Genomic DNA, 288358 nt, shown 5'->3' with positions numbered 1-288358 from the left:
TCTATAAAATGCAAGAAGCAATGCTGCTGTGAGCACACTCATTTATGCTTTTGTTTACTATGTTAGATTACTCTGATCAATAGCAAAGAGAACATTCCTGAGGCATATGGACGGAGAATCTAACTAAGGCAGTCTATTTCTAGGCATCTGGCCTTGCCTTATAACCAGTAAATCAACAAACAATTTTAGGGAGTAATTGGTAGAATTTAGGCTATTAGTATAGACCTAAAGTATTTCACTGTAGAGGTGGCTATTTCCATCTCCTGTTTTGACCTTGGAATAGTGTCCTGGAGCAGTACCTTGCCTTCCTCCCCTTATGCAATGATGGGCTGTTTTGAACCTGTCAAGGTCTCATTCTCACTTCCAACAAAGTTAGAAGAGGACATTAGATGTGCCAACTGCTGGTTGTCTTGGTAAGCTTGAAACACCCTTAGAAGCCAGTTTAGAGAATCTTTGCTCACAGCTGTAACTCCTTACAGCCTGCTCTCCCAGGATCCAAAAATATCAGTCAAGTGTTTGCTTAGAGTTTAATAACTAACCTTAAAATAATCCATAGAAAGGATCACTGTCTGAGGAAGAGATATCAAATAATTTCACTCAGGGGATTTTGGTAGTCCATTTTTCCATACAAAAGCAAAGTTTATAATAAATGTAATTCATATGGAGTTTGATGTGTTCTATTCATAACAGTGATTAGTGTGCTTTTATTTCAATCTATATACACCATAGAAGTCTCAATAAACACACTAACTATAAAGAATTTCCTGTGCTGTAGCAAAGTGTCTAGTTAGTTCTGTAAATAGGGACTTGTGGTAGTGATGACAATTATTTCAACAGGATTTCCTCAAACAGCGAGAGCTTTCAGAACTATCTTTTCTTGGTAAACCCATGACTTCAGTTTGGCTACAATTGATGCCTTCCCATCCAATAATTCCTAGGCTGATAGGAGGATAATTCTTTTTTCTTTGCCTCCCAAGAGGCCAAAGTATGGTCATGTGAGTTACTTTAAAAACTTTTTTAAAAACAATATATGCACGCACTCTTTATTTGGGCATTAACTCAGTAGTATGATTGGTGCATGTTTTTCCATTTCTAAAGCTTTGCTTTTCATTCACCTCTGCCTCTGTGCTGTAGTCCCAGCCTTTCGTAGGCTTCCAAAAGGTAAATTTAAATGGCTAAGCTATATATCTTATAGATGCAAAACCAACTTGTTATAGTTATCTCTCAAAACATCTTTTAATGGACAAAGGCAATCAATTTAAAAGGAAAACAAAAAATTTCTTCATTTCTAGGTGTTTGTCCCATATATTGAATAAACAAAGTTTGAATCAGTGATTTCTTACAACTATATATATCCACAAAATTGGTAAAAGAAATAAGTTACTTGCAATTTTTTTTTTTTCTGAAAACAGCACAAGTGGAATGAAAATCCAAGTCAAAATGGGACAAAAATAGAGTACTGAAACAGGTAGCCCAGATTTCATCCTTTTTGTATTGAAAAGAAAAAGCCAACTCATCCAGAAGAAACAGGAAGGAAGAGAGGATTGGAGGGGCAGACACTTGTGATTTTTGCCATTGTAAAAGAGATTCTGAAGTGTCTGATCCATTTATAGCACCTCATATTAAACTTAAAGGAGACAAAGAATCCCTCCTGATATGTTGTCTCATCTCTCAAGAAAATGAGAACCAAACCTTTTGCAGAAAAATCTTACACCAGGTCCTGGGCAATAGAAAAAATTTGGGGCTGCATTTGCTCACATCTCAGCTGGGAACAGCCCACTGGGCTGGAGGGACTGAACTCCTGTCACCTCTGATGACCCAGGGACAGCAGTTGTTCCCCTAGGCTTCTGGTCTTGAGTGCTTGCCTCCTTGTCTTGGAGGATGCTCCTATGTTCAGGGAGTGTATTTTCACTATTTTCTTAACAGGCCTCCCTCATTCTGCCTTGCTTTCTCTTCTGCAAGCTTTGCAGCACAGGCGTGGGTGGGAGCATGGCCTCTGCCAGCAGCACCAAGAGTGAGCAGTCCTGACTCCTTGCAAATAGGAAGTCAAAGACAACATCAAGGCCTTGTTCATAGCCGGAGACCTTTCTCACCCAAGAAGAGCACAAACACATTTGTTATGCACATATGGAATTCCTGCATGGGTTCAGCTTTTCTTCCTCTGCATCACTGAAAAAAATCTACTTTTTTCTAATGTCATGCCCAGACAGTAATTGCCATTTGGTGTCCAGAGAGATGTAGTCTCTCTAATTCTTAACGTTCTCAAATTCTTCTTTCCGCTGTGCCAACATTAAAGATCAGAAGATTAGCTCAAATACTAAGAGTGGCATAAAGGGCAAATGAATACCCAGAGGTACAAGGAGAGGCAGAGGGAAAAAGAAAGGAGGAATATCTTGGTTCATGGCAGCATGGTTGAAGTGTTTGTCTTTAAATTGTTCAAAAGAATATAATGGTGATCTAATGAAATTTCAGTCTTACCTTTCAAGTCCTCAAATATACCCTGAAGCAGAGTCAACTTTCTTTATTGTTAAAGTATCAAAATAAATGTTGTATGGTTTTGTTGGATTTTTGGTTTTTTTCTTTTTTTCTGCTTTTTTTTTTCTCTAAAATAAATGTTAGTTGTCAGTGTACAAAAATTTTTCAGACAAGGCCTCACAACTGTGCTACTGAAATTTTTTTTAGAACTGTGTTCTCCAGATTAATTTTCAAAGGTTGACTTGACCTTCAAAAGACTATGTTATCTGTCCTTTTTCTTGTCATTTGATCAAAGAGGCTTTGCCTCTGTCTGGACAAACAGAAATCACATAAATGTTCCTTTCCCTTTTTTTTTTTTTGTTCTTTTGGTGTCTTTTCTGGAAGCTTCCACCTTAAATTTTACTGTCTTGCCTTGCTAGACAAAAAATTGGTGTCTACATTCTAACTGCTGACACCAGCTTTCACATCCCTCCTGAAATTTATTCAGCTAATCATGCCTTTTCAGTTAATACACTCAAATGGAACTAATAACATCATCAAAACACTGAGAGGTTCCTTGTAATAAAATATACCCTGCCTCACTGTGTTTCTAGTCTGACCTTGACAGTGAGTTTTTTTTTTTGCTTAAAGTAATTAGTTAGATGGCTACTACTCCCTCCAGAAATTCCATTGCCTTTTGTGAACTGATGGGTGTGCGAAATATTGTTTCAGTGTTTTGTCAGTTTTTCAAATCATTGCCCATCTGGGCTTTTTCTTTTCTTCGTGGACACTAGTATAAGGACTAATTCCTAATAGAGATGAGAGCTTCTGGGTTAGGCGAGCAGGATCCATGGCAGTGGTCACAAATAAACTAAAGTCATAAAAACCCAGGACGTTCAAATCCCAAAATAGACAGGTGCACCCAAACAACAAGAACCTGAGACATGACTAAGAATGAAAAAATAGAACTTTTTCCATGCAACTTTTCTTCTAGCTAAAAGTAAAAAAATGTGTTGGTTAGAAAACCAAATGATACACATTAATTTATTAGGTTTTGGTTTTTTTTTTTATGGCTACTCAAGGCCATTACAAGGAAATGAGTCACAGTCCCATTTTCTTCTACGGTCTGGACCTCCAAATAGGACCACACTTTCCATGAAGCACTGTGAGAGAAGACAGTTCCTCACAGCCTGAGAGCCTCAGAGCTGGTGAGGCTGTCAAGGAATGCAGATAGGGATAACCAAACCTCTACCCTGAGGTTCTGTGGCCACAAAATATTTCAAATTATCTATGCTCTTCTATCAAGGATTTTTTTTCCCCCAAAGGAAAATAGTGATATTTTCCATGGAAAATCTATCTAAAACTGTTTACTGTATAAACAGTTTCATCATATTTTTGTCTTCTCCCTACCTTAGTCCTTTTCCCCTTTCTCAAATTCCTCAGGGAAAAAAATCCTTGAAAATGGAGAAGATGAGCAAGACTCCCTGATCTTTTTTGTTTTGTTTTGTTTTGTTTTTTTGGTTTTTTTTGGGTTTTTTTTGGTTTTTTTTGTGTTTTTTTGGTTTTTTGTTTTTTGTGCAAGAAAACTTGAATTTTCTTTAGCAGCTGCTATTACTTCCAGCTGAGGGTCTTTTAGAAATATATTAGACATCAAGGAAACTGTATGTCCACATAGAAGTTAAACATAATATTTTACATTCTTGTAAAGAAATTTGCAAAAATAGTCATTGTCTGAAAGGACATCCTCTAGAAGATCAAATTTATGAAGCATCAAGCTTTAAGCTAAAGTATCAAAATGTGATATTTTAAAAAATTTTATCATGTTGGACTAAGAAAAACAGTTCCCTTCTTAGGGCTAGGAAAGAACATCTCATTATTTTCTTTCTTCTTTATAAACATTTTTATTTTTAGAATAGTTCCTATTGTGTGACCCCATCATCTAATGTTAGATAACCTGAAGCTATCTCTTTTTTATATTGATCATCTCTAGTCAAGGACTTGAGCAGTACTCTCTGCTGTTGGATCTGCAATGTAAATGACCTTTTTTCTTTTCCTGTGCTAAATTTCTGATACAGCTGGTGCAAGTTCTGTGCAGACAGGAGAATAGCAATCTGTTCTTACAGAAAAAAAAATGCTGAGAAATGGAGAATATTTTCCTTATCATTTTACATGAAAATGCTACAGTATTAACAACAGGATAAGTTAACATGCACAAAGACTCCAACCCCTTTAAAATTTTCCCTTTACAAAAACATTTTTGGAAAGATGTTTTCCACCATTGAGCCTTTTTTTAAAGGATCTTTAGAAAGGAAATCTAAAATAGAGTTTCATCATGCATTTCAGAGAATATAAGGCTGAAAAAATTCCATATGCTGCATTTTCAAAACAGCAATAAAATCCAGTTCATACTCCATTTTTCATTAAAGATATATAGAAATGAGTAACGCTAGAGAGTTATATAAAGGTTGTGCCAGTAAAGCTTTCTTTCTGCCTTTATCACTTATTCTATGTAGGTCATATAATTTACAAAAAAAAACTCTACCCAACTTTCAAAATATGTCATCTCTCAAAATACTTATCAAGTCTTTTCATATCCTTCTTCATTTACAGATGTAAATGAAGGTACACCTCTGGGAGACAGAGAGAGAAAACCAAAATATACGTTATATGCTTTAAAAATTGTGAACATCCATCAAAAACTTGGGCTATCCAAGTAATATATGTGTTTAACTTTATTACAAGCTTTCATGGGATAATTGTAACATTGGGAAGCTTCTGAGATGTTTCATTAACCCGAAAACAACTTTGAAATCTCTGATACAGGCAAATGTTGACTATTGTTACAGTGCTCACAACATGCAACAATGCTCATACTTCACATTTCTGTGGTTAATTTGGACCAGAGTGACTGAACAAAGCAGCCTAAAACTAAAGCTAAAGGTAACACTATTGTGAGATCTCTAGAAAGGCCAACATGGCAAAATTTTATAAAAGATAGGATACCCCAAACTCTTGCTCTCACAGAAGATTTTGGTTTGTTTCAGAATTTCCACAACTTAAGAAATATTCTTCATGGAGTTTGAGTGATTGATTTCCTAGCTTTAGCTTATGCACAGTTTTGCTTTTCAGCCTGCCAGCCTATGATCATCACATACAGTACTAACCAACTATTTGCTTTTTAGTGTAGCTACTGGCTGATAACTCCTTACTGAAAATGCTCCTGCTGTTCCATTTGGCATGTAAAGAGAGAAACTTACCCAGTCCCAGGAACAACTAAGAAATTCACAATATCTTACATGGGGAGTGTATCTCACAGATCTTACAAATAATTTGAACTCCAAGAAATTAAAAAAAAAAAAAAAAATTAAACCTTACAGAAGAAACTCTGAAGACAAGCTGACACTTTCTTTTTTATAGAGGATGTTGCCTCTGCACTAGCTGCAAGTAATCCATTTCTTGTGTTGGATATGATGTGTAATTATTTATATTACAGAAAGATAAAGTCCAAAAAGTAATTCTGGATTGAGCTAAGCATTCACCTATTTTAAAGGTACTCATGCTTCTCCCTCGACCTCCCAAAACCGCAATTTCAAATTTTAATTATTAACATTGACAGCTTGGTCAATCTGCAATACTATTCCGAAAAGAATTGAAGCAGAACCGAGTGAACAGAGTTAGGAGTCAAAATCATCTGTCTTCTAGCACAGGCTTCTTCCTGAATGACAAAATTATCTTTCCTCTCTGACATTGGATGGGAGGTGAAGTGGACTCTGCTTTGTTGTCAAGCTCTGATTAATTAGCTTGTGAATTTTGCAATTCCAGAGGCTCGAGCATGTCTGTGTAATTTGCATACAGTATACATAGTAAATAGAGAGTACACTGAGCTCATCAGCAGGCTCCTGTTATTGTTGCATAAAGCTATCTAAATAGAGGGTTTTTTTTTTTCAGTGCAGCATTATTAATTCCTTTCCTATTATTGTGTAACGTGAGGAACAGAAGGCCTTTTATCTCCTTTGTTGGCTGCAGGCTTTCAGCAGAGTTTAAACATGTACTCTGTTCTGCAAGTACAATCTGGTTCAAAACTAAATTCAAACAAATGCAGGTTGAAAAATGTTTTTCAAAAGAAAGTTTCTCTAACAACCATCCTTCCCCATGACAATCAGTTCCTGATTAGGACTGACAGTCTTCACTCTTCATTATGGATTTTGGAGTCTGATCTTCCTCTACCTCAGTATTTTCTGTCTCTCTCTGCAGATATGCCAAGCTTTCCTTTTCAGACACATCCTAGTACTGCTCTCCTCCCACTAAAACTGGTGTAAGGCATGCAGAAGCCCCATGCCCCTAGCCCTTCCCATCAATCCAGGCAGCCCTGGTCCCAGTGTCCCTGTCCCCAGCAGGCTGTCTCCATTACTGGAGAAGCAGTAATGGGTCAGGGCACCAGCAAGGCTCGAGTTCTTTGGGCACTCACCCAGCACTGGCCTCCCACACATGTGCAGACTTGAGGAAAACCTCTCTGTGCTGCTGAGAAAAGGATGAAAGGGAGTAATCCTGTCGGTGTAGCAAAACGAAAAGGGAGGAAAATGCAAAAATTATTTAAGGGCATAAAAAATAGACAATAAAAAAATTTCCTCTTCCACATAATCCCTTTCTGGAGACTTTAATGTTGAACTTCTGGATTCAAAGCTATATTCCAGGTGTTTTTTGGTCATTTGACCTTTGTGCATCTCACTCAGCATCTTGCTCAGTGGAGGCCCTTCTGTTTGTCTAATGGGTAAATAAAAGTAAGTGACATTGGCATGAACCTGAAATAACTGCAGATACCACCAGAATATGTGAGAAACCATATTAAAGTAATTTTAACCTGTGATCCTGCCCTTTCTCAGTGGAAGTTCTCTCTCTGCTTAATGAGGTGTGTGTCTAGAGAAATCTGCAACAAACCACTTATTTGATTAACCAGGCAAAAGGTATGGGAATTAACTACCAACAGACATTTCTTCTCATGCCTCAAGCTTAAACATCCTACTCCCTACCCTGAAATATACACTTTAATTCTGTATTTGGTGAGAACAGATGACAGCCTCTGCTGTAAGACTGATAATCTTGTTAGTAGCATAATGCTTTCAAATAGCCAGGAAGCTGCCTTCTGTTCTGTACTGGTGAGTAGAGGACTCAGTGGGCTGACATACATTTCACAGCTCTGCATATTAGAACTTCAGATTTCAATTATCACTTCAGGTACACATGAATGAGAAAAGAGGGCAGAATTGTAGTGAAAAGCTCTTGCAGGCATAATTTGTGCTCCTTAATGTGCTTGGTTATGAAAGAGAAGTACAAATGACCTACACAACACTATTTAGCAAATAAGAGACTAAAATGTTGGTGTGATGATTAGCCCTTGGTTTTGTAGCAAAGAAAAGTCTCCATTACTGTATTCTTGTATATTTTTTCCCTAATACTTTCAGACTGTACCGGAGAGTCAGATCAACAATCATAAACATGTACTACCAGATTTCACTTCTATGACCATCAAAATCAAAGCTCAACATTGTGAAAGAAAAGTGAGTACAGAATGAGGTCCAAAGAATTTTCAGCATTACTTCCTTTAAGTTACTAATACTCTGAGCCATAGATATCCTGTAATCACTGATCAAAGTTTGTCAAACTTCACCTTTGAGATCAAGGGTATGGATTTTCAAATTTTCATTTTTGAGTGTAAGAGCGCTTACATTCAAAATGTCTCATAGGTAAGATGTGTAACTATATGTGTGCTTCAAATGGAGGGAAAAGTTTGAATACATCTTTTGAAAATTAGTAGTTTGCCTAATGGTGAGATTAGATTTCCTATTGGTTTCCATGTGATTGCTGGCATACCATAATACAAGAATTCTAGACTAATTTTCTGTGCTTTGTTGTCGGTAACTAAGGTTTAAAAAAAATAAAATTGATTAAAAATTTATTTCTTTTTTCCCTTTGCTTCTACTTCATCCTATACATACTTTGAACTGAAATCCTTAAAGAGACAACTGTTGAACAGTTTCATCTCACAATATAGGCTACCAGAGCAATTAAGCAAATCAAATGAGGAGAAAAAATAATATAAAACCCTACTGTTCAAAAATGTTGGCAAACTTCATTGTTTTCCATCAGTTGGACATAACTTTTTTGGTGCTACACGTCTTAATTTTTCATGTGAACAACAGTTATGTGTCTGACTCCCCATCCTCTAGTAAATGCATTGAGCACAGCCATGATTTGCCTGACTCACTCTGGATGCCCATGGTGCAGGCATGCACATCTGAGCAGAAATCATGGAGATTTTACTGTCAATAGAAATTGAGCTAATGCAGTCAGTGGAGTATAAATGCAATTCATTGTCTGCCAGGGTAGTCAATAAAGTTTGTTTGATTAGACTTTTGCGGGGACTGCTGGGCTCCAGGATGGTTTGGATGGGTGGTGATGAAGGATCTCTGAAGCCAGGTCTTTAGAACATGTGGTTTATTATAAGGGGTGAAGGGCCCTGCTTGGAGTTGCTAGCGGCATCTCGTGGCAGGCCCAGGGAGAGCGGGGGGAGAGAGAGAGAGAGAGGGTTCAAGGTGAGCGTCCCAAGAGGAAGGTCCAAGAGAGCGTCCCATCCCTCGGCCACACCTTATCAGGGGGCTTCAAGGTGGGCTGGGACAGGACTTGGGCCAATGGGGTTACAGATACCTGATACTTCAGGGGAGGGTTACAGGTGTGGGATGAACCATACATTGGGGGGTGAGACAGAGCATTCCATTTGACCTTTGGATCTATCTGTAGGTAAAGGGCATTGTTTAATCAGAAGGGGGGATTGTTTTCAGCTTGGCTGTATTATTGTTTTCAAGATGCTCAGTAATTAAGGTTTGGTATTTCAAATCTTGTTCTCATCTCAATATCTGTATTTTCTGACTCTTTTGCCAGGCTATCATATTTATAAGGCTTTCCTATTTCATCTTCCCCAACAACCTTCACTATAAAGCAGAACAGGATGATTACTTCAGATACAGATCCCCAGCAAACAACTTCAGTTACCTAAGTGTAGATGTCTCATGTCACGTTAGGTGCCATGGTACATCTCCTGGTGCCTCTCGTAGCCATTTCAGAGAGGAGCAGATCTATTGGAACCCTTGGCCATCATTATGTAGAATTTCATGGCAGTGTACAACAGCTTCAAACAGACCTAGATGCTGCTGGCCATGGAACTGCATCAGGACCCTAAAGTGAGATGAATCCCAACTGTCAGAACTGGAAAGCAAGTGAAAATACAAAGGGCTTCTTCAGCTTAACTCCAAGCCTTGTAACAGAGTTTTCATGTGTCACACAATGACAGTCAGACAGTGTCATACTACTGGCCTTTGGGCATTTTCCTACAAAATGTAAAAGAAACATTTTTTTTTCTATTGGGTGCTCTTGTTGTTGCTGTTGTTCTTGTATTTGATACTATCTAATAAAAAAAGCCAAGTATTAGATCAGTAGAAAGCAAAAGAGCAGAATTTGGCTTTCTAAAATCTGATCTGAAGCCCAGGCTCTGGGCTACATAGATTCTGTTCTTACTTCTTCCCACTAGTTTCCTATTCTTACTCTTTTCCTGAACACCACAGCAGTGAAACAGCAACAGAGAATTAGACCCATTCTTCTAATTCTTCTGACTTTCTTTCTTGACCCTAGATGAGCACACTTCTTGTTTCCCAGTTGCAACACACTTTCTGTGAAGTCATCCAGCTCTCCCTCTCCACTGAGCCCTTCCTGTCTGCCTGCTGCTGTGTTTGCCTGTAAAACACACGCTCCCCTGCTGACTCTCAGCAGGCCAACTGCTGGCACAGATTTTCACATTTTCTCTATTGGATAATTACATGGAAGGACTCCACACAACTAAAATTACCTGTCTCTAAAGATTCTCATTTTTCTGGGATGCTGAAGCTAAAATTGGACTTCCATCCATGGTCTCACAGAATGAAGGCCAGTTTTATTTCCAGTTCCTGTCCTTGTGCAATACAGGCTTCTCTTGCTGCATGCAGGTTCTAGATCATTCCCTGGCATACTAGCTAAGGGCAACCTCAGACAGGCTTTGCTCCATTTCTACAAGAAATATAGTTTCTTGAATGAAATTGAAAAATTCACCCCAGAATTGAAAATATTAATTGGAAGTCTCCAGGAGCATGTACAGGGGAATTACACACCTCCCTCGCTCCCAATTTAGATGTCACTCACTGTCATAACTGCTCTCATTGCTCCAGTTATGCACACAATGAGGATATCCTTGGAATCATGGTGGTAGAATATGGAAAGCATTGATGGACCGATACAAAAATATCTTAATTGTTTCGTATTCCTATATTTACCTGTGCCCCCTAATCTGCACAGTCACTGTGATGTACAGAAGGTTCATGGAAAGTAAGGAGGAATGAATGTTGGGGTAGGGTTGCTCTGAAGAATTTCCAATCTCAGAAAGGAAGCTGAAGCATTTAGATACTAAATTGGGAGCAGCTGTTGACTCCCTTGAAGACTGAGAGACGCTGAAGAAACACCTTGAAAAATTAGGAGCTGAGCATCACCAACCACATGAAGTTTCACAAAGACAAGAGCCAGATTCTGCACCTGGAACAGGGCAACTGTGGTTGTGTGTGCAGACTGGGGAATGAGATGCTGCAGAGCAGTGCTGCAGAGAGGGACCTGGGGGTCCTGGTCTGTGGCAAGTTGAACATGAGGCAGCAGTGCCCTGGCAGCCAGGAGGGCCAACCCTGTCCTGGGGGGCATCAGGCACAGCATGGCCAGCTGATTTACACAGCAGGGCAAGAGAGCAATGTCCTGCTCTGCTCTGCACTGGGGCGGCCTCACCTCCAGTGCTGGGGGCAGTTCTGGCTGCCACAACGTAAGAAAGATAAAACTATTAGAAGGCCAGGAAGATGGAAAAAGGCCATGATGGGAAGCCATATGAGGAGTGGCTTGGTCTGTTCAGCCTGGAGAGGAGACAGGGGAGACCTCAATTTGTCACAACAGAATACACACCCAATCCAAGTTGTGTTCTGTGTGGCATAATCATGTCGAAAGGTCACTGGACTGATAAGTTTTTAAGATTCTCCTGCTAAATAATCCTGTCTTGAGTTCTCCTTAATTGAACAGATTTACACTTCATGTATGGAACAATGACAATAAGAAGGTGGTCAGATAGAGAAAGTGTCAGGAATATGCTGATATTTTTATAACAAACATCAAATAAATCAATGCATTTACCCTTCTCTTGATATGCCTTGGATAACTACCTTCAATATGTCAGTTGTTTAAAAGAAATTGTGTGACCTTGAGATATAGTAATCCAAGCATTCCACAGTTTCATTCCACCCTCTTTGCCCCTGCTTTTTGCAGCATTGTGTTTGGCCATGCCTGGCTGTTAGATCAGTGCAGGGCAGAAAGCCATAGCTAAAGTTGTCAAAGGCTGGCACACTTCGTTAGGACTTCTCTACTTCAGTACTCCTTTGTGTACGTGTTATATAGGCCTGTTGCTAAAAACAAATATGCTGGATATCACGGTAATAATAACTCTGATACAATGTGACATTAGGCACATTCAGAATCACGATAAGGTGTCTGCTCTGACCACACTGCTCAGTGTGATATGAGGCTTTCACTCTTTACCTACCAAAGTATTAAATATTGATCAAGAAGCGTTAGCTCCAAAGGCTCCACAGCCTCTGAATAAGGATACACTAGGATCTCTGCACTCCAACATCTATTAGGCAAACTGAGAACATCAACACCAGCATCTCAGTCTTGTGAAAATTTCAATTACAGATCTCTTTGTTTTGAGGGGTATTTGTAGGTGATTTTTAAAATTTTCTCCAGCTACACTTTTCTTCACCCACCTTAAGTTAATTTCTGTATATGTTCATGGCAAAACAAATTTCAATTTCATGGATCTAGATTTGCTTCTGTAACTGTTTATTTGATAACTGCTGACATGCTTATCCAATCAGAGAACAAATATAATTTCTTTTCAGTCTATGAAATTAAATGGTGGGGCCTAAATAACCAAAATGAGCTAGTTTCAGATCCCTGGTCCTGTTATCTTTTGAATTAGGTACATTAAAGTGAAAAATTAATACAGTGAAATAAGATGTCCAGAGATGATGTGAGGTAAAAAAAAAAGACTGTTGGCTAGCATAATACAAAGTGAGTGTAAATGAGCTGATACTTTTTAATAAGTGCTACTGCTATTCACAGACACCACAGAATCATTGTGATACTGTACAGACAAGGCTGAACTACCTAGCAACCCATCATGAATGTTTCAGTCAATACAGATTACAGTACAGATGTCATGCGAAAGAAGTCCTTTATATATCAGCTGTTTGGTGACTTGAAAAACACACACAAAAAAAAATAAAAATTCATGTCAACCTAAGAAAATATTCTAAAGGATTAGAACAACATCATGCCTCTTGTCTTAATGTTTTTGACAATGTGTTAAAAGTGTGGCTAATTAGAGACAGAATAATGTAATGTATAAAATTTTTAGCTCTGCATTGGAAAACAGTCTTCTAATTTAGATTGAAGACACTGTTTGCAGAGAAAATTGAAAAGAGATGCAGTAAAGCATATTGAATCATCATTGGTTTCTTAGACAATTAAAAAGAAAGGAATTTTAGCTCTTGTTTTACAGACTAGTAATATTACTAGTAGTCACAGTTTTCACAGGAGTGAATTCACATTTTCTTTTTAGAAGTTCCTGCACCTTAAAAGACATCCTTCTGACTGGCATTCTTGGAAGAAGGTTTATTCAACACTTTGGATTTTATAAATGCACATGTAGATTATCCTGCATTGTTAGATATTTTACAAGTACCTGTGGATCCAAATTCCCAAGGTGTACTGGACACAAAAACCTAAGGGAAGTACCAGAATTTCATATACAGCCATTGGGGAAAGCCAGACACCAAAAGAGCTTCCAATGTCAGCTTTGTGTGTACTAACAAGAAATGAGAGAAAATATTTTCTTTCTCTACTACTTCTTTCAATGCCTATGAGAAAAAAATTCTAGCTTGTAAACTTTTCTTGAATTTCCACATCCCTTCCCCTTAATCTCTCTCACAGCCTACTAGCCACACAGGTAGCAGAAGCGACCAATTTACTGCCACAGATCAAGCTTGTAGCTCCTCATCAACACTCTTGTAGAAGAGCTGAAGGCAAGGCCTGAACCATCCATTTTCCATTCAAAAGTGGAGCCAGAGACCAGAAAAGAAGGAGCCTGATTTTGTAACTTTGCATGGATGACACCACCTTCCTACAAAGGAACCCACTCTACTCCTGTACTACTTTAGAAGGTAAAGTTCTGATTCCATTAGTCTAAGAAATGCTGCAGTCTCTTGTCCTCAAACAGCAGCTTCAACATTCCTTCTACCTTCAAGGAGACTTGTAAGGTCACTCATTGGCATTTCAGATTCTAGGGGAAAACACAGGAGTGGCAGGAAAGAAGGTGAATTGAGGGACATCATTTGTAATGTAAGATTTTTCCACAGGGAAGGCAACTACATCTACCCTGATTACCATGATGAAGCAGATAAAGCTGGAAGTGGTGCAAAGGAAACACAACATGGGGAGTGTTTTTGCACATTTACAGAGCTGGAAGCTAATTTTCTCAATAAAGTAAGGGCTGCAAGAATTTCCAGGGAATTGTGACCGAATCTGTCACAGAGGTGCTCAAGAAAGCACTTATCTTTTCCAAGAAACTGAAATTATAATTTGGGCTATTGGGAGTTGGAGCATTATTCTTTTCCAGAATAATTTTCTTCAACTCTCCAAATTCTGCAGAGTGCTTTTGTGAGTGGTCAAGGCTGGATGACAACTGTGATTCACAGTGGCCTTGAAATCTGCGAGGTTCAGCCTCTCTGTCATCAGTTTCATAGATAAGTAGATGCTATTTTCAGCCTTATCTGTATTTGGTCAACACCTGCATTTTCACTTGTGATGACACTTCTAATATAGCTTTCTTCTCTGCAGAAACTGTTCCTCAGCTCATTTCAAACATTTCCAATATAGTGCTGTGATGAATGACTAAGCTGTAATGGTTACAACTCTTTGAATGAGGCTCTTTAACTGGAACCAACTGGAATTTGGTACTTTCAGTAAAACTTGACCTGACTATATTAGTAAAGAAAGATATTTCACAACCTGGTGAAATATCATAATCAAGGAGTCAGAAGGTAGCCTGACTTATGCTTGGTTGATTTTGGCACATGACTCTCTGTCATGGTCTTCTGTCAATAAAAAGGATAGTAATCACTGTCTCCAGAGAAAAACAATATTGCAGCATGAGATATTCAAGGCCCTACCCGAGACCTACAAAAACACCTAGAATATTTTGCTAAGAAAAACCTCCTTATAAGAAAAAAGCAGTTGTCATTAATTCTTTCTTAATGTCCAAGTCAACTCGGAGATTATATAGACATAAGGAAAACCTAGTCAAGGGTATTAGCAGTGTTTATCTGGAGCAATCTAACAAAAGTGTCAGAAAGTGAATTTAGAATTATTTGTTAACTGAAGTCAATTAAGGTCTGTAGAGATAATATCTTTCATTAAACGAACGCGTATAATCTTTAAAAGGTAAAGATATTTGACTTGGGGTACCTGAGATGTTCTCACATTAAAAAAAAAAAAAAAAAAAAGCAGCATAAGACTTCACAGCTGTGGAGTGGAACAACTGTTCTAATTCAAAGCAGGTATGTCAATCAATAAGGTAGGGCATCTGAGGGAAATAAAAATTGATACTTGCTCAACAAATTACAGGAAGGTGAGAAGTAATTATGGCCACTCCCATAAAAAGCTGCTGATACAAGTCTTCTATGCTCTTTAAAGGAGCATTCAAATACAGAAAAATAAAGTTCTTGTTCCATACAAGTGTGTTTCTCAAACATAATATCAGAGCAAGCTTTTCTGTACTGACCAGCAATGTTTGCACCCTTAAATAAGAAGAATTCAAATATTCTCATCACTCTCAGACACAACTTCATATTTCATGTATGAAATCTGAAATATCATATTTTGTAAGTTATAGTGTGACCTAGAAGCCAGGCAGTAATTTCTGAATTTGAGATTGGAAGCTAAAACCACTTTTGTCCATCTTTTCCTTGACATGATCATACTGTAAATTACAAAAAAAAAAAATCATTGGGATGTCAAATTACATCTTTATTAACTAATATTAATTAGCCCAACAATCTGCTTCACAATTAGTATGTAAATTTCAGACAAACTGCTAAAATTACTTTTTCAAAAGCTGTGCAAAACATTGGATTTTAATTTGCTTATCTGTAAAGGGCTCACATTTTTCCTTTTTTAACTTGTTTGCTCACTGTTGGAATGCCACGTGTTATTACCACCCTCTCTTCCACTATCATCTCATAGCACAAGATCTTCTACTCCCAAATATGCCTATAAAGAGTCCTTCCCCTTAGAGCAATTCAACAATAAAAATAACTGAAATAAGAGGATGTTTCCCAAGCAAATGATTGTAACAGTCTGGATCATGTAATTCTAGTTACTACAGCAAAATATCAGCACAAAGTAAAAGCACATTTATATATCAGAAAACCAGATCTGAAGAAGACTGAGCAATGTTGCACGTGCATAGCTCCAGTCTGTGCCAAAACTACAGGAAACTACCACATAAGTAGAGAGGAAAATACTGAAGAGCACTATGAAAGTGACAGATTTTTATGATTTTACTAACATATACTCTTGCACATTCAAAGGCAACTCCTACCTTCAAAGTAATCTCAAAATCTATTGAGCATTCTTCCTTTGTGTTCTTTTAAGAAGCCTAACTTTGTTCCTGTCTGGCCTGTTTTGGCTCTTCCAAAAGACTCACACATTGTGTTGTAAGTATTGGATGCAGGTAATATCTGAGTCCTGCTAGTATTCTGGATCATTTACACTGATTTAGACAGGCAAAATGAGAAGGGTTCATGTTTGTAGAAAACATTGGTTATAGTCAGTTGGCCTTAATTTTCTTATTCAGAAGCTTCTATTTTTCCCTTCTTCCTCCCTGAGCTTAGTGAGACAAATTGGATGTAACTAAATTGTGTTATCAGGTCAAACAGACTAGATATGATTATTCATGGGCCAGATAATTGTTCTGAGAAAATTTCATTGACATCTAAGCCTGGGAGCTTTTAAATTTCATTTCATTTACTTCTGTTCTACATAGAAGAGAATGACTATTACTTGTTGACAGAAAGAACCATTAAAACACTGTGGCACAGAAGTCTCTTTCACAGAACTGTCAGGAGAGACATGAGGTAACTGGTAGCCCTGCCTACCCAAGGCATCATCTCTCTGAAGCCAGCAGGCTACAAGTCAGGATGCAGTGCAACCTGGGGAGGCAGAAATGAGGTAAAACTGTCTTGCCCAGCCCTGGCAGCTACTGCAGAAGGATGCAAACTGGAAGAAAGCAGAAAGCCCCTAAACTTCATTGTATGTCCATGCCTAGTGGTGAAGCAGCTATGAAAAAGGGGAAGAAGCACAATCTCTGCACAATAAGAGAGGAAGATTTCAAGCATCTTTACTCTGCTTCTTTCAGTTGTCAGATACAAATGCATTGCTTGCTCATGCAAAGACAAAATATTGTACCCAGACCCCTCCCACAGTTCATTATTGTTCCTAAGAACAAATGTATTGGGTACACATCAGAAATTGCATTATGTTGAAACAGCTACACTTTTCATCATCCTCCCTTCTCCCATCTTAGGTCTCCCTTAATTGCTTCAATCAAAACAGCTCTTAGAAAGACGCATCAGCTAGACTTAAGGTACTTAACAAGATTTAGGTCCTTCTGTTTCCTCACACATAATGTAAGAGGATGAAAATAGATGGCCATCTACAAACAGATGATCTGTGTATTACCTGACATCATATTCCACTTTGTGACCAGAATGGGGCTGTTTGAGGTTTTTTATTCCCAAAATTTTAAAGAATGCTCCTTTTTCCTGAATCTTGCATTTTATAAGTGACATATTGTTCCCTTAGGTCAGAAAAAGGAAGCTTTGATAGCCAGAGACAGCTGCAACATAGCTGATATACTATATCCATTATGAGTTTGGTTTAGTCACACATAAAAGTTCTGTTGATTTAAGTATTCATGTGTGCCTAATTCTGCTCCATGAGACAGAGTTTTCAGGCATCTGTGTGCAATATATCTTTCTATTTACCTTCCATATGAAAAGAGGGAAGAGTTTGTCAGTCTTGATCCTTATTTTTTCCTCTGTAGTGTTTCACTTTGCCCTTTGCCATGCACACATCCCTGCATCCCATTTTTCAATGCAACTTTATTTTGGCAAGGAAATCACCTCAATTGTCATTTACAGATGGTAAGAGGACAACTGGCACTGAAGTTTTTCAATTTGCGTCACATAGGGCTCCTGGAAGCTTTAAAATTCCAACTTAATTTGAATCACATTTCCTAGAGATCAAGTAAAATTGCATACTAATTAAGGGAGGTTCCTGGCTCTTTCTAAGCCCATGCAACTCGGATAAATCAAAAAAGCTTCCCTAAATTTAAATCAGCTGAAGCCTTGGTCCTGACTTGTTCTACTACAAAACGCTGAGAAATGGGATAAAAGACATATAAGAAAAGATTTCTTGCACAAACAGATGGAATTTTTAGCCTTTAATCTGTCCAGGTGTTGAGTAAATTCTCCTTAACTCATACATTATACCTATTTAAGTAGAAGAAGGGGCTGGAAGTAACACCACTGATATTGCAAAGTACACTACATGATTCACCACATCATCTTGGGCACTTAAGAAAAAAATTAACTTATCCACATACCTAAGATTTCACACTAAATTTCATTATATTCCCCATGAAATCAGTGCAGTTATTTGCTTTGATAACTGCACAGTGTGCATTTATATAAACAATGGTTGTAACTTGGTAGCAAAAATACAAACAGGTCTCTCAGAAGTCTGTTGGCTGAATGACACCTGTTGATATTCCAATAATTGATAATTAATTGCAATATATTTAACATAGCATCTTACACAGCAATAGGTCAGAGGCATATAGCAAAGCTGTGGACACTGAGCAATGAATTAAGCAAAACATTAATAAAATAATATTATATATAACTCCATACATGTTAGAGAGGAGCTTCAGATAATGAGAATAAATGTAAAAATAAATGTAAAAATATGAAAAAGACAAGGTAAAAGGAGAAGGCAGTAATTAACCTAATTAACATTGGTTTTGTTAAAAATAGGATTTCTTTGTATAGCAGGAATTGAAGAGAAAAAGAAAATGACACCATATTTGATTTAGAACAAGCTATACAGGAAAATCTTGAGGTAGGTGTTAGACATACAAAATGAAGTGAGAACAAGTGTATATGGCACCTGGTACTTCCTTCAACACACTGCAGTTGAACCTTCTCTAGGCAAAGTAATATCTTACCATGGATGCTAAATATAGACTTGAAAGAGGCAATCATGGGAAAAGAATTCTTCTCTTACACAGCTTTTACTTCTTTTTAATAACATTTTTAATTCATTTTTACTTTGTATTGTCTGCAACTTGCATGCCTTGGGTGATTTTTTCTAAAATCGGTTTAGCAAAAATATGCCATTTGTTTAAAAATATTTTAAAATCACAGAATGTCCTCTCAAGAATAACCATTACATGGAAAAGTCAGTGCCTTTTTAAGGTGACAGTCAACAAGGGCTTGATTTTCACTTCTCTTTTTCTCTTTTATGGGATGAAAGTACTAAAGGACCACTAAAACACATTTGCTGTATGAGAACTGGCTACTTTACACAATATAAAATGGTACTCTGGATAGTCTGCTAAAGATGCCTTGGATACTCTGCTAAAGCAATACAGTAATAAAGGACTGGGTTCATATGATGCAAGAGTCTGCAGAACTGCCTTGCTATACCACCATGGCCTGAAACTTATGGATAACACAGTCCATAGGGATATTTTGTACACAAATTTAAAAAGCTTGAGAAAACCTTCCAAGTCAGGGGCTGTGTTTTGATTGATTAAAAAAAAAAATAATAGCAGAGGTTTAAAAAAAATCAAAACTGTACCAGTAATAGAAATGCACATTAAACCAAAAAAAAAAAAAAAAAGTCTCTTTGAAAGTTACTGTAGGAAGCATTTTCCCTTGTTCAAGAGAAAGTCACATAAGCACAGCTGCAAGTGAATGGGATTGCACGTAGGTCAATCCTGTCAGCCCAGTAACATATAGGAATTGTTTTCCACAGGCCACTTGGAAAGGGAATTATAGTTTCTGCCCTTATATTCTTTTAAGAACTGATGCACCAGAAGATAAAACCTTGGGTCAGTCTTGTCCCAGGGATACCTCTTAATCCCTTGACTGAATAAAGTACTTAATGAATCAAGTTCTTGAGTGGAAATTTCAAAAAAGCATTAGACTTTCAATCATTTCTTTAAATTGTCATTTTGTGGCTGCCAGATTTTTCACATGCAAGACTGTAGAGAGATATATATGCCATCTGGTAACATGTTATTCTGCATTTACCTTTTATAATGCTCTTAAACAGGTGCTCAGATTATGACCTACATCCAAATCATAAAATCGTAAGGTCAATGTTTAAATCATGAGGTCATTTTATATATATATATATATATATATATATATATATATATATATATGTATGTATGTATGTATATTTAATTAATGCAATGCATAGACTTTAAAGTTAAGACACATTTTAGTATGCAGAGCTATTTGGTGTGGCCAGCAGAATTGTATGCATTCATCCACAAGAGCTGTAAATTGATTTTCTACTTGAACTCCCAAGGTTGCTCAGTAATTTCAAACTATTATAGAAAGATAATTTTCATTATATTTTCAAGGATCTCATTAAAGAAGAAATTTGGTTTTAACATCTTCTTGCTCTTCATTTTCACTAAGCATTTCTGTGAATCTTCTGTTGCATTTTTTAAAATGTAAATAATATGCATACTAATGTATCATTTTTGTGCATATTGTCCATATGTATGCAGCTGTGTGTGAAAAGGAAGAAATTAATTACTCCAAAGCTATAGTTTATCTATTAAACTTATTAGTTACATATGGATCACAGAACCAGGATCATAATTTTGTGTGAAATTTGCCTAGTGTTTTGCAATTCCAACAGGTGGCTGACATTGTTAACATTCTGTCAATTTGCATCTTCCGTTTTCAACAGAAAAAATTTCTGCTCTTTTTTTCATTATTTATTACAATCAAAATAACATTAGACAATCTTTTACCTATCTTCCTTGCAGCCTCTCCAGGATAACACACGGAACTCCCACACACTTACAAACAAAACCAATACAATTTAATCAAACTGTTTTTTCAGATGAGAAAACAGCAGAGATTGTCACGGCAAATGTGATACTGAACCATTGCAAAGCCATGGGGAGAGCATGGTTAGTTATGCCAAGCCATTGTCATTTAGGTCAGAGAGTGAGCACACACACCAAAGCAATCCTGAATTCAGGACTGCAATCCTAAATCCTGTTAGCAAACAACTCATTGCAGCACAGATCTCTCTGCTTTTCACTGGTATTAATCAGCCTGAATAGACCCTTATTCTGCTTAGCCAGACTGCCTCCAGCTAGCCAGAGTAGTTTAGTCTCATGCTCACACACCTCTTGCCTGTGCAGCAATGTGTGGTACAGTCTATCTTTAGAGGAGCCAGAAAGAATGAAAATCAAGAAGAGTCATGTGATGAATTTATTTCAGCAATTTTTAAAAGCTCGCCACAATTAAATTACTGTATGAATTTCTTCAGCATATAAATGAAATGAAGCTATGCAATTGAGATTTTATTCTTTAAACTTCCAAGGAAAAATATTATTTACATTCAGAGATACCTGCAATTATTTCTGTGCTGAAATTATGAATCTATTATTAAAAAAAAATAAAGATAAATATCATTAGTAAACAGACTACACCCTGTAATGATCATTTTATCATTTAGATGACTCCAAAGTAAAACCTATATATTTTCTCCCCTTCCCCCAGATTTTTATATAATCCTTCTGTCAGGATGACTTTCCTTAAAGTCTGAAATACATCTCAAGGATTTAGTTGCAAAGATAGGAAAAAAAATATTTTCTGTGCACAGGAAAATTACCTTCATAGCATAAGCTCACAGCTAACAAAAGTTTCTACTTAAGATTTACCTTTATGTCTATTAATCAGTATTTTCTACCTTTTTTTCCTCTTCTTGCTTTTAATATTTTTTTTATTGCTACTAAATGGTTTAAAATACTGTTCTGCATGCAAGCTTGTGCATGTGAATCATTGATCCTGCAAGTGATAGCAAATAATTGAAGTATGTACTGCCAAAGTCCTGAGTAATTTGTATGCAATGTAAATCCATACAATCACTCACAGGAGTCTGTCATGGGAAAAAGCAGAAGTCTAGAAGCTATTCAGAAGCCTTTTTTATCAATCCATCTACCTATCTGTCTCTTTCGACACTTTAGCTTGCAGCAGTGCTCAAAATGATTGCAATAGTTAAATCTGTATCTTAGCTCCTACTTTAAATCCCAGTCTTAAAAGGATGAGAAGTCAGAAAAATTCCCTCCAGGCTGGTTTGACATATGGTTTCTGACAACATTGCCAGTGCAGCATGGTGGAAGAAAGACCAGTTAAAATAACTGTCAGGAGGAATCTTGTACACACCTAATCCCACTTAGGGCTCCACCCAGAGAAGCTTGAAACCTGGGCTCATGGGAATCTCATGTGGTTTAAACAAGGCCAAGGTGCTGCACCTGGGTTAGGGCAAACCCCAGTGTATCAGCACAGGCTGGGGGATGAATGGATCAAGAGCAGCCCTGCTGAGAAGGACTTAGGTGTGCTGGTGGATGAGAGGCTGGACACGACCCAGCAATGTGCACTCACATCCTGGAAAGCCAATGATGTCCTGCATCCACTGGTGGGCAGCAGGGCCAGGGAGGGGATTCTGCCTCTCTGCTCTGCTCAGCCCCCACCTGCAGCGCTGCATCAGCTCTGCGGTCCAAGCAGAGGGAGGACAGGGACCTGCTGGAGTGAGTCCAGCGGAAGGCCACCAAGTTGATTAGAGGGATGGAGCACCTCTCACATGAGGAAAGACTGAGCTAGTTGGCATTGTTCAGTCTGGAAAAGAGAAGGCTCTGGGGTTACCTAGTTGCAGCCTTCCAGTACCTGAAGGGAACTACAAGAAAGATGGAGAGAAACTATTTTACAGGGGAACGTAGTGACAGGACAAGGGGAAATAGATTCAAACTGAAAAAGAGAATAGGTTAGATTAGATATCAGGAAGAAATATTTTAGTGTGAGGCTGGTGAGGCCCTGGAAAAAGTTGTGGATACCCCATTCCTGGAAATGCTCAAGGCAAGGCTGGATGGAGCTCTAAGCAACCTGGTCTAATAAAGTGTCCTAGCCCTTTCTCTCTATTGCATCAAACATTCTGTTTCCTTTTCCTGATGGTCCAAGACTATTTCTCACTTTATTTTCAGAGAAGCATTTTCATACCTTCTCCATGACTGCTGTTCCTTTTAGAAAGAGTTTCCTGTGATTATCAAAGCTACTTAAAAACCCACGCCGCACTTATCCTTCAAAGTTTCAAAATCATGCCTAGGTATCTTCTGGCTCTATCATTGTAAAATGTCTCTGCTTTCTTGCACCCTTACACTTTGACTGTAGAGCTCTTTGGAGCAGGAGCCATCCCTCTGCTGTGGTGGCACTGTAGTTGGGATCTAGAACCATCAGCAGGTGTTTAGGTGATACCACCAGCAAAAACATTATCACTGCACTGAACCATTGTGGTGGAGTTTCTAAGGCTCCCAGAAATTAGCATGACATCCTCTAAGCCTTCACAGAAGACACAGAAATGTCACTGAAAATTTAACTGAACTGCCAATCCTACTCAGAGTAAACATGCATTTGCTCCCTGAGTTTACCTTGGCCTGAATACATTACTTACTCTGTGTACTTAATGCATTAGGAAAAGAAGCCTGGTTTAGTCAGAATAAACTACAGGAGGTTGAAATGCAACAGATAAATTATCAGTAATTACAACTTCATATCTCATTTCCCCTAGAATAACAAATTATTCCTCATTCTCATGTGGCCTAACAAGCCTTCAAGTTGACTCTTTATGAGCCAAATTATGACTTTCTTTCCAGTACAATTACTAATTTGTTTCTTTGCATTGTACCTGGAACATCACCAAAATGATTATTGTTTTAGCAGTCAGAATACTGTAGTCATAAGTATTTACTTACTACATCACCTTAAAATTTCATTGAGATACTGAGTCCTTACTACACTCTAAATTTAATAAGCTCACCTCCCTGCCCTCAACAACTTTCAAGGAAAGAAAGACACCAGCTGCAGTAGAACAAATCGAACAAGAAAATGTTAGAATCCCCCTCACCCACTGTTTTGAACAACACATTTTAAAAGGTTGACAAGGCTTCACAGAGATAGATCAGATCAGAAAATAAATAAGATACTGTTGGATATTTTACATCCAAACTTTTCTTCATCTTTTGAACTGTCATGGTTCAACCCCAGCTGGCAACTAAACACCAACCAGCCATGGACTCAATTCTCCCTCAGTGGGATGGGGCACAGGATTAGAAAAGTGAGAAAACTGGTGGATTGTTATAAAGACAGTTTAATAGGCAAAGTATGGTGTGCAGCTATCTCCAGGAAAGCAGGACTCCATCACACATAAAAGTTGCTTAGGAAGACAAATGCCATCACCCCAAACATCCTTCTGTTCTTTCTTCACCCAGCTTTTTATTACTAAGCAAAAACACCATATGGTCCTGAGTATCCCTTGGGTCAATTGGGTTCTGCTGTCCCAGCTGTGTGCCCTCCAAACTCCTTGTGCACCCCCAGCCTCCTCAGTCGTAGGATGGGGTGAGAGAGTGAAGAGTCCTTAGCTCTGTGTAAGCCCTGCTCAGCAGTAACTAAAACACCCCTGTGTTGTCAGTTCTGTTTTCAGCAAAAATCAAAAATGCAGTCCTGTAGTAGGTACTATGAAGAAAAATGCCTATTCCAGCCAAAACCAGCATATTAACCAAAGGAAATAATTTCCATTTCTCCCCAAAAATCCTTGCAGACTTGGCAACCAGTAGGAAAAACTAAATAAAATTACAGTTAACCCCCCACTCCTTTCCATATTTAACCATAAAACAAATAATGAATCTGTAGCTATGAGAAGCCATTCCACATAGCATAATGCTACTAAGTTGTCCTCCACACATCAAAAAACAATTCAAAATCACATGGGTCTGATTGCCATTTGCACAAAAGCCACTAATCGCCACTTTGGCAGTATAAAGGAGCTTTGAAGTGGGTACAAATTCTTGTTCTGCATTCTTATTAAGCTCCTTTCTTCTGTCAGAAACATTTAAAAAAAGACAATGGTCATGTCTGTAAAAACTTTCCATCTCAGTGTAAAACACACTCAATCTCATAGTAGCTGTTTATCACAGTGTAAAATTCAGGGAACCTACAACTCAAGAAACTGCATCATAGTAACTGTGTCTTGTCTCCTCTAGCACTTCACACTGAACTGTCTGTCTATAAAAGCAGGGCTAATAGAGTTTTCAGAAAAGGATATAAAATCCTGCATCTTATTAGATTCTATTAGGTTTGAATAGGGTACCAAGTTGTTATCCCTGGGTCTGGCAGTAATGATTACTACACTATACAAAGGCAGGCTTTTTAATAGGAAGGGACTCTGCTATTTCACTCTCATTTTAATCTTCCTGTCCCATTTCAGAAAAACAGGTTTTAAAGAGGAACATGTGATCAAATCTTTATGAAGAAGTCCTGAATCAGAAATATTAGTAGAGGGATTCTTGTTCTATAACAGATGTTGTTGGTGAGGTGCATGTATGGATATATCTGTAGATATAAGGAACACACCCATATAAGTCAAAACACTTTCAAAATATTTTGGGCATACAGGTGAATAACAGCTGATGTCACTGGAAACAGTTTCAGTGTACAAGCACAAATAAATGCTCTTGCAAGAATCACAGAACTGACTATGTTCTGACACTTCTCTTATCTACCTTCATGACCTTACCTTGTCCTATGTTCTCTAATCATCCTGTAAAGTCTACAGGTCACAAAGCTCAGTGCTGCTTCCAAAGGTCTATTACCATCCAGAGTAAGTTTTGTAGTTGTACTGCAACCCTCTACCCCGTGTCATTCATGGCTGAGACACCACCAAAACAGGAGGGAAAATATTAAACAGGAGGGAAAAATGGTTTATTTTCATTTGTTCTTTACTTCAGCAGTAAGATTTGTTTGGAAAACAATCTGCAGTGCACCAGCCTAATATTGTACCAGGAAACCACATGTCAAGACCTACACAAAACATTTCCTAGCATCACTTATCTAAAACAAAGAATCAATCCAAAGAAACACCAAAGAAAGAAACAAACAAAAAAGAATCCCCCAATGACAACAAGAAAATCCAACCACCACAAAACAAAGCTGAAAGAAAGCAGATATAAATTTGAGCAGCAGTCATATTTGAATGAACCCTGACACCATTACAGTGTTTGAGAGAGAGCTCTGTCTTTGTATTCTTGCATGATGACTGGTTTTAACAAGCCTGTTTCAGACAGTAGAGTGGGATGAATAAACTCCAACAATAGCTTGGGGAGAATGCCACCAGCCAATAAGGTCTAGGGACAAACAAACAAGTTACTTAACTGAGAAAATTCAGGAAATTATTTTCTATATCTTAAACTAGCTGTTTTGCTGTGTTTCTCCCCATCCTTAGCTATAGTTTCTTTGGCTAATATTAACATTTGCAGATGATGCTTCCCTAAGTGATTATTGATTACTATTTTGAATATCATCCACTCATGGCTGACTACTTGCTGTGCCTGCCTAGCCATATGCTGTTGCTTCTGTCTGTGCAATGGATGAGTTTCAATCCTAAGGGTTTTTTATGCTGATTTTTAGCTGCTGCCAATACAAGGAGGGCATCTAGGCACACAAATGGTACGCTCCATTTGTAGGAATACTTTGATATGAATATTCTATGAACTTGCTTGCCAAGGAAATTGGTTTTGCATGAATCTTAATTTTAAGTAACTAAAGGGATCACAAATATTATCTTGGTGATTGGTTTTGTATAATTCTTGCAGCTATATTTCTAGTTATATAGAAGTTTTCTAATCCCTGGATAACAATGAACAATTCATCTCCATCCAAGGAACATATGCTTCTCAAACAATGCCTGTAGATCATTATTAAAGGCAGAGTAATTGTAATTTAACCAAGCAATATGTATAAAGTTATTTTAATCTTTTCTCATAAATCACTTATCCTAGCCATTTAATCAATTAGATAGAACTCCACTAAAGGCCTGCTAATTTGAGAAAAATCTGCTGGTACAGAGACTTACAGTACTTCAAACTGTCCTCTAGACATTATTTTAGGAGTGGCAGATTGAAAAAAAGGTCTTTCCCCCAAGTAAGAGAGCTGCTCTGTACTGCTTTCTAGAGAATTTGGTTGACTAGCCCTTAGCTATATTACATCAAATGAAATTATGGGGAACCAGAACACTGTAAAATTAGGAATTGTGGCCTTCCAATGCTCACCAGTAACACAGACAATATATCCAAACAGTACCTCACTAGCCATATGCACTGCAAATTTCAGTTCCTGATCCCAAATTGGTTGAATGAGCTCTGACTTTACATAAATGTTCTTCTACTAGTTAGCAAGCACATAATCTTATTCTTGGATAATAGTTTATCAAGATAGACTGAATAACATTGAATGACTATTTAAACTATTCAGTCATTTTTTTTTCTAAATTTTGGCAGGCTATTCTTTACCCAGAGATTCAGTAGTGCAACATGACAAGTCTTACCATAGTGAGGGTAAGTTGCTTTCAACAGCAGTGTTGAGTTACTCAGGAGAGAAAACTTTGATCCATAATTAGGGAAATAGAATTCTTTGCTGTCATAGCAGCACTGCTATCTCATATCTTTTGTTTAAACAAATGTGTGCCACTTACATCATAGGAAATCTACCTTTCAGTTTGATCCTTCTGGATGTTTGCCAGCATAGAACTTGAGGGCTTGAAAAGTGAATCTTTCAGTGGTACATAATCCTGGCACCTGGTGTCTTTAAAACCATTGCCTGTCAAACCAGCAAGAACAGATGTTCCTGTCTGTTTGGCAATGCTGTTGCAGCAGGTTAAACTGTCTGTCATCTTTATTAGAAAGAAAATATTTATAATTTTTCTGATAATTATTTTTCTAAGAATTATTAATCTGCTTTGCAGTTTGTATAATACAGAAAATACATGACCCCTTCTCTTTGGCCATCCACATCTTATAATAAATGTTGTAAATATTCCTTACAGTAATTATCCTGGGTTCATGTAAGGAGAACTGACTTCAAATTATCTTCTACTCTTTACCTCATTCTCTTTCTTCTTTTCTTTTTTTTTTCACTTTTCCTTCTTTTCACTTTTTTTTCATGGAGTGTGGATGGACTTAGTACAACTTGCAGGTTCAGCCAAGGTTATCAGTCTAAACTATAGTCTCAATCAATCAAGATGGTAAAATGCATAAATTTTCACCTCTGGCTAATCAAAACAGCTATCCTAAGAGGAGTATTAGCTATAGCCATGGTGACCTACAAACACAAAACCTCTGTACTGTCCTTTAACTGTGATATTACAGTTATCTGTAATATCAACAGCAACCTGTCTTCCTTCCACATTTATATTTTCAAGAAAAAGAAGCTTCAGCCATAAACTCCTGTTAGAGAGATGTTCCATTCCCTTGATCATACCAGTAACTTTTCCCAGCATATGGCACTATGAATAAAGAGAATTTCACAGGGGCTATGAGGGCAGCCACAGCTTTAATGCTTCTTTGTTTTTACAAAAACAGCAGAACCGAACCTCTTCCACTATGTTCTAAATGCATGATTGCATTTTTGTAGTGTCTTCACTTAGGAATACAGACTCGTCCCGGTATCAACTTCTGAAATCCACTGACTCCAATACCACCCAGCTGCTACTAAAGTTTTGTATCAAATGCACATTCATTAGGTCTAATTAAATTCAACAGGACCTAAAGAAATAGTTGAAGCAGTATCAGAGCCATTAATGTTTCTCTCTGAGAAATGACAAAGTGAAAAGGCAGCAAAATACTTGGAATGTGAAAAAAAGAATGAATATTGTGCTGTTTTTAAAATGAGGAGCAGAATAAGAGATGAACTATATACTGACCATTTTGACTTAAATTCCCAGCAGATTTTGTAATAAATAAATAATCTAGACATTGGCAAACAGCTTGCAAAAGACATGCACAATGGCTATCATGTACTTTTCAATAACACCTTGTGTTAAATGAGTTAATAATCTTTTACAAGCAAGAATACACAGATAGAAAATACTCAAGTCTGGACATGAGCTATCTGATGTTTAGGAATTTTGACTCCAGGTAGCTCAAATGATGCTTTCACAATCTAATTATGAACATATGATCTAGATTTAAAGATCATACTTTTTGTTGCTTTTTTTTTTTTAATAATATCTTTTACCAGCAATCAAATAGAAGAATATCTAGCATAAAGTTTCACCTGGGTTTGGGTTTATCTCTCCCTTCATGACATGAATTATGAAATAGAGTTTATGCTTATGAAATCTGCAAGAAATGTGAAAGTGGGAGTGGAGGACAGGATTCAAAGTAATCTTGACAAATTGGACACATGGAGTAGAAATAATAAATAAAATTGAAAGAGTGATAAGGGTCAAGTTGTACACTTGTGCAGGAACAATCCATTTAAACAGAATACAGAACAACTGCTTAGGAAACATACTTTGGAGTAGGGTCTGAGATTACAGCAGATGACAGCTGAATATGAGTCAACAGTGCCACACTTGTGAAAAAAAGTAGTATCATCTGCAGGTCATACTAAAAGAATAGGAATCTGCAATTCTTGAAATTTCATGCTGAGACAGCTGCAGCATTTGGATCATTTTTTGATCAAAACTTTCTAAATAAGAAAGTCCAAGAGGGAATTGGCAAAATGATGAGAGGACTGGAAATTCACCTGTCATTTGTTTAGTTTATGGTGTGATCTAAAATCAGGAAGACTGAAAAAAATTAAATAGTTTCGTCTAAAGAGGAGAAGATTGAGGAGGTAGCTGATAACTAAGTATGGCTGCCAAACAGAGTGAATTTCATGTTAATGAGAGCTAGGATAGCTAAATAGAAGATTGAAATTGTACTAAGAAAAATTCAAGAATGACTTTAAAGACATTTTTCCTTTGGTAAAGATAGTGAACTGCTGAAATAAACTGCAAAGAGGAAAGGGAGAAGTTGTTTAAGAATAAGATAACTAAGCATTTGTCAAGATATATCTTAGAAGATAAAGTGGACTACCTCTCCCCCTCTGTCGTGGTTTGACATGGAAGTGATTTTTTTTCCAGAAGTTGAGTCAAACCAATCAGTGGTCAGGTTTGGATATTGGCACCTGGAGTGACCACTGAAGGCATGGACACACCTCTGAGAACACAGGGGGTTAAAAGCAAGAACTCCCAGGGGAACACTCTCTTTGGTTCCAGTTGTTGGAGAGTGTAGATTCTCCCCTGCCAGCCACAGGCTGGGTGGGAGAGGGGAAGCCATGCGGCCTGGTCCAGGTAGGCCGAGGGGGCTGAAGGACTAGAACCGAGCCAGCTCCTGCGGACGGAAGGATGGAAAGAAGCGGAGATATCTTTGTTCCCCCCTACAGAGGGAAAGAGACAGAGAGCCTGACGGCACCTGGAAATTTGCCGGCAGAGGAGAAGGAGAAGGGTGGGGGGATGATGCCCAGTGTGGGAGTTGAGAGTTCTGGGCAGAGATTTCAGCCGTCCAGGGAGTCTGAACTTTTAACCCTGGTCTCTAGGGAAAGCTCTAGTCCCTGTAGTCCAGAAAGTAAAATGTAGGCATGAGTGGCACTTAGATGACCCAAAAATCTACTTGTTGGTGTTTGCATCACTTATCACACACAGCATTAAACTCCCCTCTGAAGGCTCTCTTGAGGTGGAAAAATTGTTCATGTATGGAATTGTCACTCTTTACTCCCAAAAATGGGGTGGCCAGAGCCAATTAAGCCAATGCTTACTGAGGGTGATCCCCAGCCCCTGCAAACTCCAAAATCATTCTTGCCCTCTGTCTGGAAGATTTCTGTTGGGCCTAGGCCCAGGCTATAATGGAGTCCAGATTGACTTGGAACAGTGCCCTGTGGCTGGCACTGGTAGCTTGCCTATTGCAGTCTTTACCCAACTCCTGTGGCACCAGTCAGGACTGGACTTGGCGTCTGATTTCTGATTTCCAGACTAAATCTAGTTTAACTGAGGCATTCACTGAAAAAACATGAAATGGACAAAGATACCTTATGTACAGCCATTTGCAGTCACATATACTCCAGAACATGAGAGTCCAGACACCACTGTAGTGCCATCAATTCCTTTTATTTACCTGAAGGAAGCCCCAAAACACATATGAGGTTCGTCTGAAAACCTCCAATGTTCACCACTGACTGCAAAAGAAGGTTAGAATTGTTTTACAGATCCTCTACATCATCTTGCAATGCAATGCCCAGGTTGGAGGCTCTTGAGAAAACACTTTAGGTCTTTCCTTAGACAAAATATAGAAGAATAGTTATTCCATAGTTCTGAAGCAGCAGAGGAGAATTTGCTTTCAGGACTACTCTAGAGTTATGAGCTCTTTCCTGTGAGGGTGGTGTGACACCAGAGCAGGTTGCCCAGAGAAACTGTGGATACCCAGTTCCTGAAAGTATTCAAGGCTAGGTTGGATGGGACTTCGAGAAAACTGATCTAGTAAAAGGTGGACACCTTCTGCCCATGGGAGGGGGTTTGGAACTAAATAATCTTTAATGTCCCTTCCAATCCAAACCCTTCTATGATTCTATGATCCAGCTTGAACAGAAGATACTTGAGAAACTTGAATAAAGTTTCCCTGGATGTCTTTCCCTGTTTGCAATAACTACAGAAGGAAGCTACAAAATTTCATGTAGCTTTAAAATAACAATGTAAGGTTACATCTATTCAGTTACATCTAACAAAACAAATAAATTTAACTACTACACTGAGGCCTTGTTCTGCCTATAGTCTCTCTGTACAGACTTCCTCTGACATAACTGGCAGATCTGTTATGGACTCAAAGGAATACAAAAACAGAGGTACAACCTGTTCTGAATCAGTGTGAAACCCCTGCATTAATGCCATAGTTCCAATTTACCCCTAAAGTACTTTGATTTTTCCCAACTGATTTCATGGAAGTTTTCCGGATAATCGTCAGCAATCGAGAAACAAAGACCCCTTTCTAAGCACTTCATAGTACTGCTTCAGTACTGCAAACCTACACTTGCCATACCAATCTTGCTTTCTATATTGATGAATATCACATTTCACCATCCAGCTACTAATAATCCACAAAGAATTGCCTGCCATTGCTTTGTTTTCAAAATGAAGAAAATTCTTTTAAATCTGGCCTTTCTTTATATGACTCTCCTTTAGTCAACACTCATATACAGGTGATTTTAAAGCACACTATGCAATCCTTTAAGACTGAATTACCCATGGGTATGCACAAAGGAAAAGTACTTTATTATGAAAAATGAATGTAATACAGTAGAAATAATATCTGAATCTCAATTAACTTGTCTTCTGAAGGATTACAAAGCAAAAATCAAATTTTATTTTATTTACTAATTTATTGCCTCCAGTTAGCATGTGATGTTCCAAGAGGCCTTGGAATTGCTGTCAATAAGAATCAAAAAATCTGTCTGTTCAAGGTTCTATTAGGTAGTAGTGAGCATGCCGGGACAGACTTTTTTTCCAGAAAAGACTGTCACACTGGCAATTAATCTTTTAGTTTTCCGAGTGTTCATTCAAATAATAAAAAATATTTAGGAGAAACTGATAACCTGACAATATCCATTCACGTTCCTCCTATCCCTGATACTGCTGCAAGTTCCCACTAACTCCCACTTCTTCGGAAAGGCCATGAATCAGAGTGCCTCATGATCATATTTGCAGAAATCCCACAATTACCTAGGTATAGGTTTATTCAAGGAATGAAGCCCTCATTAAGAATGTGTAAAGTTCTAAAAATACAACAGACACCATCACTACTAATTCAATGCACAATGTCAATTTGGTATGGCATGAAACAGCCTTGTAGAGAAGATGCGCTTCTGACTGACTTTATACGTCTTTTTACTACCATGTTTAACAATAGGCCTGGATGCAGTACCAGCAGCTTTTTGGTTTCATTCTTTGAAAGATGAAATCTAAAGATGACAGCAGTAACTCTGAAATGCAAATTCATAATAGCCACATGGAAAAAATATAAACTGTATTATAATGTGTTAAAGATATCTTAACTCACCTAAGTGAATACTCTACCAAACTTCTGAAATACTGCTGGGAGTTGGAAGATCATATAATAAGCAGTACAGTAGTCATTTATTGCCTTGTCAATCCATCCTCATCCTCACCATTAAGTCTTCCATTTATTCAGTTCTCTCGGTGAGTCCCTGTAAGCCTTTTCATAAAATGGAATCCAGGGATTTTTCAGGCTCAATTTATCATATAGTAAAGTTTCAAACATCATATCTTTCCCAGTAATTTATTGCTGTGTGACTAATAACTTTTTTTTCAATGACAGTGCAAACCCAGCCAAGATAGAAATATCAGTAAGTTATGACCACTTGTCTGGGATACAAAACTTCACAAAAATGAGTTTATGGTTTCAGTAGATCACTGTTATCATCAAGACCCATTACAATAGATACTAATAACTCAAAGATTAGACTGGGCTAGCAAAATTATATTCTTTAGATAGTCTTCTTATGATTCCACATCACAGACATGTGATAGACCAGTTCTATCAATTTGACAGAATAAAAAATTCAGGCTTCATGGAAGTGTTATGAAGACGTGGTCTTTCAAACACTGTTTTTTTTTGGGAGACATTATTTTCAAGGATAAGTTGCTAAAGCAAATGTTATATTAATGTTTTTAATACTGATGTTATTTGTATGCATAGAGACAGAATTTTTCATGTATTTCTATAGCCATGCCAATGGTCAGATATAATTTCCTTGACTAACTAGGTGTGTGACATTCTGAATATGTATACTGTAAGTGCTTGATATCTACAGTATTGCATGTATTGTTATAGCTGGCATTGTGGTTTCACCTGCTAAGCACTTGTTGTGCAGTATTCAGTGCTTGTACAGTCCTTCACTGTGCAAAACCACTTTATATTAACTGTAAATACCAACCAGGTTAATTAAACCTCATATGCAGCATACTGAACATCAACCTGCAATACAATTAGTAATCAGCATTAGATCTAGGAAACATTGGTTTTACTCCTGACTGCTCTGGATTCTGTGGTTCTGGACAATGTCTCTTAATGTTTAGTTTTCCTGAGTGACATAATTACAGATGCATAACTGCCTACATAGGTCTTTAAGGTCAGTGGGTTCAGCTGGTTGCAAGTTCTTCTAGTCTCAGACACTCCCTGAGATGGAATCATATTGCCCCAAAAACTCACTGTATCCCATTAGAGTTAAAGTAGTCAGTAAGAAAAATTAAATTGCCTAAAGCTCCAAGAAGAAATAGCATAAGCAAAAGGGATTGGTAAATATAGAGGCAGGACACTTAAATATTTAGGTTCTTATCAGTAATTTCATCCTTAAAAGATATATTATTTAATCTAATTTAATCATTTTAGTGCACTTTCTATTATCTTTAGCTTCTTAGAAACTATTTATATTTCTTCTGGAAACTTTTCAGTTTTATAGATGAAAAATTGCTTGATATACATTTTGTTCTTCAAGAAACTAAGAATAGTCACTTTTTCCTTCCTTTCGTCTCACTCACTAGATAAATTGTTTTGCAGAAAACCTGCATGGAATCTAAAGAAGCACTAAGTTGTCAAAAGTGCAGGCATTAATGGCTTATGTGCAAAAGAATTTGACAACTTTTCCCATGTCTCCTACATACAGTTTATTTGTTTATGGCTTATCAGGAAACTAAGCTTTCTGAAGGTGCTTGAAGTTGGGTTACTGAAGACAGGCAACAGCTGACAGCAAGCAAGCTGACAGGTTCTTTGCTTAGAGTGCAAGACACAGCTTTTCAGCTGAATGATGGGGGTATCTGGTTCCAGTGTTAGCCTAGAACTCTCCACCTCAGCAAAATGCTTTAGTTTGACCCTCTGCTGTGAAGTAGAATGTTTAATTCCATAAAAAATTCAGGAATCAAGCCTACGTACATATTGCCAGAGAACGCTCTAACTGAAGACCTCTGCTGCAAAAAGCAGGAAGTGGCTTGTTCTCCCATAGAGTGTGATTTTTACACACTTTTTACACTTATGTTCCTGGCTGTAGTGGCATGGAAATCAAAGAGAAAGGTGGTTTACTGGATATAGCCCCTTTGGCATTCCCTCTTTGTTTGTTTAGCCATTCCCTGTTTAGCCTACTAAACACTGCTGCAAATCTCATCTTTTGACATCCACCTTTCCCCATTCACTGTCCTTCAGTTTTGTCTCAATCGTATTCTTGAAGCCAGGCAACCACATCTTTGTTCTGTCACCCTGGCTGCAGGGCAGGAAAGGACTTTGGGGGCCCTTCTGAAGTTGTATTGTCCCAGTTTATGTTTTTCTCCTTTCTCTCACCATTAGTTTTTCTGTTCACTGTCTAGTTTCAAAACCTATTTCATGGAAAGGTCAACACCTGAATGACATCTGTATATACAACACTTGTAGCAGTGATCAAGCAGATCATCAAGCAGATGATGAAGCAGAGAAGAAAGAACCTATTAACATTCCACGTAAATGGTATGGTGATGCAGGAACTAAAGATGTCATTGGTGCTAGAAAACATAAAGGGGATGAAGTTCCTCCTTTTTCTTCTCCTTTCCCTGATGTACTAACCATGAGAAAACTTCACTCAGATCTCACAAAGAGACACACCAAAATCTGCATGAAGCCAAGATTTTTAATTTCCTATATTCAAACTTGGATCACTCTATTCCTGATAACACTTTCACAAAAGAGTATCAGAAGCAGCCATCACGTAGGCACAAGGACTAATTGTCAACAGCTAATTTATGGGAAAGGTTTTGATTTGTTCTGCTCACATATTGTCAATTCACAGCCAGATTCCTACTAATGAAGTAATTCACCAGCTAGTTTTCCCTTTTTAAGGTGCACAGAATATTCACACATTCACACTAGAATCCTCCTCCTCGGAAAGTGGGGAGGAGGCTACTGACCCCTCCCGGCTGGGAGAGGGCGGGGCTGCTGACGCAGCAGGCAGAACATGTAAAGAGGGAACGCCTACGCCTACCCGAGGAGGGACAGGGGGAGGGGTGGTAACCCGATGCCTTGAGTGGGGGGTGCCCGTGCCCACTGGGAAGCAGGAGGGGGTGGGGTCGTAGGGAACGAAGGGAAGAAAGGGATTGTGGGAAGGGGAAGCCCTGCCATGTGGCCGCCCTCCATCTTGGGAAGACAAAGAGATCGACCATGAGACTTCGGCCTCCTCAAAAGGACAAAGAAAGGGGTTCAAAGAAACAGAACTGCGCAGGGTAGCACCGAAACTGGGATTTCCAACTGGGAAAAAGGGATTGGAAAAGGGGTTTAGGGTCGTTACCTCAGTGAATCGGCCAATCTCACTAAGGTGGGGACGCCAGGATGGCTTGGGGGGAGCCAGGAGCATGGTCCACATTTGTGGAGCTGCCCTGCCTCTCAGATCGACGGGGTACCCCCCCCCCCGCCCACGCGGGTTAGGGGAAGAAGGGGTAGGAGAAGGGGATGGGGAAACGGATTCAGGGGGAGTAACAGATTTTCTGGATGGTTCTTTCCTTTCCCCAACCGAGTTTCACATGGGGTCTGATTTCACCACATCCGAGATCAACAAATGGAATTTAGGGAAGCAGTCGTCTATGGAGGGATCCCTACCGATCCCCTCTGCTAGCCTTTTTCCCACTTGCTCCCAAAATTCTGTTTTGCACGCGTCCTCGGTAGACAGACGGGGGAAAGCAAAGAACAGCCACCGAACAAATTTCTTAACTAAATTTTTTGGGTAGGGGCCCTTCACCACAAGGATTTCCTTAACTTGGGTATAAAACTCCTTTTGTTGGGCAAATAGCACGGTCCCCATGCTTCTTCCACCCAACCCACCTCACCCCTCGGGCAGTAAAAAAGAAAAAAAAGCAAAAAACCGCAGGCGACTCCAGCGGCTGCCATTTGTGCTGTGCTCCGCACGTTCCAACCTCGGGAACACAGCCAGCGCTCCACGTATTAGCTGGACACATTTCCACGACTAATACTTACCAGACTGAAGTCTCTGCAAAGAAAAGCTGCCACCAGGGTCCAGGAGTCCCAAGAAGTGTCCTTTCTGCTGCCCTCTTTGCCGCGAAAGTTTGCACTTCTTGTCCCACGGAGGGCACACTGTCTGCTCCCCTGTGAGCAATGGAGACTTCACTGACGTACTTTGGAGAGCCCCTGCTCTCGGTTTCCGTCCGGCATGGAACGGTGATCCAGCATGGACCGCTGCCCGCTCTGTGGCGGCGCTCCCCCCTTGGCGGCAGCGCGGCCCCAGGCTGGCTGGCAGCAGCGGCTCCCGGCGCTGTTTCCAAAGCCCCACGGTGAACCTCCATCCACACGATCAGCTGAGTGCTGACCTCGGCCCCACACTGGGCGCCAATTGTGGCATAGCTTTCATTCTCCCTGGCTCCACGCAGCTCTTGGGAGCCCGACTGTGGCGTAGTTTCCACGTGCTGCCGGGGTTTTCTGCCGTGGGTTCCCAGACACGGCTACCGTGTCTCGGGCACATGAGCTGGCCAGCCGCTGTTACCGTGCACTAAGGATCCGGTAAAGAAGTAAGGAATTTGTCCATTTACTCTGTGCTGGGCTGGAACGGTTTATTGGTCACGTGGCGCGGTTCGATGGAAAGACGAAACCGCTCCCGGCACTCGCATGGTGCTGGTGGGGTAGGATTTTATGGAGGGGTGGGGCGAGAGGATCCATGGCCTGCCGTCCAATAGGGGCAGCTGCCGTGGCGGTGACACCAGCAACAGCGACCAACCGAGACGGCTCTGGGGCGGTTACTGGGTCCCAGGGCAAGTAGGGATGCAGCATCAGGGAGATTGGCGGGGAACGCTCTAGCAAGGATGGGGAGTGTCTGCCTTAGTGATTGCGGTAAGCTCCAATAGCACACAGCTAGGAACAAACAACCGCAGAGAGGGGAAACACGGGGGTGTGCGGGATTACAGAACTTGACCTATCTAACATAAATAATAAACCCTAATCTAAACCTGAACCCCAGGATGCAACAAGAGAGTAAACGGTTATATCTGTTATCCCACAGTTAATTGTAGCTGCTCCTTTGGATAGAACAAAATCAATCAATCCCATGTTTTCATAGGATGCATAAAAAGTTTTCAAACTTGCAGTGAATAACTTGAAAATGCCTCACTGAATATTTTCACTTTTTCTGCCTTAGAGCTAGTCAAACAGGATGTTCTGGTATACAGCTGGAAGGATGATGGCCAACACTTGTACTTTTGTGTTCTGGCCCCTAAAAGCAGGTGTTCTAAAAAGACAAATGCACTTTATAGACCCACAGATTATCAGGGTTATCATAAAGCAACAAATGTTAAGAAAAGTTGTAGCTTATATAACAACAGCTTCGGTTTTCTATCGGAAGAAAAAGAAGTAGACCCATTACTGAATTTAAGAACAAGATCAAAATGGGATTTTTGACAGCACAAACTGAAATAAGGTTACCTACTTCTCACAGCAAAAATAAGAAGGAAAAAAAAAAAAAAAGAACAGAGAAAGAAAAAAAGAAGAAAGAAGACATAAGAAGCCACCATATGAAATACCAGAGAAAAAAAGAGGTAGCATTTCAGTTTGTTGCAGGTATAGAATCATAGTATCATAGAATAGTTTTGCTTGGAAGGGACCCTTAGTATAATCTTGTTCCAACCCTGTTGCCATGGGCAAGGAACCTTCACAAGACAAGGTTACTCAGAGCCTCATCCAGCCTTGAACACTTCCAGGGATGGAAAGTTCACAAAATCTTTTGATTTATAGATTTTCTTTTTTGAGTACAGGTGTATAGTAGAGGATGAACAGAGAAGACACTAAAAAAAAAGGAGCTTTCTAAAAGTTATACAGCTATGACTAAATGTCCAGGGGCTTAACTAGACCTCTTCTTTTTAGGTTGGCCAAATGGATAAAGTAATGAAAGGCAAAACTGAAGCAACAGACATACTCAATGTGTACCTTAACAAGCTTGTTTACAAATAAACTTAAAATTTGCTTTCAGCCTTGAGTGGTGGAAAGCAAAAATTTAGTAAAGAACGATGCTTCATCATTGCCTTACTTTGCTCATGAGTGAGTGTAGGAATTATGTACTCTGCCTCGGATTCACATGGAATGTTTTCATTTTATTGTCTCAGCCATGAAAATATATATTTATTGAATAGCAATATAACGTTTCTTTTCAGTACTTAGGATTTTTTCACCTCTATGTAATAACTGGTAACATGTAGAAACTCATCACTCTTCCCCTGCTAAGACAGGAAACAAGGCCTTAAAACTCACTATATTGAATTTTCTAAAAGACACCAGTGGCGGGCTGATTTTTCATTCACTGATTTTCATTCACTCCATTAAAGTGGAGTAGTGTAAAAAACTAAGGAATTACTCATCCCACTGAGGTACTGCCCATGCAGTGCAACAGTTGCCTGTAGTGCTTCATTTAAAGATCCATCTTTGCAAAGGCTTCCAAACATTCAAAATACAACTCCTTTTTCAATTATTTCAATTTCAGTAGGCTCTGCAGTGCTACATTTTCTTCCAAAATCAGAGGAAAACATGGTTCTGCCTACAAGAAATCTACAAAAGTCAACAAGACAAGATTCCTCTGATGCTGAATTACATTGCACTGGTGAAGGTCCTTCCTTACTGTGAAGGACCAGGCAGACTCAGTAGTGCATAATGCAATCATCATTCATGATGCCTGTGCAGGGAGATGAGGAAAGCCAGTAGCTTGCTTGTTGGTGTGCTACTCCCAGAGGTCAGAGGCCAGCAGTGTCTAGTGCCCATCTGAAAAGTTCTGGGTGTTGGCTCAGAGTGTGAAGCCAGCTAGTCCAAGCAGCTCAACCCTACAGTGCTTAGCACCAGCCCTCTCTATTTACCTAGGAGCAAAGCAGTTGGAATACCACCAAACCAGGCCATTGAAAGAACAAACAATTGAGCAGTACAGATGACCAAGGTCCCAGTTCTTCAAATAATTTTCTGGCTTGCTTGTTTAGTTCTTGAGTTACCTTGACACATGCACAGATGCACTGCCACAACACTTTGCTCTCTCTATGACCAAGGTCCCAGTTCTTCAAATAATTTTCTGGCTTGCTTGTTTAGTTCTTGAGTTACCTTGACACATGCACAGATGCACTGCCACAACACTTTGCTCTCTCTATCCCTGTAACCTCCTAAAATGAAAGCAAAATTAAGAGATCATAAAGCACATTGATTATGAGCAGAGACTGGAAACACAGGAGTCACACTTTTTTCAACATGCATGCTGAAAACCACCAGTCCTTGCAAACCAGCAAGAGCAGATGTATGACAAAGTACTACTCTTTAACGTTGGGTTACTATTGAAAAGAAAAGTTTTTTTTTTTTCCCAAGGCTTCTTCTAAAGGAGTTAGGCCTACCATATTTCCTGGAAGAAAAGACTGCAGTTTTACTGGCCTTTGACAACTAAGTGGCCTTCTGAGAGGATGGAAATAATAGAGAGGAACCTGGTTTCCATATCTCTTTTATCAATTTACAGGCACTATAAATTCCAATTTGCAGCCACAGCTGCAGAATAAAAAGATGCCTGTTTTCTGTATCAGGCATCCTTCATCCATAAATTGTTCCAAAGCTAAACTCAGTAAACACAAAATGAAAGGAAAGGTGCAACAGGAGGATTTCATACTCATGAATTTAATATGAAAAGTTTCAGCCCCATTGCATTTATGCTCCGGTTTGGGGGCCCCAAAGCAAAGCTCTGCCAAGGGAAGAGCCCTCACCTCAACATTTCTGGGAAAGCCTAGCTTCTTCTTGAGATCATCTGTACAACACAGAGGTCATTTAAACTCTCCATCTAAAATAATATACAAATAAAAGTACTACAGTAACTCATAAGGGCAGCAGAAAGAACAGGCCCTCTGAATCATCCAGATCCCATGTGATCATACAGAGAAAGTAGGAGAATTAATTTTGGATTTTATTGTCAAAAAAACTAGAAGGGACTAGAATGGGGTTTTCTTTTCTAGTTTTGGGGTTTATTTTTTTTTATTTTTTTGAGAGTTTGTTGGGTTTTTCTTTTTTGACCAAGCATAAAGCTTTTCTCAAGTTCTTAGGGAAACAAAGCAAAGAAAAATCTTTCCAATGCCACAGCTAGACAAGCTCAAACTTGATAAAAATGTCAACCCATGTAAAAATTAACTGAGTCCTTTCTCTAGTACAGTTTCACAGTGCAACACATCATGAGAGCAGTGACCTCACTGAAAACCACATATTTTGGACAGTTGAACATATAGCATTTGAACTTTCAGTTTTAAATATCTTCTTACTGCTCTACCATTTTTTTTTCATCTTTTTTTTTTGGGGGGTGGGGGGGGTGGGGGTGGGGCATGGGGGGAAAAACATTAGAACTGCCAATGGCTTACTGGAGCAGAGTCAGGTGAACTCAGATGAAATCCTGGACAAGCAATCACCTTATGGGCATCACAAAATGAACTGAAAACTACCACTGGTCTTTCAGCTCAAATACAGCTTCTCAGCACATCTTTCTCCCTGTGCATACTAATGTCAGAGACCAATTCTTTTCATGACAGAAGCCCATAACTCACCCAACAGCTATTTTCAAATTTTCTGCATGGGGTGAAGAAAGGAGCGTTGAAAACATGAGTTAATCATTGGAAGAAAAAGCAAAGCAAATAAAAAAAATTGAAGGGAGGTTTATTCAGAGTTTTAGGCTGAACAATAAGTGTTTGGACTAAATTATTTCTGAATATTTCTAAATATGTTACAACTAGCATCTTAGACAGTTTTCATTTCATGTGTTGTGCAACTGATTAGATATAACTTCACTGAAATAAAATCAAACCAGAAATTTAGCCTATTGTAACAGATCTTGTCATTCTCAAAGGAAATTTTCCAAGGTTTCCAGCCTATTTGATGTTCAAGTTTTATTTGTCATTCAGTATAGGATGACCTTGGCTGCCAGTTAACAACGGAACTTGTCTACTTAACAGAGCTGACAAAAGGCACATAAAAGACAGTGGAATATACATAATACTTACTAACTATGACTAAATCCCACATGGCACAACTTTAAGAAAGAACACTTGTGTTCTGTAATCTTTCATTATGACTGGGGGGTTTTATTTCTCCTATAGTGTCACAAAAAAACTGGCATGCAAAGCCTCAGTCTCGATGAAGTGTATAAATCTAAATGAAAATTCCTTATACACTGAGATTACAAGCTAGAAAAAAAAAATTGGACAAAACAGCCAACAAACATAATGGAAATTTAAAAGCTAGACAAGCTAAAAAAATGAAGAATATAACTCTTGGCAGTATTTGAGAGAAGTCACCTAGAAAGATGGTGTGGAAAATAGACTAGCAGAAGAAACTTTGCTGCACCACAAATTCTGGCCTTGCAAAGGCAGATATCACTTATCAGTTCCAGCATAATAAATGCCACAGTACACAACTAGATAAATTTGGTTTATACATATAAAAAATTATTCAACAAGAGGGAAAATAATCTGCTTTGTGAAAGGAAGGGTTAAAGGATTTCTCTTCCCATTATTTTACATTATTTGTCCAGTGTGAATAAGTGCACTTGAGTATTCCATGGACTACATTTATGAAGGGAAAATAAATCTTTTGGATGTAACCTCAAATAGAGAAGGAAAAAAGAAGGTACAGCTGGCAGTATGTGACCTGGCTTCTGAGTATAGAATGGGGGATAATAACTCAGAGACACCACAGTCTTCAAAAACCCACATTGTTATACCTGAAGATATGATTTCTGATAATTCAAATTTTGGTATATCTTCTCTGTGTCCAGTGAGATCCAAAGGAGTCTCACTGTGAGATTTTAGAACCTGAAAGGTAGGTGCAATCTCCAGAGGTGCTGATGGCATTATCTGACATAAGAGCTGCAGAAGCTTGTTTTCCAAAAACTGTGCATAATTTAACCAACTATTTTCCTGCACTATGTTTTCTAGATGGAAGATTTTTTAAGCTTCAGACAGAAAGAGAACAAGTGTTTATTACATCTAAGAGAGATAAACCCTTTCTACTAGATGACCTTTATACTTGTATATATGTATTGCCCAAAAATTAAAGTGGGAAAATACAAAATATTTAAGCTGCAATATAACCAATATAATTTATTTCCCTTCTCTAAGAGTTATTGTTAATACTACAGAAACTTGAAGCAGGTACAGAAATGAAATTAATTTGAACAATGATTCTATGGCTCAAGTGAGTGAGTTATCACATTCCCATAGGCCCAAAATCTTCTCTTTTCAAACAGATTTTAAATTTTCTGAATTCTATTTCCAGTTCCATGAAGGCTGATGCATACATAAAAAATTAATAGTTGAACAATTATTTGCATGTCTAAAGCCTAAAATGTAGCCTAAGTGTAGTTTGACATTACACTCAAAAGGACATTGCAGTCAACATCTTTAAAATGTCTGTTTTCAACAATCTAGACTTTGATAGCATTTAAGACCCTCTTGTAGAGTAGAAAGGGGCATTTTCCATGAGAAGCAGAGATTTTTAAAAAAGCATTTAAAAAATTTAATTCCTACACAATCCTTATTTTTTAGTATGCTAAGCTATGCACATGAAAACATGCAACTTATTTTTTTCCAGCTTTCTCTTCAAGATTGGCACAGTTACAGGTTTAACTTCCTCTCTTAGACCAAGACAAATTGCTCTATCATTACTATTTTATTTTTATAGTCATTCCAACCTAAAATTTTGTCTCAGCAGTGTGGCTTTTTATTAGCCTTTTGAAAACACTGGGTCAGAAAATTCAAACTATAAAGCAGCCATTACCTGGTTATTGATGCTAACCCTTTGATAGGTCTGAGGAAGTCAGGTACATCACGTCTGGGCCTTTGAACATTTTTTTCCTTTTCATTTCAGCAAGCATTAACATCAGAGACATCAAGCTAATCCTTTCAGCTTCTAATCAGTGTTGTGGACACTTTTATTTCAGCAACTGAGCCTCTCTTCAGCTACTGAGAATTTCAAGTTTAAATGTTAATGATTCTAAAAATGTCACTGAGATGACATAGTGTCCCTTTGTGCTGCCTACAGTTTTGTAGGAAAACAAAGTTACTGGAAGTAGCTCTTGTTTGTGCTGGGGAAGTACAACACTACTGCAACCATCTTACATGTGTAAACTGACTTTTTAGAAAAGACACTATCCTAAAGTACTACTGCTAGTAGTCAACATAGATCTCTCTGCTCTGGTCAGTGCCCTCTTTACTCATCCTCCAGAAGTGTGTGTACTTTCTGGTATTCAATGGTTTCACTAACCACGTCCTTTCTGGTGAACTTTCCTGATGATCTCAGTGAGATTCCCTGAGAATCTTAGACCTCAAGACTAAACTTTTCCTATGGTGTTATTTTTACCTCCTGTAGAAGATACCTGTGTTGTCCACCAGAGAGATGCCACAGAGAAGTCAGAGTGAGTGAAAGAGTTATTTTCTGACTGAACATGTTGAAAGTTAGCATTTGTTCTTAAATAATCAAGCTTGGCTCTGCTTTCTGTTCTTCCTTTCTTGTGACCAAACAGCATGAAATAAAAGTGAGGAGTGCTTTTAATTTCTTTTTGTGCAACATGGAGCTTCTAGGGATCACACTTTAAATCCCCAGGAAAAGAAAAAGAAACCCCAAAAACAAAAATAAGAAAACCACAAAAACAAGCAAAAGCCAAACCAAAAACAAAATCCTTTGGTACAAGCCAAGATTTTTATATAAGTCCCAAACTCCCCGATCTCAAAATCCAAAGAGAATATTAAAGTTTATTATGATTAACCCCCCCCAATAATTTTCAAAAAACACAAGACTTAACAATACTAAAAAATTTAAAACTTTTGTCCATTATAGAAGCGCACTAAAGAGCTTAAAAGGTTTTCTTATTATTGCAGGGAAATAAACTTTTTCTCTTCTACCTGCAAGAAAAATTTGATTCAGAGTGAAGGGAGAGACAGCTACTGGTGCTTGCCAAGTAAATGAGGCAGAGAAATTACTCATTGTTCCTACTCATAAACACTGCTAGAAAGAATATCAAAATAATAATTGTTCAACACTTCTAAAACCATTAACATATTTCAAAATGTTACTGTATTCAAACACTGGTCAATTTTTTTTTGCTTACTAGCTCTTTTCTTATAACAACTCCAGAATACTCCAGTACCAGTGGAATATTTTGACCAACCTGGCTGAAAGTATATATGCAAAACACTTAATGCAGAATTATGGATCCCAGAAACCATTATAAACTCAGGATTTTCATCTCTAATCTGTGCTGCTAAATATTTTTAAAAGGTTTTATTAATAATGTCTGCGGTCAAAATCAGCAGCAAAAACATTTTTTACAATTCTAATACAAATGAATTTGTGTAACATCTATAAAGTCTTGCTAGGACTGAGCACTGATATGCAATACCACTATCCCTCCATCACACTTGTATGTACAGAATCAATGTTTAGCGAAAGGAGTGGGGTTAGTGAGGGTTATCTGCTGTATTACAGGCCACGTTGATATATCATGATAGGTCAAGCTCTTAAAATAGACATTGTGCTTCAGAGTTTAGAGACTTCTAAATTTCATTATAGCTTTAATTGATATGCTCCTAAAAAAACAAGTCCCCTTCATATCACTAATTTTATTATATGAACAGGTGGGGCTGCAACTTATTTTTCTGGAAGGGCAAGTCAGGTACATTTCTACTAAAACAAGGGGGCACTGGTGTTTCCCTTCCACTCTGCACTGTATATGGTCTACAGCAGACACTGTCTTCATTTTGCCTGCATCTTTCTAGATGTGTGGTGGTGTTAATTTAAAGACTGAATTTGGGCTTTCTCATAATTTATGTACAAAGACTTCAGAGTTCTCAACAAAATAATCATTTTTATTTCCAAGGCTTTCCTGCAGTAATTGCAAAGGAATATGGGTGCACAACTCACAGAATTATGTTGATTCTTTCTAGTAACATTTGTCATTAGTAAAATTGTGTTTTGGATTTATTCACAAGTTTCTCTCTAAGTAGGGGCAGGCCTGGTTTCACAAACCTCCTTGGCAAAACATAAGACGCACAGACTGGATCTTTATGGATTCATATTTGTATTTTCTTGAATTGTCACTATTCTGACTTAAAGACTGACCCTGTGTTTTTTCCAAGATGGATAATGTTGGATAGCTTCTTTTCTGCCATTTTTTTAATGCATCACGGTCCTCTGCTCATGAAACAGTCTATTTCAATTACGTAAATATGTGCATACAATGACCAGCTTTGTCTCCAAAGCATTTTGAGGATATTCCAGCCTTTTAGAGCATTAGCCTTTTCTTGATTAATTTGGAATTCCAGTACTAACATTTGGTTTATTCTTTTTTAAATAAGGAAAAAATTCCTCAATGATCTCTATTGACTGAAGTTTCCAAAATAATGTTTACTTTCTCATCTTTGCAGTTAAATTAAAAGTCAGTACTAACATAAGCAATAGTTTGCCAATAAATGCAAACTATTTTGGCCTTTCCTGGGTCCTTCTAAGACAGCTGACTCCTAGAATAAATGACAGCAGCATTCTCAAAGCTGCTAAATTATTCCAATCCTACTGAAGCAGATACTGTCTGGCATGAAGGATCCTAAGGCTGGTGAATCTGAACAGACAGGAGTAACTGAGTGAGCAGAATTCACTGTTAGAACTGTGATAAAGAGCTTAAGATAAAAGGAGAGATTTATATTGAAATAGCAGCTTACAGTAGCAGATCAGTTTAATTTACTCCACCATGTAGTAAGCAAAAAGCGTGTAAAAGGTGGGTAGACAGATTTGACTTGTGGATCAATATTCTGTTGATCTCTGGCCACAAAACAATTAATCTCTGCAGTGCAGGACAAAAGTAAAGGGGAATTTAATGTCAAATCAGTTAACCACAATCTGAAATTGAAAAAGCAGTACTGATAATGATGCTTAGCACAAGTTCCTCCTATTAAGTGATATCATCCAGTGCATTCATTGCAATGTATTAATTACACAGTGAAGTCAGCTTGATCTCCTAGGCTAACATCATAGCAATCAATTGCAGCAGTGTCTCCACCATTCTATTAAGAACTACATTTCCTTAGCTGATTCTGAACTTCTTTGAGAAAAATTTAATTTCAGCTATTTGCCATAAGCTCTCTTTATCTAGACAGCTCGCATTTTGGAGGGAACACAAATCTTTGGAAAATAAATTTAGGCACAATACCATCAATATTTTAATATATTTGGAAATTCCATTTGGAGACCAGCTTTATTTGTCAGGTGAGACTTTAAGAGACACAAATAGATTCCGTCTTCTTAAAAAAAAATCATGCAGGGATTGATAGCACAGGGGATGATAGTAAAAAGAGAAAATGAGAGGAAACAGATAATTTAGCTCTCCCAAAAACAGGATAATTTTTAAGGAACAGATACAGACACAGTGTGCATATTAAATTAATAATGGTGATGAATAGAAGAAACCACTATGCAATTGTACCAATTGTACTAAAAGAATAACTTTTCGATTACAGGAATATTCCAAAGACTAACATGCTTACTTCTAGCCATCCCCTCAAGTAGTTGAAAACTCATCTCTCATTTTAAAGTCAGATCTTTTCAGTTCTCTCCTGATGCTTTGCAGTTTTACCATGAGTTGTTCACATGAATAGTTCAAATATTTTTTCTTGTTCCTCATCAGAACCAAGGCTTCTCAGTTTTCCTCATGAAACAGGAGTAGCCAAACAGACACACTGACCATGTTGGACTAAGGTTTATCCACTAAATTTCAGCCATCTACCTGAGCTACCTGATCAAGAAGTAGCACTGAGGTTCCAATGCCACCCTGGAACACAGCATTGCCTTCCTACACAGCCACAAATCAGATCTCATGGCATCAGCACAGTGAAAGAGCCACATCCACTTGGGTGAATTTGGAACAAAGCACCTTCCCTTTGTCACAGTCATTGCTGTAAAACTAAGCCAGGTAACATCAAGATTCACATGGTGGGACACCTCAGTAAATGTCTGCTCTGAAACCAGTCACTCGAGGATCTCCCTGTAAACACACAGAAAATGGGGCTTTTTTTAAAAAGTTTGGTTCATCTGATCTATTTGAGCTGTCTACAAGCTAAATCTCAGAAGTTCCTGTTTCTCTCCACTGACTACAAAACAAGGTTCAACAGCCACCTTAGGTGTAAGAAACCACAAGAAATATGAATTTGGTCAGATAAATGCATCACCTCCTCCTTCCACTGGCTCTCCATGTATCATCCTGTATCCTACTGCAACTTCTCAAAAAAGCATTCTTCCCTATTATGCACTCTTTTTCTTTTACAGAACCAGTTACTTACCTGCAACCTCTGCTATTACTGATCCTTGAAATGAACAGGATAGGAAAAAAATATTTCAGGAAGACTTTATTGCATGAGTTAAATGTATTTGTTTTGAGACTGCTTTGGATACATCAATTATATCAGTCATATGGGATTAAAGAAAGTTTCTTAACCCACTGTAACCTATTGTCTGCATCTATAATCTATCTTGAGGAAGAAACATTAACTAGAGCTACAAATACTTGAAATTTGAAGTGGAAAACCAGCAGAAAGGGAAAAAAGATAATAGATAATGTAAGTACGTAAAGGAGCAGTACTGTCAATTAGAACTAATTTTTCAACAAAAAATCCTTTTAGTGTAAATATTCACACAACAAAAGGCATGCTGCCTGAGCTGTTAAAGAGAGTATGCACATATTTGTAGATTCACTGGGAGAGGTAGAGAAAAAGAATTGTTGATCCTTCATCATGATCTGCCATTATTGACTGTACTAAAAATGAAAGATGGCATTTTAAGATACTTACTGATAGTGGCAAAACTCTTCCTGAATGAATCACTGCACTAGAAATCAGGGAAGAACTATTTAATCAAGATCACTGGTCCAAATGCAGGTAAAACCCAAATGAGTAGTTTCTAAACTGAAGCCTATTGGCAAGCCAAAAAATTAATTACTCCTGAATGAATTACAACTTAAAGTAACGCTACTGAGTACCTGCAAGACATGAACATTCTTAAGTACATCTTGTTAGCATGGCGATATCACGACCCTATCCCACTTCAGAGGCACTCACAGCTCAGCCCTGCAGGGCATCTTGTTTCCCTCAGTTGCCTCAAAATGTCAAAGGAGGTGTCAAACATATAAGTACCTCCTCCAAAGTGCCAAAGGAACTATTACAAGGGTGCCTCTAGAGTTGAACAGTGATATCAGAGAAGTAACCAGGTTAACTCAGGCAGCTCTCAGCAGAGAGCAATGCCAAAGAAAGTCTTTTACACCAGCTCCTGGTATATAGCCAGTGGTGATTAGCTTATCAGTGGTTACAGGCAATGTGGGCTTTAAAACAGCTACAGCCACACCTCTGCCAAAGGGACTTGAGTCAGATGTACACAGGGGATGCCCACAGAAGAAACAGACAAAGCAAAGAGTTCAAAACCCATCTCCAATTCTTAATTTTTAGACTACATCTCATTGTTTATATTCCAGGTGTTTTCTTTTGTTGTAACAATGTGAACTGGAGACATCAGAAAACATGTGGATGGTTCAAATGTTCAATAAAATTAAGTGACGGATGTGGACTTGTTTTCTCTGAACTATTAAACATTTGATGTTACATGCTCTGCTGCTGTAAAGACAAGTAGTTCTACTTAATCCCAGAGAGTTGCACCCACTCAGACCTGTAAAACAATCTAGCCTCCTTCAGTGATGAGTTTGCCTGCATATCACTCAGGTCAGAAGCACTTGTCTGTGTTTTCTTGGTTTCTACCTTTTAATAGCTGCACTTTGCCCTTTTTGCCAAGAGGGAGCTAGCAAGTGAACTCAGAGCAAGATATTATTTTTAAGTATGAATAATATTTATGTCACACTAGTCCAGCAACCCTTCCTTTTACACCAATAAGCCATTAAAATCTGTGTTAGAGGATCACTTTATGTCACACTAGTCCAGCAACCCTTCCTTTTACACCAATAAGCCATTAAAATCTGTGTTAGAGGATCACTAATCTTTCAGGAGGTTAACATGTAGCTCATCCAATTCTAACACTTTGATCACAGAAGCAGGAATTTGGGAACAGAGCATGTTTTATTAAAAAGAAAAGGAAACACATGGAAAGAGAAATGCATTGTTAAGACTTAGGAGTGCCTGTGTTATTTCAGGTATTTATACAGGAATAAAAGCTTTCACTCTGACCCCATTTTTTCCACTGTTTTGTCCTGCAATGACATCAGCCTTCTGACATGATTATAGTCTTGAAAATGCACAGTAGTGTAAGTCAAGGATGGGTCAGAGAAGCAAATGTTAATAGCAATGACCTATCATAGCAGCACCTCATAAGAGGCATCTGCTGTAAATCTTCAAGACAATAAGCACGGACAGAGACAGGCCCCCTTTGGCACAACGGAGGTCACCAAGAGGCCCCAAAGAATGGGGGTTCACCAAAAGCCCAGGTCATCAAGAGATGCATGGTAGACATAGGGGGTGAAGCTGGTGCTCAGACTCTGTAACCTGAGTTTTAGCCACCAGGAAGAAAAATATCTCTGGTGCAAACATGAAGCTCAGAGGGCTCATACAGTGCAGCAAGCAGAATGCATATGTTCTCAGCAATTCTCAATTCTCAGCAGTATGCAGTTCAGAAACCAAATCTTCTGCAGAGATAAAGGTGGAATGTGCCCTTGTTTTCAGCAGGAAAAAGAGGAGTGGTTTGGTCTCCTGCCCTCTCCTGGTGTTAATACTTGTTTGTCCCCTTGGTGGCCTCAGCAGACATATTTATCAGCAGCCAGTGAAAAAATAGCCTCCAGGTCACAGCATCCCACAGTCATATGCACTAAAACCTCCTTTCTCAAATGCAATCATTCCTTCTTCGGTTACATCTCATCCTTTGAGATGGATCTATACATTTTAATTCATCTATGAAATTCATTGGAATTATTCACAATATAGAAGAGAGTGCAGGGTACCCAGCTACGCTGCACATAGTATAAAATAATTGAAAATCAAATAGGCTTACCAATAGCTCTCTGCTCTCTACAGTAACCTGTCAGCGCCGCTTCTCTGCAGCAAGTGACAGCAACGGGAAATGATGAGATGCTGACTGCTCTCTGCACTGCTGGGACCCAATAATATAGTATTTTCTTTGTGGTACCAGAGGAGCTACCTAGACCTCAGAGATGAATTCTCTAAGAAACTTGCAAAATATTAGCAGCCTCTTTCTGAGACATTTGGAAAAACATTGAAAAAATAATTGAGTGATCTCCTGCTGTCTGTAGCTGATGCACAATGTGGTGAGCTCTGCAGAACTATGCTCAACAGAAGCATCTGTACATTTCCTGCTACTGCTATTCTAGCTTGGCTCTTTCACTGTAGCAATGTAACAAAATGCATACCAAATAGGAAAATTGACTGTGGCTGTTATGGAGATTGCTTTATTTTATATTATATCCTCACAAATGATCACAAATTATTATTAGCAGATCATGGAGTTTTTTCAGTGGTCCAGTCACTACTCAAAGTTCTTTGTTAGATCATTTCCAATAATATATTTTGAATGTCAATCAGAAATGTTCAAAATAGGGATGGTTTTGGCTGGGTGGTGAGCACACTGTCTCAGTTCCAAAACAACTGGAATTCAACTGGAATATTTTGCAGGCACTCATCAGAAAAAATATAGATCTTTAACGTCTCAAAACTTTTATGGCACAGTGTCTTCGTTTGAAAGACAGGTGTCTGCTAAGGAAGGCAGGAGCACCCCTTGGAATGGAGAAATATTAACCCCTTCTGAATTATTATAATTTAGAAATTAAGGGGGTTTCAGGCATAGCTGCGGGAATAGGAATAACAGTTCTTTACTAGTATGTATAACAAAGCAAACAAACAACAACAACTACGTCACTCACACCAAACAAAACCAGGAACTCAGTCCCAGCCTTTTTGGCTGTGGCACCTTCCCTTTGGTGTAGTTCCATGAACAGCCAGCAGGGGCGCTGCTGGCTCCGGTGGGCGCAGCAGGCGCTGTGATTCCCCCGCGGCTGCAGGGGGCGCTGTGGTGTGGGTGCAGGGAGCACACGGTGATGGCGGAAGCCGCTGGCAGGAAGGGATGGAGAAGGGGCTTCTTCTACGGACCTCCAGAGGCCCCTGGATAGCAAAAGGAGCTGTAGCAGGAAACCCCCAGAGAAGCAAGCTGGAACAACAGGACCTCCAGCAAGCAGAGGGTGAAAAGGGACAGTGCAGCACAAACCCGAAGCAATGGCGGAGGTATGGGGGGGGTTGGGCAATGGCAGTCCAGCTCCAGGATGTGGTGAAAGGCTCCTCAAGCTTTTCTCACTGGCACTGGCGGTCCCAGGTCCTAGTGGGGCATCCACTGGCTCTGGGCTCCTCAACAGCAGATCAGCAAAAGAAGCCAAGCCAGCAAGCTCAGTCACAATGCCGAAGCAAAAAACAAAAACCAACAACAACAACAAAAAAAAAAAAAAACAAAAAAAAAAAAAAAAACAAAAAAAAACCAAAAAAAACCAAAAAAAACCAAAAAAAACCCAACCCTCCCCCCCCAAAAAAAAAAAAAAGAACACAAAAAACACACACACACACACAAAAAAAAAAAAAAAAAAAAAGCAAAAAAACAACACCAACAAAAAAACTCCAAAACCGTAGAGAAGCAGGCAAACCCCACAGAAACAGCAGGATCCCTAGTCAGAGACACTGGCTGCGCATGTCCAGTCAAACCACCCGCTGGAAGAGAGCAGACTGCCTCTCGCCTCGCCCCCAGCTCTCCCCAGCTCAGCTTCCATTCGTAGCGACAGCCCCGGAGCCAGGGAGGCTGGGGGGTGGGGCAGGGACAGCCATCAACCCTGAGCATACAACCAAACAAAACTGATCAAAGACCCCAAAAATGTGATGGGATAATAAACAATCCCCAAGACACATAGCCTGATTTATGCAGAAGAAAACCAAATTTCTTTATGTTGTAGAATAGAGAGAAAAAAAGCATCAGTTCAAAAGCCATTCTATGCACTTCCCATATGGATATGGCAGTGAACAGTGTGGTAGAAAGAAACCTCTGTTCTGCTGTCTCTTGGTTTCTACAAGTAAGGAGAGGCAAAACACAAGAACAGCAAATAGATCAAAAGACCCAGAAACTCACAAAGAAGGATGAGCAGACTTACCTCAGAGGAAAAAAGAAACAAGAGGTGTTCTAATAACGCCATACAATCAAGGAGGTTAAGATGGGGTGGGTTACACTTTCTCATTTGTAAACAAACCTGTGAAGACCAAGTCTTTCCTTGTCGTGCTCAGTGTCACCTGAGAAAACAAACCAGGGCTTCAGAAGCCCCTGCTCTTGCCTGTGCTTCCAAGTAAAACCACATCATTGTTTTTGCAAATACCCTAGCAAAGGGCTATGGAATGAAAGCACATTAATGCCCACACTAGGCCCTGTCCAGTAATTGCCCAGTAGCTCTGGCTGCATTATTTTGCTGTTAAACAGCTCTAGTGAATCTTTGAGAGTTGCCCAAAATAATGAAAATAATTTTTAAAAAGCACTAATAAAATAAACCCTCAACACTGAGCAGGTGAGAAGGATATTTTTTATATATTTATTTTATAAGAGATAAACAAGACTACTTTGTAGGCAGAAACACCTTCTGTTTCTGTTTCTTCAGAAATATTTTCTACAAAGCAAGTAGGAGTTTCAGCTATTTCTTATCAGTAACTGAAGCTGACTAAATTGCTCAAAGAATATCTGTTTTAAAAATACCCTACATCATATTGTAGACTTCAGTGAAAAAACATACTTTAAAAATCACTTGCAAATGGATGTCTAAGAGATTATGAATCTAAGGAGACACGTACAAGGAGAGATAACTGGCTATGGTTTAATACTGTAGCTAATTTTGTCAAACTGCCCATTTTTTTTGGACATACATTCTACTAGTTATTGAGTTACAGCTTCTTCAGTATGTTTATTGATAAGAATCAAATTATTATTTAAGTTCACTCTAACTGGCATTACTGTTGAAAGACTGTGAACTTCAGTATGACTGAAACAATGATAAATTATTAAACTATTTGCTCCTTATTACATAAATGTTCAGATTCAATTCTTACTCCTAGACTTCAAAAATTTTAGGAAAAGTAAGTAAAAAATATCTTTAAAAGTGGAGTGTGGAGATTGAGGGAGTGGGGTGGTGGGAAAGGCAACCTAAGTATAATCTGTCTGGCAATACAGACAAATGCAGTGAGCTGGTAGCAGTTTATAGTGCAACTCCATAAACAGTTGGCATGTAGATGGCATAACAGTACCACTAGTCAAGTGTAAATCTATGTGCACTATGTTCAGACTGCAGCTAAGAAACTTTAACTATCAAGACTGCAATGGAACGAGTAGCTTTTACTGAAATAGAAGCATCAAAACCCTCTTTCTCCCCATGAAGAAAAAAATCCTGATCCTTATATTACATTTGATATGGTTTAGAATGCCTATCGTCATTTTTCTGTGCTTCCAGCAAATGCACTAAAGAAGACTCACAGCTGTTTTAAGCCCATACACCTCGATTTGCTAACCCACTTCTCTTACTGGGGCTATTGCAGAAGAGGCTGGATCTGTATTTGATATATTGGCAGAAAATACTCTAGTTTACAAAAAGTCATTAGCTTTCTATCAGCAGCCTGTGACAAGCAGACTTGAGAGGCATGCAGTGAATGAGCTGTTGTTACATGTGAATTAAGTAAAGCCAGAACAAGATCATGATCCCCTCTTCCAACCTTTTCTATAGTTCTTCCTATGATTCTACTTCCCATTATTTACCTGAAATAAAGTATACAGACTTTCAATATCCAAAAAGATGAAGAACCCATCACTCCTCATGGAAGCCACTCACCAGTTATTTAGTCAGAAAAAAGTTTTAAACAAAGTTGTCTTTCCCTCATAGCCTTTGGCTTTTACCTCTTCCCTGCATCACTGATACACATTAAAGGTGTCTTCCTGTCACTCCTTCAAAACCATAACTAACATTCTGTCATCAACTGCTTAGCTCCTGCAACCTGACTGAAATTGTAATTTAACAGTAGGCACAGGTGTTGGGTGTTACTGAAGAGCAAGCCAGCAGGAGGAGGCAGGCAGACATTCAAAGCTCTGGCCACGCAAACCATCAGGCATTTCTGAGGAAAGGAACTCTGAAACCCTCAAGCTGTGATCCCCAGGTTCTGCCTTCAGCAACCAACAGGCTGTGTTCATCCTGGGGTTCCTTCCTGTAGACTCCTGGATTTTGCTGAAGAACAACCGTCCAAGTTTCAAGGTGTGATTACTCACTGGCTCACTATCAGAAACAATAAAAGATAAATGTGGCCTTGGGCAATGCTGCTACTTGGAAGTGTGTATTTTGTCAAATTTTCCTGCTTTTCATGGGAAAGATACCAACAAGGTACCTGAAGAGATAACAACAACTCTACTGGACTGTGGAGAAACTTCCAAAATGCTATACAGAGTCTGAACCCATCTACTTTCAAATTCATGATGTTTATACTTTCTTCAGTAATGATTATTCTCATAGTTCTCTAATATTCCTCCTAAAACACTTTTAAGTTATATTGGTTTTAAGTCTGGACACTCCAGGTACTTCATCTTACTGTAATTCTTCTATACTTTTTTTAAAAAAAAATAGTAACTATTTTCTTAAAATGCATTGAGAACAGATATTTCTAGTTTAAAAATTCAGTTAGTAACTGCATTTGGTAGGAGGAGGGAAGAGGGGAAAGACCCACCTGGAGGCATAGGGAAGGGGGAAAAATGCTCATTTGTGTAGCAATCTTAAACAGTACTTACATGTTTTCAGACTTCTAGTCTTGACATGCTAACAAATGTTAATGATTTCAGTTGGAGACAATTTTTTAAATTCATTTTGTGTTTTTAAGGGGGTTGTCTATTTCAGGCAGGGTGAGTGTAGTCTGGAATATGTCTGAGAAAAAATAGCAGCACCATTAAATTCAGTCTGAGATGCATTTAAAGAAACTAAGTAAGGGGGTTTGGGGGGTTGTGTGGCTAGCAGTATTTTGATAGCACAGCTTGTCTTTTCGTAATATGCATCATGATCTCTTAGCAGGCAAAAATAGTCAAAGTCTCCTGCAGTCACTGAGGCAGGCAGATTTGATTCAAGAGATATATCACTTTCCTCAGGACATCCCAGAAACATGGTGTTGGACACATGCAGCTGACTGTGGACATGGACTTCCTTTAACCAAGGTAAAAGGAAGATTTATCATACTGTGTGTTCATTCATAGTAAGAAAACAGCATTCACTACATGAACAGCACACAAAAAGCCTGACATGAAGCCAATTAAGAAGTAATATGAAAATTTCTGCTGTCATAAACAAGTTTCAGATCTCACCATAAGTGTTTTTCAAGTCCCTAATGAGACTCATCCCTGAAATTCTAACATAAAGAGAACGACTGTACTTTTTATAAACATATATAAAAAAGCAGAAGCTCTTCATTTTCTTGCCAAAAATTATGATTACTCTCTTGTAAAAATTACAGTGTTCCCTTTCTAAAGTGCTTATAAAAAAAACATAAATTCTGTCATAGTCTTTTGTAGACATGTTCCAAAGAAAGGCACCATTAAAATAAACTGCAGCTATACTGGTAAGTCTCACTTCCATACTGACATGATTCCTGGACTCCTCAAAGGTCATCCATCAATAAAGAGGCATATAATGACATAATTCACAAGGGGAAGTAATGTAGTACATCCTGACCCTGAGCACAATTATTTCTGCCTAAATATCTCCTGACCTATGTTTATTTACCTTATCCTAAAAAAGGGAATGAAATCTTGTGATTTCAGTGAGGATCTATTGGGCAAGCTCTGGTCCATTTCCCTGCTCTTCACATAATCCCATTGGCTTTTCTTGTTTTTGCTTTGTTCAGTATTTTTTCTTTCTATTGGTGGTATTTAATTTCTTGAGTTTTTTATCTGTCTCTTTGTTTGGATTTCTTCCCTGATTTTTGGATTTCAGTGGGAATAATTTTGGCAAGTTTGATCCTTTTCACTGCACCTCATTTCATCTCAGTGCAATTGTTTTTGGTCTCTGCATTTCAAATGTTCTGGTTTTTTTTAATTGTGTTTTTATTTGCGCATATCTCTTTTCCATAGTGTTTTATTTATCATTCACCTCATAACTGACTTTATTTTTGTAACATCTGTGTACCAGCAAAATCCCTAGGGATTGGTATTTGTCTCCTGTGACCACAGGAAAATACACTACTGACATATATAGAGATGTCTGTCTGTATAGGTAAGTAGACAATTGGGTCAATGGAGAGTGATCAGTACTTCTAGAGTAGATGACCCCTTTGATTAAGATGAATAGCAACATTAAATGTTCCTGTTTCTCTCCACTGACTGTAACAAGAGTCTAACACAATCAGTCCTAAGGACAAAGGATGCCTCTTCAGCATCACAGACTGGTGGTTGTGGAGCAAGTCCCTTAACTGCATGAACTGTTCTGCTTCCCAAAGCCTTGATCCTGTACACTAATATTTTAAACACTCACACAAGAGGGGGGAGTTCTGGGAGTTACCAGGGCTATTTATGCAATCTGCATGGGACATTTATTGAATAATACATATAAACAGTAGCATCAAAAGCCTTTTTTCTTCTAATGTAGTATTTCTTATTCTACTCTAACATGATTCAGGGTCCCAAACAGCAAAAAATACTTCAGTACTGTGTTTATAGCTCCCATGGGTACTTGTACCATGTAGCAACACCCTTTATTAAGGATAAAATCTGAGCAGGAAAGGAAAAAGTCAGGACTTTATTATGAACAGATTTCCTCTCTGCATAATACTGAAACAATATTCTTTCAGCAGCAAGGTAAATGCAAAGGTCAACAAAAATAAGCAATAGATTGCTTCTCACATTTGCCAAATCTACTGTTCTCCCCTTACCATGACCTCATCTTAAGAAAAAGAGAACCTATTCCAGGTTTTTGAAGCCAAATTTCACACAAAGAGATTTAACAGAAAAGATGTGTTAGGTTTTTTTCTTTTTTTTCCTAGTAGCTTTAGTCACAGAAAATTTGACTTTTATTTTCCTATGATCTCTTTTCAAACAGCACCATTTAGATTATCCAAATCCAACTTTCTTAGATTGTCCTACACATGTCAATAAAAAGTGTTTTTTCTCTCCAGGTATGTATAGCGTGTCATTCCCCAGGCACCAAGCAACTCAACATCCCTTCTGCCCTTTGCATGGCACAAAGTATGTTACGGTGCGTAACTCACTTTACAGAAGTCCACTATTCTACTGTACCCTATTTGGCTGCAGTTCAACATGGGTCACAAATATTTCTCATCTTCTCACTCCCCATGGTTTTTCCTTCCCTTCAGGAAAAACACCATGTGGTAGGAAACAGAAAAAGTATGTGAAACCCAATAGGTGTCATAGCCTTCTGACCTGGAGTAAGCCATTTCCCAGCACCTTCAATTCAGATCTTGCCATTTAATTAATACACAATACCAGTAGAACAAAACAGTCTTCTTTACCATTAATAGCAAACAGTTTGTGATCAGTTACTTACAACTTATTTCAGCAAGCTTATGAGAGAATGTTGGCAGATATATTTTGGTAGTAGTCCTCAACATGGAGGACCCGACCCTGCACAGAATACACAAAGAATCTATGTGCCTGAGAACATTGTCCAAACATTCAGACAGGCTGGGTACTATGACCACTTCCCTGGGAAGCCTGTTCCACTGCTCAGCTACACTCTGTGTGAAAAAGCTTTTCCCAAAATCTAGCTTAAACCTCTTCTGACTCAGCTTCATGCTGTTTCCTCAAGTTCTGTCACTGGTCATGAGAGTGAAGAGATCAGTGCCTATTCCCCTCTTCCACTCATGAGGAAGCTGTAGACTGCAGTGAGATCTCCCCTCAGTCTTCTCCAGACTGAACACATCAATTGACCTCGGCTGTTCCTCATCAGGCTTCCCCTCAAGGTCCTTCACCAGCCCTGTGGCCCTCCGTTGGACACTCTAGTTCAATGTCTTTTTTATATGGTGGCACACAGAACTGCCCCCAGCACTGGAGGTGAGGCTGCCCCAGTGCAGAGCAGAGCAGGACAATCCCCTCCCTTGCCCGGCTGGCCATGCTGTGCCTGATGCCCCCCAGGACAGGGCTGGTCCTCCTGGCTGACAGGGCACTGCTGCCTCATGCCCAACTTGCCCCATGTTCCTTTCCATGGCACTTTTCTCCAGCTTCTCACTCCCCAGTCTGTACACACATCCAGGGTTGCTCTGTCCCAGGTGCAGAATCCAGCACTTTCCCTTGCTGAATTTCATACAGTTGGTGATTGCCATCTTTCTAATTTGTCAAGATCTCTCTGCAGGGCCTTTCTTCCTTTGAGGCAGTCAACAGCTCCTCCCTATTTAGTGTCACTGACGAACTTAGAATTCCTTCAAGCCCTACATTCAAATTTTTTGTGAAGATATTGAAGAGAACTGGGCTGAGGCTAGAGGCTTGTAGAATCCCACTAGTGACTGGATGCCAGCCTGATGTCACCCCATTTACTGTAACTCTTTGTACCTGACCTGTGTGCCAGCTGCTCATCTATTACAAGAAATTACAGTCATTCTTTTTTCATGCCCTTGCCCCTCAGATGAATTTCCTTCTTTGTAGACCAATATAAGACACTCCATGAAAAGCTTCTAGTAACAGAAATAATTAATAATTTCTACTTCCCTAGCATATAATTTCCTCTTCTTCACCATTCCTCCCTATTCCCTAGTGAGCTTGCACATCACTGCAGGAAAGAAATGTATAGGCAATCAGAAAGACTGTGTTCTTCATCTGTTTAAATTTTTTAGGCATACTTATATTCTCTTTCATTCAGTTTCTTGCTCTTTCCTGATGGAAGATTTGGTTAAGGGGAAAACCAGGAAACACTCAATGCTATTTCATTGCATTAGCAACATCAAAAAATAATTTCATCTTTAACAATTAGTCTGTTCCCCTCCCTGGAATACTTCTGGAATTTTTTCAGCTGGCTTTACTAGAAACAGTGCCCTGAAAAGCAGGCTGAGAGAAAGGGGGTTGTTCAGCTGGGAGAAGTCTCCAGGGTTGCCTTATTGTGGCCTTCCAAAATGTAAAGGGGACTTACAAGACAGATGGAGAGAGACTTTTTAACAGGACCTGTAGTGACAGGACAAAGGGCTGGTTTTAAAGGAGGTAGGTTTATACTGGACATAAGGGAGAAATTTCCTGTGATGATGGTGGTGAGACACTGGAGCAGGCTGCTGAGAGAAGTTGTGGATGCCCCAGGACTGCAAACGTTAAAAGTCAGGTTGGATGGGGCTTTGAGCAGCCTGAACTAGTTGAAGGCATCTCTTCCTATGGCAAGGGGGTTGGACTAAGTTTTCTATGATAGTCCCCTCCAGTCCAAACTATGAAATCTAGAACTCCATCACATATTTTATGGATTCACCTGTGTAATGCAAAGTACAATGTATCAGTGCAAACTCTGGCTGTCTTTGAGCACATCTCATCTGGAGACCTATTCATAAATTTTAGTACAAAAATTATGCATAATGCTATTTAGCTTCCCCTCAGAAGATGAAAATGTCACTACTGCCATGGCCAGCATAAATTCAGTCTTGAAAGTATTAAACAGACTTTTGGAGAAAGCCTGTGCTTTCGCAGTTTCTCAAACTAGTTCTTCTGCTCATGTGACTGTGAGAGCTTGAATTGGCAGAAGTGGGAGGTCTTGAGGACACATTCTGAACTAAATTTCACACAAAGTAAAAAAAAAAAAAATCCCAGAATATTTAAGGGAAAGATTAGAGCTGTATCTAACACAAAGATCTGGAGAACTGTTCATACTGTAATAATTCTTTAAGTAAAAAAATAAAACTCTGGCTCTTCTATTTATGTTTGGCCTTTGTTACCACTATGGATATTCCAAGTCCTGCCCAGAATTTACCTGCCTATCTCAGACAACATGAAGCAGCTTCACTAAAGTATCAGGCTGAGTACCCCATTCAGGAATATCTCTAATTTGCATAGTAAGACACTGTTACAATTCCCTCACATGGAGGACTAAACTGAAGCTGTAAATGTTTTACACATGTTGGATGAGTACAATAATCTAAGAATCTTTGAATGAAGTACATTGAGTAACTCTTTAGCCATGTTTTGTGAAATAAATTTCAGAGAAGCACTTCATTTGATTAATTTTTTTAAGATTATAAGTCTCTTTCTTCCAGATGAAGGTTTCCTAAATCCTTGGGGAAGAAGAGTACAGTTTAAAGCAAATTCATCTCTTTAGAGAGGAAAATCACATTCTTGCTTTCTAAAGGCAAGTTGCTGATCAGACATGGGCTTTTTACAATCCCTTTCTTGTCCACCAATTGCTACATCTGAGTATTATTCTTCAAAGGTCATCTACAATCTTGGCAACTAAAATTCATAACTAGTGGAGTCATAGACTGAATATGAACATGGGTTCACAACCCTTTACAATTTTCCAGTCTCTTCTTCCCTCTGCCCACAGTCTGTTTTTTCTCTAGTATAAAAATTATATCCATCTTAATTGATCACAGTTGCAATTTAGTTTGATATTTACTGTGTTACTCCTAGTGAAAAGTTCGTTCCTCTGAAAGCTTGTCTTCCTTTAGATACATATATATACATATATACACAAAAACTAGACAAATACAAATATTCCTCATTCCCACAAACATTTTACTAAATGCTTTTCTGTCTTTTTTCATAGACAAATGAAAAAAGGCTTTATTACTCTACTCAGTGATCCTTTTTTATCATGGTTGTTAGCACAATTCATTGTCAAACTGACCCTGCATCAGGCTGTAATTTTGTTTCCTTTGGAGTGCTGGTTTCTGCACAAAATGGGCATTGCTTAGTGTAGACAGGAATGCTCTTACTCTGAATACCCTGTAGATTTAGCATGAGGGTGATCCACAAATTTATACATTGATATAGTTTTGTTTTCTCTTTTATCCCAAATTATTTTCTTGTAAGTTCCAGGATGTAATCTATTGATTTTGGTTTGGTGATTCTTTAGTTTCTGTTGGTTGGTTGTTCTGTCAGGTACTGAGTGCATTTTTCCACTTATCTGTCATAACCTCAAGTCTTACTTTTATAGCATTAATGATCACCTCAGACTCCATCATTTTATACAGGAAACTGAGTGTCTTTCTCCTCACATGCATCACTTCACATTTATCTACACCAAATTTCATCTTTCATTTTATTGCTCAGTCACTCAATCTCATAAGCTCCCTATGTAGTTCTTCATAGTGGTCTCCTGTCTTGTTTATTTTGAATAGATTCATATCATCAGCAGACTTTGTGACCTCAGAGCTCAAACTCTTCAGCTCATTTATGAGTATGTTTTCTGGAGAACAAATGTACAGAGAAGAGCTCTCAGTGGAAGGTACTGTGAACCTTCAACACTTGGACTTTGGTACAAAAGCATCCACCTGGAAATTTTATAGTATTGACTGTCAAATCACAATGGTTAAAGGATTGCATTAATTGTCCTTTGAATGTTCTCTATGGAGATGGGTGCATTAGGCTGCAGTGACAGAAGCAAGAGAAAGGTTTTCCACTCAGACACATCAGAGGAGGTAAGGAAATAGTAATTCCTAGATAACACGAGAAGGTTTGTGCAATATAATGACTACATTCAGGTTTTTTAAGTTCTGTAGTTACAATTTGTTAGAGTGAGGAAGATACTCTGACCATTATCCAAAAGACCAGAGCCACTGGAACCTCAAACAAGACAAAATCCAATCAAAACTAATATTAATGCTTGAAGTGAAGTAATAGACTGTTGGGTCAAATGGACTATATTACTTCATATATTTTAGTTGTGAATTCGTATTTTTATACAATGATGATCTCATTGAAACAAGTTACCTTCGTGTTATAAAAGCTGGTCTGTAGTTGATACTGCCTTTGTCATGCATAGGGTTTTAAAACAGACAAAGATATAGACCCAGCTTCAGACACAGGAGTAACTGTGTCTGAACTAATTTTTATGGAGAGGAGTTCAGAATATATATATATAAAATTATACATATGACATTTTTGTATATAATTCTATATATAAAAATTATACTGGATACACATGCTTTATAAAGTGTTAGGATGTTCACCAACCCTTGTTTCTACATCTCTGTGGCCAGACTGTAAAGTCACCACAATTGCATGAAGCTCTCTATCCATTTCAGTCACTTAGTTGGTAAATAGTTCCATATTAAAATGAACCTCCATACCATAATTTTAATATCTAAGAATAATTTTATGCATAGTGTTAACTCTCTGGTACTCTTCAAGTTAGAAATATCTTGTAAATAACAAAGCAATCATTAATGGAATTTTATTCTGCTCTCAACTCAGGATCCAGTATTTTCATCTTCTGAGCATAAGGCAAGATACAGTTGTTGGTCTTACTGTAATGACTTATCTAAACAATAACTGAAAGCTTCATATCTCATAATTCCTTAATTTTTCACTATTTCATAGACCTAAATAATCTTCTTCCTGATGGGAAGTTTGTATCCAACAGTCCCAGAACCAACACTGCAGTATCTTTCCCAGACGATCTCATTTTAAATACTTGTTCCACCAAACTACTTAATCATTGCAGCTTTAATGCTTTGGTAAAGTTTCATAATTCTATAATTAGTCCATTAACTCTTGTGTTATATGACATATTTCTTCTGCAAAAACTTTAATCCTAAGGGACTTTGATATTTGTATTAATATAATGGCAGTATGCACAGTTTTGTCCTTGTCTTTAGAATTCCACTGGAAAGTGCTATTTTGGAAGGGATTGATTAGGTTCAGTCATGGACATGGATTACTAAATACTACGTATCCAGCATAAACAATTATTTTGCTCTTTGCTATTTTATGCTTGTCATGAATAATTTGTCACTATTTGTGGTGCCAAAGATTATGTTCTTTTTTTTCCACACAAAGACAACTGACCACATTTTTCATTGCTGTTATTAGTACCTGCAGCAACTTTTCAGTTCTTACTTTTGCTTGAGAGTTTTAATGTATGTAATATCTACTGGGCCACATTATGCCTTTTTTTTTTTTTTTTTTTTTTTTTTTTTTTTTTTTTTATCCCACAAAGTAATCCTTCACATGATTAAAGCTGTGTGCTTAATGCTTCAGGGCATCCAAGGGCTTTCTCTGCCACACAACAGCACTGCTTTTCAGTGCCTTCATTTTACTTCAGGTCTAGGCATTGCCAAACCACAGCCTTTTTCCTATGTGCATTATTGGCTTTCCAGAGCTAGAACCAGCTCTACTTATTTCAGTGGAAAACTTCTTTTTATTGCCTAATGCATTCCTTCTTACTGTTAAAGCTTAGTAAGGTCATCTAGTGACGAAGATCCCATACAGGAATCAATTCTCCAGTACAGTTACCAAAAACTAGGGAAATAAAACCCCAGTCACATAAAAGAACTCTGGTAGACTCCAGCTGTTCAGAAAAACATTTGTTATAGTTTGATTATGTGTTATTCCCAGGTGACATTTATGAGCTTCATGTTATTTTTTAATGTCTGTAATAATCCAACAGAAAGCACACTTGAACAAATTCCACACTGCATTTCAGATGATGTTGCTTTCCTGGGAAAATTGTACCATTCCTCATAGTTTACAATTTTTCTGATATCTGATTTTTCCATTTTCTAGTTCTAAACTGATACTCGTGAACTTCATGCCTTTTTTTCCACCCACACATTTTCTCTGCTTGTTTTCTGCACTGGATCACAAAACCAATGGTACAAATATCATGGCAGTGTTACTTATGCTTTGGGAAAGGCTGCCAACAGTCATAAGCAGTGATCAAATTCAAATATTGTTTCAAATGGCCTTTTTTCCACCCACTCTGTAGAAGCCATGCTACCCAGAATATGATTCAGTAATGGGTGGTTTTGTGGTCACAGAAAGGCCTTTTTCCTTCTTCTTTGCATGTGAATTCCTCTCCTGAAATGTGTGTCCATTTTCCAGTGAATCCTAAATAGACATTCTTAAGGACAGCTAAACCCATGCCTTGCTCCTCTAAGTAAACGTAATTTTGGTTTGAAGTATAAGAAAGTGAATGCTTCCTATGAAACATATAAATCACAATAATAAAGAAGAACCTGATCAGGGGATACAAGGGAATTTGTCTATCTGTTGGTTTTTCAGGACTGTGTATCCAAAGTACCCTAATAAAGAGATCCTCTAACAGCAATTCCCAACAAGTTATGGCACTAATAGTAAAAATTAAATCCAAAATATATACCACAATGTGATTTCATGAGAATCTATTGGTGTCTAAAAAAGAAAGCATTCAAGCTCAGTGTGCAACAGGGATCAGAATGAAACTCCTATTTGATTTGGCTAGTAATTTATGTGGATATTGTAACAGCTTAGAATTGTTAGAAGGTTTTTGTTTTTATTATGAGAGTAAATCTGATTAAAGAAAGTAACTTTGTGGTTTAAAAATGACTGATTGGATGTTTTGCCCCAAAATCTGTCCTGTGGTAGTAGTGTTTTAGTGAACCTGTGAACTTTGTGCCTTTTTTTTCCACCCACACATTTTCAAGCCAATGGGGCTTATTTTCTAGAGGATTTGGTGCCATTTGAAATGCCTTCTGTATCCTGTTGGGCCCTCAGATGCTACTGCACAAGGGAACAGACTTCTACAAGCCCTGAGTGGGCTTGCAATGAATTCAATGCAGTGAATTCTCTAGAACATTTCTAATCTTACATGCATTTTAGATAACTGAATCATACTATGTATGCTCCAAATAATTAAAAAGATTTGGTGTGACATCTAGAACAGTTTCTGCATCATTGCCATTTCTGTGCTGCCAAGAGCATGAGGTCAGCTGAGTGCTAAGGAGAGCCTCAGACCACTTCAACAAACTTCTCCAGCCTCTGAATCTCTACTTGCAGACATACAGAAGAGATGCCACAATGATTACTCTGTCAGCGAGGCAAGTTGCAGATCTGAGAGCTATAGAATTGCACAAAGTACTCCATAACATAGAGCCACAGAATTATTTGGGTTGGAAAGCAATTTAGTGAACACCTAGTCCAACATAACTGCCATAGGCAGGGACAGGTTTCTCTGGATCATGCTGCTCAAAACCTCATACAAGCTGACTTTTAATATTTCCAGTGGTGAGGCATCCACAAAGTCTCTCAGCAAACTGTTCCAGTGTCTCACAACCCTCATGGTAAAAAAAAAAAAATCTTACTTACATCCATTCTAAACCACCCTTCTCTTGTTTTAAAACCATTGCCCCTTTTCCTGTCACTACAGGCCCCATTAAAAAGTCCCAATTTTTCTTGTAAGACCCCTATACATATCAAAGGGCACCAACAAAATTCTCCAGGCTGAATAATCCCTGGACACATTACTTCATGCGGTGTCTCATGAGAAGAGAGATGATTGTTAAAATTTTGTTCATACTGTTCTTCACTTTTTGCAGCAGCATCAATGAAGGAGTTGTTCTGTAAAATACTTTCCACTACTTAAACTTCTCTTTTGCCTTTTACTTGATAACTTCTTTCATAAGAAATCTTGTTCTTTTGCTTCTAAAGGATGATAATTCAGAATTGGTCAAGTAATTAAAGCCCCAACCTCTTTGTTTTCTAAGTCTTGTCTTATCTTTTTATTTAAAAGGGTACAGTGTACCTCTATAAATATAGCTGAGTCAGTAGATTAAATATTCTCAAGTTTTGTTGTGGGAACACAGATCATTTGTTCTGATGCTGTGCTGATTCTGTAGATCCTCTTAAGAGAAGTTAAAGGCTCCCCTACTGAGCTGGGCTGCTTATGAGTATGGACTGCTCTCTGGAAAGGGCTTCTTACTGAGTCAGGAGCCAAACATTTCAGCCCCCATCAAAGACTGATGTGTGTCTGGTCCTGCCCAGGACAAGAACACAAAGCATCTGCTGAACCTTACCATTAGAGGGATGGGATTAGTACCTGCATTTCTGCACTGGAATGTTTAAATTTCATGCAGCCCCGGGACAGTGTCCAAGACTTCCATAATTTGATCATTAATATTTCCATATACCAGTTCCACCTGAAAAATACTCAGGTTCTTCACTTAGAGCCCCTATGTTCCAAAGCTGTACAGGAGGTACAATACTGACTTGAGGAAATTAATTAAAAAAAAGATAACAGGGATGGATTTTTCCCTCTCATAGCAGTGAAGCAGCCCAAAAACTTGGATCTTGACAGTGGTATCAATCAACCACAAAAAAAAAAAAAGGAAGTTATCGCTTTTTAATCACATATCAAATTTTGTAAAAAATCTATACGAAGACTAAATTGAAAAATAGCAGAGAGATACACTTGGCACATCTAAAAGAGCACCTGGTAGGTTTTCAGAGGAATTTGAAATTGGCTTAGCTCTTTGAAAATAATCCACTTTTAGTCACTACACCTTTTTTTTTAATAGCACTTGAAATACATTTTCAATACCTTCATATTTCTTAAGACAATTATGTTTCACATAACATATCTGAAAAATAGAAAATATTTATTTATACATATTTTAAGCATTTTTTTTTTAGTAGCAACTGTGTAATTTTTTTTCCATTTATTTTCCCTACCAATTGTTTTCTGGGTGATTTCTTTGTTTTTTTGGTGGGGTTGGGGGGTTTGTTGGTCTACACCCTTGGTGTTACAATATGCTGAGAAGCTGGGACACAGAGCAAAGCTCTGTTAAAAGCTTTCAGTAAGATTTCTCTCTCTACTACTTCTGTGGTTCATCAGCATTCCCATTCCACAAAATAATTAAGTGGGTGCTTATATTTAGGCTTGTAAAGTGGTTCAAGTTGAAGATGGATGCTGCAAGGTTTAAAACAAGGCTCAAGACATTTTTCAGACTCAGGGCCTCATTATTTTCCTTACATCTGAGGCATGCTGTATCAAAAGGCCACAGAAAATCATCCAGCAGTAATGTAATCATAGATGCCTGAGAAGACAGGCATGGAAAAGTCTGTAAATAATGGCAAAGCTTTTCTTTAGTTGAAATAGTACAGCTGGAAAAGCCTTTACATAGAGTCTCTTACAATTTTATGGCTTGCCAGTGCTGTGGGATTTCTGCCTCCCTTGAGTGGATATGTAGTGAGAGCTAAGGTGACTTAGCTATCACTTACTGGAATGCAAGCTACTACAGCTGAGCAGTGTGCATGAACTTGTTTTACAAACTACATACAACTTTTCTTTGTCTACACAGAAAGTTAAAATAAAAATGCTTTCTTTGTGAAATTGTCTTATGTATCTTGTATAATTCATACAGTTCAGAATGCCATTTAGCATTCAATGATAAGGTACTTTGCAATTAAGCTAAATTGTAATATCTCTTATCGAGTGAAAAAATAGAATTTTGTATTATTCCTATTTTATTTTGTATCAAATAAAGTAAATTTTGCCATGTCTAAGCTTTGTCAGTGTCTTCCTGCTGTCATCCATAAAGAAAAAATTCTGCATGGAACAGCTCCATATTCTCTGGCAATAACGATTAACAAATCATTGCACAAAAGACTGAAAATTACCCCCAATAACTAAAAAGTCACAGTAAACTTTGGCAGCAAGATGAACTTCAGAAAAATCTCATTTACTTATGCCTTAGGAACTCATACTGAAACTCATATTTGCTTTGACTTCTAGGAAACCATCTAGGTATTGAATCTCAAGTACAAGAGAATACTACAGAGAAATATACTAGAGATTAGCAAGTAGAAGAAGTTTTATAAAAGTGCACATTTTTGGGGCTTTATATATCATATATACAGGTGATTCCATAAAGAAATGTTGGCTGCAGAGGACTAGAATTTAAGTCTGATAGGTACTTGACACAGCTCTTCCACTGATGTGCCTCATCACCAATTTAGCACCTTTGAACCTGCATGTACTGGTCTTTAAAACAGCTGTTCAAAGTCTGCCAAACTCACAGGGCTCTGAGAATTTAATAAATAATATTTGCAAAGTAGATTCCTATCTTAGTATTGGAAGTGTTTGATAGATGAATGTGACTTGATTAGGAAAGGTACTGTAGGACACAAGGGTAGGAATTAGGTGCCCAAATACTTTCTAGAATCAGTCCCCTGCACTGTATATGTATTTAAATTTAGATGTTTACATAGTGACTGAGACTGGGAGAGTGACTGTTATACCAAGTGTGAAAATTTAATTTCCCAGAAAAATCAGTCATATTAAACTGCATTGAAGGAGTAAGGAACCTCTACTTCATAAACAGCAATTTGTTTTTATTTTCTTACATTGTTCTACTTTAAAGCATACAATGAATCTGATACTAAATCTGAGCTACTTCTAATTAGGAATATTTTCTGAAAGACCAGTTCAAACCACTAGCTTCTTATCCCATTTCACAGCAGGAACTAATTTTATATAATAATTCAGTCTAACTGATCTTTTGCAGTCCTTTTCCACAATATTTTGGACACTTATCCTATCTTCATAGAATTTTTGCTTCAGTTTTGTGTATTTATTAATGAATAATAATTATTTGTGTAATTATTAATGAACTGAATCAACCATTTTTGACTCAAAATAGAGCCAAATTCCTCACCCTTTTAAATCTTGAATAGAAAGCAAAGTCCAGAGCAAACTTCTTGATAGAAAATACTATGAAAGCTATATTGTGAGAAATAAATAACACTAATGATCAGGGGCTCTTATAGAGCTTGCAATAGAAGTCTCTTTCTATGGTGGCTTGAGATGAAAATATACATTAAACTTCATGGTGGATAACACTGCTTTTCTGTGACTTATCAATCAGGAATGAGAAAATCACTGATTCATTTAGGCTGGAAAATACCTCTAAGATCATCCAGTCCAACTGTTAACCAAGCATCACCAAATTCTCACTAAACCACGTCCCCAGTACTACATCTAACCTGTCCGGGAACAGTTCTAGGCATGGAGCATCTGCAGCTTCTCCAGACAACTTATTCCAGTGCCTCACCACCTTCACAGTAAAGGATTTCTTCTAATATCTGATCTTACCTTGACCTCTTTCAGTTTAAAGCTATTTTCCTATGTGCTGTCACTACATGTCCTTTTAAAATCCCTCTCCAGCTTCCATCTACGTTGTCTTTAGGTACTACAAGGCTGCCGTATGCTTACTTACCAGTAATCATCCAGTATTTTCTGTTTCCTCTTGAATTCTTAGCTTCAGTACATTTTGTAGCAATGAGTTATACTGGTAGTTCTCTTGTTTATCTGGTTTTTTTTTGGTTTTTTTTGTTGGTTTTTTTTTTTTTTTTATGTCAGCTTCACTCACCTTCATGTGTCTGCATCTATACTTACTTCAACATCTCTTCAAGTCCTGTAAATTTGGAGTCAAACTCTTAAAGTTCTCTCCAGAGTATGAGATTAGCTTGGGGAAAGAATAAATTATGCACAAAAGCATTATAGTCTTCTCCTGTACATAATAATGCTAGCATGAGAGAAAAATTAGCTTATTAATGTCATATGAAGTCTAAGAGTTTTAAGAGATAGTCCAACCTGGTATCACGTTCTTTTCCTCTTTTTTGCTGAAGAAATGGTGCTCTCTGATGTAATGCTGCCAATCTGCCCTTTCTATTTTCTGTTACAGACAGACTAATTTTTATGTATCTCATGCCCTTTGGGTCTAAAATCTGCTTAGTAGTACTAAGAAGCCAAGTTTCTAGGTGCCTTTGAAATACTAGAGAAGAGAAAGCCAGAAAGATTGTCCAGGGTTCCATTTACCTTGTATCTATTTTAAAAGGATATTAAATCAAGAGCTTAAAACACCCTTGCTAATTACTACTCGCTATAGTCAATCATAGGACAAGATGGTAAAATAGCCTCCTGAATCATTTGGATAGACTGCACAAGGATTTGATCTTCTGTGGTGATATGTCTTGAATTTCAAATTGCTCAGAAAATTCAAATACATGATCTAAATCAGCTAAACGCTGCAGCCTTTGGGTTCAGGGCTAATACCTGTGTACACAAGATAATAATCTCCTGCCTTCTCAAAATTTTTGAATACTAGCTGGCAAGTATAAGTTGCTTCAGTTATAGGACAGAAAGCCAAATATCTAAAATATTACAATGGGATATGGTATCTACCTTGTCCTTGTAAGCAGTTAGAATGAGGACTGACTAAAAATTCCACTCTTGTAAATGGTAAATCAGTACCTTGTAAAGAATTTTGTTCTCTCTTCAGTGCATGATATTAATCCTGTTATGCCACTGCAAAGGTGGGCAAGAAATATGAAAACAGCCAGACACATTCTGCTGGGCTGGATCTGCTGTCACGGCAGATAACAGCACCTTTGGATACACTTTACAATGCAGGAGGTACTAGAAATTTTCCTACTGTGTACAGCAGCTGGCTTACCCTAAACTTGGCCTTTAGATCACTCCTCATAAATAACAAGGGCACTTAGTGAATCTACTTTCAAAGAACAGCATACACAGAACCTCTGTTTTCCAGTTCTTCTGTACAACAATGCCAAGTTATAATTAATAATGTATAACAGAGGTATTATGGAGATGAACATATTTTGAAAATGGCTCAGATACTATATTAGATGGGGAATGATTGTAATTGCATCAGTTCCACATAGCATATTACATAAATTGTATTAAAGACATGGTAATTCATCATTATTTTTGGTACTACTAAAAGAACCCATACACAGTTACAAGGTGTTATCTGCATTTGCATAATGATACCAAAGGAAATCTAACACTCCAGAAATGCACCCACGTGTAATCTCTAAAGCATCAAGGTAAAAATCTTTATATTTGCTGGAATCAGATCTCAAACTTCTATGCCTATGTTCTCTGATATTTACAACCTTAAAACCATAGACATGAAAATCATAATCCTGCTTACAAAAAGAACGTTAACTAAAAGTCTTTTTCACTCACTTACTCAAATACCTAGGGTCTGGCTGGGTTCATCCATGAAAACTTTTCTATATGCAAAAAAACTGTGTCTTAGAGTAGTAAAAAATGAATCACTGATGATGTCATGAACTGAACACAGAAAAGGATGGCTACAAGGTCTTCATTAAATTGGTGATAGGCATCTGGTTGATAACAAGTCCAAAAAAATAAAGAAAGTTTGTGAAGCCCTCTTCTCCAGCAAATAATTTATCAGTGTCAACCTGACATACAGCCTACTAATCATATTAGTTCAACTGACTGAATTAGCCACACATTTTTGGCTAAGGTAATGATAATGCACTGTGCTGAATAAGGCTGCTCTATTATCCAAAGTTTAATGGTCTGAAATTACAAATAGTTTGGTTGGAATTTGGATTAAAAAATAAAAAAAATATGCATTGAGCATATTGGTTATATGTGATTTTCTCTTGGCCCACACTTAAACTGAATTTTACATTTTTTTCCTTTGTAGATTGCCGCTGAAAATTCATAGCAAGATACCAGGAACTAGTTTTCTTCTATATTATCTAGTGCAAAACTCATTTTGCAACAGATGACACATGAAGAAAGAGCTGGACCATGGAAAAAAAAATCAAATATAAGCAACACAGGAATTTTCATTTGTCTAGGAATAGCTTCTTTCCTTTAATCAAAAAGAAGCCATATATATTATGAGCTTTGAAGTCATATATGTTATGAGCCTTATAATGAAGATGAAAACACAGTGATGCCCAGTACAAAACCAAGATGATTTTCCATTGCATTAAAGCTCATTGTAAAGTAATCTATTTAAAAACATGTTTTACAAAAAATCATCTAATTGTTTAAGTTGTAAAATATCTCTAAGATCTCTAAGTTTAACCCAGCACTGCCAAGTGCTCTACTAAACCATGTCCCTGTGTGCCACATCTACATATCTTTGAAATACCTCCAGGGCTGGTCACTCCACTATGGCTGTGGGGAGCCTGTTCCAGTGCTTGACAACATATTTGGTGAGGAGTTTTTTTCCTAATATCCAATTTAAACCTCCCGTGGCACAATTTCAGGCCATTTCCTCTTGTCCTTGGCACCTGTTACCTAGGAGAAGAGACTGACCCTCACCCCACTGAAAACTCCATCCACCTCCACAGACTTATGTGTGTCTAAAGGCTGTAGCAGTTGCTGACCATTTCCCCCTGGGTTATAGGGACTTCACTCTGCTCCTCATCCCTGTCTTCCAGCTCAGAGGACTGGATACTTGGGAAACAACCTATCATAGTATTACGGACCAAAGCAAAGAAGGCATTAAGTACTTCAGCCTTTGTTGCTAAGTGTTGCTCTGCATCCAATAAAGGATGCAGATTCTCCTTGGCCCTTCATTTTTTGCCAATGTATTTGAAAAAGCATTCTTTGTTGTCGTTTATGGCAGTAGAGAGGTTAACTTCTAGTTGGGCTTTTGCTCTTCTAATTTTCCCCTTCATAACTTCTCAACATCCTCACATTCGTTGTGAGTTTGCCTGCCCCTTTTTCCAAAGTGTTCCATAAATTCTTCTTTTCTTCCTGAGTTCCAGATAAAGCTCTCTGTTTAGTCAGCCCCTCTGGCTTATCTTTTGGCACAAGGGGACAGCCTTGCCCTGTGGCTTTTTCGATCTTCTTGAAGAATGTCCAGCCTTCCTGCAGTACTTTGTCCTTCAGGTCTGCCTCCCAAGGGACTCTATCAACTGAGCTCCTAAAAAGTCTGTGCCCTATCATGCCAGGTAGAGCAGTCATAGAGGAGCTGCCTTACAAGAAACCTATATGGGAACATGATGAGAGTATAATGTTCTGATTATGTATCACATCCTTTTCTTTAATTAATCAAATATAGTGTGGAAAATACAAAGTAAAATGCTGAGAAAAAAAAATAAGGCAATGAAAATAAGTTCACCAAAGCACTAAATCAGAATAAAATGAATGAAACCTTTAAATGTCATTTTAGTAACTACATGCAACAATGGCCTTAACCAAAAAGAGTAGAAAAAATATTAGAAAGGCCAAGCATGAGGTTCTCCATATTTGGAAAGTTTGTCCTTTGTACCTTGTACACTGCAAATTAGAGGGAAGAAGGGGCAACACTCAAAGGGTAAAAATATGGTCTCTCAGCACAAAAAGAGCAAAAGGATAAAGAGAATGCAAAAGATGTCAGCATTTGGATAAAAGCCAGTCATATAAAGATATCAGCACAGAATAATAAAAGAGACTGGAACACATCCCAAATCAATTATGGAAGATTAGTGCAGCATTGCCAATATACCTGCCTTCAGAAAAACTAAGATGTGCATAACAAAGTTCAAGAATAGCTACAGAAAAGGGAAAAAAAAGTGAATTTTGGGAGATAGCAGGAAAATGAAGGAATGTTAATTATAAATCAAAGGAAGGCACAAATGTATTATTATTTCACTATACCTGTTTGTCACCTCTGTACAAACTACACAGGTCTGAATTTACTATCACAGACTCTACCTAAGACAGTAATTCAGTGGGTATGGAACATATTGAGACACCTCATCCTGTTACCAGGTAGATTGTCACTTCATATTCAGTACTTCTGAAAATATACAAATTGCTATAAGATCCCCAAAGCTTAATTTACTCAAAATGTGATATATTCTTACCAAACCAAGCATGTCTAATATGATGTGTTTCCATTTTTAAAATTAATAAGGTTTTATGGAGATGAACAAAAAAATTCAAATAGACTACTGCTCATGAATCAGCACTGCTTGTAAATAAGCCCAAGGCCCTTTCCATCACTCCTTCAGAAAGGGAAAAATTATCACCTTGGGTATCTTAAAACTCAGGGTAAAGGTAAAGTAACACATAAATGCTGTTCAGGGTAGTTCAACATACATTAATAATTGGCTAGTGGGGCTACAACTAACAATTACTTACCTGGACTACAGGCTCAGCTGTCAATCACATTGAGACTGTGACTGAAAATACCAACAGGAAGTCAAGCATTAAAATCACCTACTGTTCAACTTTTATGAACTACCATTGCTGATTTACTTCTTTAAACTATAGCTCCTTCCTCTGCAATTATGTACTAAATTCCAAGCTAAGTATGCTCATCTTCCTTGGATTCATTTTTTTTTTCTTTGTGCTTCTCAAACACCTAACATAAGAGGAGGCCTTCTAATTTTTCATCTAAATCTCAGTTTACACTATTTAAAATATAACAGACTTTGAAGTGCACTTTCAGACAAACAGAAAATTGCCCCTTCCACCTCATTTGCTTTTTCTTCGGTGTTCAGCAACAAAATTTAGAAGAAGGCATTATTATTGCTTCTGTAGTTATTATTGTTATTTTGTTAGGAAAACACTAAGAAAACGTGATTGAAAAATATTTAGATTGTAAATTATAGACTGGTTACCTGCCTCACTGTCACAAAGCTACATTACTAGAACGGAGGTCCTTTTCATTACTGATTAGATCCAATGAGGGACATAGGATCTTTCTAATGCAAATATATGACTCTGTGTGTGTTTGTGCAGGTGTGAAGAAGTAAAAGTGTCACCTGTAAGAATACAATAAAAATAGGCACATAACTTCCATTTCAATTACCTAAACAAATTCCTTCTCTGTTAAAACTGTGAGATTTGATCAGAAAACATTGTCTCAATGCTTTTGTAAAACCTGCAGTAAGCCTCCTTTATCTTTTAATCCAAGAAAGAGACTGATCACTTTTCCTTTTACAAATTGTTCTTTTCAGATCTCAATGACTCAGCTGATTTTGCTCCAGATTAGTTTACTTTGACACCTGACTGAAGACTAGAGCTGCAGATTCTGTAGTTTAAAGCAGGGATATTTCTTTCATCAGTACATATCTGTAAATGACTTTGTTGAAGTTTTCGCTTGGTGTCTTAGATCTGCACCAGAACCTTGATGTGCTCAGTCTAAAACAGCTGTCTGTGTATAGCATCAGTATGTGACTTTTTGTCCTGCAGGTCTGCTTAGGGTAAATTCAGATATCAAATTGATAAATACAATTCATTCCCACCTCCAGTGACGTTTGATATAAACTAGCTGCCAGTATAGCCACACAAACAGCAGTTCTCCAAAAAATCTTGGTGACTCAATGAGTAGTCCCATGGTCCTTATTTAAACTGTGGGTGGAGAATGGTAGTAATGCAAATACATTTAATAATGTGCTGATTTGGTCAGTGTTAATAGAATGACTAAAAAGGTCATGGTCCATTTCTCTTTTTCCTTCCCAAGTAAATCTGCAGCACCAATAGAGATATAATTGTAATGCCTGAATATCTACTCTACTGTGGCTGAAGATGACACACTCTTCTGAAAATCAGATTTCCAAAATTAATAGGCAGTTTTGGGTTTGACCTTTATTTAAAGGTCAAAATCAGTTTTCTGGTGTCCTGTGGTAAACTAAATCAAGTCAGACTCAGAATTGATGTCTCCAAAGCCCTTTTACAATATGTTAGATGTTTATGCCCTGCCTAGGAAGATCACAAATTCTCATACACTGTTCAGTGGGTTCATAATGGCTAATAAGGAGCTCATATGGCATACCCCTGCTTAAAGTAAGTATTCATCACAACACAGCCAGAGCAACCCCACAGCAGAGCCTGTAATGCCTGATCTTACTGACTCCCCACATCCAGGGCAGCTTCTAAGCAACCAAAGTGCCGATGAAAAACTTAGGAAGGAAGTACAATGGTATCTAATGCTGTTTGGTGAGATCGAAAGACTTTTCAATGCTCATCAAATATCCACAAGACTTACACCAGGAAAACACATGAAAGATGCCTGGGTAAGCTTAACATAAACTGTGTCTGAGGAGCTGTGAATCAAGCGGCACAATCACCTCCTACCAGACACTGTAATCCCTGAGCTGTTTTAAATGATCATATCACACAGTTTTCAGGGCTTAGTCAAGGTCCTTCTCCTCTTAGACAAGCCTGTAACATCAGCATGCAAAGTTATTGCCTATATGCAATGGGACAAAGCAGCCTTGTCAGGAAGAGAGAGAAAACTTTGTAAGGAATGTTAGCCTAATGAGTTATGTTATGTACACTGACTCGTACTTCCATTTGTTACCTGATAATTTTGTGCAATGCGACCTTGGACAAATAAGTGCAGTTGATGTTTTCCCTATTTCTACAGTGTGAATGTTAACAAACATCTAGATAGCTTCCAGTTCCTGAGGATTAGGCCATTTTTGTGAAAACTCTTGAAAATTAAATGTCTTTACTAACTCTAGAGGAATGCTGAACATAGTACTAGAGCTGAGACATGCATGGGCCTACAGGGCTGCCCTGCAAGCTCTGTTGCATGCCACAGGACTGAGAAATAATGAAAGCTTCTCAGGGAGAGCTGGTAAAATTACCAATTATCAATTTGTTCTCTTTTCAAACTTTAACTGTTTGAACTGAAATGCAACATTCCAAGTGTCTGCCTCAGGTTGATGTCTTTTCATTCCCACTTAATAACTATTATTCTGCTATTAAAATTGCCACACCAAACTTTCAAAAAACATTCTGTGCAAACTTAGTTTGGTCCCTTGTGTATAGCTATTACAAAGACAACTAACAAATAACATGATCAGGGACTATTTTTTCTTATAGTCTCTGCCTCATTCAGTGCCCAAAATGGAGGTCAGCACAGAAGGTAGGATTCACCTGTACTGCCTCCAGATACCTGCAGCCCTGATGTCTACAGCTGAAGTAGACAGTTTGTGTTTCCCTTAGTTTCACTGAAAAAAAAAGAAAAGGTACTTCCAGGGTGCAACTCAGTTTATTCTTAGATAGACACATTAACCCTGTTCAAAAACAATCAACTTTTGTCTATGTAACAGATATATCTAGGGTTAGATGCAGGATTTTATTTGGCAGATCATATATGAGTCTCTAATTTGGGTGCTACAGTGTATAGTGAAGTACATCATCCCTTTTCTCAAATAGGATTGGGGTGCAGAAAGATTAAGTTGCTGTTAGTTCTAGACATTAAGATTTATAATGTTTGGTGTTATATAGCACTATACATATTCAAAAAACAGCGAACAGAAATTGTTAACTTCAAATATAGCTATGCATGCTCTGAACTTTTTCTAATGAGACTCTACTGTCTCCAGCTGGGCATCCAGAAAATGAGAAACATAGAGCTGAAGACCAGCTGTGAGAAATCTGGTTTGTGTCATCTGTGTAACAACACACAGGTGGGTGTAGAAACCCTTCCACATCACTCAACTGCCTCAGGGATTCAGTTTGCTTTTCCATCCACCTCCTGCCCCACTCACTTCATGACTTTAAGCACCGCAACAAATAAAGTAAAGGTTGTATAGGCTATCTCTCTTTGTACTGCAATGTCATGATTTATCTCCATTAGGTATATTTAATCCTCTAAAAAAAGTAGTTTTCACACATAGTAATTACAACATATGCCCTATGTATGCAAAAAGGTGGCTGAAATAAGTTTCATAAAGTGTTATATTTGAGAAATGTTCTAACTTAGGTTTTCTTAATATAAACAAGGACACAAGATGGTTGGTAACTTAGGTTTTCTTAAGATAAACATCTAAGTCTGTGCTAATCATCTGCATTTGTCTTACGAGGCAAAAAGAAAGCCATTGGAGGTGGGGGAAGGGCAAGGGGAACTCAACACTTCCTAAGTTAATTATGAAAATGGCATATTAGATCAAGCACCCTCTAGTGGCACCTCCTTTTCTCTCAGACTGCAAATGGAATATACCATGTCTACATCAGATTTGGCCCTCAAAGCTTTGTTTACCCTTCTAAGTTTTGTTTTTTAAATCTGTTTAGAGCAGATTATTCTGACATTTGTTTATTGAGTACATCAGTATTTTAAAATGTCCACAGTTGCTGTAGGTGTGCACAAATCTTTCTTTTCCTTGTATTTTTCTACTGCATGTTTTTATCTTCTTCTGCCATTCCAGAGGTCTCTGGAGAGGCCTTGGTATTTAATTTAATACTTCTTGAATTAAAATCGAGCTCAATAAATGACAAAATATATTTTACTGTACATGCTACTTCCTAGGAATGCATTGAATTAGTATGCCTGGTTGGGTTCTCCCCCAGGAGACTGATTTAGTCTAATGATAGTGCAAGGTCATTAGCACAGTATCAGTATAAATTCTGCTTAACCAGTGCCAGGTGATTAACTAGTTTGTGTTAATATGTTGCATGCATGAAACTGTGAACTCAACTCCTCTGTATGACAATCTGATCTCAAGAAAGATTTGGGCAGCCTGAATGTATCCCCACTAATCTGCAACCAGAGATAAGTCCTTCTCACTGGTGCCCCTAAGATAAGTTGAAGACTCTCGTTGCCATCCAAAGCAGATTCAAAATATTTTTTCTTAGAAAGCTGATTTAAAAACTGTAAATATTAAAAAAAAAAAAAAATCTTAAGTATGCTTTGTGTGCTTTCTCCAATATTTATAAAGCAATTCCATTTGAAAATCTGGCTGTTTGTATATTTTTAATCAGTTATATATGGGTTCTGGGTTTCTTATGATCTAAAACAATCTTCATTAAAAAAACCAGACCCAAACTGTAAGTGCAGAGGTACATTTTACAACAACGAGGGTGACTGGAAGGCTCTGCACATGGGTCAGGGCAATGCCCAGTATCAATAGGAACTGGAGGAATAAACAGATTGAGAGCAACCCTGGGAAGAAGGACTTTCCTCAGTAGATGAAAAAATGGAGATATCCTGTCAATGTGCACTCATGGCCCAAAAAACCAACCATATCCTCATCTGCATCAAAAGAAGCATAGCCAGCAAGGCAAGGGAGGAATTTCCCCCCTAAATTCCTCCTTTGTGAGATCCCACCTGAAGTGCTGCATCCAGCTCTGGAGGTCCCAGTGCAAAAAAGACAGCAACCTGTTAGAGCAGGTCCAGAGATGGTCCCTGAAAATGGTCCAAGGGCTGGTATATCTCTCCTATGGACAAAGCCTGACAGAGCTGGCAATATTCAGCCTGGAAAAGTCTCAGGGAGGAACTTATTGACTTCCTTCAATATCCAAACAAGGCTTATAGAGAAGATGAGGGAGACTTTTTACCAGGACCTGGAATGACAGGACAAGGGGCAATGGTTTTAAAGCAAAAGAGGGGAGGTTCAGATTGGATGTAAGGAATAATTGTTTCGTTTTTTTTCCTTTGTGAGGGTGGTGAGGTACTGGAACAGGTCACTGAAAGAAGTTCTGGTTATCCCACTACAGTAAATGTTGAAAATCAGGTTGGATGGGGATTTGAGCAACCTGATCTACTGAAAGATGTCCCTGCCCATAGCAGAGAGGCTTCCCTATGTGATCACTACTGCTCTTTCCAACTCAAACCCTTCTATGAGTCTATGATAAAAGCTCTGAATTTTGAGCCTCAGAGTTTTGCATTTTTTACTTTTATGTTCTGGATTTTTCCATTTAATGATGTCAAATTATTGATTGTGAAATGACTGTAAAGGCTTAATTTTGCCATGTCTGTGAAATACAGGCAAATAAAGATAAAATATGACAAGTTCGCTTTCTAACATAACTAAACTCAGTACCAAGAGGGTCAGCAATGGAAAAAGGGCTCTCCATTCTGCATTGCACATTTCTCACTGCAAGCCAGAATCTTCCCTGTTTATGAAGTGTTATTGGAAAATTCTTGAGTGGGAAAGAGAAACAGAAAAAAAATAAGGGCTGAGGTTCTTGGATGATCAGATTTAGGAAGTATGTCCACTGCACATGTGTGCCTAGACCTCAAAAAGGAATTAAATTACCCATGAAGGAAAAAAAAAAAAAGCCCAGCATCATGGCTTGGCAGTTTTAAAACACTGTCAGCAATATGAGTCAATGGTGTTCCTTTGAACTTAGATTATTAAAGACAAGTTGTAATTCAGGAGGACAAGAAAAAATTTTGCATAACTAGAAGGTTCTGTCCTTATAAAAATCCTTAAAATATTTCAATAAACTTCTGATTATCTAGGTGGCTGTGTAGAGGAATTTACATAGGACCCATATGTATGATGGCTGCTCAGAACTTCAGCCTTGGGAAATTGAGGGGAAATCTTCAATCACCAAAAGAAGATACTTGATCTCTTACATGTATTCTGAATTGAGCACAAACTGCAACACAGTAGATGACAAGAAGTTCATGTGCCATCTTGATTATGCCAAGACACAAGTTATTGCTCTCAGGCTTCAGCATCAAGATGCATTTCAGTCTTTACAACAATGCTTGGGTGATATCTCCTAAGTTTTTTAGAAGATAATAATTTACAGAATTTGAAAAGTGTTCCCATGCTGAAAATATGCTGAAGAAAACAGACGCTGAAATTAAGGGAAGGCAAATGCATCGTGCCCCAGAGGAGAGAACACAGAGCAGTCCAGAAGGAATGGGCAGTATTACACACAGAGAACCTACACCATACTGTTCTTTGTCTTACTAAAACTCATTGCTTTATTTGTAAAGTAGTATCTGCAACATGCAGACAGAAAGCAGGAATTATCATGAAAAAATCCAAGTCTGAAACCTCAGATCCTAGCGATCTCATACTTCCAGTAGTAAAACATTCCTAGAATTTCTCTAAATTTTTAAATGTCAGTTTTCTAACTCAAATGTATCAAAGACAAATAAAATCTGACATAATTTTGACAGGTGCAAAGAAATTGATCATGGAAATAACACAAGGGGATAGGTAGAAGATACAAGGATTTGAGGACAGCTCTTTTACTAAATCCAAACCAATAATTTCAGATTACTTACATCCAAATATTTAAGACCAAGAACAGGATCCTGATAAATCATTATTATTCATTCACAGCACAAGATCCAGAGGGGAAAAAAAAAAATAAAACCAGTAATTTATCACTTGAATTACCCAGCACTGATGGTGGGTGATTCTCTGTCTCAAGATAGTGTAAAATTGATTTCTTACTATTTTAAAATCAAGTTTTTATATTTTCTTTTTCTAAAAGATACTACACTTTTAAGAAAAAAAAGCAGGCAGCAAAATGGTTTGGCTTATTAATGCAAGAAGTCAAACATACCATGTCAGAAAGGTCTCTTTATCTTTTAATCTACAAACATGGGAACAGGGCTACAGAAGAAATGCAGTCTTTTTGAAGCTATTACTTTCTTATTATGAAAAACTTATGAGAAAACACAGCCCAATATTTTTAAACCTGAACTTATGTCTAAATGCTGGTTCCACTGATATAAATAGGGGGTTAAAATCCTACTTAACCTCACGAGGGCAACATTTCTTATTTCATTGTGGATTATATTCAGTTTTTGAAAGCTTGATTCTGAATATCACATGCACACCATAAGTCAATTGGTACTGTCACTAGGTACCAGGGAGACAGACTGAGTGATATGTCAGTTTCTCAAAATTCAATATATCAGCATGTTTAGCTTGGGATATTGTTTTTCTCTCCCTTCCTATGTGCATGTTGGTGCAGTATTTGTCTCAACATTTGCAGTTGAAAACTATCTAAAAGTTACATAAAGTCAGCAAAAGTAATTTAAGAGTTGGGACCAGAAGCAGGTATATGAAAGGGAGAAGGGCACAGCAACCTGTAGCAGTGCAGGCACAAAAAGGAAAATCAGAAGACTGGATAAATCAAAGCTGCCTGCAGCTGTTCTCAAGAATGGGCCAGACAAGTGACCTTGCACAGCTGGTTGCAGGAGGAGGACAAACAGCAGCACGACTTGCATGTCTGTGACCCAACTCTAGTGTTCAGTATTTTAACATGAGGTTCCACAAATCAATGCTACGTTGTAGTGATACCAGGCAGCAGTGCTTGAGCTTGTGTTCAATAGGTCTGGTCACCTAAAGTAATCAGTTTCACTGGGGATTTTCTGTGTGTGTTGTTGAATCACTGCCTGTAGGCTCAGGTAGTAAATCTGGCCATAGAGCCCTACGCTGCACTTTTTTCTTCATGTCACAGTGCCTGGGGCAATTTTCTTAGTAACACATGATTCTGCCTGTGTTTTCTAATTCCAGACATATAACGGCTTTGGTCTAATTTTCCTTACATTCTTTTGGTCTTCCATCATGGTTACAGTTGTTTACTTAAGACATATTTTAGCAATTTTGAGATGTTTCTCCATCCTACTCTATGTACCTCTGCTCATTCTTACATCTTTGCCACAGATTATAAATTAGGGGATGAAGTCGTTGCCCTCTCTTGACTGCCCACCTACATAACAAAAATCACAGTACTTGGAATTAATCCTTGGAGATTTATTTTTTTTAGTTGTTGTTTTCCAAGAAACTGCAGAATGACTTAAAAAAATTTCTGTGGCTTGTAGTATAGAACATATAAACATGCTTGCCTCTGTTGCCTTTATAGGCTTTCTAGAAGTGATCAAGAGATCCCAAGAGTTCCTAAGCACAGCATGAAATCAATTGACTGGTTTTAGGAAAACATCAAATCTTGCTTTTCAGATTTTCAGTGGCGAAGAACTTTGATACTTCCATAGCTTTCCACAGAGAAAAATGTGCCTTTTACTTCTAACCTTAATTTGTCTATCTCCAGCTTTCACCTTGATATGTCATTGTCCACTAGAGAAAATAGCCTTCTAGAATCAATATCCTACCTCTGGGAGGTAGCTGTGACCCCTCTGATTTTCTCCTTGATTTTTTAAGTTTTTCCCTGAATGGCATGTTTCTCAGCCTCCAGCTAACCCTGTGGTTTTCCTCTCAGTGTTTCTCACTTTATTATGATCCTTTCTAAGACTTTATTCATAGGAACTTGAGGCAGCAGTCTAATAATAACAGAAGAAGGCATAATGCCCCTAGTCTTAACTGATATTCTCTTATTTAAATAAATATTCAAGGATCCCAGAGAAAACTCAGAGACCTTGGATTTTGCTACTTAATCAACATAATTCAAATGTTCTGGACAAACAGTGCTCCATAGACAAACTGTATGACTCTGGAGCATCTCCCAGTCAACAAATGATAACAGAGATGGCTACAGTCCATTGACTTTCTTGATAATCCACCTCCATAATTTTTTTTCTGCAACAGTGATTAAATATTCTATCCTATAACTATGGATGTATTTTTTCCCTGTACTGTCTCCATAGTCAGTGGAGAGAAACTGGACCTTCCAAACCACCCCAGCATAACTGCCTAAAACCTCTGGGCTAGAGGATCCTCTGATAGGGGAGCCCCATTCTGAAGCATCAACCCATACAGAGTAACACCATACCTCTCCAGAAGGCTTCAGGCATCTGCCCATATAGAGTAACAGCATACCAGTCAAAAAGGCTTCAAGGTTGATAGAAAATAATTATATTATTTTCTTTTTTATTTCTATTAGTTGACTTTCATGTGAAGACTTTTTTATTAGGGTCCCAGTTGAGCTGACAAATCTGTAATTACCTAGGTTATCACACTTATACATCAGTGTGTTCTTTTATGCAGCAACCATGACTTGCTATAGCTCTTCCCATAGAAGCCACCTGATGCTTTAAATTATCCCAAGCACTTAGAATGCAGATTAGCCAATGTGCTAGAATTTTTGCCAGAAAGTAAAGACCCAGTGATATGCTTATAAAACTGTCTGAGTATAATCCAAACTTCTCTCTTTTTGATGGGGGTTCTATGACACCTTATTATAAAGATACTTTTCTGGCTTTTAGTGGGTCTAGTGGTTTTAAAAGTGAACTAAGAAGCTGAAGCAACAGTCATTGGAATGCAGGCCTTTCCTCTAACTGTCTACCAATGCATGTTAATTTTGCTTCTCTGTCACCAAATCTTTCTGTCCACCTGTATATCAAATTGGAAAATCTGGGGGGTTTTTTTGATACTAAAACAAATATTTGATTATTCATAGAGCTAGGCCTCCGTTTTGGACCCCACAATGTTATTCCCTGTTTCCTGACCTGAGAAAGAAACTTGTCTGCTACAGAAATATTTTTTTGCTTTAAGAGTGGCACTATCCTAGGCTTTGCACCGGGAGAAACAGAAATGTACCTTGAGCATATGATACGAGTTATACAGGGCTCCTCTTAGTATGTATCAAAGCCACAGGTGGTGGAATACACTTGCCTATATCCATAATTGTCTAGTTTATGAGGGCTCATGCTGTTTTTCTTGAGAATTCTCTAAGCAACCAGGTATCTCTGCTACATAAACAGGAATTTCATCTTATGCACCAAAACAGTATGCACTCTTAAAAAAAAAAAAAAAAAAAAAAAAAAAAAGTGCTGAGGAAACCTCACTTCTGTGCCCTGGTCAGCTTGAGGAAGTTTAAACTTATAGTCTCTTATAGTCAAGCCAGGGAGCATGTCAGCCAAACAGCTGTGGAATGTTTAAGACAAAGTCTCTTTTACTCTTCTTTTAAAGCTAGACCTTTGCAGCCAGGGAGGCATGGGGCCAGAGAGACTGTCTCTAAACTCAGGTCTTGGGAAGATGTATGAATTTTATATAAGCAAATTTATATGGATGAATTTCAATACAGAAAGAGAAACAGCCTGGGAAATACTGCCATTTCTTGACTGAATTGTGCAATTGCTCAGATACTGTCAAAACATCTGTCGTCTGACTTTTGGCTGGAAAGTAATCTGTCCTTCTTTCTCTTCCAGCTTAAAATGACCACTTCCCCAAAGAGAACCATTACAGGTTCCAGCATCCTGAATCTAAAAGAGAAGGAGGACCTGAAGGCACTAAGAAAGGCAAGACTTCACCACAAGTTGTGGTAGAGGTTAGAAGTGAGCTGGGGAGGAGGGATTCTATTGGCATTTTCTGGCAGTTCCTTGTAAGGTAACTGAAGAGGGGGAGACACATTGGATGAACAGAGAACATCTCCCAAGCCCGCCCATACTCATTCATTCTGTGTCCTCTATTTGACATTTTGTTTCTATTAGGATGATTGAATTGGCCACCTTCCCTCTGTTCACCCAGTTTTCCCCTGAAATGGGCACCTTAAATATAGGCACATCTGCTCACAAATGAAGCACTGTTGGAACCTTTCCATTATCTACCACATGGGAACAGGATTAGGTTCGCTGTCAGTTTTGGGGAACATGAAAGGGATAAAGGAGCATGAATTATGCATAACAGAATTGCACCCTACTGGTTTCCTAAGACATACAAGATGTTTCAGTCCCATTGTCATCCTAGCACACTCTTGGAGAAAATGCTTCACACAGCCAGAGGCAGAACTCACAGTGTAGCAGGACTCCTCCAAGACTCCTGATACAGCACCATATTGACATTCTTCTGCTAATGATGTATGTTTCACGTTGTTAAAGATCTGGCAGCATGTAACAGTTTGTTAGACTGGCTAAGACTGCATAAAATGTAAGAAATAAACTGAGTAGGGAAAAATTTATTAGAGAACTATTAAAACCTGAGGGTTTTTTTTTTATTTTTTGCATCCTCCTTTTGATTATTTTCATTGCAACTAATGGAAAGAAAAAGAGTATTAAACTAGCAATCTGATTACAACCTTCACATACTTTTGGTTTAGACCTAAACTGCAGGCAGTAAGACAATCTTTTAACTAGACTCAATTTAATAAGGGTTTAAATTAGTAAGAACTAACTTTTTATGAAAAACTTTGGACAGTGCTTGGCATAACAGGAGAAGCCCATATATTTCTCCCGAGGACAACTGTGGGTTATTCACCAGTTGTCCCACTAAGTCTCCGCACCCGCCCTGGCAGAGCTCGGAGTTTTGAGGCATTCGGACCAGCGAAGACTTTTACGTGGCCACCGCGGGTCCGAGGTTGACGGAACCGCCGGGTGCGTAGCCCCTGTGTTGGCGAAGAGCCCTTGGCACACGGTTCCCGTCCCACCCAGCCGCCGGGAGCCCAGCGTTCACTCCGCACCGGGGACAGCCCCTCCCTCGCACCATCCCTCCTGCCACTTTTTGCCCGGAGTGGAGACGGCAAGGCCGGTAGCTCAGGGAGGGCCCGGGCACCGCTCCCGCCCCCTTGCCCCGGGCCCCCTTTCCTCCCCCGGCTCTGCAGACCCCGGCGGCGGCTCCCGCGGCGCGGCGCGGCGGGCGGGGCGGTGCGAGGCGCGGTGCAGCCCGGCGGCGGCCGCGGGGGAGCGCGGCTGCGGCAGCCCCCGCCTGCTACGGGGCACGGCCGTGCTGGACGAGGGGAGTGGGCGGCGGTCCCGGCCCGGGCGCTCCGCACCTCTGCCGAGCTTGGCCGGCCCAGAAGGGCAGCCGAGAGTTCAGCATGCAGGAAGTTTTGAGGCAGCTCGGAGAGTAGCGCGGTGGAGGTGACCCCTGCTTTGCGTGCTCTGGGGTTTTGTGCTTTTTTTGCAGGGATTGTGCCTTCTGCCCCCTCCCTCTCCCCCCCCGCCTCCAACTCCCCCAAACACACAAGCAACCCGCAACAATCATAAAGTCGGTAAGGGGGAAAAGAACACGAGCGAGGGAAGGACCCTCGGCGGGAGAGGAGAGCCCGTTTCTTCGCAGAGACACGGTCCCGCTCGCTGCTGGTCCCAATGCAACTGCTCATCCTCCTCCTGCTCTACGCCGTCGTCTGTGCGAACTTCTGCAGCCGTCAGGGCACCACCGCCCCTGCCCAGAGCGGATCTATAAAAGCCCTGCGGGCTTCCAACATCAGGCGAGATGGTAGGTGTCCTGCTGCTTTATTTATTCCCAAGGGCTGCTTTTGCGGGGGTAGTCCTTAAGCGCGCCTTCGGGGCTGCCGCTCCCCTGTCCCGGGAGCGAGGGCCGCGTGCCCCGAGGGCGACTGGGGTCGGTCCGGGTGGGTTCCCGTCCCGGGGGGCTCAGCCAGGTCGTGGGGTCGGTCTCCGGGGTGCGGTCCCGGCGGCCGATCCGGGAGCGTGTGGCCAGGTGGCAGGAGGGAGGCGTGGGCTGAGAGAGCGACTTTGCCCGGCGGCTGCACCTCCGGGCGGTCCCAAACTTCTCGGGGCAACTTCGAGGAGGTCTCCTGGGAGTCGGAGGTACCCCCAGCGGCCCGTCTGGGCTTCGGGGAGCACCTTGCCCCTGACAACGCGGAGTGCTCGGTCCCCGCCGCCCAGGCGAGCCCCGCCGGGCGTCCCTCGGCACCCCTGGGTCCGTGTCCCCCGTGTGCCTGTGACGTGCCGGCGGCGGGGCAGAGCGGGGCGAGCGGCGGCTGCGTGGCGTCTCCGGCCGCACCGGCGCCGCTGCGAGGGCTCTCGGGGCGGTGTGTCGGCGGCGCTGCCGTCGCCCTAGGGCTCCTTGGAGGGAGCGGGATCGTCTCCCGGCCCTGCCACAGCCTCGCCGCCTTCGACTCCTGTAAGGGCTGTCGGCGTGCTGCTCGCCGGGTTACGGAACTTCGTCGAGCGGAGGGTCTGAGCCCAGGACTTGGTGTTGCCCTGGAGCGGCTGGGCACTGCCCCACCGGGACTGGCCTCGTCCCTTGTGATGGCCGGGGATGGTGCACACCCATCAGGGCGGCAGTGGGCTTGCGGACATCGCCTGCCTCGTAGAGAGGATGTTTTCAGCCTGAGCTCCGGTGCGGCTCCCTCCAGGAGCTGCCGGCAGAGGATGTCCTGGACAGCCGAGGTGCTGCCCAGGGTCTGCAGCGCAGCAGTGCAGGACGCAGGTGCCTCGAGTGAACGCGGTCGTTTGCCGTGGTCCCACGCGGAGTGAACAGGGAGACTGCATAAAAATAGCGCTGCTGAAATTCACCTCTAGAATCCTTGACTTTCAGTTTGGGAAGAGTGATGGGCCTTTGGCCAGGGAGCAGCTTGGAATGTTCCAGCCTCACGTGGGAGAGCTTGCTTTTGCACATTGCCCTGTACTTTAGATGGCGAAATGCAGGATGTTCTCCATGCAGATGAACAGTTAACATCAGTGTTCAAGTTAACATCTTCCAGTTGACAGCAGTCATATATTTTATAAACCCTTTTTAAAAACCCAGGCCCTTGAGCCATTTCCAAGACTGTATTTGCCAGTGTTTATTTCCCAGCATGTATACAATGCACGTAATGGGTATACAGTTGGTTTAGGAAGATGTTTTTGTTTAAAGTTTGGAGCCATATTGAACTTAATAATATTTTTTATGCCTTTTCTTGTCACTGAAAGAAGACTGAAGAGAAGGTGGAGGATTTTTTTCTTATAACGGAAATGTTGAGTCAGGAAGCAGGACAGAATTGCAGTTCTTGCTGATACACAAGTTAAATTTAATCTCATTAAAGAAAAAAGTATGCGTTTGCAATAAAAGTACATATATGTTATTTCTGTTTCTTTCTTTAAAATTGTTCTGTGTTTTATCAAGCTTCATGACTTGTTAGCCGGCCATCTTCATAGAATAACTGAGACCATCTCTGAAGTAAGCTAAGCAAGCTTCCATCCAGCTCAAACTTCAAACAAGTTTTTTGATTGAAAACTTACATACTTAGAGGATCAAAATGTGTATTACTCTGATCATCTCTGTATAGTCAATGAAGAAATCATTAATCCCTAATATAAATAAAGTTTTCATATTAATGGCAGTATGGTGGGTGTTTTACTTCTCAGAAGACTTCCTGTGGTGATATTGCTTCTTGCAGTGGTGAAGAGAACAGGCCTTTGAAATGATTAGTTAATTGCTGTCTTTCTAGTTGTGATAATTTAACAATTTGATTAAGCTTTGCACCTTTAAAATTATCTGAAGCAACTTGTAGTGGTTGATCTTTGTGGATACCAGGTGGACTAATTCTGGGGCTGTTGGAAGGTGGCAGATCTATGTGCATTTACATCCTACCTTTCATCTTTGCTGGAACATATGCTAGTGAGCCTTGTAGCCTACAGTGAACATGTTCATGCTGAAGTCAGACACTTCTGCAATTCTTGAGTGGATGTTATGAATATACTGAAGGGTCACAGACTTCGAGGAAGACTATGTGCAGACCTTTGCATGCTGCAGCTTTGCTCTCTTCTTCTGCTTGGGAATCCTGTTGCTTTTTCTCTGCAAAGGACCATGTGTTCTGGTGTGGCCAGTGGAGCTGGTGTGGGGTTGCAACATTTAAAGCAGATCAGGTGCTGATCCCCGATTCTACTCGAATGAAACTTCCTTGACTGAGGGTCTATATTTGTACAACCAAAGGTTTTGAGCAGTATTCCAAGTGTTACATGCATGTGACAGGCTCACAAGCAAATGCTTAGACCACACTTGGCTGTAGGCCACTAATAGTATTTCTGTCTTTTATAATTCGCAGTGGTTTTTTTTGTTGTTTTGGTCCGAAGCAATGATATGGAACAGCATGAAAGATGTGAGTTGCGTTGCTGAGTCAGACAGTATGTTTTGCTTTGTAAATATTTGCAGATATGACAATACAGAATGGGATCTGAGAACATGCAATTCATTGGGGTAAATGTGTTACAACAGTCTCTCTCAAAACACACAGCAAAGATAAAAAGTAGTTTAATATTATGTTGATGATCATGATTATTAGGTTTTGAGATTAAAAGAAATACTGAAGAGGAAACAAGGCCCATTCAGCTTCAATAAAATATCTTGGGAAGTCCAAGACCACCTGCACATTTTATTAAAAGAAAAAAAATCTTTTGAGTTCCAGTACCAAACAGGATAAACTAGTGGTACTGCATACACAGAGTTTAATATGGAGGCTTGGTCTTGCTTCTGGCCAAAACAAACCTTTGCAGTGTGCATGATTCAATATAGCATTTCTTCTTTCAGACTAAAAGAAGTTGACCTATTTGTAATTGCTCTTACTTAAGACTGAAGTTGATCTGATAAGAAATCTATGGATGAGGCAGCACATATAAAAATTGCTATTTAATGACTACCAAACCTAACCAGCCTGTACTCTCTGCTGAAGATATTAAGAATATAAATAACTTGCTTACAAGACATCCTCTTGTCCTAGTTGAAGGACGGTCATTGATGACTCAGCAGTCCTGTGTAGCACTAATCAATTTTTTGAAGTGTCCTGGAGGTGCCAACGACATTTATAGCACAAGTACTGGTATTCACTTAGAGTGTTTATTAATGCTATTAAGTTAAGTACTTTGAAGTTCATCAGAATAACACAGAGGTCTTCCAGATGCTTCCATTGTTCTATTTTGACTCAGTTTCCCAGTTTGCAGTATGCAGGTAATACTGCCTAATTACAAGAAGTCTGATATTTTGCTTTTCCTATTTCGGTTGTTTATGTGTACTTGGAGTTGAAAAGTAGAAGATAAAAAGTGCTAAATAATATTATTTACTATATAATATCTAATTGAAACATCACATACTTTTTCTTATCAGTTATTGAACAAACATCTGCGTAGTATAGGGAAGTATGTCTAGTCTGTATCTTCAGACTAAGCATCACCATACATACTTTAAACTTCAAACTCCAGAGTTCAGAGAAAAGACAGAACAGAAGAGACAGCATAGTGTCAGGTCATTTCAGTATGTAAACAACTGAAAGCCATGGAACCAGTATCTTCTGATGTGGATTTGAAACCATAACATCAGATGACTCGTGATAAGATTCCACGCTCTTGTGGTTTTCATTATGAATCCAAAAAAAATCTGGAATTTCCAAACTTTGCTTTGCTTGTGCACCACCAAAATGCAAAGAAAAAACTCTTACTTTATAATTCTGGGGAACTGCCAACAGCTTTTGGCTCTTTAAGGCCTGATCCAAATGGATGTATGCCATTAACTCTACCCTCTTCTTCTGTGTATTGGCTGATGCCTAATCATGGGAAAAAGTATATGGTGATTTGGGCAGTATTTTCTCACCAAACAAATATTAAGTGTCTGTTTTGTTGTTTTCTGGTTGTTTGGTTAGTTTTTTAAAGAGAGCAGGTTTAGATTAGATGTTTTAAGGTCCCTTCCAACCCAAGCCATCTTATGATTTTATGGTATTAGGAGAAATTCCTTACTGTGGATATGGTGGGGCCCTGGCACAAGTTGCCCAGAGAGGTCTGTTCAAGGGACTTCATCAAGCTGATCTAGTGCAAAGTGTCCCTGCTCACAGCAGGGGGATTAGAACTAGATGACCCTCAGGGTTCCTTTCAGCCCAAACCATTCCATGATTCTGTGATTTTATGTTTCCATGAGTCTATGAAATGTCTCTGGTATCACTAGTGGTATAGAACAGCACTTTTGGAATGCATTTACTGAGTTCTTTTTTAATAGGCTTGTATACATTTTTTAGAGGACTCTGGTAACATAAAATTGTGTCAACTGTAAAATGGCCAAAATAAATTGGTTTTGACAGGCTTTATTTCCCTGTTTTCTAGATTTTGTATAGAAATATGTATTTCAGGCTTCATCAGTTAAAAAAAAAAGCCTTACTAATTTCCCTGCAGTAATGCACTTTGGTCTACAATTATCTGACTTTGATGATGTTTCTTATCTGTATAATTAACAGTTTGGACTGAAATATCAAAGCATACTGCATGCGAATTCCAACCCTGAGTCAGCAGCAAGCAGCATAAAAGAATTCTCTAAAGGAACTTGAAATACGTTTTATCAGGCAGACGTATATCATAGTGTAAGTCACTATAAATTCTTCAGACAGTCTCTTGAAACTTCTTGGTTTTAATTCGGGGTTTTTTAAAGTATTACTATGAAACTGAATTAGGCCAGCTAATTCTTAAAGGGCTGGAAGAGAAAACTTGATAGTTGTATTGCTTTGATTTGTAGAAACTGAACAGTGCTGAAAATCTAAATGTTGGGAGTTCTGTCATGCCACAGAGATGTTGTGTTTCATAAAACAGCTAGGAATAGACATAAATAAAAAATTCACAGGGGATCATTAATGCAGTAATATTCATCATGTGCTCAACTTTGACCATCTTCATAATTCTGCTAGAGTCAAGTGGTTCAAGTCATACAGGACAGTGTAATAAGAAAGCTCGAATAGCTTATATGTAAATGAGGTGAGTAAAAATAACTATGTATTTCTTATGAACCAAATGTACTAAGTATTTGCAAAATTAGGAATGGTAGAATTGTTTAGGTCGCAAAAGACTTCCAAGATTATCAAGCCCAACTCTTTACTCAGCACTTACACAATTGGCCTAGGGCCATCAATTCAGCCTGTCCAGATCCCTCTTCAGAGCCTTCCTACCCTGCAGCAAGCCAACACTCCTGCCCAACTTGGTTTTATCTGCAGGCTTGCTCCTCTCATCCCGGGCATCAATAAAGATATGAACAGGACTGGCCCCAGTACTGAACTCCATTCAGCACCACTCTCTGGACTTGGACAATAGGGCAGTTGTCTATACAGGAAATAGTGCACCTCTCCAAGCCATGAGCATCTGGTTTCTGCAGGATAATTCTGTGGGATATGGTGTCAGAAGCATTACTAAAGTGTCTTGGAACTGGCTGAGATAGAGTTAATTTTCCCCACATCAGCTCTCACAGTGCTGTGGTTTGCATTGTTAGTTAGAAAGGTGTTGATGACACAGCAGTTGTGGCTACTGCTGAGCAGTGCTGGCACAGCATCAGGGCTGTCTGTCTTAACATTCTGCCCCTCTCAAGCGGCTGGGAGTGGGAAAAGTCCTGTGAGGGGACACAACCAGGCCCAAATTAACCAAAGGGGTATTCCATACCATATGACATCAGCTCAGATATAAAAGCTAAAGGAGGGAGGAGGAATGGGGCATATTTGTTACTTTACAGTGTTTGCCTTCTGGAGCAATCACTACATGTGCTGCAACTTTGCTTCCTGGGAAGTGGCTGGATATCACCCCCTGATGGAAAGTAGAGAATAAACTTTTTTCTCTTTGTTTATACACACAACATTTTTGCTTCTTTTTTTTGTTTAGTGAAGTGCCTTACATCAAGCTATAACACTTGGTGTCCAGCCAAGGTAAATCCACTACATAAAGTCCAGGCAGACAACATCCACAGCCTTTCCCTCATCCACTGAGTAGGTTTAGACACAGAAGGAGATCAGGTTGGTCAATCAGGACCTGCCTTTCCTACAGCTGTGCTGGCTGGGCCTGATCCCCTGGTTGTCCTGCATGTTCTGCGTGATGACACTATTGATGAGCTGTGCCATGACTTTCCCTTGCACTGAGGTCAGGCTGATAGGCCTGTATTTCCCTGTATCTTCCTTCTGGCCATTTTTGTAGATGGGTGTCACATTTGCTGACCTCCAGTTAACTGGACCTTCCAGATTTGCTAGGACTGTTGGTAAATGGTGGAATGTGGCTTGCTAAGCACTTCTGCCAGCTCTCAGGACCCTTGGGTGGATCCCATCTGTCCCCATAGATTTGTGTCTAAGTGGTGTAGTAAGTCACTGACCATTTCCTTTTGGATTGTGGGGGCTTCATTCTGCTTCCTGTCCCTCTCTTCCAGCACAGGAGGATGGATACCCAAAGCAAACTGGTCTTACTACAAAGACTGAGGCAAAGAAGGCATATGTAACTTTGGCTTTTCTAAAGGCTTTGTTGCTATATTTTTGTCAGTTGTACTTTGTCTATCAAAATAAAAAAGTATATGTATCGTAGGCATGAATCTTTTATACACGCATTTGCAGAATAAATATAATTTATCTTTAGAGTACCATCTAATATAGCAAAATAGATATTCACCTATCACAGAATCAGAAAATATGTTTAGTTGGAAGGGACCAAGAATGATCATTGAGTCCATCTCAGTTATTTTAATTCTTAAAAGTTTTTAGCATGTTCTCAACCCCAAAGAAGGGCTACCCTGGCTTGCTCTGGCTTTTGTGAAGCTGCAAGGATTTGACATCAGGATACTAAAAGAGTCCTAAAAAATACCATGAAGGCTCTGTGTTGGCATTCTCTGTAGTAAGACTTTGCCCACTAATGCAGGGAAATCTAGCAATCTTTATTAAGCTATATTCAAGAATTGCCTCCAAAATTCCGCTATTGTATTTATTAGGTTGACTACATTATACCACATTTTGGATAAAAGAGAGCACTTATATCACTGCTTCTGGTGAGATTCTCTTGGCTGAAATATTGGATTGCATAGAGTTGTTTGGCAGTTTGTTTCATATCAGTCTCCTGTTTACAAAGCTAAGGAAGTGTCCTGTTTAGTGTGAAACTGGAGATACTTTCTCTTGGGAGTTTGGGTTTGGCTCTAATATTTTTGGTGGTGAATAAATCCTCTATGATCTTAAGCTTCCTATTATACTTGAGTAATCTTCAGTTTCATGTTTCCTTTTTGATCTGTGTCCCATGCTGTGAAGGCCAACATCCCATGTTTCTGCTTTGTTAATTAGAGCTCTGTGTATTTGGAGATGGTGTTTTACTTTTACCTTCTGTTCAAGCTTCATGCCAATGTGTTTTAGCTCTGCTGTGCCTTGGGACTTGATGTTGAGACTCTGTAAAACTATTTAAAAGCAGTACGTCCATGAAAAACTTGAAAAATAACCATCTTGACTTTTGTTGCACTAAAATCAATGGCAAAACTTCCATCAGCACTTCTTGTGGCAAGGCCTGACACACAGTTCACATGAATTAATACAGGATAAAATAAAATGCAGAGGAATTCAGTGATGAGTTTGTAATATAATCAAAGATTCGTAGAAATGTTTAATTTGAAAAAGACCCTAAGATTGAGGCCACATAGCGCTGCCAAGCCCACCACTAAACCATATCCCTTAGTGTCACATCTACACATCTTTTAAATACCTCTAGGTGTAGTGACTCAAACACTTCCCTGGGCAGCCTGTTCCAGTGTTTGTGACAACCCCTACAGTGAATAAATCTTTCCTAATATCCAATCAAAATCTCACTTGGTGTTGCTTAATGACACTTGCTCTTGTCCTATTGCTTTTTTGTTACTTGGGAGATCAAGCCCCACCTGGCTACACCCTCCTTTCAGAGAGTTGAAGAGAGTGATAAGGTCTCCCTGAGCTTCCTCTTCTCCAGGCTTCCCCAGTTCCCTTAGTCACTCCTCGTCAGATTTGTGCTCCAGACCCTTCCTGAGCTTTGTTTCTCTTTGGGTGTGCCTCAGCACCTCATTTTCTGTCTTGTAGTGAGAGGTTTGTGTACAGTACTCAAAGTCAGGATGTTCGGTTAGTGTCCATACACTGAGACAAACCAAACAAATGCTTTGCACTGATAGAGATGGAGGGGTAACAGATGTAGTTACAGATTGTGTAGCAAAAATGCAGAACAAAGCCTTGTATTCAAATGTCCGGTTTCTTTTTCTCCTATACTGACTACCTTATGTGTCACCCACAGGATATCCTACAAGTGACTTCAGCTGCAGTACATTTCTAAACAAGACCGTGAGGAAACCTGTCCATATTTTTCAGTGTCTTGCATTGTTTCTGTTTGTTTTTAGAGGCTCCAAATGTAATATGCGTGAGTTTCTGTTATTGTTTCTTTTTGGATCAGTTGCAAAAGATTTTTCTCATAGCTGAATATATTTCTAATCTGATGTGACTCACAAAAACTGGATTGAGGGTGAAGCAGAGACCCAGACTGGCTAAAGAGAAGGAATAAAAATAGATACACAGAATGTTGACCACCAGAAGTACTGTGGAACCTAGAAACACTTTATGTACTGTTCTGCCCTTAATTTTTCAGCCAATTTTCTTGAAAGATAAATCCTTTGCCTTAGCAAACCAGTGGCAGTAACGCTGAGTGAGAACAGCAAGTAGGTGGTGATAATGCCTTGGCATTCTTTTTGGTGATGGACCGACACAGCTTCTTAATCATGATACCACAGCAGGGATAATCACTGATAGGAATGATTTCACTCATGCATCCAGATGTCAGAAAAGGGTTTAAGACCTTCTTGCAGAAGCCTACAGGGAACTTGCTGCTTTGAAATTGATAGAAAGCCCCAAAGTTATGCCACTGTTTCCCTTTGTGAATTAGGTTGTAAGCCTGTTCCCGTGCTCCATTGGCCACATTCACATGGCTTTGTTAGGTTTCTGAATATTTGGCAGTTTGCACAGGGGGATGCTGGTTTGCTTCATTGCTGGCCATATGGTGTGACCTGGGATTCCCAAACCCCCAGGTATATATGTATCACTGCTACTCTAGTAAGATGTCTTTGAAATTGTGAGAAGGGGAAAAGGATTCTTTGTTTTTTTTTATCCTTCTAATAATGGAAGAAAACTGTTCTGTACCTGAATAGGCTTGGCTTTATTTTTGTTTGGAATTAATACTTGTCACCCAGGAGAGCTTATTGACATGATATTCATTTCTCACCAGTTCCTGACATTTATAAGATCCTGGAAAATTAAACTCTTCTTTTAAGCAAAATACAAAATTCTAGCATCATATATAGTAGTGATCTGGCTGCTCCTAGCATGTGTGTGGTCTGCTCTTACATAATTAGCCTGTGCAAACGTTTGAACCTCCAGAGTCAGTTCTCTGCCAGTGCACACACCCTGTTTACAGTATACTCAGGATGTCTTGAGTGGCGCCTCTGAGAAATGGCTGCACTGACAGCCCCATCTTTGCAGAACCCTTGAGTAATGTTGAAGTGTATTGAGTCTGTTCTTGGACCTGCATGGCAAAGCCTGATCTCCATATATACAGCCTTTCTTCCCAACAGACTTCAAGAAATGAGGAATTCTCTTGGCCATGTGACAACACAAGCATCACTCCAGAAATAAACTTGTTTGCAACGCAGGGGAACCCATGTTATACTCTAGAATGCATCTGAAGACTGATCCTGTACCTTTGTTGTTCCCAAACTGGCAAGCAAAAGAAGATGAGATGGATCAGTATGGCTGTTCAGCCTGCTCTTTCCCCATTCTCCTCACCAGTCACAGCACACATAGGAAGCCTTTCCTGGGCAGTGTACATGCATTTGACAATATTTTCCTGCAGGCAATACCACTTTATGTAAATACCTTTAGTTTCAATGTCAGGTTTGAGCCCTGGCAGCTTGGAGAGGCAGAAGTGCCACTCACAGCTACAGCTGCATGTGGGCAAAAATTGGAGATCCTTACCAGAGTGCAGCCATCCTTAAAACACTGTAGCCCTGCTGTCTGCGCTGTCCTACCTCCTGTCTACTGCTCAGAGCTGCCACTGTTTTTGCAGACTGAGAGCCATGTGCCATATGTGAGGTAAAATAACAGGGCACATGAATAGCCAGTTTTGGGGAACAAAGAATGACACAAAATGACAGTGTGATGTCCTGTATAAAAATCAAATATCTTGGTTTTCACATGCTTACCTGAATATGACTTCAGTGGCATGGGAGTTAAATAGCAGTCTCTTCTCTAAAGAAACCCTGGAACAAAACAGAGAAAGCTATTCTGGTTTTGTTACTTTGCACTTTTGTTCCCTGGGTTTGGTTTCATCTAGTGTATAAGGATATAGAGGAAGGTCATGAAGAAGAAATCACAATGACTGGATATGTCAGTTCAGTTTATTTTTTTTGAAGAAAGACTTTAAAGGCTTTTTTATCAATGTGTGCAGGATATTTTTCAAGGCTCTCAGGAGCTCCCTTTTATTTTTGTACAGGGATCTTGTCTCAGAATTTTTCTCCAATGACTGTGCCATTTCCTGATTCTCCTGCTATCTTTTGTGCCATCACCAACCTTTGCAGGATCTAAAGTTAAACCTTGTCAAGCAGATTGCTTTTAAAGCTTACTTTAGGCAAGGGAAAATAGTGTCACCTGTTCTTCTTATCAGAAGTGAGATAGAATGTATTTCTATATATGCTTCTACAGTGAAGTGATTGCAAATTTAAGTACATGTCATTGCAGTTTTGACAATGAATTGCTAGCACATCAAATTCAAAAAGGTATTTGAAGGTACATTCAAAGGCATTTGGCCAAACCAGAACAAAAGTACTGTGAGCTGCCTTGTTTCTTTCTAGGGAGATACCCAGCCTAGTCACCTAATGCAGCTTCTCCTTCCCTTCTGTTTCCAAAGGTGGGAGAGAAGCATTTCCTTCAGTTATTTATTATAAATCAGTATTGTAGATTTTTTAAATTTTTATTTTACAGTTACTGTGGCTAATGCAAAGCCTGCTCTTAAAAGACAAACCACTCTGAACTCCACAGTATTATCATTATCTTGCTGACTTGATGTTCTTTCCAGTTAAAAGTTGCTTAAAATTGGCAGATAAAATAGAGGATCTGATGCCAGCACGTGAAACCAGGCAGTTCTCTAAATTGGTTTTGACAGTGGTTCCTGTGTGTGCAGCAGCAGCTGGCAGAGCTTTTCACAGAGCATGATTGGGCCTGGTGAAAGAGCTGACTCGAAGAAACCCAAGGAGCTCCCACTGGGGGCTTGACTGAACCTCTGTCAGAGAGCTACATAAGACATACACTCTGCTTGCTTATGATGGACACTAGTAAAGAGTTCTTACCCATAATGATTACTAAATAATTTCACATAGAATGTCCACTTTCTCCTGCACATATGCACAGCATTTCTGTTAAAAAGCTGGTAAATTTTCCAACTGGTGCTGACATCTGTGGCTCAGAAAAAGAAAATTGAGAATAGACTGGCAATACTTGAAGCTGAAGATTTCTCGAACCTGTACATTTACTGTACAGGTACACATTTACAGTATTCAAAACAAAGCACTGCTCTCACAGACTTTTCACTAAATATTTGCTTTTAAAATAAAGCAAAGGAAAGCAGCCAGAAAGAAAGAAAGCATCAGAGACATTTTTGTTTTGGATTTTGAGAGGGCATTAAAAAACCCAAAAAATAAAAGCACTGTCGGATCACTGAACATGTGGGTTTAACCTGAAACCTGAAAACCTTTTTAAAAAATTCAAAATCACATTAGGTACAAAGTTGACTTGACTACGCAGCCTTGTTAAATGTTAAAAATAAATAAAACAGATGAACTAAAAAACTTGAAGTTTTTTTTTGTTGTGGTGGTGGTGGCGGTTTTTATGTTTTGGGTTTTTTTGTTAGATGCATTGTAGGGCCAGTCACAGCAGGAGTAAAGGGTGAAACCATGCATGTTCAGCCAGATGCATCACCAACCATATACTGAGTGTCATAGGGAAGATGAAGAGCTTCAGCTCTGCCTCACTTTCCCAAATAATCTTCCCCTTGGGTGCACCAACACAGTGCAATGGAAATGTGGGGGGGGTCATTGTAAATGATTGCTAAGGCAGAGAGGCCAGAAGAGGGTTAGTGTGCTAAGACTCCTCCTTACTTCCTGCTGGAGTAACTGCTCCATGTCTTGCTGGTGAATGTGGAAGGGCATCCTCCTGTTTCAGTGTGCACTGGATGGGGCTCTCTCCTGTCTCTCCACCCGTGTCTGTATAACTGAAGCCCCATCTTAGCCCTGTGTCAGCCAGCAATCTGATATATTGTCAGATTTAACTTTTCACAGTTCCTCCATGTGGTACTGCAGCTCTTGCTAAGAAAAAGATGTCCCTGATCATTGCAGGGTGGTTGGACTGGATGACATTCAGAAGTCCTTTCCAACCAATTTATGGTTAGATGATTCTATGAAAAAGAAATTATGTGTTCAGTCTCTGTATTCCTCAATGAGCTGTGTGGGAGAGACAGTCCGTGTATGCCTCATGTGACATACATGTATGTTTTGTGCATTTGTTTGTCAATGCATGCCATTTTTACTTCCTGTGGACACTAGGTGTAGATCCTATCTTCACCTTGTCCCCACCACTGGGAATAATTCAGTTTTAAGCATTGTGTGATTGTGTTCAATTTGCAAAAAAGTAATTTGCTGTAATTATGACCTTATTAACGTAGTGTGATTTCAGCTGCAACTCACCTCTTAATAATGAATGGTAAATAAAATGCTAATCTATTTCACAATTTTTGTGTTGCAAAAGTTCAGGTGCTTAATTAGCACTGATTTCCCCAGTACACTGATTAGTTTCTCAAATTTGTCAATTTTTAAACATCTTTGCTAAAAGTAGTCAAACTATAATGAAGCTGGTATTGCCACTGTGGGTTGAGGTCTCTCTTTTCAGTATTATCTGGTATCTTTACATTCATACTCTATGAATCCATATTTGACTTTCAGTAGAGAAGAGAAGGAATAGTATATATAACAATTATGGCTTTTCTCCCTTGTGCTTGACAGAGGAGAAAGGAACATTACAGAAAACATGAGAGGGAATGTCTTTATGTGTGCTCCCCTCTAGATTTGGTGTATGAATGCTGTCCTGCATGCAAAGAAACATTTGACTGAGGAATACATTGTGTCTCATGAGGATCACTCAGTCAATACTGGGGCAGCAGCTGATTCTGTCTAATTTTAAGTATGTAAATTACGAGTTACTCTTTTATTATCCTTCAGTGATTACTGTCTCTGTCCTTACGATTATTCTGGTAACTTCTAAACTGAAAAAGGAATACCTCAGACAGCTGCTCATACAGAAATCCTCTGCTGCAACATGATTCAGGCTTGCATTCATCATGCCAGTGCTGAGGGTGTCAAGTGGAAGTTTTAGCAATTCTCTGGAGTTCTCTGGTTTCTAGTGCTCTGATGGATCTAGTTTTAAGACCTTAACCATATTCTGCTACCTTCTCCCACATCCTGTTTGTCTAAGAGAGGTGATTCCTGTGCCCATGTGCATAGCAGCTAGTCTGTCTGTGGAAAGGTAATCAAACAGTGGGCACTCTTGCTAGATTCTAGAGCAAATACCTGTTTCCATAGAGCATTAAAAAGATAATACGCAGTCTCTATGCTGTAACATTTTAGATTTTTCCTTTGGCTCTTCCTGCCAGAACAATTTCAGAATAATCCTTTTCTGTTTGCCTTTGTTTTGCAAAGAATTCCTGACAGACCGAGTGACACTGTCAGCCAGTGAGAAAGTTGATATGTCTCATGTAGTTAGATTTTATAGATTCGTTTCACAATCCCTGTTCGTATGCATGGTCTTAAGCTGATGCTGATCTCTCAATACCTGAGACCTAACTCTGAATTCAGGTGTCAAAATGGTACAATTTTGTTAACAGGCCCTACAACCTTCTATTTAAAATCTATGCAGGACTTCTTATTGTTCTGATAGACATTGAAAAGCAGGTCATGCTTTTTTTGCTTCTACAGTTTTGAGTTATTTGGACATAAAACTTTAATGCTGTAATCCTAAATGTGTTGTTCTTAGATATAATATTGGTTTATATTTCAATGAAAATCTTTCTAATTCTATGTTGTTTTGAAGAATTGATATCATATGGTCTTGATGAAATTAGTAGCTTTTTGATGGTCTCTTTACTTTTTCTGTATTGTTTACATCTGTTGCATTGCAAACTGAATGCTGGTGGTGCTGCTACACTCTGCAGATTATTCTGCACAAATCTTCATAAAATCTGCAAAATTTTCTTCATGATTATATCTATTTTTCTTTAACCTAGGGCTCCACTGTGTAATAATAACACTCTTAATAAAAACTGCATGCTATCTAGCTTGAAAAAGAAACCCATTTGAAATCATGGCAGCTTCTTTGAAGATGTGAGCAAAATGTAATACTTTGCAAAATGTAAGACTCTACTGGATAACTGCAAAAGGTTTTCATTGAAACCTGTTAAATTCTACTTGAAATGTTGCTGTTTTCTTAATTATGTATGGAATTGAAGAACTTTTATCTCTTGAGGTCAGCCCAAGTTTTGCAACTATAACACAGTGAGATGTAGTTCATTAAATATCAATTTTTACCACATTTACGGTAGATTGAATAATGGTTTTGGCATTTCTTTTTTTCAAAATTTGCAGTCTTCAATTGCTACGGTAGAGAAATTTTGCTTTCATTATTCCTGTTTTCAATTTACCTGACAGTTGTAGAGTGAATATTCATTTTTCATTTTGTTCATTTCACTCAAAATTGAGAAGTTAGTTTGGGCTTATGGAAGTCCCCAAACCAAACAGATCATAAACAGAACAATTGGTTTTCTTTTTCAGTCCATAAGTAAAAACCAAATGTATGAAGTCACTACTGCGGAAAAGAACATCCAAAATAAAAATGGGAACACACCTGCACAGATGCTTTCAAAAAGATATGAATTTTCATTTTATTTTGGGGGCCATGAATCATTTCAGAAATATGGCTGCTATTGGTGAATAGGAGCAGTTGGAGTTGATTAATAGGCAAATTTTCTTTGTTTACTAGGTCAAACATATTATGGTAATTATTTTTTCTGATATTTTCAACACCATTAGGTGTTTTTTCTTAACTAAGAACTATTTAAAATGCTGAGATATACAAATTTTAATTGAATTCTGATTTCTGTCTAAATGGAGCTTACCATAGTCAAAACAACTTTATTATGAATATGTTTTCTGACATCTTTAAAATCACAAAATTCAGGCTTCACAATATATGCATGATGAGACAAAATAGACTTAAATATTATTAAACATAGCTCATCCTCCTGGGGAGCAGAACTACTTGATCTTGTGCTAAGTTATATTTAATTGCAGACAGCATGTTCTTGATGGTGGTGTCTTTAAATATTCTTTTAAAACAACCAATCTTGAAAAGTAAAAATGAAAACTCAGAATAAAATTAAGATATAAAGCTAGGTTTTGTACCTGTACCTTCAGAACTGAGCTGAAATCTCAGATGTGATTCAATCCTTCTGTCTATCTCCATGACAGATCAGAAAATCTGTCATGAAGTCAGTCATTTCATCTCCTGTCTTGGCTGCAGGTCTTTGAAAAGTGTGTGTATATGTATGTTTACAGCCATCTGTATCTATGTGTTGGTTTGCCGTGTGCTTAAGGGATTCATACACATTTACATTTAGATTCAGTCTGCCTTACCTTTTAAATGAGCCTGAAATGCAACTGGTAGAGGGAAAAAAAAGTTCATTTTAAAAAACTTGTGTGCTTTGAAAAATGGGACATCCTGCTAAAGCTTCCCTTATAATTGAGGGGGAGAGAAAGATACCTGCAGAGAACTGCTCATCTCATTTGTTTTAGATGTCCGCCTTCAGGTGGGATGAATTACCTTCTGCATGTGTCTTCTTTTTGCACTCAGAGCAAGTCTAGGGCAAGTAGGTCACTAGCACAGCAAGCTCACAAAATTACCTAAAAATATTTCTGTTTTTATTGGATTTTATTCTGTTTGGATCTTCTAGATCTCTTCAAAATGCTGCATTTTTAGGATAAGATTAAAGATTTCTTTAGCGTGATGAGCAATGGCATTATAGTAGTTATTTCTGACTAGCAAGTCGTAACAGTCCATTACTCTGCAAAATGTAAGCTTCAAGAATAAACATTCACTACCACTGCTTCTGGGATAAAATGTGGATGGTTGACACTACTGCTGGAGTATGAGAATATTTAGGATTAGATTTGGCTTCCTTTTTTTTTTTTTCTTTTTCCTAGGATCTCCGGCAGTTATTAAATAGACTAAGGCCAGCATATATTTCACCAGATCTTATGTTAGCAATTTTTTATGTGTACAGAGGTCAACTGAGATTAATATGTCTCACTCCTGCCAGCTGGTTTAGACCTTATAATGGTATTAGTCTCTGACTCATGGAGAATGAATATATCAGAGGCTTCTGGTAGAGTCTAAAATCACTGCTTGTAAGGAAGCAGCTCTTGGCCACAACTGTTTGAAGGTACATAGTCACAAAAATACAGCCAGGGGTTGCTGCAGAGTTGCAGGTGCTGGAGGGAAAAGGGATTGATTTAATAGTGCAAAGAACATCATAAATCTTGTTGTGGTAACATTCATAGGAATATACTTTGGGTGTGGGCTGGTTGCATGAACATGTAAGTGCAAACATGAATTTACATTTTTTGAGGCCAGTACATCTCTACCTTCTGAATCTTTTCAGTTTTGTTTGTCTCACTGTTCAACCAGCTCTTTTCCCTTTCGCTCTCTTAACTCATCCTGACCAAACCCACTCAGGCATAGTGCTGACTGAAAGATCTCCTCCCTGGAGCAGCTGTAGTGCATGTAGTCGTTGACTCCTACATGTGTTCCTGCACCTTAGACTGTGTAGTGGGAGATACTTGGTACCCATCTGCCACTCACATGTTGTAAGATACTGTTTTCCCTTGTTGATCAGAAGATACGAAGCAAAGAAAAAATAAATAATCCCAAATATATTTAGAATTCATTTTAGCATTTTCTTCCTTAAATTGGAAGAATATTTATTTATCATTTATATCTAAATGCAGATATAAAACGTCTAAATCTTACTGTGTTGAGGCTTAAACATAGTTTATTTCATTCACATCAAGTGTAATTCTTTGTACATTTGAAGTATTGCAAACTTAAGGCTTTTTGCCTCATTGATATGCTGCCTTACAGAGTTTAAGTGTTTGGACAATACTCTTTCATGTTGTGGCTCTTGGGGATGGTCCTGTGCAGGGCTGGGAGTTGTACTCCCTGATCTTGGTAGGTCCCTTCTAACTCACTTGTTTCTGTGATTCCGTGATTCTCTGATTTCTGTGAACATGAGCTGCATTCTAAGCTTTTCCCAGTATTAAGGCATACCATCATATTCTCTGGATTGACTGCTGAGCAGTGAGGATGAGGCTCTTCCCAGCTCCCTGGGAGACATTAATACAGTCTCTCTTCTCTCTCTTTTCCTGCTAGTCTTCAGAGAGCCTTAAGAATTGAAATACCTTTGAGGCTTTATCCTCAATTTAGCCAACAGGTTCAACAGTTGTTAGGGAAACTCACAAGTGGGAATATAGGCATAGAGCAAATCCACACTGGTGATGTTACTGAGTGCTTATGGATTAAAAATAGATTTTGTGTATACCTAGAAGTCCATTTATGGAAACATGAAATCAGGCTTCAATGCTGCCTAAGCTTTCATTTCATAGGAGTGTAGAATAAACTAGCGGTGACTTCAATGGGAATAGAGTATTGGGAGCTTTCAGAAATCCCCATCCAGTCATATTTTTATTTCTCAGAGAGTTATGAGTATTTCAGATACTAGAATTTAAACACATAAAGGAACAAAGAGTCATAGAAGGTAGGGAATTTCTCTTGTTTTTCAAGCAGAGAAAATTAATGTCTCTTTAAAATGGTAATAGTCAAAAGAAATTAATGAAAGCAAGAGCCTGGAGAGATTCTGTTCCATTAAGAATGAACATAAGGTTGTATATCTAAACTTGCCAGTAAAGGTAGTTAATGTATAATTCCTATCTAAAAGTAGAATAGATGCATAATATTATAAATGGCTCTTTGCATGGGAGAAGTAGTCAAGAGGTAAATCACATTCTGGATATTAGACTGAGATTTATATTGTATTAGGAACACCATGAATCTATAAGGTTTGTTTAGCATTGTGCAATGGCTCTGTGACCAAAATAATTGCAGCTAGAAACTGAGTGTTCCCTGACCATCCAAATACTGTTTCTGGTTCACACATGCAGAGTTTACAACATAACTAAAATTTTTTAACTCAGCATGCTCCATTTCTTTAATTTCAAGAAAACACACAGCCGGTTCTTACCCAGCCGTTTACATTATTTTCTTTCAACTACTTGTGTTAAAAAACCTATTTGCAACTTGGATGTTTGTCTCCACAAATAATTTGTAGTTTAAGTGGTATAACTATTAGCTAGTTGTCTTCTCAAAGTTAAGCATGAAAAGCTGATATACAGAAACATTCAATGGGGACTTTGAGTGCTGCTTTTTTTTTTGTCTTACTGCTTTTATTTGGTTAAATGAACTGCACCAAAAAGAAAAAAAAATGTGTATATATCTATATAATAATAATAATAATAGTAAAAGACCTAGTAAATAGAAATGCAGAAGTGAGAGGATGTATAAATGGCATTCTTATAAATTCATATATAAATGGGTTTCTTTCTTTGACCCTCTTTGGGAATATGATGGAACCCAATTTAAATTAAAACCAGTAATTCTGTAGAGATCGCATAAGGATTTATTTACTCAATAAATTCACTTGCAGAAGTTCTAATGGTAGAAGGTTTGATTCAGAATATTCCTAAAGGGTATTTGGTTGCATCTAATGTGAGACAAATTGTTTAATATATTTTGAGCAATACTAAGATACTTCTGGAGTTGACCATATGCCCTGGAAGATAATGTTTGTTTCCAAAGTTCTCTACTGGACCTTGAATGAAATTGAATAGAAGCTGTCATTAAATTAACCAAATGTTTATAGGGCTAGGAGTCCAAATAGAATTAAAGCAAAAAAAAAAAAAGAAAAAGTCATGAACCAAAAGATGTTTTCCTTTGTTATCTAATGTTACAGAATTGCTTATGCCTGTTGTTGTTTTAAGTTGCCCTTTGAGGAACTTGGCACAAGCACTATCAGTAGAGAGTTATCAGACTGAATGACTGATTTGACCTGTTTCATCAGAGTTCCTTCTTGGCTCTTATTACTATTGTGCTTAGATTAAACAGAAAAGCAAAGGCAGATATATGTAATATGTTGGAGATAATGGTTTCGACAAGCTGTAACTGGTTTTCCTCTCATCTGGTTATTATCTGTTGACACACTGAAAAAGTCACTTGGAAGTGATCAGAACCAAAGGATTTTAGCATCAGTCCTCTCTTGGACTGAATAGCTGTCCTCTGGGTGAAAGGCTAGTTCAGAATGAAGGAACTGAAGAGAATAATAGCATTTCATATCTAAATTTTAGTCTGCAAATCGAAGACTTTCAACATGAATTAAACGTAAAGCTAAGGTACTCTTTTTTCTTCTTGCAGCTCTTCATCTTTTCACTTGACATCTTCATGAGGTTCACAATTTTTAGGTGTTCTCCTCCTTTCTGGCTTAAAAATGCCGAGTTGTGACTCAGATATAGCAACAAATTTAAATGTGCTGAATCCTGGGAGTAGATTACTTGGTGTCCTTTATGTTTTGCAAGTCTATGGTCTCTCTACCCTAATCAGTAGTCCACTTGTTTTGCCTTATGCCTGGAATTTCCTCATCTTGATTGCCCTCTCCCATTCTTCAGCTGAACTATTACTGTCCTTCGTTTTCCTGTGTGGCTCATTCCACTTTGTATCCTTCGGGAGGGGTAAGTACCACCTCATGCTACCTACAAGTTGTCCTTCGCTTCTCACGCCTTTTTTATTATGCTGTATTAAACTAATTTTTCTGAGGTATGAGTCCCATTAAGAAAGCTGCATCTGTCTTCCTGCTAAGCAATATTCCTAAGGTAATTTCTTGCTCTTCACACTTTTTATGAAATCCTTTGCTAAAATTCACATACTTCATTTGTGCCAGTACTTCACCTTTGTCCCTTTTTTTGCTGACGCTGCAGTTGAAAGGGTTGCCTCAGTCCAAGTATCTGTATACAAGTCAACTGAACTCCATCTTAAAAATAGTATCTTCTTTGCTACTGCTGGCACTACTTGGGGGCTGTAACAAAGCTGCTTAGCAGCCTTCCTGCCATTCTGGCCGTGATTTGTATGTGCCAAGTTTTCGTCTCTTTGCTCCCACATGAACTGTTCCCTCCATGTTGGGTGTTTCTCTCTCTTTGAAATTAACACTGTGGTGTATTTATAGAAAATGAGCATGTTGTTTACTGATAAACTAACCCTTGCAAATAGGAAGATGTTCTGAGTAGTTTTGTTTCCTAGTCTCTTCTGGAATGCAGAATTAGCACGCTGGTCTCCAGTTTTAGTACACGAGGGCTATACTACTGTTCAGGCAGTGGACAGCATATTAAAAGTGGTTGAAGACTTACAGAGATGAAAGATGAATTAGATTTTGGGTGCTAAGCTATTAAAATGCTTTTCTGAATGTCAATAAGTAGTTTTATGAGCAGTAAACCAATAAAAAGTGTTTTTTTTAGGGTTTCTAGCCTTTATGATGGGAGCCTGGGTGGATTCCCTGATACTTGATAAAGGTCCTCTGATTGTGCAGCCTTTTCCTGAACCAGGATCATTAGCAGAATCCCTTTTTCTAGCTGGCATCCTGTTTTCTCTTAACTTGCAGAAATCCAGTACTTTGCAGCCTCTTTTCCTACTTTACATTGGTTCCAATTGGCTTGAAGGCTAAAAATCCAGTAGTGGGTATTGACAAGGAGGCATCCTGACTTAGTCTGCTTCTATGGGTAACCAGCTCTAAAATTCTGCGTGTAAATGTGTGCCTTGTACAGGATCCCTTTGGCTACTGAATGCTATTGTGCATGCTTCAATCAAAGTGTAATTACTAAATTATAGTTCACCAAGTGAACGTGTTACATACTTAAAAATAGTAAGATAGTTTGACAAAAAATATATATGACTAAAGAGTTTTTGTGGAAACAGTTTGAAGGCTGATCTCCTACCTCTGTCTGTTTATAACAGTTTTTTTGTGGAAAGTAGAGATAATGTTGATACTCTTGAAATACCAGGCATACACAACTCATTGAGGTGGTTAAGTGTTAGAACTCTAAAGCTTTGCACCTCTGGGATTTTCTGTTGGCTTAAGTGGAAGAAAGTGAGCAAGAGCCTTTGACACTCATGATTTACTGGGTGTTAAATACTTAGAAGAATTCTCCATCAGAGTCTCAACTTCCAACACCCATTTTTTGAACCTCTTGTTTTCAAGAGGCATATTTTTTGGCCCTGAATCAAGATAACACTTAATCACATACTTCCATCCTATTGACTTCAGTAGCATTAAGCTTCTTTGTGTCCATATGTGTACATCCTAAACAAAGGGCTGATAGCAGAAGTTATATGAACCAGTGGCCTAAAGGTGAAAAATCTCCTGAGATGCACTGTCAAATCCTCATACTTAGGAGATCACAGTGCTGCTATGTGCCAGCAGCTAGAACTAGAGGGGCTCTCAGCAAAAGTTGCATGTTACTGCAGGGTGAAATGTGATCAATACTTGCATTTTTTTCCGAAGTACCTAATATAATTGATATTATTAGTTGGTAGTTTTGTTTTTTTTCTCTTCTGTTGAGGGGAGTAATATGTTTTAAAAATGAGGTTAACATAAACAGTATAAAAAAAGAAACTTGAATGCTATTTTAGGGTGGAAAGACTGAGGAATCTTTCTCTTACACTGAAATCTCTTTCTTTGCCATCTGTGTATTACTGTTATTTCCATTGTGGTTGCTGATCACCATGTGGATGTTGAATTTAAACACTGATCTCACCATATCTCTCATTTCTAAACAAAAGCTATGTTTTTTGAGTCTTGGAAACCTTTTTCTTGTTTCACGCCACTGTAACTTGAATGATTTCAGCAGAAGTAGGGTACTACAAAGGAGAGGCCTGATGCATTACAGCTGCAATGCTGACAGTGGCCTTTCAAATAATGCCATTGTTGTGGGCTCACATGATTGGTATAAATGTGGGGGATTTTATCACAGGGTAGTTATTCTGCAAGAGGAGTTCTTGCAGAACTGGTAAGCAAGTTATAGACCAGAAAAAAGCACTAGATTGATTCTGGCATTTTTCATTAAACAGAGTGCAGTATTTCACCAAAAGGTTACTTCATTGCAATGACATATTTCTGAATAGGGTTAGAGGAAATTTTTGTTTCATTACTTAAAAAACATTTTTTAAAACATTTGAACTTGCTAGAATCCATTGTTAAGTTATTCCACTGGCTTGGAGTTAATTTAATCTCATTTTCAGTCTGAATTTGTCTAGGCTTGTCTAAACTGTGGCCGCTTGCTGTGCCTCAAATATAAATATTTGTGATAATGGTAGTGAGAATAGAAGTCATGAGAATAGATGTATACTGGTTAAGAAAATTTTTAGTCTGTGAATTTGCTCTAGTGTGAAAGACTATTCACAGCATTTTAAAGCAATTAAACATCTTGTTCTTTATGTCAGTTTTATAAAGTTTTGTCACTTAAGAGACTGACTGGAATTCAGATTTTTCAAGGTAACTTTACACTTCAAACTTTAAAATAAGATGTGACATGAAGTCAAATAGCCCTGCTATATTTATGTGAGGTATGTGTCAGGATGATTTCCAGACTCAGAGCAGCTTGTGATCTACCAGTGAAAATCATGGTCGTAACACAGCTCTTTTGCCAAAAATACATACCTTGCTTTATATCCTGAATCCTCCATGAAGGTTGTTGTTTTAAGAAATTTTTCCCCCACGAAGTTGGGTTTGTTCTTTTCCGTACAGGGGAACTCTAGAATTAGCTATTTTCCAACTAATAAAAGGGGACCTCTATCTCCTTGTCTCCTACCTGTTAGGGCATGTTGTGTTCCCTCTGATATCTGCCGCCCTCTGCCTTCCTTACTGCTGAAGAAAGTCTCACATAAAACTTTAAAAGGAATACATGTAAAGCCTTTCTTTTTCTTTCCTATTATGAAGAGAGATGTTTAAGTTTGGTTTGGGAAATATTTGAATACAACCACTGTCTCCAGTGGTGGTAATCCTTCAGATTTGGTGTAGCTTTATACTTCATTAGCCCTACACATAACTAGTCTCAGTTGTTACCTCTTGCTTAACAGAAGCAAGGGATGGTGGTTTAAAATGTCATTATGAAAAAAGGAAGTAGTGAAGTTCACTGGAAATTATATTAATCTATTAATTGTTGTAATGAAGCTTTCAAAGACCAAGGTAATATTCCTGAGAGTTTGAGAGTCTTGCAGAGTCAGAAAAGAGTGAATATCAAGTGGAAGTAGCAGGCTTCCTGGTTGGAGAATATTTCTAGCATTATCTAACACACCAATAAGACAGTGAAACTTTGGCAGAGATTTCTCTGCTCTCTGTATACAATGTTAAATATTGTGCTAAAAAATGCTAACATGTGTTGTCAGTTAGTGATTACAGGAGAAATGCTGATGAAATAGTTTGCCAGAGAGGATGAAAATAGAAAGTGATATCATCTTGTTTACAGGGAGATGCAGTAGAACACAAACTTGCAGCGGATTCAGAGTCACACACTTGCACAGATGTTCCCTGAGGCCACCTTACAGATAGATTTTTTTTCCTCACTGAAGAACGTCACACTGAAATGGAGCATAGTTGGTGACACCTTTCAATTCATCTCACTCAATTATTTAAGCAGTGTGTATGTGAAGCTGCTCATCTAGGTTCTGTCTGCAGGCAGTGAACACTGACGGGCTCATCCTGAGAAGTCTTTACCACACCTCAGACTGATGTTAAGGCAAGATGATACTAATCCCCTCATCTTCCCTTTTTTTCTTTTCCCCTAAGTTTCTGACTGTCCTGTGGGACTGATTTTGTGCAACAGAAATCTGTGTCCCACTGTTAACATTTCAAAGCATGCTAGCTGTTTCTGACTTTCCATTCAATTAAAAACTTTGGTTTGGGCATTTCTTTGATCTATGACCTGTCTTCTTCCTTCTTTTCCTTATTTTATTTGCCCTAGTCCCCAGGGAAAAGATATTAATTTACATTATTTTTTCAACTTTCTTTCTTTGTCTTTGTAAATGAATAGGCTAGGTCATGTGTTGCTCTGAAGAGGTTGTAGCACATGAAAGATGTTGCACAACTGGGACCAAAAATGGCTGGAAAAACTGAAAGCTATCTTAAACTGCCAGTTGCTGTGTTTGTGTCTTGTTGCTAGAGAGAAGTTAATACTTTAATAAACGGTAAAAAAACTGAAAAGGCACAGAGTAGAGGATAAATGAAAAATCAGTGGGAATGTAGAATGTGTACTGAGTCCATCCCTCATAGTTTTAGCATCTTAGGTTAAATTGGACTTTCCTTGTAATTTAGCAAAAGCAACTCTGGTGACTCAACTCTTGCACAGCACAGGCTGAAGAAAATCATGCAGCAAAAGTGAGTTAATGAGAGCAGTAACAGAAGTTGCAGAGTGGAATGAAGGGACTCCAGTAGGCATGATCATGAGTGACCTCACTCCTTCACATCCTCAGGACAGCCACCGTATAACCAGAATGGATGTAACATAGTTGCATAAAAGTAATTCTTAATGTTTTTGGTTTTTTTTTTTTTCCCTCAAGGAGAGTTAACTGACCTTTCATTCAGAGGCCTGTTATTTGCTGGTCTACTACTATTCTGTAATACATATGTATTTGTTTCTAAGTATACCGATGATAATAGTAAGTAGCAACATTCAGCAAAAGGTGAAGGTCTGTCCTGAAGGTCAGGAAGCTATGAGCTGGGGAGGGAAGAACAGCTTGTGCCATAGCTGGGCTTGGTGAGAGGAAAGCAGGAGTAGGAGCAGAGCAGGAGGAGAGGGGAGCTCCTTTCCAAGCACTTGCACAGGAGATGGGTGTTAGACCGGACTGTCAGCATCTTGAGGTGCCAGCTGCAGTCACTGTCAGGGCTGGGAGAGCTCTGCTGGGCAGAGGATGTGCTTCTGCACCCCATTTGCTACAGTGTGATGCTTGTCTGCTAGAAAATTCACTGAATTTAAAATATTCAAAATTTACTAAATGGCTGTGGTGGCAACACTTTCCTGTGAGTAACAGCTGTGCCTTTTGACATCATTCAGTAATTCTGCAGTCATTCAATTCTCTCCTCTTTTGCATAAAGAAGAGGAGATTGCTGTGCCTTGGGGATGAATGTGGACATTTCTCTTTCTTACCCTTATTGATTTCCTGTTACAACTTGTAGCATAATAGTGGTAATAGCTTGAATGCACTGTTTTTCTCAGCAATAAATGATGTGATAAAGTACTGGTCCTTTTGTCTCTTAATTTGCTCTGGCAGCCACATTAAGGCTTTTTACATAGCACAGTGATAGTTTTATTACTTTATTCAATTAGAACAGAAGACAACCTGAATGAAGTATGGAGGTACAAATGTAGTTTACATCTGGTACCCAGAAAATCTCATGTCCAGAACTGGATATTTATTATTACCCACAAAATGTCAGCTTATTCCATGTTTGGACATTCCAACTCTTTGACTATGGAGGAAACCCAAACATTGAATTAGATGGTATGGAAGCTTCAGATGGCTTATCCCACCTAGAAGGCTCTTTGACTGTAGGGACTGAATTTGTCTATACCCTGCAGGGGGAAATACAAGCTCTCCAGGGAAATAAATGGTGGAGTCACTACCCTAGGAGGTATTTGAAAGTCATAGTGCTTAGGAACACAGTTTATAGTGATGAACTTGAGAGTGCAGGGTAATGGTTGATGATCTTAAAGCTATTTTCAAATCTAAATGATTCTATAATTCTATTTCATGATTAAGACATATAAACATTAGCTAAATTATTTGTTGACAAACTGCTTGCATGTTGTTGATGGCAGAACAAGAACTGAGGTCACGTGCCTTCCCAGGGGCCATAAAGACATTCAGTGCCTAATACAAAGTAGTTTCTGGCTTTCATGGTGTAGCCTCTTGCACGCAGAGAGGCCCTTTTCAGTTGTGCAAAGACTGCAATAATAGAAGGTCGAGCCAAGGAATATAAAATCAGAGGAAAGCTGGAGACACTTCCTCTGCTACACTCTCCAGACTTTCAGAAATCAATATCACTATGGAGGCTTGCTGAGCCATAGTTTGCATCCAAACCATCATATTTTACAGCTTATGATGAATCCATCCTCTACAAATGTCTAATATTTTTTAAACTCATGTAAACCTTTTCCATTTCCTGTTACAGTGAGCTGTATAAGGTAATTATATGCTGCATGGAAGCTATTTGATTTTGCTGTCTGTAAATGTTCTGCTTGTACTGCACAATATCCATTTTCCTCACTGTGATGTGACTTTCATCCTGTCCCTGTGCAGAGGATAAGAGGTTTAGGAGAGTGTGGCTCAGAGTACCTGTCTGAGCATGGGCATGCAGTGACCATCCTTTTGCCTCTTCTCCTGTGCCAAATTGTGCGTGACTGGAGTTGAGTGGCTTCTTTACATTACATTTCTTGGCTGTAGGAAAGCAAAGGAATATCCTTTTCATTTTAAATTTAACCCAACCATTTCTTGGCCTGCTTTCTTTTGGCAGAAAAAGTTGTCAGTGGCACTTTAGCTCACTTCCAGGAAAGAGGCTGAAGTGAAGTTACATTCAGTGAAGTGTCTGACTTTCCCCACACCCTCTGTGTTGCTAACATGCTGTCCCATTTTCAGCCTAGGAATAGAAAAGCATTTAATTCTTAAAACCACCAGCCAATTATTTCAGTTAGTTTTAGTTAAGCCTCCTAAACACACTTACTCTTGCTAATTAAAAAAGAGAAGCTTAAAGTCGCATGTAAAGTATTTTTTAATACACAACCAGTTGTATTTTAAATGGTGGATAGCAATAGTATAATAAGGTGAAAATTAATATCCATTGAGATCTGAGTGGTTTCTATTGTTTCTTTTTAATACAAAGCTGAGCAGGATGGGTTGTGTGTTTGGTATTGTCTTTGAATACTGGACTGTTTCTTAGCTTTCACAAGAGAAAGAAGCAGGGAGGAGGAGGCATTCTCTCAAACCCCCTCTGACTGTGGTGCTTCTTGCAGAGCTGGTGCAGATCTTTGTGCAGTAATGAGTCCCTCTGGCAGGAGAGGGACCCTACAAGTGCAGCAGCATCAACTTTGCAGTACAACATCTTCCCAGGTCTGCCAGCATTGCTCAGCAACGCTCAAAAGCCCTAAATGCAAAATTTCAAGGTCTTTCTGTGTTGTTAATTTTTTAGGTGGAATTCCCTTTTGTCTGAGGATGGCACTTTTCTTAATTCCTTTTGATTGTTCATTGGAGACCTTCCTTCATGTCTTCCCGCAGCAGCCATATGCAATAGCATGTCTATGCAGCTCAGCTCATGTTCTTCAGGATAGAAGATTTCCCTTTCTCTTCTCCTTACAGAAGTAGGAGGGGAGGTGGCGGGTGCTTCATCTCTTTCCCGTGCTGGGCAGCTAGCCAGCAGTCTGTGGAGAATGTGTCACCTTTTGTAAAGATCTAATGGTGCAGGGAAAAATGTCATTGAGAGGCCTTTCCAGTGCTTTTTGGACCACCACTGGACTAACAGACAAGGATCTCAAATAAACTCTATAGGAATAAAATGCTTGCTGAAACCTTTAATAGAAAACAAAACAAAACAAAAAGTTATATTGGGAACATACTTTCAAAAGCTGTATAGCTGCAGTATTTTATATGTGATAGGTCAAATGCTGACAGAAAGTTTAACACCTTCTAATAAATCCTGGGGCTCTTTAGAGTAATTCATCTTGAACTCCTAACATTTTTGTAGGTCCTGGATGTAGAATACCTGTTCTGCAGGACTGCTCTGCTACAGCCTGGCTTGCTTTGTAGTGTTTTTGTTTGTTTTTTTTTTTTTATGGTGCACTGATTATCCATGGTGCTGTCTCCTGGCATCTCCCCAAGTAACTTTTTTCCCCACCTCAGAGACTAAATCCTGCCTTAAGTCGATGATTCTCAATGAGATAATTTATGATCTTGTAGGATAGAGCTTGGCCTTGGGAGATACTGCTTTTTCAAGTTCAGCTGGGAGGAGCATCTCAGGTCTGGGTGAGGAATGGCTCCACACCCACCAGATATACTGTCAAAGGTGCAGGAATGTTGTCTATGTTTGTGCAACTCCTTGTGCTCAAGAGACACTACACAGGGCCACGCTGGCAGAAGCCAAGAAAATAAACAAAACAGCTAACTCCTGCTTTGTCTTGGGAAGCCAAGATGCTTCAGCAGCTTCTGTTTCCTCACTGAGGACTTGGGAATTAGTTAAGGATCCTTGAGTTCAGACCTCCTGCATTGCGTGGGTAACATTGCAGCGATCGTGATGCTGGAGATTGTGAGAGCAGCGAGGGGTCTGTGTCAGGTATCTGGAAGTGCCAGGTATTGGTTGCCTGTGGTGGCAGCATGGGGAGTCAGGTGGAGTTAGGATTGTCTAAGATTCCAGTTTTGGGTTTGTGACTCTCTTTGCACTGGGAGCTGGAGTCGATTGATGGACCACTTATCCTCCTTCTGACCCCCAAAATGTAGCTGGGCAGCTCAGTGTGTGGAGAGTGGAGGGGTATGTGGGCACTGATCCTCTCCTCTCCAGCATCTCAGGAATAACAAAGTCGTGTTATAGCCATATGCTGTGAAGTAAACCCTCTTGTTTTACTTTTTGGCGTGAAGTGTTGAAATAGGTTGCTTATACAGGTAAAGGGGTGAATAACCTTTTGTTTCTGCTAGTGGAAATAAAGCAGGCCAGCATTGATTTAGCTTTTGTGACCCACCGCTGACTACTTCTTGCTGCTGCTCTCTCCTTGCAGTACAGAAAGGGGTTGGGATTTTTCTAGTGCCAAACCATGAAATTCAGGCAGACTTTCTTGTCTGTTGCCACAGTAGTCTTTTTCTTGTGCCCAAACAGTGTTTGACATGACCAAACTTCATTTATATATTGAAGTTTTAATGAAGTGGTCTCTTTGAAGAAAACTGTTTAGAGTCTTTCCAGCAATTGAATCTCTGCAGATAGTGGCCAGGCACTCCTGGAGTCTGCCAGGCCTTCATTTCCAGCACAGCTTTGGGGAAGCTGTTGCAGAGCTATTCAAGGACAAGCGCTCTGGAGGTTGTTCGCTACATGGAAGCATTCAAAGCTTCACCAGTGATGGTATTTTATCTCTTTTATGCAGTAATACAGCAGAGCTAAGAAAAGACTGTATGACTGAGTGTCAGGTGAAGCTTTTTTGCCTTCATTTCTTCTGGATACAAATTAAGCAGTGTAAATTTGTCTTCTCAGAGTGATAAAGAACCTGTGATATTTTAAATTCACAGTTTGAAGAATTTTAACAGTAAGCAAATACTTCAGCAACATGATCTCTGAAAGAGGAATTCTTCACATTGACTTTCTTAATTTTGTTCTTTTTTACACTTAGTTATAGTGATCATTTACAGGTTTGAATCTGCTTCTATGGGAGCAAGAAGCAGTTTTGGACACCTTCTTTTTCTGGTTTAAGTACTATTTCTTCAGTCAATTAAACTCTATGATGTATATGTTTCACTATTTTTTCTGCAAGTTTTATCATTTATAACAAAGTAATTAATTAAACAAAAGAATATTTTAATTATTGATTTGATGTGTTTATTTCTAATAACTGCATTCAAGACTTCAGAACTGCAGTGCTCATTCTCTCACCCTGTGCTTTTACTCACAAGTTGAAATTAGAAAGCAAGCTGTCTCTGAAGCTTTTTGTTTTGGTTCTTATTTCCTCAACTCTTTGCTGGTTTCAGCTTTTAATGAATTATTCAGTGAACCAAAAATACTTAAATAAACTGTCAAGAAAGATACATTATCTTTATTTGCAGAAGAGACTAGTGCTGTCAGAATCGGTTTCAGCACTTTGTATTCTAGGTGCTTAAGCCTGTCTTCCATTTAGCTTGTTACTAATAAACCGCTTTAGGTATTAGACTTGTTTTGAAACTTTTACAACAAGCACATATTATTTCAATTATCCAGTGTAAGTAAAACAGTGTTAATGTTATATGTTTTAATAGACATAATTGTTTTCATTTTGAGTTTAAATAGGGTTATTAGAGACAGGTGAATTCAAATGCAACAGCATAATTTTAAAATGTAGTATTTATGTTCTCCTTGGTCCTTTCTTAATTGACCTTTACTCACCTGTAGTTGGACAGGAGGCACCCTGGAGGGCCAAGTTCCATCTAGTTCTCAGGTCAAAGACAGCTTAAGCTTGTGCAGGGGCTTGAGGACCCTGAGCACCCATTCATGGAATCATAGAACCCTTTAGTTTGGAAAGGATCTCTAATGTCATCAAGTCCAACCATTTGCCCAGCACTAGCAGATCCACTACTAATCCATGTCCCTGAGTGCCATATGTAGAAGTCTTTCAAATACCTCATGGGCAGTGATTCCACTGCTTCCCTGGCCATCCTGTTCCAATGCTTGACACTCCTTTCAGTGAGAAAATTTTTATTAATATCTAATTTACACCTCCCCTGGGGCAACTTGAGGCCATTTCCTGTCATCTTTTCACTTACTACCTGAGACAAGGGACCAACCCCGACCTCGCTACAACCTGCTTTTAAATAAGGTCCCCCCGAGCCTCCTTTTCTCCAGGCTGAACACCCCCCCTCAGCTGCTCCTCACAGGACTTGTGCTCCAGACCCTTCCCCAGCTCCGTTGCCCTTCTCTGGACATGCTCCAGCCCCTCAATGTCTTTCTTGCAGTGAGGGGCCCAGAACTGAACACGGGATTGGAGCTGTGGCCTCACCAGTGCTGAGTGCAGGGGGACGGTCACTGCCCTGCTCCTGCTGGCCACACCAGTGCTGATCCAGGTCAGGATGCCATTGGTCTTCTTGGTCACCTTCTTGGTCACCCTCTTGGCACGTTGCTGGCTCATGCTCAGCTGCTGTCGACTAACACTGTCAGGTTCTTTTCTGCTAGACAGCTTTTCATTGACTCTTCCCAGTTCAGTTACTAGTGATTTTTTATTTTAATCAGTTAGTGTTTTCTATTTAGATCTCCTCTTCATTGTAGCCTTTCCTATCCTTTCTGAGGCTTTAAAATTCTGTTTCAGGGATCATGTATCAACTCCAGTTCACTTTTTATTATGATACATAAAAACTACTCTCAAAGTGTATGTATTCTCCAAAGCAGTCTGCACAGTAGTGCTCAATCAAGGTACCATTTTAGCCTTCCTTCTTCACTTCCATTCATGGAAAAGAGAGGTTCTGAATCTTGCGGTCTACAGTTTGGATGAAGTAATGTCTTTTGCCAATTTTTGTTCTTTTGTACTATGTTTCATTCTTTCTTCCGCAATACTTTTTTGGGGATCCTGGATGTTCATCAGGAATAGTTGTATTGTCAGAGTCCCTGCAAAACAGCCAAGCTAGGGAAACAATAGCTGAATAAATTTGACGGATTGAGAAAACATTTAATGAGGACCAAGGCAGCAGAGGATTGAGGCTGCAAGGAACAGCTAAAGTAGTGCATTTCCCCTCTGTCTCTCTTCTCCATCACTTTGCTTGGCATGAAAGAGCTGAAGCCAGCTGCCTTCTAACATTTAAATGCAGCTGATTCTCGTCCCAGACAGTCTGTGTATGCTCTCCTGCCAGCCTAGAAGTGCCACAAACACATTGCAATAGGGCTAGAAGAGCAATCCTATGACACAGAAACAGCTTGGTAGCTTTGTCACATAGATGACAGACCTCATTGTGAAATCCAGAGATCTCCCATTCACTGCTACAGAAATTCCTGAATCTGGGATTACCCTGAACTGATGTAGACCACTTCAATTTTAGTATGATTTTGGCAACTGTTTCACTCCTCGCAATTGTCTTGTGTAGGAAAGAAGGTACCTGAAAAATTGCACACTTAGTCTAGTAGGAATTTGTTATCCAGTTTTGTCCATGTAAAACTAAATGCCTCCTGTTCTAAGGTGTATGGAGGTTGAGCTCCTTTCCAAGGCAGCCCCTCTTGGCCAGCTACAGAAAAAGCCTTGAGGTGACAGAGATACATTGGCTTTAGATGACTGTTCTTGGATGAACCCCACCTTGGGTAACATAACATGTTATCCATTATTTTCTACTACTACTTAGAGGGAGAGAGGAGAGAAAATTACCTGTGTGGGCTCAAGCTGGTAAGTATCTTGGACTCAAAGCAGGAAGAGGGCGGGAGAGGTCCATTCCCCCCTGGGAGACTTTTGGGTCAGGGATATTTGCATGTCATAAGGAAGCCAGTTCAATTTTTCTGCTCAGAAAGCATCAGCAACCAAGTAAGTGTCAGCTTTGCCTTCTTTTTCTGGATTTTTTTACTTAGAAATCCTGGATCTTTGTAAAAGGCCTGCATTCCTCTCCATTGCAATGTTGATTTCATTGTGGCTTTTCTTGTTGAGAAACCTTATTGATGATCTTTCTGTTTCCAAACGTCCGAGCAAAGAGTGGCCAGAATATCTGTTTCAAATCTTGTTTAATGGCAGAACTGCCAGCTTTTTTATTGGGGTTGCTCTGAAAGCTCCAGCCTTTCTGCCTCTGTCATCGGTCCCAGCTGTCACGCCTGCTGCTGAGGTCTCTGCTGGGGTCTGTGCCAGACCTGAGCCTTGCTGGGGGCTGGCAGCCTCTGCTCTGACCTGGAGCCAATCTCTGCCTCCAGACTCAAGCCCAGTGAGACCAAGAATGAGGAGAGCTCAGCTCAAGGGCAGGCAGTGAATTTTCTTTGGCCTGAAGGAGACTTTTGGGGATTTTTTTTTTTTTTTCTTTTTTTACAAACAGCATACCATTTGCACATTTCAATCCCCAGATAATACCAGATAGTTGCAGTGAGCGAAACCACAGAAGTGGCCAGTTAGGAGAAGCCTGTCAAAAGCAAAACAGTATCAAGTTGTGGTACTTTGACAAAATGTGTTGGGCCCAGATTGTATCTAAGTTAATATAAAATACTAAAGCAGGGGTCAGGGACAAGGTCAGGCATCAGGCTGAAGGTTCACTTTAGCTAAGAGGCAGCAATTACAGCCTGTCGGTAAGCAGAAAGGACTTGCCAGGCAATTCAAAAGCTTTATGAATAACCATGGCTTGTTTTCAGAGGAATATGTGTTACAACTGTTGTTTATGTTCATGAGATGAGAGATTCTTCACATCTTGGTGAGTAATTGGAGTGACTAGTGTGTCTTGGGTTTCTCTTCTTGCTTAAATATATAGAGCTAAACACTCTATGCAGTATATTGTCAGACATGAGAAAGTTGGTACTGATGCAGGGCACTTTCCAGTCCTCTAATAAACTAATATGGCTCTCACAGCTCAAATTGCTGTGCTACTCTTGTAGACATCTTTTGCATTTGGGGTCAAGGAAGTGACCTTTATTTGTGTGATCAACTTGTACTGGAAGGAGTGGCCTCACTGTGGCCTCACAGTGGCCTCACTGACACGATGTGAATTCAGGTTATTTAGAGGGAACAGCACAAGAAACTGCAGGATTGTGTTGGTGCCATTGACATCCATTACCTATGCTCCAAAGAAATTGGTGTCAGTAGCATCAGGGAGGTCATGGTGCATTGTTCAGTTATGCATGTGGGAGGGGAAAGCAGATTGCAAAGATGGTAAAACAATTTTGGCTAGTCAGGGAATGATGGAACTGACTTGAAGTGTAAGGGTTGTTTTTTTAACGTTCATACGCACCTTTTTATTGAGTGTCTGTTGTACCTCACCTCCTTCTATGGGTTCCCTTAAGTTGTTATAGAGTTGTGCTGAACAGCCTCTGTTTCTGAGAAGTCATAGTTGTAAATGTCCTATTAGGGTTGGTCCTTGCCCCAAGAAATATAGCCCAGTGACTGTCCTGGGCCTTTCACCAGCCAGCCCCAGGAGACTGCTGGAATCTGACGTTCCATTGTGACAAGTGCCAGATCTCTTTCCTGCCCAGACTGGTATCCATGTGGTTTGGGAGATTTTAAAATTACATGTCAAACCTAGGGAAGGCTTCATCAGTCTTTCTCCACAGTCGATGCAAAGAGCTATGCACCTCTGTAAGGGGGTCCATCCAGTCCTAGCACCAGTATCTCTGCTGGGTGATGTGAACCATCCTCTGTGTATATCTGGTACTCTGGTGACAGCAAGGGAAGCTTCAGCTTGATTTCATAGGACTAAGGTTTGGCCTTCATTCTCTTTGAGATGACAAGAATAAAGCTGGGTTCTGGCAAGGGCATAAGAGTCTGGCTGTGTGGGTAGTGTGGAGCAATGATTTAGATACTGCCTTGCATGGAAAGAAAACAAAGCACAGTCATATTTAAAACCTGCTGGTTTCAGAGATACAGGTTTCTTCTGCATTTCATCAAGTGCAAAGTGAATCAATTTTTAATATATTCCATTTTCTTTCCTTTTTTTTGAGTAAGATTTTCATTGTTAAATGAATTAAATGCTTAAATGGTTTTATTTTTAATTTAGTCTTTTAATAGGAATAGGTAGAGATGTTATCATTAAGTTTTGTTTGCTTCAAGGTTTTTTGGTCCCATTTTTAAATAGGAAATACTCATAAGGTCCTTGTAATTTTTGTACTGAAATTTAATACTACTTTAATAGTTAGCTGTGATCAAGAAGAAATTGCACCTACTGTGCAAGAATTGTTACTCCGAAGCAAAAGACCAGGGTACTTAATACCTTTTGACAAAGCTATTTTAAACAAAAGGTAGTAAAAGCTGACTCTGTTATGTGTTGTCTGAAATTCTGTAGCTGCATGTAAAAATGTGTGTTAGAACTGTGTCATTGCCTCCGGCAGAGGCATCTCTCTGCTTCGTGACTGATGAATGTCATCTCTGCCTGCGACGTCCTGTCCTTCAGCCCCATAAATGCACTGCTCAAACACAGTGAATTTTCAAAAGTATTGTAATTGTACAAAAAGTATAAATGTTTGAAATATTTGAAATATCTAAATTATATTATAGTGGAAATAATTGTGTGTTATAACTGAGACTCTGCCAATGTCTCCTCTGCAAGTGTGTTCTGTTTTACATTCCCAAACACATGCCAGACTTCAACCACAATACATTTTTTTAACCTTAACATAACTGTGCTATTTAGATATGTACTTTCTTTTTTTTAATGGCCTAGCTTTTGCTATAGTTTTTGACACTTCACAAAAATTATTCCCAATGCATTTAGGCAGTAGACTGTAACTGAGGTGAGGCCTTTGTATCTTCTCTTTTAGTGTAGAAACAGTCATTATAAGGCAAAAGATGCCAGACATAAACTGGAAATCAAAATACAGTTCCACATTAATTTCCTAGGTTCCTTCTCCTTCCTCATTAAAAACTTAAAGAAGCTTGAGTTCCTGATATGAGTTCCCCTTTCTCTTCTTAAACTGATAATTATGGGGGAACAGTAGATCTGTAATAATAGTTTGCTGTGAAGTTCTATGCAGATGGCAAATACAGGTAGCTCAGAGGAGATTTGAAGGCAGGAAATACTAGATCTGCATAAGTAGAGTGGGAGAGGAGTATGGCTGCTTTAAAAGGGTTGTCTGGATAGTTGCATTCAAAGAGTTACAGTCAGTGGCTCAGTGTCCAAGAGGAGACAGTGGGATTTAGTGCACTCTCAGAAAGCTTGCCATCGACCCCAAGCTCTATGATGCTGTTGAAAACTGGAGATTATTTTCTTGTAGTTTTGTATAATGACCTAACTGCTACTGCCATTTAAAAATAAATGCCATGTTTGGTGTCAAGAGTAAATGTACATTTTAGGTTGAGATAATGTCAGTGTCTGATCTGTAGTGTATTGTCGCTTTGAAACAGAATGAATTGCAACAGATCAGACTAGTTTTATGCCACCAAAATAGCTATACTGATAAATTTATCTGCAAGGTTTTGTGGACTAAGCAAATTATACTAGAAGGTCATGAAATTCAAAAGCTCCAAGATTTCTGTTTGGAACTTGAAAGTAGATGAAGCAGTGCAAGCAAAATCATTCCTATGTTGTACTTTGTCACATCACTGATCTTAGTTTAGTTGGTAATTGCTTTTAATGCACTGAAGATTCCCTCATATTTTTTCCTTCAGTCTTATACAATCTTCAATATTACAGTGTTCATCAACCAAAATTTCAGTGGTATTCTTGTGGGGCATTGTAGTGGAGCATCTTATTGAACTAGTATATCATTTCATCATAGAGAATATTTTTAGAAGTTGAAGCTCTTACGTGAAATAAAATAATTTCATTTTCTCCGATCACAATCACAAAACATTTAGCAATTTTAAAAATGTCTTAAAAACAGTAGATATTATGGCTTTGATTTCAGAAGTAGCTTTTGCAACGTTAAAGGGACAATGCAGGTTTAAAGTTTTTGTTGTAGTAAAGTAGTTAACTTTTTACTATGGGTAGACATTTCAATCCTGTAGGAATGTGGTTTGTAAGTGGGTTACATTCTGCAAATGTACTGAGGATGAAAGGGTCAATGACAAGGATCAGTCCCTGTTTAAAGTCTGGCCTCTGGTTCCTGCACAAGCGAATAATGTTGCTGTGCTCATGTTCCTGATAGAATAGAAAAAAAGGTTAATAGGGTGCAGAATTTCTCAGTAAGAAAAAATAAAAGCTGTTTTGCTGAAGTGTTTGGAACAAGCTGACATGAAAATGTACCCAGGTTTTATAAGCCCTTCTCAGCTTCAAATATACCTACAAATAGACCTTCTAGTTTTACTATGGTGAGTGAGTGCTCTTGGGCTCAGATTTGTACACTACATGACATGTCTGGAGGAGTTACAAGCTCTTGAAATGGGAATGGTTTGCTGTTTTGTTCTGTGTGTATGTATTGAGGGATGTAGGTAATTGCACATTGACCTTTTGATATAGCAGCTCTAACAATTGCTGCTATAATAATCATCTTCCTTTCAATTCCATGAGAGAATGGAAACTGCGGTTCTACAGGTGGCTTCTAATTTTATGTATGAGCTTATTTAGGGTCATCTATCATTGAAGAGCATGCTGTCTCCTCATTGTGGCTTTCAAAAAGTCTGTAGCATGCTGACTGTATTTGATGACATACGATACTGGATGCAGGCAGATCAAGCCATCATCACATCTGCATCCTGGCATCAGCCAAACTGAGTTGCTTTACTCCTCTGCCCATGATGAGAGGTGGTGGTGAACACTGCTGCTTTTCCAAGTGATGGTGAGTGATGGCCCTGCCCTAAGTGCTGGCCGGGTATGGAGTGGATCTTCCTTCTGTAAGGATTGTTCCCTGCAACCTTCTTTAAAGCACTGTGGTGACTGGAAATTAATTAGGTCCTGCTGATGTGATGTGGCTCAATGTTGCTCAAAGGTATGGTATTACCTTTAGGGACATAGATGCCTTTGAGAACAGTTCTTGACTTGTCAAAGATCTGCTTGGTTTGGTTTGATTTTGGTTGGGTTGAGTTTTTTTGCTTGTTTGGGTTTTGAGTTTGGAATAAGGAGGGAGTGTGCTCTGGTTGTCTGTGGTGACAAGAGAAGTCGGTGCCCTTCTGTGACACTAATTCAAGAAATACCTTTTATCCACGTATCAGGATTAGTGTTCTGGCACTGTGCCTAAATCCATGAGCTGGTTTCTGCTGGAGGTGTATAATCTCAGCGAGCCAAATCCAGAGCTTCTGGCAAAGCCCATATTCAAGTAATAGTCCCATGGTTTTTCTGTAAATGTTAATGGAGTTAAACCAACAAAATTACTCCAGAAAGGATCAAAGTGCCAGGAGGCAGGATGGGGGTCCATGGAGCTGAAGGAGGGCTTGGCAGTGGGACTGCACTGTTGGGAAGCATGAAGGCAGAATTGTTAACGTGGTGGGAACAGAAAGTCATGGGCAGACTTTGAGGGGGATCAAAGACAAGATGAGAGAGTCAGCCATATGGGAGAACTTCCAGCAGAAGTTAGTGATAGGATAGAAAAAAAGTAATGAATATTTTATAAGACAGAAAATAACAGGAGACATGCTACATCATGCACAAGGCATAGTGATGCTGACATTGCCATGTGCCTCATTTCAGAGGCCTCAACATGAATGATTACAGGCATTGTGTTATCTTTGTGCCCCGTGCTCCTAGAATTGACTCCAGTGGATCCAGGAGATAGAGTATTCTGGGGATATCATGGAGAATGTTTGCATTGGGTGCATGCATATTGCCAGTTTAAATACAAGCAAAAGCGGTTAATAATTTTTTGCAGGTTATTGTTTTGAATCTCAGGCTTTTTTCCTTTTCTCAGCTTCTCCTTCTCTATATCCACCTTACAACTCCTGAATTAAGAAGTGCAAAAGTGGTCTTTGTTTCCCTGGTATATACTGAGTGTTTTTGTAAAAAAGAAATAGGTACTGCTAAGAGAGCTCTTTCCACACCTTAAAAAACTACAGCAAATTCATACCAAAAAAAGGAGGCAGAAAGGAATGTGGAGGACTCAGAGGAACTAAGTGAAATTTAGAATTATATTAATGGTAAAACTTCTTTGATAACCATGGAGCCAGTGTTGCAACTTTGGATTGAGTTTCCATTACTGCCATTAGAAGTACTGCCTGTTCCCCTGATGTAAAATGAACGCTGTGGCACTTTCCCATCATAGTACAATACTGCAAGGGTCACTGGAAAGAAAGCCCACACTAAATCCAGGTATTTGCTTCGTTTACAAAGCGTTGTTTTATTGCTGATTTATCATGGGGTAGAAAGTGTGGGGAGGTTTCCCAGCTGTTTCCAGACACCTCCTGTAGGGACTCTCCCCTTCCTGACAGCTGAGGCCATATCCCCCTGTCTGGCATAGCAGTTGTACTGACAAACAAGAAAGATAGCCACACAAAACTCAATGTCTTTAGTGTGTGGCCTTAATTCCCCATCTGTCTAGGATCCTGCAGCTATTAGAAATGGATAATTTTCCTTCAGGGTAGAAATTATTCCTTGGAGCTGTGGATCATAGGGGATTAGGGGTGCCATTATGGGGCCACTAGCTGGAGAAGCTCTTTATATCTTGGGCAGGCCCTTTGGTTTGTTATCAGAAATGCATGGGGTTTTGTAGTGACTTTTCTGATATAACTTGTCTAAATTTATATTGTTCTCAGTTACTGTCTCTCAAAGTTTTTCTAGCAGCTGTTTATCATTGTGGAAGTATATCTCCAGTGGAGAGGAACAGATGGACACCTCACTTGAGACTCTCTGGGGAATTAGCTTTGTGAGTCTGTCTTATAAGCAAGTTGGCTTTAGATTTTGCCTTTGTTTTGAAAGCAAAGTTATGCCTTTGGCCAGAGTACTACCCTGCCCAGGAGTGATGAGGTTAGTACGGACACAGTGAGTGTGTAGAATCTGAGCTTCAAATGCATTTTCCTCTTGATTGTCCATGTCCAACACATTTTCTCTTGGGTTAATCAAGTTACTAACTATATTTTAACATAAATTCTGATGCTGTGTCCCTTCTGTCTGATACTTCATATGTCCGTGTATCTAGATAAGTTTGTATGCATTGGCTGAAAATTACCTCATAATTTTGCATAGCTATAGTAAAGTAAACTTAACTTGAAAAATTGACTTGAGAAGAACAGGAAACTTCCAGTAAAAGTTATTAATGGTCTATTGGTAGAGAAAAAGCTAATGCCTCTTCTTATTTACAGGAATCTATCTGTGTACAGGATTCAGGCAAAGCACTGAAGGTGCTTAAACAATATTATGTCAAAGAAGGAATGTGCGGTTTGCAAGAGGCCTGCTAGACTAGTAGCTCCATCCTTGTGATCTTGCATGTGTGGTTGCATGGCAGAGTGGCTTCAGTTGTGCGTGTAGCAGAGAAGCTGGGCATCGACCAGAGCAGGGCAGTGATGTGCTGACACCTGAAGTGGGAAGGTGGGAAATTAAATAGCATAGGACTGTGATACTAGAAACAAGGCATTTCATCACCAGTGCTGTTAGAAGGAATTTATAGAGATGCAATTATGCAGTGATCTCGACAGCTGGATCTGTGTTATCCCAGAGAGGGCTACTCCCTGTTTCTCCCCCTGAAACACCACCCACTCTTCTAACAGCATCATCCCATATCCATGCTTCCTGCACAAGAGCTTGCCTTCCCCACCACCCCAAGGCAACAGCAGGCAGCAGCAACCCACTTACTCCTTTCCCCTCCTTAGGTATGCTGCCCAGCCCATGGGCAACCAAAGATTATTCCCTCTCTCTTTCCACCTTGAAATAGCAAACTCTTCCCATCTGCTCCCTCAGAGCCAGGCCTGTGAGCTGGCATGGGAGGGGGCATTTGGCTGCTCAGCCAGCCATTCTTTGTGCTGCTCCGGGAAAAGGCAGCCAGCTGAATGTAGGCACTGGGCTTGACACTCCAGCTGCCAATTGGGCCATGCTGCTGCTGCACATTCCAGTCATGAGCAGTGTAAAATGATACACCAGGAGTACAGATGTGGTTTGATGGCTGGCGCTTGCGTCCCAACATTCCTGATCTGTGCAGCATGCTCATCACACTTTCTCTCTTTTCATTTGATTGAAAAATGATGAATACACTGCTTTTCTGCTGTGTAGGAACTTGGGTCAGTTCTCTCTCTTGGCAGAAGAGCAGAGGTTGTGGTACAACTTCCACACAGTATTGCAAGCCTGCTGTTCTGCTTGTGTAGACTGCTTGTGTGCATGCAAACACATATGCACTTGGTGCTTTTGTGCTCTTAAAATGTGTGTTTTCACACTGTAGGAAGGCAACTATCAGGATACTAGGAGAAACAGAATTGAAGTCACAGAATAGTTGAGGTCAGAAGGCACCTCTGAAAATCTTCAAGACCATTCAAAGCAAGGTCAGCTGGAGCAGATGACCTAGGGCTGTGACCAGCTGCATTTTGAATATCTATGGAGATAAAACTGCACTTTCTGTGGGCAGCCCTTTATAAAATTTGACCATTCTAGAGACTAAATGAAGTTCCATGCATTTCAGTTTGTGCTCATTATCCCTTTTTTTTTTTTTTTTTTTTTTTTTTTTTGATAGTGCACCAGGAACAAGATTCTAGCTTCATCTTCTTTTCACCCCCATCAGGTATTAACATTCATTGGTAAGAGCCTTTCCTTCTCTAGGCTGAGCAGAACCAACTCTTACAGTCCCTCATCATATGACAGGTGCTTCAAGACCATAATCATCTTTGCGCACCTTTGCTGGATTCTCTCAGTATATCCATGTCTCCCTTAAACTAAGGACCCCAGAACTGAGTGCAGCACTCCAAGTGTGTCAGCAGTGCTGTGCAGAGGGGCAGGGCCACCTGCTGGCAGTGCTCTGCCAAATGGAGCTGTTGGCCTTTGTCACAGGGACACACTGCTGGCTTCTGTTGAACTAGATGCTTTACCAGGACCTCCAGGACCTTCTCTGAAGAGCTGCTTTTCAGTTGTTTGATCAGTCTGTCCTGTTCCTTGGTATTATTTCCTCACAGGTTCTTTGTTGAACTTCATGGGATCCTTGTCAGCCAATTTCTGCATTTTTTGAGGTGTCTCTGAATGACAGCAAATCTTTCTGTTGCACTCTCCTCCATCATCTAGGTGATTAATGATGATACTAGGCAGTATTTAGTAGATGCTAGCATGAACTATAGGGTGCACCACTGGCTTTCAGGCTGGTCTGGATTTCATGTCACTGACCACAGCCCTGTGAGCTTGACAGTTTTCAGTCACACTCACTGTCCACTTACCTAGACTATGCTTCATCTGTTTGTAGCTAGAAAATGCAGCTGTTTCCTTGTCCTTTGTTAGCAGATCTCAATTCCTATTCAGCAGCAGGCTTGCATTTTCCCTAGCTTTTCTGTTGTGAATATATTTGTGGAAGCTTTTTGCTGTTGCCTATAATCAGATTAAACTCCAGATTGGCTTTAGTTTTTCACAACCCCATTCCTGCACATTCAAGATGTTTCAGCATTTCTCCTGTCCCTGCTTCCACCTCTTATACTCCTCCTTTTCTATTTGAGCAGGATATTTATCATGCATGGAGGCTGCCTGCCACCTGCACTTGACTTCCTACATTTTAGGAATGGACTAATTTTGAGTTTGGAGGAGGTGATCCTTGAAAGCAACCAGTTCTTGGACACCTCTTTGCTCCAGGATGATACCCCATGAAGTTCTTCCAAGCAGATCTCCTAACAGGCCAAAGTTGATTCTCTCAAAGTCCAGGGTTGTGATCCTACTGTTTACCATGTTCCATCTTCTCAGGAGCCTGACTTTTACCATTTCATGGTCCTGCAGCCAAGGCTGTCCCCAGCCTTCACATTTCTGATCAGTCCTTGTTGATGAAGATCAGGTGCAGCAGAGCTGGACGTAACTAAATAATCCTCAGACACAGGGGTTTTAAAGTTTGTCTGTGAAATTAGTTACATTTTCTTGAGCCATTGGTATCTTGTATTTGATACTTTTTATTTTTCTTGTATGAATGAAAATTGACAGCACCATTCCCCACAAGTCTTGGTCCAGAAGATTTGTACTATGGCCTGCTCTGTTTTTGTAGGTGCCATTGAAGGAACATTACTTCTCTCATCCACTAAATATTATCCTGTATTTCTATGCAGTGGCACTTAGGGAAGCAGAGCCACAGTATAGTTATTCCTGGCCAAAATTTTTAACATTGTTTGGAGACAGTGTGGCCTCAAATGTGGAGTATGTGAGCATCATTCTTTCTGAAAAGCCTTTTTAAAGATAAGCCAAAATTAAAGACATAAGGAAAATAATGTCTTTGTTCCCTCACATTGCAGAGAGGTTAAGTTGGTTCTGTTGTCTTTTGTGTGTGCTTGTCACATTGATCTCTTCCTGGCCTGTTACCTGTGCCAGTATGGACATGTCTTCCTGAAACTGGGCTTTGAGAAGAGACATTAGTACACAAATACCTCAAGTCTTTCATCTGATACTGCTTTTACCAGGTTTCGTTTGATTTTTTTTCCTAGACTTGAATTCTTGCCCAAGGACAAGCCAATGTTTGGCTCTTGGCTTTTTCAGAAAGTGCTGGTGGTGATATAATCAGTTCCTTATTGTCAGTGTGTCACTTTTCAGTTGGCTACCACAGCAATAGATTAAAAACTTAAGTGGGTGGAAAACCAGCTTTAATTAATTAAGATGGTTCATAATTATTTCTAATGTTACTGTTCCCTGAGGACATAGTCACCCATGAATATACTGCATTATTTTATAAAATACTAATTTCTCCAAAAGAGAAAGATAATTTTATATAAAAAAGCTAACCACTAACCATCTATATAGACATTTCCATTTATTTTTTTGTTGCAAGTGGATATTGTTAGCACAGTTCATAAATGATGAATTGCAGTGAATAACATAATCCTGCCTTTTTCTGTGTTTGTCTCAACTCGTGGACCTCAGTTGAGTGGCTTTGGTGAAGCTGGGGAGAATATTTGCTCTGGATATGTTTAGGTAAGTAAATTCTTTATTGATAAGAAGCTGTACAGACCATAGGGCAATATTGTGTTATTCAGTATTATCCCTTTCCCCCAGAACATTTTTGTGACTGTCCAAGTTTTTGATCACCGTCTTTTTACATGATCAAATTCACTTTCTGTGTCTAGAGGCTACAGAGATTAAAAAGCTGATATCTCTTAGAAAATTAAGCTTCAACATTCATCTTTGGTATCTCTTCCTAGATCTGTGGCACTCCCTCTAGTGAGTACTTGCCAGGAATGCTTTTCATGGGTATTTATAGCAGTATTTTTTTAAAAACTAAGTCTCTTGTGATAGATTTCGGCTTTTGGGCTTATTTTTATTCCATATCTCTACTTTGGTTGCACAAGAGCTGTGACATGTGGTAATCCAGTGGAATGAGAAGAGTTTTCAGTTTAATACAGGTTTACATAAGTTCTGAGACTTTGTGCAAGTTTTGGAACATAATTCAAACTTTTTCCAGTAGCATTATTGAAGTCTTCCAGATATTTCATAATATACTCTGATAATTCTTGGCTTCATAACATATTGATCATTAAAGTTATCTAGCTAAGGTGAAAAAGTTATCTACCTAGGTGAAAATGAAGATTAGGTGAATGAGATACTGAAAATGTGTCAGTAGGGATATTTCTTTAACAAAAGTAGATAGATCAAAGGTCTCAAAACAGGAGGAGAGGGAACTGACTGACAGCTCATCTGTCTATGTATACTCCCTTGGGTGAAGACCTCTGATCCAGAACACTGGGTCACTGAGATAGTGGTTTAAGTCAAACAAGGCTGACCAGTAAGAAACTTCAAAGTTTGTTTTGCAAGTTATGTTGTCAATTCATTGATATTCTTTCTGTTGTGTACATGATGCTTGATATGAATTTCCAGATGTGGGCAATTTCCCAGCACTAATAGCTTGGAAATGTTCTTATCTTGAATAAACAAATAGTCTTAGATATTTTTTGCATCATACCTGAGGGCCTCCCTCAAATCTATTCATTCTACTGACCAGGACTCAGTTACCTGAAAAGTCATCCCTCTCTCACCTGAAAGTAAGCATATGCTTTCTTGGTTTTCTGGGAGAATTTAAGCAAATTTGTAAGACTCTATTACATAACTGCAAATTTAGCTTCTTTCAGAGTCCTAAATTTTACTAAAAGTAATGACTTTCCAAACTTCCTATCATTTGTCATCACATTTCTTTGTAGTTCCCAGCCCTGGGAAGTCACTCAACCTGATATTGTCATCCCATTCATTTTGTTTGTGGTTTTTTTTTCTTTTTTTTTTCTTTTTTAATTTTTAGCTGTTTACTTCTATTTGGGCAGATCTAGGCCAAAAGATTATTTTACCTGGTAATATGGTAAAAATAATACTTAATAACCTGAATGACTTAAGGGATGAAGAAGCCTGGTTTTTTGTTTTCTCCCTTCAGCTAATTCATGTTGGTTTGCATCCTTTCTTCTCTTTATTTCATTATTCTCCCTTCTTCATTTGTAAACTTAAAATAGTTAGGGTAAATATGGGGGGAGAGGGGGGAAATAAAGAAACCCTCTTTACAAATGCTGCTGAGGTTATAGCTCTCTTAGAAATACCTGTGGTAAGTTTCCAGGAGCTGCAATATTCAGCATGCTGTGATGTGCTGCGTGCTATGTTAGCTATCCTTCTATCAATGCCGAGATAGCTAATTTAAAGATAGCTCCAATATGTTCCCTTGAGCTCTGGTGACTCCTGGAGTGTTGACTGTGAAAAAGTACTCTGATTACACAGTGAATGAGTATTCTATATAATATATGTGGTATACCTGACAAGATAATGGAAAATGGAAAAGGAAGAGTGCTTTTCTCCATTTGCAGGTATTCAGTTTGACTGTAGGGAATGAAAAAGGTGAAGGAAATTATGGGAGGGAAGTGCAGGACACCATCATAAGAACTACTGTCTGTTTCTTCTTGTGAAAGGGCAGCATTAAAATTCAGATCATCCCAGCAGCAGGAGCGGCATCATTGCCTTTCAGGAATGGGGAAATGCAATTCAACAGTGCTTGCATTTGTCAGCAGATCATGGGACTGAGAAGGGGGAACCCAATTAAAGGTGTCAGCATTTCTGCACTGACTTCAGGTTCCAGAATAGTGTATTGTCTCATAATTGTTTCCTTTACATTCAATCCAGTGAACTTTACTCCACTTCTGCAGATCCACATCTGTTTTGTTGCACAGCTGTAACTGGTTTAGAGTCCTCATAATAAAAAGGAAACCTCTTTTCTTTCAAAGCAATCTGTAGTTTGGCAGGGAATAAAATGGCTACTTCAGCACTGGTGACAGAAAAATCTGCCTTTCATTGACAGAAATAATTTTCTCTAGACTCTTGTGTAGGCACACTGTCTGCAAATATATACCCTTAAGTACCTTAGGGGTTAACATGTAGTATAGAAATACAGTTTAATCTTTTATACTTTGTAATAATTTTCTTTACTGTGTTTCTCGGTGAATTCTTCTCCCTCTTATGCTGTAGTGTTTCACTCAACTTCATGCATTTCTCTGCTGCAATGCTGTATTGCAGTTTCACTTCTTTATCTTTTGCAATAAATCACTTACTTGTCTTTATAAATAACTTGAGTTTCTCTGCTAGTATTTTTTCCAGGACCCTCAATTCCTATTCTGAACAGAAGTTGTATGTAGTAGGGTGGTTTTAAAATCCAAGAAGTTCTAGAAGCCCAGACCTGATCTGCAAAAATTTTGGGTTTGTAACTCAGAAATATAACAGAAATAAATTTGGAGAGCAAAATGTTATTTGATGAGCCAATCACAGCACAGCCTCTGAATGCTCTCTCAAACCAATGCAGAAAACAGGGACAAAACACATTGCACCATTTTTGTCTTGCATCTGAAATATTTCTCAAATTTATAGTGCCTTCTCAAGCTGCAGACTCAGCCTTTGGTGAGCAAGAATGTGAAGTTGCCTCTGGGCAGTGGCATGGCAGATTTCTGCAGCAGTTGTCTTCTTCAGCCATTCTGTCTCTCTCTGCTTTCCACAAGTTCACCTCAAGCCATTCAGCAGGGAATTTACAAGCTATAAAACTGCATTATTCAGTTATGAAGTAACAACCTCATCATCATGACTTCAGCAAGGGCTCGTAAAAGGCAGCGTCAGATTTATAAGCAGAGGAGTTGCCAGCTGTGTCTAACAGATGGTTTGCAATGACAGACTTGCTGGGTTTTGAAACTCAAGAAGGTAAAATTCTGGTTAGGTATTCATTGATAGTCTTTCTTTGTAAATTATTAAATGGGTTAAAAATAAAGCCAAATACTTCATGTGGAGCACTTATTTTGGGGACATAGTATTGTCCCCTTGGATGTGATTTTCTACATTGTAAATTAACTTCCATGTTCCTTATTATTTTGAAAAAGCAGTCGTGATGCAGAAAAATGCTGTCCTTCCATGCCACAGTTTGGTCACTGTCCTATGTATAGTTTGTCAATTTTCTGTTCTTTTGATGCTTTTTCAATATGACACCCAAGTAGTATGCTCACTCTGTAGGTTAAGTAGAGGGCTGGGGACTCAGCTGCCTGCCTTTGGAAGGGTAACAGGCACATTGCTTTGCTCTCCAGGTGCTTGTTAACTCTATTTTTGAAAAACAGAGGCCACATTTTCCTTTTTCTCTTTTTTTGGGAGCTCACTAGATCTACGCAGTCTTTCAAAACTAATTGCCAGTGGCTCAGAAACTTCATTTATTTCCCTCTCACTTGAGGCTGTATTTCATAGCATTTATTAGTGAACTGCAAAATATTAATGAAGGCATCAAGCCAGGTTTTTTTTTTTCCTCACAGAAGCATGAAAAAGGGTGAAAGACAGTGAGATCCCTTATATCACTCACACAGACTGAGTATTTGGAATATCTTAGGAATTGTTCTAAGACACAAAAACTGTTAATGCAGTCTGTACCTATTATTAAGGACAAACTGGAACAGAAATATTGAGAGCGCTTTCACATTATTTCAGAATAGCTGTTTCCCATTAACCCTACTAGGACCCTCCAGTATTGCAGAAGGTGTTAAAAGGCATTTAGAGATCATTAAAAGATTAGGCATTTAAAGATCATTTTGAAGGCACAGAGTCCACTGCATGAACCCGGAGATCTTAATAAGTCCATGACTACCTGCATGGACATGTCTCTTTTACAAATTAGCCCTGTAATATTTCAGTAGTCATGAAATTATGACATATTTAATTAGACACATTGAGACTTCATTATAATATCTGCATAATTCCTATCATTTTGCCTGATTGCATGAAATCCTGTAGCTCATGGAAGAGTGGGATGTTGTCTCATTTTGGCACAAGTGGTGTTCTGGTGGCATGAGTCAGCAACAGTTTAAACAGAGACCATGTCTGTTTCTGCTTGCTGTGTTTGCCCATCTGTTTCTTCTCTGTCATTTGCAATTATTTATCTCCAAACTGAGGAAATAAAAAGATGGCTATTCTGTTTTTTTAATAATGATATTCAAAGTCGGATTCCACACCATTCTGAAAATAATAGATTCCTGAGTATTATATTATACAGTGCAAGATTACAAACAAGAATAATTTCAAGGAAAAAACTCAATGCATAATGAACTTAGCAAAATTAATAGTTGCTGACATTAGTGTTTGCCTGAAGGCCAGAGTGACAGGTCTGGTTGGACAGAGGGACACTGTGTATCATCATAAGCCTGGGGTGGCATGGACATGCCGATGCTGCCAGCCCATTGGTGTACTCAAAATTATTTAATTTTGAGGTTGCACAGACTGTTGCTGTGTGGGGGTGATGCTGAATTATGTTTCAAAAGGAAAAAATACTTTGAACATCAAAAGGGGAGTAGATGCAGCTCTTCAGCAGACGTGAGAGCTGTGAGGCATGAACAGGGCAGTGATCCATACTTAGGGGCAACGTAAGCATTGCTCATGGTCCCTTGGAAGTGGTCAGAGTGAATTGTTCACCTCTTGATGGATACTTGGGGGAAAATGGAAGAAGTCTCTTCTCCTGACTGCTTTTAACCTTCGCTCCAGGAGTGCCTTTTGAATAGCAATCTCACAAAGGTACTTTAATACATAAAAAAATCACGGTATTAAATAAAAAAAGGGAACAATTGTGTGAAAATGCATTAGGGGAGTGACAAGCCTAAAAACACGATGTTAAATCAATAATATTTCTCACCAATGCAACATGAAAATGTGGTGATATTTTAATCAGCTAAAACACTTACTTTGTTACTTCTGAGTATCCCATAAGTGCTATGATAGTCCTGGAAATATGGGTGGATGTTGCTGAAATTCTGAAGAAAAACAGTGAGCTGGATACCTTCAATTTCTCATTGTAGCATAACATATTTTGTATAAGGAAGGGTGACAAAGTCTTTTGCAGCCCTATCAAGTAGTATTGTCATTTAGTGGTTCCAAATTACTCCAGTAGTCTTTGCAATTATTAATAGTTGATTAGGATCAATTGAGAATATATGATTTGATAGATACAGCACTCTAGTCAAGCGTTGAATTAATAGATCATTGATGCAAATCATAGAATCACAGAGTTGGAAAAACCTCCAAGATCAAGTCTAACCTGTGACTGAGCACCTCCATGTCAAGAACACAATGACACTAAGTGCCACATCTTGTCATTTCTTGAACACCTCCAGGGTGTTCACCGACTCTACCACCTCCCTGGGCAGTCCATTCCAATGCTTGTCAACCCTTTCAGTGAAGAAGTTCTTCCAGATGTCTGACCTGAACCTCTGCTGGTGCAGCATGACTCCATTTGCTTTTGTCCTGTTGCTGATTGCCGGCAGAAATGGGCTGACTCCCACCTTGCTGCAGCTTCCCTGGGTTTGTGCCAGGTACGCAGGCTGCTTTTGCACATGTGGAGGCTAAAGCTTGTTAGCTTTTGTACAAATTGATGAATGCAATATGGGCACGGGCCCTGCTGGGGGTTTGAGTAGAATTAACAGTAATGATGCATGCTATTAAAACCTGACATTTATTAAGCACAGACAGACTGCCAAGGCGGCTGCAGCTGTGGGCTTGGGTGTGCCCTCTCCCACGGGATGTGTGTCATCTTCCTGAACCCCACCAACACTGGTGGGAAAGCAGGGGAGGCTGCAGGCACTACCAAGAGACCACTTAAACTCTCTTTCTGTGACAGTTGTCAGGATCCTGGGAACAGGAAGCTCAAATCTTTCCCCATTCCAAAATTCGAGGTAAATGCCGAACACATTGAGTTCAAGAAGCCTCACTGAGTTCAAGAATTTGTCTCTGTCATTAATTTTTGAAATTGTTAACTGCATTTATCTAAAAGATTGTATACATTTTCTACTGATTTTATCATGGCTTTCATTTCATATAAAGAATTCCTACTCATTTCTTTCTTTAAAAATTGCTCAGAAGACAGTTTTATGCTGGCACATCAGAAAATGAGACCAGTTGTACTTCAAAACAACACTTCAAAGGTTTTATTGATTTTTGGGGTTTTTTAAGAGGAATGTTTCATCAAGGGCTTTCAGTGAAGTTCTTTCTTCAACACTTCTTGTAATATACAGTGCTCTGAAAAGTCATAATATTGTCTTCTTAAATGATTAACTTAAAGGGCAAAAGCATCAATGCCTGAGGAGTAGAATAAGTTGAGACTGATGTATATTAGTTAGTAATGCAGGTTTTTCTACTTAGATTTCCAACATTTAGAACTGTAGCCTGGCAGGAAACAAAATATGAAGGCAATTTTCCTTTGAAGGTCTCTTCTCTGGGAGTACATGTTCAGCTTCTCAGTTTGTGTGGATGTGTGCGGATGTGTGCATATTTTATTCAATCTTAATCTCCAAAATCTGAATGTTGTTATGTGATCAGCACTTCATGGTGGTCTTACTTTTCATATTTTATACCAGATTACACTCATAAGTTGCATGTGTTTATAGGTAGAGAGAAGGGTGAGGACAAGGGGGAAAAAAAGGTATTCTGTGGAATATGAGATAAGAATTTTATTGTGAGTCTTATGGGGGTCTGTCTGTATTGCTGGAGATGAGCCACGGCACAATTGTGCACTTCTCTTGGAAGAGTGCTGATCAACCCTTGTGTCACACCAAAGCAGAGGGGAGTCTATGGTGGAGATGGAGCAGGGAAGCTCCTGGACAAACAGTTACAGTGCTCTTTAAATGTATCTGTAAGATAATTGCTCATATCTATTTACTTTTAAAGCTACACTTGATTCATTTATATGGCCTGGAGTTTATCCTTCTAATTCTGTGCTTGGAGAGAGAGCTCAAGTGCTGACCACCATGCCCCTGAGGACAGCCACCACTCAGCACGCTCTGGAGCTGGCTGGCACACCACCCACCATGCGGTTTGCACCACCCACAAAACACCACCCAATGTGTTTTGGAAGGAAGGACTGGCTCAGCTCAGGTCCACTCACAGTCCCACTGAGCATTCTTAGGAATGACATCTCTTATGAAGACTTCATTCACTTCCTCCTTTGTCTTTTTTTTTTTCCCTCAAGACTGATGACTGTGCTACACTTTGACAGCTTGTGATGAGTTTTTCCAAGATGAATATCTGCCCTAAGCCATATTATTTTAATTATTTTCTTTAGAAAAATCATGACCAGAAAATGCCAGGAATTTCTGAGAATAAAGCAGGGAGGAAAAGAGTTTGTTTTCTGATCTTGATAAATGTGTTGATTTTGAGTAGCTATAACTTCTCTTTATTTTGACGAAGGCTTGAAATTTGTCAGGGGGTGGTTGGTGGTGTGGATGAGGAGCTGAATTTTCTATAAAAAACTAGGTTTTGTTGTGCCACTCCTACTTGTATCCAAGAGAAAAGCTGTGTGTTTGTCTCTGCTGAGTGGATATTAGATGGAGCTCCTGTGAGTGAAGCCACGTGGAGCATCTCTGAAGACAAATTTCCCTGTGGTCACACCAGGGCTTCTGTGGGGAACACAGGGCTACCTGTGATTTCTGTGACATCCCAACTGGCTGGATAGTGTAGAATAGTGCTATCTTGTGTAAGGGAAGCACTGATTTACCAGTGATCACCAGGAGGAAGGGACTGCTCAAGAGGGAGCCCCACGATTTGCTCCTCCATCTCCAAGCAGTGGGTGATGTTCTGCCTTATGTCAGGTGTGTTGTCTCCAGCACAGGGACTGGAGCATGCACCCATGCATCACTGGCTTCTGCAGCATTTGGTGTCTCTGGTTCACTCCTCACAGACTCCTGACTCTCAAGTCATGGTACTCAGAATATCCAAAACTGGCAGCATGAAGCTGGAAATCACTCTTCTGTCACTGAACCCAGCCAGCAGTGGTCCCTGATGGTGGGAGTCCTGTTTTGGTATGTGCCCTGTTTAGGTTTGTTTCTAACATATGTAAGTGCTTAGCAGCTTTATCTTGAGGGTGAGGTAACTCTGATATATACCCCAGGAGTGATTTTAGATGAACTAAGCACTTCATCTCATGTGTGCAGGTGAGTTTTTCAGATGTAAAGAGTTATCACATGGTTTGGGGGCTGGCCATCACATTTACGTTAATAAAAAAAAGATAAAGAGCCAAGGTTTGTGATGCCACAGCAGCACCAAATGGTGGCAGGGGAAAAAAACATAAATCAAGCCCTACTCTTTTTAGCCTCTTTATTCCTCCTGAACTGTGCGAGTTTGGGGAGCCTTATGGATAATAAACAAGGAGGAAGAAATGCCTGCATATACAAGCTTGTGCTACTTGGTGAGAACACAGAACCAAACCTGGTTTTCAAGGAGTCAGAAACAATATATTTCTACAAAATCAGATAAAGTTGTCAGTGTTGTCAAATATTGCAGTGTGTATCAGATTGTGTCAAGTCTATTACAGGCATGAGTGCTGTCTCTGTGGTTTTGAGTTAGTGGAGGGGAAGAAAAAGACCTGAAATATGTGGTCTTGTCCAGAAGAAAAAGAATAGTGAATATTTTTTAAATTTCTTCAGTCCCCAGTTAGGCATGATCAAAGTACTCCTGAGATGGTTTAGCTCTCTGCCTTTCACTTCAAGCTGTGTGTGAGAAGCCTCCTGTTACTCCAGTGGGTGCAGTGTATTGACAGCAGGGCAGGCAGACTAGAAAGCCAATTAATCTTTCCTGAAATCCCACTTGCTGTTGTTATAGAACTTGCTATGTTAAATTCTAGTAGCTGGTTAAAACTTGTGGCAGTGGTCCCCCAGGTCCTCAGCCCTTTTGGTAACACCAGCTACTGTGATGGTCCTGGTCAAGTTACCCACCTGTGATGAAGGGGACTGAAGCACAGAAGGTTGTTGGACCTTGCCCACATGTGAGCAGGTCCTCGGTGGATGGGATGGGTGCTCCCCAGAGTCTCCAGAGAGGAGTTGGAGAAACCAACAGCCCCATGCCCTTGCCTGCAGCCTCCTACTTCAAGGTGGGCATTGCCGCACCAAATTGAGCTGATTCACGTGTTCCTGCCAGCAGATAAATATCTTCATTAATTCTGAATCCACTGAATGTAAATGGAGCCTATGTGACAGGTTTAGTGGGATTTTCAGCAGCAAAGGTATGACCTTCTTCAGCATGTTCACATTCCAGTCCTGGGTCTGCTTAGGTCACATTTCCCAAAGATAAACCAGTCTTATCCTCTGCCATCAGTACTGTTGGGCATCTTTTTTGTCCTGAGTGTGGCATGAATGAAAAAGAAGAGGAGGTTACTCTGACCAGATGGAGTCCAATGCAAGCAGTGTCAGATTAAATTTACAAACTGTTAAGAGCAGTCTTGTGGAGAAGGACTTCGAGGTACTGGTGGCTAAAAAATTAAAAATTACCTGGCAATGTGCACTCACAACCCAGAAAGCCAGTTTCTGTTGTAGGCTGCATCCAAAGCAGTGTGGCCAGCAGGCTGAGATATTATCCCACCTGAAGTGCTGCATCCAGCTCTGACGCCCTGAGCCCATAACGAAAAGCATGGATCTGTTACAGCAAATCCAGAGAAGGCCCTGAAAATGATCAGAGGGGTGGAACACAACTCCAATGAAGATAGGCTGAAAGAGTGGGAAATGTTCAGTCTGGGGAACAGAAGGGTAGGGGAGATATTACTGCAGCTTTTCAACAAATAAAGGGGGTTTATAAGAAAAAGAGAAACTTTTTACCAGGGCATGTAGTGACAGTTCAAGGGACAATGGTTTTAAACCAAAAAGAGGGTAAGTTTGTATTGGATGTAAGGAAGATATTTCTGCAGTGAAGATGGTGAGATGCTGGAACACACTGGTGAGAGAATTTGTGGATATCCCATCATTTGTAGTTTTCAAGGCCAGGTTGCATGGAGCCTTGACCAGCCTGATCTAATGACAGATGTCTCTGCCAATGGCAGGGGGATTGGACTAGATGATCTTTGGAAGATCATCTCCATTGCAAACCATTCCAAAACAAGTTAACTAGTTACCAGATACCCTCCAATACAAGCAATTCTGAAACAAGTTAGCCTAATAGCCAGCATCTGGTCTGACCAGGTCATTGTAAAGTTTCCGTAGGTATTATATGTAGGAGAGTGTAAGAGAGCATAAATCAGTTCCTCAGTGGCTGATGGGGACATGCATGTTTCTGAGTTACATAGCAAGCTAATTATGGCAGTCAAGGACTGCAGATGATAAGACACAGTTTGTAATCAAGAGCTGATAGCACACAAGAGGTTATGAGTAAGCTATAATAAATTAAACAGCCTTTGGAAGTCAGGACAAGTACTGTGGGCGTGCTACAGCGGAGTAGAGTGGGTCAGTAAGTGATGTGTAGGTGACCTGATGTGGTCAAAGGCATAGGCCTGAGAAAATGATGTCTGCAGGAGTTCTCAGGATAGATGTGAATGGTGAACAAGTCCACACGATGAAGATAGGGATGACAACTTAGACCACATTTCAGCTATACAGCTTGCTGTGAGACAACAGGTACAGCTTATGCATGGCAAACATAACAAATAGAGGACCTGGAGTGAGAAGGTGCTGCCAACACTACAGACCCGAAATATGATGGTAGAACTCCAATAAAGGAGATGTAAGGGATTACCTGTTTCTTTTTCTCCTTATCAGTACATCTTTTGTCATAGATATCTACTTTATTGGATACAGCAAAGCTCAGCATGTCAGCTGTTAACTGAAATGAATTATCCCAGGCTTGGAGCGTGCAGCATGTCTCACTGCCTGGCAGTGATGGTTTCTTAATGGCTGCTGTTGTATTATGTGAAAAACTATGCAGAGAAGTCTGTGAGCATTGTAGTGTCAGTTTTGGTGATTTACTCCAGTTTCTTGTTTAGAATTTCAGAATATCAATGTTTTGAATCCTCAGAAATGTGACACTTGTACAATATTTGTGACTGTCACATCAGAAAGGAGCTTGGAACTCTGTCAGCTTGGCATGCTGTTGACTCTGCAACTTACTTTTGAATGAGGGAAAGCAGGCAAACAAGGAATTTCAGACTCTGGCCCTTGAAAACCATGAGCATGGCCTTTTAAAATAAATGTCTGTCATAAATTCGGTTTTAAAGCACTTCAAAAGGACTTACATGACTAATAAAACTTGAAGTTGTTTTTATTAGAATTTTACCTTTGGAACAAATCAAGTCTTCCATAAAGGTCGTATTTGTTCCTGAAATCAAAAAACCAAATCCCCTTTTTTGGGCTATTTCTTACCTTGGAAAAAATTTTTCTTGCATTGTAGCTCTAAATAACTTTTTTAAAGCTGCTCTTTTTGGTTTTTTTTTGCTGACTATAGCATATCAGAGCAGTTGACCTGAAGTCCAACATGCTGTTCAATTACATTATAGAGCCTTGCTTGCTTTGAGTGCATGTGGACATGGGTGTGCAGCACCACATGCTTCCACCAAGACAGCTCTGTCAGATTGGCGTCTTGACCTGGCTCTGGACCTCAGGACCCAGAGCAAACCAAAACAAATTATTAGTGGCAGAATGCCACCATCCCATGGTCCATTACTGGGCTGGCTGAGCTACGCACAGTTCTTCCAGCAAGCATGGGCTACAAATACAGTATAGCCCATTATTTAATTTTTGACAACCAAAGGCACACAACCTTATGTCTGCTAGGACAGATAATCCTGAGTGCAGGAAGTGAATTTTGCAGATATTGTTCATGCTTGTTAGAAAACAAAGAGAATACAGTGACACTTGTCTTCTTCCAGGCGTTCAGGTCCATATGTAACTTCAGAGACATGAGAGATTGCACTAAGTGCTGTTGAGGGGCTTCAGATCCCTTTGGCAAAGGACAGGAGCTCCCTTCACCTCAGTCTTGCCCTGAGCATGGGTGAAGCTCTGTGAATAGCTAGCTGGTTCTCAAAGTCAAAAGTGTTTCTTATTGAATATGGATTTAGGAAAACAGCTTATTTAAAAAAATATATATTTTCCATGCTATATGCATGACTAAGTGTGATCTGAATGTCTTCAGAATATTAAGGAGCAGCTGCTGGGTCCCATAGGAGTTTTATCTGACTCACATTATAAAGCCAAGGTGCTGCTGCAAAGGAAAAATTCTGCAAGGTTCCTGGATTTTTTATAGGGTCACAGAAAACTATCTCCCCTGTAGTTGAACTGTACATACCTGTCTTGTAAATTGGAAATTTTTGCTTCATTTGTATAAAATGGGGGGGGGTTGGAGAAAAAAAAAATAAAACTCACAAAAAAGACTGCAAACAAAAGCCTTCTCCCCTCACAGTAATTTACTTTTTATTGCTTGTCTGCTTCTACTACTGCTGTTTTAAGACATTGTCTAGATTGCACAAAATTTCACAATGTTGCCACCATAACTGTGAGTTTGATTATTTGTTCTAACCCTCTTTTCTTTACCCAATATTGTAATTGGCTTCTTTTGCTAAGTTGACCCTTCCTTTTTTCTAAACGTGGGTTCCCTATGAAGGATACACTAAAAAGTACCTACAACAGAAAGATCAGACAATACTCTATTAGCAACTGCTCCTTCTGTACACATTGACCTTTTCCATCAAGAGAACAAGCAGTGACAAACATGCTCCTTCCAATGCTTAGGATCCAAAGTGGAATAAATTGATACAGTTGCTGATCTATTTTTCTGCTTTTTTGTTATGTGTGTACTTTCAAAACAGCAAGTAGGAGAAGTGGTTGGGTTCCAAAATGAATGGTGACAAGTAATGATCCTCATACCTGTCAAACACATAAATATGCTGTCACACTGGATGAAACTGAAGTAGAGATGTTGTCTGCTTTGCCAGATAATTTCTGGGGAAGGACAGGGTTAGAAATTAATGCAGCTTGGAACTACTTGCTCTACATTCGTTTCCATCCTTTATTTTGCTGATTTGAAAGATACTTTAGAGGCCATGTGCAGTTCCTGAGATGTAGTTACATCCTTCTCAGAGTCCATCATTGACACAGCATTTGGAGAATTAAATTTATACCTGAATTTAGTGGAGAAAGAATGCCATTACTTTTTTGATGTAGTTTTAATTAGTTTAATTATCCCTGGAGGCATCTAGAAGAAGTCAGATTCATGAACATATATTCCATCCTGCTGCTGGAATCAAGCTGGGAAACTCCTGTGTGTTGAGTTGTTAATACTTTCCTGTAAGTAGCCAAGTGCCGTATCTTTCCCATAAGCAGGTATTGGTTATCACAAATAGTTGTGTCTGCCAGGCTGTTCTCACATGTTCTCATTCTGCTTTTCTCTGGCCACAATTACATCTCTGCCATAACTTTTATTTTCTTATTCTTAAAAACCTTATCATAAAGGTTTTATCACCATTTCTAATTGCCCCAGCCTTGGCCAGCAGCACATCTGTCTTGGGATTGGCTCTGCCAGACATGGGGGAAACATCTGGCAGCTTCTCACAGAAGCCACCCCTGCTATCAAAACCTGGCCACGCAAAATCTAATACAGCATTTTGTCATTTAACTCCTGATCTCTGATCTTCACATTTGAGGTTAAGAAGGGGCAATTTTAGCATTATCGGGTTTCCGCAGATCTCTCTGATCCCTCTTATTAAGACACTCAGTCTGAAACCGAGAGTGGGACTGTCCTTGGAAAATGCTCACTGTGAACCCTTGAAAGTCAGGTGAGCTTGCTGCTCATGTCAGGTTATTCTGCCCATTCTGCCAGTGTTTTACTGCATGATCTTGAAGAGATCAGTGAAGTGCTACAGGCATAGCATCTTTGGGACCTCCTTGCCAGAGTGGTCTTTAGAATGTTGCCAAGTGCTGTGAAGTAAAATTAATAAGGAGAAAGGCAAAGATAGCAGAATGTCTTAGCATAATTCAGTTCAGGAGTTGAGCAAGCAAGAGAGACAGAAGGAAGCCAATCTTCATTCATTCTGGTGTTTGCAGAACCATTTTGGCTGTGGGCTATAGCCTGTATCCTGTCAAAGTTAAAATGGATGTTCATGATGCTCTGTTTTGATTTTATCATCTGTGAACTCTTTGTCTGGCAAGAATGTGTTTGTTGATTCTTGGATACATATCAATATTTATCTTGTCCCCATTTTTCTCTTTCCTTTTTGTTTACTGACACTGTGATTATAATCTATAGATCATGGATTTAGATAATTATTTGTGTTTGGTGTAATTTTGTTTGTAATTTAATTTGGTAAATAATTTTTATTTATTTACTAATTAGATAGCTAACTGCTGCCTGTTATCTCACAACTGCTCTGAAATCACCTCTTCTGTGAGGTTTGAAGAGGGGGATCCCAAATTTTATTTCTTTTGTCTGTGTATTTTTCTCTATCTTCGGCCATGGACTTGCTGAATGAGGGCAGTCCTGCGTGTCTCCGAGACCTGTCTAGGTATTACTGTCCTGTCTTAGTGTGTTTTAGCACCTTTAGGAACAACTAAGAGGCATGAACAATAATTCTTTTCATACATTATCGAGTTTCTTTTTCACAGTAGCATTCACCAGTTCTTGTATCAGTGACACATGTAAAAAAAACACAGAGAAACAATACTGCTCTGAGCTTTGGTTACGACTAGATTGTTCTCTGTAGAAATTCTTTCTCGTTGGGAATTATTTATCTTAGTGCTCCATAAAGCTTGTTGATTGTCACAAAAATATATTTAATCCCAATTGCTAATTGTTAACTTTTATTTCTGAAAATTTAGTATTGTGCAAAGACTTTGCTGAAGCAAACATTGCAAGAAAGAATGTGTTCAGTTCAGATCTTGGGTCCCTAGTCAGTCTTGAGTCTCTTTCTCTAATGTAATTGCAATATCTAGACATAGAAAATGTCACTGAAAATGTTACATAAGAGCCTGACTGTTATAAGAAACATGGTTTGAATCTAGTCACAAATACATGTAAGACTACCATAGGCATAAGATTTTCACATTTTGGTGATGAAGTTAAGACCAATATAGCATTGCCCATGGTTTCTCTTTAGCAGAAATGAATGAGTATTGCATAAAAAAAATGTACTCTGAAGAGGAGCAAGTCCTTCTTCTTACATAGTGCATAATGCTTATGCAAGATCAGTAATTTTTGATACTATGAATTCTGTCCACTGCTTCTCTTCTCTTTAATTTCTTTGCCTGTATTCTATGTATTTTTTTTAAGAAAGGCTTGGAAGTTTTTAAAAGAAATTCTGATATTAATATATGTTTTTAGCAACCACTTTCTAGTGGTAAATTAATCACAAAAATAAAAAAAAAAAGGTGAAATAACAGTTATTGATGTAATGCTGGAGTGTTTTTCCTTTATGGGTTTAGGAAAAGGTCTGTTGAGATCACAGCTTTCTAAATAATAATTGAATCTTTATATTCCAGATCAGATGTCATTTTAAAAGGGAAATGCCAGCATTTTTTCTTCCTATCTTTCTCTAACTACTTTTGCACTGCTTTTTCCATAAATACAGCCCCATTTTCCAGCCTTTTCCCTTCAAAAGAATCAAAGTCAAGAGTCAATTGCATCCATACTGTTGCCATGGCTGTAATGCAATTTCTTTTTCTTCAATATTTTAAGCATGTGTTGCAACCGCTGAATGGACACAGATTATTGAACAATAGTAAGATAATACAGAGAAATCTTCAATCTCTCATTGTGTTGGAAATATTTGCTTTATTCTGCCTTTAAAGATTAATAGTTTTGCTGGGATATATTCAGTTCCGTTGATGTTTGAATATTAGAAGCTATCTTTCAGATAACATTAAACAGAAGTGATATTTCTGTTGAAATCTTGATGGCAGAATTCTCTCACTCATATGTGAACCCACTGAAGGGACCTTGTACACCTTATTCTGATTCTCATACTAAAACACTTGGGTCTAGAGAATATGACGTGTATAGTGGTTGGATTTTAAATGTGACTTGGTCAAGGTTTTGGGTTTGGATTTGATTTCTTTTTTCCTTGTTTTTTTTATCTTTTAAATTCCCTGGGGAGTTTTTGCATTGACTTTAGTAGCGTTTGAACAGGGCACATAGGAGTCTGAAAAACACGGTTACTTTGCCGAGCAGTTGTTTTCCTTGATCTGTTTAACCAAGCATTGATTTTGCTCCCCCATGTGCTCTGAATGCACTTCAGAATTAAAGCCTGCTTTTATTAGCAGTTTTTAAGGCAGGGAGCAGTGTGATGTCTTCCTGAGCATCTTTAGAGAACAGCAGCATTACAGCTCCTAGAAGAGCTTTGCAAACTGTTTGTCTTAATTACTGCTAGAAATTCTTATAAGAAAGTAGGTATGATTCTATTTACGGGTTTTGCTAAAAAATGGAGTCCATCCCTGACTTCTCATTAGCATGCAGTAAGGAAGCCTGTTGTTTAAGTCAGGAGTGGTTTAGCTCTTCTCCATTTTCCTCAAGGTGTTCACTTCCAGGAGAAAAGCTCTGGTCCCAGTGGTCTGGAGAGTGTACTTCATCTGCCCTTCCTCCACTCCCCAGTCTGGCATAAGAAGGAGGGAGATCTTAAGAAATCCACTTCTAAACCTCGCCAGTGGGACTCGGACACAAAAAGAGAGAGGATCAATGAAAATCCTGTGTGCCCAAAGGCATTTTGATTTTTTTTAAGCCAATTCAATTAGTCTAACTAAAAATGTTAATTTTTCTTGCGAACTTCCTTTTCTACCCTCAGACCACATAGTGTTTTTCTACTGGCAAATGATGGGCATATAATTAGTAACGGATGTGAATGTGACTTGCTTTTTATATGTTCTTCTATTACTTGTCATTTTTGCAATTATCTGGTTTTTGTGCTCCATCTCCAGTTCTTTTCCTGTCCTGCCAGTTGTGATCACAGCAGCTTTTGCAGAAGGGTTTTATGTAACCATATGGTGCCTTGCTCAGGAAACGCCTTGAATCCTGAGGACTAGAAGTTGCTGCCATGATGCATTTTAAAAGCAACAACCATGTCATGGAGAGACATCTTGTCACGGAAGGTGTCCCCAGGCAGTTGTGGTGTGTTCCTTTGCCAGGCCAGGAGGAAGGCTTCCAGGAAGCTGTGGGCATGTCTGTCCTGCATTGTACACTGCACAGCAGAAACCAGTGCAGCTTTTTTTCCGGAGTATTGTGTATCTGTGGTTGAGTTAGGTGTGAAAACCTTCTGTAGACCTTACTATGTTCAAAGGGAGAAGCAGATTGAGAAGTGTGTTGCCTGTCATCCTGACCAATTATGTACAAGCAGTCTGCTGGGTTTTTTGTGTGATTGCAAAAGGAGGGGAGGGAGGAGAAGGAAGGCTCACACAGCAGATGATGTGATTGATCAACATGTTAACTAGTGTAGCAAAATCCCATCTGTTTATATGGTTTACATCTTTCCCAGCTATGAAGCAGGGATGAGAAGAAAAGAAGCACAGAAACAAAATCCATCTTGAATGAAAAATTGGAGCCCAGTCCTGTTACTGAAGAAACTAGCACAGCTTCAAGAAGAATAAAATCATGTCTTAAGAAAGTCTACACGAATATCCCTAATATTGTCCTCCCCTAATTCTGCTTGGCAAGAAAATGGGGCTTTTTCTCTCCAGATCTCTATTTTTTGTTCAAAATGTGGTTAAGCCTTTGGGTGTCTCCTGCAATAATCAAACAGAATCTAGAATAAAGAATATTATAGCAAGGGAGCCTTTCATAACTAATTGCTACTTAATTGTGGTTGGAGTTTTTCAGTTTCTCTCTGCTTGGTTTCTCTTATTCCTGGCAATGGAAGTGAGTGGCATAGTAAAACATACTGAGATCCACACCTATATTGATAATTGCATTTCTTCCTGCTAAAATATGATGACACTTAAAAATTATTTGTGCTGTGAGCAGATTCTATGGAGTAACAGCACCATGTCTGCCTTGCTTCTTTCCGTAGTTTCTACGAAAGAAGTAGCTGAAGTGGCTTTAATTCTGAATGAAGAAGCAGTGTTTATGGTTTCTTTAATCACTGTTTACTTTCAGTAAGAGAGCTTTTTCAAGTAATGGGAGTAAAATATATTCTTCTATCAATCTGTCTAGACATTAAGAATGCTATGTAGAAAACTATTATAATTTAATCATCGATGTACTCATCTAGGGGAAAAAATCACCAGAGGCATGCATGCAGAAATGTCTTAGCTGTGTATGCAGATTCTCAAAAAAAGGGCTGTGAATGCATAATTCTGCATGCACAGAAATTCAAACTATCAACATTTTGACTTCTGTCACAGTACACGTGCCCCATGGCATGCCTGATGAAAAGCTTTTGTGATCTGCCAGAAAATAACTATTATCTCGTACAAACACAGAATTAGGGGTAATTCATGTCCAGTCAGTCTCTCTTTGGGATCTTCCTGGATGTGAGCTGGGGCAGAAGGTAGAAAGTAAAGACCTGGAGAAGGTGTGATGCTCACAGATATCTAAGAAGAGAGGTGGCAATTTTACAGTGAAGTTAAGAAATACAATTCTGCCGGAATTGTAGAACAAATGTGATGCCCAAGTGGTATTTTTGGATCCAGCCAAAATGTGGAGTACGAGTAAAATGAGTAATGACAAATGTATTGGTTCTCCTTTTAAAGTAATTCATTGTCCAATCTCCATGAACTGCAAATTTTGTCTGAATCCCAAGGTAATTTAGATTGCTTTGGTGGTATCTCTTCAACACATGGAAAAGGACTACAGTCTTTTTCCCATTCCTTGGTCTTAGTCTGCAGGAAGTAATTATGTATTAGCAATATTTCTGCTACTACTGTGATGCTAATAATATATAGCTCTAATGTGTCTCATATCTTTTCCAGCAGCCAAGAAAACTCCCTTCTCTTATCTGCCTCTGTTTACTTTAAGGAGTAATACTTTCTTTCATGTTCTCCCACTAACCTTGAATATTTATGGTAGCATCAGGTGCCTTGACAGTCTTTGTGTCCTGCTCCTTAATTTCTAAGAGAAGATACAGTCTTCTGGTTTCCCCATAATCAGCCATGTGTTGTGTTTGGGTAGAAAGCCATTCTCTGCAAACTTTTTTTCTCCAGCAATTGATGCAGTTTTTGAACTGTTGTCTTTTTGGGGAGAAAGAAGTAACCCCTACATCCATTCTATTCATTCTCATTTAAGAAAACAAATCTCTGCTTTTAATTTTTTTTCTTTTCATTGTTTATCTTTTTCAAACCTGTAGTTGGCTTGAGTTTTAATTCTTTTTTTTTTCCTGTTAATATTTCTTTATTAAAAATGGTGTTGCCAGTGGACTTTTTTGAAACCACCTCCTCCAATTTTTTTTTTTTTTTTTGAGCTGTCTCCTTCAGCTCTTGGATTTCTTCATTAATTGCTATAGTACAAAAAGACTGATCATTCTGCATCTTGACAAAACAGCAACATGTATTTGGAGAATGTGAAGAACTCAGTTCAGATATAATTGATTCATAGGCTTTTAATGACTAGTTAGCATTTCTTTCAGGACTCGCTTCTCAAAAGCAGTCTTGTTATAGCCATATGGAAATATTTCAGATGATTAAAGAAAGGGAGGAAAAAACTCCCTAAAGTCAAGTATCATATAAGGGAAACTGACAGTGACAAGATTTTAGGTGAATTTTGAAATAAGGCCCTGAAAGTATCCATGTGTTTACATCAGTAACAGACATCCACAAATGGTATAGCATCTGAGTGTTTTTGTAAATGGTAAACTGTGTATTTCAATGTCAAATTCTTACTTCAAAATCTGGGTTTTAGCTCTGTGCAGTAGTGGCAAATTTGTTCAAAAGGTGTGACCAGGAAAGGAAAAAAACATGATAGGAACAATTGCATGGGTGAAAGCTCCATTTGGGTCACATGAGCAATACTGGTTTGTACTGGTTGAGGAGCTGACATTCTCCAGAATCACATGGAAGTCCCCAGTGCATGTGGGAGGGACTTTCAAGGGTGCCTGACTTGCTGATCCTAGCGAATTCTAACATCACTAAAAGTGTGAAAAGAATGAATGAAAATCACTAATTTTGCTGAATTCAGCTGTTACGTTTATGTACAGAAGATAATTTGGAAATCACAAAAAACCCAATATATTAATATTTGTGTAGAAACAAATGCAAATGCTTTCCTTTGAATCAAACAATTCAGTCCATGTTGTTATTAGGATTCTTCCCCAACTCAACCTGCAAATAGAAAAAAAAACCCATGCATAAGTTCTTCAACTCTGTTTAATAGGTCAGAGAAGCACAACTTGAATTTTCCCTATAAGCCAATTTAGTTCAATTTCTCATGAGTTCAGTGTATCACAGCACTGGGCACTTACTGCTGCTGGTCCTGCTCAGATTAAAGTTTTCACTTCCCCTTTCCACCTACGGCTCTGGTCAGATCCTCAGCTGGTGTAAATAGCTGTGATCACTGTAGGGATGCTGCTGATTTACACAAGCAGGTGGTCTGGTTCCAGGCTGTCTTACTGCTCTATGAAAATGGATTTGGTGAGCAAGCTTCTTTTGTAAATGTCTGAGCTGAGTTTATTAACATCTTAGTATGCCTCAGACAAGCAGGGTTTTTTTAGAGTGTTTTCATTTTTATTTCTTAGGAGAATGTTATGTTTATTCTTTCTTTATTACTTAAAGGCTGCATTGGGGAAACAAATTGTCCATTGAGATGGGTTTAGTGGGGCATTTGTTTTGTTCTTGACAGAATGGTTCTCTGCATCCATTAAAAAGTAGGAAGACAGAAGAAAAGCATTTAATTTAAAGCTTTATGTATGAAATAACCAAGTAAATGTGTATGTGACTAGACTTGAACTGGTAGGTGGGGGACCACCGGTCCCTTAATTAAAGTGAATGAATCAGGGAAGACTCTCAGCCTTTACCTTGCAGCTGTGTAGCAGACAAACCCTCAGCTGGTGGGAACCTGGGGTTCTGCTGGGCTTTTAGGGTTTCTGGATGCTTTTTGGGGAATGCCACCACCTTATGCCAGTGCATGCCAGGACTGAACCTTGCTGCTCCTGGCAGGGAGGGAGAGAGGGAAGGAGGGAAAGAGAGGGAGGACTGCCTTCTCCCTGGCAAATATGTGCTGCACAAATCATGGTAGTGTTTGCATCTGTCAGTGTGTGCTTAAAAAACTCCTACAGACCTGTAATTGAAGAAAGAGTATGGATGTGGGCAGCCTGTGCCATTGCATACTCCATCCTGTCCATAGCCCATGATGCCCCTGGGGAGCACAGTGAGAACAATGTCTCTGAAATGCTGCCCCTCATTTTGGGCAATGAAGGGGCAAAGACTGGGTTGGCAAATCTGCTGTTTCGGAAGGAGGTGCTGTGAAATGTCTTGCTGTGATTCCACCAGTGCTCTTGGAGCCTCTCTTAGCTGGTGTCTGCTCCCCTCCCCTACCACTGTAGCCAAGTCCAGCATCTCACTGGTCCTCGCAGCTGTGCAATGCAGCTGTGATCTGAGAGGAGAATCATGGAGTGTATCAGTGTCTGTAACAGCGCATGAGGTTTACCAGGTGGGAACTTTGTTTTAGTAGCAAATGAGAACTGAAGGTCTGAGAAAGATGGAGCTTGAGTGAGATGGGGAGCACCATGAAAATACAAAAGGTGAACCACTTTCAATAAAATAAATCAGTCCATAGGCCAGCAAATGATAGGACAGTAGTGCTGCAAAGAGTACTTAAACTGCTGACAACTGATTTTAGTAACATGCAATGAAGCTGTCATTTACCAAAGTTGTCAGTTACTTAATTATAGTTTCTTCTAGATGTTATTTAAGGTCATACTTGTGTTATTTTCTTATTTACAGTCTAAACTATAAAAAGACCCAGAACATTTCAGCCTAGGAAATCCAAAAATGGTTGCTGCTATGTACTCTAGAGTGTCTGCTGTAAAGTAGGGCTTCTGAAGTCTCTAAATCAAGAAAGGTTTAAAATTTCATCCTTTGATGGACTTCCATCTTCCATGGCTTCCATAGAAAAGACTGAGATAAGCTAAGGACGAAATAAATGAAGCAGGTTGGAAGTTCAAACAAAAAAAAAAGGTGGTCTCTGGAATTCTTGTCAATAAATAGAAATCAGAAAAATACAATTTTGACACCAAATTTATCATTAATCCAACTTTCATATTTACTCTTCCAAGATTAATGTGTTTTTTTTCTTTCTTGCGTCAAACACATGAACAAAAACATTTTTCTGACATCGTATATTCCATTGCTGTTATAAGTAGAGATGGTTTTTTTTTTGTCTTACTTGAATGTAATTCTAGATGCCAAAAAAATATGCAAAGCCAGTTGAGTAAAAGCCATTTTTTTGGGTAGTCCAAAGAGTGCCAAAGTATCCTTATGCATTTCAAGAATTAGTGTGGAAAACAGTTTTTGCAGGAAATGGTGCAGTATGTCCCTGTCTCCATTCAATAGCTCTGATACAGGGTGTTAATGAAATGATGTGAGAGTACTGTATTTACTGGACTTTCTCACCCTTTTTGTCTCCGTTACATAAGCCTCTTATCTGGCTCCTCTCTGGCCAAACAGCTGCTCGGAGCTGTGTTGAATAGTCAACACGCAGCTATGCCATGTGAGCGGACAGGACCTCAGCACATGGTGTTCACCCGGATGTGCAGCATCATTTTCATCACAGAACTGGGATGACACAAGAGTAAAATAGTCCCCTTTGACCTCCCTGTCTAAAACTGATGGAGGTTAGACCTTCTCACCTGCAGGGTACAAGCCTTGGTGGCTTGGTGTTGATCTCTTGGGTTCCACATACTCTTAGGGACCTATTCTGGTCATGCCTCAGCCAAGCATCCAAATCCTGCCTGCTATGCAGGCACATGCATGCCATCACTGTGTGCATCTCTCCTTTTTTTTTGCTGTGCAATCAGGAAGTGTAAAGCAGAACCTGAGATTGCTCCCTTAAATCCTCTGACATGATATCTACAGGCATTTCTCCTCACTATTATGTTTTCAGCTAGGTGGGAGCAAACTGGGTTTGGCTGGTGCACCGTGTTTCTCTGGAAGCTTTAATGTGAGGGAGTGCTGGTGGTGTCTGCTGGTTAACCTTAAGTCATCTCATGTGTCTTCTGAAAGTTGGAGGAGTGAAATGTGTCCCTTTGTGTTCCTGCTGGTTAGATCTGTAGGCAAAGTGTGCTGAATTTTTCATCATAACTGCTCCATTCTTTTTTTAGTCAAACATTTCACTGAATCCACAGTCAAAGGATGACTTTGAAGCTTGGCTTTGTCTCCAGTGCAATTGCATGGGGGACTCCAGCTTTCCGTTTAAAAGTGAGAGTTCATTGAAGGTCTATGAAAGTGAAGGATTATTTAATTACATCCTGATTTGCCAACAGTGTACTCAGCCCTGCTCAGAACATAAAGATACATAATGTCTTCTCCCTGTGGAGTCTTAGCAAAGTCTTGGTTATCATTGCCTCCACACAGGTTTCAGTGTGTTTTTCATCTGCTCACATAGGATCTGTTGTGCCTCTAACTTAACAAAACTAAGAATAAGTTAGGCTCTTCCTTTTTTTCATCAACAATCCCCCCTTTCAGCCTAGAAGGAATGTTTCCAATAAGTTCCTCTTGGTAATGAGCCAAATAGCTGTTTTTCCAGAATGGACTTGGAAAGCTGAGGTGTGTAAATCAAATCTTTGGAGTAAGTTCCTCTTCCAGTTTTGGTTTTGGCTTATGGTGGTCAAGATGTGTCTGTACTGGTATGAGAGATGGTTGCTGCGTGTGGTAGAGCAGCTCCTGAGCTTGTGGGCTATGCTGATACACACCAGTATTATCTTCCCAGCCACTGGTCCCTAAATATTGGCAGTGAATGAGCTCTCCTACACTCCAAAGACATGTAGTTTTGTTCCTAGGTGAAGGACTAAGGAAATGTCTAGATGATCCTTTAGTACAAGATCATAACAATAAAAGAAGGCCACAGCCAAGAATTTTATGTGCCTGGAAACTTTGTTGAATTGCAGTATCTATCCACATGACAGCTCTGCAGCATTCTGATGCCAAACCTCCAGAGAAAGTCCTAAGCACTTACAGGAAAGATCCCCTGCCCTTTCAAGTTCTCAGTACTTTCAGTACGCACAACTTAAATTACTTTCCAGACAGGGAATTTAGTTTCTCAACATGGGTTTTATCTAAATGATGTAAAGCTGCCTCAGTGGCCCTATTCGTGTTCTGCCTTCATTCCAGGAAAAGATCTCAATGTCTTCTGCTCTCCTTGCACCAGTGCTGTCTGTGGTTTTCAGAAGAGGGAAACAGACATGGGGGCAGAAAGGAGGCTATGGTGTGCTCTGCTCTGGTCTGAAATGTCAGAGACTGATGACAGAGTGCCTTGGAGTAGAGAGTAGAAAAGCTGCTGGGTCTTTAATTTTTTGGCTTAATCTCGAGTTCTGGTCCTTGTGCCAAGAATTTCTGCTGCGTTTTACCTCCATCCATTCCTTGGAAAATGGACAAGCCATCTTTGAAGCAATATCCAGAACCTATCCATCCCTTGAGAGGAGACAGAAGTGGTCTGAATTTTCTTGAGTAAATAGAAGAATCACAACACAGGCTTCTGTTTCCTTGGAGGAGATTAAGCTGTGTCCTGATTTTCAGAATAGGATTCATTTTTTAGCTGTTAGGGTACTGTACAAAAAAGAACAGACTACTAACAATCATACTTTAATGTAATGAGATCTGCCTTTTTAAAAAAAAAATAAGGTAACTTTATGGTATTAGGTATTTAATGCACCTGACTTAAAGGGACTGAAGTATGCCCACAAGCTTTTATCTTTGCACAGTTGGTTGATATATGGACTCTAAGAGACAAAAAACATGCCCATGGCAAATGCAGTCCAAGGAAAGGATGTCTGTTAGAATACTTTTGCCAGACTTTCCATTATAAGAAGTGACTTTTCACTCCCTTTCAGAGATTTTGGATCTTCAATGCTGACACAGAGGGTAAGGAAACATCACATCACAAAAGAAAATTGCTTTGATTTGTCTTACGGAACAGATCTCCTTTTACTGCCTAATGTCCCAACATGTGACCTCCACTCTGTAATTGCCTATCTATCTGCTACAATATGTTCAACATGAAAAGACTTTCCCCTTTTGATTATACTTTCTTTTTCCTTCTATCAGCATTTTTTTTCTTTAAGAAAATTCCTTGTCTTATTCAGACGTAGAAATGCTTGAGTGAAACAGTTTCTAAAACAGTATTTTAAAACAAATTCTCTTTTAAGACTTGAGCTATGCCAAACTTATGGGCAAAAAGTCTTTGTTTGGTTGTAAAAAACTGAAAAATAACAAAGGGAAAACGGAAAAGGAATATATTTTTGTATATATATGAAAATATATTTTCAGGATAATTTGAAGGAAACTTCCCATAAAGTTCTACTTTCTTGAAGCCACTGTCTAAACAGGAAAATTCAGAGTGTCTAAATTCACAGTTTGCTATTTCTTTGCAAAACATTGTGAGCCGATTCCAGTGTTGATATTTGTGCTTAATAGCAATTGTGTCTCTAATTGGCACCATCTTGTCCAAGGCACTACACAAGTTTTATGTACCAGCCTTCTTACAAAGATGTTGGCACTCACTGCAAACATCTGTTTCAGTTATCATGTTTCCCTTAAGCTCTTTGCAGCACCAGAAGAACCATTTCCTTCTGTATGTTTTTCCTCACGGTTTCTCAAGGTTTTATGTGTTTTTATGCTCATAATCATGGGGATATGTGCATTAGTCTTACAGCACATCATTAGAGCTACACATTCTTGATACACACATTTTCTTCTTTCATACTTAATTATGAAATCCTGAGGAAAAAAATACATAAATATACAGCATTCAGTTTGCTGTTGGTTTAAGAGTCCAACAGAGGTGCATTGCAGCACTACCACCCATCAGGAAAGAACTAGCAGTTAACAAAGTGTTTTATATGTTGGCCTAACATATGTTACTTTTCTAAAGACACTTTTGCTTTATTATAAGGCATTCAGGATGTTCTTTTCTGTAGAAGAAAATAAAAAAAAAAGAAGTCAAATAAAAGCAAGTAATACAAATTACTGCTAAAAGCAAACTGCTCAGAGTTTGGTATCTTTGTAAACATAATTAAGGAATTGTTTTCTCAGTAGTCATCTGTGGAAGGCCCCCACTGAAGCTGACAGAAGGACAGCCTTCACCCCACAAAAATGCAGTCCCGCCTGTTCTTAATTTCAGGACTTTTTTTTAGTTCTGTATGAAAAATGCAGTTATGATGGTGACCACAGGAAAAAATAGTATTATTAAATGCAAATAAAACTATGCTTATTATAGTGAGAAGCATAGAGACGGGCTGTCTCATTGAATTACGTGCCTGGACTTCCTTATCAATTGCTCATTTACTGTTCTCATAAGTGGTCTTTGCTGAGGTCATGTTCAACCACAGATTGTGTACCACCAAGACTAGTGGAGTTGCTCTGCACAGAACCACAGGCAGACTACTAACCCTTCTGTTACCAAACGGATGATGGCTCTGAATTGAATTTTAGATGTCTGAAGTGTTTTCATTCTTTGATACCTTCTGTACTGGTGTTGTACACTGTCTAATTTTGTTTCTTTCAACTAAAGCTCAATTTTGTTTCTTTTGTAAATCCTCTCTGGATACATTCTTCTAGCAAAGATCTGCGCACAGCTCAGGGACTTGGAGTGAGTTGATTACGTGGCAAGGTCTGAATTTAGCTGAACATGCACAGCGCATCTTTTGGTATTGCTTCTGTGACTGAACAGATCATGCTTTAGATTTGAACTGTGATGTTCCTTGGAGTATCTTTCATGCTCCTGATAAAAAGAAGAGGCCTGTTGATAAGAGAAGGAACAGGTACTTGGAGCTTCTTCTTTGAAGTCCAGTGGCAAACCAACCAAGCTGATAGTCTTTCATGAGCTCCTGTGGGATTTAGGTTCACTTTTTAATTGCTCATTTGCTGGGTGATATGTAACATGCTAGGTGGTGTTAAGTGCTGTTCTCTTTTTTTGAGTCTTGATCCAGCAAACTCCTTAAGTATGAGCCTAACTGTAAGTTTGTTGTGTCCTTGAAATAAATGGGGTTATTGAAGTTGTATAAAGCTGAAAGCAACTTGAAGTGATGTTTTGGATGGATCCACTGCTTTAATATACTCCTACATATACATCCTTATACCAGATTGGCTGTTCCTCAGTTTAGCGCCGCTATAAGAGACAATTTTGGATCTTTTAGCCTGGCTGGGAGTGTGCTATACCTGTTTTATCAATGACCATCCAATCCTTTCCCTTCTTTGGTTTGCCTTCTTGGGAGAACTACTGGTGAATAGTGATGGGAGCTGACCTCTGAGTGAGTTGGACCTCTGTCATTAAAAGGACAGAGATGTCTAGGACTGGTACTACCATATAGGATTATATTCTGCATTAGAGAACAGAAGTGAGATGTTGTGTTCACTGTCCAGGATTCATTTTATTGTTTATATCCATTTAAACAAACAAACCCACAAAAAATAAAAAAGCAAATCCAAAAAACCCCTCTATTTTTAATAAGGAAAATTATCTTACAGTCTTACATCTTCCCAATAAGCTGTGACCAGCTATGGCATACACTATTTTTACAATGAACTCTGTCATCTTTTCATCTGATTTACACAGAACCTTATGGATAACAAAGTTTCTGCTTATTGCAGGAGGGTGGGGAGTAAAAAAAAAAGCCAGTGGCTGCCTGAACAGGCTACCATAAATACAACTCACTTGGCATGCCTGTCCCTGAGATGAACTGATTTGTGGTCTGGATTCAAAAGTGTTTTACTGTTCTTTGCTTCTCTGTGGATTCAGCTATTTAGATCAGGCTAATTTTCAACTGCAGGAGCTGAAGAGCTATTATTCTCCCTGAAGGTTATCTCATTTGTTTAAAAACTGGTGGCAAACCACTGACTGCTGTATTTTTTTTTTTTAAGACAACAGCAGTGGGGGAGGAGAGTTATATCTGGAAAACTCCCACATGCAAAATCCCAAGGTCCTTTCCTGAAATAACAAATACTTTCATAAGTAAAATGAACTTCACCATGTTTCTCAGAAACTCTCTCCTCAGCTGTACCAGAGGATGAGCTCATGAGGTTACGCTCCATGGCATTTTGGAGGGTGTATTTCTTGTCATAATACATTCAGAGTGTGGTATTTTTTCAGCCTTTACTGCTGTATCAAAGTTGATTGGCCAACTTCCCCAAGGGGAGGAAAGACAGAAGCAAACCTACACACAAGACAACATCTTAGGAAGTGTTAGAAGTGTTGGAACCTTGGAAGGGTGGAGCTAAGTATTCCATATTGTTGGCTAGGTCCTTAGACAAGGTCATTTTCTTAATTCTTCTTTCTAAAGGACTTGACACTTACAGACTCTCCTTGCTGGATATATTACAGAATAGATGTCAGATTAGCTATTATCAGTTAAAAAATCCCTTTTAGGTTGGTTGGGATTTTTTAAATTATTATTACTGTTGTTTTAGTGAAGGAATTCATTGTCTGTTGAATGATAATGATAGAAGCAGACTTCTGTCCGTAGTAAATAGGCATGTCATGACGAGGAGGAGTAGCTTTAAGAGGAAAGTGTTGATATGTTGCTAAAGCTCACAAGGAAGCACAGGCATCCAGAGAAAACACAGGATGAAATTTGTCTTTCTGATTCTTGCTGCTCCTGCAGCATAACCTCACTGGGAAAGGGAAAAATATTGGATGCACTGGGCACCTATGTTGGGGACTGTCTTGAGACAAACACCTTTTCCTGAATCTTGAACTGTACATCCCAGTTCCCACTCTGACACCCAGCTGCACTCCTTGCAGGGGGAGTGAGGCAAGCACTTTGGAAAAATGCAGTTGCCTTGAGCATTTACATAGGAGCTCCTCTAATTTGGACAGCTGGACTATCATGTATGCCATTATGTTTAAAATCAGTGGTTGTGAAAGAATGAAGAGGGGGAAAAAAAAGGAGAGATTAGTTCAGATAAATAAAATATAGAGCAAGCTGCTTTACAATCAGCTCAGACTCTCTCAGGGAATTGCCTCACCAAAAAGGATGTCTTCCAGATTCCTTCCCACTCATCTTCCTTATGAGATAGTTTTTCTCCCCCAGTGCAAGGATATGTTTGTGGCTTCTGCCATCTAGAATATCCTCCTTCTGTTTATGGCATAAATGGCCTTTTTGCCTTATGACTTAGCACCTGCTTTTATTCATTGTGAAATGATTTTATATGCTTTTTAGTAAATGTGACAGGCAGTGCATTATGCACTGTCGTGTTTTATTTACTCCCATAAAGCATTATGGAATACAGTTAGAATGTGACATCCAGGACACTGTGTAGTGCTGCTTTGTGTTATGTTGCAGCATGGGACAGTTCAGTGCCTTGAAAGACACACTGTCTTTTCCTTTGCCTGTATCTTTTATTAAGTGTTTTTATTCTGACTTTCCCCTTGGTGAATGTGTGTTCCACGAGTTCTCCCAATGTATCTGATGAGGACAATGCTCGTCTCCTTGGAAAGGTCTTACTTTAGTCTCATAGCTTTGTTGATACAAAAGGTGCAAGAGTTGCTTACATCTCTTCAAGCTGTTTCCCAGATGCTTGATTCATGAGGAGCCAACCTCCTGGGAGCAACTCTGTGTTGACTGTGTTCTATCTGTGAAATCCCAGTGAAAATCACCTTAGAAAATTCTGATGTGTTTGATTACAGTGCTGGCTACACCACTTCAGGTTGTAATTTAGTGCACGGTGAGGAGGGTGAGAGGGAATCAGGCTGTTTCAGAGCTCCTGAAGAGTCTGCTCCAGCATCAGGTGAAGGCTCTGAATAGCTTTAGATTTCATCCCATGTGGGCTATAGAAACAGTATTTATGGCCATTCTCATCAAACACACTTTATTCCTTTGTGGAAAGGACTTTTCCTCAGAGTGGAATATTTGAATATCCCTTGTTTTACTATAGTGAGAATTTTATCCCCGTGCTTCTCTCCAGCCTTTCCTCTGCAATGACTTTATAATTGCCATGTTTACCATGATGGAAATAACAAGTCACTGTGCTTTGATTTTTAAGCTTCGTAACACGTGCAGCTTTATTGCTTCATGTACCTGTGCAGCTTGGATACTGCAGAGCTGTGCCAGCCATGACATTTCAGCACTAGTCTTGGTCAGGTGTGACTGCCTTGCAGGCAGAGTGCTGTAGTCCATGCGATTCAAAGTTTAACTTAAATGAAAAGCTGTGACAGACCCTCTTCTTGATGTACAAGAGAGCATGTAGTGTTCATTCTCAGCTGGTGTGCTGTGTGCACAGATGTTTTCTTTGGAGGTATATGTATGAGCACATTTCAGAGATACTGTCCCCAGAACTCTAATTTCAGCAGCTGATGACGTGAGGATAAAGCTTGTACTAGGACTGCCTGGGAAAATGGAACCTTTCCCTCAGAATCATGAACCAGATTTGAACCACATAGTGAAATGCAGTGACAGAGGGAAAATGGCAATAGTTTGCTGTTCAAGAAAGAAGAGTAATGGACTCTCAGGCACAGGATGAGTTTTGCCATGTTTTACGCAGTAACTTTTGTTCTGACTTAGGGAATGATTGTTTTTTACTAGAATTTGTTATCATCAAATCTCTTCTATTTTTATCTCTTTTCTTGGACCTTTTGGATACAGTCATGTGAAATAGTGTCCTCTTAGTGTACTGGGTATTTTCAGAGTTCAAAGGTCCTCAGGATTTCAGTAAGAACTCAGTAGTGTTGGCTGGACATTTTGTTTCATTCCAGATCAGGAAAAAAAAAATGCACAGATGTCTTTTTTCCCTCTTTTTTTTTGAATAAAAGCAAATAAAAAACCAGACTTCAGCATAGATGTCCTTGATGAAAATTGCAACAAAACTAATAGGTGGGTGGTCTTTATTTTCACCAAATTGGCACTTTTCCAATGCAAATTGTTTGGTTAAAACAGAATAAAAAACTGGCTAGTTCTGCACTTTGTGAGCTAGGACTGTGTTTGCTTAGAAAGGGTGTCTCAGAGTGTGAAAGCATCTTAGAAAGATGTCACAATTAGGTCTATAGAGATAGTTTTATAAGAAACACAGACTTTTTTTCTTCCAAGTTTCAGCGTGTTTGGAAGCTAGAATTACTGTGCTGTCAGAAGAGTACAATGAATGGTTAAACAACCATGCTTTGCTTATAGCTGCATGCAGGGTGGTGTTTGCAGCCAGGAACCAGTGAAAAGCAACCTGAAAAATAGATGTACTAATCAAGAAGTTTGTAGCATTTGTCTGGATTCCTGGTTTCAGTGAGCATTTATAAAACAAGTATATTTATTTCATATAAAGAACTTAGAAAAATTCAGTCACACGTTAGATTTTATTTTAAAAGTAAAGACTTAGTGTGTGTGGCAGATGGCTGTGGCTGGTTGCTTTGGTTTTGTATTTCCAGCATTCACAGAGTGGCCTGGTGGAGATATTTTATTCCCATTTGTTCTTCCTCAGTAGCCAGATTCAGGAGAAGGCACCAGTTTGCTATTTCTATTGCTTGCAGTGGAACTGGAGGTTGAGGTGGCATTCAGCAGAGTGATGTTCAGTTTAAGATAAAGACAGCAGAGTTTGGGTGTTTACGTGAAAACAAGTGTCCAAATTCATGTAGATCCCCACACATGTGGGGGAGGAACACAGGTAGCTGTCCCACAGGTGGAGGCTCAGAGGTGCATGTCTTGACTGAAACCTGCTGTGATCTGAATGTTGCCTTGGGGCCTTCTCATCCTCAAAATTTCCCCATACTGAAGTTGTCAATTCACGGAAGAATGGTTGTTTGCAGTTCTTTGATGCAAACTGACCCAAATTCCAGTATCAGAAACAGCTGGGCAGTGCAAGTGCATGGTGCAACTGAGAAGACATTTTGACTTTTAGAGATATGAGTCTTGACACAGTTCCTGTAATCCTTGGAGCCATGGATTTACAGCAGCAGAGGTTTTACGTCGGTATAAGTAAACTTTAGGAACAACTGAATATTTGCTCAGGCAAAAGCTGTGGAATTTTAATTAAGTAAAGTTACAGTTAAAGTTAAAGTAAAGACAAAGGCTCTTTGTCTTTAAGTTACTCAGTAAGATGGTTGATGGGATAGGATCTAGCCTCAGTTGCATCAGTATAAGCATGGAGTAGCTGTTTGAGTAAATGGACCATAGGCAGAAAATGGTTCAAACCATACAAATAAAATCAAAACATGACCTTACACATGTTTCTGGGAAGAAATGCTTAAGCACAGTAAAGAAATTTAAATTCACCCATACTCACTTTCCTGCAGCCCTTCATTGCTGCTTTTGTTTAGAGGTCATTGCTCCCCACAGCACAAAATTTGGGAAGCAGGACTATATACATTTTTTATTCCAGTCTGTCTTACTTCATTGTTCTCAAGCTTTTATTAAAGTTTAATTCTGTTTTAAAACCAAAGTGGTGAAAATGAATTTATATAATCAATATAAATGTAAAAATAATTTACATTTCTTGTAAAATAAAGAGTCTGTATACCTGAGCTCTGTTGTTTTTACTGTTTAATAGGGGATTGAATTAAGAGAAAATACATTGTACTTGCTATTGAATAATAACTGCTCCTAGACCCAAGTTTTTATAGACTTGAAATGCAAATAATTGTGCTGTATTATAAACTGTTGTGTTTTTTGCCTTCCTGTAACTGGAACAACATACTAATTTCTACAAGTTGTGACTACTAACAGAGAGCAATCACCTCACAGACTTGTACCGAAAAGAAGAGACCATCAGCGTGGCAGGGAACGGCTGCATCCACAGTCCTCGCTTCCCCAGCAGCTACCCCAGGAACCTCCTGCTGACGTGGCGGCTCCACTCCCCAGAGAGCACCAGGATCCAACTGGCTTTTGATAATCAGTTTGGGCTGGAGGAACCCGAAAATGAGATCTGCAGGTGAGTGCCAAGTGAAAGTTTGCAAAGGGCTTCTTAAGACCACCTTTGAGTTCACTGGCATGAGACTGCAAAGCGAAACCAGGGCATCTCTGGCCCCGTCTAGGATGTCCTTGCAAGGAGGACAGACCTTTAAGGGGCCCTTCCAGCTGAAATTGGTCTTTGAGTTCATAAATAAATTGAGCTGTCCTGGACCTGAAGCAGTTTTGTCAGGTTTTAGTCCTTCTATAATGTTTTAAGCACAAAGTACTTGTATGCTCAAATCCAGCTGTCTAACAACATAGGTGCTACTTTAATAGGATTTTGTCCTCTATCACCTCTGTTGCATTTCAGCCAGGCAAGAAATACATTTTTCAGTAGGTGGAGGGCTCTAGGAGGTTTGAGTGAGTAGGTAAGCGTTTATACTGGGGTGTGAGGGACAGATAAAAATGCACTGAAAAATATAATTATCTCCAAATTACTTGCTTATCTTTATTTTTACTCTTCACCGGTACAATTCCTTCTAAAACTTTTAAATATAGGTCCACAACCATCAGTGTACTGATGCATGCTGATGTATCTATAAATCTATTAAAGCCTATATCTACTATATCGCAGTTGCTTTGATTCCCCTTTTAAGCAAAAGTGACCTTAAGCTCAGCTGATCTGGCTGATTAACCTAGGTGGATAAACTGTTTTGCATTAGTAGAGTACAGAGGTGAATCTTGCCAGCATTCACTAAAACAGCATAAATCCATGTGTTTATATTTCTTTTATTCAGCTCTCTCTTTTGTGGGGGAAAACAGGCTCAGGATTCCCATGCCCTCCAAAAGGCAGATTACTATGATGCTACTTACTTGAAATGCTCAAATCTCAGCCTCCAACACTGCCTGATCATGTTGTTGCTTATACCTTATCTATGCACAGAACTTGGTTGTTAGCGTTTCCGCACACCCAGCCCATTCTTATCTTATCTTTGTCAATTAATTTGTGTTTGTAGGGTTTGGCATCTCCGCAGGCATTTTACAGGACGGATTTTTTTCCCTTATTTTTCTTTGTTACATTTTCTGCATTACTGATAGAGGGAACCATTCCTGCAGGTTTGTTTTCCATGTAGCAATAAAAGAATGCAGCCTAAAATTGGCTCTCCTTTCCTGCTTCTTGGCAGGTCTGCTCTGGTGATGTTGGTCCAAGATCAGCAGCAGAGTCAGGAACAACAGTAACCTCCCAGTACCCCAAATGCTTTCCCAGATTCAGAGTCTAATGCACACAGAAGCAGCCTGTTAATATTTACATAGTGGATAAACTGTGGCTGACCTTAAGCATTGCAACTTTGAAACAGAGGGCTAATTTACTTTGGAAAAAAAGATGCAGTATTCTCTGTCAAAAGCCATTAAAGGTGGTGGCACAGTGAGGGAAAGTCAAGCTGTTAACTGGCATTATGTGCTTGGAGTGCATCTTGGAAGACAGTCTGCTTGATTTTTCCAGAGCAGCTAATTTAGAATGCAGAGAAAAGGAAAGACTTTCCATTATCCATAGTGTCTATAGAAGCTGGAGAAATATCACATCCTTTTCTGCAGTAAAACTTCCCCTAGAGTTTCTGGAAGACCTTTATTTGGGTAGTATTACTTCCAGAGCGAGGAATTTTTTCGTCAGACAGATTGTGATGGCTTTAAGTCTGTTAAATACTGTGTGCAGTTGGATGTTTTGCTAATGCTCAATATATTTTTCAAAACTAGATCCTTTCTGCAGCTTCAGTCCCTGACAATCCCTGCAGTGCTGCTTTAGAGAGACAGCCAGGACTGTTTAATTGAAATGAATGCCGAGAGCTAAGCACATGCTTGAAGGCTGGGCATACTGGACAAGTAATTCAGGACCTCTGCACCTTACCTTGCTTTTGTATTTGCTTTTGACCTTAAGCTTTTTTCTCCAGAAACTTCCTAGTGTTTTCTTTCAATTTTTCATTAATGCTAATTATTGTAATTTGCATACTGTTAAGACTGAACTGATTGAAATTCATTCAGGCTGAGGAATTAAGAGGTATATTTTAGCAGAGCTATATTTCTTCAGAGCTTCTGAAGAAGGAGAGGAAATATTCAAGGTCTTACAGAATGTTCGAGAAGTGCTGTTAGCATTTCCACAGGCACTTGATAAGAGATGATTCTGAAAAGCAGTTAAATTACCCAGCCTCTGAGGCTCCTTGGATGCACAGAAGCAACTGAAAATACACCTACTTCCATGATGGTTGCAGCAAAGCCTTTTCTGTTGAAAGCAGATATAATCCTTGAAAGTCCATGGATTTTCCCTGGTTTTGCTGCTTAGTCTGGCTTTTAAAAGTGAGGAGGCCAGTCGGGACAGCTTTCACCAAAGCTTACAAGGTTATCTCCTGCTGAGCACCACAACCCCTTGTGTTGCAATAGGCGTTCACAGTTACGTGCTTCCCAGGGGGCCAGGGTGGATCCTTGGGAGCTCTGCTGGGCACCACATCCATCACCACCAGGGAGTGGGAGCTTGAGATGGTGGAGAGAGCTTGAGACAAGTTTACCTCTGCCTGGAACTAAATTTTGGTGTACTTCAAAAAAGAATATTTCAGCAGAGTTTGGGCAGATTTAAGTGGTCATGGTGGATCTGTTATTTTCTGTTCTGTGCAATTTGGCGTTGGTGAATATAAAAGCAGCAGAGCTGATATTCTCAAACCACATAGTACTTGTGGTTTTTTTCTCATGGGCTCTCAGCAGAAAAAGAAAAGCAGGTCTGTTATTTACAGAGCTATTCAGCTCCCACAACTGGGCAAGGAGGAGGGTGCTTGGCTCTCCTCCTTGGGGGTGGGAAGAAGTGCATTGCTAGCAAGAAATCACTTAACAGTCCTGAACTCCTTTGGAGGGAGCAGATGCTTTGATAATACAAAACATTGCTGGTAAAGACTTCCAGAGTTTTAAGGCTTAACTGTACTGTGAGGATGGCACTCAAGCTGTCCCTCTTGTCATCACCTCTGCCTCACTGGCAGCAATGTGTGGGGCCTAATTCTGGCTCCAAAGATACTGAGAGACATTTTGTCACAGATTCAGTAAAAGCAGAACTTTATTCTCTGCCCCCTTTATTCTCCAGCTCAATAACTGTACTCATTTATTTACCTATTTATATGGTCATTTATATCCAAGCAGGCGAATGCGCAGGCTGGAGCAGTGAGTGCTGCCACTGTGTTCCTTCATCCCTGGGGTTTAGTGCCTTCTGCTCCTGGCAGAGCCCTCTTTGGGCTCAGGGACCACTGCTGTGGTACGGGTGCCTGGCCAAGATATGACTTTTCACAGAAAAAGATGTGCTGTTGCATTTTCCCTGGTGACAGCATACACATGAACTTCCCGATGGGCAGCATGCTTTCCTGCTTGAAAGCTAGACATAAATCTTTCCAAACCAATTCCATGAGCAATGTGCCACCTACAAGGAGGGTCCTAAAAAGCACCTTTCAGTAGAATGCACTGCCCTGTGTCCCTCCAGCATCTCCCTTTGCTCCTGGCACAGTGGCTGCCCCTCTCTAGCCCTCTGACTGACAGAGCAGGCGGGCACCTGTGGCTGCTGCTGCTGCAGGGACTTGGGTGACCACCAGAAAGTGCACAAGTGCTTGCAGCTGCTCAGGTTGGGCAGCTTGCCTTAAATAATATTTTATCAGGTCTCTAAATTATTTACCCATCACATAAAACGCAATGCGTATGCTTACTGTATACTAAGCACATGCAAGTGCCTCTTATTGCTATTTTAACATGGTAGCAAATACTGTCATGTTTCAGGAGCACAGAAATCAGTCATTTGAGCACTCAGGCAGTTGCTTGCAGCTCAGTATATTTAGTGGCCCACGAACTTGTCCACCATTTGTAATATTTAGTCTGATGTTTTGGAGTGGAGAACAGGGGACAGTTGTCTTTGTGTTGCCAGCTGTGCTCCTGTCAATTTGCAAGCACCCTCTGTAACCAGAATCAGCAGAAACTGATTCTTCATACTCTTTTTCAGGTATGACTTTGTGGAAGTGGAAGATGTGTCAGAGACCAGCACAGTTATTCGAGGACGGTGGTGTGGACACAGGGAAGTACCTCCAAGAATAACATCAAGGACAAATCACATTAAGATAACCTTCAAATCCGATGACTACTTTGTGGCTAAACCTGGATTCAAGATATGTTACTCTCTTGTGGTAAGTCTCCTAGGGCTAACAGGAGTAAGAGACAGCTTGCAGTGTAAAAGAGCATCCGTTCTTGAAGACTGAATGGTGTAGCTAAACGTGGGATCAAAACACTAAATGACTGAAAGTAATTTTATTCCAGCAACTGCATTAATGCAGATCAAAGTATTTTTGACATGGTGTCATTAAATATAAAAGAAAGTCAAGTTCAGTTCAAGATTTACTCTAATAACATGTTTCAGAAGCACTAACACTTTCCACACTAAAGCTGCACTGCCACTGCCTTGAGAGATGCTGCAGAAATAGCAAAGAAATGGCTGCTCTGTGAACCCCTTTTTCATATTCATTTGAGGTCAAATAAAAATACCTTGAGGGGTTATGGCTGTGATTCTCAGATAAAGAGTAGTTTATCATGTATTCAGTAGAAGTCTGCATTCAAGACAGTGTGCTAAGGCTCAGACTATATTTTTAATCAGATATCAACATACCTCTCTATATGCAGAAGCATTAGTAGTGTATCATGTACTGTTTCAGTGAGATGAAAATCTCATCTTTTTTTTTTTTGTTCTAATTTTGGTTTTGCTTTTAGGGAGCAGGAATGCTGAGTATACTTAAGTAGATTTTGATACGAATATGTATTCCTTTGTATTGCCCTGTTTAATATTATAATGCTTTTGGTGCAGTGTAGCTCGAAAGAGGCAGATTTTGCAAACACTCAGGAAATGGTAAGCAATAATTTATTATACTGTCATCATTATATTTTCCTATCCATCACACTTCTTGTTCCCTTTTTATTTAATCCACTGTCCTTTAACAAGAATAAGAAAGCCTGGGATAGCAATAATGTTGTAACAGGAAAGATTCATTGTTTGAGTCATTTCACTTCCACCTCTTTGCATGCATGTATGCCTGTATGTGCTAAAAAGAGTCCATAAACAGCACATTGTCAAGACAGAGCAAAGCTATAAAAATTTTGCTTCCTTGCATTTAAATTGTTAGGCTTCTAGTGGAGTAAGACATTAAATTGTAAGTACATCCTGAGCTCTAATTTGAAGATAATATACTAAAACTCAAATTCAGGCAGAACAGTCTGTGAAAGACCACTGGGCATAAAAATGAGAGTGAAGAAGCAGCCTTTCTTTATACTGTTTTCAGCACAGCCACAGAAACTCTGCTGCATTTAGCAAGTTTTGTTCCAGAGAATATACAGATAGTCTGATAGTATTAGGCTTTCCAAAAATTAATGTTATCACTCATAAGACACAGGACTCTCTGCACTAGAAAGCTCAGAAAAGGCTCCTGTATTTATCTCATTTCAAAACTATGACTAAACAGAGAATTTGCAATCTAGCATATCTATTTACAAGAATAATCTCTAAGTACACCCTCTGAATGAAATACTACTTTATTTCAGAGAAGAGCCCTGTACAGGTGATTGGTGGTATTAGTGAGATGGGGGGTGATTTGTATTTAGCTGGTCTTCAGATTCCGAACCATCCCACCTAAAAGTGCAGGATTAATTCTGAGCATAGTCAGCCCTTATTCCATAGCCCCCACAGTCACCTAGAGTGCAGTTCATAGATATCCTGAGCACTGCTGACCCCTGAAGGTTGGACTTGCTGTGTGTTTCTAGTCAGTAAACCAGGGAGCATTAATGAAGCATGCAAAAACATATGGTATTTTCTATGAGATTAAATTAAGGACCTTTACATTGCCTTTTTTGCTTCCCTTTGTAACCTTCTCCAACAAAGGGCTACTTCTGGGGCATTTCTTGAAACATGGTGCAAAGTTCTTATGTGCAAATTTCTTAATTCCCTTGCTTTTTCTAATATTTGGAGTTTGGATCTGCATGGTAGTTGTTTATTTGTATACCAGACTCTGATAATTTTCCAGAGAAAATAAAGCAAGTGATTTGGAATTTATTGATCAGCTCCATCTTCTGTGCATCATGCCAGAATGACTGGGTGAATTTCTCAGTTACTCATGCAGGCAAGCAGCCTTGCAGCCTGACTCTTTGGCCTCTCATTAATAAATCTTCAAGGAAGTCAGTGAAGTTCACTATATTTGATGCAGATCAAGCTTTTACTTAGGTCAGCACTCTACATGAGGCACAAATAAGACACCAGAGATTTTTCTTAGCAGAAAAATCCTTCACTATCTTTGTATATTTGTTTTTCTATTAACTGCACATTTCAGTACCATTTAGAGAAACAAAAGGGGATTATTTTTCTAGAGAAGACATAAATTAGACTTGTATCACTTGTATCACATTTGCCTTTGTGAAACAAGGTATAGAAAGTAAACACCCCATGTAGGATGAAAGGGTTCGATGGGATCAGAACTCAGACTGATTCTGGAAAATTAGACCAAAAAGATACAAGAATGGTCTTTAACAGTATAAGGTTGAAAACTATAAGGATATGTGGGAATATTTAACTGTCCCAATATAAGATAAGGGACAAGGGACAGGGGAGAAAAATCTATGCAATAAAGTCTGACCATCTAATTAACAGCATTTAGCAACTTTTGCTTGCCAAGGCTGTCTCCCACCTCCTTCTTCCTCCTCTTCCCTCATCTTCTGTGTTTTGGCACCTCTGCCTCTGCTCTCCCCTCTGTGGGTCTGAGGGACTCAGAAGGCTGGAAGGGAAGTGGTGATGGTGGTCTTGAAGGCACGGGACAGGTCCAGCGTGCTGCTGCCTGCTGCCTGTCCCAGATCTGCTCTTCCCTCACAAAGCAGTAGCACTTCCTGTAGTGGGAGCTCCAGAGTGGACCTGACTCCAGGAGTTTGTTAGTGAATTGAGTGTGTCCCACTTCCCACAGCTGACCTCAAGTTGCCTAAGAGTCAAAAGTGTCCTAACCTCTGTGGAAAAAGTCCCTCCTCCTGTGTGCTGGTTGCCGGAGGAGGTAGGTGTGCACAGCTGGAGGCTGGTCTCTACACTTGACGCTTCGTGTTCAAAGTCCCCAGCTGTAGCTGTGCAGTTTGTTGGCTTAGACTGGGTATCCACATAGAGAATTACTTCCCTTGAAGATCTTTAAAAATTGCCTTTTTCTTTAAAGTTCACAGATCTAGAGCAAAAATGGTCTGGAGCAAGACCTAGATAGCGATTACGCATGAGCCTCGTGTGATTGCAAATTTGTTTGAAACTCCTCCCTACCATTATCGCTTAAAACCATTATTTCTTAATATTTTTTAATCCTTTTCTTGAGTTGCCTTAGAAATATTAAATTGTATTATAGAAGGAACTGAGGTATTCTAGGGTGGTGGTTTTTTGGCTTGTTTTTGTTTGTTTTGAGGGGGGTGGGTTTGGATTTTTTAAGTTTTTTTTGTTACGTTATTTTTACGCTAAGGACATAATCATTCACAATACACAGTGTAGAAATCCATGAAGCAGAGGAGGATAAATTTATATAATCCCCTTTTTCCTTCTGAAGTTCTTTCAATGTCATAATTCTGGAAAGGGATGTTAACAAGATTCGGTCCCATGTTTTACAACTTCATTTGCATGGACATTTAGTGAAATAGTCTTGGAACTCATTCAGGAACATGTTTCAGCAATAAAGGTGAATGTTTGGAATTAAAATTCCCAACTCTGCATCTAATTTCATTTTAATGAGACAGCTAGAAAATGATGGATTCCATTTGCTAATTACAAACATTATTTTAAGTTTATTGTCAAAGGCACATATTTGTTGTACATTTATAACAATAAATTCCTATTGCTGTACTAATTGTTTGGTTAATCCTAAATTAAATCCGTACTTTGGAATTTTGACTAAAATCATTATTGGAAACAAGGGCTACCAAAAAAACTAGGAATATATGTATATGTATTTTCTATAAACATGCATGTTTATAGAGGTGTAAGGTTACATATACCTCTTTTTTAACACATATACTTGTGGACATGTGGTATTAAACAGGAGAACATAAGAGCATTTGTCCCAAGATAAGCTTATGCATCAAAATATGTATCAGTGTGTTAAATCCTAATTAGTTTTGGCTTGTTTAAAAATGAAGTTTTTTGGATAAGAGAGCCATAAAAATTAATGCAATGGAGGAGGGAGGAACTTTGAGTTTATGTGAAATTTTACAGGGAATAGCTTTCTGCTAAACACCCTGTATATAGGTGACCACACCTATGATCGAAAAGAGAGCATTAGTCACAAACAGGGGTAAGACACCTGTTTCAATCACTTCCATACAAAGAATATTGACCAAAGTTTGCTCAAGCTCTAGGCTTAAACTGTTTAATACTTGCCTATTAAGTTCAGAAGAAAACAAACAAAATTGGAAGAGCAATCAGAAAATGAAAATGGGAAAAAGAAAAAGAAGTTGATCCTGATACTTGTACTCACTACTATCACTCTGAATTAAGCGACGGGTTCCCTGTATTTTACTACACTTGTCTGCACAAGTAGTGCAGCAGCAGGCTTAAGGGTTTTTTTAAATAAGTCAATAAATAAATGCCCTTAAGAGTTAATATGATCATAAAAAGACTCACCAGTGGGAATGCAGATCCATACAGATCATAAGTAATGATTAATTCTAAGCTGAAGCCAGTCTGGGAGGTGCACGAGTCTGCTACTGTACTTCAGCTTGTCACTTCTTTCATAGAATGGACAGATAATTCATTTCTGTATCCAGGACAATTCTGCCTAAAACTCCATGTAATGTATCTCATGTGACAACAGGAGTGATACTGGTGCATCTGTACCTTCCCTGCTATTAGATAATCCACAGAAGGAATCCCAGTAAATTGCTGGGCGTACAGAAGAAAGAGAATGGGGTGGAGTGGGATGTCTTGGTTAATAAAGTGGTTGAACATGAAATAGGTTTCACAATGAAGAAAGAAGAACTTAACTGTGACCTTTTATCAATTCTTCTGCTACTTTCTCTGATTTCAGTTTTGGTTGCCTGTCTATGCTAGACAGCAAAGACTTTTTATAAATACAACCCATGTGTAAAACACATAACAATCTATATGATGAAACTTCTATTTTCTTAAGTTTTGACAGAAAACTATTTTCTGTGTTTTGCTCAAGGCATACTATCCTCATAAAATTATCTCCCAGAGGCTCATCTTTCAGGAGAGAAGTAATTAAGTCCTAGGGTCTAATTTAGATAAGGCTTGCTCAAAATCTTTAACATTACTTCTCCAAGTTCACATAAGCAGGGAATTTAAGAGATTATCTATGCACAATTTTTTTTCTGTTTGTTTGGTTGGGGTTTTTTTTGTTTGTTTTTTTTTGTTTTGTTTTTGTTTTTGTTGGTTTTTTTTGTTGTTTTTGCTTTGGAAGATGCAAAATTTTTTAACACCAACATAAGATGACAGCACATTAAAAAGAGATACTACTTCTTGGTGCATCTTGGGACATGGAATATATCAAAGTAATTTTGTATGGGGGGGAGGAGGAGGAATGCTTTCCATTTAATAAAGGTTTCTGAGACTCCAGCAATCCTCAGGCTGCTGCTTAATTCACAAGACCTAACCTGTCCTTCAGCAAAGTTTGATGAAGAAATGAAGGTGACATGGTAGAAAAGCAAAGCAGTGTGGTAGGCAGAAAAATTCTGGTTCTCCCAGCACTCAGAGCAGAACCAAAGATAGTGAAAGATACATAAAAAAGCAAAAGTGGCAGTCACATAGCTTGGTAATAAGGAAAGGGTATTCTTGGATTCAGAAGATATGTCTGGATGGTCAGTTTCACAGGCAGCATTGGCTGCTCCAGGTACAGTCAAAGTTTCTAATTAAAAGATTTGTGCTGACATTTGCATCAAATCAAGAGCTTTTCTGCCTTCAGCATCCTGTCACACCTTCCAAAACCCTAAACCTTTACTGACTAACTCTGAAGTCTTGTCCACCCAATCTCTTTCTCTCCAGAGTGGAAAAACTTGCAGGTTTTCAAGTCTGAGATGCACCAGCTGAATGCAGCACATGAATCACAGCTCTGCAGCCAGAGCAGCCAAACCTGGCATGACCCAGTGCTTCACAGTCGGTTGTCCCAGACTGCATTGTCCCCCAGTGTTCCCTAGGCTGTGGTTCTAACGTGGTCCTTCTCTTGGCAGGTCTCCTGAAGGTCTGATGCCCCTTCCATCTTTACTTTTGTCTCAGACACTAAAATTGGTCCCAATCCTTCTGCTATGTGACTCTGTAAATTTTAAACTTTGTTAGGAGTCTCTCTGTTTTGTATCTTAATTTTTAAAGCCATTCAAAATTCAGAGGTTTCGGGGAGAAGAGGAATCACCTACCAGCTTAGCATTAGAGGATGCTACAAGTGCTAGAGGGAAGGACTGATTTAGGATCATCCAGGAATTGCAATGAAACAGTGGCAGCAGCAAAGACAAAGGAGGACAGTAAAATACAGTCCAAGTTTAGAAATAAAGTTTTTGTGGATAAGGCAAACATACATAGTAGAAGAGTCAAGTCCACAGAGAGAGAGAAGGCAGCAGAAACACCAAAATGCCATGGTGGGAAAGGTTGGTGAAGCCCCCGACAAGCAAATATACTTGAAAACTAAAGGAAAAATTACAAAACCGGAGGACAGAGAGGCTGTGACTAACAGTATCAAACTTGGCAAGCACACCATGAAAGAAGGAGCCTTCCCTCTTTACTAGGAAGGTGTCCACATGGTACTTCTTCATTTCAGTCACATGAATGCAGTTTCACTTGGACTCAAAAGGGTGAATGGCAATAAAGGAAACATTTTTAACAAGGCAATGAAGAGAAGGAAGGATTTGCATAACCCAGAAGAGTCATGGTGGCATGGTTCAGAAGGAAAAGAGGAAAATGAATGGGAGATATTAAGGAGGCAGTATACTTGAAGTAAGAAAGACTGTGTCCAGGAAAGGAGGGAGGGCGGGTATGGATCAGGTAGAAAGCAAGACAGAAGTAAGACCATTTCACTAGATCAGCTTCTTTTAGCAAAACTTCTGGCTGTGAGCTTGAGGATTGGGTTTGAATATATATCAAAAGTGAAAAGAGTCAACGGGCAATATGAATGAGGAATTGAGTTAAGGCCAGGGAAATACAGACCTTCTTGCAAGGAAGATAGCAGAACCAGAAGCAGTGGGACCATATAAACACACAGAAGCTCCTGGAAGCTGTTTTAATCAGAAAGGAAAATAGATCTTAATGCCTGTGTTTTCTCAGCTGCAGGCATGTGTGCCTGGCAGTTTTGTTGTTTGAACAGCATGAGGGAGAACTGGCCATTTGCTCTCCTCTGTCCTTGATTTGTTGACAGCTCAGTTAAAGTGTGGCTTCTTTGCAGGATGTTGTCATTGATCTGTCTTAACATAGCGGTAGTCCTGTTAATAACCAATTCCTGCTGAAAATGCTACATCTTAACCCCAGTCATGTGCTATTCACTGGATGAGAATGCACCAAGCTCGTGGTGGTGGCCAAGAACAAGGAAATGCAGCACCTTGCACCTCCAAAGGACTGTACAAACACAAATGTGTTATTTTCAAATCCAGTATCCTGTCTCAAATAATTGATTCTAACAAGACTTAGAGGCATTGCTCATTTAGGACACCTTTAGATTTTGAAAAACTGCATTTCCTGCAGTCAGAACTTACCTGTTTAAAGAATTCCTGACAAAATTAGTGACCCAGTAGAAATTTCCACTTTTCCAAGGTAAGTTAAAGTTACAAAACACACCAACAGGAAAAGATCATCATGTGCAGTACAAGGGGGTTACTTACCCATGTTAGACAAAAATAATCAGAGACTCAAAAGCCTCATTCAGTATGAAGATGATTTCCTGCAAAATACAGCAGAAGCAAATTGGAAAATGCAAATTGCAAGAAGCACACATTCATATTAGCAATGAGATCATAGAATGTAAGAATAGCAGGTAAGAGCCACAGGAATGTTGCAGTTGTTGGGAAGTGTGTAATACTGGCAGAATAGTGACTTCAGTATTTTAATTGAATGAAGGGAGCCATGGTATCATAGCAACTGGCCATGATCTTGCCACTGTATTTAACTAAGTGAGGGCATGTGTGAAGACTCACAGTAAATTGTCTGGCCTGTTAGATTTCGTGCTGTTGTGGTTTAAGCCTGGATGGAAATTAAGCACCACACAGCTGCTCACTCACTCCCCTCCTCTCTCCACCCTGCCACCCTGGTGGAATGGGGAGGAGGATTGAAGTAAAACTTGTATGTTGAGATAGGAACAGTTTAATACTTGAAAATAAAGTAAAATACAGTAATAATGATGACAACAAACAGTAAACAAAAAGTGATGTTCTGTGGTGTGAAATATCCCTTTGATCAGTTCAGGTCAGCTGTCCCAGCTCCCTCCTCACTGGCAAAGCATGAGACTAGGAGAGAAAAAAAGGAGTTTTTGACTTAGGATAAACATGACTTAGCAAAATCTAAATCTGTGTGTTTTCAACACCACTGTCTTTCCAAATCCGCACTGTAACAGCTACTGAGAAGAAATTAATTCCAGCGTAGCTGAAACCAGGACACATGCCTATATTGCTTCCTGGTTCATAGTCACATTTTAGTCATAATATACCTGGATACATAAAATTCAATATGCAAGCTAATCTTTTCCTTGTTCTTCAAATGTCAGTTGCAGTCAAGCAATCTCTGTTAAACAAAAATGCAGAGTACAAGAAAAGCAGATTTCCAGTGAGCCAGAGTTTGTGATACTGGTTGTGGCAAAATTGTTCTATTGGACACGTAAGAAATTAAGCCAATTCCCACACTTGAGAAAGTCTTATGTAGTTGTTTTAATTAGGGAAACAAATCAATTATTCCTAGTAGTTTGGAAATCCTTAGAATGAATTTTGGTTAGAAAATGGAAGGAAAATATTCAAGGTATTTTTTATAAAAACTGCTCTGGGTAAATCAGTCAGCTTTAAAAAATATTTAATACTTAAGACTTTTCTAGAGCTTTCCACTGTTAAAATCTATAATTCTACTTACAGGTGTGTTGGACAGCTTTCTTGTGGTATCTATAAAGCAATATTTTTAATTAACATTAAATATGTGTAGGTAGCAGAAAGTTAGGATGGATCCAGCACCAAAATCATAGTGCATAAAATGGAGGGGTACATTTTATGTGCCATAATGAGCATAACCTGGGAGAGGGCAAAGACCACTCTGTTCCCTGACTTTGCTTCCCATGTCTGTGCAAACAGACATTGTATCTGCACTAAAGAGGAGGGTTAAATCCAACCATTCTCCCCCGTTAACTAACCCTAAACAGCACATCAGTGTGCATGAACATGAGATGAGTTTACACTGTCAGACTTTTTTAACAGCACTCATTATTAACCTGTCGATCACATTAGCTGTTTGTTTGAAAAGTGGGACTGTTTTAGACTGTTGACTTGTGGATGTAATGCTGTCTCTGTAAATCCATCTTCTGTCCTTCACTTCCACTTCAGCAACAGCTGAAGAATTTTGGCATGTGAAATGATCATAACATATGAAGAACTTATTTTGATTTGGTGAATCTGGAGGCTTAGATCCTGTTAGTTAAAATGGAAGATTTTTTGGGAGAAGAGAGGTGCTATGCTTGATTCTGTAAAAAGTTTCATTCTATTGCAATGCTGCAAAGAGGTGTTAATTAACTCATCCTGGTTCTTCAACGTGGCAACACTAGTCTGACCTACTGCCGTGGCCACAAGGGAAGAGGAAATGGCCTGTTCTTCCCAAGCCCTGTTCCTGTTGAGTCTAGAGCCTCCGCTCTAGATTTTCTACAGAAGATGAAGGTGCACAGCTTAATTTAAGTGTACCAACTGTTTTGGAAAAGAGTAGGAAGTCAGTCTGCTTCCTCTGGAAGTCTGTCAGAAGCAGATACCAAAAGTGGTATGGTGCACTGAAACATGCTAGACCTCCAACTGCACTGAGGAACTTGTGAAAATCCATCACAGCAGGTGTTGGTTGCAAGTTGTCTTTTAAATCAAAACAAGGATTGCATGTCTTCACAGCCTTGTGTAGAGAGAGGCTCAAAGGCACAACTTCATGTTCTCTGCTCCTCCAATACTATTTATTTGACTGTGTGTCAGCACCTTGCAAAGCCTGGCAGTACAATCCTGCTCTACTGTTCTAGCTGAGTTTGGGTTGCAGAGTCTGTTTCAACCTTAGCACTGTTCAATGTGTTTTTGTCACTCTTGGCAAGCCAGGGAACACAATGCATTGTGTATAATGGGCGTTTAATTGCTTACATAATAAATCTTTGCCTTGTTTGTTGCAGCAGCTGTAACTGCTGTAAACTACTTACATCTTTGGATCAGATGATACTGATTGTTTTAAGATTACAGAATCTAAATTTAGGCGCTTTTTTTTTTCCCCAGAAATGTCTAATGCAGACAAACCTAGAATTCTAATGTGAGGTTATTCAGTCAACTTTCCTTCAGGACAAGAATTTTCTGTATTGTAAATTCATTGCTTGATCATCTAGTATAATTTTTAAATGTAACAAGCACATACAGAACATTTAACCATGGACTAATAAATCACTGTAGCAAAGACATTTTTTCTTTTATAATAAGTTTTCATTTCCTTTTTTTTTTAATGCCATGCCATTGCCTGCAATTATATCTCTTACTGATTTATGATAAAGAAGTCTATTCATTTTGTTGTGGGTGTATATCTCTCTTAGATATTTGCACTATGCTTTCATGCTTCTTTGCTTTTTGCTTAGTCAAGCAATGATGTCCCTATTTAGCTTTTAATCTTATCTAAAAGCTCAGGCTATTTAATCCCCTCAGAGTTTTTGACGTTCTTATCAGAACTGCCCCAGATTTTCCTAACTTTTTACCATGTCTCTACAGTAGTGAACGGAACTGGGTCTGGTGGTTCAGGCATCACCAGGGCTGTGTTATGGGTGGTGTTGTTGTCAATAATCATTTTGGCATCAGTGTCACCTGCCAGGTTACCCTTTTTAGGCAGGTCTGCATGACAGGTGCCAGCCTGTCTACCTTAACACTGGGAATGTGTCCTTTAATGGGTTTTATCTTGTCAGCTCAGTCTGTCTTTGGGCTCCCAGGTTTCCTATGCACCTCCTTCCTTTCAGCACGTAATCTAGAAACACATTCAGTTGCATCTTTCCACAGCAAACTTGCCTTGTGTTGGATTATGATACCCATGCAGTGATTTTTGCATGTCTTCAGTGAAGATGGTTGTACCTGAAGTTGTATTTTCCATGGGTTTGGATGTAGCATCATGACCTCAGGGAGGGTGCTGGCTTCCAGGCCAGGCTCCACCACTGCCCTAGCACCTTCTCACAGCCTGAGACATTCTCACCTCAAATACAGGCACATCAATTGTAAAATACCAGAAAATTAACTTCTAAAAGACACTGCAGAAGCAGGTGGTGTTCCAGCTTCCAGTCTGGGACACTGCCAGCAGGGTGGGCCACGTGGCCAGACCAAGAGTGATGAGCAAAGGGGTTTGTCTGCTGTGCTGTTTTATTTGGATGCTCACTTTTGCTGTGCCTACCAGATTTACCTGGGTCCTCTCTAGTGGAAGAAATTGCATGCCCACAAAATAGAGAACAGCAATCCCGGTCTCCAAACCAGGAAGGTGAAAGAACAAAAATCAGCTTCAGACCACACTGAGCCACTGGCCTGGTGGGTGTAAGAAAGCTTGTCGCTATTCTCATCCCAGCCTTCCTTCTTAGGTGGCAATGATGACTGAAGCACTTGGGATCTCCACACTTCCTTTTAACAATGCTTAGTTTTGTTCTGACTCTCTAGCCTCAGGTACAGGACATCAGAGACACTCCTTCCTCCCTGCTGGGGAAGCTGCTGTGCTCGAAGGCTGCTGCTGTTCTTTGTTCAGCACAGTGGTTCTGGTTTCAATAACCTTCTCACTCTACACCACATTTCCAAAGACAGCGCTGTGTAAATCTGACTTGTGTTTTGTATGCATACATCTTTATTAAATTTACAACCTTTGGTTTTGCCCTGAGCACTTTATCAAGTCCATGCATGTCTTCATAATAAAATAGGTGACAGACATGGCAGTCTTTGGTTTGCCCTTACACATGTATATTTACACGCACATATTTTATTAGTTGCAGGGTTCCTGTCATTTTTAGACTTGATAGGATAAATCTTAGTTGAAAATTTTTGGCTAAATGGCACTGTTATATAAAATAACCCCCTGCATGTTGCTGAGCTTTGTGGTACTGAATTGAACACCTCCTCAAGCCCAGGGCTTGGGTTGTTATCATCATTCTTTGCCTGCAACCTCATCTCTGTTTCAACCCACAGACTGCTCTCCATGTTGAACTGGTTTTGAACATACATGGCATGCCAAAAAAAAAAAAAAAATCCTATCTCTTGTAATAGCAAGAAAATACAGTTCTGTTTTCCTCAATTGTCAGTTTGATAACTAGTCAGAGCTTAATTAGAGAAGATCTAAGCCTGTAACAACTCAGGGTCAGATTTTGCAACTTATCTGTAGGACTGAAAGCTAAAAATAGCTTTTAGATTTGTGGAATTAGTGTATCTTCTTGTTAGATCATTTTCAGCAGAATCAAATAACATCCAATTTTTCTGTGACCTGTAACAACAGGATTTTTTTTTTTAATTTTAATAGTTTTTGTTCAGGAATATAGCTTAATTTTACAAAATGGTGTTTTGTGGCAGATAAAACTTACTTCCCAGGTCCCTTTCCTAACCTGAAGCTTTTTTTTTTAAATAATACTTCTGATCTTGGCAGCTATAAAAATGCTTCCTTTCAATCAATATTTGTGTCCTGATGTATTCCTTAGGTCATGTTTTGTGAAAAACAGTAATAAACTTTTCCTCGGATTGTAGGAATCAGGCTCTATGTTGTCTCATTTTGTGTTCCTGATTCTTGGCACTGTTGTTGTCCAGCCATCAACCATATAAATGAAGCCTAAATGCACACTCTTGAAGGATCAGACCCTCTAATAAGGAAGTCTGTGTATCCAGAATTGTCAGTAGAGGCTTTTCAATGGGATGTATGTAAGTCAAGGCATAGGCACAAGGTTGTTTGCACCCACCACATATTTAGCATGGCTAGTTTGGAACTGGCACAGGCCCCAGGCTGTTTCTAATGTGCAGTTTGTTGTGGCCACTCTGTTTTATGGGGTAATAGTTGTGTCTGAAGACATGAGTCACACCATATCTGGTCAATCTCTACCTCTACCTCATTTTACCACTTAACATAGATGTAGCCCAGAAGTTCTTATATGGAGGTCATCTTTTCTTCCTTTTCTTGTCACTCCTGACAACACTGTGAGTGACACAGTTAACAGCATTTACGAGCCTTGGGATTTGATGTTTGCAGACTTACGCGTAAGTTTGAAAAATAATTTTATCTTTGAGGAAAGAAAAATGAAAATAACAAAAAAACCCTGAAACTTGAGAAAACAGCTTAGACTGTATGAGGCTAGTTTTTCCACTGATATAGGGTAGGGTAAAAAAAAAAAAAAAAAAACAACTTGGGACTGCAAAAATTTATCATACACCAACATCTGGCCAATAAACTTGAAACAAAAAAAATTCCTGAAAGAACCTGAGCATCATAAGGACAAGTAGTCTGACTGCTCTCTGTGGTTTGTGTTGCATGCTGAAGAGGCCACTAGTGATAGAAATAGTCTGCTGAAAACTTTGCTTTCTCTACTCCCAAGAAATTTGGAAACCTAAACCAAGCACAAAGCAATTGCTGTTTTTTACAGATGAGGTGGAACTTTTGTCTCTGACTGGAAATGAGATCCTATTTCAAAATGTGCTTTGTACTTACATGTGTGTATTAATCTCTGAGCTGCCTCTCCTCTAAGCAGACGTGGTGTACACAAGGTCTTGTGTGCTTATCTTATGCTGATGGTTAGGAAAGAACCTGAATGTATCGGTCATGTTCTTGTTCAGGCCTTCCACCTCTTTTTGCATATGCATGAGTTTATACAGAAAAATTGGCATTATTAAGCTCTGAAGAGAAAGCAAAAATACTAACTCAGAGAAGATAATGTAACGCAGGAAAAATGGGACACTCTGCTCCCTATACACCTAATTTATCTCTTTCAGAAATATGTGAAAATAAACACTGTGTTTTCCCACCTTAGCAGCAACTTTGTGTGCTGACAGTGCTAGTTCCATGCTGGTTCAGGCACTTTTTCCAGGTGCATTAAGGAATAGATTAAAAGCAAAGACAATGCTTGTAATAGCAGCTGCTGAAATTAGGAGTATTGCATGGGCGCAGGCCTATTGCTGGTGCAGTCCAGGTCTAGTCCTCCTGGACAAAGTGGACAAAGATGGACAAGGTGGCCAGGAGAGCTATGCTAAAAACCAGCAGTAGAAACTAAACAGTCTGTGGGTCTGGTACTTTAAAAGTGCTGTCTGGTGTTCAGGAAATGCTCAAGAGTTTTTACACCATAGAGCAAGGTCTTTCTGCCAGAGTGTGTGAGAGCCCTCTCCAATGTTTTCTCCTCATAAGCCTGCATTGCTGATGGAGATGGGCAACTGAAATGACTGGCCTGTGCAGACCAGCACTGCAAGGCCAGGATGGCAGGGGTTTGGTGTCACCTTGGCATCTCCAATAGATGGGGTATGTAGCTACTTCCTGCAATTTTTATCAATACTGATATCACACCCATGTAATATAAACCTACCTGTGCCTGTTGTCTTGAGAGTACCCATCTTCAGTTTCCAGAAGAGCTGCTGCACCCACAAAAGTTGCTTTTTTCCTGAGCATAACCCTGTTCTGCACCCATAGGAAGGTGGTGAAGATGTCCAAATGCTCACACATCCCTGCCAGCGAGAAGTCCTACCTGTACCCATGCTTCCCTGGGAGGTGGTAGTTTATGGTGGTATCCCCTTGGTGGTGATTTGTGGTAGTGGATGTCCCCTTGGTATGGGGAGAGCATCCCCTTGTGCCTGGGGAAGATCTCTGTGGATGCAGGCATAAGTCACCCTCCATGCTGTGTCACTGTTACATTTCAGATTAATGTCATGGGTTTTTATCTTTGTTCCATTCAGTCTCTTGGCATCAGTTCCTTTCAGAGTCCATGTATGCCATCAAATAGAGTTTATGGCTTGCAGCTTTTCCTCCACTTACATTCTTTAAAGTGAAAGCTTGTTTTTCTTACCTGCCACCGCTTCTGACCTCTGGTAATCCTACCATTTTTCTTTGTATTAAATGATGTTTACAACTTCTTTTTATTTTTTTGCCAGTTCAGTTTTCTGTAACCTTTTCCAGGTCATTAGTATAAAACTGAATTAAACTGTTTGGCTGTATTTTCACTGCTTGAAAATATTTCGCCTATTATAATTTTACAGTCACCCTTAGTCTATTTGGTTATGCTTATGTTTAGTCAGAATTCAAATAAAATGTGTCACACAATAATTGTGGTCCAGTACACACCCTCCTGGTCCTGAGATGATGGTCTCAGTTTTGTGTTTAGAAGGATTTTCAAGGCCATTTTTTGGTAAGGATTTTCAAGGCCATTTTTTTGGTAATATCCCAAAACTGATAACATGGTTTAGTTAGTTTGTTTGCAAAAGGTGCCAAATGTAAGGTGTTCTTTACCTGGTCTTTACTCATAGTTTCACTTACAATTGATATTTGTAAAATTATGCATAAGAGAAATAAGAAGCTTAACTGCTCCTAAAGTACTTGTATTTAGCTATAACAGCAGTGGTGTTTCTGAGGAATAGATCTGGATCTGGAAGTTCAGTTGGAATAGTTTAGAATTTTCCTTAATTTAGCTGTTTGATGATACTCATGTTAAACAAAATCCCCAAAAAGCAGTATCCTGTGCTGTGTGCAGTAAATGGATTGCTTCTGATCACATCAAAAACCTGGAAAAGCTACGAGAAAGATTGGGCTCTACTTCAAAGATTGGGTTTTCTCGCTATTCTTATGATTATTGAACATCTTAGAAAGCTTGGATAGCAGTCCTTTTTTTGTTGTCCTAGAAAATGTAGTGCCTTCCAGTCAAAGCAGGAGGGCGAACAAATTGCTTTGTTTTGCATTATCTATGAAACATAACACATGCTTCTGCTGCATGCTTACTGCAGAATTAAACACCATCCTCTGACAGAGAGCTCAAAAACAAATGGATCCTTCACAAAAAATCAATAGGCTGGGATTGCTGCTAGGATAGCTAATGTCCCTTACTAGTACCCTTCTACATTGTATTTTCAGCTTCAGAATTAAATATGCTTAGCTCCATTAGAGTTTTCTCATTATTATTATTATTGTTTTCCATATTTCTCCCAAATCACGTCTGAAGATATAAGTGTGCATGTCCAAGCACTTAGTAAATCCTCCTAGTAGAAAAATGGAAAACTTGGAATATTAAATAAAATTACACTGTATTTGTTAATGATAATTTTTCTGTGATTATGGACCATGTTTAAATCTATAAAAATGTGTAGAAACCCAAGTGGAAAGAAGTCAGAAAATTAACAGCTTGCTCCTAGGAGTTTTTCTCTCATTAATATTTTTCCTTCTATCCCTAGTACTGGGGCCTTTCAGTACATTCCCATTTGGTATGAGTCACACCAAGAAGGAGGACCTGAAATAACCAGCTGTCACTGCCTTCTGTTAACCCTGAAAGAGTTTTTTGCCCACCTGGACACTACCGGGCAAGTGAAGTATCAGGTTTTCAGTTTTGCTCAGGGCAGAGTCACCTATTACCAAGGAGGCTGCTTCCAAAACCCTGCCAGTCAGCATGGCAGAAGTTCACCAAAGTCCTCACAAGGGCACTAGATACTGACCTGACATCAATTTTTTTGCTCAGGCTCATGGGTTCACTCCTCCCAAGCTCTTTTCCCACTCTGATGAGCAGCATCACGCTGATCAGGACCCCTCTGGATGTTTGCTTTCCACTGCCCTGGCAGAGCCAGCATGGGGCATCACAGGGGGACCAGCAAGCCCTACAAAATTAGATGCCACCATGGCCCAGGTGTGCTTAGACACAGACCCAAGGTGAGCAAGGAGCCCAGTTGCCTTCAGACTGCTCCACTGCCACTTCCAAAAGATGGGACCTGCAGACCACAAGGCACCAAAGAGTCACTTCTGAAAGCAGGTATCCTTTATATACAATAGGAATAGAAAGGGAGTGAGGAGCAGATGCAGTGTAAGTGTAATGTACCTTGATTGCATCCCTGGATTGCAGTAAGGTGAGCCAGGGCTCACGTGGAGATGGTGAATACGGTGGCAGCCTATGGCATCAATGGCAGGAGAGTGGCCAGGGCACCTTTACGCTTCTAAGTCTGACCTAGAATGCTTACAGGGCACTTGTCAGAAAAAAGGTGGTTAAGGATGTAGGAAGCTAGGAGTAAAACTCCACATCTCTTTATCAAAGAAACTCATTCCAGACTGAAGGAGAGCCTGGAATGTAAGGAAATGCTGTCTAGCAAATGTAATTGGACTTCAGAGGAGCATCTCACCCAGTGTCACACAGGAAACAGTCCCTTGTGCTGGAGAAGATGGCACATGGCAGTCAAAGGGCAGGCAGTGTCCTGTAATGTAGAAGGGAGTATCCAGCCAGGGACAGCCTGCTAATAGGAGTTTCTAAAAGGTTAATCTAATGGTCAGTTTTATTTTGGGGATGTTTTAGGGACCAGAGAACAATCTGCAGAGTAGCATTTTAGTGGTTTTTGCAGAACACGCAGCGCTGAAGTGCATTGATCATGAATGGGAAAACCAGAGTATCGGAGAGGCAAGCTGGATGACCTTGAGCAGCACAGAATTGATTTGCAGTGAAATGGAACAGCCCAGAGATGAGCAAAGAGGTCACTCGTGTAGAGATTAATAGCAAAAGTATTTGCTGTTAAATGGCATATCACTGGTTATTGAAGAGGGGAAAAGAAAATTTTTCAGTGTACTAGGCATGTGACCAATGAGGCTGTAGTTGCATCTCTTCTGGAATACTTTGTACAGTTCTGGTCTCCAAGGTACAGAGCAACCACATTTTTCTTGGAGTGAGTTCAGGGACAATGGGGGAGAAGAGGTCATTTCTTACTAAGGGCCAAGACAGCTTGGCTTGCTTAGTGTAATAAAAGGGATGCTGAAAGGAGATATAACATCTCTTCAGAATTACTGCAGGAAGCAAACTTGGGAGGGGAAGAAAAGGATAAAGCTGGTACTTACATAAGTGCAATAAAGATAAATTTAGCTTGGAAACAGCCAACCAGTCTGAGGGGTTTGGAAGAGACAGCCTGAGAGAGCCTTTCAAGTTTTGTGTCCTGGTGTTTAACTGCAGAATCAAAATTTGCCATTCAGATAAAAATGGCAAAGGAGGAATTGCAGAATATTTGCAATGAATGTTAGTTGATTTGTGTTTTGTTTACAATTGCTTAACTGCAGTATGCAGCAGATTAGCTATTAGCAAATCCCTGTACATGGAAATATGAGGACAGGCCTCTGTGATAAACGGAAAACTAAAGGTAATACACAATTTGCACAGCATGGTAATGAAGTCCTGCACACTTTCTTGTGGGTATGAGTAGCAAACAGGATGCTCATAGGCATAATAGTGCCAGATGACATCTGATTTCTCAAAGGGATAACTGTCATCTCATTTGAACAAGTACTATATGACCTTTTAGACAGATGATTTAAAAATCAGTGTCTCAGACATTCTTCCAGTATGCACCCAGCAATGCCTATTTCCAGAGCTAGGCGAAGGATGAAGAGGAATACTGATGAAACATAACTTACTAAATATATTCTTCTGCTTCAGTTTTACTTCAGCTTTTCATAAATAAATGTAACAAACTGCAGTTAACCTAAGTCATTATTACAGCCTTATACTTCTGAATTTTTAAGTATCTTATGCTTCCTGTTCATTTTTAGCTAGTAAATGTGTCAGAAAAAATCAAGAGTAATTTTATATGTTACCTTGAACTACTATTAATTTGGTTGGTAAGGTTGTAACTACTGATATGTAGTGGCAACTGGGCTTCAGAAACTCAATTTATGGTTTTTTTTTTTTTTTTTGAGCAGTGAGAACCACATTATTACACTTGAGATCAGACAGTTTGGTGGCTGTCTGACCTTTTGTAACTGACTTTAAAATACTGTTGTCATGGATACCCTGCCTTTATGGGACTGCATCAAAAAGTAGAAAAGAAAATTCAATAGGATTAAAGTTATTTGTTAATTTCTTAGCTGTTCCACTAATAGCTGGTGACAGTGGTAAAATTTGCTCATACTTCCAGTTTGGATACTGCTGCCTTCACTTACAGCTACCTGGATTTGTTAATGCTTGCACTGCCAAAAGAAAGAGCTTGTTGACATTGATAATTGTCTCTTTTAGCAGAGTATGGGTTATTATCTGGAGAGGCAAAGTCAATTCACATCTAACCTTCGTTAAAGACACTGGCCTGCACTTAATGTTACATGGCAAGGCATGATTCCCAGACTACAAACCATCATTGTTGCTCACTCTCCAAATTCAGAAACTTTTATTTTTATTAATGTCTGGTCATCAGAGCTGAACAGAGCAGCAGCGGTTTGACCATTACTGTAAGAAAAATCCAGCCTCTGGCTTCCTAGTAGCCTGCTATAAGTATCTTTCAGCATCCTTAGGAGGTGTTAATAAATATCAATCTGATACTAAATTAAAACCCAGACATGTGACAAAATGAAAGTATGGTTCAAGAAAAAGATATTTCAAAGTGTAAATCTATATGCTTATATTTATAGAAATTGGAGTGTCCTAAAATGTTACATGAGAAATTAAATTTAATCAGTTGAAATGTACAAACTTGAATGTGTGTCACAGCATTTTTTTTAATGGAACTATGATTTTTCTTTTACCTCTAACTTATATAACACCATTTCTGTTATACAGCATGTTCTGAGTTTGGTATTTATTTACTTGAAATATGTGTTGCTTTATAGAGAAAATGTATGCCTGTAAATTTAATTGTTAGTGAAAATATAGGCACTATTGCTTGTGGCAGACAAAAGAAGAAAGATTTACAGGTTATTATATTTTGTTGTTACTATATACAAATACAAGTTTATCTGCTTATCAGTTACCTGTCTGCACATACCTCTGAATGCAATAGATACATGTTGACTGTTGTTCAACAATGGTTATCATTGAGTATCTGTTTATTAATCTAAATGTTATGATAATTTTGTCTCTTTTTTCTTCAAGTTGCAATTTACTGTAATTTTTCCCTACAGACCTTCCATTGTCCTTCATCCCTAATTTTTTCATTACAGGGAGAGCTCACAACTTCTTTCTGTTTCTGTACTGGACTTCTTTTAATATGCCCCATTTCACCCATGATTTGTTTCTGCAGGATCTTCTGTGTCTCAGTACATCTGTTAGTCCTGTTTTTCTGTAAATTTCTAGAAACTGCTTTTCTTTTGGATCATTTATAATTATGGTGTCTAAATACTACAAATGGAATGACCACAGGCAGAGCTCAACACTTCAGCTTCTCTTAGTTTTTTCTTAGTTTACTTCATTCTTCCCCTTTCTCATGCTTATTTCCCCAAGAACATGCCTGCATTTTGACCCTTTCTCCATCACTTCTCTTCTGAGTAGCAGGGCACAGTACAGATGGTGGCTCCTTTAGGAGAGGACCTTTCTGAGCCAGTGGGACAAAATCATCAGTCAGGGGTGCTGCCTGGACTCTTAATTCTTAATCATACCTCCTTTGAGAACCTTTCCCACTCACTGAAGTGGAGAGAATTGCCTCAGCTTTCATGAGCAATATCTTGTAGTTATTTTGTCAGATGAACATTTTTTTTTACTATATCTAATCCAATCACCCCAGAAACCTGCAGATTAAGGAAAAGAATTGACAGAGAAGCTTATAGAGATGTGGGGCTGCTTCTTTGCACTAGAGAGAGCTGTCAGTGTGCTGTGCCTGTCGTGTGGTGGTTATTGCCTATCCCAGGCATCCTTCCTCACAGTAGTCATGCACCAAGATGACAAAAGACTAAACTACAGTGAAAAAGGTGAATAATCACAGTGCTTCTTGCTTTTAACTTGAGGACTAGGCAGTAACTCAGCATAGCTGGGAGGACTCGCATGTTTTGCCACATGGGTGGTACAACAAAGTGAGTCATGCAACATGCTTCTCAAACTGGAGAGTGTCTCAGCCACATCCCAAGTGTTTTCCTGATGCCTCTCTGTTCCTATTGGCTCTGCCAAGCCCCATGGCTTCAACACAGCAGAGCCTGTGCTGCTGCAGGTCGTGGTCCCCCAGGCTGCAAATCATCTTCCTCAGGAACCAGTGCTATCTGGCTCTGCAGTCTCATATATCATTGATAGCTGTGATTTTGCATCATGATCTCCAATTGCCAAAGTCCTGGGTGAAACAGGGATTATTCCCTGTGACTCCTTGTCACTTAGTGGCCATCAGTGATGGGAGATAGGCTATAAAGTCCATCTGCGAAGGAGAGAGTAGATTTTCTTTGTCCAAAACAGAGCCAGGAACAATATATCAATGTCCATACATATTTAACTCTGAGGACTGACTCAGAATTTGTCTTGCTGAGGTGTAATTTTGGAAGTTGATGTTTGGAAGTAATTTTTCTTCACTGTAGTGAATAGTGTAGCTGCTATCAGAAGGAGATTGGTAGTTCTGTTGTTTTGCCTGTATTTTTGCTGCTTGTAGAACAGTTAATTCAATGCTTTGCTGAAGTCTCTAGTGAAGTTTTTATGTCACCATGATACAAATACAAAAATAGAAACACTGTTGTCAAGGTGATGTAGCCAAATTATTACCACCCTGTTGTTCCTGATTCAGTAAGAAAACATAACAATTTTGGTGGGTTTTTTAATGTTTGAACTAAAAGTTTTAATGTTGTTTTAAGTAATGAAGAAACAACAGCAAAACAACAGCCAAAGCAATCACAGTCAAATTCATAAGAATGAGGTAGAATGAATTCATAGCACTGAAAATAGATTTGTCCTTCAGCTTCTGCTAGGGGCAATGGTGAGAAAGAGGAGAGGGTTTTGTAATGATGAGACCCACTTTGATATTATTATTTGAAATAGCTGCAAGCAGAAGCCATAGATAATAGTCTCCAAACTGTAGAGGTTGAAAGCACTGAGAAGCCAAGAATGACTGCAGCTGCCTTGAGTGGCGGTGGAACAAAGCCATAGAGTTGTGAATAGTTTAGACAGATTGAATATAATCGGAGTTGAAATGTGCAGTCATCAGGTTTGAGATCCAAGAAGCAGGTGGTACACGTGTCTGTATCAGGATTTTGGAGGGGTTTCCTGGCATGAACCAACTCAAAGAATCACAGACTAAAGAAACAGTTTTGATATCTGCATTTAGATATCCCTTTGAACACAAGACTACAGTCTTCTCAAAACATTCAGTGAAGCAAATTGTTTCTGTTTTAAAATAATGCTTTAGAGCTCAATGCTACTTTTTTTCCTGGAAGTGCTAAATGGAAGCTAATGACAGAGAGGAAATTATTTCCAAGTTCTGCAACTGGCAGACTTTAACAGAGGATTCATGAGCTTTTCAAATACATTTTTATTTAATTTAAATTGTTGCTTGTCAAGAACTGGGCAACCAATTGTATAAAGAATGTGGCCAAGGGAGGCATATTCAGAATGGTGTATGATCTGATTATAGCTTGCATATCTCTTTACTATTTTTAAGAAAAAAATCTGCATTGAAATTTTTACCAGTGTTTTTCTTCTGTATTCTTAGCAGAAAATGACTACATAATTATTAATGTTTTTATTGCTCTGCAGCTTTAGTGGTCACTTACTGATGGGATTTTTTAATTTCTATTAATCTTAAATGCTGAAGAAGAAGAAACAGTAACAGTATTGAAGAAACAGTCTTGTGACTTTTGAGACATATAAATATTTTTCTATAGCAAATGAAAAACATTAAAAAACCAAGTATATTGATTCTGGATCTGAAAGCAGCTCTGTTCCTTCTTGACTAAAGGAACATTTTATTGGTGAATTAGCAAATTATGAGATCAATTTTCTGTTTTCCATTCCTAAGAAATAATTTAATATATGCATATATATATATATGTATGATCAAATGCACGATCAAGTCTAACAAGCATCAGCTGTGCGGTTTCCTTTCCATTTCCCCTTTCAGTTGCCAGCTTAAAAAAAAACTTATCAGATTCTGAGTCAGTATGAAATTGTGAGCAAAGGCATTGATCCATCTTCCTTAAACCTCTTCATTATAAATTCTATTATTAGGAATTAAAATCTTGGTATCCTGTCACTTCAGCCCACTTTCCTTACCTGCATATTCATGCCAATCATTAGCTATTCACTGCATGTGTGCGTTTAATAACCATTCTGTAATGCTGCTTTTTTTTTTTTTTCCATTTTTCACAGTTTAGTTATTCCTGTTGGAAATGAGTAAAGATGCCAAAAGATTAAAGAAATGGCTTCTTCATTATTTCAGTAGTTATTGCTCATCACTGGTCAGACAAGTGGATTGGGATTTAAGTGACCACATGTCAATATCTACAGTTTTGACATCTGTATCTAAGATCAACCTCCCAAGTTCCTTTTATAGAGACAATGGAGACAAAAATGCATTTTCAGGGTGCACTGTCATCCCAAGTAAAGCTTCTAAAACAGATCAGATGATTTGCATCCCAGAAATGCCAGGTTTAGTTGATTGTAAATGGAAACAAGACTAATTGGCTTAGATGTTGGCTTCATAGTTGTCCAAAGATAGATTATATGAATCCCATCCCTATGCTCAAATTAATCATAAATGCCCGGAGATTCTGTGCAATGGCGCTGTTAACAGGCATGTACTGTGGCTGGGTTTTTTTATGCAACAAAACATAGTGCAGTGATGATCGTGTACTGTTCAGCACAAGTACCAAAAGCAGTACAGTCATGTTAGGACTACTTTTCAGATGGATTAGATTACCCTGCTTTTCACCTTGACTAAGTAGTACCAGGGAATTAGCATGTTCACATTCTTTCCAACAGATCAGTTTGGCAACTGCATTAATACTCTGGTTGTAGACATACAGAGATGTTGTTTAATATTTATGTTGGCAGATGAATGTAATGTCCTTGACCAGATTAGGTCCTGCTATGCAAAGCAGCATATATCAGATTGGTATTATTATTACTGTTATTGTGGTTGATGATGATGATGATGATGATGATAATAATAATAATAATAATAATAATAACAGTAACAATAATAATATTCACCCATTCTTGTCCAAGCAAGCTCACAAGGAGTTTATAAACATTGAAAAAGGAGGAACCTGAATAAAGTAACTTTATTGAGAAGTGACACATAGCGAGGGACTTTTGCATTAAAAAGGGTCAGAAAAAGTGACAGATGTTGAATGCTGAAAATTTTTTAGATTTTGTAGTTAATTTAGGATATTGCCTTAATGGTGATTTTTCCTGTGTGTTTCTCCCCTTAGGATGATTTTCAGCATGCAGCCTCAGAAACCAACTGGGAGTCAGTCACAAGCTCTGTCTCAGTAAGTAATTTCTCACTATTTTGCCCATGGATGGATTGATAGGGTGGCTTGAATCCAACTCGATAAAATGGCATCTGTACAGAGAAACCATGTATTCACCTTTGAAAGAGGATGAATAAAGTTTTTATCTAACTGATACTGGATGCAAACAGTATGCTTTTAGGGATAAAAGATTCAGAATATGCCCTTAGCTGTTGTGAACACATGAGGCAGCCACTGCAAAACATTTCTTGCTTTCGAACTTATCCTGCCAGTATGAAAATACCAGATACAAACCTAAAATTTTTAATCATTGAATGTCTTGACTTACATGGAAGACCATATGTAAAGCAGGCTGGCAAGAAAATCGATCTGGCATTTCATTGTCAATACTGAGAATTGTTTTAAAGTGTTTCAAATAAAATATTATTTCTGAAATCATATACAGTTACTCCATATTCAGCAGTGAATTGCAACCTGGGAGAAAAATCAAGAAAGAAAAAAAACCCAAGCAATCTAGTAAAAAAAATTAATTTTCTCTTCATTACATCTGATTTGTGTCATTGGCAAAAAATGTGTCCTCTTTGCTATTTCCCAGTGCTGGGGAATGGCATAGTAGCATGAGAATTCATAATATGGGCAGTCCTCTTCTGTGTGCTTTGCTGTCTGCTCCACACCATGTCATGATTCTTGTTAACTCCTCTTAAAACACATGAGATGGGGGTAAATACTTAAAGTAGACTTGAAACCAGTGTCTGAAGCACTCATGGAAGAGAGCTTAGTGATAACACCTTTGTTACAGTAGCTGCCAGGAGTAGCTAATGAAGGAGCAGTAAATAAAAATGGGTAAATTCTAGTGATCAGGGTCCAATCAAGGCAGCAAGCAGTGAGAAAACTCTGTGCTGCCAAAATTAGAAGGTTAAGCCAATCTCATGTGTGTTTACTCTTGAATTTGCAAATGTCACTTGTCACCTTCATGATACGATTCACTGATTGCCTGGAATCAGCTGTGCTGAAAGTCTTGAGGAGTGATGTTAGCAAGGCTGAGATCTACGGGATGTGCCAAGTATGAGATGCTAGAACAGTTTTACTAAAAGACACAAGTTCATTTTTCATTCTAATGTGGACATGGGGGGGGGAAATCAATGTGATGGAATATTTTGTTTAAAAATATGGTAAGCTGATGTTTGAAAAAGTAAGCCTAGGGCTCCCTCATCAGGTAAGTATGTAAATGAGATTAAGCTTATGGTAAACACCATGTTAGTTATCATCCTTAACATCAGAAAACGCACAATATACCAAACAATAACCCAGTATCCTTTTCATATTGAAAAATCAAGTTCATCTTTTTGCTTTTTTTTTCCCTTAAAAATTGGTTTTAATGTGTTGCAGCTAAGGAAGTTCAATACAAATATTACAGGTAGCAAACTGATGCCCAAGGTCACATGGAAACCTACAACTAAACCAGAAGCTGAACCTAGGTTTCATTGGTTTTCCCATGTCTAATAAAATATACTTTCTCCAGCACATTGCACCCACAAGTCCTTTTTATCCTCAGAGAAAATAAAGCAGGGAGATTGAGCAATTTTTCACAAAGGCACCAAGGAAAATGAGGAAATCCAAGTTCTTCAGGAGAGAAAGATTCAGGGATTCTGTTATGGTCTTGAGAGGCAGAAGGACAAACTCAGACCTGTGAGTCTTGGACAAGATGACATGCAATTCTGCTGATGCTCAGGTAGCGTGGCAGGTCTGAGTTTCTTCTCTCAAACCCACAAGTAACCCAAAGACTCAGAATAAAAATTTTAGCGTGAGCAAATTTTTTCTTCCATGTCTGAAGTCATATTACAGAGTTATATTTTGGTTTGGTTTTTTTGTTTGCGTTTTTTCTCAGAAAGTTAAAAAAATGCTTCTACCCTTAACCCATCATGGCAAACTCAGGAGAAAAAAAAAAAAGGAAACAAAATCTAACTCCTTATAAGGTTAGTTTCCACTATATGTAAAGTAATTTTATGACCAACAAAAAACTGTGATGCACATTGAATTGCCTGTCAGGCTCACAATAGAGATAGGAAAGTTACAAGAATGAGTGAACAGAAATTAAGGGCAAGAGCACATACCAAAAAAAGATACCTTTGTGTTCCAGTAAATTAAAAACGTACTCAGTGCTTTTAAGAAATGCAAAGGAAGTACATAATGTGGAAGATCTTCACTCCTCATTGCTCCTTACATTTCCTCTTGCCCCTTCTTTGGATGTGATCTCAGAAGTCAGATTATGACAAGCACAAACTCTCCGAAAGCCAGCGCCTCATTCTTGGCAAGACAAAAGAGAGGCAGTTGGGTTGGCAACTTTGAAGTTGCTTTTGGGCCTGCCACATGATGTTGCTGCCAGGAGGCTATCTCAGCTGTTGAAATAATTCCTCTTGATTTGGCTGTCACTGAGGAAAAGTTAAGCTTTCTTCTCTGTTTGAACGAGGCTGCACAAATCTCTTGAGTAGGAGCTTTTACTTGAAAAGAAAATGGGGAATCCCAGCTGCCTGTATGAGTTTGAAATGCCCTACATATTCACAGCTTGACCTCCCCTTCTGTAATGAAATGTACAGTTGAACAAGTGGGAAAAAACTTCCTGCACTGAGTATGCCACACATCTGTGGCCTGATTTTTATGCTTCTGTTTCTTCAACAACCTTGGACCATATTTCTCACTTTTGAAAGGCAGTCAGGGGCTGATCTTTTCCTACTGGACTGCCATGAGCTCCACCAAGCTCTCCTCAGTAAGAAAGTGGCATTTAGGTGCCTTTTCCTTTCGTAGCCCCAGCAGCTGTGTTAGCACACTGTGTGATGCTGGCTGCAGCATAGTCTATCCTGCAACACTGCTTTAGATAACAATGCTGTGTTCGCTCTGCTGGTGTGAGCTTTTCCACTGCTGGGACTTCCACCTCTCTCATAGTCTCTATTAACAGCCACATAGAAGTCAGGAGAGAGGCTTCAAGGTGTGCCTTCATTTTTAAGGGGTCATGAATTTTTACAGGCCTCTGCACTGTGTCTTGGCACTGCACTAGAGAGGCATTGCAGTCACAGGTGGGCCCACTGAAACGTCTTGGGCTGTTGGTGGTAAGCTGTAAAGTGCAGCCATGCTTTCTTGACTGCACTATTGTTATGTTTACTGTTTCTTCTTTTCCTAATTTTTAATAATTTGGACTGTCCATATTTTCAGCAAACATATGCAGGAAAACATAAAGAATTGTTAGTTTTGTGATACAGCTTACCATTAAAGACAAGTGTTTTATTTTAAAATACATACATATATATATAATTTAAAACCATTATAGGAGGAATTGAAGGACACAATCCTGCAAACGAGTGAATTTACTCAAATGAGTTGACCCTTCCATCATGAACCAATTGAGTGAAGTTAATCGCAAAGATTAATAATTTAACATATACGTTTACCTGGGAGATGAGACAAAACAAATATTTTGGGAAGCCATTAATTTTACCTGGCATATTTCTGCTGGATTACTTCAGAGCTGGGTTTCCATGAAAGAATTTAGGTTTCATGGGGTTTCTCCCCAGTGTTTTAACTTATGAGACCAAACAATTTGTGTGCTAAAATATGCCTCGTTTTGGACAAAAGTGATTGTGGTCCTTCAGAAAGTAAGAGATCTGTATTAATAGCTTTTCTATGTACATATTTTACATACTATTCAGCCCTGTGCTTGAATAAGGGAAAAAGTGATGTCAGGATAGTGAGTATTGTGATTCTAAATTAAGAATTTTAAAAATGTTTCAAGTTGTCTCCAATAAAACTGAAAATGCTGCAATCATTCTGTCAAAGTCAAATTGTGCCAGAAGTTCAGTGGGAACATTCAGAGAACAGTACTTGGTAGAAAATAAATATTCCATTTGGTGTTATAATTGTGAGGATACTACTATGTTAGTCATCCAAATATTCATTGTTACATTACTGAGATCATAGAATTATAGAATGTCTAGAATTGGAAGGTTCCTTAGAGATTAACTGGTTTCAATTCCCTTGCAGTGGGCAGGGATGCCTTTCATTGGACCAGGTTGCTCACAGCCCTTTCCAACCTGACTATGAACACTGTCAGAGATGGGGCATCCAGAGACTCCTTCAGCAACCTAGTCCAGTGTCTCATCACCCTCAGAGTAAAGAATTTCTTCCTCAAATCTAATCCAGACCTGCCCTCTTTCATTTTAAAGCAGTTCCACCTTGTCTTTTCACTAGCTGCTCTTGTAAAAAGTTTCTCTTCATCTTTCTTGTAGGCTCCATTCAGGCATTGGAAAGCCACAGTTAGGTCACACTGATGCATTTTCTTCTCTAGGCTGAACAATTCCAATTGTCATAGTCTTTCCTCCATCCCACTGATCATCCTGGTGTCCCTCCTCTGTACTCGCTCCAACAGGTCCCTGTCCCCCCTGTGCTGGGACCCCAGAGCTGATGCAGCCCTGCAGGTGGGGGCTGAGCAGAGCAGAGGGGCAGAATCCCCTCCCTGGCCTTGCTGCTCATGCTGCTTTGGATGCAGCCCAGGACACCACTGGCTTTCCTGGCTGCAAGCATATTGACAGGTTATGTCCAGCCTCTCACCCACCAGCATCTCCAGGATCCAAATATCATGTTTTATCTGTTTGTTTAGTAAGTTGTATTTTTGGTAAAATATCTGTTCAATGTCAATTCATCATTGTTTTGTAATACATTTACTTTTGGGTAATAAAGGGCCATTTTTCCAAGTCTCTAACCATGCCAAAATTGTTGTCCAAATTGACCAGAGAAAGATAGTCTAGTAGACTTCTTTGCATTTGTCTTTCTCTGCTGTGGTTTCGGATCTGCCTCATGTGAAATAAGCAACAGAACTGGCATCTCCATTTCTGTGGCCATGGCAATGACAGTGCTTTCAAAAGACATTTTCATTACATCTTTGTATATGTGCAAACCATCATTCCTTTTGAGGAGTGCATGTAAATACGGACAGTCCACCAGTGGCAGTGCTTTTGCTCCCTACATCTCCTCTGGGATTTATTTAGGAATTTCTTGGTATCTCTTCTTATAAAAAGAAAACACAGGTATAAAAACGTCCTGGCCCAAAGACTTGAAAAGATGGTCCAAAGTAACTGTTTCACTCAATAATGAAACAAGCTTGTCAATAACTGTTTTCAGTTGTTTAAAGTGGTGCTGTAATTTCTTCCAAGTACACTGAGATGTATGTCACTCTTAGGGGGTATCCTATCCCTCTCCATCAGTGACTGACCCTACGCTCACGGCAGAAGCACTGGATCAGACCATTGCTGCCTTTGACACGGTGGAGGATCTGCTCAAACACTTTAACCCGGACTCCTGGCAAGAAGATCTTGAGAATCTGTACACAGACAGTGGGCACCATTATCGAGGCAGGAGCTACCATGACAGGAAGTCCAAAGGTAGGAAAAGACTTTGGGACATACTTACACATACTTTGGGAAAAGGACAGGATATTCCTTCACTCCACATAGGAAAGTCCATTAGTCAGGTGTTACATTCTGGTGCTCATGTTCCTTTTAGAGTCACAGGGCAAGGTACCACCCATTAAAACCAGGGATGTGTTGTTCAATCCTTAATTAATTTCCAGGTAGGATCTCACTTGAGAAATCAGACTGAAAACTGCCCTTTTTATGATAAATTCACAAATAAAAACACAGGTCGACATGTAAAGACACATAGTTCTCAGATTTACCCTCTAAATCCTTGCTTTGTGTGTAAAGCGTGGGACTCCTAATTATCTGTGTTATCATCCTTCTTTAAATACCTTGCTTAGGGACTGTTCTCTGTCGAGTGAGAAATAATCTCTTTTATCACATTGTGCTTAGGGAAGCATCTGGTGCAGACACCTGTATGTGCAGCTGTTTTTTTAGGATGCGAACATTTCACTGTTTTTCATTATGTTGGCAGGGAACATTATTATCATTTAACATCTTTGTCTATAATTGAGCAAAGCACACATTTCTGGGTTATGTTTCTTGTTTCCTTCTGTTAGTTCAAATCATCCACCAAATGGCAAAGCAAAGGGGTGTTTAGCTGGCAGTACAAAGCCATCATGAAAAAGAAACACTATTGAGAAGTCACAGTTGTGCTCTGGGGTAACTGTGCACTGAAGGGCCTGATGAAATTGCCCTTCATGTGCAGTATAGATGCAGGAGGTCTGTTAGGAGTCTTCAGGATGACAGTCACTGTAGTTTTCAGAGAAGATCTGGGGTGAAGAATTTTATTTGACTTCTCATGTTGTCATCTATTTTCAAGTTGTGCAATCACATTCTTATTTGTAACTCTAAAATTATAATTACCAAATCACAGTTCCAATTCTGTGAAGTCTTCCATTTATTTACATCTCAAATCCCATCCTCATGCCTTAAGCATGTTCTAAGGAGCAAGAGAGAATTGTAGTTCCATGTTTGTAACTTACTTGTTATCAAATCATGAGGCTTTGCTCTTAAAAGGCATATATAGACTGCATCTGTATTAGGGAAAACTGTGTCAAGAAGTGTTCCCAGGCTCTGAAATGCAATCACCATATTGCTAAATTGTCAGCCTGGTCATGGCTGGGCACGAACCAGAATCTGGCAAAGGCCATCCGCCATTCATGTGCTCACCCTGACTTGGAGAGTAAGAGGTGAATGGTAGTAATGTGTGCTGTCCTGTGGCTGTTGTCCTTGAAGCAGGAGAATAACCTCAGGCACATACCGTGCATTAGTAGACACAGTACTGGTGTACAATTTCCAAGACAAGTTGGCTTTCTTTGTTTCTGGACTCAGCACTTCAAAGGATAAAGCCCTGAGCACCCATTCAGCAAAAAGTGAACCCCTTTACTTTGCTCCCTTTTGGCAAGTCAAAAATTTCAGGCAACCACCACAGCCATTGTTGGGGAAAAACTTGACATAAGTGTCACTGCATGACTTTCTAGAGTGTTTTGATCTCTTTGTGGGTGTGTGGAACTTGATCTGCGTGTCCCTTATTCATTCAGGCTGGATTTGGCACCAGTAGATACGTATAAAAAAGAAATGAAGGATCTATTCTGTTTTTAATAGAAGCTGATTAAAATCCTGTATCCTGTACTGGTTCTGTTCTCCAGATACCATTTCATTCTCAGATCCTATTTGGCCCAGTATCACATATATTTAAATAACCACATAAATATAAAATAACATTTGATGCTTTATTGATGCTAAGTATGCAGGCTGCAGGTATCAAACTGATATGATAGCGCTCAGAAAATTCAGATGCATAACATTTTTCCAGTTACAGTTTTAATACTTGATTTATTTTAGTAGGATTTTTTGTTGGTGGTGGTTTGGTTACAAGAAAAAAAAAAAAAGTCTTATAACAGTTTTCCTTTTGTTTTCAAACTAAATGCCAAATTCCCTGCCTGTTAGCAGCTCTCTGGGCTAAAATACCTCACCACTGTGAAATCTTTTAAAAATTTCAGTTAAGATTTTTTATTTAGTCATAAACGTCTGACAAGATTAAAGGCTTGTTCTTGGAGGATGTGAGGAGTAAGGAATAGCTTTAACAAATCCTTAAATTACAAATGCTTGGTGGCTTTTAAACACAATGTGGAACTCTGAGGAATGTTTATAGGCACTGGGGTAACCTTGCAGCAAAGAGAGCAGTAGATTATATCATAATTTATTTCAGATAGCTATCTGAAATACCAGGTTACAGCTTGGGTTTTATTTTTTTATCCTAAGTTAGAACAGTCCTGAGGCAGGTAAGAACAATTTGATGTAATCTTTGCCTATCTTTCACAGCATTTTCAGATCACGCCATATAAATGGTATAAATTAATCACTAATAATCTCACTCCTATCCAACCTTCTTCCCATACCAAACTCTGGCACAAAATTGAGCTAAGAGAGGCAGTGTAGCTGGATATTAATTCTGATAACAGGGATAGGTGATAAATTATATTTAAATGGTATGTTTTCTTAATTTGACAATTGATAATCTACAAATATCAAAGTCAAGCAAATAAGAAATCAAATAAGAAATACCTGAAACTCACAGAATCGGAATAGATGAAGTGGGAAGACACCTCAAGAACTTAAATGCCCCTCCTCAAGGCAGGGTCATCAATAGCAGGTTGCTCAATGACCATGTCAAGTCAGGTTTTTAATATCTCCAAGCATGGAGGCTGCTCAATCTCTCTGGAACCACTCTCTGAACAATAACAAACAAACAAACAAAAACCCAAAATCTAGTTGTCAGCATTTGAATAGGTTTTCCTATGTTAAAATTTGAGTCCAGAACCTTTTGTTCTTTAAAAGTAGTCTCCGGCTCTGTTTTTGCTTCCTCCCATCATTGCTGTATTGATGCAAACTGTATGAGGCTCAGCAAGGCCAAATTCTGCATCCTGCCCTTGGGTCACAGCAACTCCAGGCAGTGCTGCAGGCTGGGGACAGGAGCTGGAAAGCTGCCCAGCTTTCCTGGCTGTGCTGGTCAACAGCAGCTGAGCATGAGCCAGGGTGTGCCCAGGTGGCCAAGAAGGCCAATGGCATCCTGGCCTGGATCAGCACTGGTGTGGCCAGCAGGAGCAGGGCAGTGACCGTCCCCCTGCACTCAGCACTGGTGAGGCCACAGCTCCAATCCTGTGTTCAGTTCTGGGCCCCTCACTGCAAGAAAGACATTGAGGGGCTGGAGCGTGTCCAGAGAAGGGCAACGGAGCTGGGGAAGGGTCTGGAGCACAAGTCCTGTGAGGAGCAGCTGAGGGAGCTGGGGGTGTTCAGCCTGGAGAAAAGGAGGCTCGGGGGGAACCTCATCACTCTCTGCAACGGCCTGAAAGGAGGGTGCAGCCAAGTTGGGATTGGTCTCCTCTCCCACGCTACTAGTGACAGGACAAGAGGAAATGGCCTGAAGTTGCAACAGGGGAGGTTTAGATTGGATACTGAGGAAATGAATTTCACAGAAACGGTTGTCAAGCATTGGAACGGACTGCCCAGGGAAAGTAGTGAAGTCACCATCCCAGGAAATATTCAAAAGGTGTGTGGATGTGGCGTGTGGGGATATGGTTTAAAGATGATTATGGCAATGCTTGATTTATTGTTGTATTTTTGATGTTTGAAGGTCTTTTCCAAGCCAAAAGATTCCGTGATTTTTTGTATTTGTACACATTAATATATGCATAAACAGTCCCTTCCTGGACATCTCTTGCAAGTACCTAAAAGTTGAAGAGTCTGTGGATTAAATCTATATTTAAGGTAACTCCATTCAGTCTGCAAAATGTCACACCTCTACAATACTGATGCAAATCTATTGAGTTAAGTGCATTTCTTTCTACTGAAATCAAAATTGCATTTCTATTGAAATTTCTATTGCATTTCTCACTATTGAAATGAGATATTAGTATGAAATGTGTCTCACTAATAAACACATGAAGTTTGAAATTTAATTCTGTATATGTTCAGCAAGGTTTGCTGTTAACCACTCCAGTGAAAGCTGACTATAAAATCACAGTGCAATCCAGACTGGCAGAATAGGACAGAAAAGAAAGGACAAGATACATTCAGATTTTCACAATTCTGAAATGAAAGGCCTTGTATAAGCTATAAACTATGGTGTACACCTACATGAAAATATTATAGTTATTTCAAATAACCTCTGCAGTTGTAAATATACTCATAAAGGTTTGCTACCAATTTCTGCATTTTAGAAACTCTGTAAGTACAAATATTCAGCTTTATATTCATTCTAGGCTCTTAGAAAAAAGCAGGTCATACCGAAGTACGTTTATTTTACATTGCTGTAACATATTGCTTATCTCAGTGTCATAGTAATTTGGTTATTACAAATATTAAGCATGTCCAGTAAGTTATCACTGCCTTTTGGGTTATTTCATTTCTCTTCTACATAGAGGAGGAATAGTGTTTTGCAAAGCTTTCCTTTCTCAGGAAAAAGTCTCAGGCTCCCAGGACCAGGCCAGCTGAGATCTCACAGCAGGCTGCCGAACTCCCACACTCCAAAGCTGGGCACTTGTCTCCCCCCACACCTCTGTCTTCTCTGCAGCAATTTCCAGGTGCCTCAGGCTCTCTGTCTCTTCCTCTCCGGGGGGGGCTGCCTGGGACATCTCAGTGTTCTTCTACCTTTCGGTCTTGTGTGAGCGGGGGCCAGCCTGGTTTTCTTCCCTTCACTCCCCACCCCCTTCTCCCTCTAGAGCTCCAGCCTACCTCTCCCAGGCCACATGGCTTCCCCTCCTCCATCCAGCCTGTGGCTGGGCAGGAGAAACTCTGCACTGCACTCTGACTGGAACCAAAGAGAGAGTTCCCCTGGGAGTTCTTGCTTTTAACCCCCTGTGTTGTCAGAGGTGTGTCCATGCCTTCAGTGTTCAGTCCAAATGCCAATATCCAAACCTGACCACTGATTGGTTTGACTACTAACTTCCTGAAAAAAAAAAAAAAAAAAAAAAAATCACTTCCCTGTCAAACTGCAACAACTGTTCATGGCAAGAACAGAGGTAAAGAAGTAAACATCCATGCTTCACAGTTATGTTGAACTGCTTCACAAACAGGTTTCTGTTCTTCTAAAGAGTTGTGAGGAGAGTTCAGACATGTTTCAAGGAAGCATCTTCATCCTAGTTTAAATTGCTGAAAGCATGAATTTATCTAGTTAATAGTATTAGAAGAACTTCTAAGAAATACCATTACAAGCAGTTCAATCCATCAATTAAACATTATTTAACTTTTCCCACATACTTGTTTGCATTTATGTTTTGCTGTTATCTCTGATTTTTTTACCTCCCCTTGAATAAGGATTTTTAATTAAAAAAAGGCCTCCATCTGTGAAATGTTTTCTGTACAAATGAAGAAAGAAAGGAAAGAGATCAAGGTCACTGTTTCTCATCACAGAAGTAAATCCAAATGACATGGGTCTGGTACCCAAAGAAAGGGCTTGTCTTTAGAAAGAAATGGAGTGTTTTGGTTTGTTTTCCCATAAATAAACCTTGGAAGCAGGAGCACATGTAGATAGATACATTCTGATAATTAGCAAGACTACTCCTTCCTCTGAGCTCATTTTCATTTTTAGAAATAATACACAAGAAGCCTTTGGCTATCAGAGGAAATTAATCAGGTGGGACATTCTTGCAATAGCATCTGTCTCCAGTGACAGCTTTACAAGTTAAATAAATAAACACTTGCTGGCATAGCTACACTGCTCTCTGGAAGGGGAGTAGTGAGGTCAGACCATGGGTCTTCACAGAATGTTTCTGCTGTTCATTGCCAAAAATCAGTTCCCAACACCAGGCAAGTTTCACCATGTCCTTAACAATAGTTTTTAATTGTCATTACTTAAAATGGTCTAGCAAGAAGTTAAAATTTTAATGTTATTTCTCAGAGGCTTGCAAGCAGTGGCCAATAAATTACTGCAAACGTCCATGCACTCTTCTTTGAAAGATTCTGGGATGGCTGCCAGCAAGTTTCAGTGCATCAGACAGGGAGTGCAGGCATCACAAATGCTGAATGCTCCTTCTCATGGCAAATTTGAATATTCCAAGTACATGGAATATCTTCTTAAATAGCTGATAATTTAAAGTATTCCCTGTGCTTAAAAACCAGAATATTTTCCCACCCTTCTTCAGTTAGGAGCCAAGTTGTCTGTTGCATGCAAACTGCACACATTCTTTCATTTTACAATCTAATTCAGATCTACATTCTTACCTTTCCTCTCTGTGACAAATGAGATTTTCCCTCGCATGTTTTGCGATGTAATTGTTGGTCCCTGCAGTGAAAGATTTTCCTATTAAAGCCTTTTTTAAAATGCTAGTGAAACTTACACCATGTTATTTATCACTGGAATAAGCTGCTCTTTTCCATTGATTTCAATGAAGCTGTGTCCAATAGTTTGGTCTGCTTTTGCTACTTGACCTGTACCACAGCTGGTAATTGGTTTGCCAGTCCATAATAGGCCTATATATTTTGCCCTTTGTTCCATGAAAACAGCTATAATCCTACTGAAATCTTGATCTTTCGTTCCTCTAAAATAATAGCTGCTGTATTGAGGAGGTTTGTCTTGGTGCTGTGATTCTGCAGTAAATGCAAATTGCAAGATCTTCTTAGCTCCCATGAGGAGGATTTAGATAGCTCCTACGTTTCCAGGTATATTTAACACATTGCTTATTGTGATATCATTAAGCATGCGCAGTGGAGCAGTCAAAACCATCAGCCATTTGTGTTGAAGTCTGAAAGCCACAGGGTTTGGTCAAAATTTGGTATAGAGAAGAATTATTTCATTAGTGTCAGAGCATTTAGATGATTTAACCAGCAAAAGATGAGACTGGGAGATTATGTTTCATTTGTTATTGCCATATAATTGTGAGGATATCATTATGTTGGTCATCCAGATGTTCTTTGTTACATTGTTGAGATCACAGAATCACAGAATGGTTTGGATTGGAAGGGACCTTAGAGATCCTTAGAGTTCCAATGCCCTTGCTGTCGACAGAGACTCCTTGCACCAGACCAGGTTGCTTAAAACCCATCCAAACTAGAACACTTCCAGGGATGACGCATCCACAACCTCTCTGAATAACCTTTTCCAGTGTCTCACCACCCTCACAGTAAGGAATTTCTTCCTAATATCTAATCTAAACCTATCTTTTTTCAGTATGAAGCAATATCCCCTTGTCCTATCACTACTTGCCCTTGTAAAAAGTCCCTCTCCAGCTTATTTGTGAGTTTCCCAACTCAAGTTCAGCCACACCTTAGCTTCAGTAAGATACAGCACTGCTCTGAATGTCTTTGAGGGCTTTTACAGTGCCTCTAGTTTACCTGCAGATCTTTAGCAGTATTGACCCCAGTGTTACCCTATGGGGAACACAAATATTAACCAGCTATCAGTTGTACTTGGAATTGCTGGCCATTTTCATCAAGTCTCTCAGATATTCCAGTTATCTACTGAATTTGTAGTCCACCTATTCCATTATATCTCAGAAATCTGGCTGCAAGGATTCTATGGATCACTTTCAAATATCAGTGGATGCCTCTGCTGCTTTCACCTCATCCAGCAAGACAGATGTCTCATGATGGCCTGCTCTGAGCTTGGTGTGGTAAATCTATTCTGGATGTTCCCAGTCACCCCCTTGTCTGTCCTGTGCCTGGGTATTGCTTCCAAGAAGATTTTGCCCCTTAATTTTATCATGGGCTGACCAGTCTAAAGCTACCCAAATCCTCCTTGCCTTGCTTGTAGATGGCTTTGACATGCAGTATAGGAATACCATGGCAAGGTGGCTACCATCTCTTATACATTAGCTCTGTTCTGTGACTGATGCATGAAAAAAGTATAGAATGTTCAGATACGATGATGCAAAGACTATGTGTGAATTTGAAGCAGATAAAATGTTAAAAGCAACCCTAACAGACTGTCTGTCTTTTTAAAATTAATCAGTGACCAGCAGCAGAGGTTTTCTCCTCAATCTTTAAGGCCTCCCTTTTTCAGAATAAAACATGGCATTAGCTGCAGTCTCTGATTTCAGTGCCTACCTCTGATTAAGATCACAGAATCACAGAATATTTTAATGAATGCTTCAAGGTAAAGCTATGTGAAATGAGGATGGTTTTAATCAGAGGATTTAAGGGCAGGAAGGGGTAAACATTGGGCCCCAAGTATCCAGTTTAGTGCTCCAGTGCATCTCTTTTATGTTTGCCTTACTTTTACGCTGTCTCTGATGCAGACATTCTGCAATAATACTTGGGAATTATTTGCATCCAGTCTGAAGAATGTTTTAGTTCTAGTTTTAAATTAAGGACTCCAGTGGTTTCAGTCCTTGATAAGTAAAGCAGCTGGATTTCACACCAATCACACCAAGGCTCAGTTACATTTTAGTCACAGCAGTGAAGTGATGCATGAAACTGACTGTACTGTAAAATCTCATTCTTATATGGATGAGGAAATGGACTAGCTCCAGACAGTAAAACAATCCAATGACAGGAAAAAATGCATATTGAAGCTTTCAGCAGAGAAAGTTGTTCAGAATAAAATGTGGTTTTTTTGTTGGGGAGCAATAAACTGTGATCTAGAGTTAAGGATTTAATTAGGCAATGGGAACTGTTCTTATGTGTCAGTGTAGTGCTACCAGAGTAGAGGATGCATTATTCACAGAGTACTCTGCATGCTCACCTTATTCCCACCAAGCACTGTAGTTCTGTAGACCAGAGTAAAAAGGAGTGTAGGTGTTTACCTCCAAATGAATTTTAATGGAGGATGACTTGTGTATCTCTTAAATTGTTTACTTGGGCTTTTCTTCTCTGCTTGAGGTTACTCATTTTCATGTTTTCAACATCACTTAAATAAGACCTTTCTGCTTATCTGAGTATCTCATAGATATTCCCCTGGATTGCTGCAGTGTCAGTGTGGATGATCCAGGCTTTCCCCTCAAGCAATCTCATTAGTGATGAAGCAGAAAATTTTCAGCCCTCTTCTTCCTTTAGTAGATTTTTCCTTCACATCAGTTGGCTGAAGTGAATAGTAGTCAGATAGTGCTTTGCTTTACCAGTTAGCAAAGCTGATAGCAAAGGTCCTGATGAGACAGTTTAGAGGTGTGGGAAACACTTCCTTGTGGAAAGAATTAGCCTGAAAGCCTGCAGTAAGAAGAGGTGGCTTTGAAGAATGACAGTGGAGAAGAAAATATCATCTGTTAAAACAAAGAAATCAATATACTCTGGACTTGCCAGTCCTGGCTAAGGACACCCAGTGTATTTTTCTCTCAGTGCATGAGTATACCACCAGTCCCATTGATTTTGTGCTTATAGCAGGAGGATGATCTATACCTCTTTTGGAGAGATGTTAGCTCTCTGGGAGAACCACTGAGATTTCATGGGGGAATGTATCATAATTGCTATAAAATAGCAATTTATCTGCTAAATTCCCATTGACTGAGATAGCACCTTGTCAGGAAAGTGAATCTGCTACGATTTTCTATAATAGCACTTCTGATATTTATGTACCCTTGCCTCTTGCATATCAGCCTTGTGAATAACTCCAGGTTAGAATGTAAATGTGCATGATGTTTACAAATCAACAGGTTTTTCCACAATTAACTTAGTGATGTTGACATGGCCTGAGTCACAGAAAGTATGAAGTGTCTTTGTTGTATGGTTTCACATATTTGTACTAAAGCACAAGTGTTCTCAGAACCAGAGGTTATGTTGACCTGTTAAACATGCTCTGAAAATCTCATATGCTCACAACCTGTTACCTCAGTTCTTATTTGAGCCATCCCTATTTTCCTGTTGATGCTTCTGTTAGCAAATACTGTTTGGAGTCTAACTCAACACAAGTTCACATACCTCCCACTCCTGAATGAATCACTGAGCTTTGAACACTTAGTTGGTGGACAGAAACCTAAGGAAAGAAGAAGACAGGAAAGGAAGGAAAAAGAAATCTATTCATATAGAAATATAACTCATTAAGTGTGTTATTTTTGTCTGTGTCACAATTGTGGAAAATATATTTATAAAGGTATGTTTTGGTTTTGTTTTAGTTTTACAAGCTAAAGCTAGAAACAGCATTTTAACTCACATTTGATAGTCTATAAGTTATTTTTATGGCTGGCTTTACCACTTGTTTACATGACCGATCTCACATACTAGGCATTTAAACATCAACCAACTACTGGCATTCAATGGGCCTATTAATTTTAATTATATTTATTTATATGCCTATTATAGTAACATTTACCAGATTAAATTAATACTGCTTAGATTGGTTTCTGCATCTAAAAATGAATTATCTAAATTCTATTCATAAGACAGGCAACTTGAGAAAGAAAGTCAGGCAGGCTGTCCTAAATGCTCTTGCCACAGAAGGGATGAATCACTCCCCAAAAATGTTTCTCTACTGACCACAGGAAGGGCCTTGTTTTTGCTCATAATAAAAAAATAGATCTTAGCATCTAAGTAAACCAGGTATAAACAGAGAAGGGAAGAGAGTGGCAGAGGTGGAATGTCTTGCCCAAGGATCCAATGATGATTGACAAAGCAAGTAAAATGACCAGTCTTCAGCTTTCAGGCCAGTATTTTACGGCAAACCTTCCTTTCACCTTTATAGTCAGTGTGATCTGTGCTATGGCAGTCAGTGGGAGAAGGATGACAGCCTGGATGGCCACCTGTAATGATTTAAATTTGGTGGGTTTATGTTTATCTGTTCAGAAATCATTCCTACAGTTCACATATTTTTCAACCAGCACCCCATCACTCTGTGTTATTGACTGCTTGGGGAGCAGTATAAACCAGAGGAATGTCCCACACTAACCTCACTAATGAAACTTCTTTTGCATTGCAGTTGACCTGGACAGGTTGAATGATGATGTGAAGCGTTACAGCTGCACTCCGAGGAACTACTCTGTCAATTTAAGGGAGGAGCTGAAGCTGACAAATGTCGTTTTCTTCCCCCGCTGCCTCCTTGTCCAGCGCTGTGGCGGAAACTGTGGCTGTGGGACTCCAAACTGGAAATCCTGCACCTGCATGCCAGGGAAAACAGTGAAAAAGTATCATGAGGTATTTTCATTTTTCTTTGTTACTACTTTTGGGTATTTATTGCTTCCATGGATTCTGAAGTCTTTTCTCAGACCTGAGTGTGCTGCTTTTTGATAGAATATATATGTGAAAGGGGTGTTGGCAGTATTTATGTGTAAGTTAACTTAGAAGATGGAGAGAACTTTTGCCACCTCTGAGTGGATGCCACCACAGCATCCTAGTGAACTTTGTTTCAAGAATGAGCCTTATGTTGGACTGATTTTTCCCAGTCAAGGACTAATACAAAGTAAATGTATACACCACTGGAAATACTCTTTTTAGTAACACAGAGTACTTGGGTTCCTTGAGATATTTGACTTCATTTCCTCTTGCTTTAAACTTACACTCACACTTGGAAATTACAATTATGTCACTTGTGAACTCTCTTCCCTTCCAAATTTCTTACTTATAGGAGGCAGCTGAATCACTCAGCTTTTTTTCCCTACTCAGCAATTTTTCAGGAGGGCAAAATTTTTGCATAGGAGCAATGCCCATTATTTTAATCCGTTCAGAATTCATCTAGAGAGCACACAATGAAAGAGCATTTTGTATTCTTGCCACTAATGCAGTATTTTCAGATCAAGACATGAGCAATGTTCCCTAAAGTGAGCATATCTATGGAAGTGACTTGGTAGTTGCCTTCCACTTGCTGGAAGGTAGGGTAGCTGCATGCTGTGCTGACTTGTTTCTGACACATATCTCTTGTAAGAGTCTGATTTACCACTTGGCTTAAGGTCCAAGTGAAAATGAACTTTAGGAACTTTAACCCCGCATGCGTTATAGGCTCATTACATTAAGGCATTATCTTGAGAGACTCTGGGGCCGCAATAGCAGAGGGTTGTTGAAGGCCAGAGCAGTGTGGTTACTCTTTTCAAAGGTAAGAGATACTTTCTCACACATAACAGCAGAATACAGCATACTCCACATGCCAGAACTGGAGAATAGTTAATATTTTCTCTAATTTTAAACAAGATGCAGGGGATGACCCTAGTAATTATAGAGCAGAAAGCCTTAGCTCAGTGGTAGAAAAGTTAATTGGAAAAAAATTTAACAGTATAAAGCACCTAGATGACTATGAGCTGATAAAATTAACACGGAATGCCTTATATGTGAATAAATATTTATACAGCACCACAATATTGTACAAGAATGCTAAAAGGACTGGCACCTCCTGCAGAGAGCAAATAGTCAGCCAGACAAGATCAGACATGGATTAGAAGCTGGTTAAGAGATAAAGAGCAACGAGTTGGAAGAGACAAGCAATTTTCTAAATGGGAAAGGGCCATCTGAGGGTGCCCCCAGTATAAAGATTATTATTTCATGTGTGTTTAGTCTGGAGGGTGGTGAACAGAGAGGTGGCAAAAATGACAGGTGGCACAGGAGATAACATACTTGAACAGCAGAGAAGGCTGTGAGGAATTTCAGGTGTTTGTAAGTGCTTATAAATGCAGGTTAGAAAAGCAGCAAGCATTAAGGATGAGTGGTCTCAACTACTTATCCATATAACACTGGGCGTGTGAGGGGAGGAGGAAGAAATGAGGGGTGGAAATTGGGCTAAAAGTCAAGGAGTGAATCACTGTGAAGAGCTTCAGGAAAACAGTTGTTTAGTGCAGTGATAAGAAAAAGACAAGTGACGGTCTTCTGCAGGAATGGAGATGAAGGGGTAATAACACAGCAAATACTGTGGTCTGGATAAATTGGTGGGGGACTTATACTACGTTTTGACCACTGGTGCTTAAAAGGACAAGGCAGCACTAGCAAAAATAAATAGAAGCAGCAAACATACATCATGAGAGATGCAGGGGAAGATACAGATCAAAAACATTTTTAAGGAAAGTGGCTCAAAAGTTTTGGATTATTTCATTTAGGAAAAAAAATCTAAAGAGAGGACAGTGAAAGCTAGGATATGATGAATAGTAGCTAAAGGAAAATTAGACCTTCCTAAGTAATCTTTTCCTTAAGAAAAGAACTTATGAAGAGAGAGACTGGAAGGGAACTAATTTAAAGTTATAAAAAGGAATTGTTTTTGGTTTTTTTTTCACAGTAAATCTGTATGGAATTTCAACACTTAAATATGAGTTGTTCATAATTCAGAAGACTTCTGAAAAAAATAGAAGTCAAATATAAACCAAGGAACCCTGGGTTACACCTGTATCAGAAATTAAGTCAACTGTTGACAGTAGCTAGAAAGAAAAATGCTGATTATAAATATGTTGTCAAGCACTTACTTTTTTCAGGTGTTTGGAAACAGCTAGTGCTGGAACACCAGAATATCACAGTAGCCAGGTATTGCTCAGCATCAAAATGTCATGACTTATGACTGCCCCAAATTAATCACTAAATTCAGGAAATTCAATATTCACACAAATATATCACTGCTAATTTATTTTCCTACTAATTTCTACTCTGAAAACCATATGAATTCAAGACAGTGTTTCATCTTTAACATTAAATGGCCTTTGTAAGTTTAAATTTAAATTTTATCCCTTAGGGATGAATTAACAGCTCACTGAGCAGATATTTAGCCAAGTGTCTCCCATTAACATGAGTGGAAGTCATGCAGATAAATTCATGTATGACATACTAAAGATGTGTCCATTAATTTTAGTCCAAAATGTTTTCAACTTTATTATTATTATTAGCCACACACAGTTAATCAGTTTTATTCTTATTCTCCTTTGACACTTCAATTTGACTTAAATACCAGGTGGAAAAAGCACTGAGGAGAGGCCTCTCCACATGCCAGTTTTAGAACCATCAAGACAGTTTACTCTCTTAAAAGCCAATTTGAAACCCACTAACCTTATCCAAAGAGCCTTTAGTTGCATAACGAAGGATAGAGCTTTACACTTTATGAATCCCCAGCACCATTAATTTGGTTAAAAAGCTCAGCCTTCTACTGCAGGAGGACATAGGCCAGATTCAAACACAAAACTCAGTTAATTTGATATACAGAAGACACCAGAAGGAAATATTAGGTGGTGGAGCAAAGAAAGTGTTGGAAGTAGCTGAAACTGAGTCCTGCAGACCCCAGACCCCTTCTCTTGCCAGACTGATTTTCCCTAACTTCTATCCTGGAGCTTCATTTACTGAGCTCCTGAACCTGCAAGAGCTTTGTGTCCTGCACATGGATATGCTTGTCCTCAAAAGTAAAAATATCTCTGGAGATCACTTAAAAGTTCCTTGGCATTTCTGAGCTACTCAGTATTTCTTGTGTGAGAAAGAGAGACAAATTTTCCAGAAGCGATAGGCTCCTTTTTGGCTTTGTGGTGAGTGCTGGAGTAGCTGCATGGGGACCTTAAAGTCCAGGGTGTTTCTTGAAAGAGAGGCTTCTAGTCCAGAGGGATTTCAAGGTTATCTTCTCCTTATGCTCTTAATGCTTTTTAGTTCCCTCTCAGTTCCTGTTCAAAGCCTCCCACTGTAATCACTGAGCACTCTCTCCTAGCCTAGCCTCTCAGGACTAATAGTTGTCATGTGGAGCCTTTAATTTTCCCAAGCTGAGAGTGCTGCTCCAGTTCCCTAAATGGAATGTACAGCTCTTTTCTATCATGTCTGATTGTAGGAAGTGATGCAAAAGCAGGGAAAATGAGAACATGAGATGGCCACAATAAGGGGTAGCTTTTTCTTTTTTGCCCTGGGAGATGTTAATCATGAGATCTTTGGTCTTCTTTATAGCCTGGAAGTTTGCCATGACTTTACCAAAATAGCAGTTTTCAGAAATGGATGGGGTCATAACTTGGGAAAACAGATATTTTTATTGGTGGGTTATTTTTTTTTTTCCTTGCAGGAGTCTTGTGATGCTCTGTGGTTTTCCATGGCTTCTGGGTTTGCTTTGGAGCAGAGCAAATACTCCAGACAAATACTCATGACTTACCACATAGTGTCATGAACCCTTCAAACCAAGCAGGCCAAGTCCTGGCAGTGTCTGAAAACGTCTCTCAGGCACAGTCTGCCCTAAGTGATACTGAGTTACGTTGCAATGCTCTGTGCAAGGGAAAGACAAAGCAATACATGGAAATGAATGCAGCACACCTTAATCAAAGTTCAGCCCTATGGCTGTTGGACCTGATATAAAAGTGTGTTTCCCATTGCAGTTCATTTCCTTAAAAATGCCGGCGCTTCTCTTCAAAGAGGCACAGGCTCTAAACCTGGAGATTACTCAGCACAGAGAAGGTGTGGGGGAAGCAGGCCAGGACTCAGTTCAGCTGTGGCTGTGGCTGTGGCTGTGGCTGTGGCTGTGCTATCCAGCCAGCATGCACATACCTCAGAGAAATAAGAAATCAGTTTTCCCATCTCATTGCTGTAACTGATGAGATGTGAAACAAGTTTCCATGGGGAATAAGTGCTCTTAAGGTAGCAACCAGAATTTGTCAGAATGTATTAAACTCTGCAAACACAGTGCTGAGCTGCGCAGCTAAGGGACATATAGGGAAAAAAGAAAAGTGGTGATAGCTGATTGCAACTTTTACCTACTTGTTTGTCTCTCCTGTAAAGCCCGATGTGTTGTCCACTGTCTATAAGGTGCTTCTTCCCCCATCCTATCCCTTTTTGAAGCATTATGCCTCTATTCAAGTTGACTGCAGCTTGTCTAGGACATACATTCAGTTAATTCTCAGAGAGAAGGTTTTGATTAGTGTTAGGTTGGCAATTTCATAACCTTCCGTTGCCTTGAGAGAGAGCAGTAGGTACCCCGGAACACACGATACTGTCTCTTGGCACAAGTTGCTGGGGCATAAAAAACAGCTTCAACTGAACCCAACATTTCAAAGGGAAAGCAAGACAGAGGGAATATTATATGGGAGAAAAGAACACAGGAGCACAATAGAGAATTAAAAAGTGGAACTTCAGTAAGACAAAGTTACTGCAATGGAGTTAAAAAATGTAACTAATACAATTTGATGCTGTCAGGGCTTTTTTCTTCTTTTCTTTTATTTTTAGAGAAATGAGAAGCAAACCTTAAGGAGGCACTTGAGAGAGAAGACAATAATTCTCATCCTATCCTTACACAGGGAAACATAGGATAACTGGTCAAAAAATGATCCAAATGCTGCTGACACAACAAAGGGAATTTGCTAAGGGATTAAAAAGGGCTAGAATCATCAAAGCCACATGCAAGGAATATGGTCTGATTGTTGTATGTCCTGGAGTTGATAGCACATGTTTAAAGGAGATAAAAGGTTGTTATGGTAATAAAGGCATAGAATTAGCCTGACAAAAGAGTTAATTCATGGAATATTGTACAAGAAGCAGCAATGGGATTTATTTGGAATGTAAGTATAAGGAAACAAAATGAGTCAGAAATGACTGCTAGGTCACGGGATGAGCAGAGAGAGCACAGAAGTGCAGTGAGAAAAAAAAGGTTCATTTTTAACTAGATGAAAAATTAAGTTCTTGGCTTGACATCTGGAAGTTGAGTGAGACATCCTGTGATACATGTCAGGACAGAGAAGCAGTTCGTGAAGGAGGAACACCTATATCTAGTCAGTGAGAAAACAACAGCTGTAGCATAATGCACACATAATTCCTGACAAGATCAGCAGAAGTGAGGGTCTTGTTGATGTCACATATGTCAAAAACATCATAGCATTTGTGAGTGCTTCAGGTACTTGATTTTTAAGCCAAATTTTTCCCATGCTTCTTGTATTAAAACCAGGTGTTTCTTATGCATACAAATAAAAAAATAGAAACAATAATCCCATCTATATTTAATAATCCCTTAGTTTGCTTGCTACCACTGATCAGCAAGCCAACTCATTTTTCTTGTCCCTGATACCCTGTAATTATCTCTGGTAAGACAGACTACATCTTTGGGTCTATGTCATTGGTTTAGGCTATGTTCCTACTAGAATAAAGGTCCTTGTGCTAAATTATGAACCACATTCCCATAATACTTGGCTTCTTATACTCAGAGCACAGCTAAACCGTGTGTGACCTTTGGATTAGATAACTTTCAAAAATTGCAAAGTAAGATTTTTTATGTCTATCAGACCTTGGATCTGTGTTGAATGTTTTGCACTTTTGATGCTTCCTCTTTCATGAATCTCAGACAAATATAATTTGGTTTTCATGCTAGAATGATGTTATTTTTAGATGTGCAGAAGGAGATTAGATAATGCTGCATAGCAGAATTTGAAAATCAATTGTGCAAAGTACAAATTTCACTATTTAAAATAGCATCCAGAGTTGCTCACCATCCTTTGTCACAGGAAAAAGGACCTTGGAGTGCTGGTTGACAGTAGCTGAATGCGATTCAGTGTGTGCCCAGGTGACCAATGGCCTGGATCAGCACTGGTGTGTCCAGCAGGACCAGGGCAGTGATTGTCCCCCTGTACTCAGCACTGGTGAGGTCACACCTCAAATCCAGGGAAGTGAATAGCAGTGGAGAAGGGTCTGGAGCACAAATCTTACATCTGAGGGAGCTCAGGGTGTTTAGACTGGAGCAAAAGAGGCTCAGGGGGAACCTTATCACTCTCTCTTGAGTGCCTGAAAGGAGGGTGTAGTCAGGTGGGGTGGGCCTCTTGTCCCAGATAACAAGAAGACATAGCCTCAAGTTGCACCAGGAGAGGTTTAGACTGGATATAAGGGAAATTTTCTTTACTGCAACAATGGTCAAACATTGAAACAGGCTGCCCAGGGAAGTGGGAGAGTTGCTATTCCTGGAAGTATTCAAAAAGCATGTGAGATGTGGCATTAGGGGACAGAAGATAGTGGTTGACTTGCTGTTGCTGGGATAAGGGTTGGACCCAATGATCTCAGAGGTCTTTTCCCACCTAAAGGACCCTGTGATTTTATAATTTCAGCTGTGTTCAATCACTGTTTTCCTGTCCTGTCTGAGGAAGTGCCTGACAGTTCATTTTCTTATCAGCAAAGCCTATATACCTTGCTCATGCTTCTTGACAAAAGGCACAGGGAAAGTCCCCAAGCTGTCAGATGGTCTGTTAGCTTAAATACAGTCCACATCTTTACTCTCATCCCACTGCATACTTTGATTTGCTCTCAGCTGGGAAAAATCAGATCTACCTGCCCTATGATTTTGCAAACTGCCAGTCATCTGGATTGGTCATAATTTGCTGGAAGACTTCTTTAAATAAGGAATTTATCATGGGTTCAGTGTCAGCATATGTACTTGATTTTTAAATTACATTTTCTTAAAAAAAAACATATTTGAAGTTGTGGTCTATTTTTAGCTCTGTAATAATTGCAGCAGCCTGATTGGGTTCAGTTCCTTTGTGCTTGGGATGACAGTGTGATACAGCAAATTTTCCTAGTGTCCATCAGGATTTATTGCATATATGGATGCAAGCAATGTTTGAAATCAATTCAAAGATACTATATTTTTGTTGCTCAAAAAAAAAAAAAAAAAAAAAAAAAAAAAAAAAAAAAAAAAAAGTAAAATTATGTTTCTGCATTTCTAACAGGGCAAAGTAATTCTGTTTTCCCAACACGGTACAGCAGCATGTCTGTACCTTGCTTAGGCACAGTCCTTCCTTTCAGTATTACATAGGCTGTGGAGTTGTGTTTTTAGGTTCACTGTATGTATGTTCAAAATGGTTTATCCCTTTGTACCCCCCCTTGTGCCTTTTTGGTTCATCCCAGGTTTTCCCATCAGCACCTGTGTGTCCATCAATCCCAAAAACCCTGACTCATGCCCCTGACCCCTCCCAGGTGACTTGTCCATCCTTCCCCTCTGTCTGGAAGCTTCTGCCGGGGTCGCTGGGTAACTGGACAATGGCCTGGGGTCCCTCCCCTCCTCCCTGCTAAGTGGATATGCCGGGTGTCCTTCCCTCGGAGGGCCACGCCCATGGCTTCTCCCATTGCCTGGTCGGTTTCCCCACCCTCCCTATATCAGGGCCTGCTCGAGGCCCAGAGCTCACTCTCTTCTGGGACCTCTTTGAGTGCTGTTGGGATCTGGGGCTCTCCTCAGAGTCACAATAAATCTTGGACCTACCCCCAGAAGAGTGTCACCTCCTTCCTTGCCGGTGGGATCAGCAGTGTCCTTGGACCCATGAAGGCACTCTCTAAAGCCCAGCTGGGTTCAGCAGGGAGTGCCTCTCGCTGCCCTTATCTCCCCGAAAAGAGCTAGCCAGGGCTAGCAAGGGATCTGCTCTTGCAAAGTTGGGATGAGACGCGGCAATAGGCTAAATATAAATTTCATCACAAAACAGAGAACAAAATAATAGGCTGTGTTCAGTGCTAATCACTTTTGTTATATCTCATGACTGTTCTAGGCAATAAGGGCAGAGAACAAATGGTCTCGTCCTGAGAGCTGCTAACCTACCTGCCCTTCCCCACCCACCCTGCACAGCATCTCTGGTTGTCCTTTGGCAACTGCTTCACATTTACTTTCTGGGACTAATTCTGTTGAAAATGCTAATACTCTGTTGATCTGGCACACAGCCTCTTATTCCATGTCATTTCTGAAACCATCTCAACTCTTGTATGGTGTTACAACATCAAGGTACAGAAACTGCTTTGTAAAAAGGAAAAAAAAGAGGGTTGTTGAGTAACAGACTGATCTCTTAGTTATAAACCAGTATGAACTGTTAGGGCAGAAATGTGGGTGCTTCAGTGGTTGAGGTGTTACAGACATTTAGGTCCCTCTGCCCAGTTGGCCACTGGCTTAGGGAAGTCATGCACTTAACAGACATCTCTCCATCCTTGAACAAGGAAGAGAAATCCAGCTGATCTAGGAGTCACTTGGCCAAGTGAGCTCTTTTTTACAACCTACAGCCACCTTCCTGGGGGTCTCAAGATCATCTTCTCTAGACAGACTTTTTTCAGAAGTGTCTATTATGATGCATACTTCCCTAGGAAGTAATTTTGTTTTCTTGTTTGTTTGATACTATTCACATTCAGTTCTTCAGAAATCATTTAGGTTGAGGCAGAGATGTTTAAGGTGAGCCAACAAAACTCAGATTCCACAGAAACTCAGTGGTATCTGACACATATTTTGTGCAAGCTCCTTCATCTCCTTCTGCTCTTCACGAGTATTTAAGTTTAGGACCAATTCTAATGATTTGTGCTTCAGAAATTTCAAATTGCATAAAAATACATTCCTTGTTCTTAAGAGCAGAAATATTCTACAAGGGAGAGGAGGGACACGGCAAATCAAATAGGAATGGGACTGCAAAAATGAACCAGAGGAAACCTGCTTGATAGTTCGCATGCAAAGGAGCAGCTCTGGACATGGTTAGGAAACTGCATGATATAAAGATACCTGATGTAGGAAAAAATCCAGTCTGTCCAAGCTCCAGGACAAACAATACAGCAGGATGTCAAAGTGTGCAAAAAAAAAAGCTGGAAATAAAACAAAAATGTGTCCAAATTAATGATGGTCAGGGCCATTAAGGGCTGTTGGTGCCCTTGGGGCCCCAGTGTTCTAATCCTCAGATCTCCAACAGAGTTTTCTAATTCAATGCATTTTTGTTGATCCTCCCAGGTGCTGAAGTTCGTCCCTGAGGCTGGGCATGCCAGAAGAAGAGGCAGAATCAGGAACAACATGTCCTTGGTAGACATACAGCTGGATCACCATGAGCGTTGTGATTGTGTCTGCAGTTCAAGACCACCCCGATAAAAAAGGAAAAACAAAGAAAGAAAATTAAAAACCAGACACACTAATTGTCCATCTTACTGGACATTTACTTTCAAGCAGGATTGCTCTGAGGACCTTTACTCAGTAATTATTTGAAATTTGCTACTAGCCTGCCTTTGCAATTAGTAAAAATCATTGCTGTGCTGATTAGTGTCATGGCAACTAAACAGATATATCATACATTTATGTATCAGCATCCAAGAATTTAGGATTGTGGTTATCTATAGCTAGATTCTGAGGGTTGAGATTTGAAAAGCTCAATTGCAGTCCTTAGGCACACAATGCCCACTGAATTTAAATACCAGGTATGTAGTTATTTGTGGTAGCTGGCAATGAAATAGCATTGTGTTTCTGTTTCAATCACCAGTTCCTACACTCAAATTCCGCTCCCATTTCTACCTCCTCAGCTCTCCTGATGGTAGGTAGGGTTTTATGGTGGGTATAAATGAGGAGAGAATTTGATCCTGTAGGAGTGCAAAATGGTTTGCCCCACTCTTAGAGGGAACTTCCCAGCATTTTTGCCCAACAGCGTGAGATAGAATGCTTAAAATCCATCATTACATAAAATCACACATCAGTAAAGTCAAATCTCACTGCTTGTACTCGAGCAAATCTTGTGCTGAAATTAGTCGATGCTTTGCATGAGCCAGGACACTGAGGGTGGTAGGGGGTGCTGAGGCTGGCGCTATTGCCGTGGTGGCTACATGGCAGCCATCACCCAAGTGCTTCTGCAAGAGGGGGCTCCTGCCAGCTCCCCAGGTTAATACCTGTGGACTGGACCTGATTTTGGTCACTACCTACCTGATCTGGATTCCTGCCCCTTGCCCAGAGCAGCCCCACAGTTGCCCAAGATGAGCCCCCTCTATACAAGAAGGGAGAGAAAGCCCTCCCCTTGGAGGGGATGAAGATAGGGCACTTCTTTGTTGAAAATATTGATTTGTTTTGCAGTTGTGTTATTGGGAAACAAAACTGTGTTTGAGATTTAATTATCTTTATTTGGTTTGGGGTTTCTTTATTTGTTTTTTTAACTTTGTCATATATGCATTAATCTTAGTTATCTGAGGTTAGTTGTCTCATTCCAGCTCTCTGTATTGCCATGGTTAAAGTGTTGACAGTGAATTTCTTTTTTTTTAATTGCATTTTGCTGAAGCATATTAAGTCATTAAGTACTGTCTGCCAGTCATAGAAAATGTGCATCATTTATTAACTTCCAGAAGAATATTACTAAATACCACCTCATAATAAAATTAGTACTTTAAAAGCTACAGCATAGCTTCCTATGCCTTTTAAACTATTACAAATGTGCTCTGGCTGAAAAACAAATAAGATCCTTCCAAACTAGCTTTAAGGATTTTCAAATGTTGCTCCAAAAATGTAAAAATGAGGCAGATTTAAGTTTCACAAAGAATTGGAGTTTTGATCATGAATGTAACAGCAGGAATAGGGTGTCGCATTTAATGGCTGAGGGTTTATGTTTTATAGTAGACATAGGCTGCATCAAAGCATCTTGTCTGTGTGCTCTTGTCTTTCTGTCTCTCTGAAGGAGTGAAGTAGGTTGACAATAATGCAGTATAAATAGTGGAAAATGGCATGTGCTATAAAATACAAGGCCTTCAAACCAGTATGTTTTAGTACTCTACAGGTTTTTTACAAAAGCACCCTAATGTTCTCATTTTCCGTCTTCATCAGCTCAAGTATTTTGTAAGTGCTTTTTTATAATTTTAGCAAAACGTTGCTGAAAGAGCCCTTAGAAATGTTGTGTTACTTTCTTTCCTGTACTTTAACCTTGGAGATTCAGAAAGTGTGGGGGTTTTATTATTTATATTAATTTTCCTCTCTGGCTCCCAGATGTCTGTTTAAAAATGCTCCTGAATGCTTACTTGGGAAGTGATTCATCATTTTTCAAAGCAATTCACATTTAAAGAACAGCCCTGTAACCAAAGATTACCACCTTCATTTTGTAGTTCAGGACTATTTAAAGAAATCTCATTCTTTTTCTGTTTCTAGCTTAATAACAAGATTGACCCAGCCCTTCCATAAGTTTTAGCTAAGTTTGGAATAAATTTGCATGCAAGACCTTGGTGATACAGATTGTTTTTGCAATACTGTACTCCTGTTTGTATCTCTGACTGAATCATGCCCAAGCACTCTGATTTCATAGTTAGCATTGGTTGCAGGATACACAATTTTCACAAGGCTTTGTGCTCTAAGTGGTCCTTTGATTCCCACCCTCCAAGGGAAACAGGCAGCAGGCAGTGCTGCACCAGGTGTGTGCCATGCAGCACTGACTGCTTGCCCACCCCAACAGCCCTGGGTTGTGAGGGGCACTTGTGCCTCCTGACTGGGGAGATTCAGCCTTGGCTGGGAGCCTGAGTTACCCTTAGAGGCAACTGGGAGAGGCTCTCCCATAGTGTGCCTTAGTCCAAAGGTTGAAATCACATTGGAGCATTCCTTTCTCTCCTTTGACTATATAGAAAGATTAGAAATTTGATTTGGACATCTAAGTGGGATACACAGAGGTAGATAATATGAATACTCCTTTAAAAGACTGAACAGCTGAGAATTCAGCTGAGTTTAAGTAAAGGCAGCATTGGATGTGCCAGGGTTCAACAGAAAAATTCAGATGCAAAGTGAAAAAAAAGTCCTCTTACTTAATGATAGGTTTACCTTCTTTAATATAAGCTAAGCTTGTCACAAAGTTTAAAGTATTACTCCTGGGACACTTACTAATTAATGGAACCATTCACTGCTTCCTGCTGCCATACAGACGCCATGCTCCCAGCCAGTGCAGGAGTGTCAAGGATGGGCTTCATGTGGCAGTGTGGGGATGATGACATACATGTGAACTAAGAAAAACTCCCCGAAACCCAAGCCCTGAAATGCAGTGACCCTGGTAAACCCAAAAAAACAGTAAAATTTTTCCTTTTTATTTATTAGCAGAAATTGCAAAGGTGTATCTTCATACTTTTTTCCTCTTTTGTCTTTGTATAATTGTTATGTTGTTTACATGCTATTTTAATTTAAAGAGCAAAGATACTAAAAAAACCTAATCTGGTTCAGTTTTATTTGTGGAATTGGAAAGCACCAAAATAAATACATTATCAAAGGCAATTCAGAAAGATTCCTAATTTCAAACCACTCATCAGCTTTTTATTTACTATATTCTTCTGGGATAGAGCCTACTTTCTCAAGTGCAATCTATGTATATTATTTTTATCTCAGTTAAATGCAGCTTTCATAGCAGTACTTTTTACTTGATGCAGTATGTAATGTGTCTTATCTTGATGAAAAAATAAATACTGCTTTTGAAAGAAGATAGTCTGAGTGATTATTCATATTTGGATGAAGAAAAAGCTATTATTTGCTGAAAGTCATTTCCACAACATGACACCATGCATACCCACAAGGTCTCCTTTTGAATTTTAGCAGATATTCCTAGGAGCATCAGGGAAGGACCAAAGTGCAATTTTGGGATAATCGAGTTTGAACCCCTGAGCTGGCAGAGCTGACAGCTTCCTTGTGGAGCAGCAGCAGAGTGACAGCAGCACATCATTTCTTAGAGCTGGATTAGGGCACCCCCCTTCATACTTGGTGCTGATCTCAGCCCCTGCAGGCTTGGCTTGGCTCCAGGAGAGATGTCTGCACTCATCTTGCTATAGCTGCTCCTTACTGCCAAAGGAAGCTGCTGCAGAAGCTCTGCGTCTCACCTTAGCAAGGGCAGAGCTAAGCATCCAATGCGTGCAGGGCAGCTGAAGCAGCCCAGGGCCTCTTGAGCTGGGCAAATTTGAGGTGTGCTTCTGAGTTTGGGCATTTCCTCCAGCTTTGCCAGAAGCAACTTTTGCTGTGTTGGGGCAAATAATCACCTTCAAAGCTTTGGTAATTACTTTCAATTTTCACCTTCAAAGCTTTGGTAATTACTTTCAATTTAAGGTTCTTGTGTTAAGCTGAAGGTGCCTTAGGCCTTCACTGCATCTTGGACTGAATAAGAACATGAAATTTTTGCCCAATTGATTATTCACGAACCAGATCCCCTGTCTGATAAGGGAAATACAGGCAGTATACAGTAGTCTGGGAACCCAGCTTTTTGGTCTGTCCTCATGCATGAGCACCTTTCTCCATACAGTAATGCTACTGATCAGAAACAGACATTCAGATGAGTGTATTTATCCCCTTTGGTTTGGTCCCTGTTACTCAGAGAAAAAAAAATTGCAGGATATTTTGGAAATGCAGTGAATAAACGTCATAGACAGCAACTCAGCAACTGCAGAATTATCAAGAAGGGCATAAAGCTCTTCCCACCTGGCATTGCTACACACCTCCATAGCTAATGGCTAGCTAACACTAGTTTGTCCTTATGCTTACTGGACAAGGAGTGTGTGAGTGAAAGCTTAAATAAATCTGAAACCTGGAAAGCAACTCTGCATCTCTTCATCTGTAAAAGTATATGCTTCACAACGTTGTTCAGGAACTCACCATCACCATTTTCTAAAAGTAGTGGGTTTTTTAAATATTCATCTTCTCCTTTTTGAAGAACACAGATTCTTCCTCTAACTAATTTTGAGATCTGTAACAGCTGTAAAAATACTTGCCTGTAAATTCAGTTAAGATTTCTCTTGCTTTTGTCCGGAGTGCATTGCCCCTACACACTGCCTTAATGTAAATTCAGCAGAGGTCCAATTTGTGCTTATTCTCCCAGGGGCTCCAGTGCAGCACATAATGAAAATTTAGAAATCAGTATTCCTGTCTCTCATTCTAGGAGTTTTAACTTTGTTTATTGACGGTCTTAGTCAAATATGCTGAAATAAACAGTCATAGTTTTATTTGGTTGTTCATTGACAGGCTGTGAAAATCTGCTTTAAATGTTCAAAGTCCAAATTCAATTTTCCATTTATTTTCAAAGAATCATAGAATGGCTTGGGTTGGAAGGGAACTTAAAGATCATCTAGTTTACAAATACTTCTCCTAGAAATGGAATTTCCAAACCAGCAAATGTTCTGCCATGAATAATAGGAGGGTAATATTCTAGGTTTAGTCTGTCTTCTAATACTGATTTGACTTAAGATGGTCTGAAATTCTTGTAGCAAAAAATGATATTTCAAAACTGAGTTTATACAACCTGATTTTTGAAACTGAGTTTCAAAGCCTCATTTATCTATTGCTTATAGAAACTTGCTGTCTCACAGACATGCTTTAATAAAAATGGAAATAGTTATGTAATAACAGTTAATGTATTTGATGCTCCAATTTCAAGCTGACAAAGATTTCTGCTTCACTTGAAAGAATTTCATTTTCAGTGCTAGTACAAAGCAAACAGGATAAAAACAACTGGGTACCTTCAAATATTTTGACATAAAGGATCAAATTATTTGACATAAGAAGAAAACCCTTTACTTTTATTCATTGCATGTCCTTAGAAAAATAAAAGAGCAGACATTTCAACCTTTTTGTTCTGAGTTTGGAGAGTATCATCTCAAGTAGGGGATACACTGAAATGAGCTCTCTCATTTCAGTCTGAAACTATTTTACCCTTTCTGAGATGAAGGTGGTCTGGAGAACCACCCTTCATACCAATGCAATTCTGTCAAATCTTTCTATGTGCTCCCATTCTCATCGCTTTTTGTCAAATAATTTAAAAAAAATTCATTTAGTTTGGTAATACTGTCCTTCCACTTGTATGTATTATGGGAAAAAAGAGGATTCCCTCCCCCAGAATGGGGGACCATTTTACATTGAAGAATCCCAGGCTGGCTAAGTTGGGAAGGGATTTCTGCAGATGGTCTTGTCCAGCCCTCTGTTCAGAGCAGGGTCATCTACAGCACTACAGCAGTGCTCAGTCCTGTCCAGTTGAGTTTTGAATTTCTTCAAGGGTGGAGATTCAGCTTTTTACTAGATTATGTAGAGGAAGGGTGAGGCATTAGTTTCAACAAATTGTGTGGAGACAGAGAAAAGTCTGACGAACCCCTGGACCGCCACTGAGGGCTGTGGCTCATGGAAGACTCTCTAGTCTGTGATGACCAGGCCTTTCTCCCTGCCGCATATATCCAGCAGCATCACCAGGATGGTAAATTCCAGGACCACAAGGAGTATCTTAGGTGGTGTGAGGAGAAGGGCCAAACATCCATGCCAGAGGATTTTTCCCCCAAGGTACAGTAACAATTTTTTAGCTTAAAGGACTAAAGACTTCTGCCAGTGCACAAGAAGGAGCAGAGGGACACGGTACAGGAGGGAACCCCAGTTGCCTCACTACAACAATGGAGACCCCAACACCCTCACTCCAGCCTTTAAGTTCCCTGGAGAGGTGGGATACCCATCACCACAAGCCAAGAGGACAGGGTCCCCATCACGCCACAGAGGGAGAGGTGGTCACTGCCAGGGGACCAGGATGGGAGGGTGAGTGGATCAGCCTCCATCAGATTCAGGAGCCACTAACACTGTTCAGCAAGCTGTCACAGGGATCCTTTATACATCAGGGAAAGATTGGAGACTGCAGTTATTTTGCAGCTTCCAGATAGAATCTCTCATTAAGGCATAGGAAAGCAAATTGTCCGGCTTTCCCAGAATATGCAGGTCAGATGCAGCACAGAGCAGAGCCCCCAGAGCATCTTCCTGAACTTGTAGAGCGCTCTGATGTAAGAGGCCTTCATTAAACTGTTCTGATACCCGACAGATGGCATTCGTTGCAACCTTTACATCAAAATACCAACCCTTGGATTCTGTTGCTAATTTATTTCAAAAGGTCAGGCAAGGATTTGTATGCCCTCAAGGAATTGATTGCATTATAGGAAGCTGCACTTTCAGTACTCAAATAACCCCACATTGGCAAAACACTGCAATTTTCTCAGTTAAACTGTATCTGAGCACCAATTACACAAGTGATTATTAAATGAAGATAAGCCATGTAGGCTTGCATGAAGAAGACTAATTGTTTTTTTCAATTAAAATAAAGACACTTGGGTCTAAATTAGGACCCTGACAAGAAAAGGTAAGCAAATTAGTTTCACTGGGAAATGCAGCTACCGCATACCTGAAATGTTCAGGAGCAAATGAGTCAGCAATTTTAATAATCAAAATGGAAGTATCCCTTGAAAAGTCCTTCTACATAAAGCTAATTCAAGGAGCAAATGAAAACTAGTCCTTGCATTTTAATATCATAGCTGATTGCAATGGGCTATGGCCAGCACCAAGAGCTTTTTATTTTATCTGAGTTCTGTCTGAAAAGCATTTTAAGAAGCTATGCAACTTTCATCAAATACCAAACTGCTGTTCTTTACCCATCACAAAAGTGCTTATTGCAAAACCTAAGGGTACTCTATGGATAGACCACAGCTCCCATGGACATGCAAATCTATACATAAAAAAAAAAAAAATAGAAGGATTTGTGGGTGTGTGCTGAAGGAGTTTTCTTGTGGGTGATGTGTTTACAGGCAGCAGTTTGCTTTTAGTTTCCAAAACACCATGTGGAATATTCATGTAGGACCCTACTGAATAATCAACAGTGGCTACAAGTTGCAAAGTAATAACCCACCTATCAGCTGAAAGTGATAACTCACCTATAAACCATATTTGACGCATCTGCTGAGTGAACTGTTCCTCCCACTAACATTTCCTGCCTTTTCCACTGCATCCTGACACAAAACCAGATTAACGTTACACAAACTTCAATGTCTGACCCCCGATGACATTGACCTTCAGGAACATGCAAGTAAACACTCGACAACTGGTTTGACCAAAGAATCAACCTGACATTTTTTAGCTTATCAAAGTGAAGGCTGACACACAATATTGTTATTTACTCTTTATAAAATATGTGTAAGCCACAAAATCACATGCGACATAAAACAGGTAAAAATTTACCTGTAGATAAATGCTGGAAATTTTAAAAGATCATTCTAAAGCCTTTAACTCAGAGAAAACCTATGGAAGCTGCATACTCCAGAAAAAACAAATTATCTAGGTGGTCCTTGAAAACTGCAAAGGACTTTATGAACTTTCCTGCATGTAGAGCACCTGATAAGGTACCAAATAACAAAGAAACTTGTTGTACAATAGTTTATAATAAATTACTCTTTAAGTTGTAGTGATTTTTATGGTGTCAGGAATTTTCCAGAGTAATTTCTTTAACTGCATTTTGTTCCAAGCAGCTGCTTCTCCTCAGTTTAATTTAAAAAAACAACAATTCCCTGATCAAATGCATCTTGGGAACTTATCTGTGTATGTATGAATGTAGCCACAATATATATAAATAATTTTTTTTCATATACAAGTATACAAACTATTCCATAACTCTAAAAATAGGCAGAAAAAGTTCAAATCCTCTACTAAGATAAAATTCATCAGCAGGCAAAGAGAAATATTCTTACACTGTAGGTAAATTTCCTTTCTTTAAAAATCACAGAAGGCTTTTAATACAAGTGCTCTGCAAGACAGTCCCATTTTTCTCTCCCAGTCTTCTCTTCCAGTCTTCCATTGTTCACAGAAGAAATCCTGAGATGTCTGCTCAGCTCAGTTACTGAAGGTTGTTAGTTGTAGTTCATTGAAACTCTTCAGCTGAATTTCTTTCTGTGAATTTTGCAGTTTGGCTTTTCTGCACAAGACTTGGAAGATTGCCAACAGCTACACTTTGTCTTTTGGGTATTTAAACCTACATCAAAGGAATGTGCCTTTGATAGAGAAATTCAGTGCACAAGAAAAGAGGAAATGCTACATATACCTCTGCCAAGGTCTTTGAATCTTGGGCATTGCTGTTGACCTCAGATCTCTGTTAGAAGAACCCTGAGGTCTTATTGTCTCAAGATATAACAAAGCCTGAAGATCCTAGGGAAATGGTGAGCTGCATGAAAGCATGAACATCTTCCTTACCTTATTTCACTTGCAAGCAGCAACCTTGAGCTGTAACTCCTAGAAAACCCTCTAGCACTATCATTTTCATCTACGGTGATAATTAGTCTCAGGTTCATAGGATCACAACCTACGGAGAGAGGAGACCTTAAAGAAGTTATCCAATATGTACTACACCAGTCTTGACAGAGTGGGAAAAGACACACAGGATGAATGATGAAGATGAACCTTCTTTCCTCTAAAAGCAGCAAGATTAGTCTGGCTTTGAGACTCTTTGCTTCGATTCGATATCAATTGTTCACTGCTTATCTGCTGTTAGCACTGGATAATTAATGGAATCTTTGGCCCAGAAAGCCAGCATTGTTAAAATGTCTGGTAATACCTCTCTGGCCCAGCCTTTTATCCTCTGACAGTCACAAGGGAGAATAAGGTTGATGCAGGGCAACTTCCCTGACCATAGCACAAATATCTAAACCAGGTCAGGGAAGGAGAACAGAGAGGAAGAAGCACTCCCTTGTCAAGGTCACCCAAAAGCTCCCTTTGGTACAACTTCTACAGCTTTGGTTCCTAATGCATGTGGCTAATTAGCAGGTGGTACCATAAGAAGTAGGGACTGGTGAGGCATGGAAAGAGTAGCTCATACAAGGTGATACAGAGGGTTATGAAGTCTTTTTGATGAAGGTTGAAGGCTGGTCCCAATAGACACATTTGTAGATGGAAAGCTGAATAATTGGACTGAGTTGTCGCTGGTAACTAAACACACCTCTGCCTGAGCTTTGAATAAAGGTCATGTAGATTAACTGTTCCTACTTGACTGTGTAACCATTCCCCACCTCTTCCTTCTAAAACAGCAGTTTTACATGTTATTGCTACACAGGCCTGAACTGAATATGAGGTTAAATGCAGTTATATTTGTTAAATATGGCCTTGAGCAGGCCTTGGCAGCATTTACAAGACTAGAATGCAGATATTTTGGCATGTTCTGTAGAGAGTAAGGTAAATTCAAGCACAAGCACACTATTGCATTGCAAATAAATAATTTTCCTCATTGAAGAAAATTACTCATACAATGCTGTTTATTCACACTGCTTAGTCCAAGGCAGTGTTTGCCAACTAAACTGGCCATGATGATTACATCATCCATTATTTCACGCTACAATCCATTGAAACTAAAAATAAATGACAGATCACTGCAAAGTCCTCTCCCATATCTATTGGCAAACAATGCTCTCTGTTCTTTCCAGTGATGACTGAATGGCAGGATGCAATGTAACAAAAAAGTCATAAAAACTGCAGAAAACAGTAGCTTCCCGTCTATTAATTCTGAACTGTCTCTTAATTCTGAACAGTTAGAACAGAGTGAAGCAATGGGCAATTCTAAAGTACATTCTGACTAATAGCAGGAAGACTGAGTTCCCCTAAAAGAATTATTATGAGAATGTACAAGTGGCTGGGAAACATACCCTGCCCAGCTGTTGTTTGGAAATCAGCTGAAATGGATTGTGTGAGGCTGAGGAAGCTATAGAAATTCCTCTTTCCTTTGGGAAGGATGGCAGATGGATTTATCATGCTTGTAGAGTACTAATTCTATTCAGGCATACAGTGTCGTATATCATGTCATTCGTGGTGTGGATCATTACAATCGTTTCAAGAGGTAGTTCTACAGGAAAATACCAATCCCTAAGCTCCCAGGCTTAGTTGGGGCACATGCTTAGCTTGTAATTTCTACTATTTCTATTCTAACACAACCTGTTTGCTCCAGGTTTTTCAGGTCCCTCCATATCAGGTAGTATGCAGAAGAAAGATTTAATTTTAAACCCATGTCATGTCAGTTGCTTTCCCCAGTGGATTCACAGGTTAACTGATTCTGGTCCACAAAGAAAGTTATTCTTTCTGTGGTAGTCCTGCTGATTATTTTACATTAGATCTTGACTGCAAGAAATTTATTTTGGTGGAATGACGGGGCAAACCTCTCTGTGCAAATCAGAGCAGCCATGCTTCACTTGAGCCATAGTTCTCAGCTTGTTCTGAGTATTTATTTACATGCATCAAAGTGACATCACCACAAGCTAGAAAAACATTCTAAGAGCACACATTGAAAAATGAACACAACTCAGGGTTTCAGTTTCCCCATATTTCCTGATGTGTGATATTATTTGGAAAAATAGTGAAACTTAGAATAAATACATGGATACCTTCCTCACAAATACTTATTTTCTGTAGAGGCTTTCCTGAGTTTTTGAATCCCACCTAAAACATTTTTTTTTCTGAGAAAAACAGACAAATTTTAAAGCAGGTTCCTTTCCAACCTGTGCACAGCTGGTGATTTGCAGCCCCTGATTCCACCTACTGTCCCTGTAGCAACATTGCTCAGACAAACCGCGTCGTCATCTGCCAGTGCTCACTCCTGAGCAATGAGTGCCAATAAAACCTGCCAGAAGAGGCTGAATTCTAGAGCACTCCAGGAAACTGTAGATATTGCAGATGTAATGACAGAAAGCTGGCACTCACAGGATTATTTTTTTAAGAGGCATAGATATGCTAATTCTAGTTCCAGAAAAATAAAAATATTTATCTAGCTGTCTAACGTAGCTGATTATAAATTCCCAGTCACATTGAAGACAAACTAGATATTTAAAATCAGCTTTGAAATTCATAATTTTTGTAGAAATCTAATATGCTCATTTACTCAGTGTTGGGCCCACTGGAGTGTGTGGTGCATTAGTAAAAAGCCCAAAGAAATAATTTAGCAGAATAATATGGACAGGATAAGCAATATGAATTTGAGAAGAGATATTAGACTGAGAAACCATGGTGCAGTATGCCTGGTGGGAACTTCGTAACAGCCAAAAGCTCTGATGATTAACTCCCCATGACATTCAGGTAACACAGAGGGTAGAACTGGTCTTATTAGTTGAGGAATGGGTCAAGGATCATGCTATAAATTATGCTTTTGCTCTCTCAAAAATCTTCTCTGTGTTTCTTACTGTGCTAAAGAAATCCTAGATTGCAGAGAAACAAATGATAGAAGCCTTGCAAGACTTAAAGTACAAGATAGGTACTATGGCATCTCATTTCTAGTGCTGTATTTCTTAGCAGCACTGGCAGAATGATCGAGATGATACCACTTAATTTAATGCTGCTTTCATGCTGTAGAGAAAGACTGGATTAATTTTGTTTTGATCCAGTAAACAGGGACAGATTTTAAACACTAAAAGAAATTTGTGCTGCAGTTTATTTTGCAAAACATTTGTTTTTTAATTTTAGACAGTAAATATCATAAGTGAGCTTAAAAATAATTACCTGTGCAGTTTTTGAGGCAGAAAACAACATTATCCAAAAGGACTACTTGCAAGAACTGTTCTACAATGACATAGAAATATTTATATACAGAATATGTAAAGCATCAGTTTCCTGCAGTTAAAAAGATTCTGGGTTTAAGGTATAACTTTAAAGAAAAAGAGAAGTGCCAGAGGGATACAAGTGTCCCAAAGCTGGAAGCTGAGAAGAAAATTCATCATAAGCTGGAAAACAAGTTAATTTGTGTGTTGTTAATTCTGGTTTGGTTTCATGGATCTGGGCATGTCTAGCGGGTACATCTCTGAATCTCTGAATCTCAAAGAGGCTTGCTCACAGCAGAATTTCAGCAAAGCTTGTGTGTGCATGCTTAAGTTAATTTCTTGCAGGTAATGAGGTTTGGTAATGTTGTCACTTTGACTTAGGATGGTTTGTACTTCATCCAAAAAGCTAAGTTTCAGTAGGTTTGATATCAGCCTAGTGGACTTTAACTTCTTCTGCTTGACCTCCACTGTTGCTAATACATATTCATGAGCTACCCCATGGAAGTATCTGCATTAAAATTAACTGAAAAGAAAAAAAAAACCAAAACCTCAGAATCGTGACTTTAAGCTGTTGGGAAAGGCTGGCTGGGGAAGGCAGTATCACCTTGTTCTCTGACAGCATATTGTGGAGCTTATTCAGCTGCATACTTTTGCAGTTGAAAGTAAATTCTTTATCATAAATGAGGTAATTTTAATAATCAATTGTTTTAGCTAGTTAAACTCAAGTTTATTGCTAAGCATTTGAAGAGGGAGGGAGGGAGGAAGGAAGGGAGGGAGGGAGGGAGGGAGGAAGGAAGGAAGTTGCGGAAGGAAGTTGCGGAAGGAAGTTGCGGAAGGAAGTTGCGGAAGGAAGGAAGTTGCGGAAGGAAGTTGCGGAAGGAAGGAAGTTGCGGAAGGAAGTTGCGGAAGGAAGTTGCGGAAGTTGCGGAAGGAAGGAAGGAAGGAAGTTGCGGAAGGAAGGAAGGAAGGAAGTTGCGGAAGGAAGTTGCGGAAGGAAGGAAGTTGCGGAAGTTGCGGAAGGAAGTTGCGGAAGGAAGTTGCGGAAGGAAGTTGCGGAAGGAAGGAAGGAAGTTGCGGAAGGAAGTTGCGGAAGGAAGTTGCGGAAGGAAGGAAGGAAGTTGCGGAAGGAAGTTGCGGAAGGAAGTTGCAGAAGGAAGTTGCGGAAGGAAGGAAGGAAGGAAGTTGCGGAAGGAAGTTGCGGAAGGAAGTTGCGGAAGGAAGTTGCGGAAGGAAGGAAGGAAGTTGCGGAAGGAAGGAAGTTGCGGAAGGAAGGAAGTTGCGGAAGGAAGGAAGGAAGGAAGTTGCGGAAGGAAGGAAGGAAGGAAGTTGCGGAAGGAAGTTGCGGAAGGAAGGAAGGAAGTTGCGGAAGGAAGGAAGGAAGGAAGTTGCGGAAGGAAGTTGCGGAAGGAAGTTGCGGAAGGAAGTTGCGGAAGGAAGGAAGGAAGTTGCGGAAGGAAGGAAGTTGCGGAAGGAAGGAAGTTGCGGAAGGAAGGAAGGAAGGAAGGAAGGAAGGAAGGAAGGAAGGAAGGAAGGAAGGAAGGAAGGAAGGAAGGAAGGAAGGAAGGAAGGAAGGAAGGAAGGAAGGAAGGAAGGAAGGAAGGAAGGAAGGAAGGAAGGAAGGAAGGAAGGAAGGAAGGAAGGAAGGAAGGAAGGAAGGAAGGAAGGAAGGAAGGAAGGAAGGAAGGAAGGAAGGAAGGAAGGAAGGAAGGAAGGAAGGAAGGAAGGAAGGAAGGAAGAAAACACATAAATTAAAAAAAAATTAAAAATCCAATGGCTAAGGAGAGAGCTGCAACTGCAGAAAATTATGCCTTTGTATGGAGTTGCAATGGTACAAAGTGAGACAATTGTGAAAAACTGTAAAAATCCTGCAAGTTGAAAAAAGTAAGTGTTCTGAAAATGATCAATCTTGCTTTAATGCCCTTTTGATTACAGCTTTGTGATCCTAGCAACACCAGCTGCTTTGAGGAACAATAGCCAGATCAGGAATTAGTGTTATTAATAAAATGTGATATTTTTCCTTGTTTGAATGTTCATAGCAGAACATGCAGGTATTTAAATATGTAATTAAATGTTACCCGCCACCCCTGCTGACTGCACAGTAAATAGTGCCAATTTTTCAACAATTTTTTTGAGTAATGCTGTGCTGCAGTCAGCAAATGATTCTTAAAACTCTGCAGTCAGAACAAATATGCTGTAAGTTTTAAAAGAGGTGAAACTTTAACCACTTTATTAGTTGTCAAAAGCATACATTACCCCTTTGGATTTTGAGGCAAGATTCAACAGCTTGCCAGAGAAGAAATACTATTTGAGCAGTGCACACCAGCGCTTTCCATAGAACCTACAGAATTTTACTACACCAGGAGGGGTGTGTTTTAGAGCCAATAAAAGCATTATTTCATTAAGGAATTTTATCATATGCAACACTACATAAACTGCCTCCTTTTTCACTATGAAAATTCCCACTGAGATCAACTGGGCAACTTTCCAATTCCCAGACTAGAATTCTATGTAACAAACAGAATATGGAACAGTAGAAAATAGTTTTATTTCTAAGAAATTATGATTTCTAGTTAGTGGCTGGCATTGCCTTGTGAAGAATCCTGTTTCCCACTGAAGTCAAAAGTTGTGGTTCCATAACACAGAAAGGCCTCTGAGTGTTCTCAGGCTGATGTCAGGGCTCTTCTATGCTAGAACATAGCTGAGGGTTGCAAAAGAAGTTCCACATCAAGCAGAAGCAAGTTTTTTCTGGGTAGCAGATCCCAAGTAACAAGAAATAGCTGAGAAAAAAGTAAAGACCCAAGGAAACAGCATGAAGCTGAATTGGGGGAGGTTTAGTTTGGATACCAGGAAAAAGTTCTTCACCCCGCGGGTGGTCGGGCACTGGAACAGGCTTCCCAGGGCAGTGGTCACAGCACCAGCCTGACAGAGCTCAAGGAGAATTTGGACAGTGTGCTCAGGCACATGATGTGATTCTTGGGGTATCCTGTGCTGGGCCAGGAGCTGAACTTGATGATCCTGATGGATCCCTTCCAACTCAGGATATTCTATAATTCTGTCATTCTTTGATACTAGTAGTTACCTAATACTACTAATGGTATTGCACCGTATTATTTCTATGGACAGTCCATTGTTCTTCCCACATGGCAATAACAGCAAGTATCTTCTTCAATCCTGTTAATATTAGTGATTCAAGATCTCTAGTAATTTGTGTACAATTACAAGAAACTAAAACCTTGTGCATATGTTTGAATACTAAAATGACAGCTATGTAAGGGCTTATTCACTGTGATGGAGTCAGTCTTACCTAAGTGAGTAAAAGCAAGGTTCATTTAATTTTCTATTTAGACAGTGACCTTATTGAGTTCTCTTATCCCTCTAGATGTTCCTCCTGATTCTTTCCTCTCTGATTCTATCCAAGATTTTTATTTTCTTCACCTGCAGTTTCAACTACTATTAGATCACTCTTTGTTTTATAGTTTGGATAGACTACATGTCTTTCTAGGATGCGTTTTGATAATCTCCAGAGGTGTCCTCTCATCATGGCTGTACAGGAGAAAGGATAACTCTGATATTTGGAGCCACTCCCATTCTTACAATGACCAAAATGTAAAACAGAAATGAGTACAGCAAAGATAGATTTAAGTTGCTACAAAGCATTTAGACGAGATATTTGACGGCAACTGATGAACTTCACTTGATCTGAGGTCACAGAAATCAGTAAGTGACAGTTTTCATTTCATTGCAGAACATAAAGAAGAAACATATTTATTCAAATTACATTTAGGCATGGAAGTTTGGAAATTGTGTAAACCACGAGATCCCTCCATAGTCAACAGGGTGAGATTTAGTTGACCAGGTGAAGATGTCCATAACATAAGCATTCACAAGTAAATCAACAATAAGAACATCCCATATATATAACCAAGAGAGAGAAACAGACAACCTAAAGGCAAATTTAGTCAGAAGAATTATGCCTGAAAATGCTTATTTCCCTACAGCAATTTTAACAGCATGCTCAGTACCTGCCCTGTAGACCTTTAACAACAGGTGAGGTGAATCCCACTGTCGGAGTCAAAGGTGCCTCTGAGGTGGGATGAAGTACCTGCTGGACAAAGTTGTATGTGACTGGAGTTGTGCTTCTCTGTTTCTATCTTCTTATCTTCCTTTACTGAATTTAGTAATGAAATGCAGCTTCTACCTTCGATATCAGTTAAGTATCTGACTGTAGAAATTAGTGTATTCTCTGGACACTGTACAAGCCCTAAATTTCATTAATAATATGACATTTAATCACAAAAATTTAGTCCCTAAATCCATATTTAAACTAGTTTTTTCTCTTCTCTTTCAAAATTACTGAGTTCACCCAGCTGTCTTTGTTTTCTGCAGAAAGCATATGTTCCCAGCATTTAGACCTTAATTGTCTGTTTTAATTTAAGAGGTCTATTGAGTTTAAGAATATGCAGTGCCAGTGTAATCTGATACATGTGAACAAACAACAAAGTATTGACTGGGAAATAATGTAAACCAGATAACAGTTGTGTATTGTCTGCAAGACTGTAAACACGATACCCAAAGGCTAGTACAAAAGCAGTCTTGTTTAGTGTCTTCATTGTTGTCCTGTATATGGAGAAGTAAAAACTTTAGCATATCTTTAAATGACAATACATAGGAGGTGAAAAAAAAGGAAGGCACTGTGAAGATGGTGCATTACAAAGTCTCAGTCCAGAAGGATCCCATTTCTGGCCAGCAGAAATTACACAGATTTCAGTAGTGGGAAGCAAAAATCTCTGTGCCCAGGTGTACTAACTCAGTCCACCAGTACAATCTAGGAGATGACCAGCTGAGTAGCAGCCATGATCAAAGGACAATTACTATTGGCACCAGGCTGAACATCAGCCAGCTGTGTGCTCTTAGTGCAAAGAGTGCAAACTAGATCCTGACATGCATTAGGGTGTTTTTCATCAGCTGAAAAGAAGGTAGTGTCCCCCAACATTTACCACTGATGAGGCAACACCAGGAATCCCACATCTAGATTTAGCCCCTCTAGTTCAAAAAAGCATTGAAAGACTGGAAAAAATACAAGATGGTGAGGAAACCTTGAGCTCATGGCCCATAGGGAAAGGCTGATGAAATAGGTTTTTTTGATCTGGTGAAGAGGAGAGATAGGGAAAAGCTAATACCTGTCAGTGGCTGCTTGAAGGAGACTTAGAGAAGCAGCAGTGTGAAACTCATTTTGATATAAGATAGTGTAAGAAGGAGCAACTGTCACAGTTCCTGGCTTGCGACATTCTGAATGGACATGAAAAATTTGCAGCAGTGCAGCCCTGGCACAGGCTGTCCAAAGAGTTTTTCAAACCTCCATCCCTGGAGGCTTTCAAGACTCATCTCACTAAAGACACGTAGCCATCAACTAGTGTCAGCAACAATCCTGCTTTGAGCAAGAGGTTGGACAAGAAGACCCCAGGACTTCCTCCCAACCATTTGAGTGACTCTCCAAGACTTGCACATAGTCCTGATGCATAGGAAAAGTATAAATGACTGAGGACTTAATTTTCAGAAATTAATTAAGTGATTTCAAGACCTTTTTAAACTGTACCACATATGGAAATGCCAACTAATTTGTATCCTCTTCCTCTTTCTCTACCTTCCTTCTCCCAGGGCAGATGACCTTCTTGATAAGGCACATACTGAGAGGAGACCAGTTGCCTGAACACTGATATTCAGAAACACATTTTTCAGGTGCTCTGTGGTATCTGAGACACCCAGATGGGACCAGCAGATGTGAAACAAGGTCTGGAGAATTCTAAACCCTTGCAGAAAGGCAGCTTGAAACCTGTACTTAGAAGACTGCATCCCACCCTATTAGTCAAATAATTTATTGTATTTCTGAGAAAGCACATGGCTAGGCTAACATTTCAGTGAATCTTTTTTGTTTAAATGTGTCAGTTGTGACAGATAGTTAATGCTAGCAATAATTTGATACTGCTGATTAAAACATAAAATTGCAATATCTCATTTAAAACAATTTTCAGGGTCTTAGGCTACTTCCTTCAAGTATTTGTCATCAAACACACTGAAAAGGATTTATGAATATCCTGGAGAACACAACTACATTTTAACTATTATTTTCCTTTAACCCTGCAATCTGTGTATTCACGACTGATACCAGTGATTATAAATAACAGTCATCCAAATTAATAACTGTAATACTAAAAATTGGAAGAAAAGGAAGATACAGGATTATCTGGGCAGGGTTATAATTTGCTGGTGTGCAACTCAGAATTTAAGGAGAAATTAAATATCTACAGACAAATAGAAGAGAAGCATAGCTATTTTTTTTCAAGTTTTTGTCCTTCGGCTGTTTTGAGTGTTAAAAAAATGGAGTAACAACAGCTAAACAGTTAAGACATAAAAAATATGTATTATGAAAGTCTCAAATTCACAATGAATTGGACAAATAGCTCTTATTATGCCCATGCTACCGAGAGAAAAGGGTTTCAGGAGTTGCCAAAGACACTGAGGAAATATAGGGATTTAGCTGAGTCTAGGGACTTCTGGAACTTTTCATTATTAATTCCATGTTGAATCACCTGTACTGTTTTTCTTCCTTTGGTTGTTCCTGGGTTTTCTTTGTTTTATTTATTTATTTATGCTTATAAAATACCAGTCATCAAAAAACCAACAAAGATATAAAAATTTAACTCAATCACTGTTTATTATACCCAGAAGAAAGCACATAGATACACTGGTACACATTTGCATGTTCTAATTGGCAATTGCACTGTTTGATCTTCATGGGGGTCTTTTTCCTAAGATGTTTTGGTTGTGAATTTTATTTGGTTAAATTAAATAGAAGAAGATATTCTCATGAATTCAGGTCTTTTGTTTTACCAGTTATTCACAGAGAATTTATTGGACCAAAATAATGTGAACATCAGTCCCACTCAGTTTTGCTGCCTGGAATGAGAACCCACAACACTGACAGCTCTACAGATGACCCCCAAAAGACATCAAAAACTTAGGAGAGGTAAAGACAACAGTGTACACTGAGACTAAATCTCTTTAGATAAGGATACCAAAAATTTAAAATCACAGTTGAAACATCAACCCAAACACTTGATCCTAAATGCAGTCCCCAAACCAGTGTTTACTTTTCAATATTTCTCTTCAAAGCTACAGCCAGTGGAAAGCAGCTGCTAACTCTCAGTGACATTTAGCAACAGCACTTCCATCTTTAGGGAATTGAAATTGATTTTCCACAGCTACCAGTGTAAAGATCTTTTGCCTGGGAACACACAATGATACCAAAGTTGGAGGATTTGAAGGCAGCAACTTTTACAGGGTTGGACTTCAGCCATGTGGTCATTACAACTACCAATTAATGTCTCCCATTTTACACCCTGATGTCACCTGCAGCTTCAAAACAGATTAAGGAAAGAGGTTCCTGCAAATTCATGGAGGCTATTCTCTAAAGTCAAATATCAAGCTTAAAAGAATCTGGCAAGAGGCAAGACAAAAAAATAAAATAGCACTGCACTTAGTGCTGGATCTGCAGTCATTGCATGTTACAGCCAATGTATATGCTGTTCTCTCTAATCCTGCTGCTGTTGCTTTTTGAGGAAAGTGGGCTTATGCAAACAAGAAAAGGAAGTTGACCTGCTTGGTGGGTAGGCTCCTGGCAGGATCACATTGGTTTTTCCTTTTTTAAGAATATTTTAGAGTTCTATTTATATTTTTTTTTTTCCTCAGGGTCCCACTTTGTCTGAAGCAATACTTGCTCTTAGGTAGACAATTTAAACACAGCATGCACCTCCTCTCCATCACTATTTTCTCCACATATCTTTGAAATTCGGAGCCTCTTCTATTGCGAACCTCAAGTATCATTCAGCCAGACAAGAAGGCAGAAGAAGGAAAATTTTATATGGCACTGTACAAACCAATGCAGAGAAAGTGCTGCTTATACACAGTAGTAATGAAACACCTTAGAACACACAGAAACAATTTACTCCTGTACCCTCCTCGTCTTGAAGTATAACCCTTGGGATGTGAAAAAGAGCTGACAACATGGTAATTGTATATGAGGAGTTAACCCTGACTGGACACCAGGTGCCCACCAAAGCTCCTCTATCATTCACCTCTGCAACTGGACAGGAGGGAAAAAAAAATTGTAATAAAATTCTCATGGGTTAAAATAAGAACAGGGAGAGATCACTCACCAGTTACTGTCATGGGCTAAACAAACTTGACTTAGGGAAATTAGTTGAATTTATTACTAATCAAAATCAGAGTGGAATAATGAGAAGTAAAACTAATTTTAAAAACACCTTTCCACCAGCCTTTCCTCCTTCCTGGGCTTCACTTAATTCCCATTTCTCTATCTCCTCCCCTCACACAGAGACAAGAATGGAGTTTATGGTCAGTTCATATCATGTTGTTTCTTCTGCTGCTTCCTCCTCAGTGAGCCCTTCCCACAGGCTACAGTTCTTCGTGAATTGCTCCTGCATGGGTCCCTTCCACAGGGTAAAGTCCTTAGGAAGAGGTGCTCCAACCTGGGTCCCTTCACAGGATCAGGAGTCCTGCCAGAAAATCTCCTCCCTTGTGGTGTTCTCTCTCTATGGGGCCACAGGTCCTGCCAAGGGCCTTCTTCAATGTAGGCTTCCTACAGGGTCATAGCATTCTTTTGGGCATCCACCTGCTCCAGTGGGGTTCCTCCAGGGGCTGCAGGTGGTTTTCTGCTCCATCATGGATTTCCATGGGGAATCAGGGGCACAGCTGCCTTACCATAGTCTGCACCAGGAGCTGCAGGGAAATCTCAGCTCCAGTGACAGGAGCATCTCGTTCTCTTCCTTCTCCACTGAGCTTGGGGTCTGCAAGGCTTCTCACATATTCTCATTCCTGTCTCTTCTGGCCACTATTACATCTATGTAACAACATTTTTTTCCTTCTTAAATCTGTTATCCCAGAGGTACTACCACCATTGCCAGTTGGCTCGGCCTTGGCCAGTGGCCATATGTCCATCTTGCAGCCAGCTGGCATTGGCTCTCTCAGACATGGGAGAAGCTTCTGGCAACTTCTCACCGCTCCTGTGGTCCCTCCCAGTTCCAAAACCTGTCCATGAAAACCCAATATACTGTAATACACTTCAGAGACCCATTCTTTCTTCACTTCCTTCCCACCCTGTGCTGAACACCAGGCTGTTGGAAAGGGTGCATTGCCTCACACCTGAGAGCAAACATTGACAGCTTTCTATAAACTGTTAGATACTGAAGTCAAGATAGGACTGAATCCCTTCAGAGTCTCTCTATTGTTAGTGGAAAGAAATCAGATTGGAAGAGAATCAGAAAGTAATTTATTGTATTCATGCTACCACACAAAGTAAAACCCTGTAGGTACAGGAGTTATATGACTGATATAAATGAATAAATTAATTTATGTATGAAATGTGGCTTCTTTAATTTTGTGAAGAGGCATTGACTTAATGCCTTTGTTATTCTTCTGAAGATGTTGCACTGGGTATGATGTTTATCCATAGTTATTGATTGCCCAGTAAAAGACTTTGAATTCAGAAGCGCTTAAGGGGCAAACAAGTCCATGAAAATATATTTCTGAAAATAAGTCTGCCAGCTGTTAAAAAGATGTAAATGGAAAGGTTCAGAACTGCTAATTATTTGAACCATTTAAATGGGAAGTGCTGGTTTTGTATTTAACATATTTGCATTGCACTAATCTGTGCTGGCAGCAGAGTCAATGAAAGCTTTACAGGGAGTTTGAACACAGTGTGATTTTTCCTAGCCAGATAAATATTACCTGTCCCCACTATCCTTATTATCCTCCTGACAATGCATCTAGCAATTGGAATAAATGTGTAATTGAGATATATGCTGTAGAGTGAATTTGCTCTGAAAACGTTTTGCAGGAAACAGCCACAAGTGAAGGCTCAAACTTTGTATGAGTTGTGTGTAGTTCTCATTGCTCTGGGGGACAGGAGTCTCATCTAGAAAACAGGAATGTGCATCAGTCAGGGAACTGTTTGACTTCCAAATTCATTTCTGATTCCAATTCAGTAGCTGTCTCTCCTAAAGAAAAAAAGAAATCCAATTGCTAACAGCTGTGGGATTATCTCAGGTGTTTATTGCCTCTGTTCATCCTGATTGAAAACAAGAACAACAAAACCTGATCACAGGTATCACTTTGGATGAAAAGTGGAAATGAAATGGCAGAAACAAGAGGCAAAATTGACTGGGTGAAAAATAGCAATTCCCTCATAATCTTCTCATGTAAGCTGCCAAGTCTTGCCCCAAAGGCACTTGCTAAGATGATAGCTATAAGAATATAAACCAAAAAGTCTTCCTGATTCACTCAGTCCAGTCTCTTGATGTTGCATTCAGCCAAGTTAAAAGTTTCTCCTAATTATCTTTAACAAACTCTGCCTTAAAGAGTGTTGACTTTCTTTCCCCAGTTGGAGGAGCTTTGGAGAAGTCTACCAAAGACTCAGTCTTTAGAAGTTTAGGAAATTTCTTGTAAATTCTGACCTATTTTTATTTATAACCAATTTACTTTACACCAATTAATTTTTCTGCCAGAGAAGTCCTAGAGTTCAAATGACTCTTACCTGCCTTGGAGAAATATTACCCATATTTTCAAAATAAGCCAGCAATTTATTTGCAACCTACCTTTAAACCCTTTCTATACACAGTAGCACTTTTGACCATTCAAAATCTCCTCAGAAGAGGTCTACTTTGGAAGACTACTTATCAATCAGACTGCTGCCTAGGAAAAAGAAGTTTGGGATATTTTTTTTCCTTCTCAGGCTTTGAGGGTTTGAATTCCTTGTTCTTGGTTCCCTTCCCTTCCCAGAATATGCTCTTAGGTCACAAAAAAATGCCACAACACTAGCAGAACTGTGGGTATTACACAAGAAGGCAAGTCAAATTTCAGCTGAGAGGACAGAATATGTCTGGGAGGAAGCCTGACTCCTGCTTGTATCCAGTGACTTGAACATCAGCCTTTCCCTTTCCCACTGACAGAGAAGACTGTTGCTTAATGACAGGACAGCCACCTGTGTCTATCAGTAGCTGTGAAAAGTAAATGCTCCTTTCTCTCTTCTCTTTGAAGGTCACTGCAGTTCTATGACTGATATCACATGAGTTTGGTGATGTGAGAAGACCACTTCAGTGAAAGGTGGTCATAGAAGTGTGAGACAGAGCATTGCAGCCTCAAAACACCTCTCCAAACACCTATTTCTCAGCTGTTGATGCAGGTACTGAGGGCTATTGTTACTGTTCCAGCTCACTGGGAAGATGGCCATTTCTTTCAGCAGCATCACAGAGGGAGTTTCTATAATTCTTTGTGAGATGGGAACGTCTGTCTATGCCTCTTGGAAAATCTACAAGTGATGGAAAAATGCCAGTAGAGGTAAATGAGCGGAAAGGAATAAGTCATGCTTATTCCACTCTGTCAGTGGAGACGGAGGTCCTTTTCCTTGTGAGAATTAGGGATTCTTGTCTTAAGTGATTTATAAACTAGGTTTCTCTACCACAAATATCGGCCAGTCATCCTCTAGTAGCCTGCTTTTGATTCCTTCAGTTGGATTAATTACTATGTAAGAAACAAGAGTAGATAATCAAATTTGGTCTGTATGTACCCTCTTCCAGCCACCTGACCCATACTCTTTTCAAGGTTTATGTAGAAAGACCCTGTCAGTAACACAGATCTGCATTAAAGGTCACATCATTTCAGTGCACCAGCTCTAATGCTGCATTACAAGCTATCTCATTTGGTGAAATTACAGCACAATTAATGGGTACATTAAAATAGAATTTGCATTGGGGTACTTATGACATTCCCATTAAAATCGTATTAGTTCATAATGATTAACACTCTTTTACTGAGCATGGAACAAATTAATCTGTGGATGCTTTGTTTTACCTGTGCCCAGGAAAGCAACTTGCAGAAGTAGATAGGGGACATGCATTGTCTCTGTTGTAGATAACTATTCAGTGCCTGTTTCAAACCAGAGCAGGTGGAAAGTGAATCTTAACAGGGCTCTGTGTAAACAAGAACACAAGAAATTCATAAATCAAAATAATAGCCAAGTTACTCAAAACCACACTTGCTTTCTCTATGACCAAGAGAGCCATGACCGTTTCCAAAATTAGTCCATTAGATTGTATTTTTATCAGTGATGCTAATTATTTTGAATTTGCTGAAATTATAACTTTTCAAGTCTATGACTGTGGAGATCAATTGATTCTGAACACACAAATCCTTCACTTCTTCAGCCAATGCTTAGATATGATCCATTGGTGTGGTAGTTCTAACAAAGCTTTGTGGAGTGCAAATCTTAATAGTGACAGGAAGTAAAGCTGGCTTATGTTTTGGAGTATCTGTCTTACTGGGAGAAGCTGACTGAGCTGGCACTGTTCACTCTGGAAAAGAGACTGGAAAACAGGTGATGTTGTCTACAGTTGTCTACAGATGGGATATTACAGAGGAGATGGAGCCAGACTATTCTCAGACCATCATGGTTTTTCATGTTCCAGTCGAGATTGACATTAGCTTCTTAAGTCTGAGCCAAAACTGACCCCAAAACAGCACTAAAAGCTCTGCTAGCAGCTAGCTAGCCCAGAAGCCTTTCATCCTCTGCAGAAAATTCTTCTTTGATGCCATTCTATTGCCCAAATGACTTTAAAGAAAGAGAATATTGTCTCAGTACTTTTCATTTTGTTAGCTACTTGGTGATAAAATATTCAAGGCTACTGGTGGGAAAGTGGTGTTTCCTAGCTGAGCTATATTGTTTCTTTTCCAAACCAAAATCCTATGAATTGTTAAAAGAATATTAAAAAAAGATCACTCTTAGGCTAAAATAAGGAGCACAGAGCTCTACAACTCAACACTTCAGGAAATCAATACTCTTAAATAAAGGGTAGTTTGTTCATCTCCATATTTTTTAGTTAACTTAGTATCGCCTCTCACGTATACTTTACAGGAGATTTTTTAACTGGTCAGCAAGAGGGATCATGAAAGATTGACTCCCTGAACATGGATCATAATACATTTTGATTAACATAACAAAATTAAGTAATTAGAGATAAAATATACATAGATGCTACAGAAGCCCATTGCAAAGATGCAAATAGCAGCAGTAGCATAAAAAACAAATCTCCTTGATCATACACTGCTGGGGAAATCATGATCAATTTATTCATGGCAGGCATAAATAATTTGCGTGGGCTCCTTGTACGAAACTAATTTCACCTTCTGTCTTCTTCAGTAGCAACACAAGCATTATGATGGCTTAAAACTGTCACACTGTTGGAGAAATAGTTCAGAGAACCACTCAAAAATTGCCCATAACCTCAAATTTGTTTGGTAAAGGCTAATCAACTTCAAGAATCATCTTAAAAATATCATTATGTTCATAGAAGTTATCAATGCAAAGATGCAAAGAAAAATCTGTCTTTTCAAAACCAAAAAATAGTCCTAATTTATTGAAAAAGGCACTATATTTAAGGTTATGAATTTGAGAAACAATTATCATGCACTCCTAATTTTTTATTCTCAAAAAGCTGTCTATAAACCTGGAGTTTCCTGTATTTATCTCTGACAAGAGGAGCATTTGGAGAGAGTTTGCGCTAAATCACTTCAAGGTCATTAAACATCTGTTGCTATTTGTTTTGTTTTATTATTAAAATATTCCATTCATATAAAGCACTTTTAAAGAGATCAGCTTTTCTATTTCTATGCATGATTCTTCTTTTTTTTTCATGACAAAGTTTAAAAGGCCATATAGACTATAGACCAGTTAAATTCTTTTCCACAATAACACACTTCTGATTCATCAGAAATTTAGAAGCCAAACAGGCAGCTATTGTCTCTTGCTTTTCTCTGTTGTATTTATATTTACAATAAAGTCTGTTGTACATAATTTGTGTATATATATAATGTAACCATTTATTGGCATATATAATGCAGCAAGATTCTTTCCTTTCTTCAGTTTTCTGCATAGCTATTTTTGTGTACAATAAATGAGTGTGTTTTTTTTTAAATATATCTTTGTGAATTTGCTAAATCTTGGCTGCAGTGTTCATGGTAAAATTTTTGGATAGTTACTTTGGATCACTGTGCAATTTATGTGAGCTCTTTAAAAGCAGTTTCAATATTTCAGTACAAATTCAGAAAGCTGTTTTATTTATTTGTCATAATAAAATCAAGTCTGCAAAACTCTTCCACGTGATTCACTTCCCACTTATGAAATGGCATCTTCTGTTAATATTTCTGAAGGTATTTTGAACATTTCCTCCATGTGCACATAGAAAACTAGCAGATTTTTCTCCCAAGTAATACTAAATACGTGTTAGTGTACAACTATACAGTAAATGGTTAGCCAGTGCTAGCTAATGGTTAGCCTTTACTTAATCTTATCTATCAGTGCATTTCTAGATAACTTGGATGTGTAGAAAATTGAAGGATAATTTCTCAGGACAGATTTTAAAGGACAGGCTAAGGGATATTTTGTCTGAGAGGGATTTATTAACCACTCCTTTTGCACCAGTAACTACTAACAGGCTGCAATGACATGCCCTAGGGAGGAAAACAACCTCCAGTGCTTGGGACTGGCACACGTTTTTGTGTAAAGAAAGGGTGCAAAGCAAAAGGTAGAAGTGCAAGTCACCTCATAATCTGAAAGGTGCTGCAAAGTGTGATTACTGTGCTTAGGTCTGCAAAGGTACTTGAGCACCCATCAGATTTGGCCTTTTTTTTTCCAACCACCACCCTTACTGGCCAGTGGGAAAGTCCAGGACAGCTGAGTTAACAGGGAGTTTCCAAATTGCCTGCAAAGGCATGGGAGAATGTAGTGTGGTCTGTAGTTTTTTACTCATGGGAGTAGGTCTAGCTCTCATACTTTCTCTGAAAGCATCCTCAATTACAAACTAAACAGTGACAACCATTACAGCAATGACAACTATGCAGTGAAATTTCCATTTGTTCTAGAGGAACAGCTCATATTTACTGGAAAACAAAGGCCCATCTCTTGTTTGTACAGCTGAAAAAGTCCTCAAAGAAAAGGTATATTAATCCTAAAATACTGTGGCTCTATAACTCTTGCTGTTGGATTTTGCTTTAAACCGGGGTATAACTCCTGCAACAGGCTCATCACATCATTATCTGTCCCCAGTGGGATGCACAGACAAACAGTGCACTCTAACAGATAGAGAATTATCTCACCGACATCTACAAAAGCAGAGTGATAATATTTTGCAAATAACAGAAGTGAAAGAAATGCATCTGAGTGCTCATTATATTAGCATCCCTGTTAGAAATATGCCTCAGCTCCTAAAAAATTCCCCAGTGTATGTATGATTACAAAATATGACACAGTGTCAGTCTGTTCTCCACAGCCTAGTGTATTGCTTGACAGCTAATGTGCTTTGCTGCACTGTTATTCGCTGTCTTGCTGCAATGCAGTATGTTACAGAGAGTAACTCTGGTTTGTGTGCCTCTGACCTGCTCAGTCTCGAATTCACAGAGTTAATGCTGATTATCTTGGAATAGTAATAACAAGATTTTCCAGTACATGCCACAAAAGCCATCGTACAACAGGAGCTGTGACTGTCAGCCAAATCACACACTGAGCACAATTATTTGAGCCATTAATTGCAGTGTAGCATTTCCTCTTGAGATAACAATGACTAAAATTTATGCTGATAGATAGCTCTAGAGTAGGACTGAGAAAGATTTCTGAATGCACATGCAAGTCACACCTTTGACAAGAACTTGCTGATAAGCCTGACAGTTTATCACTGCTGTAACAAGAAGGAGCATAAGCAGCATCAATGTGAAACAGTAGCATCCAATGGACTGAACACCAACACTGAGTTTTCTAGGCAGTTCCTGAAAGATTTGTACTGCTCTCCATCTGCAGATGGTCTGAGCACCTCTTATGTAAAATCAGCAGGCATAATGAGGCATTATTAGACACTCAGCAGGAGCCTCTGTCCTTATTTTTCAGAGCAAAAGCTGTGCTTGCTAAGCTGATGAAGCTTTAGAGTCCTTTGGCCCAGATCTTCAGAGCTGGTCAGATAACTAACAGGTATTGATTTCAGCAAAGCTCTGTGCATCTGGACACCCAGGCACTAAATCACTGTCACTGTATAGTCTCTGTTTCTAAGGGCTGTTAACCATCATCTAATAATGAATCTGAGAGTACCCATTGTGACAATGTCAATACTATGAGATAAGATTTTGTGACTACGTAAGCTACAACCCATTAGCCACTGGTGCAAAGCAGTCCCTGCCTCTCTATAAAAGATGATCTAAACCCAAGAATATCACCATCTGCGTTTGCAGAGATCACCCTGCTCTTAACCAGCTGTGAGTTCAGCTGTGGCAATGCAAGCCCAACTGCAAAGGCCTTGTTGGTGCCAGCAGCACCCACTACCCCTGCTGCTGTTTGTGGATGGCCAAACCATGGGACTGAAGGCAGCACAGTGGGGGCTGGAGGGACTGGTGGTGTCCACAAAGAACAGCCCTCCTCACCTGAAATACTGAGAATATCATGGAAACTCCCCAAACTGAAAAAGCTGCAGAATTAACATAAATTTGTGCCCTTGGTGAACTGCACATGCATGCAGCTGTGAGCATGGACCCGCACAAGTTGCAGCAGTCAGCAATACTCAGCACAGTTAGTGCAAATGCTCTACTGCAGGATGGGGACTGGGGAGATCAACCCTGCACCCTTTTATTAACCTGTTTTAACTTTCTAAACTCAAAAATCTGTCAGTCATGAGAAGTCATCATGAGGAAAAACTCCCAAAACCAGACTCTGAGACTGATGGGGTTTTTTTTGTGGTTTTTTTTTTTTTTTTTTTTTTTTTTTTGTTTTGTTTTGTTTTGTTTTGTTTTGTTTTTGTGAATGATATTTTGGACCCAAGCCCCTATCCTGTAACACAGCTCTGTGTGAATGCTAATACCCAAGGCTTTTAGGCTCTGTAATCTGTATATTGTTTTTAGGCTTGAGTAACTGACACTACCACACTGCCAGAGCAGAGAAAGCTTTGATGATCTGCTCCCATGTGAAGTATAGATTGTAGGAAGTCAGGACAAGGATTGGCAAGCATGGCTGTGCTCTGCAGCAAAACATTTTTTCTTAAAGGCATTTTTTCTAAAGGCAAAAAACCTTGCAGGGTGGTAGTAAATAGCTTTAATTTTTAAATGTTAGAGTCCATCTTATAAAATGTGATATCTGTGTGAGGGTCGTTGGCTCCTGTGCATTCCCTTGCCTATGCTTATAACTCTCTGAATATCGCAGTATTGCACTGCTGTATGGTAAGTTCATTAGGTGCACAAAAGACCCTCAGCCCCCACACCCTTTCTATTTTTTTGGCTTGTCCAAGCAGCTTGTGGGATGAACTGCATGGAAAGTCCAAGTGCCTTTCCATTGAACAACATCTGACTTACTAATAAGCTGAATATATTCTTACTTGACCCTTGTCTTCAAAAGAATCTATCAACCAGCTCCTTCAACTCTCTTCAGTTCATACTTCAGAATGAAGAACAAAGGTTCATGAGTTTGGATTTCTCTGGGCTCTGTAATTAAATAAGCAAACCACAACAGAATAATCAAATTGCATGTCTAAGCATATTGTTATAAATTTGAAAAATAGTACCTATGAGAGATAGAGAGAAATAATTAAGAATACAGAATGTTGAAGAGATGCTATAGGGTCAGGATTTTCTTGTTATGGGGCACAAAAATTATCCTTGATTCCTACAAGGAACATGAGGATTGCAAAGATAAAGCGATAAACCCCACTGCATTGTGAGACCCTGAGAAACAGGAAATCACTTGTCCTTTAATTTTAGTACTTATTATTACATCACTGAATGTCCACTGCCCATTAGACACCAATTACCAAATTAAATCAGAATCCATGGGCCATGTCTCACATGTAACTGCTTGCTCTGTTTTTCTGCAACCTGGCTTCAATGGGAAAGAGATGTGGCAAGTCTTTAAACAAGCACCAAACAATGCATAAATGTGCCTGTAAAATTACCCTCTAGAGCTTCTGTTTGGTGTTTGACAAACATTTCTTATAGATGTGTATCCCAGCCATCTGCTGGTTCCTGCTCTGTTTGTTTTCTCTCTCTGTGTAGGTTGTTGGTATTCTCTCCACAGTGGCTCTGCTGCTCAAGCAATCCATCACAGCAATTCATCTCACCTCACATGTCAGTAATGTTGTTGCCATTCAGGCAGCAAGACATGGGTAGAAATATGAAATAGAAATTTACCCTCTTATGTCAAGGAAAAAATAAACTGAAAATTGGTCATTGGCTAAGTCTGGTGTTTTCAATCTCAGGAATCATTCCCTATTGTCTGGTGTAGAGGAAGTTCTCACATCTGCACAGCTTTGGTACAGGACAGAAAAAAAATCTTTGAAAAATGTCAAAGCTGCTTTGACCCAAGAGTCACTATCTAGGATTTCAGCTTTGTTTCCCAGCAATTACTGTAATTCTCCAGACAATTATTTGCACTGACTCATGAAACAAAATCTCAACACAGATAAGGAAATTAACACAGTTTTTCAATTTGTAGGAAAAGACTAGAGTCCAACAGCCATAACTTCCTCATGGTTCAGTCTCTACCTGAGTTTCCAAGTGATTTCATTGAGATTGGCTTTGCACTCCCATTCCTGGAAACCAGATAATTTCCTTATTCACCTGAACTGCCTGGCCTCACATCTCAACTCAGATCAGAGACGACACAATCGCAGAATCATAGATTGTTTTGAGTCCTTTGAACACCATATTTTTGTTCCAAGTACAAAATTGTTAAGGACAACTTCTTTAATTTTAACTTTGATTGCATGTTAGAGGACAGAGGACTGCCTTGCTACTGGCACTTACAGGAAGAAGCTGCATACAATGATAGGAGGTTGCTAAATCCTGCAGCCTGAGAGAGGCAAGGCTGCCCCATCTCCATAGCCCCAGATTCAGCCATCACTGAGGGTGCACTGGTGTCCCCAGAAGGCACACGTGCATGTAGAGTACATTTATCCATCATATGTACATATATACCTAGCTGGCCACAGAGAGCAACAGAGATAGAGCATTCCAAAATACACAAAATGCACCAATGGCCTCATTCTCTCCTCTGTCTGTCAGTTCAGGCAGAATGTCCCGTGCTGGGAAACGTGATCCTGCAAGGTGAATTCCGTCAGCAACTGGGCTCAGACACTCAGCAGTTTTAGTAGTTGCCCTGAGTTCCCAATTTCCCAGCTGCTAGCACTTGGACATACAAGCCTCTGAGGCTGCCACCCTGCAGCTGCTGCTATGGACAACTCTCTGATATGTAAAAACACACACACACAGAGGTGGGTCTCAGTTGACATCCAGATTGCACAGTTTCTCTGATCTGGACCCTCTGGTCCCTCCAGCAGCCAACTTGGTCTCTCCAGACACCAGAGTCTTTTTTTTCACCAGAGAGACAGGGGCCTCCAGCTCCTCATCTCAGTCCAGTGGCTGTCACTGAGACCCCTTGCACAGAGGACAGGGCTGTTTGCCTGGAAAAATGGCTAGAAGTGGGGTTTAGTCAGAGTCCAGGATGGACCACACTGGTTACACATAGGGCACAGCCAGGTATGTGCACTGACCAGCCCATATGTGTACACTGCATCCCCTTATCCTACTGTTTTCCCACTCACCTCTCTCCAAAACACCTTGGTCCCCCTTTCCCCCATCCTTCACAGAACATTCCATAAATCCCCTGCAATCCTGAAATATCCTTTCCCTGCCCCCCAGTGGTGATCCTCACATCCCTGGCAGTGACTCCTTTGTCAGTGAGGTGATGGCACCTCTTCCTTAGGCTTGTGGTGATGAAGTGCTCCAGCCCAGGGCCTGAGGCTCCCCAGAACATCCCAGATGGGTGAATTGGGTCTCATGTCAGTGATGGAAGCACCTGGAGTCTGCATGTCTCTGTGCCCTAGGGTCCTTCATGGTAGGGAACAAGCCTTCAGGAAGTTAGCCACCCTCCTTTGATGCCCAAAGAACAGCCACTTGGGACATATTTGGGATTCCCCACACTGATTCTGAGGGCTCCTCTATGTGTGGGGACCAGCTTCATGCTGCATAACCTAGCACAAAAATTATTACATGATTTGCCAAAGGCTACACCATTACAGTGCGCCAAATGCTTCACTTTAAATCTTTGTGGTGTTTAAGTGCTTTTAGAAACTTAGTCCTATTTTCAGTCACCAAAATGTTGATTAAAAAAAAATCTAGGTTTGAAAATACTCATCTGAAGAAAGTCATTTAAGTACTCATTTCCTAAAATTTGGTCTCAGGCTTAAGTTGGTTTCTTCATGAAAATGACACAACAGAGTACATGTATTTCCTGTGGGATCATTTTTCTACCTATAGGACAAGTAGGAAGTACCTGAAAACTTCACCTGTGCCTGAGCCCTCTAAACAGCCAAACTAACAGCTCAGGAACAAGTTGTCAAAACTGAATCCATTCTTATGCAGCTGAAATCCTAAGTAAATAATTTTTTTTTATTCTTTTAATGTCCTTTTAATAGGAAGTTATTTTTTTATAAAAATAAAATAGAACAGGAAGCTGCTAGCAGAATCATAACTTAGTCACTCAAAAAAGTTTTATTGCAAATGATTCTGTGAAGAAAGTTTTACTTAAATTGAAATGCTGTACTCCAAAGCTTATATCATGGTATATAATACTATCAGTTAGAAATAAAACACATCATAGCCTTGCAAAGAAGAATTATTACAATGTGTGAAACAGTCACGTAGAAAGGGATAGGCTCCCCATGGTCCAAGGAACTTTACTTGCTTTGCTGAGCAGCTAGGCTATTTTCAGAAACTCAGATACATTACTTATAGTATCAAGAATAATTATGAAATATCTTTTTCTCATATGTAATCAAAACTTACTCTTTCAGTTTTAAGCCATTCACCCTTGTCCTGTCACTACATGCCCTTGTAAACAATGTCTCTCTGTCTTTCCTGTAGGCTCCCTTCAGGTACTGGAAGGCTGCAATTAGGTCACCCCAGAGCCTTCTCTTTTCCAGGCTGAACAATCCCAATTCTCTCAGCTTTCCTCATATGAGAGGTGCTCTATCCCTCTGATCCTTTTTGGGGCTTCATCTGTACTAACTCCAACAATGTCCTCCCTGTGCTGGGACCCCAGAGCTGATGCAGCCCTGCAGGTGGGGGCTGAGCAGAGCAGAGGGGCAGAATCCCCTCCCTGGCCCTGCTGCCCAACAGTGGATGCAGCCCAGGACACGTTTGGCTTTCTGGGCTGTGGGAGCACACTGACAGCTCTTGGTCAGCCTCTCATCCACCCCCAAGTCCCTCTCAGCAGGGCTGTTCTCCATCTGTTTCCAGCCTGTGTTGATACTGGGGGATGCCCTGACCCAGGTGCACTTAATTTAGTAAAACCGCGTGACATTGCCATGGACCCACTTCTCAAGCTTGCCCAGGTCCCTCTGGACAGTATCCTGTCCTTCAGGTGTGTCAACAGCACCACTCAGCTTGGTGTCCTCTCAAAACCTGCTAAGGGTGCACTAAATCCCTTAATCTCTGTCATTAATGAAGATATTAAATAACACAGGTCCCAATATGGACTCCTGAGGGACACCATGTTAATTGGGACTCTGAGTCATTGACTACCACCCTCTGGATGTGACCATCCAACCACTTTCCTCTCCATCCCACAATCAGTTTGTCCCTACTGTACACTAACCCAAATTAATACAGAAAAACTGCAATATCTTTAAAATATTTTATACAGAAAAAATGCAATATCTTTAAAATATTTTATATCGAAAAGCCTTCTTAGTATGTCCTCATTTTCTTTGGTGTTATGCTCACCCTGTCAGTGCTGTTCTGGGTACTAATGCTGACAGTCAATCAGGGAGGTGTCAGCATCCTGGAGTCTATGCATGGAGAAAGGCTGGGAGCAGATGTGTCTCTGTCCTTTTGTTCAGGGGAGGTTGGATGGTTATTCTGATTGTCTTGTGGTGCACATTGCATCATTTTTATAAATTTTCTTATCCTTTTTTCTTAATTCCAAGTTATTTAGTTTTGTTCAGTTCTCTTTGGGACTTCAATAACTACTTTTCTGGAACAAACTCCTTAGAGCAAGCCAGAGGTTTTCTCTCTCTCCATGTTGTCTATATAATGAGCTGTCCAGATGCTACCTATTTTAGGTTAACCATATTTTGTGCTTATCTTTCTGTAAAAGAAAATGGATTATGGGATGCATACTTTCTTTCCAGCCACAGGTCATTGATGGAGTTATATTTACATTCAAATCTCACCTTCTCTGCCTTTTTTTTTTTTTTTTTTAATTTTCTTCTCATGCCTTAGTTTTCTCAGTTTAATTAAGGAATAAATTAAATCACAATATCATGAAATTACTGGATGCACTGGCATTTAAATAAGTTATGAACATGTTGTTTGATACTCTGAATAAAAGACTTGGGCAATGCAATGTTGCAGCATCAGGAACTTGCATTGCACTGTACACTTTATAATTGGCATCTGGACTTCATGCAAGTAAGATATTTGGCTTAGGCCAGGAAGGGTAACAGCCATTGCTTTTCAGCCTGCTTAAATTTTAATATTATTTTAATTTTTTTAATCTTAAATTATAGTTAATTTTAAATCAATAAGGATAAATATTCCTTATTCCTTTTGTTGAATGATGCAAAAAAGAGCCCTACAACATGGGGAAGTTATTGCTTAAAATACAAGTAGTTTTTACACAGCATTCTAATATTTATTTAAACTCTTATGCCTCCATGCTAGAGCATTTTAACAGACTTATACAGTAATAAATGTGCAATCAGAAATACATTATATATGGTCAGCAGGTTGTGCAGCTTTGCCTAAACTGAACAAGCTGTTCAACTTACTCATCAGTGACCTGGATGTGGGGACAGAGTGCACCCCCACCAAGTTTGCTGAGGATACAGAACTGGGAGGAGGGACAGATACCCAAAGGCAAATGCAGGGTCCTGCACCTGGGGAGGAATAATCCCAGGCACAAGCACAGGCTGGGGGTGACCTGCTGGAAAGCAGCTCTGTGGAGCAGGACCTGGGGGTCCTGGTGGACAACAAGCTGTCCCTGAGCCAGCAGTGTGTCCTTGTGGCCAAGAAGGCTAGTGGTGTCTTGGGGTGCATCAGGAAGAGCAGTGCCAGCAGGTCAAGGGAAGTGAACCTGTCCCTTTACTCTGCCCTGGTGAGGCACATCTGGAGTGCTGTGTCCAGGGCTGGGCTTCTCAGTTCAAGAAAGTCAAGCCTTCAACTGGCAGTCCTGCCCAGCAGTAGGGCCTGGCTTCAGCTTCCCAGAAAGCTGACAAGCTGGGGAAATGCTTAGCTAGCTTACTTCCTGCCAGTGAGTAATGACTAAGATTGTGCACAGAGAATATCCTGAAATACTTTCCCTTGTTTGTTGGGACCTCGTATACATTCAGAAAGATTCCTATAAAGGATGTACACAATGTATGTATTTTTGTGTTGGGGTGGTGCGTGTAATAACAGATTTTCTACAGTGTAGTTCAGCAGAAGACAATTCAGTGGATTCAGATTATCCCCATTTATTTTTGTCAATCTGTGTCTCTCAGCAGGTTTCATCTATCCACATGTGTGCTTTCAATCACTATCAGGTGTCTCATGATCATTAGAAGGCATTATCCTGACAGCATTCTCTAAAACAGCGGCACTGCAATCCATATTTTATAAATGAAGAAATGAGACACAGTAGCTGACACAGACCATCTATGATGTCCATGATCAAGCTGTAGAACGATCCAGGTCCTTTGAGTCCCAAGAGGTGTCCCAGGCTGTGAATACAATAACTCCCATTGTTAAAAGCACTGTTTTTCACATTTGATAGGGTACAGGTAACAGAGTGAAAAACACTGCCATCAACATTTTAATTTTTATCAGAGAAATAAAAAACAGAGATTAAAAACCAGAGATATTTTGTGAAATCTCTTGATTCCAAAACATATGTTAGGTTTGGCAAAACTTTCATTAAATCCGCTCGCAAAACTTACACTGACTCATTTTGATTCTGTTGAATTATTCCTGTTAAGGAACAGAACTCTTGCTTTTCCCATTACTTTGCTGCATTTTGAGCTGTTATCGCCCTGTTGCCACACAACCTTTGAAGCGTGGTCTCTGTGAGCTCCCAATGGATGCAGCAAAGCTTCTAAATACTTGCCTGAAGTCAGTAGGGTAACTTGAGTTGCAAAGCTGTTCAATGTAGGTATCCTGAGGAGCTGTAGGTTTCAGGGCCAGTTTCCAGTATCCCCTGAAATAGGCAGGAATTTTTTCACTGACCACAGTGGGATTTGGTTCAAGTTCATTTTCACTTCAACTTGCAAAAGACACGAATGGAGTATTATATAATGGAAATATTTCAGGCCTTTTGCTCAAGCCAGTCAGCTCATGAGGTCCAAGCTTGCAGTGCATGGTCACCCACAATTGCACAAAGCCACTCCTCTGCTCAGGGGCTGTCTGCACTTTCTGAGAAGCATTGAAAACCCATGAACCAGAAGTTGAGCTCAGAGGCTGCCAGCAGCTGCAGAGGCAGCAAAGGCACTGCAGAGTCTGAAGGACTGTGGTGGAGGTCTGCAGGGAGGCTTAACAGGCTTGAAATGATAAAGTGGGTTGTTATCTATGAAGATGTATCATATCAATTGTAGGAGAGCAAAAAGCTTGTCCCAGACCAGCAAAATAGAAGACAAAGTGAAAAAAGAAAAATGCATATCAGGTCAAATGAATATGAACGATCAAATGAAGGCAGGTGCCACTTTACATCTCCCAGACATATTAATCCATCAAAAATTACATCAGGTATTTGTTTTAGCTGAGGCAGAGTTAATGCTCTTCCTAGTACCTACTATGGGGCTGTGTTTTGGGTTTGTGTTGGTAACACAGGAATGTTTTCATTTCTGCTGGGCAGGGTTACACAGAGCCAAGGCTTTTCTGCTCCTCACCCCACCCCACCAGTGAGGAGGCTGAGGGTGCACAAGGGGCTGGGAAGGGACACAGCTGGGACAGCTGACCCCAACAGATCGAAAGGATGTTCCAGACCTAATGGCATCATGCTCAGCATATCAAGCTGGGGAGAAGCAAGGGGGACACATTCAGAGGGATGGAGTTTGTCTTCCCAAAAATGGTTATGTGTGATGGAGCTCTGCTTTCCTGGGGATGGCTGAACACCTGCCTGACCAAAGGAAGGGATTAATTAATTCCTTGTTTTGCTTTGTTTGCATGCACAGCTTTTGCTTTACCTATTAAACTGTCTTTGATCTCAACCCTGGAGTTTTCTCACACTTCCCTTTCTGATTCTCTCTCCCATGCCTCTGGATGCAGTGAGCAAGTAGCTGTGTGGAGATTAGCGGCTGGCAGTGGTTAGACTACAACATCGGGGAACACAGGACTTCTTTCTCTTTGTCACACATCCCTCTTGCTTTGCACATGTAGTGCAAGAGGAAAAAAAGGAAAACCCAGCAAAGTTTTCATTTTCTTAACAAGAAACAAAGGCCTGTTGTCCAGGGAAATGGTGGAGTCACGGTCCCTGGAGTATTTAAAAGATGTGTGGGTGTAGCACTTAGGGACATGCTTAAGTGGGTGATTTGGCAGCGCTGGATTAATGACCAGACTCGATGATCTCAGAGGTCTTTCCCAAGCTACACAACTCTGTAATTCTATGAAGTCAGCACCTCTCCGTCACTGTTAGCAAACTTCCCCGTGCTGCTCGATGCTGAGCAGGTCGCTTTTTGGCAGCACATGGAGGACCAGCATGGCAGCTGCCATGTCTAGGACAGAGCACTGGAGGGGAAGCTGTGGAGACAAGGGAAGCAGCACAGACAGTGTTAGTCATGCTGGGAGGCAGGCAGAGGAAATGAAGCAGGAACGGAAACAAATAAGCAAACCCAGCTCAAGGCTAAGCTGTGCCCAGAACAAAGGTTCAACTAAAAAATAATTTATAGCATTGTAAACAAGAAGGGAAAACATTCAGTGCACAGAATGAAGAAAACAGCTGTGTCCATTTCTCTATTCTCACACCCTCCCAGCCAGCAACATCCCCTAGGAGAAGTTTCACAAGCATGCATGGAATTCCCCTGGGAGGGCAGTGGTGATTAGGACTGCGGCTGCCTTACTTCCCAACCTGTGCAGGACCTGGCGCAGGCTGACATGCACTAATGCATTTGACATGTCTCAGCAACTGTGCCATACTGTCTTGGGGCTCTGCATACTCTGTATTTCCCTGTCCAACTCATGTTAAATGCTAAATGGAAAGAAGCAAACTTCATAGTGCACTGGGTATCTCGTGGGTTTTGATGATGAGCCCTTGGGGAAGGGAGAATCTGTTTGGTTCAGAAGGCATAGGACAAAACTGTAGTCTGGACCATGAGAAAAATACATTCTGCTCCAAAGAGAGCACAAATTATCACCTGACTCTTAGTGAAAAGGGAGTTGAAATGTTGAATTGTTTTGTCTTCAAGGATGTGGCTTTTCCATGTCCAAAGAACACATATAATATCTCATGCAAAGAGATAAACATATCTAAATAATCTAAAATCATGATTGAGGACAAAAAGCAGTGACAATATCTTGGCTGCAAGATACTGGCCTAGGAATTGAGTATTCTACATTTACCACATTCTTCCAAAGTACTTATAACTGAGCACCCCTCTGTCAGAGATTCAGAAGCTGACAGAACAGAAAGCAGATTGGATCCTGCTCACTAGATCCACATTCAGGGCTGCTCATCCTCTAGGGTCATTGGAGTTTTTGCACTGACTTCACAGAGGCCAGGTGTCACCATAGACAGTGTTGTTTTGCTGCAAAACCCACTTCATCTTCAAGAATAAATCTGTAACATGTAGAGTCACACAACCTTCTCACAACTGTCAAAGTTTTTTGTAGGCCCTACTCGGCTATTGTGTTTGAGACCTTTTGGGGGAAAAATGACAAAATTAATTTAAAGTTCTTGCACCACTCTTAATCCCCTTTCTCCCTCAAAAGGTGTGTTTTCCTTTCTGCTCAAGGAACATTTTCTCAGTTCTAGGAAAACAAATACCCACACCATGGCAGATACAGGTTTCAGGTCTCACCAGAGACTGGCTATCTAAGTACCATTTCAATTCTCAAGCCCTCTGTACAACTCTACAGTAGCTGAGAGCCTAAGCAGACAGCAACATCCATTAGGTGCTTATGTTCATGTCTTCATGCTTGTTCCAGCCCACCAAAAATGTGTCCCTGCTGAACTGCTGAGAGCTCCCATCACAGCCTCTACTGCTGACCCTATCTGAGGCTAAACAAGGTCACTGTCCTCACAAAACACAGACTAGCAGATTTCTTGGAGCAGGTTAAGTCCACAAGCTCAGGGACGTGACAATTCCTTCTTTCTGGAAGAAAACACAGGAGCATGACAGAGAGTCATGAGTTATTAATTACACTCTGCAGAAATTATGGGAAAGAAGAGAGAACACAGACCTCATCTATGGAGCACATTGGCCATAGACTTTGAGGTCCTTCATGGTAAAGTGCTGACCCGGATACATTGACTGGGAATGGCAAAAGCAGGTGGATATCCACTGCTTTTAAATGGCAGAGATTCATGAGGGGTCTGCTCCTACTAGTCACATCACATTTAGCTCACTGTGTTTTCTGAAAATTCCTTGCTTCCATGCCTGAATGTCTACTTGCATTGCACAGAGGAATCCACAAGCTGCACTGAAGATAGTTTTCCTATCTGGTAGTAATAGCTGGTCACTACAGCAGGTAAGGTCCTGATTGATTCTGCCAGAGGAAATACATTAGAAATTATTACAACTTAACCTAAATGGCTCAAATTTCAAGAAAAAAGACAACTAAGTCTCAGAAGTTGAAGAGTTTATACCTCAGTGCTGATGACTGTAACAATATTTTGCATGAATTTGAAGGGGGAGGAAGATACATTTAAAAAAAATTACAAAAGGAAAAAAAAAAAAAGATTGGATCTCAATCTGACATTTTAGTGTGATTTTCCTTGTAGTGAGGTCTACCAGACTGAAAAACCTCCCAAGGTAACGGATGGCAGCTCCATCAATTGGGTGATATAATTGCTGCACTCTGTGCCTTTGGTAAAGCCTAAGACCCTCTCTCTGAACTGAATCTAGTCCAGGATGTGCCTTTCTAGAGAAAGCAGAATGCCTAATAAAGCTGCCAGAATATTTACTTTTTTTTTTTTTTTTTTTTCAGATTTAATGGCTGTGAGTTGAACAAGCATGCCATATGCTTGTAAGTCAAAGCATCCCTTTTATGTTTTGAACTGGACCTATTGCCTTTAGCATGGGAAAACTTGTGAAATACTTTCATTATTTTCAGCCTCAGAGTTATTTTATTCTACCTCTTTCCAGTCCCTTATTTAATGAGGTGTTGGGCTTCTAAGTAAATCTTTGTTATGTTTGTTCTTCATGCTGCCAAGATCACAGCAGCCAGTGCTCACCAGTCAGCTTCTGAATTATACATTCAAGGTAGTGATGAAACAAATAATAAACAATCGTTACTAATTTTGGTCCTACAGATATTGTAGTCAACATCTGGTACCTGTCTCTTCACCTGTGCACACAGGAATATTAAGTCAAAACCATCAAAAAGTAATCAGTTGTAATTTCAGTAAACTTTTTTGGGGATTAAGGAATTATATTGAGGATAACCATCCCTGGATCTTCTGTCCATAGAGCTTGAAGCATATTGCAAAGTTGGTATCAGAAGCTCACAATCTAAAATGGAGAATCAAATGAATAGAATACTCTGTGATGCGCAGGGCATGTGAAGAGCACATACTGTGGAGCCTTGTGGAAAAGTTGTTCATGTGAAAACAGATTTTATATTTGGAATCCATTTTTCAAATATTTTTTTCTTCTTTTCCAGAAGTTGGAAATTTCTACCAGCTCTGGTAAACTCTTAGCACAATGAATTTACCATCCTCACTCAAAACAGCACTGACTCTCTAATTTTGAGCACGAGACATGTTGTAGGAGTCAGGGCTGACTAGGTTTCATGCGGCTGTGGAAACTTGCTTCTGAACTGGTAGAACTGTAGGCTGACATGGAGAGCAGGTTTTGTCCCGAATTGACTCTTACACAGAAATACTGGAGCTTCTGACGATAGCTGCAAGCCTGGTATGGCCCATGGCTCTGTCACCCTCTTTGACTGGCAAGCTTCTGATATGTTTTGGGTTACTAAAGATAGGATTTACCTAATTCCATGCATCTTGAGTACAGTGTCTGGTCCAAGCTGGCTGTTTGAGATCCTCTAGTCACTGAAAAAAAAAGAAAAGTGCATCCAGAGAGCAATTTGTGGTATTTTGAACAATCCTCCATCCCTATAGTCACTCCAAAGGAAACTGAGATTACCAGAAACAAGATGCTTTGGACACCTGGAGTTAAGGGACCTGATTCCACCCCCGCTAGATGACTGCCAACATGGTTTGTTCATGCCTGCACAATTCTTTGTTTGTTGCCACATCTACGCTGAGAGAGCTCCTTACATTTCCCAGCTTATTTTGCTTTTTCAACACTAACCCTGAAAACTTCAAATATTTCCAAACAGCAGAGGGGCACTTGGTTCCTGTACCATGTTTGGGTCTTTCCTCCACAACCACCCATGCTGAAACTTGCTTACTGCCCTTGAGCTAGGCAGGATCCCTCCAATCTGGTCAGGTTTTTGAAGGCTTTTCAATTACTTTCTGGAGGATGAGGGAGGAAATTAATTTCCTTCACTATTAGCATTTTGAATCCTGACCTCTCTCTCCTAACTTTTAGCAAGATTAATCCACAGACAAAAGCAGTTGACCATACTGTGTCAAGCAGCTCTTCACAGATGAAGGATGGTTCCACCCTGACAAAATCAGTCTACTTTGTGTTTTATCATTTCTCCCAGATAGTTTCTATCTTGCTGCTGTCAGAGGTCCAGATTCTGTTTACACAAATGGAGGTGAGGTAGGACTTTCTATGGCCTGCCCTACCTCATTTTTTAAGATCTTGAAATTATTGGTTTTTATATGTAAAGTAAAGATGAATATGATCAGAACTGAACAAGAAAGACAGATAGGGGAAACAGATGCTGTTTAATTATCTTTCAATATTTGGGAGTGTTTATAATTTTTTTTAATAATTTATTCTAAAAGATCAGACTACAGTTTTGCTGCACCAAAGCTTCTTCACTTTTAAAACTCCATTGCATTTCTCTGTCTTTACTCAGAGACCCACACAAGAATAATAAATTATTTTCTTTATGAGAACTGCAGCATTTTGGGACAATAGATTTAACCACTGCTCCTGGTTCTGACTATATTACTCTGGCTCTATACCAGCATTCCTGCACTGATGACTTAGACACAAGCTTTCTATGTCCCTGAATTTTTTTGGGTTTTGAGTTAATTTAGTATTCAATGCACAGTTATGACAAAGACGAATACATGGCTGTGCTCATTGTCATCTATGTCTGTGCTATGCTATTAATTTGAAGCAATGTATTTTGTGTGCACAAAATATTCTGTTTACCTGATTTTTTTTCACTATTAAATTACCCCTTAACTGAACTCAGAATGTTTTTCTCCATATTTTACATCACTGTCATTTCATGTCCTTCTACACACCTGTGCTTTTCCTAGGTGAATTAAATTCTGTGCATTAGATGGGCCTATTTCTGTGGAAGCAGAATCCCTGCTAATGCACTTTTTTTGGGTGCCTATCCTTAGCTCCATAAAACAAACCCTGTTAATTACATGCAATATAAATACCTTCATCACAGATTATCTTGAAAAAAGGACTTCCGAGCTGGCAATTACTTATAAGAGGTAGCTACATGACATTTTTAAAATCTCAACTTTTTTGCCAGTTTCCAGATGTCAGAAACATTCAGATTCTGGTGAAGCTGTTTCAATTAAGAGAGTGAAACTCATCTGGGAGGAATGGGGAATCATTAGGAGGATACATGTGAAAAACCAAGCAAATAGAATGGAAGGAAGTACAGATGACTGGGAATGGATGGGTCCTCCAGCCAGCAGCATGAAGAAATGGCCTTGCAGCTCACTGCCAGACACGAGCTGGAAGACCAGTGAGCAAAGATAAATTTAAAAATCGATATTCAGGTAGTATTCATGTTACTGAAGATATTGTTTTGTCTAAGGTGTACTCTTGTATTGTGACTCAGACCAGTATGGACCAGGGAGTTCCAGCAGAAAGAATATTTTATTATGCTTTTGAATGGTAAAACTGTTGGAAGGATCATCCTTTGTCCTGCGTTAGTAGGAGCCTGGCACTGTGAGGTGCTGATGCATGGCAGGTATTCTTTGAGGTTGCTGCAGTAACAGCAATTGCAGCAGCAATGGAATGTTTGACTTTATTGGCTTGCTTGTGCCCACCTCTGGAAGTGATGGAAGATTACAAGCCAGTCCTTTCTGCATGGACAAATAAACCCTTTTACCACACACTTTCTCCCACCCTTCTTGCAGGACAGAAGAGGGTAACTGTTGTCTGCTTTTCTTCCTGCTAAGAGCAGAAATAGCAAGAAATTTTGTAGCTCTATGTAACCTTTATCAGGACAAAGACCTCGGGTTTTTAACATGTGTTGACAGTCACACTGCTTGAGTCTAGATATCTGTAAATATCCTGTAAGACTCCTGTAAGAAATAGAAAGAATTTCACCCTTTAAATGAAATAGCACTGGGATCGATCTACAGTTGTTTAATAGGTCTTGCCATGGGAATACAAGGTTTCCAGATTGGCCCCAGATCAGAGATCCCATAGGAAGGCCAAATGCACAATCTGCAATGGAAAGTTATGGTCATAAATAATCTTGTAGAGATAGTTTGCAAATAACATTATTTAGCATGTATAGGGTATCCTGTATTAAATAGACTTGACTTCCTATTATCAAGTTTGTTTGCCAATATCATGTGTATAAGAAGAAGGAAAAGTTTAAAACAAACTGAAAGATTACTGTTTGGACTAGGATTGTAAATGGGTGTTTATTTATGATGTTGTACTGAGTTAATGGGTTTTAGATTTTGCTATTTGTCTGTTCAAGAAAAAATCTGAGCATAAATATACCATCTTGTTGTTTCTGAATGGTGATGACTTTCCATGGTATTGAGATCCTCATGCTAAACACTGTAAGAATACTTAGCACTGTTCACTTCTAGACATCAATTTACTTCATATTTTTGGGTTTTACAAATCTTGAAACTGGAGATGGCAAGAGGCCCTGATGAAACCATGAACTGAATCAATCTGGTCCTGTCATGGTGAGCTGCCTCTTCTACCCCTATTGTGCCTCTGCTGGAGGGGACAGCAGTAGCTACAGCATTCTCCACCTCTCTCCTTCCTGTCTGGTGCAACCCTGTGCTATCATGCAGTGCCCCATCAATGCCACAGCTGTATTTTTTTCTGTGTTTCACAGAGTGGCATTTTGCCTCTTGACTTCCCCCAGCTTTTTCCAGGAATTACTTCTTGTGTGCCTGGTTTTGCACTGCTTCCCAACAATTTGAATCTGATTTCCCCTTTAACAACATTAATGAACTCAATATCATCTTTCACAAAACATTTTGCTCATCAGCTTTTCATTGATTTGTGCTAATACGGTGATGGTCAGGAGCTTTGTTCTCTGCTTTCACTACTCTTACACAGTCATGTTTTTACAGTGGGACTGACAAGAACAGCAGTCCCTAGTAAGAAAATAAAGAGGCAGGTGAGGATCCCCCTTATGCAGTCATGCATAGCACACTAGCACTCCCTCTGCCAAAGCCCTCTGGAGCTGGGAGATCCAGGGTGACAGTCTGCTCCATCCTCCCCATCTTGGGAGGTTACAGGGGGGCCTGACTTACTAATGTACCAGTTAAGCACAGAGTGTCCACATTATGAGTAAATTAAATGTGCCCAGGGTCATTCTTTGGCCCTGAGACATACAGGGCTGAACTAACTTGTGTCCATAGAGTGATCTCTCAGAGCTTCCAAGATCATGTGGCTGTATCCAGGCAGCCTCTTGGAAATAGCCCTTGTGTCACATCCAGGAATGGTGTGGGCGAGGGTACTGGCAAGAATGAAAAATACATAGGGAACCCTACTAACAGGTCAATTTTAGCTCTTGTGCCCATGAACACCTTTTCACCACTGTTTAATCCACAGTCATCTGTGGTGGAGGAAGGGAAGAGAGGTATCTACTATATTTTTTTTGTAATTTTCCATCACACTGGAACTTCCTTTATCTTTACCCTGGAAGCAGCAAGAATTCTCAACCCTGTGGAAGCTGTTTAAGGCAAAATGAACTCCTAAACATGGCTTAGCTACACTGAAAATTGCTAAAAATCATTGATATCACCCCCTGCTCCATGTCTCAATCTTGAGTAAAATCCCACCTGGTGTGCTGGCTGGTGCTGCACTAGCCTCCCTGTGTGGCTGTGGAGGGCCCTGCAAACCTGTGTACAAGACGTGACATCCTCAACAGCAGCAGCGCTGGTGGAGGGAGTCTGCCTGAGCCTGGGAACAGGTTGGGCAATAGGCATTTTCAGGGGCAGCTGCCTGGCTTTGACTGACAGCAAATCGTATGTGATGTCATATTGATGAATTATCTGTAGTCCTTAATATGAAGCATTATCCTTTCCTATCTGCTTCCAGTGTGTAAGGAATTAATCTTTCTTTTTAAAACTGTGCCTTCTGTCTCAGTCAGGAAGGGTGAAGAGCTGGCCTTTAATCCCTGAAGGAAATGTAAGTGAGAAATATTTAATATTTTGCAATCACAGTAGAATTCTTCTTATTGTTCAGATTCTGTAAATACATCTGAAGAGGCTTGGACATCTAGCTCCCCAAAACACTCACTACACAATAAAGGTGAATCACAGTTTCCAGTCTCCTGGAGCTAATGCCTGTTCACAGTAGTCCATTTTGTGCATTGCTCACAAAACAGGTTTTTTTACTCCTCATTGCTCAGAGCTTTTGAAACAGGCTCCTACATAGGAAAAGCTTTTCTGATTCCTGTAATTTGTATGAGAAGGACTCAGTGGAACTGTTTTTTCCTGTCTTTAATTGCTTCCTCATCAGCTCAGTTCACAAAGCTCCCAAAACACAGCAATACTGTCCTTCAGCATTTTACTTTATCTTTGTGTGAAAAGATCTGATCTGATTCTACCCATGGCTGAAAAGGATGGTGCTTTATTTTACTGCAGAATAATGACAGCATATGTATACAGAGACTTATCAAATGGTATTCACACATTAACAAGTAACTGCAAGTATTTACACTGTCAAAGGAAAGCTGTCAGGGAAAGATCATGTCATAAACCAAGAGAAGCTAAAGTTAAATTAGATGCCAAACATATTGAGTATGCAACCAATAACAAAATTATTCTTTCCTTTTAAGAAACCTGAAATGGCTATTTTTTATGTGCTAAAACCTACACACCATTCAAATATTAAAATTATTGATAATAATTAATAGATGTTAAAAGCATGGAACAGGTCTAAGCTGCACATGTACCAAATGGTTATAAGTACATCATGTACATAAATACATGAAACTGGTAAAATAATGAGCTGCTAAGCTCTTTAATAATTCATTATTTATTGAAATATCTATTAACCATCTATTAAGCCCCTATACATAAATTTATATATGAAGGTTTAATAAAAATTCCTTCTTTCCTAGTCATTTAGTAATGACTCAGAATATAGCCTGCAATAGTATTTAGTAATGTTTACTATGGAGCAGTGCAGTACATGTTATGACATGATCTGAGAAGAGTCTATAATTAAGGATTTGTTTTACAGAGCTGAAAAGAAAATATAGTTGGGTTTTGTGTTGATTTTCCATTACTAAGAACTACACTGTGAGATTGGAGGAAAGCTAGGAAGAAGAAGGTGGGCTTTCTCTTTTCTGTATAATCCTATAATCTACTAGCAGAAGCAACATTTCTGCTAGATGTGGTCACCTTGTTTTTTACACCCGTACAAGGAATTTTTAAACAATAAATACTCCTAAAAAAAACATACATAAAAATGAGTATTTGGAAGCATTATGCAGTCTCCAGCAGGGCACTTTCCTTTATCCAGCTAGATATATAATTCAGTCTCAGAGCCATCATATATTTTATGTTTGCAGGGGCACCTTGTGTTCCGGAAGCTCAAAGCCCATTGCAAACAGAACTACCCTTTCGCAGTAGGCTGGACGATTATATATTGGCATTAATATTTCACAGAGTGATGAAGGAATCCAGCACCTTGCTTAGAGCCACACAGATGGCAGAGTGCTTTATGCCAGTGAAGATCAGTAGGATGCACCCTGCTCACCGAGTCTACTGGGCAGGCTCCTGCCCAGTCTAAGGGCTGTCATGCCTCCTTCTTTTCTCAGATGTGATGCAAACGTCAAAAGAAAGAAGCTTTGCCTCTCAGTTGCTGGTCCTGATGCATATTATTCCCCTTAATGATATATCAGGTACAGTTACATCCCAAAGTCCCCCATAAAATACCCAGCATGCCACTCACAGACACATTAAAGGAGAAATATCATCTGTCTGCAGAAAGAAAAAGGGTTAACTACAGTAATTTACATCTCATCCCTACTTCCAATAGACTATAAATGAGAGAATGAAATTGCAAAATGTGTTTGCATGGTTTAAAAAAAAGCAAATATACAAGAGCTGCCTAATTAGGCAAGAAGCTAGGACTGCACAGATGTTTTCATCTGTTCTCATGCCATCAGGAAACATTGAACAACCCCACTACAGACACTGTGAGGTCATTTTTTCAGAGTTCTTTGTAATTATATAACAGATAGCTCTTTGGAAAACAGCCCTTATTAATGAACCACAAATAGACTCCTCCCTGAGGCCATGTTAAAGCATATTGTACTCATTGTGAATAGAGCACTGGAAAGATGGGATGAAAAAATTCTCTTATAAGCTCATACAAACTCCTCATAAAATGCATATCTATTATTCAATTTTTATTATAGCAATACTTAGGAAGAATGCATTGAGACACTTGTAAACTCTTAAGTAAACCTGTATTATTTTAGATGTGTGCAAGATTTGGTTCTAGATTCCATAGAAGACAATGGATCTGCAAAATTCAGCTGTAAATAATTTGTATTTTTAAAGTTTTGTATTAGTTCAGGAAAGGTTTTATTAATTTTTTTTAAGTATGTTACCAAAGGATACTACAGGTGCAGTAGCCTTTATAGTTCCATGGTTACAGTTCTTACAGATTCTTAGTTCTGGCCTTAGAGACATTTATGCTGAAATATGTGTAGAAGAGTTTCCACCATCAAAAGACCAGAAAGCTGACCAAGTCCCTCTGAAAACCCTGGATTTCTGCTTCAGTTCTGATTATGGTCAATATCTCTCATCCCAGATAGCTGTACTACTTTAGAAATACAACAGATTCTTGTGGCCCAGGCTGTGTCTTCAGTGCCTAAAGTTAGTCCTTATATCTCTTCTTTGCCTGGATATTAGAGACTCTGGCTAACAAGAACCAATGGAATGTGAAGAAACTTTAGGTGCTTGGCATATTTCATGATGTCAGGCTGCTTTTATCTAAATGCTAATTATGTCAGATAAGGTAATGGAAATTCACAGCACTCTGAAAATTATGGTTGTCCTTATTTTGGGTTACTGAAGAATACCCAAGGCCAAGCAAAAAGTATGGCTAGCTGACAGTTTTCTTATACATATAGCTAGAAGTGACATTTGCATCTTTCATTTTGCACTTCTCAAAACAAAATCCTTCTCTCAGCCTTCCTTGTCAATTAAACCAAATCCATCGATGACTCTGAAACACCAGGGTTTTATGCTGTGTGGGACATTTGCCTGCCTGCTGAAGATGTTCATCCTGAGTATCACTTTGCTCTGCCCTAGGCAATAGAACAAATTATTGGCTGACAACATGCACCAAGGGACTAATGAGTCATGTGAGTGAATGCCAATAGTTTGAATTCAGATATGTAGTGGCCTTAGACTCTTCTCATAATCAGTAGAAAAATTAGGGTGCCTAGAGTTTCTCTGATGTATTTTATCCTGAGTAGATGTCTAGAATGGACCAGCTGATGCACAGCACAGATTACCATTTCCCTCCAGTCATGAACACACTAGAGACACAAACTCAGCTACAGCTATTAATAGGGATGTCTACAGCTAGTTAGCATGAATCCCTCCTGTGCTTCTGATGAATGACATAGAATAGGCAAGACAGCTCTCCTACTGCTCTCCTACAATGAATTGAAGCCTTGAAAGAGGGAGCTCTTTTGATCTTATGTCTTTTAATAGATAGCACTGAATAATCAGATAAGAGAAGGAAGAAGACTCAGGGTATAGCAATGTGATAAATATACACAAGAATATGCTGGAGCATTGCAGAATAAAAGGGCAATCATTAATGCAAATTTTGGGTATAACTGCAAATTTTGTTGGAAAACATTTGTGATCATCACAGATGCACTTGACTGAGTATTCTACCTCTTCCTTAATAACATCACCCTTGATCACAAAATACAAAAATGAGTTAACACTGGAACTCCTGCACAAGAGTCAGGGAAATGCAAGTCAGGCTAAATATTTTGTATGATCCTCTCTTAGTAATCTCAAACACCCTCATGTTTTCAAGGTGTCACTTAAGCCTACATATACAGAAAGAATTCTCTGAAGAAACAAATATTTCTCTTGTATTTTTCAAACTACACTTGGCTCTTGAGTTTATATCTTTGTAATAGTAAAATCTAAGAGAATTCTTACATAAAACAAATGCATTTATATGGAATCACTTGATTCTACCAACTGGGTCCTTAGACAACAATGCAGAATTATTTCCAATCCTCAGCTGTAAATATCTCAACTTTTTTTTTTGGTCTTGGAGTCAGAATGACCATCAACTGAGGCATTTTTGAAAACATCTAACAATATGTTTTTTTGGTGCTATGAGGTAATAAATGTAACACATCCAACACTGTAAGAGCAGCCAAAGCAGGAAGTCTGAAAGAAGTTTTTGGCATGAACCTTTTTCACTATATTCATATAAACATTATTTTTCAGTGGCCCAAACTTCTCTGTGCAATATGAGAACTTGTTTTGTTTATTTTGAAGCTGAGGGAAAGTTAGCCAACAAAGTAACAGCCAATGACAATGTGAGAAAATTCCATGGACATTGAAGACTTCTCAAAAACTGGCCTTTATCTTCTTACGACTATAGCAGGATCACAGGATATTTAGCAATATGATGCAAGAAAGGATAATGTAAATCTGCACATGCAAATTAAACTTTTCTGATATAATAAATTAGTAGGACCTTGCCAACATTTATGCTGGGGGGATTGTTTGGGTATATGCTTCCCAGTAATGTGCATGAAACTTATGCAACTGGTTCTCAAAAACATAAACTATCTATACTTTAAGTAGACCTCCTTGAAAAAAATTCCTTACACATACAGTTTTTACTTACTGTAGTGACTGAAACAAGAGAAGTAAAAAGAATTTCATGGCTGAGTGTGGTTTACAAGCATTACTTAGAGTGGCTAATAAAATTTGCTGAAATAATAAAAAATATCTGCTGAGATGAAGGTTCAAAAAGCCTTGATAGTGTTGTATAAGAGCCAATGTGGACTCAAAACAGTTTTAGTGAATAAGAAAATAATATAGAAAGGATTTAGAACACTCTCAAACTGGATTTTAGTACTAAAAACTAATCCACAATAATTTCTGAATTTTCATATAAGGAAATGAATTTTCATTTTAATTACTGTTGGACTATTATTTTACTGGAAAGGTCTGTTCTAAATACAGCAGCACAGAACTCTGTCTCAAAACTGAGCAAAAGTTTGTTGTCTAGGGCAGTCTTAGTATGATGCTCTGAAATCCAGGTTGGCTCATTGGCTCACTGTGTCAAATATGTGTTACAAATGCTTAGATCTTTCACTAGTGCCTTGGATACACTCCAAAGATAAAAATGGACTTGTTTTTCTGCACTTTATCCAGTGTGACATTGCAATTTCAGAAGGTTTTTTGTTGTTTTGTTTTTTTTTTTTCCCCACAAGAGCACCACTAGAACATCTAAGAGAAGACCAAGCCAGCGACTGTCAGGTTCTCCTCTTCCTTAAAGTCTTTGATGTGACTTACAGCATATAAAGTCCAAATCCACAACATTCATCAGCATCAACCAGATTAGAGAAGTTAATGAAGTCATGTAGCTAGGAGACTGCTGCCTGGATCAAATCTCTAGGCATGGTTCCAGGTTATTACAAAGGAGCTGAACCCAGTTTGTCCTAGCTCGTTTAAAATGGCAACAGACTCCTCAAATTATGCACTGTTTGGCAGTCACATCAACATCAAAACACCAAGCATGTAAATTTAAGGATTGACATATGTCTTCTCAGTCTTTGATCTGTGGTCTTGACTAGTTCCCTCCAACCAGAGCTTTTCCAGAAACTGCCTCCACCTGCAGTGCATGTATGGTTATTGTCAGGCTATGCATACGATTCATCAGCCTTGACACAGAAATATGGGCTTTTCATACAAAGTAACCAGATTTTGGCTTAAAAATAGGTTTTCATAACAGCCATCTTTCTGTTGATTAAGTCAGATATCTAGCACAATCTATGCTTCTTATTTAAATAACTGTTAAACTGAAAGAACTTTTACCTCATTTAAACTAGGAATTTGGAGCAAGAAAAAAGTAATATAAAGTTTTCTGTTCTTCCTAATACAATAATTCTTGGAAAGAGTTTCAGAAGCAGGTGCAGCAGCTGTGAGCATCAGACCAGCTCTTTGATTTCCTGTCATGTAATTTTTGCCAAAACTAGCCTCACCATTTGCTTTGCAGCTGTTAGGCAGTATTGGGTTGGTTTTCTGGATGCAGATTTGTGTTAAGTACTTTAGTGACCCATCCAACAGCAATAATCACACGTGCCAGATGTTATTCCAACATGGATTGCATTGCTAAGGTAGCTTTGAAAAAATGCTTAAACGTGTTTAAAAATCCCTTTCTGGTCTTCATCTGTTGAAAAAAACAACCAAGCTCACAAAGGACCATATAATGCTGGTATGGTGCTGTCCATCCCATGAGGTCAGGGAGTTTTATCTCAATTTATATGTGTAGCCAAATATAAAAGTCAAACAAGCTTTCAGCTTGCAGCTGATGAGGTCACTGAGCTAATGATAGTATATTTTGATTTGCTCTGATAATTCCATCATAAAAGATACCTAAATGCTTATGATGGTTGCACAATGTTTTTGCAGCAAGAAGGAAACATGCATCAGGCAATCCTTTCTGCTTTCCCAGTAGGTTGCCCAATTTAGGAGAAATCTCGGTATTAATTACAAAGCTAACATCTACAGGATGCCATTTCTCAGCAGAACAGATTTTTTATGGTAGTTATATACCACACCACACTATACCACACATACTGTCTTCTACTTTTTGCCCTTGTGAGTATATACTCTCAGTCAGAAGGTTTTGTACATTTTCTGCTCTTAATTCTATTTCATCTTTACAGTTCATTTTAAATTCACCCTTACTCTTCTAAGCATAAAAAAATAAGGAATGCAGTTTTTTATTAAAGGTCTAAAAGCAAAGAAGACTTTTTCAGAAAAAAAAAAAGGGTGTTATAAGTTGATTATATCTGAAAAGACTTTCTGAATGAGTATGGTTTACTGCCAATCTTCATCCAAGAGAGATTGTAATCCGTAGGGTAATTTGAAAATTTAGGCAAGCAATGGTCCATGAAATGATTGTAGGGAAATAAATAGAAAATTGTTAAATGTGGATCAGTGAAATTTAAAAGTATAAAGACCGCAGAAGAAAAATAGGAAATAGTGGAATGAGACATAAGCAGCTGGAGATGCAGAATAGCATCAACTGGCAGAGACAAACCAATAAAGGACAGGAGCAACAGTGACCAATCATGCAATATCAATCAAGAAAATTTCCTAATGAAGATTCACCAAGAGCTCTCAGATTAATTTAAAATCATCAGTCAGGGGCAAAAGATCAGAATCTGACCTTGCATGACATTCACAGAATAGAATGGAATAGAATAGTTCCAGTTGCAAGAGACCTACAACCATCTTCTGGTCCAACTGCATGACTACTTCAAGCTGATCAAAAATAAAAGCACATTATTATGACCATTGTTCAGATGCTTCTTAATGACGTGGGGATCTATCACCTCTGCAGGAAGTCTGTTCCAGTGTTTGTCCACCCACTCAGTAAAAAAATGCTTCCTAATGCCACACTTGAACCTCCACTTGTTTTGTTGGTCTTTGGTTGTTTGGGTTTTTATATTAAATGAAGGCCACCTCTGGGCTTAATTTTATAGGATTTCAAGTTGATATGCATCATGATGACATTGTACATTAATGTTTCCTGAAGAACTTCTTTCAAAAGCACTGTGCAGTACAAACACAAAAAACATGCAGATATTTTTAAACAAGAAAGTTGAGTTACTTGCTGTGTGTCTTTCAACATATCAGTGAAAGATATTTAGATACCAAGATCTTTATGATATCCTCCTTTAAGTTCAAATTGAGAATTCCAGGCTCTCGGAAACAAGATAGAAAGAAACTATACTGGGACAGGTACAGCAAACTATATTTTCACAGGCGATAATGGATAAGACAGTTTACAGAAGACATAAGGGCATACTCAACATGGTCCCATCAAACCCTATAGACTTAACCTGGGTTACACAAGATAGCTATTTGCAGTGAGTGTGTTTCCTGTTTTCTGCAGGCACACTAGACTTTGAGTGAAGCAAAAAGAGTGTCTCTTAATGTTATACAAGTTTTACTTCTGCTGCTTAAGATTTTTTAGCTCCATCCACTTTTCAAACCATCACTGCAGGTATTAGCCACTCAACAGCTTTCATTTGCATTGATCAGTTGACACAGTCTATTCTCAAGAGAATTAATCATTAAATTACATCCTAAGAGATACAGGAACAGCAAGCTCTGTGTTAATTTTATGCCATTCTTAATTTTTCATATCTCCTAGGTGCTGCAGGCTGTGCACATGAGGGTGTTCATGCATCACTTAGTAATGAGACCTATTTGAGTTTCCAAAACTTCTTTCTCATTTTCTGTATTCAAGTAGTGTGAGAGCTGCAAAATGCCAGATGATTGCTGCACAACCAATTCTGCCTATGAATATATAAGCATGTCCTATCAAAATCAGAAAATCTCTTTGATTCATAAACTTTTGACTCATTTTGGTTTCCTTTTTCACCACTTTAAACTGAGAGTAACTCCAGGGAAACTGGCATTTCATTAAGTCAAAACTCACACCCCAAAAGATGATATCGAGCTATATTAATATTCATTCACTAGCAGATTAACCTTACCTATGTAACGAAAGTATTTTAAATAGCGTAGAAAATACAAGATATCAACTGGCTATACTGATTCTTTGATAATAACAAACACATCTGAAATGTTACCGTCAAAGAAACTCTGATCATTTCACATAAGTTAATACATCTGATTTCCCTTTCCATGAAGGTTGAAAAAGAAATTTCTACAGTCATCAGAATTACTTTACAAGGTATGACAAAACCCTCTGTTTTTTTTGTATGCAACATTGGACTCCACAAATATTGCCCAGACTTTTTTAAGTTCCTAAGAGTTCTATGAACTAAAACACATTTGAGATACTGGAATAGAGTTCAAGATGATAGGGAAGCTATATGGTTGAAGAAAAGAGGACACACAGGAAGTGTGTGAGCTAGACTTCTTGGTCCTGCATTGTGCTGCTGAGCCACCATACAGCCATGGTGAGAGGTTACCAAGTGCAAAGAGTTTCTAGTCATCCACTGAGATTCTTTCAATGGGAGTAGAGCTCTCATAAATTTCTGTTGCAAATTCAGTTTGGTCTGGCTAAGTAATTCTACTAGCAGAGAGCATTCGCCTGTGACAAACACTGTTCAGAAGTACTTCATTTTGCAATTTCAAAAAAAAAAACATGGAGTTGTGTAACTTTGTTCTCTGGGTGCACAACACTTTCATTGTCATTAGACATAAGAAGCCCTCTAAATCAAGCTGACTATGCTCTTTCTATCATACTGGTCAGGTACCTCTACTCAAGCCCATCACATAACAGGTTGAACACTTGTCATGTGGCCAAAACATGACAGCCCTTGCTTCACCCATTTACCCCTGTCTGATGGCTTCTGAAATAAAAAGGCAGGAGGGAACAGGCTTATGCAGATGAATTTTTCTGGAAGTCTGGATCCAGTATCCTGAGCAGAGGTTGACAGCTTCTGAATGCATAGGTATTTCCATAATTGTTTTTTGGGTACAGTTTTGTAGGTGGTCTATATGAAAATGTTTGAAATTATTTGAGATCACTGAATATAAGGATGAAATACAGGAGATACTGTAAATGTCAAAATTTAACATAGGCATTCTTACCTTTTCCTGGTTAGTCCAGTGATAATTTATTATGGATTTCTTTGTAAGCAGCCAACAGAAAGATCAGAGGGAGAGGAATGTAAATTATGCAAAGCTTTGAAGCAATGTCCTTTATGCAAAAATTCCATGGCTACAGATACAGTTTTAAAGAAGAAACTGAAGGTGAGGAAGGTAGTCTAAATACACCCATCTAAAGATAAGCCCATCCTGCTCACCTTCCCCTCTTTGCCAGCTCCACTTTTGCAAATTCATGGCTCCCAGCAGTCATCTATTCCAAAACTGTGTTTGTACCTTCAAGTTTTGATCTGTCAGAGCACAACAGATTACCCTGGGCAAAGGAATAACCTTGGCTTTTTAAAAATAGATTTTCTTTCTGTTTGATAAGTTCCCAGGAAGCATATGACTGCAACTTTTGCCCTTCTTAGCTTTCCTTTCTCTGACTAACTCTGCATAATCTTTAGCATGCTCAAGTACAGTTTGAAGTGGGTTAGTGGTGGTTTGTAAATCCTAAAGGTATATATGCCAGTTAAATATTCAGCTGTATCTAGCCTGGCTATTAATTAAAAGTCAATTAAGAGTTTCCATAGCACCCAAACAAATCAAAAGAATAACAATTACATTCTGAAGTTGGAGGGAAAAGCTACAATAATTGTTTTTGCTGATAGGTCTCTTCCACATTTCAGTAATGAGGGACAATACAAAATTAGCAGGAAAAAAGTATTGAACAAATTGCACGGCAGGGAGATATAACAAGCTGGAAGAATGAGTTTCAGGTGAATGTTTTAGCAGACTGAAAAAGGAAAAAAGTGTTAAAACTTTGCCTATAATAGTTGCTTTGAAAAAGGTACATTAACTCTTCGGATACTTTTCAACATGTCATATGGAGAAAAATTAAGTTGCTGCAGCTCCAGTCAGTAAAGAGTTTGAGTTTTTTTCAATCTCAGGTTTAATTTTATCCTCGCATTTTCTAATACCAAGAACTCCTGAAAAGTTGCATTTTCCTTGTAACAAGCCTTTGTTCAGCCATCTTGAAAGACCCACTGAGGAGAGAGACAAGCAGCCATTGCAGTATCATCTGTTCAGGCTTCCTGACCATCAGCCTGAAGTAAAAGTCATCACATCAATGGAAGAAAAAGTGATAGACTGCCTCAGGGATATGCTCTTCAATAGCCTAACTGATAGATTTAATTGTTTAGGATCTCAGAGATAATACAGATTCTGCCACCGTATTTTCTTGTGTCTGTATTGGCTCAGTTGATTTGGGAAGAGAAGCAGACTTCAGAACAAGCCTCAGCATAGTCTTACTTGCCTTTAAGTTGGATATTACAGCACAAATACTTTATATGTCTGACACCAATTGGAAACCCAAAGGTCACTGCTAACACGAACAGAAAACCTCAAAAAAGGAATCTGCAATATCCAGATAGTCAGCAGAAGCCACATACTAAGCAATAGGAATTTCTTCATACAGGAACATACATGAATTTCCCTATTTTTTAGGGCTAACAAACAGATGACTCTTCATAAAAGCTCCAGTACCCAACAAACAATTCCTGCATTAAAAACTTGTTTAAATGGTTTAATGGCCCCCACAGTGTCCTAAACATAGCTGGAAGCAGGTAGGACTTGAGATGTATGACTATATGTAAATGTATAGTGATTAGAAAGCCCAGGAAGCAGCTTCAAGTGAAAAAAAAAAAAAATTAGCAAGAGTAAGTGTATCATGTGCAAAGTCTTGTAGGAACCCACTTCTTGATTTCAGGAACTGAGATCCATCCCAAACCCAGTGCATTGGTCTATCCTGGTTGAACATCTAGGCTGTCATAGCAAGAACAGGGACAGCCAGAACCCAGTGTCCTACCCCACATAACAAAAAAAGTGAAACTTTTCCACTGAGTGAGCAGCAGCCAATATCTTTGAGTCTTTATTGTTCCCATTAACTGTCTTGGAAGATTTTATTATAGTCCATGATGAGTCATCTGTGCAATTATAATAGCAGAGCAATAGCAAGGTGATAGATGATCCTCAGGTTCCCTTGGAACTGAATGACACCTCAGTAACCACAAGGAGTGACTGGGAAACAGCCAGTAATGTCTGAATGACAGCAAGTTTGGCTATTACTGGAGTCAGCTCCTATTGACAGTGACAGAAAAGAAAAGGCGCATAGAACCTGCTCAATGGCTCATTTAAAGGAGTCTTGTAGCTTCCCTTTACAGAAGATAACACTAAAACTAGCCTTTACTGGAAAAATAATTGGCAGTCTTAATGTAGGAAACCAGTAGAGGAGCTTCTCGGAAAGGCTCATAGTGGGGTGGAGGGATTTCCAACAGCGCTCCACATGCTGTTGCGTAGCCAGCAAGATGCTCATGTCTTGAAGTTGCTCCCAGTCAGGCAACTTCAACTGATTTTTAATTCAAGTACAAAGAAGAAAAGAATGTGCAAAAGAACATTTGTTTGTTCTTCAGGCAACGGGAGGCAACTGTGCTCTTTCATTGGGAAGGAGAGGAAAGTGCTATTGTCCCCCTGCAACACAAAAGCTTCAGGGTACACACCTCCTCTGGTAGGATGACCTGCAGTCTTCAGGTGCCATCTGTGCCCACTGAACCAAAGGAAAATTTAGTTTAATAGTTTGATTCAGGTCTATCAGCAGGATAAGTTGTTTTGATGTGTTATGTTTACATATTTGTCTTTTAACTTGAATTTTTTTGATATATATACTTTAGTAATAGGGGAAGTCACTTTGGGAGAATCTTTCACTTTGAAGTTAGATATTCCTGCATCTATTTACCAAAACTGTTTGTTTCTGCATGGAATACTAAACACAGAACACCAAAGGAACTTCAGCTGCTTCTTCTCCCTTGTCTTATAAAACAATGAAACTTGTATTATGGAGTAGGAAATACAAAGCTGGTAAAAAAAGACTGGTTTTGTTTGTCAAAAAATATATATTTATGAAATCCATTGCTATATGGGCTTTCTACAGCCTAGAATCAGACAGTTATGGAGACAACTGAGTTATCAAAATATTGTGGGACATGGATTTCCACACTTCAGATGCTAGAACAAGACCCCATCTTGTATCCCTCTGTTAAAGATATATTAGCCCTGGAACACCTGCTATTTTCAGTCCACTGTCAGCACTGAAGATAGTGAACATCTAAGTGTGGACTTGAAAATGTGGATTTGCAACTTCCTTGCAGTTCCTCAGGTTATAGGCATCAAAATGAATAAAAGATCCTCTTTGCCTAACCTGTTCTTATCCCACGTTGGTTTCAAATTTTCTTTTTTATGATTGTAAGCTGTTTCTTTCAGTTTCTAATATATATATATGTATATAATTTGACATAAAGTGAGTTTTACAGACAGAAGCAAACAGGGCACATACTAACCTGAAGTTATAGTGAAAGCTCAAAAAGATAAAAGAAAAAAGGCCTGTAGTCTCAACATTAAGTGTTAATTAGAGCTTCTACAACAAAAACTATATTTTACATTTACAATGGAAACAAAATTAATAGAAGTACAAAGTCAACACGTGGATCTGGAAAGGTAATAAGTCAGCTAATATTTGTTAATGGACACAGATATGTTTTGGAGTAAAAGTATTCTATTACGGTGTTAAGTGTATTCTGTAACCAATTATTAATTATATTGTCTTAGAGCCACTTCTCTTACAAGAAATTGAACTCTTCCATTCTCCCTCTAACTTCTCACAGGAGAAAATGAAGTACTATGAGTGTGTCTCACTGAAAGAAATCTCTACGTGAAGTCAAGTTTTGCCTGTGTAAGCAGTTCTGAGCTGAAAGCTTAATAGTGCTGCATAAGGACCTGGAAAGGGAACATTATACAATAAAACCTGCATGCAAGAAGATGAGCAAAAACAGCAAAGAGAAAATACACATGAATAGTAGAGGAGCCATAAACTACAGCCAAGCTGATTGATGATGAAATTTTGCAGTTTTTTGTTTCATTTACATATTATCCAGTTTATAGGAAAAAGAAGCACCTGACTACTAAGCACACCATTCATGAGCCATAGGTACTTTGTGCAAATACATAATTCATGAAAAAATGTGCTGCTGCATGAAAGAATGACATTGACCAGAATACTCCATTTGAACCTGGAAAATGCATAGAGAAATTAATCACCAAGCAAACCAGACCACAAATTTCTACCTATCTGATTTATCTCTCATTTTCCATTTTTTTTAGCTCTCTTCTGGGCTTGTGAGAAAACAAAATTAACACTGCCGGAGTTAATTTAAGTATCACTTAATAAAATAAACTATTATTTCTTCACTATGAGAGTGATGAGATACTGTCACAGTTTGCCCAGAGAAATTGCGGCTGCCCCATCCCTGGCATTGTTCAATGCCAGGTCAGATGATGCTCTGAGCAACCAGGTCTAGTGGAAGGTGCTCCTGCTCATGGCAGAGAAGGTGGATGATCTGTAAGGTTCCTTCCAATCCAAAGCATTCTATGATTATATCATTGTGATGCCAAACACTGATCTCAGTTTTCTGCTAAGATAAAATGTTTCCTGAGTGAAGCCTAGGGAACATTTAGTTTTAAAAGGTTCATATCTTTAAAAAGCTGATGTCAAGACTCTTAATTTCTTTTCAAACAGACCCCGTGGATTAGGACTCAAGAAAACAGAGAAAGTTGATGAGTGAAACTTTTATTTGTTCTTTTCCCAGGCCTATGAAAGATAGAGGATCTGAGACTGATTGACATGTTTATTCAGACAGAGGAAGCTAGAAAACAAACAAAAGAAGCGATTTCACAGTTTCAGGTCTTTTTTTGAAATTCAGCTTTAAAAAAAGGAGGAAACACTGATAAAACAAACGTAGCCTGTGGCTACTTTCCATATTCCAAAATAAGGAACATTTTGTGACAGTTTTATGTTTTATGTTTATGAAGAATTTACCCTTTTACATCCATGCATTGTGAACTGGGGAATGCGAGGCTCAAGATTAAAAAGTGACTGCACAGAAAACGTCTCCCTCCTTCACATTTTTTTCTAACAGCATGAGAATATTAAAAAAAAAAAAAAACACATAGAAAAGTGACAGATGTAGAAATTCTAGAACACAATAGTGCTTCTGTGGCATCCATTTAACCTGGGGAACAGCCGCAAAAATTTCCCAATATCAAACTTCAACAAGACTTTTTTTTTTTTTTAATAAAAGGTATGATGAATTAAAAACAAAACAAAAAAAAATCTGAATGGCACTAGTACAGTGTAAAAATTATGAGAGGATATAAACTTCCATATGCTTCAAATATAAAATACAAACTCTCTTAGGATAAAAGGCATTTCAACATGTAATAAACAAGGCTCCACCATTAGTATTCCCACAGGCTGCTCTCTCCTGCCACCTGCTTTGCAGCTGGATATGACTTGACAATCAGAATTTGAAAATGCAGAAAGGAATGAGGCTTACACTGCTTCTCTGGGCAACTTGCACCAGTGTCTCACCACTCTCAGAGTAAAAAATTTCTTCTTAAGAGCTAATCTAAATACAGTCTTTTTCAGTTAAAAGCCATTAGACCTTGTTGCATGAATACATGCCCTTGTTAGAAGTTCCTCTCCAGGTTTCTTGTGCATACAGGAAGGTGCTATAAGGTCTCCCTGAAGCTTTCTCCTCTCCAGGGTGAACAACTCTCAGCCTTTCCTCATACGAGAAGTGCTCCATCCCTCTGATCATCCTTATGGCCCTCCTCTGGACTGAGTCCAAGTGGTACATGAACTTCTGTTACAGGGCTCCAGAGCTGCATACATGTATAACTTAATTTAAACAAAACCTCTACCAAAGAATTAAGAAAGGGATGTGAAAATGCTTCCAGGTATGTTTCATGCATTTCTGTTGATGGTGGAGGATTGGTCTGTTGACCAGATCTGTACTTCCTTTCTCATGGAGTGTACTTCCTTTCTCAATGGAGCCTTTGCCATGAAGATTGACACTCTTATTTAAATTTCTTTCCAATTCTTGTTCCAATCTCCTTACTTGGCAAGCCTGTATCACATTTCCGTTTTCAGGTTGTGTATCCTCAGTGTGACTGTTTCCCTGGCCATTAACAGATACTGCTAGCTCTTTTCACAATTTCTCCATTCCCACTGATGTTTAAAAATCTTCGTACATGAAAAGACCTTGCCTGCCTGTTTTTTTTCCCAGCTGGAGCATCCATACTTTATACAGTGAAAATGGTACCCTTTTTGCCTCTTTGGTCCCAGGTCCTTGTGTCACTATTGACTATTCCTCCAGCAAAAACTTAGAGCCATCTGGATTTTTTGATAATGTGTCTGTACCCAGTCATGTCCTCTCTGATGCAGCATTTCTAAATCCATTGAGTTAACAGAAAGTCATCCCAATTATATTTTATATCTATCTTAAACTTCACACGTAAGGTTTCCATCCATTGGAGAAGTCTGAGTTTTCTTGCACTGCAGTATTTCTTTTATTCTCTACCAACCTGGCTTGTGTTCTTGCTCCTTTTGAGATTGATGAATTATTTTTTTAGACCCAAACACTAACTGGAAGACAGTAACTGGACACTTTTAGGAGTGAAAAATGGATAGGAATTAATATTTGATCCAAAGCTGGATGGCATAGTATGAGAAAATATTAAGTTGGGAGGGATCTGTGGGGACTACACAATCCAAATTCCTGTTCAAGGCATGGAGTCTGATTAGGCTGCTGAGCAACTTTTCCAGACCAGTTTGCAACATTTCCAGAGATGGAGATTTCACAGCCCCTGTGGGCTCTGTCATGTTTAGTCTGTAAAGTTATTCCCTTATGCCTAGTGGGAATTTCCTTTATTATGACTTGCAGTTGTTAGTTCTTGTCTGTTCATCATGTGAGAGAATCTGGTTCCATCTTTTCTATAATTCTCTTCAGGTAGTTGAAGAGAACAGTCAGATTCCCTTTCTAATCTCTTCTCCAGCTGAAAAAAAGCCAGCTCCCTCTTTTCATACATCTTGTGGTCTGGATTCCTAAGACATAGTTGGGTCCCAAACCTGGACATACTTAAAAAAAGAGCAAAACCATATCTAATAAGTATTTTCTCTCAACCTTTGCTGTTGTGAAAGGATCCACTATAGCCTGGTATTCATCACTTGAAGAATCACTACAAATAATTCTTTCTTGGTAGCCTGTTCTCATTTCTATTTCCTGACAAAACTTCCATCTGAGCTTCCCTTATGAATTTTACCTCCATCAGGAATTCCTGTGCAGCCAAAGTGATCTCCTACAGTGCCTGACTCTTCCTGATGATCAGGATAGAGGAAAGAGGCTCTGAGGAGGGAGTCAATATTCAGACTCTCCTGTAAGCAGAATATAGACAAAAATGCCACATCCATATTATATAGTGGTTGCCTTGGGCTCTCCTCTGGGCTTCCTGCGGCCACACATCTCTGGCATAAATGTTGTTCCTGACAAATGTGAAGTACTTTCTCCAAAACAAGGAGGCTAATTCTGAGATATGGGTGAAGTTCTAAATATAAAAGGACTCAAGCCTTTTCCCCTAAGTCTGCAACTGCTTATCTTGGATGAATAAGGATATTTTGAATAGAATGGTTAGATTTCAGCTTTGCTCAAATTTTGCTTTAGCTTTGCCAAGGTCATCTTTTAGTGTGTTTCTGTTCATGCTTATCTTCCTAAACATATTTTCCCATGCATCTTATTTCCCATACCTGTATTTCATTCACAATTACTGAATCTTTTCCAGTAAGCAAAGCCCCAGAAAGTATGGATATAGAGAAGTTAATAAAGAAAATATATATAAAAACAATGATAAAGATTACATATATAGAAAAATTATTGTGAATTATGTAGCATTATTGCACATAGAAAGCATATTTCTTGACTGGATGAAACCAGCTGAAACTATCTCTGTTCTTTTAGCTCATGAGTAATGGTTAATAACAGGTCCTGGAAATACATTTCTCTTGTCATGATAATTCACTCAATCCTAATTCATAACAATGAACTTTATCAAATTTAATGCTGCTTTTACAGAAGAGAAGGGCCATTATTTCTTTTTCAGTGGTTTTAATTTCACTTCTTCTTTAGAATTTTCATTCAGAAAAATAAGTTAAGCAACTCATTAATTCAAGTAGGAAGTTCAAAATAGATGCATAAACACATAAATATGATTATGGTGGTCAATGTATCAAAGCATAACTCATCAGTTTTTATCTTCAAATGCACACAGTTGTAGTGAATTTAGAAATATCTGCACATATACCAGGCTGAAAATACTAGGTTTATGTCTTGTTTTGATACACAACAAAATGTATTGTTCCTTGACATTTGCATTGGTTTTGAACTCATCAGTATTTAATATCTTAGTTAATATTTATTGATTTTTGACAACAGGGATCAACTTCTGGTTCTTACTTGGTACGTGCACTCAAATGAGGATTCCAAAAAAAAAAGCAAGGCCAAGCAAAAAAATAAAACAAAACCCAAAAAAAATCCCCAAAAAAATCCCAAAACACAAATTAAATAGAAATTAGTATTCATGGCAGATCTCTGGAGAAAGAAGATCATAGAATCACAGAATGGTTTGGGATGTAAAGCACCTTAATGATCATCTAGTTTCAGCCCCCTGCCATGGGCAGCGACACCTTTCATAAGTCTTATGATGAGAAACAGAATCCACTAAGATCATGTAAGTTACCATACAGAAGAAAGCAGAAGTCATCACACCACTTTTTCAAATGTCAGAATTTTTGGAAACTGGAATATTTACTTTCTGGAAGAATTTCTTGTAATGGCATTAATGGTAACTGAGCTGAAGCGGGAAGGTTCTCGTTAGGATTCATCTCGTGTATACATGCATCTATCTTAGATGTTTCATGCATGACACATTGTTTTATAGTTCCCAGTTTCTTCTCATTACTCATGGAAGAAAAGGAGCTTGAAATGAATTGCCTGCAGTTAGTTGAGATTAATACCAACCTGTGGTTACCCAGGCAGTAAACTTTAGTAAAACAATACATGTAAGAAAACAATAGAACCAAATTTACCCTGTCCCATGGTTTTGATCATAATAAAAATATTTTTGCTATGTTCACATATACATATGTATGCACATATACTTTCCATTTATCTTCATATTGTTTTGAACTGCCAGTGACTGAGAAGCTGCATCATCTCCAGAAAAGCCATCCCTCTCTTAATTTTCAACCAGAATGGTGGACTGTAGCAGTCAGAGGCCCTGTGAGGCCTCCCTGGTGGTCACTCGCCTAAGATAAGAAATGCCTCGTCATGATGACTGGACCAAAGAAGCCCCTCTTCTGCATTTGGACCCTCGTTAACTCTCTGTAAAACCATAGGTCATATTTGCCCTGACCCTGGCCACTGGACAATTTCCAGCACCCCTGTGCCTATACAAACCCCCATCTCTGCCCAGTTCGGCAGAAGAGCTGTCACTGTACCCCTTCACAGGAGCTGCCAATAAAAGACACCACTGTGGAACCTCATACAGCCTTCTCCTCTCTCTCCCTGCGAGCAAAGAGCTGAAATCACTTGAGAGCTGAATTCACAGAGCTGAAATCACTTCAGAGCTGCTCACTAAGATTGCCCATGGCTGGGAGCTAGGCTGAGGGAGCCGGACAGGTTGTGCCTATCAGCCCAGCGCTATCCAGGACACCTACGGCTGCCTGGGGTCGGATGGACCCCTGGGATCCCAGGCCACGTTAGTGGGCTATGGATGGCAGGCAAATGATTGATCACCATCAGACCCTGAAAAGTCTTGCAAGCCTACTGGAGCCTTCTGTGGGCAGTGAATTGCAAAACTTTAGACAAAAGAGTTCTTTATTGATATTTGCTCTACAGCTGCAGCCAAAGTGGAAGCATTTTATGTGATTTTGCTCCCTCTTATAACACTTAGAAGAAATAACTACCCTATCACTTGTGAGTGGTGGCTGTGACTAGCACTGACTACTGGATATTGACCATTGCACAGAAACCTTGGGATTTCACACAGGCTTTTGCCAAGAAGCAGAGATTTAATTCCTCTGCTCCATTCTGCTTGTGTAGTCCAGAACATGTCTTGGAAAAGTTGATGTTCAGTGCAAACACCATCATGAGGATGGAGAATTGAGTTTTCTGGTTTGTACTTACATCTATACCAAAACATTTCTCATGAATCAGCATTTCCTGACTTAGTTTCTCTTGTTGAAGATAAATAAAAATATAAAGCCCAGAAGCAGCAGACAAAACTATTAAGAAGCCGAATACAAGATAAACCCAAATAAATCTGAGCAATAATAATCCCCAAAAATCAACCTAGTTGTTGATAGATGTGTTATTGGGTTTACATAATGCAATCATAGTGAACAAAACCACTGACAGTGTATTTCTGGTTTCTACCAGAGTACCCATACCAGATATCCACATAGCAAGATTTCACAGAAGCATAATCATCCCAGCTGTAAGGGAAATCATGAGGCCACTTAGACCACTCTCTTACTTGGAGGGGCTCAGTTTCCAACATGAGATCAGGTATCATGAATATGTCTAATCTGCTCCCAAAAATTTCCAAAGACAGAAATTGTGTGATCTCCCTGGGTAATTTGTTGTGGTGTTGAGCTATGGTCCTCATACACTTTATTCCTATGATTTCCTAAAAGGGAAAAATTTGATGTGTTGCATTTGCTTTGTCTCATCAAGTCAGCTGCAAAAAAAAAAAAGGCTAGTAATACTATAAGTTCGATGTGGGTGAAATTTAGATGCCTAAATGCAAAATCAAGCTTACTGTTGCAAGAGAATTAACAACAGAAAAAACCACAAAATTGTCTTCCTCTGCATTTAGAAGTATGTCTCAAATGGAGATGAGGACCTATTTTCTAGGACTTAGAACTATGAAACCCCCATGAAGGGAATATGTCCTGCGTCTCAAAGAAGGGGCTAAAAAACAAGACCTCAGTAATCATTCTTTGCCTCAGTATTTCCTGGAATTATCTTAGGTTGTTCAATGGTCACGAAGTTTATAATAAGTCCTAAAATACTCCTTAAATCTCCTAAAATGAACATTCCATTCCATAGGCCATCACACCTAATAAGTTTGTCAGTCTACACTGACTGTAATCACTGAGGTAGAAGTGACAAAAACAAACTTCACACCAAATTCAGCTCAACATTTTCCATGGGAAGACAATGGTGAGAAGGAATGCCAAGATTTTAATAATACAATAAAATTTTTAATGATAATGCTAGGCATATCTTCCACAGAGACCAGTCATGAAATTTAATTAACAGTCTTACGCTTTGAGATCCTTTGATACCAAGCACTGTGTAAATGCAAATTAAAATGATTCTTTACAAAAAGTAATCAATGAAATTCATTCCATACCTGATTCTGATAGGGTTATTCAAGGAATAAATTCTACTGAATGTAAACATGAATAATTATTTCACTGGCATTAGAAGATGAATAAACTTTCACTTTCAAATATCAAATAACGCCACAAACTAAGTACCCAGGACAATGACTATAAAAGAATTATTATCCATAATTTTTACATGTTATTGATTGATTTCCTGTCTTTAAATACATGAGAAATAATTAGACATTATTTTTAATGATTTTTTTTTCCAATTGGTAGTGTCCTTTCCATAGTGTTCAAATGGTTGAGAAGGAATGTATTACTTGGATACTATAAAGTACATTCTATTTCATTGAATAATCTTCTGTCTTGTTTCTATTTAAATTAATTATAACTTTTTTATTCTCTTAAATAGATTAATAAATAAATAAAAGGGTAAACTACATATTCTTAAATTTGGGGGAAGAGGGTATAGATTGGGTAAAAACTAGTGAATATGAGTTTTAAATTTTCTTTTGAAAGTACTTTGAAGTTTGTGGAATACTGTTCTGGTAAAGTCTGCTTACCATTAGAGACAATCCTTTATCTGAGCCAAATAAGCAAGAATCTTTGTTAATTTTCTGTTGAAGTGATTTTTTAAGACATTCTGAGATAATAAAAAAACACAAGAATGAGGATTGCAGGGAATACTCTCTTTACTGCAGGCAATAAACACCTTTCTACTGTCTCCTATTCTCTGCTTCTTCTGTCTCCACAAGCACCAACTGCTCTCATTTGAATACATCTCATCTAATGCATTCCACTGAGGATTTTTAAATTCCTTATTTCTACTTTAGATCTGGAAAGGGACCTTGCCCATCTGAAAGCCTGTCACATTCTTCCAGCAAGAGATTGTTAAATAAACATGTTACCTTTGCCTATAAATACTGTTCTGATATTCTCCAAAGTATGTGTAGAGACATAGTTGAGTCTGCCCTTTTGAATTCAGCAAATGCACCAGAAGATCCTTATTTTTGTCAAGCACCATTTCACAATGCTACATATCACTATAACTTAATACTGATCATGGAAAAATAAATCTGCCACACAACCCTTAAAATAAAGGTAAGCATTATTCTATATTGACACAAGGAACAAGAGTTAACTGTGTAAATCCCATATTGAACAGGAGCATTGAGGCTCCTTCCCACACAGAAGACAGTAACGGAAGTAGGTTGCATCATTTTTATTTCTATAATTGATCATTTGTATGAATCACCTATATGTAGAAGATTTTTATTAAGTGAATCTTAACTGTTGTCCAACAGTGGTGAGTATTATTGACTTAATTACACACTATGGTTACTTTATCAATTCATTGATTAGACTTCAGTTATCTTAGTCTGGAGGAATACAATACTCAAATTTATTTAGCTTCATTACAGTTATAGAATTTTAAACCTATTTTGATAGATTTTGATTTTTTATTATTTTGCTATTAAGCCCATAAAAAACGCAAGTTTTTGTGGTATTTTTTTCATTCAAAATTGTAATAAGAATGACCAAAGCAAGAAAAAAAAAAAGAGGCATCTAGACAATTTCTTCCTTTCCATTGTTTTGCTTCAAAGCCTCATACTCACATGCCAAAAATGAAAAGTTATATCCTCAGATAAAAAATAATCTCTGACTAATTAAAATTCAATATCAAATCACCTTGTTTACTACTTCAATTTAAAAACATAACATAGAACATGCAAAAATTCATGAGTGAATTCATCACATTTTATGTGGGCTAAGTGTTAAATGTCTAATCAGAGTAACCATCTTACTTGTATCAGCAGAGAGAAATAAGAGCCTTTATATAGCATTTTATCTTATACTATAAAAGATATCTCATTTCGGTAAAGGTCTCTGTTCTAGCAGGAAGGTGTCATTGTCTCCATTAGCTGTCAAGGGAGGCCCATAATGAGCTCAGATTAGGCATTTAACTTTTATACAGAAACTGGGCTAGGTAGAGTTCATGACTAATATAGATAATTCCCTACAATTTTTCAGCTTTTTTCATTCATGGAAGT

The 288358-nt window shown here is 39.3% G+C and overlaps 1 protein-coding gene across 4 annotated transcripts; it reads left to right on the top strand.

Moving 5' to 3' along the window:
- The first annotated feature begins 86803 nt into the window (after window positions 1–86803).
- Window positions 86804–222639, top strand: PDGFD (platelet derived growth factor D). Of its 4 annotated transcripts, none has more exons than XM_053971117.1 (8): window positions 86804–87496; window positions 164455–164641; window positions 168626–168806; window positions 169478–169519; window positions 193145–193204; window positions 198417–198618; window positions 209501–209715; window positions 219173–222639. In XM_053971117.1, the coding sequence occupies exons 1-8, from the start codon at window positions 87367–87369 to the stop codon at window positions 219305–219307; spliced, it is 1152 nt and encodes a 383-aa protein (XP_053827092.1). In that variant the 5' UTR covers window positions 86804–87366; the 3' UTR covers window positions 219308–222639. The 4 variants fall into 4 exon arrangements, with proteins under 4 accessions (XP_053827092.1, XP_053827091.1, XP_053827094.1 ...); XM_053971116.1 differs by having other exon boundaries at window positions 86806–87496; window positions 164437–164641; XM_053971119.1 differs by lacking the exon at window positions 169478–169519 and having other exon boundaries at window positions 86809–87496.
- The last annotated feature ends 65719 nt before the right edge of the window (window positions 222640–288358 follow it).

Source organism: Vidua macroura, chromosome 2 (assembly GCF_024509145.1).
Source record: "Vidua macroura isolate BioBank_ID:100142 chromosome 2, ASM2450914v1, whole genome shotgun sequence".
Lineage (NCBI taxonomy): Eukaryota > Metazoa > Chordata > Aves > Passeriformes > Viduidae > Vidua > Vidua macroura.
This window is presented reverse-complemented; position numbering and strand designations above follow the sequence as displayed.

Bases quoted from the DNA above. Each gene is read 5' to 3' on its own strand.
- PDGFD (XM_053971116.1), top strand. From the start codon at position 87,367: ATGCAACTGCTCATCCTCCTCCTGCTCTACGCCGTCGTCTGTGCGAAC. The intron at 164,642-168,625 runs GTGAGTGCCAAG...ACTCTTTTTCAG, and splicing joins CCCGAAAATGAGATCTGCAG to GTATGACTTTGTGGAAGTGG. The intron at 193,205-198,416 runs GTAAGTAATTTC...TGTCACTCTTAG, and splicing joins CAGTCACAAGCTCTGTCTCA to GGGGTATCCTATCCCTCTCC.